Raw genomic sequence first — 288,358 nt, forward strand, 5'->3', positions numbered from 1 at the left:
ATTAAATAAACACTAAAGACAATTTCATGACCAATATAATTAAAACATTGGTTTGGTGCAAAGTGCTATAGAAACAAGTATTTATATAGCTCTATTGTTTGATGACAATTAGTTAACAACAGGGTGGACCACGTGAATGTTGTCATCTCCCACCCCACAAATAACAGTTAAAGGAATCTTAATAGATCATTAATGGTACTAAACACACATTAAATAAACACTAAAGACAATTTCATGACCAATATAATTAAAACATTGGTTTGGTGCAAAGAGCTATAGAAACAAGTATTTATATAGCTCTATTGTTCGATGACAATTAGTTAACAACAGGGTGGACCACGTGAAGTTTGTCATCTCCCACCCCACAAGTAACGGTTAAAGGAATCTTAATAGATCCTTGATGGTACTAAACACACATTAAATAAACACTAAAGACAATGTCATGACCAATATAATTAAAACATTGGTTTGGTGCATAGAGCTATACAAACAAGTATATATAGCTCTATTGTTTGATGACAATTAGTTAACAACAGGGTGGACCACGTGAAGGTTGTCATCTCCCACCCCACAAATAACAGTTAAAGGAATCTTACGAGATCCTTAATGGTACTAAACACACATTAAATAAACACTAAAGACAATGTCATGACCAATATAATTAAAACATTGGTTTGGTGCATAGAGCTATACAAACAAGTATATAAATTATAGCTCTATTGTTTGATGACAATTAGTTAACAACAGGGTGGACCACGTGAAGGTTGTCATCTCCCACCCCACAAATAACAGTTAAAGGAATCTTAAAAGATCCTTAATGGTACTAAGCACACATTAAATAAACACTAAAGACAATGTCATGACCAATATAATTAAAACATTGGTTTGGTGCAAAGAGCTATAGAAACAAGTATTTATATAGCTCTATTGTTTGATGACAATTAGTTAACAACAGGGTGGACCACGTGAAGGCTGTCATCTCCCACCCCACAAATAACAGTTAAAGGAATCTTAAGAGATCCTTAATGGTACTAAACACACATTAAATAAACACTAAAGACAATGTCATGACCAATATAATTAAAACATTGGTTTGGTGCATAGAGCTATACAAAAAAGTATATAAATTATAGCTCTATTGTTTGATGACAATTAGTTAACAACAGGGTGGACCACGTGAAGGTTGTCATCTCCCACCCCACAAATAACAGTTAAAGGAATCTTAATAGATCCTTAATGGTACTAAACACCCTATAAATAAACACTAAAGACAATGTCATGACCTGGTAATTAAAACATTGGTTTGGTGCATAGAGCTATACAAACAAGTTTATATAGGTCTATTGTTTGATGACAATTAGTTAACAACAGGGTGGACCACGTGAAGGTTGTCATCTCCCACCCCACAAATAACAGTTAAAGGAATCTTAATAGATCCTTAATGGTACTAAACACACATTAAATGACCACTAAAGACAATTTCATGAACAATATAATTAAAACATTGGTTTGGTGCAAAGAGCTATAGAAACAAGTATTTATACAGCTCTATTGTTTGATGACAATTAGTTAACAACAGGGTGGACCACGTGAAGGTTGTCATCTCCCACCCCACAAATAACAGTTAAAGGAATCTTAATAGATCCTTAATGGTACTAAACACACATTAAATAAACACTAAAGATAATTTCATGACCAATATAATTAAAACATTGGTTTGGTGCAAAGAGCTATAGAAACAAGTATTTATATAGCTCTATTGTTTGATGACAATTAGTTAACAACAGGGTGGACCACGTGAAGGTTGTCATCTCCCACCCCACAAATAACGGTTAAAGGAATCTTAATAGATCATTAATGGTACTAAACACACATTAAATAAACACTAAAGACAATTTCATGACCAATATAATTAAAACATTGGTTTGGTGCAAAGAGCTATAGAAACAAGTATTTATATAGCATTATTGTTCGATGACAATTAGTTAACAACAGAGTGGACCACGTGAAGTTTGTCATCTCCCACCCCACAAATAACGGTTAAAGGAATCTTAATAGATCCTTGATGGTACTAAACACACATTAAATAAACACTAAAGACAATGTCATGACCAATATAATTAAAACATTGGTTTGGTGCATAGAGCTATACAAACAAGTATATATAGCTCTATTGTTTGATGACAATTAGTTAACAACAGGGTGGACCACGTGAAGGTTGTCATCTCCCACCCCACAAATAACAGTTAAAGGAATCTTACGAGATCCTTAATGGTACTAAACACACATTAAATAAACACTAAAGACAATGTCATGACCAATATAATTAAAACATTGGTTTGGTGCATAGAGCTATACAAACAAGTATATAAATTATAGCTCTATTGTTTGATGACAATTAGTTAACAACAGGGTGGACCACGTGAAGGTTGTCATCTCACACCCCACAAATAACAGTTAAAGGAATCTTAAAAGATCCTTAATGGTACTAAGCACACATTAAATAAACACTAAAGACAATGTCATGACCAATATAATTAAAACATTGGTTTGGTGCAAAGAGCTATAGAAACAAGTATTTATATAGCTCTATTGTTTGATGACAATTAGTTAACAACAGGGTGGACCACGTGAAGGCTGTCATCTCCCACCCCACAAATAACAGTTAAAGGAATCTTAAGAGATCCTTAATGGTACTAAACACACATTAAATAAACACTAAAGACAATGTCATGACCAATATAATTAAAACATTGGTTTGGTGCATAGAGCTATACAAAAAAGTATATAAATTATAGCTCTATTGTTTGATGACAATTAGTTAACAACAGGGTGGACCACGTGAAGGTTGTCATCTCCCACCCCACAAATAACAGTTAAAGGAATCTTAATAGATCCTTAATGGTACTAAACACCCTATAAATAAACACTAAAGACAATGTCATGACCTGGTAATTAAAACATTGGTTTGGTGCATAGAGCTATACAAACAAGTTTATATAGGTCTATTGTTTGATGACAATTAGTTAACAACAGGGTGGACCACGTGAAGGTTGTCATCTCCCACCCCACAAATTAACAGTTAAAGGAATCTTAATAGATCCTTAATGGTACTAAACACACATTAAATGACCACTAAAGACAATTTCATGAACAATATAATTAAAACATTGGTTTGGTGCAAAGAGCTATAGAAACAAGTATTTATACAGCTCTATTGTTTGATGACAATTAGTTAACAACAGGGTGGACCACGTGAAGGTTGTCATCTCCCACCCCACAAATAACAGTTAAAGGAATCTTAAAAGATCCTTAATGGTACTAAGCACACATTAAATAAACACTAAAGACAATGTCATGACCAATATAATTAAAACATTGGTTTGGTGCATATAGAGCTATACAAACAAGTATTATAGAGCTCTATTGTCTGATGACAATTAGTTAACAACAGGGTGGACCACGTGAAGGTTGTCATCTCCCACCCCACAATCAGTTAAAGGGGATCTTTATACATCGTTAAGGGGTACTCAACACACTATAAAAAAACACTAAAGACAACGTCATGACCTTGTAATTAAAACCTTGTTAATGAGAACTCAATTACCCTTAATACCATGGCTCTGTCATGATCTATGTAATTATAAAACCTCTAGTTAATGAGAACTCAAATGACCTTAATGAATACCATGGACAATGTCAAGAACTTTGTAATTATAAAACCTTGTTAATGAGTACTCAAACAAAGACAAGGTCATGAACTTTGACATTACAAACTTTAATTAACCCTATGTGTGTCACAATATTTTACATGTCTTCATACAGTAGATAATAATAATAAAAACATGGTGGCCACCATGTAAGGGTTCCACAGAACAGATACCATATAAGCAATAAGAATAATAAAAATTACAATAGCAATGAAATAAACTTCATCCAGAGTTAAGTATTTTAGCAATGAGGACAAAAACTGTTTCATGTCAACTTCCAAGAATGAATAAAACAGGCCAACGAATAGTGAAATTTACAAAAAAAAAGATTTTGTGTTATTTTAAATTGGAAAATATCAATCTATCTAGCCTATACCGCTCCATACTGTAGAAGGAAGGTCTCTTCGTCACCATTCCACCTTGATCTTTCTTGTGCTTGTCGCTTCCATGTGAAGCTTCCACGTGAAGCTTCCACATTCTGTTGTGCCGTCCATCCAAGGCCAACTTGATCTGCCTCTTTGTGTTCTTGGGGTTCATTCTGTTATACAATGTGTCCATCTGTTGACATGACGCCTTAGATGAGGTGGTGAAGAAAGAGTTTTCTTCACGTTAATCCTGTAATAATATGATCAAACGTAAAAAAAAAAATTTTAACTGGTTTTTTTGTGGTCACTATTATACACTCATCTTTGACCTTTAAACTCAAGATTTAACTCAGGTTTTAATTTAAAGGTCAAAGATGAGTGTGTAATAATAACCACAAAAATGGCTTTTTATAAAGCATGCATATCTCTCACTCAGTGACGCGCCTGCAGTTTAACAATACAGTATTGGTGCAAGGTAATATGGGACTATGTTTTAATTATGAGACGTAAGAAATGTATATTTTCTGCACTTTAATGGATTTCTAAACTTTCAGCTTAAGCTTAGCTAAAAGAGATCCTACCTTCAAACTCCACTTGGGACCCTGGTATGTAGCTGAGAAATACTTTGATGTCCATCTCCTCAAGCCATGATGTATCTCTCTTTGTACTGTGTTGTCACATCTTCATGGTCCATATTGACGGAGGGCAGAAAAGCAGTCGTCACAATCATCTGAAAGAAAATAACAATGTACTCACATCAGGACGAACCATATGAAAACAAATATAGATCATCAGGGTCCATGTTACAACGCTGCTTAGGCTCCACAGGGAACTAAGCACAACATTAATATGCCAAAATACCGTGTCACATGTACAATGTATGACTAGTATCCTGCTTTTGTTTTGGTTAGCAGAAAACTGTTAAGCAATATTTTTTGCTTAAACAGCCAGATGAAATTTGGCCCTGATTACAAAACAGGACGATGCTGAATTAAGAAGAACTTTTTCCAGATACGAACATAGTCTTGTTTGTCTACAGAAAACCATTGTACTCCTTTTGAAGTAGAGAGTGAGGCATCCAGGCACAGTAACAGGTTAATTGCAGCAACTCCGTTGGATGGTTCAGTCAACGTCCCGGTCAGTCATTAAACAGCCAACCTGAATAACACATCAAAAGAAAACTAAAACAAGAAGGTTCTGAATTAATCAGAGCTTTTACAGATTGAAATCATTGTATTTTAAATTATCGAAAAGAAAAATATCTACCTTTTTGAGGTAGAAAGTGAGGCGTCAAGATACAGCAACAGGTCGATTCCAGAAACTCCGTTAGACAGTTCAGTCAACGTCCCGGTCAGTCATCAAGCAGCCAACCTGAATAACACATGAAAAGAAAACTATAAGGAAAAGGTTCTGAATTAAATAGAGCTTTAAACAGATTGGGTTTGTTAAAAACTTCTTTATCTAAAGAAAAAATTATCTACCTTTTGAAGTATGAGTGAGGCGAAAAAATACAGCGACAGGTCGATTCCAACCACTCCATTAGATGGTTCAGTCGACGCCCCGGTCAGTCATCAAGTAACCAACCTGAATAACATATCAAAAGAAAAATTAAAACAAAGAAGGTCCTGAATTAAATAGAGCTTTAAACAGATTGGATTTATAAAAAACTTCTTTGTCTAAAGAAAAAATACCCACCTTTTGAAGTAGAGCGTAAGGCATCCAGATACAGCGGCAGGTCAATTTCAGCAACTCCGTTGGATGGTTCAGTCACATTTCATCATTGCATGAAATAAAAAACAAATACATACAATCAAAACATACATTAAGAAACCAGGTTTCTTCTGATTAGTTTGGGATTATATTTGGTGCGATAGATGGTGTGGGTGGTTGTTACATATGACCCTGTGAATCATGACGAAGGAGGTGCAAGTTTGGCAAGTAGAGTAATGAAAAAAATGGCATACCTTTAGAGATTGTGTCAAAATACTAGTGATGTTTTTCTTGAATGTAAAAATAACAGAAACAAAATCTACTAGTTAAAGAAGAGAATGAGGCAGCCAGATACAGCGTCAGGTCGATCCCTGTAACCCCATTAGGCGGTTCAGTCAACGTTCCAGTCAGTCATTAAACAGCCAACCTGAATAACACATCAAATACAACTAAAACAGAAAAATGCTGGATTAAATAGAGCTTTTACAGATTGATATTGTCCTAAACTTCTTTATCTCAAAGAAAAGAAATCTACCTTATGAAGTGGAGAGTAAGGCGTCCAGCTACAGCAACAGGTCGATTCCAGCAACTCCATTAGATGGTTCAGTCAACGCCCCGGTCAGTCATCAAGCAGCCAACCTGAATAACATATCAAAAGAAAAATTAAAACAAAGAAGGTCCTCAATTAAATAGAGCTTAAAACAGATTGGATTTGTTAAAAACTTCTTTGTTTAAAGAAAAAATATCCACCTTTTGAAGTAGAGAGTAAGGCATCCAGATACAGCGGCAGGTGCTGAATTAAATAGAGCTTTTACAGACTGATATTGTCCAAAACTTCTTTATCTCAAAGAAAAGAAATCTACCTCAAGAAGTGGAGAGTGAGGCGTCCAGGTACAGCAACAGGTCGATTCCAGCAACTCCGATAGATGGTTCAGTCAACGTCCCGGTGAGACACCAAGCAGCCAACCTGAAGAGCACAACAAAAGAAATCTTTAAAAAAGAAATTTCTGAATTAAAAGGAGCTTTATAAAGATTGGAATTGTTAAAAACTTCTTTATGTAAAGAAACAATATATACCTTTGGAAGTAGTAAGTGGGGCCTCAAAATACAGCGACTGGTCGATTCCAGCAACTCGGTTATGGTTCAGTCAACATCCCATTCAGTCATCCAGCAGCCAACCTGAATAACATATCAAAAGAAAAACTAAAACAAATAAGAATCTAAATTAAAGAGCTTTAAACAGATGGGATTTGTTAAAAACTTCTTTGTCTAAAGAAAAATTATCTACCTTTTGAAGTAGAGAGTGAGGCATCCAGATACAGCGACAGGCCAATTTCAGCAACTCCGTTGGATGGTTCAGTCACATTTCATCATTGCATGAAACCAAAAACAAATACATACAATCAAAAAATGCATTTAGAAACCAGGTTTCTTCTTATTAGTTTGGGATTATATTCGGTGCGATAGATGGTGTGGGTGGTTGCTACATATGACCCTGTGAACCATGATGGATGGAGGTGAAAGTTTGGCTAGTAGAATAATGAAAAATGGCATACCTTTAAAGACTGTGTAAAAATATTAGTGATGTTTTTCTTCATTGTAAAAATAACAGAAACAAAATCTACTAGTTAAAGAAGAGAATGAGGCAGCCAGATACAGCGTCAGGTCGATCCCTGTAACCCCATTAGGCGGTTCAGTCAACGTTCCAGTCAGTCATTAAACAGCCAACCTGAATAACACATCAAATACAACTAAAACAGGAAAATGCTGGATTAAATAGAGCTTTTACAGATTGATATTGTCCAAAACTTCTTTATTTAAAAGAAAAAAATATATACCTTATGAAGTGGAGAGTGACGCGTCCAGATACAGCAACAGGTCGATTCTAGCAACTGCGATAGATGGTTCAGTCAACGTCCCGGTGAGACATCAAGCAGCCAACCTGAAAAGCACATCAAAAGAAATCTTTAAAAAAGAAGTTTCTGAATTAAACGGAGCTTTAGAAAGATTGGAATTGTTAAAAACTTCTTTGTCTAAAGAAAAAATATCTACCTTTGGAAGTAGTAAATGAGGCATCAAAATACAGCGACAGGTCGATTCCAGCAGCTCGGTTATGGTTCAGTCAACATCCTGTTCAGTCATCAACAGCCAACCTGAATAACATATCAAAAGAAAAGTTAAAACAAAGATGGTCCTCAATTAAATAGAGCTATTACAGCTTGATATTGTCAAAAACTTCTTTATCTAAAAGAAAAAATATATACCTTATGAAGTGGAGAGTGACGCGTCCAGATACAGCAACAGGTCGATTCCAGCAACTGCGATAGATGGTTCAGTCAACGTCCCGCTGAGACATCAAGCAGCCAACCTGAAAAGCACATCAAAAGAAATCTTTAAAAAAGAAGTTTCTGAATTAAACGGAGCTTTAGAAAGATTGAATTCGTTAAAAACTTCTTTGTCTAAAGAAAAATTATCTACCTTTTGAAGTAGAGAGTGAGGCATCCAGATACAGCGACAGGCCAATTTCAGCAACTCCGTTGGATGGTTCAGTCACATTTCATCATTGCATGAAACAAAAAACAAATACATACAATCAAAAAATGCATTTAGAAACCAGGTTTCTTCTTATTAGTTTGGGATTATATTCGGTGCGATAGATGGTGTGGGTGGTTGCTACATATGACCCTGTGAACCATGGCGGATGGAGGTGAAAGTTTGGCTAGTAGAGTAATGAATACAATGGCATACCTTTAAAGATTGTGTAAAAATATTAGTGATGTTTTTCTTCATTGTAAAAATAACAGAAACAAAATCTACTAGTTGAAAAAGAGAATCAGGCAGCCAGATACAGCTTCAGGTCGATCCCTGTAACCCCACTAGGCGGTTCAGTCAACATTCCAGTCAGTCATTAAACAGCCAACCTGAATAACACATCAAATTAAACTAAAACAGGAAAATGCTGAATTAAATAGAGCTATTACAGCTTGATAATGTCCAAAACTTCTTTATTTAAAAGAAAAAAATATATACCTTATGAAGTGGAGAGTGACGCGTCCAGATACAGCAACAGGTTGATTCCAGCAACTGCGATAGATGGTTCAGTCAACGTCCCGGTGAGGAATCAAGCAGCCAACCTGAAAAGCACATCAAAAGAAATCTTAAAAAAAGAAGTTTCTGAATTAAACGGAGCTTTAGAAAGATTGGAATTGTTAAAAACTTCTTTGTCTAAAGAAAAAATATCTACCTTTGGAAGTAGTAAGTAAGGCGTCAAAATACAGCGACAGGTCAATTCCAGCAGCTCGGTTATGGTTCAGTCAACATCCCGTTCAGTCATCAACAGCCAACCTGAATAACATATCAAAAGAAAAATTAAAACAAAGATGGTCCTCAATTAAATAGAGCTATTACAGCTTGATATTGTCAAAAACTTCTTTATCTAAAAGAAAAAATATATACCTTATGAAGTGGAGAGTGAAGCGTCCAGATACAGCAACAGGTCGATTCCAGCAACTGCGACAGATGGTTCAGTCAACGTCCCGCTGAGACATCAAGCAGCCAACCTGAAAAGCACATCAAAAGAAATCTTTAAAAAAGAAGTTTCTGAATTAAACGGAGCTTTAGAAAAATTGAATTTGTTAAAAACTTCTTTGTCTAAAGAAAAAATATCCACCTTTTGAAGTAGAGAGTGAGGCATCCAGATACAGCGCCAGGTAAATTTCAGCAACTCCGTTGGATGGTTCAGTCACATTTCATCATTGCATGAAATAAAAAACAAATACATATGATCAAAAAATACATTTAGAAACCAGGTTTTATCTCATTAGTTTGGGATTATATTCGGTGCGATAGATTGTGTGGGTGGTTGTTACATATGACCTTGTGAACCATGACGGATGGAGGTGAAAGTTTGGCTAGTAGAGTAATGAATAAAATTGCATTCCTTTAGAGATTGTGTAAAATACTAGTGATGTTTTTCTTGAATGTAAAAATAACAGAAACAAAATCTACTAGTTAAAGAAGAGAATGACGCAGCCAGATACAGCGTCAGGTTGATCCCTGTAACCCTATTAGGCGGTTCAGTCAACGTTCCAGTCAGTCATTAAACAGCCAACCTGAATAACACATCAAATTAAACTAAAACAGGAAAATGCTGAATTAAATAGAGCTTTTACAGATTAATGTTGTCCAAAACTTCTTTATCTCAAAAATAAGATTTCTACCTTATGAAGTGGAGAGTGAGGCGTCCAGCTACAGCAACAAGTCGATTCCAGCAACTCCATTAGATGGTTCAGTCAACGCCCCGGTCAGTCATCAAGCAGCCAACCTGAATAACATATCAAAAGAAAAATTAAAACAAAGAAGGTCCTCAATTAAATAGAGCTTAAAACAGATTGGATTTGTTAAAAACTTCTTTGTCTAAAGAAAAAATATCCACCTTTTGAAGTAGAGCATAAGGCGTCCAGATACAGCGGCAGGTCAATTTCAGCAACTCCGTTGGATGGTTCAGTCACATTTCATCATTGCATGAAATAAAAAACAAATACATACAATCAAAACATACATTAAGAAACCAGGTTTCTTCTGATTAGTTTGGGATTATATTCGGTGCGATAGATGGTGTGGGTGGTTGTTACATATGACCCTGTGAACCATGACGGATGGAGGTGCAAGTTTGGCAAGTAGAGTAATGAAAAAAATGGCATACCTTTAGAGATTGTGTCAAAATACTAGTGATGTTTTTCTTGAATGTAAAAATAACAGAAACAAAATCTACTAGTTAAAGAAGAGAATGAGGCAGCCAGATACAGCGTCAGGTCCATCCCTGTAACCCCATTAGGCGGTTCAGTCAACGTTCCAGTCAGTCATTAAACAGCCAACCTGAATAACACATCAAATACAACTAAAACAGGAAAATGCTGGATTAAATAGAGCTTTTACAGATTGATATTGTCCAAAACTTCTTTATCTCAAAGAAAAGAAATCTACCTTATGAAGTGGAGAGTGAGGCGTCCAGCTACAGCAACAGGTCGATTCCAGCAACTCCATTAGATGGTTCAGTCAACGCCCCGGTCAGTCATCAAGCAGCCAACCTGAATAACATATCAAAAGAAAAATTAAAACAAAGAAGGTCCTCAATTAAATAGAGCTTAAAACAGATTGGATTTGTTAAAAACTTCTTTGTTTAAAGAAAAAATATCCACCTTTTGAAGTAGAGAGTAAGGCATCCAGATACAGCGGCAGGTGCTGAATTAATAGAGCTTTTACAGACTGATATTGTCCAAAACTTCTTTATCTAAAAGAAAAAATATCTACCTCAAGAAGTGGAGAGTGAGGCGTCCAGGTACAGCAACAGGTCGATTCCAGCAACTCCGATAGATGGTTCAGTCAACGTCCCGGTGAGACACCAAGCAGCCAACCTGAAGAGCACAACAAAATAAATCTTTAAAAAAGAAATTTCTGAATTAAAAGGAGCTTTATAAAGATTGGAATTGTTAATAACTTCTTTATGTAAAGAAACAATATATACCTTTGGAAGTAGTAAGTGGGGCCTCAAAATACAGCGACTGGTCGATTCCAGCAACTCGGTTATGGTTCAGTCAACATCCCGTTCAGTCATCCAGCAGCCAACCTGAATAACATATCAAAAGAAAAACTAAAACAAATAAAAATCTAAATTAAACAGAGCTTTAAACAGATTGGCTTTGTTAAAAACTTCTTTGTCTAAAGAAAAATTATCTACCTTTTGAAGTAGAGAGTGAGGCATCCAGATACAGCGACAGGCCAATTTCAGCAACTCCGTTGGATGGTTCAGTCACATTTCATCATTGCATGAAACAAAAAACAAATACATACAATCAAAAAATGCATTTAGAAACCAGGTTTCTTCTTATTAGTTTGGGATTATATTCGGTGCGATAGATGGTGTGGGTGGTTGCTACATATGACCCTGTGAACCATGACGGATGGAGGTGAAAGTTTGGCTAGTAGAGTAATGAAGAAAATGGCATACCTTTAAAGATTGTGTAAAAATATTAGTGATGTTTTTCTTCATTGTAAAAATAACAGAAACAAAATCTACTAGTTGAAAAAGAGAATCAGGCAGCCAGATACAGCTTCAGGTCGATCCCTGTAACCCCATTAGGCGGTTCAGTCAACATTCCAGTCAGTCATTAAACAGCCAACCTGAATAACACATCAAATTAAACTAAAACAGGAAAATGCTGAATTAAATAGAGCTATTACAGCTTGATAATGTCCAAAACTTCTTTATTTAAAAGAAAAAAATATATACCTTATGAAGTGGAGAGTGACGCGTCCAGATACAGCAACAGGTCGATTCCAGCAACTGCGATAGATGGTTCAGTCAACGTCCCGGTGAGACAACAAGCAGCCAACCTGAAAAGCACATCAAAAGAAATCTTAAAAAAAGAAGTTTCTAAATTAAACGGAGCTTTAGAAAGATTGGAATTGTTAAAAACTTCTTTGTCTAAAGAAAAAATATCTACCATTGGAAGTAGTAAGTGAGGCGTCAAAATACAGCGACAGGTCAATTACAGCAGCTCGGTTATGGTTCAGTCAACATCCCGTTCAGTCATCAACAGCCAACCTGAATAACATATCAAAAGAAAAATTAAAACAAAGAAGAATCTGAATTAAATAGAGCTTTAAACAGATTGAATTTGTTAAAAACTTCTTTGTCTAAAGAAAAAATATCCACCTTTTGGAGTAGAGAGTGAGGCATCCAGATACAGCGACAGGTCAATTTCAGCAACTCCGTTGGATGGTTCAGTCACATTTCATCATTGCATGAAACAAAAAACAAATACATACGATCAAAAAATACATTTAGAAACCAGGTTTTATCTCATTAGTTTGGGATTATATTCGGTGCGATAGATTGTGTGGGTGGTTGTTACATATGACCCTGTGAACCATGACGGATGGAGGTGAAAGTTTGGCTAGTAGAGTAATGAATAAAATGGCATACCTTTAGAGATTGTGTAAAATACTAGTGATGTTTTTCTTGAATGTAAAAATAACAGAAACAAAATCTACTAGTTGAAGAAGAAAATCAGGCAGCCAGATAAAGTGTCAGGTTGATCCCAGTAACCCCATTAGGCGGTTTAGTCAACATTCCAGTCAGTCATTAAACAGCCAACCTGAATAACACATCAAATTAAACTAAAACAGGAAAATGCTGAATTAAATAGAGCTTTTACAGATCAATGTTGTCCAAAACTTCTTTATCTCAAAAAAAAAGATATCTACCTTATGAAGTGGAGAGTGAGGCGTCCAGCTACAGCAACAGGTCGATTCCAGCAACTCCATTAGATGGTTCAGTCAACGCCCCGGTCAGTCATCAAGCAGCCAACCTGAATAACATATCAAAAGAAAAATTAAAACAAAGAAGGTCCTCAATTAAATAGAGCTTAAAACAGATTGGATTTGTTAAAAACTTCTTTGTTTAAAGAAAAAATATCCACCTTTTGAAGTAGAGAGTAAGGCATCCAGATACAGCGGCAGGTGCTGAATTAATAGAGCTTTTACAGACTGATATTGTCCAAAACTTCTTTATCTAAAAGAAAAAATATCTACCTCAAGAAGTGGAGAGTGAGGCGTCCAGGTACAGCAACAGGTCGATTCCAGCAACTCCGATAGATGGTTCAGTCAACGTCCCGGTGAGACACCAAGCAGCCAACCTGAAGAGCACAACAAAAGAAATCTTTAAAAAAGAAATTTCTGAATTAAAAGGAGCTTTATAAAGATTGGAATTGTTAAAAACTTCTTTATGTAAAGAAACAATATATACCTTTGGAAGTAGTAAGTGGGGCCTCAAAATACAGCGACTGGTCGATTCCAGCAACTCGGTTATGGTTCAGTCAACATCCCATTCAGTCATCCAGCAGCCAACCTGAATAACATATCAAAAGAAAAACTAAAACAAATAAGAATCTAAATTAAAGAGCTTTAAACAGATGGGATTTGTTAAAAACTTCTTTGTCTAAAGAAAAATTATCTACCTTTTGAAGTAGAGAGTGAGGCATCCAGATACAGCGACAGGCCAATTTCAGCAACTCCGTTGGATGGTTCAGTCACATTTCATCATTGCATGAAACCAAAAACAAATACATACAATCAAAAAATGCATTTAGAAACCAGGTTTCTTCTTATTAGTTTGGGATTATATTCGGTGCGATAGATGGTGTGGGTGGTTGCTACATATGACCCTGTGAACCATGATGGATGGAGGTGAAAGTTTGGCTAGTAGAATAATGAAAAATGGCATACCTTTAAAGACTACCTTTGGAAGTAGTAAGTGAGGCGTCAAAATACAGCGACAGGTCAATTCCAGCAGCTCGGTTATGGTTCAGTCAACATCCCGTTCAGTCATCAACAGCCAACCTGAATAACATATCAAAAGAAAAATTAAAACAAAGATGGTCCTCAATTAAATAGAGCTATTACAGCTTGATATTGTCAAAAACTTCTTTATCTAAAAGAAAAAATATATACCTTATGAAGTGGAGAGTGACGCGTCCAGATACAGCAACAGGTCGATTCTAGCAACTGCGATAGATGGTTCAGTCAACGTCCCGCTGAGACATCAAGCAGCCAACCTGAAAAGCACATCAAAAGAAATCTTTAAAAAAGAAGTTTCTGAATTAAACGGAGCTTTAGAAAAATTGAATTTGTTAAAAACTTCTTTGTCTAAAGAAAAAATATCCACCTTTTGAAGTAGAGAGTGAGGCATCCAGATACAGCGCCAGGTAAATTTCAGCAACTCCGTTGGATGGTTCAGTCACATTTCATCATTGCATGAAATAAAAAACAAATACATATGATCAAAAAATGCATTTGGAAACCAGGTTTCTTCTTATTAGTTTGGGATTATATTCGGTGCGATAGATTGTGTGGGTGGTTGTTACATATGACCTTGTGAACCATGACGGATGGAGGTGAAAGTTTGGCTAGTAGAGTAATGAATAAAATTGCATTCCTTTAGAGATTGTGTAAAATACTAGTGATGTTTTTCTTGAATGTAAAAATAACAGAAACAAAATCTACTAGTTAAAGAAGAGAATGAGGCAGCCAGATACAGCGTCAGGTTGATCCCTGTAACCCTATTAGGCGGTTTAGTCAACGTTCCAGTCAGTCATTAAACAGCCAACCTGAATAACACATCAAATTAAACTAAAACAGGAAAATGCTGAATTAAATAGAGCTTTTACAGATTAATGTTGTCCAAAACTTCTTTATCCCCACAAAAAAGATATTTACCTTATGAAGTGGAGAGTGAGGCGTCCAGCTACAGCAACAGGTCGATTCCAGCAACTCCATTAGATGGTTCAGTCAACGCCCCGGTCAGTCATCAAGCAGCCAACCTGAATAACATATCAAAACAAAAATTAAAACAAAGAAGGTCCTCAATTAAATAGAGCTTAAAACAGATTGGATTTGTTAAAAACTTCTTTGTCTAAAGAAAAAATATCCACCTTTTGAAGTAGAGCGTAAGGCATCCAGATACAGCGGCAGGTCAATTTCAGCAACTCCGTTGGATGGTTCAGTCACATTTCATCATTGCATGAAATAAAAAACAAATACATACAATCAAAACATACATTAAGAAACCAGGTTTCTTCTGATTAGTTTGGGATTATATTCGGTGCGATAGATGGTGTGGGTGGTTGTTACATATGACCCTGTGAATCATGACGAAGGAGGTGCAAGTTTGGCAAGTAGAGTAATGAAAAAAATGGCATACCTTTAGAGATTGTGTCAAAATACTAGTGATGTTTTTCTTGAATGTAAAAATAACAGAAACAAAATCTACTAGTTAAAGAAGAGAATGAGGCAGCCAGATACAGCGTCATGTCGATCCCTGTAACCCCATTAGGCGGTTCAGTCAACGTTCCAGTCAGTCATTAAACAGCCAACCTGAATAACACATCAAATACAACTAAAACAGAAAAATGCTGGATTAAATAGAGCTTTTACAGATTGATATTGTCCTAAACTTCTTTATCTCAAAGAAAAGAAATCTACCTTATGAAGTGGAGAGTAAGGCGTCCAGCTACAGCAACAGGTCGATTCCAGCAACTCCATTAGATGGTTCAGTCAACGCCCCGGTCAGTCATCAAGCAGCCAACCTGAATAACATATCAAAAGAAAAATTAAAACAAAGAAGGTCCTCAATTAAATAGAGCTTAAAACAGATTGGATTTGTTAAAAACTTCTTTGTTTAAAGAAAAAATATCCACCTTTTGAAGTAGAGAGTAAGGCATCCAGATACAGCGGCAGGTGCTGAATTAAATAGAGCTTTTACAGACTGATATTGTCCAAAACTTCTTTATCTCAAAGAAAAGAAATCTACCTCAAGAAGTGGAGAGTGAGGCGTCCAGGTACAGCAACAGGTCGATTCCAGCAACTCCGATAGATGGTTCAGTCAACGTCCCGGTGAGACACCAAGCAGCCAACCTGAAGAGCACAACAAAAGAAATCTTTAAAAAAGAAATTTCTGAATTAAAAGGAGTTTTATAAAGATTGGAATTGTTAAAAACTTCTTTATGTAAAGAAACAATATATACCTTTGGAAGTAGTAAGTGGGGCCTCAAAATACAGCGACTGGTCGATTCCAGCAACTCGGTTATGGTTCAGTCAACATCCCATTCAGTCATCCAGCAGCCAACCTGAATAACATATCAAAAGAAAAACTAAAACAAATAAGAATCTAAATTAAAGAGCTTTAAACAGATGGGATTTGTTAAAAACTTCTTTGTCTAAAGAAAAATTATCTACCTTTTGAAGTAGAGAGTGAGGCATCCAGATACAGCGACAGGCCAATTTCAGCAACTCCGTTGGATGGTTCAGTCACATTTCATCATTGCATGAAACCAAAAACAAATACATACAATCAAAAAATGCATTTAGAAACCAGGTTTCTTCTTATTAGTTTGGGATTATATTCGGTGCGATAGATGGTGTGGGTGGTTGCTACATATGACCCTGTGAACCATGATGGATGGAGGTGAAAGTTTGGCTAGTAGAATAATGAAAAATGGCATACCTTTAAAGACTGTGTAAAAATATTAGTGATGTTTTTCTTCATTGTAAAAATAACAGAAACAAAATCTACTAGTTAAAGAAGAGAATGAGGCAGCCAGATACAGCGTCAGGTCGATCCCTGTAACCCCATTAGGCGGTTCAGTCAACGTTCCAGTCAGTCATTAAACAGCCAACCTGAATAACACATCAAATACAACTAAAACAGGAAAATGCTGGATTAAATAGAGCTTTTACAGATTGATATTGTCCAAAACTTCTTTATTTAAAAGAAAAAAATATATACCTTATGAAGTGGAGAGTGACGCGTCCAGATACAGCAACAGGTCGATTCTAGCAACTGCGATAGATGGTTCAGTCAACGTCCCGGTGAGACATCAAGCAGCCAACCTGAAAAGCACATCAAAAGAAATCTTTAAAAAAGAAGTTTCTGAATTAAACGGAGCTTTAGAAAGATTGGAATTGTTAAAAACTTCTTTGTCTAAAGAAAAAATATCTACCTTTGGAAGTAGTAAATGAGGCATCAAAATACAGCGACAGGTCGATTCCAGCAGCTCGGTTATGGTTCAGTCAACATCCTGTTCAGTCATCAACAGCCAACCTGAATAACATATCAAAAGAAAAGTTAAAACAAAGATGGTCCTCAATTAAATAGAGCTATTACAGCTTGATATTGTCAAAAACTTCTTTATCTAAAAGAAAAAATATATACCTTATGAAGTGGAGAGTGACGCGTCCAGATACAGCAACAGGTCGATTCCAGCAACTGCGATAGATGGTTCAGTCAACGTCCCGCTGAGACATCAAGCAGCCAACCTGAAAAGCACATCAAAAGAAATCTTTAAAAAAGAAGTTTCTGAATTAAACGGAGCTTTAGAAAGATTGAATTCGTTAAAAACTTCTTTGTCTAAAGAAAAATTATCTACCTTTTGAAGTAGAGAGTGAGGCATCCAGATACAGCGACAGGCCAATTTCAGCAACTCCGTTGGATGGTTCAGTCACATTTCATCATTGCATGAAACAAAAAACAAATACATACAATCAAAAAATGCATTTAGAAACCAGGTTTCTTCTTATTAGTTTGGGATTATATTCGGTGCGATAGATGGTGTGGGTGGTTGCTACATATGACCCTGTGAACCATGGCGGATGGAGGTGAAAGTTTGGCTAGTAGAGTAATGAATACAATGGCATACCTTTAAAGATTGTGTAAAAATATTAGTGATGTTTTTCTTCATTGTAAAAATAACAGAAACAAAATCTACTAGTTGAAAAAGAGAATCAGGCAGCCAGATACAGCTTCAGGTCGATCCCTGTAACCCCACTAGGCGGTTCAGTCAACATTCCAGTCAGTCATTAAACAGCCAACCTGAATAACACATCAAATTAAACTAAAACAGGAAAATGCTGAATTAAATAGAGCTATTACAGCTTGATAATGTCCAAAACTTCTTTATTTAAAAGAAAAAAATATATACCTTATGAAGTGGAGAGTGACGCGTCCAGATACAGCAACAGGTTGATTCCAGCAACTGCGATAGATGGTTCAGTCAACGTCCCGGTGAGGAATCAAGCAGCCAACCTGAAAAGCACATCAAAAGAAATCTTAAAAAAAGAAGTTTCTGAATTAAACGGAGCTTTAGAAAGATTGGAATTGTTAAAAACTTCTTTGTCTAAAGAAAAAATATCTACCTTTGGAAGTAGTAAGTAAGGCGTCAAAATACAGCGACAGGTCAAATCCAGCAGCTCGGTTATGGTTCAGTCAACATCCCGTTCAGTCATCAACAGCCAACCTGAATAACATATCAAAAGAAAAATTAAAACAAAGATGGTCCTCAATTAAATAGAGCTATTACAGCTTGATATTGTCAAAAACTTCTTTATCTAAAAGAAAAAATATATACCTTATGAAGTGGAGAGTGAAGCGTCCAGATACAGCAACAGGTCGATTCCAGCAACTGCGACAGATGGTTCAGTCAACGTCCCGCTGAGACATCAAGCAGCCAACCTGAAAAGCACATCAAAAGAAATCTTTAAAAAAGAAGTTTCTGAATTAAACGGAGCTTTAGAAAAATTGAATTTGTTAAAAACTTCTTTGTCTAAAGAAAAAATATCCACCTTTTGAAGTAGAGAGTGAGGCATCCAGATACAGCGCCAGGTAAATTTCAGCAACTCCGTTGGATGGTTCAGTCACATTTCATCATTGCATGAAATAAAAAACAAATACATATGATCAAAAAATACATTTAGAAACCAGGTTTTATCTCATTAGTTTGGGATTATATTCGGTGCGATAGATTGTGTGGGTGGTTGTTACATATGACCTTGTGAACCATGACGGATGGAGGTGAAAGTTTGGCTAGTAGAGTAATGAATAAAATTGCATTCCTTTAGAGATTGTGTAAAATACTAGTGATGTTTTTCTTGAATGTAAAAATAACAGAAACAAAATCTACTAGTTAAAGAAGAGAATGACGCAGCCAGATACAGCGTCAGGTTGATCCCTGTAACCCTATTAGGCGGTTCAGTCAACGTTCCAGTCAGTCATTAAACAGCCAACCTGAATAACACATCAAATTAAACTAAAACAGGAAAATGCTGAATTAAATAGAGCTTTTACAGATTAATGTTGTCCAAAACTTCTTTATCTCAAAAATAAGATTTCTACCTTATGAAGTGGAGAGTGAGGCGTCCAGCTACAGCAACAGGTCGATTCCAGCAACTCCATTAGATGGTTCAGTCAACGCCCCGGTCAGTCATCAAGCAGCCAACCTGAATAACATATCAAAAGAAAAATTAAAACAAAGAAGGTCCTCAATTAAATAGAGCTTAAAACAGATTGGATTTGTTAAAAACTTCTTTGTCTAAAGAAAAAATATCCACCTTTTGAAGTAGAGCATAAGGCGTCCAGATACAGCGGCAGGTCAATTTCAGCAACTCCGTTGGATGGTTCAGTCACATTTCATCATTGCATGAAATAAAAAACAAATACATACAATCAAAACATACATTAAGAAACCAGGTTTCTTCTGATTAGTTTGGGATTATATTCGGTGCGATAGATGGTGTGGGTGGTTGTTACATATGACCCTGTGAACCATGACGGATGGAGGTGCAAGTTTGGCAAGTAGAGTAATGAAAAAAATGGCATACCTTTAGAGATTGTGTCAAAATACTAGTGATGTTTTTCTTGAATGTAAAAATAACAGAAACAAAATCTACTAGTTAAAGAAGAGAATGAGGCAGCCAGATACAGCGTCAGGTCCATCCCTGTAACCCCATTAGGCGGTTCAGTCAACGTTCCAGTCAGTCATTAAACAGCCAACCTGAATAACACATCAAATACAACTAAAACAGGAAAATGCTGGATTAAATAGAGCTTTTACAGATTGATATTGTCCAAAACTTCTTTATCTCAAAGAAAAGAAATCTACCTTATGAAGTGGAGAGTGAGGCGTCCAGCTACAGCAACAGGTCGATTCCAGCAACTCCATTAGATGGTTCAGTCAACGCCCCGGTCAGTCATCAAGCAGCCAACCTGAATAACATATCAAAAGAAAAATTAAAACAAAGAAGGTCCTCAATTAAATAGAGCTTAAAACAGATTGGATTTGTTAAAAACTTCTTTGTTTAAAGAAAAAATATCCACCTTTTGAAGTAGAGAGTAAGGCATCCAGATACAGCGGCAGGTGCTGAATTAATAGAGCTTTTACAGACTGATATTGTCCAAAACTTCTTTATCTAAAAGAAAAAATATCTACCTCAAGAAGTGGAGAGTGAGGCGTCCAGGTACAGCAACAGGTCGATTCCAGCAACTCCGATAGATGGTTCAGTCAACGTCCCGGTGAGACACCAAGCAGCCAACCTGAAGAGCACAACAAAATAAATCTTTAAAAAAGAAATTTCTGAATTAAAAGGAGCTTTATAAAGATTGGAATTGTTAATAACTTCTTTATGTAAAGAAACAATATATACCTTTGGAAGTAGTAAGTGGGGCCTCAAAATACAGCGACTGGTCGATTCCAGCAACTCGGTTATGGTTCAGTCAACATCCCGTTCAGTCATCCAGCAGCCAACCTGAATAACATATCAAAAGAAAAACTAAAACAAATAAAAATCTAAATTAAACAGAGCTTTAAACAGATTGGCTTTGTTAAAAACTTCTTTGTCTAAAGAAAAATTATCTACCTTTTGAAGTAGAGAGTGAGGCATCCAGATACAGCGACAGGCCAATTTCAGCAACTCCGTTGGATGGTTCAGTCACATTTCATCATTGCATGAAACAAAAAACAAATACATACAATCAAAAAATGCATTTAGAAACCAGGTTTCTTCTTATTAGTTTGGGATTATATTCGGTGCGATAGATGGTGTGGGTGGTTGCTACATATGACCCTGTGAACCATGACGGATGGAGGTGAAAGTTTGGCTAGTAGAGTAATGAAGAAAATGGCATACCTTTAAAGATTGTGTAAAAATATTAGTGATGTTTTTCTTCATTGTAAAAATAACAGAAACAAAATCTACTAGTTGAAAAAGAGAATCAGGCAGCCAGATACAGCTTCAGGTCGATCCCTGTAACCCCATTAGGCGGTTCAGTCAACATTCCAGTCAGTCATTAAACAGCCAACCTGAATAACACATCAAATTAAACTAAAACAGGAAAATGCTGAATTAAATAGAGCTATTACAGCTTGATAATGTCCAAAACTTCTTTATTTAAAAGAAAAAAATATATACCTTATGAAGTGGAGAGTGACGCGTCCAGATACAGCAACAGGTCGATTCCAGCAACTGCGATAGATGGTTCAGTCAACGTCCCGGTGAGACAACAAGCAGCCAACCTGAAAAGCACATCAAAAGAAATCTTAAAAAAAGAAGTTTCTGAATTAAACGGAGCTTTAGAAAGATTGGAATTGTTAAAAACTTCTTTGTCTAAAGAAAAAATATCTACCATTGGAAGTAGTAAGTGAGGCGTCAAAATACAGCGACAGGTCAATTACAGCAGCTCGGTTATGGTTCAGTCAACATCCCGTTCAGTCATCAACAGCCAACCTGAATAACATATCAAAAGAAAAATTAAAACAAAGAAGAATCTGAATTAAATAGAGCTTTAAACAGATTGAATTTGTTAAAAACTTCTTTGTCTAAAGAAAAAATATCCACCTTTTGGAGTAGAGAGTGAGGCATCCAGATACAGCGACAGGTCAATTTCAGCAACTCCGTTGGATGGTTCAGTCACATTTCATCATTGCATGAAACAAAAAACAAATACATACGATCAAAAAATACATTTAGAAACCAGGTTTTATCTCATTAGTTTGGGATTATATTCGGTGCGATAGATTGTGTGGGTGGTTGTTACATATGACCCTGTGAACCATGACGGATGGAGGTGAAAGTTTGGCTAGTAGAGTAATGAATAAAATGGCATACCTTTAGAGATTGTGTAAAATACTAGTGATGTTTTTCTTGAATGTAAAAATAACAGAAACAAAATCTACTAGTTGAAGAAGAAAATCAGGCAGCCAGATAAAGTGTCAGGTTGATCCCAGTAACCCCATTAGGCGGTTTAGTCAACATTCCAGTCAGTCATTAAACAGCCAACCTGAATAACACATCAAATTAAACTAAAACAGGAAAATGCTGAATTAAATAGAGCTTTTACAGATTAATGTTGTCCAAAACTTCTTTATCTCAAAAAAAAAGATATCTACCTTATGAAGTGGAGAATGAGGCGTCCAGCTACAGCAACAGGTCGATTCCAGCAACTCCATTAGATGGTTCAGTCAACGCCCCGGTCAGTCATCAAGCAGCCAACCTGAATAACATATCAAAAGAAAAATTAAAACAAAGAAGGTCCTCAATTAAATAGAGCTTAAAACAGATTGGATTTGTTAAAAACTTCTTTGTTTAAAGAAAAAATATCCACCTTTTGAAGTAGAGAGTAAGGCATCCAGATACAGCGGCAGGTGCTGAATTAATAGAGCTTTTACAGACTGATATTGTCCAAAACTTCTTTATCTAAAAGAAAAAATATCTACCTCAAGAAGTGGAGAGTGAGGCGTCCAGGTACAGCAACAGGTCGATTCCAGCAACTCCGATAGATGGTTCAGTCAACGTCCCGGTGAGACACCAAGCAGCCAACCTGAAGAGCACAACAAAATAAATCTTTAAAAAAGAAATTTCTGAATTAAAAGGAGCTTTATAAAGATTGGAATTGTTAATAACTTCTTTATGTAAAGAAACAATATATACCTTTGGAAGTAGTAAGTGGGGCCTCAAAATACAGCGACTGGTCGATTCCAGCAACTCGGTTATGGTTCAGTCAACATCCCGTTCAGTCATCCAGCAGCCAACCTGAATAACATATCAAAAGAAAAACTAAAACAAATAAAAATCTAAATTAAACAGAGCTTTAAACAGATTGGATTTGTTAAAAACTTCTTTGTCTAAAGAAAAATTATCTACCTTTTGAAGTAGAGAGTGAGGCATCCAGATACAGCGACAGGCCAATTTCAGCAACTCCGTTGGATGGTTCAGTCACATTTCATCATTGCATGAAACAAAAAACAAATACATACAATCAAAAAATGCATTTAGAAACCAGGTTTCTTCTTATTAGTTTGGGATTATATTCGGTGCGATAGATGGTGTGGGTGGTTGCTACATATGACCCTGTGAACCATGACGGATGGAGGTGAAAGTTTGGCTAGTAGAGTAATGAAGAAAATGGCATACCTTTAAAGATTGTGTAAAAATATTAGTGATGTTTTTCTTCATTGTAAAAATAACAGAAACAAAATCTACTAGTTGAAAAACAGAATCAGGCAGCCAGATACAGCTTCAGGTCGATCCCTGTAACCCCATTAGGCGGCTCAGTCAACATCCCAGTCAGTCATTAAACAGCCAACCTGAATAACACATCAAATTAAACTAAAACAGGAAAATGCTGAATTAAATAGAGCTATTACAGCTTGATAATGTCCAAAACTTCTTTATTTAAAAGAAAAAAATATATACCTTATGAAGTGGAGAGTGACGCGTCCAGATACAGCAACAGGTCGATTCCAGCAACTGCGATAGATGGTTCAGTCAACGTCCCGGTGAGACAACAAGCAGCCAACCTGAAAAGCACATCAAAAGAAATCTTAAAAAAGAAGTTTCTGAATTAAACGGAGCTTTAGAAAGATTGGAATTGTTAAAAACTTCTTTGTCTAAAGAAAAAATATCTACCATTGGAAGTAGTAAGTGAGGCGTCAAAATACAGCGACAGGTCAATTCCAGCAGCTCGGTTATGGTTCAGTCAACATCCCGTTCAGTCATCAACAGCCAACCTGAATAACATATCAAAAGAAAAATTAAAACAAAGAAGAATCTGAATTAAATAGAGCTTTAAACAGATTGAATTTGTTAAAAACTTCTTTGTCTAAAGAAAAAATATCCACCTTTTGGAGTAGAGAGTGAGGCATCCAGATACAGCGACAGGTCAATTTCAGCAACTCCGTTGGATGGTTCAGTCACATTTCATCATTGCATGAAACAAAAAACAAATACATACGATCAAAAAATACATTTAGAAACCAGGTTTTATCTCATTAGTTTGGGATTATATTCGGTGCGATAGATTGTGTGGGTGGTTGTTACATATGACCCTGTGAACCATGACGGATGGAGGTGAAAGTTTGGCTAGTAGAGTAATGAATAAAATGGCATACCTTTAGAGATTGTGTAAAATACTAGTGATGTTTTTCTTGATTGTAAAAATAACAGAAACAAAATCTACTAGTTGAAGAAGCGAATCAGGCAGCCAGATAAAGTGTCAGGTTGATTCTAGTAAGCCCATTAGGCGGTTTAGTCAACATTCCAGTCAGTCATTAAACAGCCAACCTGAATAACACATCAAATTAAACTAAAACAGGAAAATGCTGAATTAAATAGAGCTTTTACAGATTAATGTTGTCCAAAACTTCTTTATCTCAAAAAAAAAGATATCTACCTTATGAAGTGGAGAGTGAGGCGTCCAGCTACAGCAACAGGTCGATTCTAGCAACTCCATTAGATGTTTCAGTCAACGACCTGGTCAGTCATCAAGCAGCCAACCTGAATAACATATCAAAAGAAAAATTAAAACAAAGAAGGTTCTCAATTAAATAGAGCTTAAAACAGATTGGATTTGTTAAAAACTTCTTTGTCTAAAGAAAAATATCCACCTTTTGAAGTAGAGAGTAAGGCATCCAGATACAGCGGCAGGTCAATTACAGCAACTCTGTTGGATGGTTCAGTCACATTTCATCATTGCATGAAATAAAAAACAAATGCATACAATCAAAACATACATTTAGAAACCAGGTTTCTTATTAGTTTGGGACTATATTCGGTGCGATAGATGGTGTGGGTGGTTGTTACATATGACCCTGTGAACCATGACGGAAGAGGTGCAAGTTTGGCTAGTAGAGTAATGAATAAAATGGCATACCTTTAGAGATTGTGTCAAAATACTAGTGATGTTTTTCTTGAATGTAAAATTAACAGAAACAAAATCTACTTGTTAAAGAAGAGAATGACGCAGCCAGATACAGCGTCAGGTCGATCCCTGTTACCCCATTAGGCCGTTCAGTCAACGTCCGAGTCGGTCATTAAACAGCTTACCTGAATAACACATCAAATACAACTACAACAGGAAAATGCTGAATTAAATAGAGCTTTTACAGATTGATATTGTCCAAAATTTCTTTATCTAAAAGAAAAAATATCTACCTTATGAAGTAGAGAGTGAGGCGTCCAGATACAGCGTCAGGTCGATTCCAGTAACTACGTTAGATGGTTCAGTCAACGTCCTGGTCAGTCATCAAACAGCCAACCTGAATAACACATCCAAAGAAAAATTACAACAAAAAAGGTTCTGAATTAAATAGAGCTTTAAACAGATTGGATTTGTTAAAAAATATCCTCCTTTTGAAGTAGAAGAACAGGTCGATTCCAGCACTTCCGTTAGATGGTTCAGTCAACGTCCCGGTCAGAATGACATGTGCTGTTTCAAGTCGACATCAAACATTGTTTAAACATATTTCTGTAAACTATATTGTTTAAACTTTATATGTTTTGTAAACTTTGCTTTGTAAACTTTTTATATTTAATGTATGTTATATAAGTGTAAACTCTATATATGTTTTTTAAACTTTATATACATTTGATAAACTTCTATATATATTTTTTTAACTTTAGACTTTACATTATTGTAAACTCATAGAGTCCTGTTTTCAAGTTTTCCCTAAAATCGAGGCAAATCTTTTACCTCTCTGTGCGCGATGTAAACACTCCCAATGTTTTTGGTCTGACTTGCCAAGCAAAGAGTCTCCACTCCCTTGACCAAAACTTAGAAACACATAAGGCTCCACTCTGGTTAGTTGCAGTTGTAAATGCAAAAAGGTTTTGTGTTTTTGGCATTTCTACGAGGTATACAAATATGTCATATTGTTGGGGGCCATAATATAAAAAAAAATTGCCCACAAAATATTTCAATTCACAATTCACGGTGATCAAATCATGTGACTGAACATTCTGCTGAGCATACTGGGGGAAAAATACAGAGGCCAATAAAGAAGCCAATTGCCTTTACACAATTTTCTAATTTTTCTGATTTTTTTTTAACCATCATAATATTCATAATTATTTTTATTAATATTAAAATTTAATCATCGTCTTGGTGATTGAATTATTACTGGTTATTTATTAGCTTTATTATGAATGTTAAGGGGGAAAAAGACTTAATAAAAATAAAAAGATTTGAAGCCAAAAACTATTCACATTTTTAATTAATTTAACTTTTTGCCAGTTACCATCGTAATTTTTACAAAGAAATGTCATACAAAATATTTTGAAAAAAATGAAAACAACTGCTGGCTATAAAGTCATACACAAAGTCTCACAGAACATTTGTAATCTCTGCAGATGTTTTGTCCACGTTATGGCTTCACCGGGAAACCATACTTTCTCGTTTGCCTCGAAAACAGGAAAAACTCGAAAGAAATGGGACGCTGTTGAAATCATCGAAGATCGGTGTGTGGTGTGAAAATTTTAATGTCTACAAAGTTTCAAATATGCGCATACTTCTTATAAACAAAACAAAGGTAGGGCATGATTATATGTGGCATAATTATTTTTTTTCAATTCAAAGAAAAAGCCATAATAATACCTTGCTTGAAAACAATTAAGGTCCTAGAAATCACAATAATAATTACATCGGATAAACTGAGGGTTTAAACAATACTCACGAGTGGCTCTATGAGCTTGTCCCTTTCACGTGACTAAGCTTTAGGAGCATGGCCAGAGCAATGGTCTCTATAAAAACAGAGAGAAATGCTCTTTCAAGAAAACGAAGCTGTTATAAACATGATAGAAACAGAGTGAATGTGACATAATAATAATGTGCAATCCCAAAAGTTAACTTTATACAAATTCAACACTGAGGGCGCACTTGGGATCCCTTTATTGGGTGCGTTCGTTTAGCTTCCCTGGGTCGACCCCGATGTTGCGTATTTTATTTTTTTCCAGGACGAACGTGGGCACACACAATTACCCCACGTTCGTCATCGACGTCAGTGCACCTCGGGCCAGCCCCAAGAGCCCCACTTGTGGATTGGGTCACTCGCCAGATATAGAACCAATCACAGAAACAACAATCAGTGATCATTGTCAAAGGGGTGGATACATTAATAATGAAGTGATGACCATTCAATTTAAGGTATTCATTGTTTTAGCTCACCTGTGATAACCTCTTTGAGTTTCAGCTTTTCATATTGTCAACATGTAATTAAGCAGCAATATTTTGATGGAAGTTTTAAATCTGTCGCTTTTGCAATAATGAGTGACTCTATGCTAATAATTATTTTGAGTAATTAATGTCCACTGCCTTTAAGCTATTACTGGTAACTTGGATTAGGGGATTTCACAGAAAAGAAAGAACTAAAAGAAAACAAACACGAGGCGAACACTATAACTCATATGAAACTTAGTCTAGAAACTTAGTGAAGACACGATTTATTATTTGGGGGTGGGGTGGGGGTAGGGGCGTTGGGGTCGGGCGGTGGTGGTAGGGGGCGTTGGGGTCGGCGGTGGGGTTGTTGTCGGTGGCCATTAAAAAACGGCAGGTGAGGATTTTGAATAACGGTGAAAATGTATTTTGCAATTTCTTTTTTGCAGGGTGGATTTTTTTCTGGACCCACGCTGCTGAGCTCTCGACAAGAACTTATAGAGACTTATTATTGCGTGAGATCCAGTTTCATAGCACTCCAGGTGCATAACCACAAAGAGCAAAATGTTTGAGGTTCGAGGAGACGTTCCGTAGCTATAGAAGTGGTGCACTAGCAGAAATTCATTTGGTATTGTAATATAGGTCTCGGAGCCCTGAGGAAAAAAGATGAAATACACCTATTATTGAAGAAAAAAGAGTACTCACAAAGCACAGCACACATCATTAGTGCACTAATGAAAGTAAGGCAAATCGCTCTCGACTAACTGCAGCCATTTTACAGTAACATATGGTACCGTCCATTTTACAGTTAACTTGGGATCCACACAAGCACTCCCAACCATGGCGTAGCAACGAGTCCACTCGACCATGCAGTGTTTGTTTTCAAATTAGCCAAGGGAGCATGCAAGCCCCACACCCAAAATAACAAAGAAACGGGATATTGAAAGCGCTGGTCTTTAATCACTGCGATCTCGTAGTAGTAGCAATCAATGGAATCTTCGCGGGCTTTTACTTTCCGTGTTATGATTGGTGACCTCTGAAACGAGGCAGAATGTAACTTACGTCCAGGGGCGGGGTCAATTTCATAGAGCGGTTTACTTAGTTTACAAAACCGGTTTAAGGCACTAGATTGGTATTACTCAAAATATTTCAGAGTATAAAAACTTTCTTGGATAATGAGCAAGGAAGAAATGGTCATCACGTATAAAACATCGCGAGAAACGTCTCCCTCTGAAGTGACACAGAAGGCGTGTATTCAAGGGCTAATTTTAATTAAGTAGGATTTGAAACTTTGCGCGGTGGATCAGATACAATATAGAAAAGTTTGCGGTAGTACCATGTACTGACTATCTCTAACTCGACGTTTCGATCAGTATGCTCTGATCGTCTTCTGGCTAATTTTAATACTATTTAGTGGACCGAATCAGTCCCCCCCCCCCCCCCCACAAAAAAATACAATAATAATAATAAAGTCTGCCTAGAGGTATGAGCATGGAGCCATAGCTCTATGGGTATGAGCTATCAGATTATGAAATAAAATTCCGTTTTTTATGTACCGTGAAGGGTGTATTTACTTTACGTCAAAGCTCTGTGCTATACGGTTAACGTAGTGTGTAGAAAATGGCGTGTACTCGAGCGGCTAATTAGGTATTAATTAGTGGACCAATTTAGCTTCCTTTATCCAAAAGTGAAGTGCCCAAAGGTACGGTCTATCAGATAATGACATAACATGTTGTCTTTTCTGCAAAAGGGTACATTTACTTTGGGTGCAAGTTTTGTTTAGTAATAGCAGGGGCGTCAATCCGTCTTGAAAGATGGGGGGACATCACATTTACGGCGTGGGGTCCGGGGCCGCTTTAGGGCCCGGGATTTCTTTTTAGTCCGTAGATACTCTCTGGTGCAGTCCAGTGGATCTGAGGGGTGATGTTTTCCCCTTTCAGGTGTTGGAATTGAATGCCTATTTCAAGGTATGATGCAACTATTCTTGCTCTCATGGTATTGTACCTAAAAATCATAGCTTCGTTATATCCATATTGTTTCTGCATTCTAATGCTCAGACGGCGTTTCATCCTTATCATCACCAGACCTAAGTTTTATGGGGCAAATCTGTCAGAATGAAACAGAACATCTGTAAAATGTGAACAGCAGTAGAACCTTTTGGGTGGACAGCATCTTCAAGCGGGATCTATGAACTAAGTTTTAGGGGGGAAATCTGTCGAAGAGTGAGATCACGAGTGCAAACTTTTACGGCATGGGTCCGGGCCAAACCGGACCCGGGAAATTTTGCATTCTAGATGCTCTGTGGTGCAATCTTAGGCCAATATAAGAGGCATACAGAACGGAACATAATATCTGTAAAATGTGAGTAGCAGTAGAACCTTTTGGGTTGACAGCATCTTCAAGTGCGGAACTAGGAACCAAGTATTAAGGGGGAAATACTGTCAAAGAGTGAGGACGTGAGTGTGACGCCTTTACGGCATGGGTCCGGGCCCGCTTAAGGGCCCGGGAATTTTTTTTTTTTAGATGCTCTATGGTGCAATCTTTAGGCCATTTTGCAGCCAAATGGCAAACGAAACAGAATAATGAGCAGTGTGAATATTGTGTTCCAGTGCTCCACAGTTCCTCAGTGCAAGACACGATTTTGATGATAAAGGTGGTCAAACGACACGGGGAATATCTGATACTGTTCAAAAATGAAGTGGGGTGGGGTGGGGTACACGTCCCTTCCACTCTTTCAGGGGTTAGGTGCAAATCTGTCCACGACGGAGCATGCGTGTGAGAAGCCTTTACGGCTCGGAGTGCGGACACAATTAAGGGCTTGGCATTTTAGACGCTCTGTGATGCAATCTAGGGCCAATTTTTAGGGGGGATATTGCGTCATCCTTTGCCCACATGCCCAAATAGGGACACAGGGTTTCGTCTTACACAATGCAAAACTTGGGCTTCATGATAAAGGTGGTCAAAAAGGTGGGGGACCTTTGATATTGTGTCCCCCACCCTCCAAAAGGTGAGGGGACATGTCCCCCTGTGCCATCCCCCCCCCCCCCCAGGATTGACGCCCATGAGTAATAGTAGCTGTTTATCATGGTCTGGATGGTGCGGTAGTGATTACGGTGGCTAAATTACTCACTAGTTATGCAGCCGGATAATCTAGTTCTCCCTTTGAAATTTGGTCAATGATTTATTCAAATTTATGGAAAAGACAATAACGATGAAGCCAGAAAATTAAAAAAATCGTTAAAGCAAGAAAGGAGGGGCAGACCCAAAATTTGACCACCTTTTACTGCACAGTGTATTTTACTCTTTCCTGAATTTCATTAATGCGCGGCTAGGGGGCGCCAGCTGCGCTCTCCCGTAATTTGGTGATATGGGAGGGGGGTAGGGCTGATAAGGCGCAAACGGCACCCCCACCCACCCAAGTATGCCGAGCTATCCCTGACCCGGTGTACCTCCATGAATTTCCTTGCCTCTCACCAATTCGTGGGGGCCAATCCCATCCAAAATGCCTCAACTTGGATATCAAGAACACTAATGCTTGTTCTTTGTATAGCGTAATGTACATCAGCGTATAAAGTACAAAACTCGTAAATTCTTCCTTGACTAAATTAATTGGGCTGAGCTAATTAGCAGACTTAACAAGTTGGGGCGCTAATCTAATATAGCCAGGGGTATGAGGAATGGATTTATGAAATAAAAACTAATAATATTTTCCAATTAAGATGGAACTCTTGGCTTTGTAGTTGTCCATACCTTACGCTTGTTCTTTGTATAGCATAATGTACATCAGCGTATAAAGTAGAAAAACTCGTAAATTCTTCCTTCGTTTAATTAATTGGGCTGATCTAATTAGCAGACTTAACAAGTTGGGGCGCTAATCTGATATAGCCAGGGGTATAAGGAATGGATTTATGAAATGAAAATTAATAATACTTTCCAATTAAGATTGAACTCTTGGCTTTGTAATTGCCCATACCTTACGCGTGTTCTTTGTATAGCATAATGTACAGCGTATAAAGTGCAAAAACTCGTAAATTTTTCCTTTATTAAACTAATTGGGCTGAGCTAATTAACAGACTTAACACGTCGGGGTGCTAATCTGATGTAGCCAGGGGTATGAGGAATGGATTTATGAAATAAAAATTAAAAAGATTTATGATGGAACTCTTGGCTTTGCATATGCCCGTACCCAAACGCTTGTTCTTTGCATTGCATATAAACAGTGTATAAAGTAGAAAAACTCACAAATTCTTCCCTAATTTAATTAATTGGCCTGAGCTAATTAGCAAACTTAACAAGTTGGGGCGCTAGTCTGATATAGCCAGGGGGACATGAGAAATAGATTTATGAAATAAAAATTTGTAATATTTTCCAATTAAGATGGAACTCTTGGCTTTGTATTTGCCCATACCTTACGCGTGTGTTTAGTGTATCATACAACGTATAGTAAGAAATTCGTGAATGCTTCTCTTGATTAATTTAATTGGGCTGAGCTAATTAGGTAAGTTAACATGTCGAGGTGCTAATGTGATTTAGCCATGGGTATGTGGAACACATTTATGAGATAAATGATATTAATATTTTCCATCTTAAATGGAATTCGTTTGTTTAGTTTTTGCCTATACCCCACGCATGTATTAGGCATAATAGCGTATACAGTACGAAATTCGCAATTTCTTTCCTAATTGGATTAATTGGGCTGAGCTAAATAGCAGACTTAAAACACTGGGGCGCTAATTTGATATAGCCAAAGGTATAATGAACAGACTAATGAAATAAAAATTAATAATATTGTCCAATTAAGATGGAACTTTTGCCTTTTTATTTGCCCATACCTTACGCATACAGCGCATACAGTACACAAATTCGTAAATTCTTCATTGACTAAATTAATTGGGCTAAGCTAATTAGCAGACTTCAAACACTGGGGCGCTAATCTGATATAGCCAGGGGTATGAGGAATAGATTTAGGAAATAAAAATTAACTAGACATTAAGTGTTTGTGAACAAACACGAAGCTGTTCCGTGGTGTTTTGCTTGGATTATGTGCTTCATTGCCCAAGGAATATATAACTGAAAAAAGGTTTCAAAAAAGTTGTGTAGCTCTTGTTATAAAGTCTTACTTCCCGGTTGACACGTAAGTAAAGGTCAACATGGGCCCACAGCTACCAAAGATTAATCTGCAATGCCAAGGAGACTATAAAATCGGTTGTGTAGATTTTGATATATAGTCCCACTTCCGGTTGACCCAGAAGTAGAGGTCAACTTGGGGCCACAGTTTTTCAAAGCTAATATCTATTGCCTTAGAGTCTATAACTGAAGTTTGAACATTAGCTTTTTACTTTTTTAGATAATGGGCTCACTTCCGGTTGACCCGGAAGTAAAGGTCAACATGGGGTCAAAGTTGTTTCAAACTAATCGTGAATGCCCAAGGAGTCTATAACTGAACAAAAATTTATAATCTGTTGTATAGTTCTTGAGATATGGTCCCACTTCAGCATTTTGATAAAATTAGTTGGTTAAACATGAGGGCGGGTGGCTGAAATTCACAAAAAAAACATCATAATTCACCGTAAAAAGCATGTACATCCATAAGGGACAAAACAAATAAAACACAAAACAATTAAAACATCACAAGGGCCGGTTTTAATCCCACGTTTTGATAATTATTTTTAGGGCAAAAAATATCGCTGACATAATTGTGTTATGAGAAACAAAATACAATTTGGCTAAATCAAATACAAAATCAAAAACACGCAAAACACAAGGTATTTGCTGTCAGTGGCCGTCACTCATACTTCTCCTTTTCCTAAGTTGTTGACATTTTTTACGGCTCTGACATTATAGTGGAGAGCGCCCTCTCTTTGTGATTGGCTAAAGTTTCCCACCACTGGGTAACGGCAGTTGGGCTGAAAACCTTAATTGGGATTTAAAAATAAGACGTCTTCGTAAAACCGCAAATGTCAGCTGCAAGGAAAACCGTCTGCATGATGCAGTTCGAAATTCTACAGAGAAACGGTATATCTTTGGTTTTTTAATATCCCTGTCAAAATATACTTCCGTAAAACCATTTGGCACTTCCTTGAACTGTTTTCATGATACGTGTACTTTTTAAGCTGCCTCCAAACTACGGTCATGACACTTTGACGGGCCAGACTATGACATTAGTATTACAATGTAGTCAAGCGAAGCTTCCCACGGTCTCCTCTCACGTTGTGGTTTACATATACATGTATGTATGTACATGGACAATGTACATGTTACCGGTATTTTAGCAGTAGTCCCTAAAACGAGCCACGATCGACTTCAGAGTAAGTGAGATCTAATAATTACGGTCCTAATTGAACATTCTAAACCATTTATTCCAATCATTCTTTTTGAGATATAACTTAACAAAAATAGGACTAATATCATTCAGTTCATAATCATGGGCCTAATTGTTTGTTGATGAATTCCGACCTGGGCCCTGGGTGTATCAAATTGTACACCTATCAATTGTAAGACGCACAACTGGGTCAGATCCAAAACCTGTCAACCAAAACTGGAAATAATCAACTTTTTGTTGTACATTGAATTGATTATTTTTTTCTTTGTGTGAGCCATATAGATATTGGAGTTTTTAGGGGCAATTTTTTTTTCGCTGAATCTCGTCTTATTTCCAAGATATACACCGTGAAAGACAAAAATGGCGCAATCTGAGTGCGACGGGACGGAATTTTAACACAATTGATTCTGATATAAACAAAGCTAGTCAAATCAAACTTTTTGTGATCAGTCTGTTTGGCTTGTTCCTAGGAACTGATTTAAGCATTAAGGTTTTTTCAAATTCTCAGTGAATTGCCTATAGGGTTCTTTTTAAACAAGTCCGCATTCCGTCCCGTCGCGTTTTGACATAATTTTTTTAAATTTTTACTATGATAAAGTAAATGGATATGAATGAAACTTTGCAAAGTATCATTTTTTGAAGTGTTGAAGATTAACAACTTATGTGTTTTCATATTTTTGGACCCCAGGTTTATACAGGACACTTTAAAATTTTCATGACGGGACGGAAATTTAGTGCGACGGGACGGAAAATGGTGCAATGGGACAACAATTATATTATAACACCATACCTTCTGGAGTATATTCTGACTCTTTTATGAAATGTTTACTGTTATGGGTCCTTGAGCAGTTGTAACCGAGTTTACCCTCCCGTCCATCATTACTGGTTCCTCAGATACTTTCAGATGTGCATGGTCAATTGCAAAAATGAAGCTCCTCAAACTTGTGTACCCCTCTATGCAAAATAGTGTACTCCACACTGACCTACAATAAATAGGCCTAACCTCCATGGTGTATGTTAATGGTAATGTTACACACAATATGTATTAGTATGTTACACATTGTTTTGATAAGTAAGACCTAAAGTCTAACTGCCCTATATATACCTCACGGTATACTAAAACTCAAAGACACAAACCGTTGAGAAAAAGAGTATCACTGTTCTTAGTGTGCATAGAATGAGTGTGACGACTAGTTATGTAAGATCTAGACATTGTACATACTCCGCACGAAAGGAAGAAAAATAAAAAATATACGAAGCTAAGTTTTAGCCATTATGAAAAGTGTTTGGGGGGATGAAGGGGAAATGATTTTAGATCGCGTAATTTGGCTAACGGCATAAAACCTGACAAACTACACGAAACCTGAGGCTCTGAGGGATATTTTAGAAAAGGGAAATAGTTGAAAAGACAATTTATAAAAGGGGGAGGGGGGGGGGGTTGGGGTGGGTTAGGTTATAAAAGGAATTTTGAAAAAAAGAAAAAATAACTTGAAAGACAACTTATAAAAGGGGGAAGGGGGGGGTTGGGGTGGGTTAGGTTATAGAAGGATATTTTAGAAAAGGGAAATAATTTAAAAGACAAATTATAAAAGGTGGGGGGGGGTAGGGGGGGTTAGGTTGTAGTTAGTATGTTAAGCCGACAATGTACCTGATGTACCTGGCACCCTTAAGGTGCGCTTCATTAAGAGACAAATCACCAAGACCACCAAGCTCGAGTCCTTGACAGGTGGCATTCGGAGAAGAATTTTTGAGAACAAATTTACGAGTGTGAGCAAGATGAGGTGGAAGACATGGATGTTGGTGAGGATGAGAGTGAAATTGTTACAGATGAAAGAAATGTAAGAGATGAGATAAGTGCAGGTGACAAGGTTGCTGATGACAATAATGATCTTTCTTGGAAAGTGGGAGACTGGGTAATTGTAGAGTACGACTCACAAATGTACCCCGGTGAGGTCCTTACAATCAAATCAACCGATACTTATGTACACGCAATGACCAAATCTGGGGGTTATTGGAAATGGCCAGAGACAGACGGGAAAAATATGGATACTGTGTGGTACAAAAAAAAAAGGTCATGTGTAAAATTTCACCTCCTGTACCAGTGGGGTCAAGGGGACAATACAAAGTAAGTGGTAAGTGACTTTTCTATGCATGAGCAGCCATAGCTAATGTATTAATAAGCAGGGTACATAGTACATTGCTTTAAGTAGGCCTATCAGTTGATTTGACATGTTGGTTATGGGATCTACATCTACAGGTACATGTACTTGTAAAATGTTCTAAAGATTTATTAATTAACTAAAACACCATTAAAGAAGAAAACAATGGTTTTTAATGCTAGTATTTTGAAAGTTTAACATGCAGATCAAATTTGTTAAAGATCTACAGATCTAAACCAAACATTTACACATATTGACAAATTTCCGTCCCATCACTTTTCCGTCCTGTCACACGACCATTTTGTTTTTTAATTAAGTGTTTTTTATTTAAAGAAAGAATCAAGCTGTGATGTCTATGTATAGTAAGAAGGCCAATAGTTGTACTTTGTATTGCCATGAAAATTGTTGTTGACTTCTCATTAAATTTGATGAAAATCAGTATTGAACACAAAGTACAAAAGTTTCATTATTTCTTCATTCCGTCCCGTCACTTTTTAAAAATGTTCGCTACCATGGCAACGTTTTTATGTTGAAGGTAAATAATTTTTCCAATAATAGAGCACAACTTACTTGTAATTATAAGTACCTAACTAAAAAAAATTAACATTCCTGACAAAATATATGCAACCAAATGTACTTCATTTTCCGTCCCGTCACAAAGAGGTAGTTTTGGATCTGACCCAACTTGACCCCCGGGGAGGTTGCGTCAAGTCTGCGTCTTTACTCTCAATAAAGTGATGGTGGGTACATCAAAATCCATAAGTCGTCAGTCAAAAAATCTTTAAGATGTGCGTCGACGTACGTCATGTTCCTTCAATGTTTTTTGTTTATTTGGTGGAGAATCAAATAATGAAGCCAACTTTCCCTCCCTGTCTTCGAATGATGTTGGTATTTGCACACATTCCAACCTTTCAATGCCACAACCTGTGTTTTGCTCGATCTAATTAGCCGCTATCGTGATTGCAATCGTTTATTTTGCAGCAAAACACGCATCCGCTGTCGCTCATCGGTCGAGCGCAATCAACAAATTTGCGCAACAATTTTGTGCACAATTTATAACTTGCGCTATGCAGAACAGGCAGTTCAAATTGTGTATCGAGCAATTTGAAGATTGTGCACCATCGTGTACACACGTGCATGGTGTGCTTTGACTTGCGGTTATTAGGGCCCCACTCTGTTTTCTGTGTGTTTTACTAGCTAGTGCGCTGGGTCCCGCTCGTCTCGAAAATCGAGCGGTACCACCTCGAACACCTCAAATGGTGCATGCACTTGCAAAACCGCGAAACTCGCTCTCGTAGCTGTAAGGTTGAATTACTTTGTATTCACTGCGCCTGCGTAGTTCATAGAGACTTTATGTGCGTCGGTAATGTGCGTTGTTTTCTGTGGTTGGTTAGTCAAAAATCGTTCGGAGGACCGTCCAAATCTGCAACAAGTGTGTCATTTTCTTTAATCATTGTGGGTCTTTGGACTCACAAATCCGACTCGCATATGGACAGTGACGCATCCTCCCCGGGGTCAAGTGGTGCGTCTTACAATTGATAGGTGTATTAGTATTACTCTTCATGGGGAGTAACCATTTTTTACTTTCCTATAGTTTCACATTGACTGTCACTATTCAACTTTACTAAGTCGCTTCCCAATTATGCAACGCGACTTTTTTGCAATAATGTAATGCACGATTGCTATAAATAGTAATTAGTAGCATGGGAGGGCAGAATTAAAAACCCAGTGTGTGCCAGTGCAAGTTTACGAGTGCTCGAGACGGTGCTTTCTCAATGCCAAGAAACACTCACCCCATTCGATCAAAATATCATCCTGGGATTTATCGGCATTTAACCCTTTGCATGCTACCATTCATTACACACACTATTCTCTGCCCGCTGGAATCATTAAAATTACACACATCTGTACTCGAAAGCATTTTTCTGTGTGAAGGAATTATTTTATTGCAAAATGCAAATTAAGATAAATGAAGAGTATAATACGGACAACCAGTTAGTTCAAACAGAATTGAATTCGAGTACATAATTTATTAAGTACACACTTCCAAAGCACAGCGAAAAATGTCCCCAACACCATGGACAGTTCTACCCTGTTTCCTTCTTGCGTAGGAAAGCTGCCATCGCTATCATCAGATTCGGCCCCATCTTCCATAGATATGTGTCCGTTATCTGGCCCAATGTCAATAGACATAACCCCACTCAAGTATTATCATCTCTATCGTCTCCCAAAACATCCTTAGACTCTTATTTTCCAAAGCTAGAATCCGCGAAAATCTTCCAGAATGCTTCCTGCGGCGTCCATTGTTACTCCATTTTGTTTGACGGTGAAAACAGTCACCGAAAAACTCGGAAAATACAAGATTTTTTCATGAAAAACTGTCGCGTATTCGTTCGTAACATGTCCTCTGTGTATCGAAGTGTATAGAAAAGTACCCGGATGGATGTCAGGGGTCAAAAGAAAGCTTGATTGTGTGCAAACAAACAGCACGTTGTGTTGGGCGCAAATATGCGCCTACAGCAGTGAGGGGATAAACGTTGCGGGCGCAAATTTGCGCCCGCAGCACGCAAAGGGTTAAACAGTGATTTTCCTAAACTTAAAGGAACTTGAAGATACATGCAGGTCTAGGAAGACACTGTAATGAGGTGGTGGACAACTGTAGTTTTGACATAGAGGTTTATAATTTGGTGTTTTTCTTTTGTTAAAAACTGCTAAATTATTGGTTTTACAGCACGTTGACACACATGGCACACACACACTGCATGATGGAACGAGCCATTGCTTCACAGGGATATAGGTTGTCAGAAATAATAAACATGTGGACTGATAAAGTACAACACCCCAGCTTCTAAATTTGATTTATATATTTTTAATCAAATAAATGATATTAAGAATAATGAAGTGGATTGATGCATGCATGTCCGCCCCTCTAGAATAATATTTCAAATTAATGCCTCCACACAAAGAGTGGAGCAGGTCCATTTTGTGTATGCCTAATGCAAAGAGCAACGCAAGTTGCAGTGTCAACTAACCGCGTATGATACCTCAACTGTAGCCTTGCTCAAGGCAGTCGCATTATTCGCTCCGAAAAGACGCCGCTGTAAACCCACCGGTATATATACCGGTTGGTTTACAGTGGCGTCTGTACTGTGCGAGGTGCGTGTAATCACACTGCACACCGGTGTGAAGTTACATCGTATTTGATTGGACTAAAGTTTTGATGTTTTCACTGTTTGCCCCTGTGTTACGACAATATTAAACAATCACATTTTTTTACAGGACTCGTAGAAAAACTACTGAGTAAACAGTGCTGAGTAAACGGTGTACAGCGAAAATTTGTAATTTGTAATTTTAAGGTGATGCAAATTTATCATCTTGAAGCATCACAGACCTTGCTGCTAAACTTAGGATTAGAACTATCTTGAGCTACCAGGCAATCTTGGCAGTCGAGTTGGTAATACACTGCTCTAGAGTTTCAAAGATCCCACTAAAGTTTTTATGCCTGGACTCGGAAACACTTTGACTAGCAGGCTCCAACCTTTCAACCTCAATAGTCAGCGAGGCATTGTTGGCTTCAATCTTTGCATAATTAGAAAGTTAAACTTACTATCTGCTTACCGCGTATGAGTCCATCCAAGTTTCTTGCTAACAAAACAGTTATACTGGCAGTGTAATCCAAAATATACGTAAGTTTGAGTTCAATGGGTCATCTGGGTCCTGAGAAAATAGTGAAAAACCGATGACACACTTTATAAGCGCTTAAATGTATTCAGCATTCGTGCCTGCAAGGGTTAAATTTTTTAGCAGCATTGATTTCAGTCATTTTGCTTTCCATTGTTGACTACTTGCAGCTGCAGTGCAAGTTACCTCCATGTTTTGTGCAAGGGGAACGTCAACACCAAAACCTCATGCATTATGTGCCCATTTGAAATTCTGGATGTAGAGAAGAAGTGTAGGTTACAGTGCATTTCATTACTCACAGTCTTTAATTTCACATGTAGCGCATAATGAGGTAGGTATTATAGCCAATCTGAACTTCAAAAAAATATTTCTATCAATGTGGAATATTGTTTGAGTACTTTCTTACATTTTGAAATGTTGGTGTTTTCTTTGCAGGTCTACGAGAGACATGACCTGAAAAACTCATAATAGAATGAGCTCATAGTGTTTGAGTTCTGCTCAGATGTTGTCTGGCCACAAGGGATGTTAAGGTAAAACTGCTTTGAATTATCATGAAAACTAACCATTAGTGAAATATTAGAACAATATTATGAAAAGGCATCAGTTTAGACGAACATGAGTACAGATGCAGAGAATACATACTTGAGTATTGGTTAGCTTGTTCTGCTGTATTGTCTCCATGAATTGTATCATATGCTTATAGAGTGACAGCAAAACAAAACACTGTACTCAAAATGTTTTGCCCCTCACGTTTACATGACTACACTGTTCTTTGTACTCTCACTGAGCGTTACTCTCTCATCCAGGAAATACAATTGCACAAATTCTCACTGTCTTTTAGAATCCTTGCATTTCAGTAATGGTTGCCTTATGGTTGGTAATCGATGTTATCTGCAGACAAACTGGTTCACAATGACCATTGGTCCATGTACAAAAAGCGTAATTTTAACATTACTAAAGAATGATCCACACAGATTTATCTTGGCCCTAAATTGTGTTTTTTCCTGCTTTTTTAAAAAACATTTCTTTTACTCCACAAATATACGAACAACCATTTACAAACTATAGATAGCATTTTATTGGGACCCTATGTGTTTTGTATATATGTAAATGTAAAAAGAGGTAGCTTCAAGATGATATACAAGTAGGGGGTATGAGAGCACAATGGCACAGTTTGTGTTATCACCAAACCACATTTTAAAAACAAAATTCTTATTGAAAAACAGAGGGGTTTGATCTTAAAAGAACAAAAGCAACACTCCTGTCAGTAACAAGTTGTTGTGGAAAGTCAAATACTGTCCTACTACATGGAAGAGCACATTTATGGGGGCATCAGTTCATACTGTTGTAAATCTGTTCTGATGGCTGTTATCCTTGCTCTTCACAAAAATTTGTTAAAAATCCAGGTCAGTTAAATCTATGTTCAAAAACTTTATTTGCAGATATGGTTGATCATCATTATTTGTGTCAAGGTCGGTTCTGCACTCAAGCTTGCAAGCAGAACATTAGACTCAGGTCAGTGCATTGTATCAATGAGAATGGGTGGTTTTATTGTTTACGCGTAATTTACACAATGTGGTTAAATGGACCATGCAATCGCCACAGAAAACATAATATCAAAGATATCATGAGAGGCGTTGTTTGGAGATGATGGAATCTTCTTTTGTGTGTATGTTGGTGAAGAGAGCGACTCTATGCACGTCAGAACCCCTAAAGAACGTGCCCATGAAGACACAACTATTTTACTTGCCAAATCTGTAGGTAATAAGGGAGTTCTGTTTGATGCCAGGATGTCAAAGGAATATTATGTTGCACAACTAAGTAAGAACCTTGGCTTTTACCTACAAATATTGCGACATTCTTCTGTCCTCAGTAGCTTTCTCTATTGAACCACTAATTGTCCTAACTTGTATAGTTATCTTTGTTACCAATAGAAGCAACAACACTCTTAATTTCGTTCCTCTTTTCATGAAACTTCTGTTTCCTTCCTGTATCTAACACTCCACCCTACTCTCTGATGATATCTGTCTGTCCTCAGTGTAGCTTAAACCTCTGTTTCATTCCTGCATCCAATACTCTAGTATACTCCTTAATAATATCCTTCTAACAACACCCCTTTTTTGTTTCTTTGTAACTTTTCTTTGGCCTTTTTCTTTTGTCTAAAGTTGCATCTGGTTGAAACAAAAAAGCTACATTTTTAGTTATTTGGCTTAGGTTTACTAAGTTTTTTTAAATTAAAAGCACTTGACACCTTTGGTCCTTCTCAAGGACCAGTGTTCTTACTTGGTGTATTCTAAAACATGCATAATAAATCTGCGAACATTTGGACTTAATTGGTAATTGAACTTGCAAGGGAATAACAAAAGAAAAAACACCCTTTTTTGACGCATTTTTTATGCTTTTAGTTGTTAACAAAGGCTTCAGGCCTGAAGTCTTTTGTTACTGCAATGAACTATACTACTTAGCACTCTCCATGGTTTTTGACCAAGTAAGTTTCTTTGCTCACAATTTGTCTTAGTAATATCCAACACTGTCCAGTTTGTTTAAGTTAAGGCCCCACAAAAATTTGTTTTAAGGTAATAAGGTGACCATCCGTGTTTGTCTAAAGTTGTCTTATTCCTCCTTAAAGACAGTGGACACTATTGGTAATTGTCAAAGAGTAAAATAACAAACATTTGAAAATTTGAGCTCAATCAGTCGTCGAAGTCGCGAGATAATTACGGAAAAAAAACCACCCTTGTCACATGAAGTTGTGTGCTTTTTGATGCTTGATTTCGAGACCTCAAATTCTAAACTTGAGGTAATCAAATTTGTGGAAAATTACTTCTTTCTCAATAACTACGTCACTTCAGAGGGAGCTGTTTCTCACAATGTTTATACAATCAACCTCTCCCCATTACTCGTAATCAAGAAAGGTTTTATGATGATAATTATTTTGAGTAATTAACAATAGTGTCCACTGCCTTTAAAACTTGTTTAGTTCAATATTTAAGTTGGCTTCCTGAATAAACTCCAGCAAAATGACACTGGACACTTTTTGTATTTGTTAAAGACCAGTCTTTTCACTTGGTGTATCTCAAAGTATGAACAAAATAACAAACCTGTGAAAATTTGAACTCAATTGGTCGTCAAAGTTGCGAAATATATGAAAGAAAAATCAACCTTGTCACACGAAATAGGGGCTTTTAGATGTCGTGACCTCCAAATCTAGTTTTGAGGTCTCAAAATAAAATTTGTGCAAAAATTACTTCTTTCTAAAAAATTAGGTTTCTTTAGATGGAGCCGTTTTTTCATACTGTGTTACTCCACTGCTAGTTACCAAGAAAGTTTTATTGCTTACAATTATTTTGAGTAATTACCAAGAGTGTCCACTGCCTTTAAGGGGAACTCTGTATAGTTCAAATTAAGTTATGAATTCCTAAAATTAAATAATTCTCATAACAAATTTGTTCAAGGTATCTACCAATTGCATCAATGCCATGTGGCTACTAGTGATTACCACGTTCACCATTTTGGGAGTAAAATTCCGCTTGTGCTTTAAGAACTTTGGAGCGCTTTACCTGAAAACTCATTTATTTAACTCCAGCTTGTAACTTGTCTTAGATTATTCCTTGAATACTTTGTATACTTCATGTACTCCTTATTTTACTTATCAAGTAAGAAAACCACAAGGGAATCTGACTTCGATTCTAACTAGATTTTAAGTAGATTTTAAATAATTCAGATTTGACTGAACAAAGAAAAACTGACTAGACCAGGACTTGAATGTTGAATTTTCTTTGTTCAAACCCCATTACTTTGATTTTACTTGCAGGTAATTGTTCAACAAACTTGCTGAAAACTTATTTATTTAGCTTATAACATGTTTTAGATTATTAATATACACTTGTCCATGTATTCTATATTTCTCTCTGTTACTTTGTTATTTGTGTGTGCTGCGCCTTGGAATAGGCATTTTACACTAGATAGATAGCATTATAAATGCATTATTATTATTGTTGTTTTTATAATGACTAACGCCACAAATGGCAATACTTAAAGGCACTGGACACCTTCGTTAATTGTTCAAGACCAGTCTTCTCACTTGGTGTATCTCAACGTATTATGCATATATAATAAAAAAAACTTTGCAACTGTGAACTAAATCGGTCGTAGAATAATGGAAGAAAAAAAGACACCCTGGCGCACAAATTTTGTGCGTTCAGTTGCTTGAGTTTGAGACCTCAGATTAGGTCTCAAGTTCAATTTAAATATTTTCGTGAGAAATTACTTCTTCCTCAAAAGCAACATACTTAATGGTGAGCCGTTTCTCACAATGTTTTATACTATCAACAGCTCTCCATTGCTTATCACCAAGTAAGTTTATGCTTAAAATTATTTAGAGTAACTACCATTAGTGTCCTGTGCCTTTAGTATAAAACAGTGTTAGAAACAGCTCCCTCTGATGAGACATGGTTTTCGAAAAAAGAAGTTATTTTCCCATGTTTGATATTTAGACCTAAAATTAAGAACTTGAGGTCTCAAAATCAAGCATCTGAAAGCACACACCTTCGTGCACACTTGTTTTTTTTTGTTTTTTTTTAATATCTCGCACTTTCAACAACCCATTGAGATTGAGATCAAATTTTCACAGGTTTGATATTTTAAGCAGATACACCAACTGTGAAGGCTAGTTTTTGACAATTACCATTAGTGTCGCAGTGTCTTTAAACATTAACTCTAAAGGGAACAGACTGGGCCATTTTTTCTTTGCTCAATTCCCAATGTTTTATTTTACTTGTAGGAATTGTTGAGACTACACGTATGACAGTCTAAGATGTACGGGAAGATTTGCCGGTAGATGTGCAGGGAGGCAGCCCAGCAGTAGGGCCTCTTGCAAGAGACCCGTGCCCATAAAGTACGATTGAAACTTTACTGTAGTGAAATCTTTGCCATTGTCCTAAAACATACGAGGTCAGTTGCAGTAAAATTGTTGTTTTTTATCGATAAATAAATAAGCTAAACTCCAGTACTGCTGACAAATATGTTTTACTGAACTCCTGTGTTTAAGCTTTGCGTCCAGAATTAAAACATATCAATAGAAACCACAAGGGAAAACCCAAAAATCAGAATTATGTTGTCACCAAAACGAGCCCCTTGATGTGTGATTTTGAAATATCCTATATTGCATATCTAAATTAATCCTGTGAGTGACCCATTCTATGTTGAAGACTATGCAGAGCGCACTTTAAAACGATGCATCAAGATAGAGCTACTGGTTCCCTCTCAATGTTTTTGAAGCTTGCAGTATGCTAATTGCTTCCAGTTTGGGATCATTATAAAAAAACAAACTGAGCTATCAAGTCATATTTTAGCGGTTACCCTTTTGTTTGGCCGGGGGGTGTCAGTCACAGCCATACAGCTGCTGTGTAGCCAGGTTGTGATCTTTTGCTACACCGCTGTTAATGGTTGTATGGCTTCTGACTTTCACCCAAAACAAAAATATTTTTTAAAAAGGGACACTGCCAACATAGGGCTAGATGACACAGTTGGTAGAGCTCCAGCTCGTTGATCTGGAGGTCTTTGGTTTGAGTCCCACTCTTTGTCACTTTTGTTTTTCAACCCCAAATCAATTTCTTCACAGGTCTGTAAGAGGCATATGACCAGACAAGCAAGCACAAAAGAAAATAAGATCCGCATGAAAAACCTCTTCAGTTGTTCATATTCTGCTAAGATGTTTTCTAACAACAAGGGACGCTCAGGTAATACTGCTAAGAATTATCATGACAACAAATCATTGTGTGAAAGATACATGTAAAACCAACATTGAAAGGGAGAGCAGTGTAGACAGACTCATGAGCAGGCCTAGAATTTCGTGTTTGAACATGTTGAAAGGACAAAGAAAAGAGCACTTCCATTTGAAAATCTTAAAGTCAAAGGGAGTCTTTTGAAGGGCACAAAAGCCAAGACATGGAGCAACAGAGGCCATAGTCTTTGTAACCAGCATGTTTCTCCAGACCTACATGAGTGCAGATAAAACGGGACTTGTGTATGCTATATTATATAACACCACATCAGTACAACAATGTCAAATCTGCATGTAGATCTTACATGTCCCTTTAACTTTTGGAGGAAGGGGGACACAATATCAATGACCCCCCCCCCCCCCCCCCCACATGTTTTCGACCAGTGCTCAACTAGATGAACACTGTGTCCCGCTGCCGGCATCAATCCTTGGTGAAACGGATGACACCACCTTTCTGAAGGGTGGGGACAAATTATCAAATGCTTACTCATGATCATTGGCCTCGTTAAACTTCATGTACATCCATTACTGTGGTTGATATATGACCTGCTGCCTCCCATGTTCATTACAGAAAAAGATACAATTCACATGTAGCCCTTTTAAAGGAACTTTACGTTATTTGCAGATGCCCAAAATCATCTTCTTGCAAATCATGGGTTATTTGATGAGAAATCAAGCAGTACTTTAGTTGTGTCTAAACGCAAAGTTGGATCTGCACTCAAGCTTGCAAGAAGAAGAATGGAATCAGGTCAGTGTAGAATGCATCCAGAAATGGATCCCATTGTATCAATAAATATTAATTCTGTTATTCTACGCAAAGGCACTCTTTAGTTAACAATCACAGTGCCGACTATTGCTTAGGTAAAAATCAGTAATGATTGTTGTAAAACTACCACTCCTTTGTTATTACAATAAGGGTTAAAATTTGGAAGTGGTTCTGTAGAACTCAAGCAGCATCAACTTTTAAGGCAATTTAGTATGAACTGCCTTGTGTAATTGTTCACATATAATCCACATGATGTTTTTTCGAGGACCATGCAATACTACATATAAAAATGTAACCAAAATCTTCAGGAATCCACACTTTTTTGATGTATCTTTTTTTACTACTATTATTTAATATACAATGGCTTTTGTGGAAATAGTTTAGGTCAGAGAAAAGACTCTGAATTATAGATGCATTTTAAACTACAGATGTACTTGCCTTCAGCTGGTACATTCTATCAACAATTAGTAATTTATACACATTCTCATCCATTTTCCTTACAGTAGTTGCAAAATGTTATACTGCTCGGAACTATAAGGTCATTAGTGGCTTTCGTTTTTCTAATAGTCAAAAGATCATTCTTTGAAAAAATGCGTACAAAATTTGAAAACGTAAATCAACAAATGAATATTTTACTTTGAATAGAAAGGTTTTTTTTGCCTAACAATTTTGAAGAACACTCTTGATCAACAAACACATTTACTAGGATTCAAACGTACTGGCTGAAATTGGTGATGCGATGCTGTTTGAGACAGTACGTGGGTGTGCTGATAGCTTGAGACTGAAGTAGACACTGTAGCTTGTTGTTGATCTTGCATTCATTGGCCAGGATAGGGTTCCTTGGTAGGCGTTTGTAGGTGTCAGTTGACAGCATTTTAGTCACCTTGTGGTCATACTTTGTGGTAGCTATGACCACAGTGGTGTTACTTTTTTCGACTGGCATGAAGTGGATTGATTGGTCTTGAGGTAGGGCTTAGATGGCAGCATTCTACTGCTGGCTTTGGTTGGTCTTGGTAGACGGCATTCTTGAGGACAGAACTTAAGCCACTTCGTGGTCATACTTTGTGGTAGATATGGCAACAGTGGTGTAACCCTTTTCGGCTGGCATTAAGTGGATGAATTGGTCTTGAGGTAGGGCTTAGCTAGACATTCCTTAGCTTACTTTAGTTGGTTCCTGGTAGTTTTTGAGGGTTCTTGAAGGTGAGCAGGGTCTGGATACGGACTTAGGGTTTAGGGTTAGGGTTGAGTTAGGATTAGGGTCTGTGGTTTAGGTCGAATGTGGTCAACACAACTGACTTGACCAAGGAAACTGAAATTCTGTCGGCCAACACTTAACATACTCTTACCAAGAAACTCCATCCTGGCCACCGAACAAGAGATCAGCAACAAGCTTTGAACAAGACATCCCTCTTCTCATTTCTTGCTTATCTTTATCAATTTTCTGATTGAGGGACTAGTTCTATGATATACAATTTTCTAGTAGGTTTCATTATATAGTCTTCATTGCACACACTTAAATAAAATACCTCAATAATTTTTGTTACATTTTATTGGTAGTAATTGCATTGTCCATTCTTAAAACATGACATGAACTAACTGTAACTGAAAAACTTAGGGCATTCATCTTGAGTGGTCTTTTCACAGGACATGGGACAATACACAGGAGAGTACAGAGTATTAACACACATCGATGTCAGGGTGAAACCAAAACTATCATTCTTTATCCTGAATGAAAGTTTAACATCTTTTAAAATAGGAATGGTAGTTTGACAGCATTCCTTATTGAATTTTACCAAAGCAACAGTTGTCAACACAGTGTTCAGAACTATATGCAGTCTTCATTGCAAGTTGTATAGGTCTCATAAAAATGCTTGCATATTTTTGAGCTCCTGGTAAATGAGGTTTATTGGGATTTGAATTTGGCAAAGAGAAACCTTTGTTTCAAAGTAAAACATTAATTTGGTGATTTTCATCAATTTACTTTTTCAAATTTGTTTGCTTTTTTCACTTTTTGATTCTTTGATTACTAGAAATATGAAATTTCCATTAATGACCTTTTAGTTCTGAGCAGAAGATAATTGTGCAAATCTGTAGTTTATGTATCTACACTTTAGAGCATTCTCTGACCTAAACTATTTCCACAAAAAGTTAAAGGATATGAAACAAATTAGTTGATTTTGATTTCCCAATAATGAGTGTAGACTCCTGAGATTACCCATGCATGCATATTTTCAGTAATTTTACGAAGGGCTGAAAAATCCTGGCAGCCAAAAGTTTATGTTTGGAGAAAACCGCGCATTAAGTTAACTTATTTTTTAAATAACTAGCTGGTAGACTAATGGTGGTTTAATTTTACACTGACAGCTATTAGTTCATATTATTGTTGACATTAACATTCCAAAGTAACTTTTATTCCGTTGTTGTTGATTTGTTTGTTGAAAGAACATTACAGAGTTTGTATGAAAAAAACATGTCCAAGATCACAGATTTATATCAAAATTTCAAGAAAAAAATCCCTTGAAATACTTCTGTCTGAAGTGTCATATTTGTTTATATAAAACTAATTTCCTGTTTTCAGTTTTTTGCTCAGTAAGCGTTTCATTCTTAAAATTGATGTCATGACAAATGTGTCATTGGTGTCGCACTATTTTCATGTGACCCAGAAGGTCAATCGCTCTCAAATGAATACTGTTTTTTTATGTAGATGATGGATTACATAAAGTGCCTACACTGCCAGTAACTGTTTTGTAAGCAAAACCAATTCTGTAATGTTCCTGTAAACATAACTTTAAAGGCAGTGGAAACTATTCGTAATTACTCAAAATAATTATCAGCATAAAACTTAACTTGGTAACGAGTATTGGGGAGAGGTTTATAGTTTAAAACATTGTGAAAAATGGCTCCCTCTGAAGTGCCATAGTTTTTAGAGAGAAGTAATTTTCCACGAATTTGATGTGAGACCTCAGATTTAGAATTCATGGTCCCAAAATCAACCTTCTAAATGCACACAAATTCATGTGGCAAGACGTTTTTTCTTTCATTATGATCTTGCAACTTCGAGATACACAAAGTGAGTAGACTGGTCTTTTACAATTACCAATAGTGTCCACTGTCTTTAACAGATTGTATTCATGTAGTGTGATAAATTGGTTATTAGTGGGCTAATTGTTAAGCTGACTGCTTGTGTGAAAGCTTTCGCAGTGTACATGTATTAGACCATGGTCCCTCTGTAATTTTCCTGAAATATAAAGAGAGTGTATCAATGGGTGAATAAAGGCACTGGACACTTTTGATGATTAGGCCCCTACTCAACACAATTATTAATAGAACAACTTACTCGTGCTTTGGAGAACTGTTGATATTTGCAAGACACATATTTTTTTAGAAAGAGGTAATTTCTCATTCAAATAGTCAAATACTTCAGCTGAGAAGCCTTTGTTATGCATCTGCAGCTGGAGAGCGTTTGATGGTGGAAAACATTAGGAGAAACTGCTCCACTATTCTCTTGCAATTGAAATGACAAAAATTGAGTCCAAATTTTCCCAGGTTTGTTATCTATCTATCTATCTATCTATCTATCTATATAATTTATCTATATATCTATTTATCTATCAATCTATCTTTGAACCTGTTGATCAATGGAACGGAACAGCAAGCTGCAGCACTTTTTCTCTATAGGTTACAAATACATGTAGTTTAAAACTGACGTTGGCTTTAACTTCCGTGTTTTTACTAGAAGTTAAGGTCAAATAGGGTCACACTCTGTGTTCCTTTTGCTATCCGCTTTTTTGGTGACATAATCATCATGGAAGGGGGATGGTATCAGTCTACTTTAGTTCAATGGTCAATGTCATCTGTGGATCCTAATTGCTAAAGTGTTGGAGGAACTGATGATCAAGTGTTGTCTGACAAAACTGACATTAATGTCAAACTTTAGTTGCTGATGTGAGGCCAGACTAATGTATGGAGGATATTGGTTAGATGTCTGGCCGTGTGGTAGGTTGTTGAACCCCTGTGTACCACTATGTCCTGGAGGGGAACATCAGAATTGTGTGTCTTGAACTAACTGAGGAAATGAGGGCAGGGGACTCAGAGAAATGCAAAGGTCTTAAAATTACGCTTAGTTGGCGTGCGAATGGCTTAAAACAAACAGAGAGACCAGAGCTGCTATGTGATCTTGCATTCAATATCAGGGATGGGGTTTCTTGTAGGTGTCTGTCCATGACACAAATCTAACCCAGTCATCCTAAACCCTCATCCTAACCCTAATCCTATATAGTTCTACCTGGGATTTCTATAACACTAATCCTATAACCCTAACCACTCACTCATAACCACACTTACAGACACCCACAACTAGGCCTACGACCAACCCTTATAGACACTAACCTCCACCTAGACACTAACTGATAATTACAGTCACCTACCAGGAAACCCCATTCCAGATGTTGAAAGCAAGATCAGATACCAGTTTGGGTCTCAGCCTATAGTGTTCCATGCAGAGCAATGTTGCAGCTTTCGCTATTGCTCTCCTCCAAATATCTTTGTTTTCTCTGTTTTCCTACTTAATTGGTTGCCTGCATGTTAACTTCAAGGTATTTGAATCTGGATTCAAACTGTAGAGTTGTGCCATCCCTTGTGTGGACAGGCGGGTCAAATCCTGACAAATTGTCCAGTGCCAATCCCAAAGACATTGTGCATACTGCTCTGACAAATTCTGCAGTGCTAATCCCAAGGACATTGTGCATACTACTCTTGTCAAAAAACTAGGTGAACATTTTCTACTTTGAAAACTCATCCATGGCAGACAAAGGTGCCTAAAGAAACATGTCAAGGAAGGCAAAAAACGCTTGACCTGACGACGATGATGAATAACTGTGCCAAGAAACTGCCTGCATGTTGCTCTGATATCGATATTGCTCATATTGTATTGTCTTCATTTATCTGTGAAATGGAGCAAATTAGTCTCTAAAACGCTGTGTCCTGGATATTACTCTTGATACCTACATAAATATTATGCACAATTTCAATCCGCTCATGGACGTCAAGAAACTTATAAGGGACTTTTTTAATAAGTCCTGTTGCTAAGACACGCAACCGAGTCTGATTATATATCATGTTAAAACTAAGGTCATGAAATGATAAGTGTAAAAATTAGCTTAAACTAGTTAATTAACTTTCTTATTTATTTTGACATGAGAACCTTAATTACCAATAGTTAGCTTACAAGGTAGTTGCATGTCAAAGCACTTTTGCAAATAAATAACTATGTTATAAATCTTGCTTTAAGTATGATCCCATAAGACCTTTACTTCCAGCCCAAACCGGAATTGCAAGTTTCGTAATTCAAAAATTCATTACTCATGAACCAAGCAAATTTCATCTTGAAGTGTGTAGGACCCAGTTTTTTCGTGGGTTGTGAAATCAATGCAAGCTCATTCAGATTGTAGTTGTAAAATGCGCGCTAAAAGAAACTTTGTTAATAATTTTATTTATTTAATACTACAAAATCTGCAGATATGTGAGGCCCAAATGGAAGCACAACAATGTTTTGAATAGGTTCACTGCACTCCTTTTCCATCATCTTCTACTTTCCCTTCTCAACCTTTTTTTTATTACTGGTATCCATAAATGTTCATAGTCAAATGCCATACTACTGGTCAGCATTCCATTCGTGTACAATCTTCTAAGAGAACAGCGTGCCGACCAAGAGAGGCCATCAGCAAATCTCGACACTGCAGAGTTTATCGCACATTCAACTACCATCCCTATCAACTCCGGAGAACTTGCAACTTCATAAAATAGTGTCCAGTGCCTTTAAAGTTTTTGTTTGTGGTTTTGTTTAAGATTACAGGTTACTATACCTCATACATATTCATGATCGAGACTCAGGTTCTTACAGCTAAATTCATCATCACGTGCCAGGTGTTATTTTTTGCTATTAGCTGAGAAAGATTAAAGAATGTTATTTGCCAAGGGCACTAAATTGCATTGAGAAGGTTACTGTAAAATGTGCTAAATACATGTAAAGACATCAGATGATTTGGGTTAATAAGTTAATTTATCAAATATTGTACTCTTTCTTTGTTTCACTTATTAAAGGCAGTGGACACTATTGGTAATTACTCAAAATAATTAATTATTATTAAAACACCTTTCTTGGTTAAGAGTAATGAGGAGAGGTTAATAGTATCAAACATTGTTAGAAACAGCTCCATCTGAAGAGACGTAGTTTTCGGAAAAGAAGTAATTTTCCCGTCATGTGATTTCAAGACCTCAGATTTAGAACTTGAGGTCTCGAAATCAAGCATCTGAAAGCACACAGCTTCGTGTGACAACTTGGTGTTTTTTTCTTTCATTAATATATCGCAACTTCGATGACCAATTGAGTTCAAATTTTCACAGGTTTGTTATTTTAAGCACATGTTGAGATACACCAGCTGTGAAGGCTAGTTTTTGACAAGTACCAAAAGTGTCACACTGTCTTTAAACAATAAACCTAAAGGGAACAGACTGGGCAAATTTTTCTTTGCTCAATTCCCCATTCTTTATTTTACTTGTAGGAGTTGTTGAGACTATGACACTCTGAGATGTACGAGAAGATTTGCGGACAGGCACCCCAGCAGTTAGGCCTCTTGTAAGAGACCCGAGGCCATAAAGTATGATTGAAACTTTACTGCAGTGAATTTTTTGTCATCGTCCTGCAACATACCAGGTCAGTTGTTGTCAATCTTTTGTTATTTTATCTATAAATAAATTTGCTAAACTCCAGTACTGCTAACAAACAGGTTTTACAGTTACTGAACTCCTGTGTTGAAGCTTTGCGCCCAGAATTCAAACAGTTTCAATTTAATTATTTAGTCGCCAAAACAAACCCTTTGAGGTGTGATTTTGAATGATCGTATTTGGATATCTAAATTAATCCTGTGAGTGACACATTCTATGTTAAAGACTATGCAGAGCGCCCTTTATAACGATGCATCAAGATAGAGCTACTGGTTCCCTCTCAATGTTTTTGAAGCTTGGCGGTATGCTAATTGCTTGCAGTTTGGGGTCATTATAAAAAAACAACTCAGCTATCAAGCCCTATGTTAGCGGTCACCCTTTTTTGTCAACCTCTTTGTTCGGCCGGGGAGTGTCAGTCACAGCGATACAGCTGCAGTGTAGCCATGCATCACACACTGGGTGAGATATCTTGCTACATGACAGTTATTGGTTGTGTGGCTTCTGACTTTCACCCCAAACAAAAATATTTTTAAAAAGAGGAGACTGCCAACATAGGGCTAGATGACGCAGTTGGTAGAGCGCCAGCTCGTTGATCTGGAGGTCTTTGGTTCGAGTCCCAATTTAGTCACTTTTGTTTTTCAACCCCAAATCATTTTCTTTACAGGTCTGTAAGAGGCATATAACCAGACAAGCAAGCACAAAAGAAAATAAGATACGCATGAAAAACCTCTTCAGTTGTTCATATTCTGCTAAGATGTTGCCTAGGAACAAAGGGACGCTCAGGTAATACTGCTAAGAATTATCATGACAACAAATCATTGTGTGAAAGATACATGTAAAACCAACATTGAAAGGGAGAGCAGTGTAGACAGACTCATGAGCAGGCCTAGAATTTCATGTTTGAACATGTTGAAAGGACAAAGAAAAGAGCACTTCCATTTGATACTTGCATAAATATTATGCACAATTTCAATCCTCTCATGGATGTCAACAAACTTATGAGGGACTTTTTTAATAAGTCCTGTTGCTAAGACACAACTGAGTCTGATTCTTTATCATGTTAAAACTAAGGTCATGAAATATTAAGTGTAATAATTAGCTTAAACTAATTAATTAACTTTCTTATTTATTTAAAAATGAGAACATTAATTACTAATAGTTAGCTTACAAGGTAGTTGCATATCAAAGCACTTTTGCAAATAAATAATGATGTTTTAAGTCTTGCTTGATGTATGATCCCATGTGACCTTTACTTCAAATTTCGTAATTCAAAAGTTCATTACTCATGAACCAAGCAAAATTCATCTTGAAGTGTGTAGGACCCAGTTTTTTAGTGGGACGTTAAATCAATGCAAGCTCATTCAGATGGTAATTGTTAAATGCGCGCTAAAAGAAATTATTATTAATTTTATTTATTTAATACTACAAAATCTGCAGATATGTGAGGCCCAAATGGAAGCACAACAATGTTTTTGAATAGGTTCACTGCACTCCTTTTCCATCATCTTCTACTTCCCCTTTTCCCTTTTTTTTTACTGGTATCCATAAATGTTCATAGTCAAATGCCTTACTACTGGTCTTCACTCAATTCGTGTACAAACTTCTAAGAGAACAGACCAAGAGAGGCCATCAGCAAATCTCTGTCGCAGAGTCTGTCGCACATTCAACTACCATCCCTATCAACTCCGGAGAACTTGCAACTTCATAAAATAGTGTCCAGTGCCTTTAAAGTTTTTGTTTGTGGTTTTGTTTAAGATTACAGGTTACTATACCTCATACATATTCATGATCGAGAGTCAAGTTCTTACAGCTCAATTCATCATCACGTGCCAGGTGTTATTTTTGCTATTAGATTAGAAAGATTAAAGAATATTATTTGCCAAGGGCACTAAAACGCATTGAGACGGTTGCTGTGAAATAGGCTATATACATTTAAAGACGTCAGGTGATTTGGGTTAATAAGTTGTGTTATCATGTATTGTACTCTTTCTTTGTTTCACTTATTATAGGCAGTGGACAATATTGGTAATTACTCAAAATAATTAATTATTATCAAAAACCCTTTCATAACAGGCTCTAAAGGTCCTTCAAGCCTCTATTATGCATTTGCACCCCATTCGCATAGTGCAACATTACTGCGAATGTTGTATTGTGCCGGCGCAGCGGTGTATACTGTATGTGTGTTTGAGGGTAGGAGTAGTGACCCAAACGAGTGTCTAAAAAGCTTCACAAATGATCGTACAATGTATTATCTTCTTGTTTACTTTCAAGTTAGTGTGTAAACCTTTCGAGGGGCACTTTTAACCATTAAACAATAATACATATCAGACCACAGAAGGTGATGACTTTTTTTCTTGCCACTCCGCAGTTATTTCGCAAGCCAATTTGTCATCACCTTGCTTTTTGCTAAAGCAAACATCTAAAATGTTACGTGCCTAAGCTAGCATTCGCTCGTGAAATAGGTTTGCCTAAGCAATTTTTGTTGCTATGTTAAGCAAACAAATTTTCTTACTGTTAAACAGCCCTACGCCATTGGGCCCTTCACACACACACAGTGCAACATAATTGCAATATGTTATTGGTGTGGCGTGCAGCAGTGCATTTGGGTGTGTATTTGACATGTGTTTGTATGGTAGGTGTAGCGAAGTAAACGCGTCTGAAATGTTTAAGGAATGATGTACAAAGTATTATCTTCTTATTTTCTCTCAAGTTGTGTAAACCTTTCAAGTGGCGCTTTGAACCATTACAAATAGTACATGGAAGACAGAGAAGGCGTTAATTTTTGTTTTATCGCCACTCTGCATTAATATTGCCCGCCATTTTGTCAGTAGGGGGCCTACCTTCTTCTATTTTGCTGCAGCAAATGATTTACAATCTTGTGCGTGCCGTTTGTTTACGTGCTTAACCTCGTGAAATATGTGTACATCCTCCATGGTTTAAGCGATTATTTTTGCTACGTTAAGCAAAAAAAATTGCTAACCGTTAAGCAGCTCTTTGAAATTTGGCCCTGTTCTGTTCAACATTTGAACAGTCTGTTTTATCAGTTGTTTATTGAAAGTGTGTTATGTTTTTCATTTATTTCCTTGTATTTTGTAACTTAAGTGTCAAGAACAAAAACAGTTTGAAAAGGATTGTTAGACTTGGGTCTCAAAATTATCAGAGAGCCACAGAGAGACTTAACCAAGGTCAGTGAGCGACAGATACTTAAGAGATAATCATGTACTTAGGCAATTGTTTAACAATGATCTAGAACACCCCCCTCCCCCAAATAGATGGAAATTTCTGTTTTGTTCCATTCAGACCTGTTCTGAGTGGTTTTTGTTTTGCACTTGTTTTCAACTGTTTTTGTATGCTGGGTGTCAGCTATTTGGAGGTCTGGTTCACCACCGTTTATCTGTTTACACTGTATTTATAAATTGTTTTGTGGTTCTTATTAATGTATATTCAACTAATGTGTTTTATATTTATTCAGTTGTCTGTAATTGCTGTGGTTTCACACCACTCTTACTTACCTGCTTCTTGTCATTGTGTCAAGTAATCTATATATTTTTAACTAATTGTATTTTGTCTACTTCCAGCTGTAACTGTAAATATTTTATATGAAGCACGCCAACTGAATTAATTGACTATTGAAGATTATTAAAGTTTTTTTAATTGAATTGAATAGCCTCTGTGTCTTTTATCAACTTCTTCCTTCAAGAAACAACCTGAGGTTTGACACGCTCATTATTCGACTCTCACCAAATCTACCACTGTTTTGGACTGTAAAACCGCTCTGGTCGGAGAGTTCAACACTCATGTTTTTGATCCCAACAACAAAGAATCCAAGGTTTTTCTGAACATGCTTGAGGCTGCTGGTTTAAACCAACTTGTGTTTTCATCTGCTCTACCCAAGCTACTCTATACAAGTACTTGTACACAATAGGCTTAAGTACACAATTTCAGGCAAACTTTGATAATTTCAGGCACAATTTCATACGTTAACAAGGCTAAAATTTGATAATTTCAGGCAAAGTTTAATTAGTATACACAAGGTAAAGTTTGATAAGAAAACAAGGCTTGAACACGATAGCCTTGTACACCATTTTAGACAAAACTGGATAATTTCATGCAGAATTTGCTAATTGTCAATTTAATAAGTACATGTCCACATGGCTTTATACACAATTTCCAGGCATTATTTGATAATTGCAGGTAAAATTTGATAAGTAGGCAAGGCTATTGTACGCAATAGCTGCATACACAATTTAAGGAGAAGTTTCACAAGTACACAATGCTATCGCTTGTACACAATAGCCTTGTTCACATTTTCATGCAAATTTTGCTAATTGCCAGACAGAATTTGCTAATTTTCTGACAAAATTTGATAAGAACACAAGACTTTTACCTTGTACATATGTTTAGGCATAAGTACTCAAGGCTATATTGTACACAATAGCTGCGTACACAATTTCAGGCAAAATTTATTCAGTACACAAGGCTATTTATAGTCTTGCAATTTGATGAAGTACACAACTCCTGGCAAAGTTTGATAATTTTAGGCACACAAGGCTTTATACACACTTTCAGGCAAAACCTGGCAAAATTTGATAATTTCAGGCCAAATGTTGATGATAAACAAGGATAAAGTCGTGTAATTTGACCAATTCATGCAAACTTTGGTGCGTACACAAGGCCAGGTGATCTTGTTTAGTACACAATTGTATACAATTTCAGGCAAAATTTGATCGCTTCAGGCAAAATTTGAAAGCACACAAGGCCAAATTCAGGCAAAGTTTGGTAACTTCAGACAAAATTTGATCAGTAGGCAGAATTTAAGGGGTACACAAGTACACAATTATAGACAAAGTTTGATATATTAAGGCAAAATTTGATAAAGTTCACAACTCCTGGCAAAGTTTGATAATTTCAGGCACACAAGGCTTTATACACACTTTCAGGCAAAACCTGGTAAGTAAAAATGGCTTTAGTAGGGTACACATTAGCCTTGAACACATTTTCAGCAACCATTTTATAATTTCAGGCCAAAAGTTGATAACACAAGTCTTACACTATTTCAGGCAAAATTTGCTACTTTTCAGTCAAAATAAAAAAAAAATAGTAGAAAAGGCTGGTTAAGTAGACAATTTTAGGCAAAACTTGAAAGCGTCATGCAAATATGAAAGGCTTAAAATTTTAACACATTTTCAGGCAACAATTGATAGTCTCAGGCTAAAATTGAAAGTACACAAGGCTTTAGTCTTGTACACAATAAGTCTGTGCACAATTTGAAATATACACATTGCTTTAGTCTGTACACAATTTCAGGTCAAATTCGATAATTCCAGGGAAAGTACACAAGGCTTGTTTACTGTATAGTTCTTATTTTGAGGCAAATTTGATCATTTCAAGCAAAATTTGATGATTACACAACGCTACAGTCTTGTAGGCCTACACTATTTCAGGCAAAATTTGATAATTTCAGGCAAAATTTAATAATTTCAGGCAAAGTTTGATGATTACAAAAGGCTACAGTTTTGTTCACTGTATCAGGCAAAATTTGATAATTTCAGACAAAGTTTGATAATTTCAGACAAAATTTGATGATAACACTATTTCAGGCAAAATTTGATCATTTCAGGCAAAATTTGATCAGTACACAAGGTTATAAGTCTTGTACTTGTTTGAAGGCAGAATTTAGGGAGTACACAAGTCTTGTACACAAGTACACAATTTCAGGCAAAATTTGATATATTCAGGCAAAATTTGATAAGTGCACAAGGCTTGTGTACCGTATAGTCTTGTACTAATTTTCAAGCAAAATTTGATAATTTCAGGTAAATTTGATGATTTCAGACAACATGTGATGATTACACAAGGCTAAGGTCTTGTACACTATTTCAGGCAAAATTTGATAATTTCAGAAAAATTTTGATAATTTCAGACAAAATTTGATGATTACACTATTTCAGGCAAAATTTGATGATTACACAAGGCTTGTACTTATTTTCAGGCCAAATTTGATCAATTGAGGCAAAGTTTGAAGATTACACAAGGCTATAGTTCTGTACACTATTTCAGGATAAGTTTGATAATTTCAGGCAAAATTTGATCATTTCAGGCAAAATTTGATGTTTAAACAAGGCTACAGTCTTGTACACTATTTCAGATAAAATTTGATCAGTACACAAGGTTATAGTCTTGCACTTGTTTTTAGGCAGAATTTAGGGAGTACACGAGGCTATAGTCTTGTACACAAGTACACAATTTCAGGCAAAGTTTGATGATTACACAAGGCCACAGTCTTGTACACTATTTCAAACAAAATTTGATCAGTACTTGTTTTAAGGCAGAATTTAGGGAGTACACAAGGCTATAATCTTGTACACAAGTACACTCTTTCAGACAAAATTTGATGAGTACACAAGGCTATAGTCTTGTACTTATGATTACACAAGGCTACAGTCCTGTACACTATTTCAGGATAAGTTTGATAATTTCAGGCAAAATTTGATGATTACCCAAGGCCATAGTCTTGTACTTATTTTCAGGCAAAATTTGATCATTTCAGGCAAAGTTTAATGATTACACAATGCTACAGTGTTGTACACTTTTCAGGCAGAATTTGATAATTTCAGACAAAATTTGATGATTACACTATTTCAGGCAAACTTTTAATATTTCAGGTAAAATGTTATTTCAGGCAAAATTTGATCAGTACACAAGGTTATGGTCTTGTACTTGTTTTAAGGCAGAGTTTAGGGAGTACACATGGCTATAGTCTTGTGCCCAAGTACACAATTTCAGAAAAAAATTATATAATTATTCAGGCACAACTTGATAAGTACACAAGGCTTGTGTACCATAGAGTCTTGTTTCTTATTTGCAGGCAAAATTTGATCATTTCATGCAAAATTTGATGATTACACAAGACTACTTGTTTTTAGGCAGAATTTAGGGAGTACACAAGGCTATAGTCTTGTACACAAGAACACAATTTCAAACAAAATTTGATACTAATTTTAATAATAATTTATTCATTTATATTGCGCCCATTCCAAAAAGTGTACACAAGCGCATAACAAAGTAATTATAATGACATAACTTTTAACAACAAGAAAATATACAGCAATCCAAACAAACTGAAAATACAAGAACCTTACAGGACAATCCGAAGAGTTCAAATTGCAAAACATAAGCTAGACCAAAAACAAACTAGTAAAGGAACAATAAATTTATATGCACAATCAGTAAAAAGCTTCTCATAAAAAGATAAGTCTTAAGGACCGATTTAAAAATATTGAGGCTGCCAGCGATCCTAGTATGAGGGGGAGTTTGTTCCAGAGGTGGGGAGCACTACATTCAAAGGCCTTGTCCCCAAGAGCGGCCTTACTACAACCAACAGGGTGACTAAGAAAAATACCATTATCAGAACTGCGAAGGCCTTAGCGAGATAGGGGTTTGATCGAAACAAGCCTAATTAAATACTGAGGAGCTAAAATATGAAGAATTTTGTAAGTGACCATTCAAATTTTAAATTCAATTCTAAACCGAACAGGGAGCCAATGTAAATCCATAAGTAGTGGAGAAATATGGCAATATTTGAAAGCATTACAGACCAGCCTGGCACAAGCATTTTGCACTCTCTGGAGTTGTTTAATCTTAGTGTTGGGTAAGCCATAAAAAAAGACTATTACGTATAGGATAATGCCCGAGGTGCGCGCCATTCGTACCCACGAATGGCGCGTTCACCGAGGGCATTATGCGACTTAACCCACACCTGTGACGTCATGCTAATGTTAAAATCGCTCCATTATTTTGCACGAATGGCGCGATATTGTTTAATTTTTAAGTCAATTGTTTGTATGTATTACGTAAGCTTGTTCACTCCAGTGAACACCACTGTATATGTGTGTGAACAATGGACGAAGACCAACATTTAGGAAATAATTATGCTCGTTCCTTCGATAGTGGCATCATTGATCGGGAGCGAAAGTGGCAGCAGATAAGTGATTTGGTTTCTTGACTTTAAGTAAATTTATACGAGTTAGTGATAGAAACAGACTATCAGATGATGTTGTAGCCGACTTTCTCGGTCAACAAAAACCCCAAACGGTGAAGATAAAAGAAGTGACCTACCCGCGTACAAGCCTGTAGTTTCAGATTTGTTTTTAATAAACAAATTTAAGCTACCTTTATGATCAACAATTTCAGTTGAATTCCTGTTATTTTATGACGATATTGAAAAAAAGTATCTTTGCAATCTTAAATTTTAGGGACTTTACTCACTTACCATGTTTGTGTATGATAAATTAAGCATTTTGAATTAATAAAAACAAAAACATAAATACTGGTTAAAATGAAATTGATTTATCTGACTTTAAGACCTGCTTAAATTACTGTTATAGTTCTATAATTATTTTTTAACATCTCAGCTAAATAATAATTTAATAATGTAGCTGTTCACATGTGGAAAGTGTTAACGATCATTTTGCAATACATGTGTAGCTCTATTAACCTGTGTTAAAAACCATTAAAAACAAAATAATATGTGGTCCATGGCGTCATTGACTTCATTTACTTTATTCCCTAACTCTTTTATGCACAATGGGTGAATAGATGTACCCATCGCGCCATTCGTGCAAAATAATGGAGCGATTTAACAATAGCATGATGTCACATGTGTAGGTTAAAGTAATATAGTCTATTAGAGACAAACGCATGAATGAGTGTTTCAGTACATTCCTTAGACAAAAAATTTATTATGCGCGGGTTTTCATTGACAGATTGGCATCAAACCATGCACCTAGACTTCGAGCAAGGGAAACAGGTGACACAAATGACTGCCCAACCTGAATACCATCCAGTGTAACCTTAGATAGTTGCTGACGGGTACCTATGATCAAGAATTCAGTTTTATTGTCATTTAGATACAAACCATTACATGCAAATAATTATAATTATGAGACAGTTTACCACTAATCGAAACCCTTTGTGATCTGCCATCAAGGTATGAGCGAAACAATAAGGGCTGTACCATCAATTCCAAAGCGAGACTTAAGTGTACTCAGTAAAATACCATGATCCAGTGTATCAAATGCAGCACTTAAATGTAATAAAACCAACAGGGTAACATGTTTTCTATTCATAGCCATTAACAAATCGTTTTGAATTTTCAACAGAGCAGTTTCGGTACTATGGAATTTGCGGTAAGCAGACTGCATCAATGAGTAAAAGTTATTCTGTCAGACAAGATTGTAACTGACATGCTACAGGGAAGTACACACGCCGTGTGTACCGTATAGTCTTGTACGTATTTTCAGGCAAAATTTGATAATTTCAGAACACAATAGGAAACATATTGTCTTTATTGGAAGTTCAATTTTGTGTTTTTAATCAGATACAAATGAGTTACGAAATGCTACATAGCAGTGGCAATGAAGTAACCTTCAGATTGTTCAAACAAAATTGACTTGATACCTTCGGACGACTCAATTTCTGAAAAGATGGTTTATTATCAATAACAAATACACAATAACACAATTCTGCTCAGAGAGTTTAATGTTGTACAGATAAAAACTATATAGTGTTGTTTTCCTGCATCAAATCAATGGATTTTAAAAAGTTCAGCATTCAAAAGTGATATTGAATGTTTCCATGAAGCTTTTCCCTATTTTCTTAATTTTGTTTGTAAATTCTCAAATAACCATGAAATAACATTAGCTATGAGGGGTGCCAATTGACACCCTCCATGAAGAGTCTATAACTCTTAATGTACAGAAAATGAAATCAATTAAAACATGATAACCATAAAGTTGCTTTGGCTGTGAGCGGTGCCAATTGGCACCCTTCATGAAGAGTCTATACTCCTATCCACAGAGAGTAAAATGAATACAAAAATGCATACCATAAAGTTGCTTTGGCTATGAGGGGTGCCAATTGGCACCCTTCATGAAGAGTCTATACTCCTATGTACAGAGAGTAAAATGAATACAAAAAGGCATACCATAAAGTCAGTTTGGCTAAGAGGGGTGCCAATTGGCACCCTTCATGAAAAGTCTATACTCCTATGTACAGAGCATAACATTAATACAAAAAGGCATACAATAAAGTCACTTTGGCTATGAGGGGTGCCAATTGGCACCCTTCATGAAGATTCTATACTCCTATGTACAGAGAGTAAAATGAATACAAAAAGACAAACAATAAAGTAACTTGGCTATGAGGGGTGCCAAATGGCACCCTCCATGAAGAGTCTATACTCCTATGTACAGAGAGTAAAATGAATACAAAAAGGCATACCATAAAGTTGCTTTGGCTATGAGGGGTGCCGATTGGCACCCTTCATGAAGAGTTTATACTCCTATGTACAGAGAGTAAAATGAATACAAAAAGACAAACAATAAAGTCAGTTTGGCTATGAGGGGTGCCGATTGGCACCCTTCATGAAGAGTCTATACTCCTATGTACAGAGAGTAAAATGAATACAAAAAGACAAACAATAAAGTCAGTTTGGCTATGAGGGGTGCCGATTGGCACCCTTCATGAAGAGTCTATACTCCTATGTACAGAGAGTAAAATGAATACAAAAAGACAAACAATAAAGTCAGTTTGGCTATGAGGGGTGCCAAATGGCACCCTCCATGAAGAGTCTATACTCCTATGTACAGAGAGTAAAATGAATACAAAAAGGCATACAGTAAAGTCAGTTTGGCTATGAGGGGTGCCGATTGGCACCCTTCATGAAGAGTCTATACTCCTATGTACAGAGAGTAAAATGAATACAAAAAGGCATACCATAAAGTCAGTTTGGCTATGAGGGGTGCCGATTGGCACCCTTCATGAAGAGTCTATACTCCTATCCACAGAGAGTAAAATGAATACAAAAAGGCAAACCATAAAGTTGCTTTGGCTATGAGGGGTGCCAATTGGCACCCTTCATGAAGAGTCTACTTCTATACAGAGAGTAAAATTAATACAAAAACATATCTTTACAAGCCCCGAGTGACAGCTTTTACTTTGCATTTCTTTTGATTTGCGGGGTTTTTTTTCAAATAGTTTTTTTCTTCTTCTGTTTTTGTTAATTACATGTAAACTCTTTGTGTCTGTTTATGAAATGGGGGACGTCAGTCTTATCCTGGTCCATACCATCGATGATTATCGTTGTCAGATCTCTTGGCTGGTGTCTTGCTCGCTCTCTAGCGTTTTGGTACTCCTTGCTCTCCATTAATTCTGCATCATACAAATAGAAACGGGTGGATAATTTTTGTGCAGCAGTACGTAACGACTTCCGTGTTGTTTTGCTGCAAATACTGTTATTTTAATAATAATGTGGTGCATTCAAGTTGCTTTCAAGTTGCATTATTACTGTAAACTACACCTAAAGAAACTTGTGAGCATTGGGCACCGAGGTTGCTTCAACAAGTTCAAGTAGGCTACTGAATCTGCACCCTAAAGTCAGATTACTCTCGGATGGGTCACTATAGTTTGGTCACTAGTTGCACTGTCTCAAGGCATTGTGTACAAATGGACACTCTTTTGATAAACAAACATATCCCCATACTTTCTAAAGAAACAGTCCATGCTATAAGTACAGCTCATGTACTCAAGTTGTACCATAGAGCATGGTTGTACTAATTAAAACCGAGCCTTTTTGATGTTTTGCGGTTGTAAAATGAAATCCCTTTTATGGTGTGAATCCTGATCTCTACACACGAACTAAAAATATCAGTGTAAGTCGCAAATTAAATGTCATCATATAAACTTGATTTTACTGGACCTCCTTTCGTGGGTGCTCTTCCATACATGATAGAATCCCCATACCCTTGCTCTACTATGCCAAAACCAACCTTGTGAATTTTGTGTAGGTTGCAGAGCTTCTTATACAATAATTCTGTCACGTCATTGTAGTAACTCGGAAACGCTTTTTGTACTAAATCCGATAATTTATAGCTAAATCCAAATAAAAATTAACTTACATAAGTAAACCATAACATGTCAATCCAAACATAATGTCACAATATCAGTCCCTGTCCTGACTGCATGCCATGGATCAATCCATGCTCCAAGTCCAACAGAACACAAGCCGCTCATGTAAACAAACAATGGAAGTGTTATGTTGACATAAACAGTTAGACTGGTGTGATCATTCTTGTATTTTTTATTCGTCCAGTTTTACCAATGTTAAGGCATTTATTTTTAAAGAGAGCCAGACAAGTCTTTACCATGGCAATGATAAATTGCTGCAGATGGTCGGCCAAAACAGATGTGAAGTGCTCGTAAGAAATCGTAGTCAGTTGAGAAAGAGGAGTTCGATTCTCTTCCACCAGCCTCGTTGCATGTGGTCATCTTACCGGACCTGTTTTAAAGATTGACAATGATAGCTTATTAATATACATGTTTACCTTACTATTTCGTTTACAAACTTGCAGTAATAACTGTTAGACCTACAGCAGGGCCTACATGGTACATAACAAGTTTCAAATGTGCTATTGTTTAATACAGCCTAACGTTATAGGCCTATCCTGGTACGCCATTTCTCATTTCCTTTATTCTTTAAAACAAGGACGTCCATGCTTTCTGGCTCGAGCATCTACATGGCGCTCGACTTGATGTTTCATTTTAGCCGCGCTCTTTAAAACTGTTTTTAAATTATGCTGGGCACTGTGAACTTAATCTAGGTAGTTTACAAAAAGAAAATCCTATTTCGAAGCATTGTAGGGCCTATTGTAGGGATATATTGTTAAAAGATGTCACTGTGTTTTCAGCAGAGTCAATGATTACCATCAACAATACAATCTTTGTACTTTGAATTTCTCGACAGTGCGCCGAAAAAAATCTTATAACGAAAGTTATTTAAACCCTCCATGGTTAAACATATAAACGCTATTAACTAAACTAGGCCCCTACATTAATTATAAACAAGTTGAAATTTTGAAGAAAGCTTACCTTAATTTGCTCTTCTGTCTGTCCTCATCAGCTACTTAAACTTTTAAAGAACTTATTAGGTCTTGTTTTTTTGTTTTAGAGTATACGACTTACAACCCTTTTCTCGAGAATCTTTTTGCCACAAAGAACTGAGTTGTTCCTTAATACATCCGTGCTGTGTTTATCCAGTATGGGCAGTTGTGTTACCTGTGTGACCATAGCTCCATGTAGCCCAGGTTTGGACTAACGTCTAACTACTAGGACTACAAGCTCCATGGTGTGACATGACCTTGGTGTGATGTGTGACCATGGCTAAATCCAAACACTTCGTGCATGGACGTCCTTAATCCGTCGCAGACACGCACAGCTAGGTTTGGGGCCGTGTCCAAATTAGCGGCTACAGCTAGGGCTATGGCTAGATTTCCGTGTCATCATGCGTTGAGGTATAGGACGCCCTTAGCAACACACTTGGCAACAGCCGTAGCCGTAGCTGTAGCCGCCAGTTCGGATTCGGCCTGAGGATGGGTAAACGAACAAATGAGAAGTGCCACACTCAGCCCTCCGCGCTGATAGCGATGATGTTACTATGAATTAAGTCAGGGAACTATGCAATTACTCAAATGGGAGCGCCCTCTATCTATTTATCTATCTATCCATTTATCTGCCAACCTCCTAGGAGACTGAGCCATTTCAATAAACCTTAAAGCATAGTCCTTATTAATCTTACATTTTTGTTTGCTTACACGTATCCTACTACAATACCAATAAAACATTATTCAGACTAATTTGCCGCAGATGATGCTTGATCAAATAAAATATACAACATCAAGAAACATAACGTTATTATTTTGAAGATTTTTACGAAATAAGAAAACCATGGAGGTAAACAAACCAGTTGCAACGATGTTTCAAAACAACAATCGAGCAAAGAAACAAACAAGGGGTGAAACAAACCAAAAACAACCAAACAAACCAACAAACACCAAAACAAACATATAAAGATTACAACAATAAATACGTTTGTTAAAACACATAATTTAAAGAACCAGATTGTCGGGTCACGATCACATCTGACATGATTGTGTTTTCACGAAAAAATTGTTTAAATAATCTTTGGCGTTTTGTTTTCTGTCTGTGTTCAAAGTAAACATAATATTACTACACAACAAAAACTGTTACTTATGTTAAGTATTTTTATTTGTAAAAAAGTGTTAAAAACATCAGAAAGAAAGTTAGGCGCAGCTATTATCACTCAAACGACAAACAAACAAACAAACAAACAAACACGAAGATGTCTCAGACAGAAAATTAACCGGCACGGGGTCAGCATTTCATCATAGTTCATCCATGAGGAAGGAATTCACAAACAGTGCCTCGTAACATCTTAAAGACCTTTTCCGTGCACCTGTTCTCTGTAAGACAGTAACACAAATTATTGTCATTGATATTGGTAATTATTTCTTCCACTATTTCGTAACACACACACACAAAAGGGGGGAATTATTGGAAAATCAGTTGGTTTGAAAAACACAGAGCGTAGGTTGTATTTAAGCAGTTTGTCCATAAAACGTTATTGTGGAATTGTATCCAATTAACTTCCTTATGTTATCCCCATTTGATTATACGTACTAATTTTTCAACAATGATATATATCGCGCCAGTTACAAATATTTCGCGTAATGCATATGCAAGGGTATCAACTTCAATTTGAAGCATTATTTCACAGTTTGTCGCAAGGAAAAAATATTGTTTTTTAGTATTTATTTGTGTTGCCATTTTGGAATTTGCTGCCGATTTTCTTGGTGCAGTGATCATAGGACATGATTCACGTACAACAGGTTCACGTACATTTATTTGCATCTTTAAATATTTTGCTATTTTTTTAAATTTACAGGGAAAATCGTCATTATGGTCTGAAAATTGCTCTCGAATCCAGATTTTAAACCGACAAATTTTTGTTTTACTATTTTCTCCACAAAATCGTGAAAATACGCTAGAGATTTAACGAATCAATCTAATGTTTCTATGCTAACATTTAAAACATTGATTAATTCCACTTATTTGTTGCATTATATCGCACATGTTGTCGTGCTTGAGTTTCAATGGATAAACAAATCACCTTTCCTCTTTTTCTTTTGGTTTTTGAGCAGCAAGGGATAATAAATCTATCTTTTCCTCTTTCTGGTTTAGTTTGTGCACCCGACATTTATTTTGTTCTCCCAAAATAATGTTAATATCTTCTAGAAAAGTTGCTATGCTTAACCAAAAAAAGGTAAACAAAATTTTGAACCTGTAATTGATAAAATTGTTGCCCTGAACCTATTTCAAACTTGAATTTACCTTAACAAGAAAAACACACACTTGAACAGGTTGTATGCTTAAAGGAACACGTTGCCTTGGATCGGACGAGTTGGTCAAAACAAAAGCGTTTGTAACCGTTTTTTATATAATGCATATGGTTGGGAAGATGTTTTAAAAGTAGAATACAATGATCCACACAAGTTTGCCTCGAAATTGCGTGGTTTTCCTTCTACTGTGCGAACTAACACGGTCGGCCATTTATGGGAGTCAAAATTTTGACCCCCATAAATGGCCGACGTGTTAGTCGACGAGGTAAAAGGAAAACCACGCAATTTCGAGGCATGTTTGTGTGGATCATTGTATTTTACTTTTGCAACATCTTCCTACCCATATGCATTTTATAAAAAACGGTTACAAACGCTTTTCAAAGACCAACTCGACCGATCCAAGGCAACGTGTTCCTTTAAGTTGAACGAAATTGTCAAATTTAAGAAACCCATTAAAATATATTATCTTACACAACTTTCTTTTCTATACACAAAATCTGCTTACCTCTGGTGATTCGTATTGTTTCTGGACCGTTTTTTTCCATTATTGTGATTTCAATTAAAAAAACAAACATTAAATCCAAATTAAAACGCCCTCTTGGGGTAGAGAAGTTCCAGGCCGCTCTTATCCGTACGCAATAAGATCAAACAAGCATGACCTTGTTGATGGTGATACCACGGAGCAACAAAGTGTGCAAGGGAAATTAAAAGTAAAGTCTGACAAAAAGAAAGAAAGTATTTTCCAATAAACAAAGTATTTCAAATGATGTTATTGGCAGACTGAATCTTATGGTTAAAGTTTGTTTTATATCGTTTTCATCCTTACAGTTAATTAGATTCTCGTCATCTATACGATTTTTTCCTAATTCTTTGGAAAACTTCTATGACGTGCAATTTATTGATATTATGGAATACAATACTGATCGCTTGGACAGAGGCCTTGCTCAACTATACGCACCTTCTGGCCCAGATACTTAAGTCAAGAAAATCAAATCATTCAATTAATACGCTCTCCAAAATGGTTTGAAGAAAAATGTAATGAATGTACTCTTTCTAACTCTGTAGGGAATGATTATATAGAAGTAGTTTTTCACAATGCAAATCAGTCGTTTGGAAAACTTCTTCAACAACGAAACACTTAAAAGTTACTCCGTCCGGTATTATTTTTACCATAGCCAATGCAGTTAAGCTAAATTATTTTTAAATCTTGGTATTGTCCCCGTGACCTGCATGCTGTGTTTTTTTTTATACCTATACTTCAGTGCATAACACAGAAAGTATGCTCAGCTCCGGTCAAGCATTGATAATAACCGGCTATGTACAGAGTCAGCCTGTGTATATGTGCGTTTCTAGATGCCACCTCAGCAGGATGTTTATTTACAACTCGGTTTCAACCTGTCATTAAATGGGGAATTTCTTTGTTGTTTAATTCATAAAGAAAAGACATGGATATACAGCTAGTTGTTACACCACATGTATGCTGCTCTGTTAGCTCATATACTACTTCATCACAACATGTTTTTGTTTGTGTTTTGTTTTAGTATAATAATACATCATTAGCATTCAGTTGAGAAAATCCGTTTTTTATTTTTTATTTAGTCAAGTCCATGGAAACGCTTGATCACGGTATGAGTGTTACATTATGCATTATCACGTTTTTTAGTTTATACATCGATTGGCATAACATCTCATAATTTGATATTATAAAAAAAAACCTCCCCCCCCCCTTTGTGCAACACAATTATGCACTAAACGTTATTGCCATCGGGAAAACACAATTTTGAATCTTTGCTGCATGGTGAAGACACCTGTGCTTACTGAATAAGGCCTACAGTTTGTGATGTCACAACAGCGTTTTAGAGTCGGCGCTAAAATAAAATAAAATTACATGTTCATATTATTAAAAATGGCTTGTTAAAAAAAAAAATTCGATGTTAGTTTTACTAATTTCAATTCCTCAATCATGGTTTTACAAATCCAAGACGTCATGAATTAGACATTTGCCGTAGCATTTGTTTGTATTTTTTTTCTAGAATAATTAAACATCCAAACTTTGAATTACTCCGTCCGTTATTCCTTTTCCCATAGCCAATGCAGTTAAGCTAAATTATTTTACATCTTGGTTTCCTTGCTCTATGGTTTGTGTGGCATGCATGCTGTGTTGTTTTTGATACCTATACTTCAGCGCATGACACAGGAAATGGTTCATTAGTTAACACCATTGGCCAAAGATAAACAATGCCCAGCTCCGGTCAAGCATGTCTTCCTCCATGGGTCAAGCATTGATAAAACCCTTACTCTATGATAAAACCTCCTTGCTCTATGGCCTGTGTAAGGCGTTTCTAGATGCCACCTCAGCAGGATAGTTATTTACAACTCGGTTTCAAGCTGTCATTAAATGGGGAAACGAATTTATAAAAAATCATAAAGAAAAGACATGGATATGACAGCTAGTTTTTACACCACATGTATGCGACGTATAAAGTGATCGTTCGGCACTTAGAAAAAATGCTGCTCTGTTAGCTCCTATACTACTTCATAACAACATGTTTTTTTATGTTTTTTTTAGTATATGCTTCATTTGCATTCAGTTGAGAAAAACCTTTTTTAACATAAAATAGTCAAGTTCATGAAAACGCTGGATCACGAATGTATACATTACATTATCACATTATCGAGTTTATGCATCGATTGGCATAACATCCCCTAATTTGAATTATAAAAAACACAAAAAACTAAAAACAACAACACACAACAAACACACACGCACTTTTGTGCAACACAATTAAGCACAAAACGTTATTGCCATCCGGTTTTGCAGTTATCGGCGGGAAAACACAATTTTGAATCTTTGCTGCATGGTCAAGACACCTGATGTGCTTTTTGAATAAGGCCTACTTCAGTTTGTGATGTCACAACAGCGTTTTGGAGTAGGCCCTAACATTACACCAAATTACGGTTTCATATTATACTAGTGGCTCCTAATTTCTTCCTCCATCATGGTTTGACAAATCCAAGATGTCATGAATTAGACATTTGCCGTAACAGTTTCTTGTATTTTTTTTTTCTAGAATTGCTAAACACCCGAACTTTGAATTAGTCCGTCCGTTATTCCTTTTCCTTTAGCTAATGCTGTTAAGTTAAATTATTGTACAACTTGGTATACTCTGTACTGTTTTTGATGCCTATACTTTAGTGTACAGCACAGAAAATGGTCAAGTAGGCAGTAATGTCCAAGATAAACAGTGCTGTTCTGCGGTCAGCGCCTGCGGTCACATTACTCTGTGCCATTTGTTTCTACATGGAGTAATAAACTATGTACATGTACATTTTGGTTGCACAACAGTTGCCTCATGCGAATGCTTTCAATACAAATTATTTTTACTCTTGTTCAAAATCACTTGTTCAAAAACATGCATCATGTTTCCACCTGTCTCCCTCCGTCCATTATGGACCGGGTGTGCACATTTTTCAAAAGAGGTAGTGCACCTTAAGCGACAACCGGACGACCTTGACACTGCCTTTAGGAGGTGTGAATGAATTCCCTCTTTCTCATTGTTCTACTCGTACAGTACCAACATCCCCCAACTTTTTGTTCGACTTAAGAACCAGTGCTTATTATCGGGACTGTATTGCAAAAAGTGATGCACCGTTAAGACCATTGATAAGGCAAAGCGGTTACACAGTTACGTCATATTTGTAAACATTGGCATTTCCGGAGCATTGGCGCAAGAACTATAGCATTAGGTTATTTTCCCTCCTTTCAACCGCGTTCAATCGACACATGTTCCCTTGGCAGAGAAGATGACGAATCTCAGGTGTAGTGGCTCGAAAAAATAAGATAAGTGTTTGGTTCTGTTCAAATTCGAGTTCGGCATCTGGTGATAGCGTTTGCTAAAACAATGGCAAGGTGTGCAACGCAGTGAAGAAGTTGTCCGTTTAATAGCATGTTTATTCGCACGATCAGCCGTCCACGAGTACCGACATTGAGAGACACCATTAAGGTAAAACGCAAACAACTTTATCGAAGTTAGTTATAACATGATATCAGCCATACTTGTTCATTTACTACACTTTGACTATTCTTGTGAGTTGAATGGCATAAAATTAAGACTCATCGAAGTGCATATGAAATGAACTTATTGATAGTTTAACCATGGTTTACAAACACCCACGACCAAGGGTGGTTCACCACCATGCACCAACTACGGAGGTAATCCATATAGGGCTAGGGGGGAGTAATTAACCTTATTGTCAACACCATTGACAGCCGGCCAGGGACAATCGGACATCTGAATCTATGTTTTCATGCATACATGTAATTCTATTTTACAAAATGCGTTGGGTTAAATCATCGTTGGGTAGAAGTTTACTTAAATTTTGTTTACTTAATCTTTGGGTGGGCCTAACCATGGAGGTAATGTAAACAATTATTTAGTTACCTACATTTTATGGTGTAGAAATCCAGTGGTATAAAAAGTTTCAGAACATGTGGCGGCCATCTTGAAATTCGAAATGGCCTCCACTGCCAGATTATTTTGCTTCATATCTCAGTAGTTTTACATTAATAGTTTGGTAACTTATACCGCTCACATGTTAACCTTTTCATTTACTTTAGTAAAATTTACGTAATAAATTGAAACTAGTTTCCGTTAATGAACTTTTCACAACTAATGTAAAATGCCCGTTTTACTCATTAAACGTGTTTGTCGTAAACATATTTTTTTTACATCACTTTTTTAACATTCTTTTTTTGAGTGCAGGTTGTGTCATGGGATTGTCAACAGATAAGACCCGTCAAGGAGGAGTTTGGGCTGCATCTTCAGGAGCAGATGGGGACATTTTTCAAACACGGTTTACCAACCACTCACTGTAGCGACGACAACGTTAACATCACTGGAAAGCTTCTCAGAAAAAGTGTAAGTACTGTATGATTAAATATGTACATATGGGATTGATAAGATGAAAACATAGCTTTAGGGTTGTTGGAGTAGCCTGCGGTTTTTCCATATGATGGTTCTTCGAAAAGTACAGTTCTACATCTATGAAAACGAAACCGCCGAAATCGTCACACATTTGAAAAGCTTGATAATTTTTAATATGGATATACAAAACTACTCACACCATATGAACACAAGGAGTGCGTTCCTTTCCCCCTTGATGCACACAATAATTCTTTATGCCATCAAACTGTGTTTTTTTCCGGCATCATTCCTCTCACATTGGTTTTCCTACAGCCACATGCATGATAACTCTTCCCTTGATGAACATGCACCGACAAATGCACCATAGAATGTAAAAATGTAAATCGCCATGCAGTGTGTGGTGGGGATTGCTTGTTACTAAATAAATAAAACCAAACAAAATTAGAGTGATGGGTTGATCAAAACACGTTGCATTGTTTACATCTGTATTTGAAGCCCCCCCCCCCCATACCATTTTTTTTAAAGCAACGTAACCTAAACAAGACTTAAAAATAAACATTTTCAACAGGAGTAGGAAGAGACTCGTTTGTGGCAAACTTCACGTCGACGAATGTATCTGCCAAGCTCACCGGACACACGCTTTACAAGTACCCCAGCAACTACAAGTCCACCGCATCTTGACAGACTGCCAGCAATTGACTTTCATTACAAAGGTCATCAAAGGTATAAAATCCGGTAAGTAACAAATTTATTTTTCAAATATAAACTGTTTATTTACGAAAGGGGTAATTTCTCAATCAAATGTTAAAAAGACTTTCATCATACTCTTGCAACTTTATGACCAAACGAGTCAAAATTTTCACATTATTTTATGCATATTACACCTAGTGGTCTTTGACAACTATACCGAAAGGTGCCCACAACCGTTGACTTCACCAAACTCTCCTAAACTTTGGACTAATCTTAGAACTTAATACGAGTTAAGTTCTGTATCCATAGGATGCATTGTACCGAGAAGATCGGCTGCAGTGTCATTTAAACCTTTATGGTGGATTGTAAAAGAAATAAAAAGGGGCTGAGAATATTCAAGAGTGCCATGTTCTTGAATTTTGTTGTCAATGTTCAACAACCATTTTAGATAATATTCATGACGACCTGTGCTACAACGACCAACTTCTGCTTCAATATCTGCATCATGTTTGCAGGTCGGGCTTGTTACGGTGAACGGCCGCGTTTTGAAAAAGCGAGAAACGTCTGTTTTAAATTAAAAAAAACTGAATAAAATGTTTCGAACATAACTGACTGGTCCATTTTTGTTCTTGCGTTCTTTGCTTTATACCTTTGGATTGTTAATGTTTATGTTCCATTTGTGCTCGATTGAATGCATTCTTTCTATTGATGAGTTTCTTCATAATAGGCTATAAGAATAAAACATTGAAAGTGAGCAAATATTTTTATTCTTTATTTTTTTTTAATAAACTAAAACACAGGTACATGACTGGTAGCACGAAACTGTGTGGCAATGGAAGATGACTCTGCAAACTGTTTCACTTCTCTGCAAGATTTATCCAGCTTGTGCCATCCTGCTGTAAACATTGAAAGCAGTCCAGCACCTGGGCCTAACGATGTGTATGATTACGAATCAGACAGAAACTAAATAATTCAGTCAGAAACCTTAGTTTTACATGTAAATTGGTTCCTGCTAATATTATTACCTAATCTTTATTCCTGTGTTGGGTTCAAAGTTGAACAAAGAAATCATTTGTGGGGCTAGGGTGCATTTTTTTCAGTTATAAAAATGGGCTTTTTAGTTAGCCCGTTTTGGCACCCCTCATGTAGCCACTGTGATTTAATAGAGTGTATTTTTGTATTCATTTTACTCTCTGTACATGAGTATAGACTCTTCATAAAGGGTGCCAATTGGCACCCCTCATAGCCAAAGCAACTTTATGGTTTGCCTGTTTGTATTCATTTTACTCTCCGATAGACTCCTCATGAAGGGTGCCAATTGGCACCCCTCATAGCCAAAACAACTGTATGGTTTGCCTTTTTGTATTAATTTTACTCTCGGTACATAGTAGTATAGAATCTTTATGAAAGGTGCCAATCGGCACCCCTCATAGCCAAGTTACTTTATTGTTTGTCTTTTTGTATTCATTTTACTCTCTGTACATAAGAGTATAGACTACTCATGAAGGGTGCCAATCGGCACCCCTCATACCCAAAGCAACTTTATGGTTTGCCTTTTTGTATTCATTTTACTCTCTGTGGATAGGAGTATAGACTCTTCATGAAGGGTGCCAATTGGCACCCCTCATAGCCAAACTGACTTTACTGTATGCCTTTTTGTATTCATTTTACTCTCTGTGGATAGGAGTATAGACTCTTCATGAAGGGTGCCAATCGGCACCCCTCATAGCCAAGTTACTTTATTGTTTGTCTTTTTGTACTCAATTTACTCTCTGTACATAGGAGTATAGACTCTTCATGAAGGGTGCCAATCGGCACCCCTCATAGCCAAACTGACTTTACTGTATGCCTTTTTGTATTCATTTTACTCTCTGTACATAGGAGTATAGACTCTTCATGAAGGGTGCCAATTGGCACCCCTCATAGCCAAACTGACTTTACTGTATGCCTTTTTGTATTCATTTTACTCTCTGTACATAGGAGTATAGACTCTTCATGAAGGGTGCCAATCGGCACCCCTCATAGCCAAGTTACTTTATTGTTAGTCTTTTTGTACTCAATTTACTCTCTGTACATAGGAGTATAGACTCTTCATGAAGGGTGCCAATCGGCACCCCTCATAGCCAAACTGACTTTATTGTTTGTCTTTTTGTATTCATTTTACTCTCTGTACATAGGAGTATAGACTCTTCATGAAGGGTGCCAATCGGCACCCCTCATAGCCAAACTGACTTTACTGTATGCCTTTTTGTATTCATTTTACTCTCTGTACATAGGAGTATAGACTCTTCATGAAGGGTGCCAATCGGCACCCCTCATAGCCAAGTTACTTTATTGTTTGTCTTTTTGTATTCATTTTACTCTCTGTACATAGAAGTATAGACTCTTCATGAAGGGTGCCAATTGGCACCCCTCATAGCCAAAGCATTTTTATGGTTTGCCTTTTTGTATTCATTTCAGTCTCTGATAGACTCCTCATGAAGGGTGCCATTTGGCACCCCTCATAGCCAAGTTACTTTATTGTTTGTCTTTTTGTACTCAATTTACTCTCTGTACATAGGAGTATAGACTCTTCATGAAGGGTGCCAATCGGCACCCCTCATAGCCAAGTTACTTTATTGTTTGTCTTTTTGTATTCATTTTACTCTCTGTACATAGGAGTATAGACTCTTCATGAAGGGTGCCAATTGGCACCCCTCATAGCCAAAGCATTTTTATGGTTTGCCTTTTTGTATTCATTTCAGTCTCTGATAGACTCCTCATGAAGGGTGCCATTTGGCACCCCTCATAGCCAAGTTACTTTATTGTTTGTCTTTTTGTACTCAATTTACTCTCTGTACATAGGAGTATAGACTCTTCATGAAGGGTGCCAATCGGCACCCCTCATAGCCAAGTTACTTTATTGTTTGTCTTTTTGTACTCAATTTACTCTCTGTACATAGGAGTATAGACTCTTCATGAAGGGTGCCAATTGGCACCCCTCATAGCCAAACTGACTTTATGGTATGCCTTTTTGTATTCATTTTACTCTCTGTACATAGGAGTATAGACTCTTCATGAAGGGTGCCAATCGGCACCCCTCATAGCCAAGTTACTTTATTGTTTGTCTTTTTGTACTCAATTTACTCTCTGTACATAGGAGTATAGACTCTTCATGAAGGGTGCCAATTGGCACCCCTCATAGCCAAACTGACTTTATGGTTTGCCTTTTTGTATTCATTTTACTCTCTGTACATAGGAGTATAGACTCTTCATGAAGGGTGCCAATTGGCACTGCTCATAGTCAAAGTGACTTTTTCATATTCCGTTTATTATTTGTACATTAACGACAAAATTTATTTTTCAAGAAAATCACTGTTTAAATTTTTTTGAAACATTTTGTACTTTGTGTCTTAAAATTATTGAAGATCGTTCAAGTGACAGTTTGGTGGAGAATAAAGTGCCATCTGAAACAATATTAATGCTTTTGCCAATATGTCTGTTATTATTTCACAAATGTGGAGTTTTATGTAGTAAATCCATCGCAAAGCTAATTTTGAAGCTAAAAGAATGAGTTTCATGAAATGAACAACTTAAATGTTGCTTTGTTCAATTGTAACTTAGTAAAAATAACTGAGATAGAGAAACACAAACTTTAGTTGCATATTTCCATGTTTCGATTTTGAAGGAAAAGTGGAAGTTTTCGACAAAGGTTCCTTTTGGTAATGCAAAAACTGTGCTCGTAAAGCTACATCGAGTTTTTGATTGATTAAAAATAAGAATCATTAAAACAATTGTACAAAGTGAACAATTTGTCTGTGAAAATGTAAAAAATTAATGATTTTGGTGACAAAAGAGTAAATTGTTCATACAAAAATCAAACAACTGCAAATCCAATAAAGACAAAATGTTTCCTATTGTGTTTCAGGCAAAATTTGATAATTTCAGGTAAAATTTAATTATTACACAAGGCTACAGTCTTGTACACATAAGTTCAACAGTTTTAGTTTAAGAACAACACTTTTGTAAGTACGCAAGGCCTGTACATCTTTTCAGGCAAAATGTGATAGTTCAGAATTTGTACACAAGGCTATAGTTTTCAACACAAACATTGTCAACCAAACTTGATAACACACATTTCCTAAGCCTTGTCAGATTCAGGCAAGGTTTGATAACGTTCAGGCAAAATATGGCAACTGTACAAGGCTATATTATTATTATTATATAGGCCTGAGATACAGTTTCAGGCAAAATTTGATAATTTTAGGAGAAAAAGTACACGAGGCCTTGTAAACATTTTCAAGCAACATTTGACAACTACACAAGGCATATGCACCAGTCTAATAAGTACTAGCTCTTACATTTTCAAGCAAAGTGTTTTTTCTGTACGGAAAGTGTATAATGGCTTTAAACACATTTCCAAACACACAAGCCTTGTACACATTTTGTAGCAAATGCTATACAAGTAGCACATTTGAACACTTTTTCAGGCAAAGTTTTATAAGTACACAAGGCTGTATAAAGCACTGTACAAACATTTTCGGCAAAGTTTAAATTTAAGTAAAGGAGGCTGATGTACAATAGCCTTGTACACAATTTCTGGCAAATTTAATAATTTCATGCAAAATCTTATCAGTACACAAGACCTAATACACAATTTCAGGCAAACCTTGGTAAGTACAAATTTTAGTAACTAACCCAATAGCTTTGTACAAATTTGATAAGTACACAAAGGCCACGTTATTATTATGGTTAATTTAGTTAGCACTGGGACAAGAAAAACAAACACATACAATGATTCGTAGATCTGTTGCCCTACATTTGGAATACACAATGAAATTAATAAGGGAATCAAAGAGTAGGCGACGAGTTCTTAAACGGACGTTTAAAACTGGTAGGGTTGTGGCCATGTGATAAAGGCTTGAGCGGAAGGTGAGGGCCTTTATTGCACCGTAACGACCCTGCAAGGATTTAAACGTCCGCTTTAGATATCGAGTCACTACTCTTTTATTCCCGTTCATAAATGCCCTTATGTTTAAAGCAACTTAATTTACCAGGTATAGACAGTGTGACATTGTTTCATTTGCGTTTTTTTGCGCGTCGGTCGGTGTGTAATACGCGCTGTTAATAATAGCTATGCCAATTGTGTTCCACATAATTCAATTTGGCGTACATTAGCTTTTGCGCCCAACACACAAAGCTTTTCAAAATTTCAAAATCTTTTGTACTTGAAAAAGATCCTTTACTAATTTCGTTGTATGGATTAGACAAGTGATGATCACAGGTAACACAAAGAAGCTGAGTTTGTCTCATTTCTGTTACATCTTTGTAAAATAATTCACCTGCTGTGTGATTTAGCTTGAACAAAACATCCATGCAGTAAGCAGTGTGTTTACATCAATATTCTTCAATATGCCTAATTAAATGAACTGCATACTGTACAAAATCCGTTTACACACAAATCACTTTACGTCAAGTTGGCTAGTTGTGGTGTAATAGAAATGTGTTAAAACTCCAAACTCTGTTTTTACTTGTTTGTTTTAAAATTTATTTATGCCGGTAAAATCACAGTTACTTACTGGCAACTCAGCTGACAGTAAATTACTGTAATTTTTAAGAGCAAAGTTTTACAGTTTACCCTTTCAAACATTTTAGGCAAAATTTGATAGTACACAAGGCCTTAGTTCTCTAAAAAACAAGGACAGTAAAATCATACACAACCTGGAACGTTAAAGAAAACTTAAATTGTGTTTACCTAAATTTTCGAAGGACTGCAACTTGTGTGTCTACAAAAAAGCTTCTTGGCATCAAAAGGTTCTTTAAGGGCTCGAATCTCTTCAACAGTGTTTCCATCAGGCCTGCTGGGCTGCCTCCCTGCACATCTTGTCGCAAATCTTCTCGCACATCCTATAAATGTCTCATTCTCAATGATTGCTGCAAGTAAAGTAAAGCAATGGGGTTTGAACAGAGAAAATTGTTCTGAGGTGGGCCGCTCTAGTAAACATTTCCTTGTTCAAACCTAAGTTGTTTAAGATCTACCATAAGTCAGTTTCCCTTCAGGTTTTCCTAATTGATAAGTAAAGTAAGGAGTACATGATGAAAAATCTTTGTTGCAATTTTGGGAATCAATGTGGTACATGGATTCCCTAAAGATTGTGCCATATTGTGCGCCTTTTAAGGCAAGACAAAAAGAACAAGGCTACCATAACTAATATTGGCAAACAACGCCTCTCATGATATTCATAGGCACATTCTTCAGGGGTTCTGACGAATGTATAGTCTCTATCTTCACCAACATACACACAAAAGGAGATTCCATCATCTCCAAATAACGCCTCTCATGATATCTTTGATATTATGTTTTCTGTGGCGATTGCATTGTCCATTTAACAACATCATGTAAATTATGCATAAAAAATAAAAATGACCCATTCTCATTGATACAATGCACTGACCTGATTCCAATCTTCTTCTTGCAAGCTTAAGTGCAGAACCGACCATGACACAAATAATGATGATGCTTGATTTCCCATCAAACATGAAGATATATCTCACTCTGTTTAACCATATCTGCAAATAAAATATTTGAACATCAACTTAACTGACCTGGATTTTTAAAAAATTTCTGTGATGAGCAAGGATAACAGCCACCAGAACAGATTTACAACAGTATGAACTGTTAAGAGTCAGTTCAGGTAAATAGTTGACATACTTGCTCACGGTCAAAAAATGAATTTTTTTTATACTTTGTGGGTTGAAGGGCCTTGGGGTGCGAGTAAACAAAATTGCATTTTCAATTCTATATATAGCCCGTTGCCATGGTTACGGCTCATTTTGTTTTTTGGCCATTTTAGGCCGATTTTGGGGTCTGAAAAACTGGTTTTTCTTAGAGATAGAGATCATAAACAATGTAGTTTCTGTGTTTGCGGCAGATGGTTTGGAGCATCCAATCATGTCCAACACAAACGTGGGAAATTAAAAAGCCCGCTTAAAAGTGTTGGAAAAGTTTGCCAAGATCTTATTAAAAACAATGATACTCATGATTTGCAAGATGAGCGTAAGAGATTATTTAAAAGGAACACGTTGCCTGGGATCGGTTAAGTTGGTCTTTGAAATGCGTTTGTAACGGTTTGTTTTAAAATGCATGGTTAGAAAGATGTTTTTGAGTGATACTTGTATGGATCATTATATTCTACTTTTAAAATATCTTTCTAATCATATGCATTTTTTAATAAACGTTTACAAACGCTTTTGAAATACCAACTCGACCGATCCAAGGCAACGTGTTCCTTTAATGAAACAACATTGAAAGAAGTTGTAAAAACTTGCACCTGCTGAACATAAATAAGTAAGATGCATTTGCAGTGACAAAAGTCTATTCAGGCTAGTTTGATATTTTTTCCATTCACTATCTTACTAATTCATAATTATTATATATGTCTCTGAGAACGTTGAGTTGTTTATCACATTGAGTTATTTATCACGTTAAATAAACCAACTCTTTTATTGTTTGCAACAGTACAATTGAAAGGAACCCCACCATAGATGGGGGAACTGCTTACAGAAGGCCAAAGCAGGTGAATGGCCATTTAGCCCTTTAGTCCCTGCACCGCCCGAGTTTGCTGAAATCCAATTTCTCAAGAGTCTTGCAGTAAATTACTGGAATCATAGTTCAAATTTTAAAAGATAGCCAAGGCTTAATGTGTATGCACAATTTTTTACCCTTTCGGTAATATTTGTATAAAAGTTCTCATGGGAACAATAAATGCCTCTCGTTAAACGGCTACGGTAATTTTTATGGCGAATACTTTTGTGCACGGATAAAATGAACACAATAGCTTTTCAAGGCTTTTGTCTGGCTCAATGCTCATACTGATTAAATGCGAAGGCGTTATTTTCGACAATATCATCATAAATGATGAACAGTTTCCTGTTTACTGATGAGCGTTTTATTTTTCGTAAGAGCTAAATTATTTCATCATCATTAGCTTTGACAAGTCAACTGTGAAGGGAGAATTAATAACGATCTATAACAACTAGATATATTAACAAATGCGTAGACCTACTAATGACTATCGAGTTTTCTTTTGATGTTCCTTTTTTTCTACAAACACAAGCTAGCGAGGTTTCCTCATACCGCATACAGTGTATCGCTATAATGCGGCTGGGCGGTACAGCGGCTAAATGGTTAGATACTTTGGATACAGTACTTGCTCACTTTTAGAGCCTCTTTGTTCTGAATGGGATGAAAATGTTTAGTTCGGTAGCGGGCAGGGGACCAAGAAGACTGTTATAAGGCCATGTAAAGACAAGGACAGTAAAGATTGCTCACCGCACTACTTCTCTTCTTGCAATGTGAATCATACCTGTACAACTAGGTAAAGTAGTTATGACAAAACAAGAACTCAGTGGCTTAAAGAGCATGGAAACAGTGCCATATTCTTTTAACAAGCATGCTCGTTTTTGTTTTTTATCAATTCAAACTAAGGGATAACTTCAAAATGCATTTTTAATTAATTTTGGAAAAATTACCATTTTTGAGGCAGAAGTGTCACAACAGGATACAATAAACCAAAGTGTTTCTCCCCAGTAGACATGCAAACCATAATGATAGCCCAATCAAAACAAAAAGGGAAATATTCCGAGAACCAACAAAACATTAAAGACAGTACAAACTTTCTTGATGTGCAAGGGGAATTAAAAAATGTGACTTTCAAAAAAAAAGGCGCTGTTCGCAAAACTGTTATTTTATTTTATGCAATGTCAAGAAATATGATTGGACCAGGGCCGGGGTGGGGCAAATTATAAGATTTAGGTCATCAACAAGTCCTGATCAATGTTTGGTAATGCACTAAACCTACAATGTGCTTATAAAAAGCTGCCAGATTGATGGAATTATAGCTAACTTTTTCATGTTATAAATTCAAAATGAAGCAAATATTTCAAAATGCATTTCTCTATGTTTTCGGGGAAAAGGGTCTATTTTTGAGACAGTTCTGTTACATCAGGATACAATTGCCCGAGTCTTTCTTACCAGAAATAAAAAGACAAATTATGGCCCTGATCAAAACCGAAAGGAAAATATTCTGAGACCCCTGAAAAAATGGAATTTTGAGGGCAAAAAATATGGTAAAAATGTTGAATTTGCAAGCTCTAAAAACATACTGTAATGCACGTTCTTAAAATAGCACAAGGGTGAAATTTATAGCAATATTTTTTGTCTCAAGTAAAGCCAAGGATGATACTTTGTAGTGATGTAAAAGGTTTTATGAAATATTTTTGTTTTTTGGTGGGGTGGAGTTGTAAATATTAACTTAAAAAAACAGTTTTTCATTCCCCAATATCGTCCCAAAGTGGCCTAAACACAAATGAACTGTTACCATGGCAACGTGTTATATTATGATTTGAAATGTTAATGTTGTTTATTTGCACCCCAAGTCCCTACCATCCACAAAGTATAAAAAAAATATTCCTTTTCTTTTACCATGGACACGTATGTCGATATTATGTGGAAAGACCCTTAAAAAGGCATTTTTCATGTTTTGGGGAAAAAAGTCTAGTTTTGAGGCAGTACTGGCCCAACAGGATACAATTGCCCAAGTTTTTGACACCAGATATGGAAAGACCAATGTTGGCCCTAATCACAGACGAAAGGAAAATTTTCTGAGACCCCTGGCAAGTTGACATTTTGGGGTCCAAAAATAGGGTAAAAATGTCGATTTTGCAAGTTCTAAAAACATACTGTAATGCATGGTGCAAAAATAGCACAAGGGTGATATTTAAAGCAATAATTTTTTTTCTCAAGGAAGGCCAAGGATGATACTTTGTAGTGATATAAAAGGTTTTTTGAATTAATATTGCATTTTGGTGGGGTGGAGTTGTAAATATGAGCTAAAAACCAGTTTTTCAGACCCCAAAATCGACCTAAAATGGCAAAAAAAATAAAATGAGCCGTAACCATGGCAACGGGCTATATATAGAATTGAAAATGCAATTTTGTTTACTTGCACCCCAAGGCCCTTCCACCCACAAAGTATAAAAAAAATTCATTTTTTGACCGTGAGCAACTATGTCAACTATTTACCTGAACTGACTCTTAATACGCTCTTCCATGTAGAAGGGTGGAATTTTTTATTATTTTTTTTTTGCTGACAGGAGTGTGGCTTTTGTTCTATTAAGATCAAACCCCTCTGTTTTTCAAAAAGATTTTCATTTATTATGTGGTTTGGTAATTGCACATGTGCCATTGATTTCTCATACCCCCTACTTGTATATCATCTTGAAGCTACCTCAGTCTACATTTACACATACAAAACGCAAAGGGTCCAAATCAAAGGCTATCTATAATATGTAACTGTTGTTCGTATTATTTGTGGAGTAAAATATATTGTTCTCCAAAACAGAAGGAAAAAACACAATTTATATCGACTATATATCGATATGGATCATTCTTCAGTCCTGTTATAAATGTATTTTTTTATACATGGACCATTGGTCATTGTTGTCATGATAATTCAAATCAGTATTACCTGAACATCCCTCATCGCCAAACAAAATCTGAGCAGAACCTAAACATTTGAAGAGGTTTTCCATCTTCTCATTCTACTATGAGCTTTTCAGGTCATGTCTCTTGTAGACCTGCAAAGAAAACACCAACATTCAGAATTTAGAAAATTACTCAAACCGATTTCAACATCGATAGAAATATGTTATGAAATTCAGAGTGGCTTTAATACCTTTCTCATTATGCACTACATGTGAAATCAAAGACTGTGAGATGACATGCACTGTTACATACACTTCTTCTCTACATCCAAGAGTACAAATGGGCACATAATACACGAGGTTTTGGTATTGACGTTCCCCTTGCACAAAACATTGAGGCAGCTTACATTGCGGCTTCAAGTTGTCAACAATGGAAAGCAAAAAGGACTGAAATCAATGCTGCTAAAAAATTTTAGCCTAGCACGCCAGCTATCCATTATAGGATGTTTCAAACTCAAAGTTCCAGGGGTTAAGATCAAGAATTAGGTATTCTGGGAAATAGTTGCACAGTGAAAATATACACCACTGGGAACGACTTCTTCCATGAAGGCAATAAGCTTTTTCAATAATGCTGATTAAATTCATGCATACCTAAAGACACCAATGACTTGCCAAACTTGTGTAGAAGGCAGTCGCACAAAGTTGGCTTCAATGTGCCACAACTAGGTCATTTTAATGAAAACTGTTCAACTTAATTAAATCTAGAAGAGAAAAAAAACTTGAGTGTACATTGCCATGTGTGTCTTGCGTGATGATTGAAAGGGTTTCACTACAGAAAAGCTTCTTGGCATCAGAAGGCACTTGAACATCCTGTGCACTGGGCCTTGCTGGGCTGCCTCCCTGCCCATCTTTTCGCAAATCTTCTCGCACATCTTTGATTGTCTAACTGTCCATGATTCATGTAAGTAAAATAAAGCAATGGGGCTTGAACAAAGAAAAATGTACTGAAGCGGGCCGCTCCAGTAAACTTTTCCTTGTTCAAACCTAAGTTGTTTAAGATCTACCAAGTCAGTTTCCCTTCAGGTTTTCTTACTTGATAAGTAAAATAAAGAGTACATGATGAAAAATCTTTGTTGCAATTTTGGGAATCAATGTGGTACCATGGATACCTCAAAGATTGTGCAGTATCGTGCGCCTTTTTAGGCAAGACAAAAAGAACAAGGCTACCGTAACTGATATTGACATGGAGTTTTACCCACAAAATGGTACATTAGGTAATCAGTGGCATTGTGGCATTGATGCAATGGCAGAAAACATAAACAAAATTATCATGAGAGTCGAATGAGACTTATTGCATTTAAGGAACTTGCAACTTATGCTATACAGAGTGCTCCTGTCTGAAGCGTCATATTGATGAGTAAATTTAAAATAAAAACAATTTCCGCAAAGTGAGCATTTTATGAAGTTTTGGTTGGTAGTCGATGTCATGCAGAGTTTGTCATTGGTTTTTCACAATTTTATCTCGACCCAGATGGCAGATTGATCTCAAACTTCTACAAAGAGTCAGTTGTGGTATAATACATTGCCAGCAATGGTTTTGTTAGCAAAACCAAGTTCTGTAATGATTCTTTAAGTTGCTGGAGTTTATTCAGAAAGCCAACTACTAAAACAAATCTTGAAGCAAAATTAAAACAGCTCAACCAAATAAAGCTTATAAAGATTTTAGGGTAGCCTGAAGGCACTGGACACTGTTGATTATTACTCAAAATAACAGTTAGCATAAACCTTACCTCCGATGTATTTTTCAAATATTCAAAGACTTCAGGCCTTGAGAATTTGTTTTTCTTAAACACACAAATGTGTGCAAACAAAGATTTTTGTCATAATTCCCTTTGCTTTGCTGACCAATTCAGTCAAAAACTTTTACAGATTTGCTATAAATGCATGTGTCAGAATACAACTAGTGAGAACAAAATTACCAAAGGTGTCCAGTGCCTTTAAACATTGAAAACCCAGTGAAACCTAAACCAAGTATTAAAAAAGGTCTTATTTATTTAAAATAAATGCAACGAAAAGTAGAAATAGAATTTTTTGTTTTCTACAAAATAAAGTGTTAAACAATAAAGATTAATTAAAGGAACACGTTGCCTTGGATCGGACGAGTTGGTCAAAACAAAAGCGTTTGTAACCGTTTTTTATATAATGCATATGGTTGGAAAGATGTTTTAAAAGTAGAATACAATGATCCACACAAGTTTGCCTCGAAATTGCATGGTTTTTCTTCTACTGTGCGAACCAACACGGTCGGCCATTTATGGGAGTCAAAATTTTGACCCCCATAAATGGCCGACGTGTTAGTCGACGAGGTAAAAGGAAAACCACGCAATTTTGAGGCATGTTTGTGTGGATCATTGTATTCTACTTTTACAACATCTTTCTACCCATATGCATTTTATAAAAAACGGTTACAAACGCTTTTCAAAAACCAACTCGACCGATCCAAGGCAATGTGTTCCTTTAATACAATGTGTTGCTATTTTATTGTTTAACTTGCATCACAATTTCTAACAATTCCTGAAGATCACAGATTTACATAAAATCTACACGATCTAATGATGATGATGGTAGAAAACATACCTTAAAATATTTTTGTCTGAAATGTCATACTTGATGAGTAATAATAATCTAATTTCGCGTTTGGAGTTCATCGCTCAGTGAGAGTTTTATTCATTTTTGTTTTGCATTAGATGCAATGCAAAATTTTTAGTTGTTTTTGTCACTATTTTCATGTGACTCCGATGGCGGATCGATCTCAAACTTCTACAGGTTTGTCAGTTTATATTTTGTGGTAGATACATAAAGTGCTGACACTGACAACAACTTTTTAGCTAGCAAAACCAATTCTGTAATGTTCCTTTAATTTTTCACAAAAATAAGTCACGATAACAGCCCAGTTCTAAAATACAAGCAAGGTCTATAAAATAGGTCACTAACATACTAATTTTTGTGGTAATATATATAAACCTTCGTATCAACAAGTTTAATTAAAAACTTCGTAAAAGAACACCCATGATTCGAACCAACTACCTTTGGGTATGGAGACGGGAACCCTTCCACTGGGTCACTGCTCATTCTTGCTAATCATGTGTTCGAGTTTAATTTTAAACCGTCTCTTCAACAATTTTAAATTAAAAGTTAGTAAAAGAACACCCATTATTCGAACCCAGTACCTTTGGGTATGGAGTCGGGAGCCCTTCTACTGGGCCACTGCTCCTTCTTACTAATCATGTGTTCGAGTTTAATTTTAAACCTCATCAACAATTTTAAATTAAAAGTTAGTAAAAGAACACCCGTTATTCGAACCCAGTACCTTTGGGTATGCAGTCGGGAACCCTTCCACTGGGCCACTGCTCATTCTTGCTCATCAAGTGTTCGAGTGTAATTTAAAACCTTCGTATCAACAATTTGAAATTAAAACTTAGTAAAAGAACACCCACGATTCGAACCCAGTATCTTTCGGTATGGAGTCGGGAACCCTTCCACTGGGACACTGCTCCTTCTTACTAATCATGTGTTCAGGTTTAATTTAAAACCTTCGTATCAACAACTTTAAATTAAAAGTTAGTAAAAGAACACCCACGATTCGAACCCAGTACCTTTCGGTATGGAGTCGGGAACCCTTCCACTGGGCCACTGCTCCTTCTTACTAATCATGTGTTCAGGTTTAATTTAAAACCTTCGTATCAACAACTTTAAATTAAAAGTTAGTAAAAGAACACTCATTATTCGAACCCAGTATACCTTTGGGTATGGAGTCGGGAACCCTTCCACTGGGCCACTGCTCCTTCTTACTAATAATGTGTTCGAGTTTAATTTTAAACCTTCGTATCAACAATTTGAAATTAAAACTTAGTAAAAAAACACCGATGATTCGAACCCTGTACCTTTGGGTATGGAGTCGGGAACCTTTCCACTGGGCCACTGCTCATTCTTGCTGATCAAGTGTTCGATCAACAATTTAATCAACAATATTAAATTAAACGTTAGTAAAAGAACACCGATGATTCGAACCCAGTACCTTTGGGTATGGAGTCGGAAGCCCTTCCACTGGGCCACTGCTCATTCTTGCTCATCAAGTGTTCGAGTGTAATTTAAAACCTTCGTATCAGCAATTTTAAATAAAAAGTTCGTAAAAGAACACCCATGATTCGAACCCACTACCTTTGGGTATGGAGTCGGGAACCCTTCTACTAGGCCACTGCTCATTCTTGCTCATCAAGTGTTCGAGTGTAATTTAAAACCTTCGTATCAACAGTTTGAAATTAAAAGTTAGTAAAAGAACACCCATTATTCGAACCCAGTACTTTTGGGTATGGAGTCGGGAACCCTTCCACTGGGCCACTGCTCCTTCTTACTAATCATGTGTTCGAGTTTAATTTAAAACCTTCGTATCAACAACTTTAAATTAAAAGTTAGTAAAAGAACACTCATTATTCGAACCCAGTATACCTTTGGGTATGGAGTCGGGAACCCTTCCACTGGGCCACTGCTCCTTCTTACTAATCATGTGTTCGAGTTTAATTTTAAACCTTCGTATCAACAATTTGAAATTAAAACTTAGTAAAAAAACACCGACGATTCGAACCCTGTACCTTTGGGTATGGAGTCGGGAACCTTTCCACTGGGCCACTGCTCATTCTTGCTGATAAAGTGTTCGATCAACAATTTAATCAACAATATTAAATTAAACGTTAGTAAAAGAACACCGATGATTCGAACCCAGTACCTTTGGGTATGGAGTCGGAAGCCCTTCCACTGGGCCACTGCTCATTCTTGCTCATCAAGTGTTCGAGTGTAATTTAAAACCTTCGTATCAACAATTTTAAATAAAAAGTTCGTAAAAGAACACCCATGATTCGAACCCACTACCTTTGGGAATGGAGTCGGGAACCCTTCTACTAGGCCACTGCTCATTCTTGCTCATCAAGTGTTCGAGTGTAATTTAAAACCTTCGTATCAACAGTTTGAAATTAAAAGTTAGTAAAAGAACACCCATTATTCGAACCCAGTACCTTTGGGTATGGAGTCGGAAGCCCTTCCACTGGGCCACTGCTCCTTCTTACTAATCATGTGTTCGAGTTTAATTTTAAACCTTCTCATCAACAATTTTAAATTAAAAGTTAGTAAAAGAACACCGATGATTCGAACCCAGTACCTTTGGGTATGGAGTCGGGAGCCCTTATACTAGGCCACTGCTCCTTCTTACTAATCATGTGTTCGAGTTTAATTTTAAACCTTCTCATCAACAATTTTAAATTAAAACTTAGTAAAAGAACACCGATGATTCGAACCCTGTACCTCTGGGTATGGAGTTGGGAGCCCTTCCACTGGGCCACTGCACCTTCTTACTAATTATGTGTTCGAATTTAATTTTAAACCGTCTCATCAACAATTTTAAATTAAAACTTAGTAAAAGAACACCCATTATTCGAACCCAGTACCTTTGGGTATGGAGTCGGAAGCCCTTCCACTGGGCCACTGCTCCTTCTTACTAATCATGTGTTCGAGTTTAATTTTAAACCTTCGTATCAACAATTTGAAATTAAAACTTAGTAAAAGAACACCGATGATTCGAACCCTGTACCTTTGGGTATGGAGTAGGAAGCCCTTCCACTGGGCCACTGCTCCTTCTTACTAATCATGTGTTCGAGTTTAATTTTAAACCTTCTCATCAACAATTTTAAATTAAAACTTAGTAAAAGAACACCCATTATTCGAACCCAGTACCTTTGGGTATGGAGTAGGAAGCCCTTCCACTGGGCCACTGGTCCTTCTTACTAATCATGTGTTCGAGTTTAATTTTAAAACCTTCTCATCAACAATTTTAAATTAAAAGTAAGTAAAAGAACACCCATTATTCGAACCCAGTACCTTTGGGTATGGAGTAGGAAGCCCTTCCACAGGGCCACTGCTCCTTCTTACCAATCATGTGTTCGAGTTTAATTTTAAACCTTCTCATCAACAATTTTAAATTAAAACTTAGTAAAAGAACACCCATTATTCGAACCCAGTACCTTTGGGTATGGAGTCGGACGCCCTTCCACTGGGCCACTGCTCCTTCTTACTAATCATGTGTTCGAGTTTAATTTTAAACCTTCGTATCAACAATTTGAAATTAAAACTTAGTAAAAAAACACCGATGATTCGAACCCTGTACCTTTGGGTATGGAGTCGGGAACCTTTCCACTGGGCCACTGCTCATTCTTGCTGATCAAGTGTTCGATCAACAATTTAATCAACAATATTAAATTAAACGTTAGTAAAAGAACACCGATGATTCGAACCCAGTACCTTTGGGTATGGAGTCGGAAGCCCTTCCACTGGGCCACTGCTCATTCTTGCTCATCAAGTGTTCGAGTGTAATTTAAAACCTTCGTATCAGCAATTTTAAATAACAAGTTCGTAAAAGAACACCCATGATTCGAACCCACTACCTTTGGGTATGGAGTCGGGAACCCTTCTACTAGGCCACTGCTCATTCTTGCTCATCAAGTGTTCGAGTGTAATTTAAAACCTTCGTATCAACAGTTTGAAATTAAAAGTTAGTAAAAGAACACCCATTATTCGAACCCAGTACTTTTGGGTATGGAGTCGGGAACCCTTCCACTGGGCCACTGCTCCTTCTTACTAATCATGTGTTCGAGTTTAATTTAAAACCTTCGTATCAACAACTTTAAATTAAAAGTTAGTAAAAGAACACTCATTATTCGAACCCAGTACCTTTGGGTATGGAGTCGGGAACCCTTCCACTGGGCCACTGCTCCTTCTTACTAATCATGTGTTCGAGTTTAATTTTAAACCTTCGTATCAACAATTTGAAATTAAAACTTAGTAAAAAAACACCGATGATTCGAACCCTGTACCTTTGGGTATGGAGTCGGGAACCTTTCCACTGGGCCACTGCTCATTCTTGCTGATAAAGTGTTCGATCAACAATTTAATCAACAATATTAAATTAAACGTTAGTAAAAGAACACCGATGATTCGAACCCAGTACCTTTGGGTATGGAGTCGGAAGCCCTTCCACTGGGCCACTGCTCATTCTTGCTCATCAAGTGTTCGAGTGTAATTTAAAACCTTCGTATCAACAATTTTAATTAAAAACTTCGTAAAAGAACACCCATGATTCGAACCAACTACCTTTGGGTATGGAGTCGGGAACCCTTCCACTGGGTCACTGCTCATTCTTGCTAATCATGTGTTCGAGTTTAATTTTAAACCGTCTCTTCAGCAATTTTAAATTAAAAGTTAGTAAAAGAACACCCATTATTCGAACCCAGTACCTTTGGGTATGGAGTCGGGAGCCCTTCCACTGGGCCACTGCTCCTTCTTACTAATCATGTGTTTGAGTTTAATTTTAAACCTCATCAACAATTTTAAATTAAAAGTTAGTAAAAGAACACCCGTTATTCGAACCCAGTACCTTTGGGTATGCAGTCGGGAACCCTTCCACTGGGCCACTGCTCATTCTTGCTCATCAAGTGTTCGAGTGTAATTTAAAACCTTCGTATCAACAATTTGAAATTAAAACTTAGTAAAAGAACACCCACGATTCGAACCCAGTATCTTTCGGTATGGAGTCGGGAACCCTTCCACTGGGCCACTGCTCCTTCTTACTAATCATGTGTTCAGGTTTAATTTAAAACCTTCGTATCAACAATTTTAAATTAAAACTTAGTAAAAGAACACCCATTATTCGAACCCAGTACCTTTGGGTATGGAGTCGGACGCCCTTCCACTGGGCCACTGCTCCTTCTTACTAATCATGTGTTCGAGTTTAATTTTAAACCTTCGTATCAACAATTTGAAATTAAAACTTAGTAAAAAAACACCGATGATTCGAACCCTGTACCTTTGGGTATGGAGTCGGGAACCTTTCCACTGGGCCACTGCTCATTCTTGCTGATCAAGTGTTCGATCAACAATTTAATCAACAATATTAAATTAAACGTTAGTAAAAGAACACCGATGATTCGAACCCAGTACCTTTGGGTATGGAGTCGGAAGCCCTTCCACTGGGCCACTGCTCATTCTTGCTCATCAAGTGTTCGAGTGTAATTTAAAACCTTCGTATCAGCAATTTTAAATAAAAAGTTCGTAAAAGAACACCCATGATTCGAACCCACTACCTTTGGGTATGGAGTCGGGAACCCTTCTACTAGGCCACTGCTCATTCTTGCTCATCAAGTGTTCGAGTGTAATTTAAAACCTTCGTATCAACAGTTTGAAATTAAAAGTTAGTAAAAGAACACCCATTATTCGAACCCAGTACTTTTGGGTATGGAGTCGGGAACCCTTCCACTGGGCCACTGCTCCTTCTTACTAATCATGTGTTCGAGTTTAATTTAAAACCTTCGTATCAACAACTTTAAATTAAAAGTTAGTAAAAGAACACTCATTATTCGAACCCAGTACCTTTGGGTATGGAGTCGGGAACCCTTCCACTGGGCCACTGCTCCTTCTTACTAATCATGTGTTCGAGTTTAATTTTAAACCTTCGTATCAACAATTTGAAATTAAAACTTAGTAAAAAAACACCGATGATTCGAACCCTGTACCTTTGGGTATGGAGTCGGGAACCTTTCCACTGGGCCACTGCTCATTCTTGCTGATAAAGTGTTCGATCAACAATTTAATCAACAATATTAAATTAAACGTTAGTAAAAGAACACCGATGATTCGAACCCAGTACCTTTGGGTATGGAGTCGGAAGCCCTTCCACTGGGCCACTGCTCATTCTTGCTCATCAAGTGTTCGAGTGTAATTTAAAACCTTCGTATCAACAATTTTAATTAAAAACTTCGTAAAAGAACACCCATGATTCGAACCAACTACCTTTGGGTATGGAGTCGGGAACCCTTCCACTGGGTCACTGCTCATTCTTGCTAATCATGTGTTCGAGTTTAATTTTAAACCGTCTCTTCAGCAATTTTAAATTAAAAGTTAGTAAAAGAACACCCATTATTCGAACCCAGTACCTTTGGGTATGGAGTCGGGAGCCCTTCCACTGGGCCACTGCTCCTTCTTACTAATCATGTGTTTGAGTTTAATTTTAAACCTCATCAACAATTTTAAATTAAAAGTTAGTAAAAGAACACCCGTTATTCGAACCCAGTACCTTTGGGTATGCAGTCGGGAACCCTTCCACTGGGCCACTGCTCATTCTTGCTCATCAAGTGTTCGAGTGTAATTTAAAACCTTCGTATCAACAATTTGAAATTAAAACTTAGTAAAAGAACACCCACGATTCGAACCCAGTATCTTTCGGTATGGAGTCGGGAACCCTTCCACTGGGCCACTGCTCCTTCTTACTAATCATGTGTTCAGGTTTAATTTAAAACCTTCGTATCAACAATTTTAAATTAAAACTTAGTAAAAGAACACCCATTATTCGAACCCAGTACCTTTGGGTATGGAGTCGGACGCCCTTCCACTGGGCCACTGCTCCTTCTTACTAATCATGTGTTCGAGTTTAATTTTAAACCTTCGTATCAACAATTTGAAATTAAAACTTAGTAAAAAAACACCGATGATTCGAACCCTGTACCTTTGGGTATGGAGTCGGGAACCTTTCCACTGGGCCACTGCTCATTCTTGCTGATCAAGTGTTCGATCAACAATTTAATCAACAATATTAAATTAAACGTTAGTAAAAGAACACCGATGATTCGAACCCAGTACCTTTGGGTATGGAGTCGGAAGCCCTTCCACTGGGCCACTGCTCATTCTTGCTCATCAAGTGTTCGAGTGTAATTTAAAACCTTCGTATCAGCAATTTTAAATAAAAAGTTCGTAAAAGAACACCCATGATTCGAACCCACTACCTTTGGGTATGGAGTCGGGAACCCTTCTACTAGGCCACTGCTCATTCTTGCTCATCAAGTGTTCGAGTGTAATTTAAAACCTTCGTATCAACAGTTTGAAATTAAAAGTTAGTAAAAGAACACCCATTATTCGAACCCAGTACTTTTGGGTATGGAGTCGGGAACCCTTCCACTGGGCCACTGCTCCTTCTTACTAATCATGTGTTCGAGTTTAATTTAAAACCTTCGTATCAACAACTTTAAATTAAAAGTTAGTAAACAACACTCATTATTCGAACCCAGTACCTTTGGGTATGGAGTCGGGAACCCTTCCACTGGGCCACTGCTCCTTCTTACTAATCATGTGTTCGAGTTTAATTTTAAACCTTCGTATCAACAATTTGAAATTAAAACTTAGTAAAAAAACACCGATGATTCGAACCCTGTACCTTTGGGTATGGAGTCGGGAACCTTTCCACTGGGCCACTGCTCATTCTTGCTGATAAAGTGTTCGATCAACAATTTAATCAACAATATTAAATTAAACGTTAGTAAAAGAACACCGATGATTCGAACCCAGTACCTTTGGGTATGGAGTCGGAAGCCCTTCCACTGGGCCACTGCTCATTCTTGCTCATCAAGTGTTCGAGTGTAATTTAAAACCTTCGTATCAACAATTTGAAATTAAAACTTAGTAAAAGAACACCCACGATTCGTACCCAGTATCTTTCGGTATGGAGTCGGGAACCCTTCCACTGGGCCACTGTTCCTTCTTACTAATCATGTGTTCAGGTTTAATTTAAAACCTTCGTATCAACAACTTTAAATTAAAAGTTAGTAAAAGAACACCCACGATTCGAACCCAGTACCTTTCGGTATGGAGTCGGGAACCCTTCCACTGGGCCACTGCTCCTTCTTACTAATCATGTGTTCAGGTTTAATTTAAAACCTTCGTATCAACAACTTTAAATTAAAAGTTAGTAAAAGAACACTCATTATTCGAACCCAGTATACCTTTGGGTATGGAGTCGGGAACCCTTCCACTGGGCCACTGCTCCTTCTTACTAATCATGTGTTCGAGTTTAATTTTAAACCTTCGTATCAACAATTTGAAATTAAAACTTAGTAAAAAAACACCGATGATTCGAACCCTGTACCTTTGGGTATGGAGTCGGGATCCTTTCCACTGGGCCACTGCTCATTCTTGCTGATCAAGTGTTCGATCAACAATTTAATCAACAATATTAAATTAAACGTTAGTAAAAGAACACCGATGATTCGAACCCAGTACCTTTGGGTATGGAGTCGGAAGCCCTTCCACTGGGCCACTGCTCATTCTTGCTCATCAAGTGTTCGAGTGTAATTTAAAACCTTCGTATCAACAATTTTAAATAAAAAGTTCGTAAAAGAACACCCATGATTCGAACCCACTACCTTTGGGCTTTGGGAATGGAGTCGGGAACCCTTCTACTAGGCCACTGCTCATTCTTGCTCATCAAGTGTTCGAGTGTAATTTAAAACCTTCGTATCAACAGTTTGAAATTAAAAGTTAGTAAAAGAACACCCATTATTCGAACCCAGTACCTTTGGGTATGGAGTCGGAAGCCCTTCCACTGGGCCACTGCTCCTTCTTACTAATCATGTGTTCGAGTTTAATTTTAAACCTTCTCATCAACAATTTTAAATTAAAACTTAGTAAAAGAACACCGATGATTCGAACCCTGTACCTCTGGGTATGGAGTTGGGAGCCCTTCCACTGGGCCACTGCACCTTCTTACTAATTATGTGTTCGAATTTAATTTTAAACCGTCTCATCAACAATTTTAAATTAAAACTTAGTAAAAGAACACCCATTATTCGAACCCAGTACCTTTGGGTATGGAGTCGGAAGCCATTCCACTGGGCCACTGCTCCTTCTTACTAATCATGTGTTCGAGTTTAATTTTAAACCTTCGTATCAACAATTTGGAATTAAAACTTAGTAAAAGAACACCGATGATTCGAACCCTGTACCTTTGGGTATGGAGTAGGAAGCCCTTCCACTGGGCCACTGCTCCTTCTTACTAATCATGTGTTCGAGTTTAATTTTAAACCTTCTCATCAACAATTTTAAATTAAAACTTAGTAAAAGAACACCCATTATTCGAACCCAGTACCTTTGGGTATGGAGTAGGAAGCCCTTCCACTGGGCCACTGGTCCTTCTTACTAATCATGTGTTCGAGTTTAATTTTAAAACCTTCTCATCAACAATTTTAAATTAAAAGTAAGTAAAAGAACACCCATTATTCGAACCCAGTACCTTTGGGTATGGAGTAGGAAGCCCTTCCACAGGGCCACTGCTCCTTCTTACCAATCATGTGTTCGAGTTTAATTTTAAACCTTCTCATCAACAATTTTAAATTAAAACTTAGTAAAAGAACACCCATTATTCGAACCCAGTACCTTTGGGTATGGAGTCGGACGCCCTTCCACTGGGCCACTGCTCCTTCTTACTAATCATGTGTTCGAGTTTAATTTTAAACCTTCGTATCAAAAAATTTGAAATTAAAACTTAGTAAAAGAACACCGACAATTCGAACCCTGTACCTTTGGGTATGGAGTCGGGAACCCTTCCACTGGGCCACTGCTCCTTCTTACTAATCATGTGTTCGAGTTTAATTTTGAACCGTCGTATCAACAATTTGAAATTAAAACTTAGTAAAAAACACCGATGATTCGAACCCAGTACCTTTGGGTATGGAGTCGGGAGCCCTTCCACTGGGCCACTGCTCCTTCTTACTAATCATGTGTTCGAGTGTAATTTTAAACCTTCTCATCAACAATTTTAAATTAAAAGTTTTAAAGTAAAAGAACACCCATTATACGAACCCAGTACCTTTGGGTATGGAGTCGGGAGCCCTTCCACTGGGCCACTGCTCCTTCTTACTAATCATGTGTTCAGGTTTAATTTTAAACCTTCGTATCAACAATTTGAAATTAAAATGTTAGTAAAAAACACCGATGATTCGAACCCTGTACCTTTGGGTATGGAGTCGGGAACCCTTCCACTGGGCCACTGCTCCTTCTTACTAATCATGTGTTCGAGTCTAATTTTGAACCGTCGTATCAACAATTTGAAATTAAAACTTAGTAAAAAACACCGATGATTCGAACCCAGTACCTTTGGGTATGGAGTCGGGAGCCCTTCTACTAGGCCACTGCTCCTTCTTACTTATCATGTGTTCGAGTTTAATTTTAAACCTTCGTATCAACAATTTGAAATTAAAATGTTAGTAAAAGAACACCCATGATTCGAACACAGTACCTTTGGGTATGGAGTCGGGAACCCTTCCACTGGGCCACTGCTTATACTTGCTCATCAAGTGTTTGAGTGTAATTTGAAATCTTCATATCAACATTTTTAAATTAAAAGTTAGTAAAAGAACACCCATGATTCGAACCCACTTCCTTTGGGTATGGAGTCGGGAACCCTTCCACTGGGCCACTGCTCATTCTTGCTCATCAAGTGTTCGAGTGTAATTTAAAATCTTCATATCAACATTTTTAAATTAAAAGTTAGTAAAAGAACACCCATTATTCGAACCCAGTACCTTTGGGCATGGAGTCGGGAACCCTTCCACTGGACCACTGCTCATTCTTCCTCATCAAGTGTTTGAGTTTAATTTAAAACCTTCGTATCAACAATTTTAAATTAAAACTTAGTAAAAGAATACCCATGATTCGAACCCAGTACCTTTGTGTATATAGTCGAGAACCCTTCCACTGGGCCACTGCTCATTCTTGCTCATGAAGTGTTCGAGTTTAATTTTAAACCTTCGTATTAACAATTTTAAATTAAAACTTAGTAAAAGAACACCTATGATTCGAACCCAGTACCTTTGGGTATGGAGTCGGGAGCCCTTCCACTGGGCCACTGCTCCTGCTTACTAATCATGTGTTCGAGTTTAATTTTTAAGGAACACGTTGCCTTGGATCGGACGAGTTGGTCAAAACAAAAGCGTTTGTAACCGTTTTTTTATAAAATGCATATGGTTGGAAAGATGTTTTAAAAGTAGAATACAATGATCCACACAAGTTTGCCTCGAAATTGCGTGGTTTTCCTTCTACTGTGCGAACTAACATGGTCGGCCATTTATGGGAGTCAAAATTTTGACCCCCGTAAATGGCCAACGTGTTAGTCGACAAGGTAAAAGGAAAACCACGCAATTTCGATGCATGTTTGTGTGGATCATTGTATTCTACTTTTACAACATCTTTCTACCCATATGCATTTTATAAAAAACGGTTACAAACACTTTTCAAAGACCAACTCGACCGATCCAAGGCAACGTGTTCCTTTAAACCTTCTCATCAACAATTTTAAAATAAAAGTTAGTAAAAGAACACCGATGACACAAACCCAGTACCTTTGGGTATGAAGTCGGGAACCCTTCCACTGGGCCACTGCTCATTCTTGCTCGTCAAGTGTTCAAGTTTAATTTTAAACCTTCGTATCAATAAATTGAAATTAAAATGTAAGTAAAAGAACACCCATGATTCGAACCCAGTACCTTTGGGTATGGATTCGTGAGCCCTTCTACTAGGCCACTGCTCCTTCCTACTTATCATGTGTTCGAGTTTAATTTTAAACCTCATCAACAATTTTAAATTAAAAGTTAGTAAAAGAACACCCGTTATTCGAACCCAGTACCTTTGGGTATGCAGTCGGGAACCCTTCCACTGGGCCACTGCTCCTGCTTACTAATCATGTGTTCGAGTTTAATTTTAAACCTTCTCATCAACAATTTTAAATTCAAAGTTAGTAAAAGAACACCCATTATTCGAACCCAGTACCTTTGGGTATGGAGTCGGGAACCCTTCCACTGGGCCCCTGCTCATTCTCGCTCATCAAGTGTTCAATTTTAAACCTTCGTATCAACAAATTGAAGTTTGAATTTACTAAAAAAAAGACACATGATTCGAACCCAGTACCTTTGGGTATGGAGTCGGGAACCCTTCCACTGGGCCACTGCTCATTCTTGCTCATCAAGTGTTTGAGTTTAATTTAAAACCTTCGTATCAACAATTTTAAATTAAAACTTAGTAAAAGAACACGGACGATTCGAACACACTACCTTTGGGTATGGAGTCGGGAACCCTTCCACTGGGCCACTGCTCCTTCTTACTAATCATATGTTCGAGTTTAATTTTAAACCTTCGTATCAACAATTTTTAAATTAAAAATTGGTAAAAGAACACCCATGATTCGAACCCAGTACCTTTGATAATGGAGTCGGGAGCCCTTCCACTGGGCCACTGCTCCTTCTTACTAATCATGTGTTTGAGTTTAATTTTAAACCTTCGTATCAACAATTTGAAATTAAAACTTAGTAAAAAACACCGATGATTCGAACCCTGTACCTTTGGGTATGGAGTCGGGAACCTTTCCACTGGGCCACTGCTCATTCTTGCTCATCAAGTGTTCGAGTGTTATTTAAAACCTTCGTATCAACAATTTTAAATAAAAAGTTCGTAAAAGAACACCCATGATTCGAACCCACTACCTTTGGGTATGGAGTCAGGAACCCTTCTACTAGGCCACTGCTCATTCTTGCTCATCAAGTGTTCGAGTGTAATTTAAATCCTTCGTATCAACAGTTTGAAATTAAAAGTTAGTAAAAGAACACCCATTATTCGAACCCAGTACCTTTGGGTATGGAGTAGGAAGCCCTTCCACTGGGCCACTGCTCCTTCTTACTAATCATGTGTTCGAGTTTAATTTTAAAACCTTCTCATCAACAATTTTAAATTAAAAGTTAGTAAAAGAACACCCATTATTCGAACTCAGTACCTTTGGGTATGGAGTAGGAAGCGCTTCCACTGGGCCCCTGCTCCTTCTTACAAATCATGTGTTCAGGTTTAATTTTAAACCTTCGTATCAACAATTTAAAATTAAAATGTTAGTAAAAGAACACCCATGATTCGAACCCAGTACCTTTGGGTATGGAGTCGGGAGCCCTTCTCCTAGGCCACTGCTCCTTCTTACTAATCATGTGTTCGAGTTTAATTCAAAACCTTCTCATCAACAGTTTTAAATTAAAACATAGTAAAAGAACACCGATGATTCGAACCCTGTACCTTTGGGTATGGAGTAGGAAGCCCTTCCACTGGGCCACTGCACCTTCTAACTAATTATGTGTTCGAATTTAATTTTTAACCGTCTCATAAACAATTTTAAATTAAAAGTTAGTAAACGAACACCCATTGTTCGAACCCAGTACCTTTGGGTATGGAGTCGGGAGCCCTTCCACTGGGCCACTGCTCCTTCTTACTAATCATGTGTTCGAGTTTAATTTTAAACCTTCTCATCAACAATTTTAAATTAAAAGTTAGTAAAAGAACACCGATCACACAAACCCAGTACCTTTGGGTATGAAGTCGGGAACCCTTCCACTAGGCCACTGCTCATTCTTGCTCGTCAAGTGTTCAAGTTTAATTTTAAACCTTCGTATCAACAATTTTAAATTAAACGTTAGTAAAAGAACACACATTATTTGAACCTAGTACCTTTGGGTGTAGAGTCGGGAACCCTTCCACTGGGCCACTGCTCATTCTTGCTCATCAAGTGTTTGAGTTTAATTTAAAACCTTCGTATCAACAATTTGAAATTAAAACTTAGTAAAAGAACACCCATGATTCGAACCCACTACCTTTGGGTATGGAGTCGGGAGCCCTTCCACTGGGCCACTGCTCCTTCTTACTAATCATGTGTTTGAGTTTAATTTAAAACCTTCGTATCAACAATTAGAAATAAAAAGTTAATAAAAGAACACCCATGATTCGAACCCGGTACCTTTGGTTATGGAGCCAGGAGCCCTTCCACTGGGCCACTGCTCCATCTTACTAATTATGTGATCGAGTTTAATTTTAAAACTTCGTATCAACAATTTGAAAATAAAACTTAATAAAAAAAAACACCCATGATTCGAACCCAGTACCTTTTGGTAAGAAGTCGGTAACCCTTCCACGGGGCCACTGCTCCTTATGTGTACGAGTTTAATTTTAAACCTTCGTACTACGTCGACAAGCCCTGTCCTCCCCAAATTCCTATAACTCATATTTTATTGTATACAACTACATTTATAAAGTATTAAAACAATTGAACGGATAGTTCCAAGAAATATTTTGCCTGTGAACCTGTTTATGGTACTGCCTTGTCTTGTCTTTACTGCACAAACTTCTGCCACTGGGCTATAAACGTGCAGACCCTCATGCATGCATGCCCCTACATTTAAGTTAAAATTAATGTGTCAATGTAGGTACACTGTATGTATTTATGTGTTGAATCTGAGAAGTTTCACAGTATAAAGCTTCTGAAATTCTGTTTTACAATAGAAACTGTTTCCAACAATCAAAAGAACTCTGCATTTTAAATTCAAACTTAGTAAAAGAACACCCATGATTCGAACCCAGTACCTTTGGGAATGGAGTCGGGAACCCTTCCACTGGGCCACTGCTCATTCTTGCTCATGAAGTGTTCGAGTTTAATTTTATACCTTCGTATCAACAATTTTAAATTAAAACTTAGTAAACAAAAGACCCATGATTCGAACCAAGTACCTTTGGGTATGGAGTCGGGAGCCCTTCCACTGGGCCACTGCTCCTTCTTACTAATCATGTGTTCGAGTTTAATTTGAAACCTTCGTATCAACAATTTCAAATTTAAACTTAGTAACACAGTACCCTTCCACTGGGCCAATGCTCCGTCTTACTAATCATGTGTTCGAGTTTAATTTTAACCCTTCGTAACAACAATTTGAAATTAAAACTTAGTAAAAGAACACCCATGATTCGAACCCACTACCTTTGGGTATGGAGTCGGGAGCCCTTCCACTGGGCCACTGCTCCTTCTTACTAATCATATGTTCGAGTTTAATTTTAAACCATCGTATCAACAATTTTAAATTAAAAGTTAGTCAAAGAACACCCATTTTCTGGCTGCTGTGGTTCAGATTGCGGGGAGAAGAAGACCTTGGTGCTAGTGGCCAATGGGGAATAAGCCACTTCGGAATGTCAGTGGCGCATGTCTGTTACTGCTGACAACGTATTTTGTCTTTATTCCTTAACCTTTTGACAATACCCACTGGTATTGTCAAAAGGTTAAGGGAGATAGACAAAGTGTTGTCAAAAGGTTAAGGGAGATAGACAAAGTATTGCCAAAAGATAAAGGGAGATAGACAAAATGCGTTGTCAACAGTAACAGACATGCGCCACTGACATTCCGAAGTGGCTTATTGCAAGGAGGCTGCTAAATAAAATTGGCTTTTATCATAAGAAAAACATAAAGTTATGTCCGCACACCATATTCACAGAATCAATGAACTTTGTTTATTTTATTACACAATCTCCACAGAACACTTTACAACAAGTGGACAACAACAAATAAATAAAAAAAGTGAAAATCATCAAAGACACTGAAATATGAAGAGTTGTCGGGGGCATTCTTTGATCATTTGGCTCAAACAAATTTAAGCCCCTTCTGTTGCAGAGCAACAAAGAATCCATGCAAAATCATACATGCTTTTGACAAAACACACTCAAACAATTCGTCATTTCTCTATTTCAATTAGAAGGTCAGGATTAGTACTCAAAATCAAAATTTGTATTTTGTAAATTCATCTCAATTTTCAACAAATAATATTTATTAAAGCCTTTTAGAAATACATTGCTTTAAAATTTGGCTCTTTAGATAATGAATTTGCTTCAACAAAATGGCAGACAGTTCAAGAGGGTATAAACAGAAAACTAAACAATTTTCAGGTATATTTATGTGGGTCATTATTTACTAAATTTGAAACATCTTTCCAACCATATTCATTCTTTCATAGCAATATCTTTCTTGAGCACAAAACACTAAACCCAGATGATACATGTTCCTTTTGGCATGTGATGTAATTCAACATTCATAAATACCTCACACAGTTTTGCTATTCATATTTTTGATCTTCTGTGACTTTTGTGTCTCCCAGCTCTGTAACGTTCCTTTAAGTTTCACACTGTTGTGACTTAGGTGCCCCACTCAATTATACTTGTATTAGCAAAGTAATTTGTCAACAGTGTTTTCTGTATAACAGCTTTATAAATTTTGGCCCTGGTTGGACACATGTTTTAAATGTAGGGTATCAATATTTACACTAATGTGCCTCAAAACTGTGAGGTTTTCCAATTACTCTGTGAACTAAAATAGTCAGCCATTTTGGGGAGTCAAGCATTTGCTTCAACAAAATGACAGAATGTGATCAAGAGGGTAAACAGAAAACCAAACAATTTCCAGGTAGTGTGGATCAATCAATTTGAAACATATTAACAACAATCTTTTCATAGCAGGCACTTTCTAAAGCCACAAACAGCCAACATGTCCCTTTAAAGACACTGGACACTGTTGGTAATTTGTCTAAGATCAGTCTTCTCACTTGATGTATCTCAATATATGCATAAAATAACAAACCTGTGAAAATTTGAGATTAATCAGTCGTCAAAGTTGCGAGATACTAATAAGAGAAAAAACACCTTGTCACACGAAGTTGTGTGCATTCAGATGCTTGATTTCGAGACCTCAAATTATAAATCCGAGGTACCGAAGTCCAATTTGAGGAAAATTACTTCTTTCTCAGTCGTCAAAGTTGCGAGATAATAATGGAAGAAAAAACACCTTGTCACACGAAGTTGTGTGCATTCAGATGCTTGATTTCGAGACTTCAAATTCAAAATCTCAGGTACCGAAATCAAATTTGAGCAAAACTACTTCTTTCTTGAAAACAACAGCTATCAACAGCTCCCCATTACTAGTTACCAAGTAAGGTCATATGCTAATGATTATTTTGAGAATTAACCCACAGATAGTATCCACTGTCTTTCATGTTATGTAATATTTTGTTATTATCTGGTTGGAAACCTGTTTTGAAAGTACATGTAGTGTACAATGTATAATAATTTACACTATCAAAACTGTGTTTTTTTGTTTTTTTTTACTTCCTTTTTTTTTCTTTCTTTAGTCAAAACTTCCATTTACTTGTGTACTTTTTAAATAGTCTGCCATTTTTTAGGAGTCTAGAATTTGCTTCAACAAAATGGCAGACTATGTCACTGCAATCCCATGCAAATACCATTTCAGGTTTATTTGTGTGGATCGTTAATTTCTAGTTTTAAAACCTACTTGCAACCACATCCACTTCATAGCAAGCACTTTCTAAAGCCAAAAACACCCAACTCAAAAACGAAGTGTCCCTTTAGGAGTGTCAGGCAACATTCAATTGTCAGGCTCATTACTTGTTATTAAAACTGTCTTGCTAAAAATCATCACATCTCAAACTCAACAATTTCAATCACAATCAATGATTTCATTAATTTTATCTAAACATTTTGGAGACCTATTTTAGGCTATGGAAGAGTTTTTTATGACATAGACCTGGTTGGACAGAATAACTTTTAAAGTAGTGGAATAAAAGTAATGGATAATAAACTCATGTACTTCAAAACTGTGAGGTTTTCCATTTACTTTCTGAACTAAAACGGTTCAACATTTTGATGAGTCAAAAGTTTGCTTCAACAAACTTGTCGGTTGTGTTAGGTCAACAACACAAAAAGAAAAACCAAACAAGTTCCAGGTACAACATAATTGTGTGGATCATCATTTTCAAAAAAATTAAATAAAAAATAAAATCTTTCGGATGGCAGGCATTGAAGAGAAGCATAATAGGATGTTGACATGGGCTTTCAGTGATAGATGTTCATCCATGACTGCACTGAGATTTCTTGCTTCTGATGAGTGTATTAACTTTACATCTCCAACTATGATGAAAGTGATTTGGCTGTTTCAAAAATCTTGATGAAAAAAAACAAACAAAAAAAACCCACTGTTTTTGCGGCAATTAGCATCTTGTTCGTAGTCGCCCATTGGTGAATGTCCTTCATGCATGCACTGAGTTTTGGGAGTGAAGTGTCAGTCCATGGCCGCATCAAGCTTAAAAAGTAACGGGGGGGGGGGGGCACATTCCTCGAGTTGCCCTCCTCACCTGATCTCTTCTCTCCCAATGGGGATCCAAACCTTTGCAAGTTTGCAGTCAATTCAGGAGCCATAACCTTGAAGATGTTATCAAAGTACTGCACAAATAAAAAATTCAAATAAGAAAAAATCACTTGTATAAAAAAAAATATTGGTTACCACAACTCAGTAGGTAATCAAGACTTTCCAACCATCAGAATTATTGTGGAAACATGCTGAACTTACTTATGTTTTTATAATAACAATCTACTACTCATACTACTCATACTTAACATCTCATTGAGCCGAATACAGGGATTAACAATAACGGCAACCTGTCCATTTGAAACTAAAGGGCAAAAGGTCAGGATTTCGGAATTACAAAATAACCCCCGGAAAAAGAAAGATTTAAAGCATAAATTCCAGTACCGTCTTTCTGTTTTTATTATAAGGTCAGGTCAGGTTTTCTATCAGACATAAAGAAAACCTGCCCCCATGGTTTTGTTGCATGTGGACTCCTTATGTTCTGGTTTTGCATTAACTCCTGTAAAGTTCTTTTCAAAACTACGCCAACTCACAGAAAGACTGTCATTATATGGTGTTACGTCAAACCTTCCAAGATTGTATTTCTGCCTTGTAAATTTTCAAGAAATCCCACATAACGATTATTTGGTTTTGTTTTTTATTTTTCATAAAACAGATACGCATGTCCTCTCTTACACGGGCGAATGAGCACTTCTTCTTATCCGGGATCCAGAAAGATAGGGAGTTTCAACAAACCCCTAGACCCAAATGCACCATCCGTGAAACCGGCTGCAATTGGCTCTTCTTCAGGTTGATGAAGTATCCAAGGCGTGACTGCATGTAACAGACTACATACAACGCTCTAGCAGCCTTTTGACTCGAGTCGCTTATCGAGCCCTGCAAGCAAACAAAAACAAACATTCTGCTGTTAGGAACAATACTTCGCCTCTCCACCACACTCTCCAATGAAACGGTCGACGATCCAAGCGTAGCTCGGTCCGGAGACTGGCAACCGTTGGATGGAGCTGACCAGCTCGTCCTCCTCATTGGCCGAGTCGGTCGAGTCGGAGGGACGAGATGTCAACGAGGAACGGGATTCTGAACCGGCCTCATCACGGCGCCCGTGGTCAGACTCAAAGGCCGCCGACGGGTGCAGACTGATGCAAGGCGGGCCCCCCGGGGGGGGGGGGGGGGGGGGGGGGGTCCCATTGGGTGGTAGCCACACGCCCCTGAACGTACGGGTTAGCGGGCGGTTGTGAGGGGAGAATCTGGCGCACTGCTAGCCGTGTGGGGGAGTCCCCATTGGCCCAGTGCAAGCCACCCACGGCCGTGTTGACTATGGGGCACCAGTTCGGTGGCTAAGTCAGACGGGCCTTGTCCACCACCCTCGTGACGACCCGTAATTGAGGCCGCGAGGGTGTGAAAAGCTTCTAAAAATTCTTCCCTCGAGATCGGGTCCCCACCCTTTTGACGTTTGTCACGGTGGGGACAACCGGAGGAAGAGCCGCTTGAGCTGGGACTCGAGGGCGGGCTTTCTTGCCCTTTTTGGAGGGGCGTCCCCAAAGCAAAGTCCTATGTAGTATCGGAGGGCGGCTGCCGGGCGGGAATACCCAAGCAGCGGGTAAACCCTGAAGTGGAGGCCGACCTTTCGGAACGTAGCGATCCGACGGGGCCCCAGGGGGTCTGTACCCCGTTGCCAATCTCCTTGGCAACCGCCAGCGCCCCGAGCCCGATAGCGCAGGCTGCCTGGTCAGGGCAGCGATACAAAAGGCCATCCCTGGGCACCGCGGTACTTGCGTGTGCACTGTGGGGGGCCGGGTGCACCGAGCCGTGGAGAGGTAATTTCTCCGGCTGTGCATACCCTGTACATGTACTCAGCCCTGGGTGCACCGAGCCGTGGAGGGGTACCCCCTCTGGCTGTGCGTGCACCGCTGGCTGGCCTGGGATCGATGGGGCGAGCCTCGTAGTGGAGTCCAGCTTACCAACTCGTCCCTTCTTGGGTGTCACCCAGATACTAGGCAATTTTTTGGCCTTACCGGGGCGTTTCCCCTGCTGTCGGGGGGATCCAGGCAGAGACGGTGAGACCGTAGGTCCCCCGCTCGGCCGGTTACAGATCCGTCAGCCCCGGCAGCTGGCGATGGCTGAGGGGGCTGACTGGGAGATAGCTTTGGCGTCGACGTAATGTCACCGTCGCAATCCCCCAAGGACTTGGGCTGTCTCGGAGGGATGTAGGTCCCCCCTACGTCGACAAGCCCTGTCCTCCCCAATTTCTTATAACTCATATTTTATTAAATCTCACTTTAGAATTTCTCAACAACTCTACTAGAAATTCTCAACACTTACAGACTATCCTGCTATAGGATAGCTGCTAAACTACACTCTTATTATAGCTAAAAGGGGCAAAGAATCTACCCCAATACGGACAATCACTTACTTACGTCCGCTGCCTTTGCCGGCTAAGAGAAAGAGAGGCTGCCGACGTGGTGCGCATGTCACAGGGCGTTGGGGATAGGACTCTTGAGGGCGCTATTGTGTGTAAAACTCTTAGCTTTTTGCCTGCCGGCATAGGGAACAATGCAATTGTAGTATTCGCTCTACAGGTCAGTAGAGTGAAGTGTACTCATAAGTATGCACTCATAATGGGCTCTTCCACCAGGGGGACAACCTTAGCAAAGTATTTTTACTAATGTAATAATAATTCTTGGCAGTATTACCTGAGTGCCCCTTGTTGCTAGACAACATCTGAGCAGAATACACACAGTTGAAGATGTTTTTGAACGTCTCATTCTCCTATGCTTTCCAGGCCGCGTCTCTATCTGCAACTTGCCATCAGGCAATGATTTCACTACAATAAAGCTTCATGGCATCAAATAGCACTTTAGGGGCTTGAGCCACTTAAGCTGCCATTGCATGAGGCCCTGATGGAATGCCTCCCTTCACATCTTCCAACACATCTGTTGTCTCATTCCGAACGATTCCTGCAAGGGCATATAAAAAAAGAAATGGGGTTTGAACAAGGGCAAATTTACGGGAGCAGGACTTGCAAGTCCAGCTCCAGTCAATTTGCCTTGTTCAACCAACATTTTAAAGATCTACCCAGTCATTTTCCTAATTGGTTTCTTACTTAATGGGTAAAACAAGTGTACAAAACACAATGAAAACCTAATAATGTCACAGGAATAGAACAGACCATGCAACCTACTAGCAGATTTGATAAAACAACTTTTTAATGATTTTTATGATGATATGAGACAAACCACTGTACTACACATGTCATTGGTTCGTAAATTTTTCTTTGTTAAACCCCCAAAACTTAAACATTACTGCGACAAACGCTCTGCTATCGAACAGTTAAACAAATCCATAATTTTTGTTTGCTTTTAACTTCTTAATTTTTAATTACTATAGTTTTACAGAATTTTTGGAATCCTTTTGTAGTTTGTATTTTTTTTTAATGGTTTAACTAAGGTAACAGCTGGACTTGCCTATTTTATATAATTTTATTGTGGGTTTTAATTCAGAAATTTACTTTCAGTTTTGTTTTCTTATAGCTTTTTATTTTGCTGTTAAGCGATTTGGGGAATGTTTTGTTATTATTGTTATTGTTATAAATCCACAACTAATAGGGTTTACATCCACGCTATGCATTTGATCCATCAACAATTTAGCCTATATTAATTGCGGATGACAGATCCAAAAAGAAAACTCTAGCGTAAGACGTTGTATAGTTTAAAGATGAGCATATTTTTTGTGCGGTAAAGTAAAGACAGCATCTCCTACACCTTGTTTTGCTCTATAAGCAAACTGATGGATCGATCTTTGGTTTGTGACAAATACATGCATTTAATAATCTGCTCAAAACACTTCATAGGAATTCCAAAGGGCCAGGGTCAATAATTGTTCATAGAAACTGGTTTGGGCATTTTGGATATCAGAGTTGATCATAGAAGATATAAATAACTTCAGACCAATATCCAAAGACCATTGATATAGGCAGTGAAAAACTGGGGCAAGTGTTAGAAGGTGTACACCTTTTCTGGGATGATCATGGCTTTGCAGAAATTGATGTATGCCAAAATCATCTCTGTAGCCTCATCAGTGTGGCAGATGTTTTAAAGACCTCTCAATCCCTATAGGCCTACTACAAGCATGCCATTAGAGTAGCCATAGTTCTTACAAGTGTTTAAGATGGATTTAATCATTGAAGGTGGTGTATACCTAGCCCTTCATCTTCAGGGACGGCCCCTTTTATTTAAAAAATGGGGCCAGCTCCCTGAACTTCTTCCATCAACTCCTCATGTCGGATGTCAATGCTGCATCTGAATAGCTCACTCGGCACCCATCATGTCATCAAGGTAGCAGAACGACTCAACCATCTCAAACATGTCAAGAACGTGATGCTAGCAGCCTGAAGACTACCTTTCACGCAACTACATCACCTGTGAACCCATGTCCTACAAATTTTACACTGGACTGACTTTGCATCTGCACCCTTCCAACACACACCACACAGCCATGTACCAGAGCTCGTCATTGGTCCACTGATGATTTAACTAACCATCACTATGGTCTTCCCAGCCGTTATCTTCAGACCCTTAGTTTCCAGACAAGCTCTCCATGCTGCAATCTTTGCCTGTAGGTACTCTTTTGTCTCTGCTTGATGATAGTTTTTTTCACACTCCTTGCACATTTCCATAGCATTTGTCAAGCATCCGTTCCGTTACCAAAAAACAAACACTAGGCACAAAGATAGAAAATGAAGAGAAAACAAACAATCATCTTGGGTTGACCAAAGATCCAAGGGCAGGATGATGCAGAGGGCTAAGATGACGTATGTGGGTTTCTGATTTTTTGATGACTTAGGGACTGAATAAAAAAACCAAACCGGTGGGAGATTTTGCATTCAATGTCTGGTATGGGGTTTCTCGGTAGGTATCCGCAAGTGTCAGTCAGTGCCTGTAAGTGTTGTAAGTGAGTTAGGGTTAGAGTAACGTTTAGAGTAAGGGTTAAAGGGTTAGGTTGAGGATTAAGGCGAATGTGAGAGTGAGGGATAGGTTTATAGTTGGGGTTAGGCAGCCACCTACCTAGAAAACCCATCACAGACATCAAATGCAACATCACTTACTTTAAAGAAAATTCACCTCAGTCAATCTAACATTTTTGTCAGTTGTGACACAGTCTCTCTCGTCCCAACATACCCAAGTAAGAAGCATGTCTCATCACCAAACAACGCCTACAAGTGGATCCTTTCATAACAGATAGCACAAGCCTCACTTCTCAACAAGTCCACAAACTTCTAATAACCTGTGTACATTTATCCAGCTGGGTCGGCATTGGATCTCCTGTATTACTGGTTCTGGCAAATTTGCTCATACATGTATGAACTCTGTTCCAACTGTCAACTGGATTCCATCGAGAATGTTGATCTTCGCCTCTGCTCTTCTATGTTGATGATACCTTTCAGGTTTTACCCAGCTGCAAGGCAGTTCCTCCAACACCTAATAAACCAGCAGCCACTGATCAAATTCACCATGGAACAAGAGAAGAACAACACCATGTTTTTCCTAGATGTTCAAGTCACCAGAAAAGCAGATGGCACCTTTGTCCAAACACTAAAGTACACCGGAAGCAGACAACAATGACTGATTTCCATTCAACCCTTCCTTCCATTATCTACACTTCAAGTCTGCCATCCACAACACTTGAACCCACTGTCCCATCAACACCTAGATAGCTTGTAGCACCACTTCACCACATCAAGACACCGCTGCAACTACACCAATATAGAGCAGCATGCGGAGGAGGAAGCACTGCCGTCTAGAGCTTCATTGATGGAATCGCCGTCGCGCTCCTGTAGATTGGTAAAAAACCAGCTCTTGATCCAGGACAGTGTGCAGCCCGCTTTCCAGACAATGGAGGGCTGCCACCATCATATCAGCCGGAACTGCCAAGTCCTCATAGACGGCCAGTGTGAGGTATCCAGACAAGAGAAACAAGAAGGACGATGTGCGCATGCCGAAGCGAGACCCCAAGTCCATTTTCCTGATTACCTCCTCCATTTTCCCACACAATTTGTTGGCAAACGGAAAGTTATGGGAAATCTACCCCCTGTCCGCAGCCAGTTTGTCTGACGCGGAGTCCGGCAAGACTTGGGTCCAAAAATATTTATCGAAATCCCAGGCAGGGAACCGACAATATGAATCAGCCCGCTTGGGGTAACGATCCAAGAAGAAGCTGACATAATGCCCTCAATAAGATCAGTACATATGCACACGGAGCAGAGCCTGTCCTCCTCTTAAACGATCGCCGTTCAACAGGGGAGTCATCCGTTTTCTCGGCCGGAAGGTCCAGTACCCGGGCCATGTCCCTCTGGACAAGGCGCAGTTCAGCAATTGAGAGCCGTTGAACACTTGAGCCCAACTCGTCCTCTTTGGGGGATGAGTTGCTTTGTGGTGGAATCCACGTGGTTGGTGATGGCGGGGTACCCTGAGCCATGTGGAGGAGGAAGCTCTCCGGCTTCAGAGACCCCAAAGCGGTGCTGGGAGAGTGGACGGTGCACTCCGGAATGGAGCCACTCTTTGCACTGCCTCTCTTGGTCGTTGCCCTGGCACCAGTGTTTTGGCCTTGCCGGGGCGTTTGACCTTCAATTGGGTTGACCCAAGCATGCTGACAGAAGAGGGGATCGAAAGCATCCCCTCTTTGATCGGTGGGTCCAACAACTGATGCAGCCGAAAGAAACTGCGGGGCCGGTTGAAGGGCTGCGAGCCAGGCGACGGAGTGTCGCGGGTGCAGCCCTCCGAGAGCTCTGACTGTCCCCCGGGAACGGACGCAACCCCAGTATTGACAGTCGAAGCCCTCCCCAATTTCTTTACACTACTCATAATTTAACTCATAGAAATCGAACTATATGTTTCTCAAACTCTCTACAACAACTATAAGTCTACAACTTCTAGTCTTTAGGAAAGCTCTTGCAGCAAAGGATAAGGCGCTCTTATTTTATCACAAAAACGGTGAACTATTGGACACAGATTTATTACGTCCTTACCCACTCGCGGCTAATAGAAAAGAGGACGACTACGTGGCAGGCATGTCGCGGGATATTGTGGGTAGGACGGTGCAGGGCGCTATTGTGTGTGTGTGTGTGAGTGAAGTTTTAGCATTATTGCCTCACGGCATAGGGAACATGCAAATTAGTAATTAGACTCTACCGGTAAGTACAGTGAAGTAGACTCAAGTTGTTTTATTTAGCCAAACAAATACTTCAAGACCACTAGTGCCCGATAAAACCCATAAGCAGCATGAATGGATCAGTGCGAATGAGGAGAACTTGTGGTTTGAGAGTTTCTTTCACAATCATTGCCAGTAAAAGTGTAATTGGTAGGCCTATAGAGAAATTATTTTAAGAAGTAAATTAGTAAAATGAGGTACAGAGGAAATCCCATGGGGACACAGCGGTTTGCTCATAAAACTGTTTTTTATTTCTTTATTCTTTTTGTTATTTATTTATTTATTGACTTGCTTGTTAATTTATTGTAATTAATTTAGTTATTTAATTTTTTATTTTTATTTATCAATAAGTATCTCTTTATATTTATCTATTCATTTATCTATAAATATCTCTTGATGGGTGGAAAGAAAATCAGGATTATGTATCTTGGGTTCACTGAAGAAACAAGGGTAGGAGGATGCACAGGTCTTAAAATGACAGTATATGGGTGTGCGATGGCTTGAGCCTGACGGAAAGATCAGAGCTGCTTGGTGATTCTGCATTCAATGACAGGAATAGAAGAGGTGGACAGGACCACAGTCCACAATCAACCACAACCCTAACTCTAACCCTACCTCAAGTCCACACCCTGGTCTTGCAAACCTAAAAAACACTAAGCTACCAAGACACAACCAAAACAAACTAATGCCACCATCTAAGCTATACCTCAAGACTAATCAATCTATATCATGTCCGCCACTGTTGTCATATCCATCACAACTAGAACCATGAGGTGACTAACATTCTGTCGACAAACACTAACAGACGCCTACCAAGAAACCCTATGCCCACCACAAAAATGCAAGATCACCAGGCAAGCCATCATCACAACTATCTACTGTCATCCCAAGCCCTTTGCATCCTCCTGCCCTTGTTTCTTCGATCAACCCAAGATACACAATCCTGATGTTTCCCTCTGCCCCATTATGGCATCCAGGGGCTTACCAACCTCTAACATGGCTAGACATATTACCAAGATCCTCCACCCACTTCTCATTGTATTTTATACCTTTTTTATTTACAGGTTGCATTTAAAATAGGAAATCTGTTGTGTATCTTGGGTAACTACATGTTTTTTTACTATATGTTTGATTGATTATATTCTGTTTACTTGTACTTGTACCTTTATTGTTTTATGATCATATTTTTGGGATGTTATTTTTCACCTTCTAATGATTTTGCTTTTTGTGGTTACATGATAGTTTTAATTGTTGTAAAGCGCTTGAGGTCATTTTTAATGGATTTGGCGCTTTATAAAATGTGTTTAATTTTTACTTATTATTACTATTATGAGCAAACTGCTGGGTCGCAATGGTATCTCGTCTATTCCTATTTTACATTTTTAAAGTACCATTTCTATAAATCAATTACTTTTGTTTGATATACACGTTTCTAGTGGGTTTCATTCTGGTATTCCTTACACACTTGATCTTTGATATTGCGTAGTAATTGCATGGTCCATTCTAAAAACATCACTGAAATATACGCAAACAATGAAAATGGGCAATTCCTCTTGGAAGGACACAAAAAGTGTCGCTGCATGACTTATGCAGAATCATTTACAAATTTCAACGCTGTTTGTGATAACATAAGAAGTAACATTTGGCACTGTGCTTTCACAAACAAGTGCCTTTGCATAGATTTACAAAATTGATGCAATCTGTACTGACCTGATACCATTCTTCTTCTTGCAAGCTTGAGTGTAGATCCGACCTTGACACAAACATTGATAATGCTTGATTTCCGATCAAACAAGAAGCTGTAAAGTCATGCATCTTGGTAAAGTTCCACATCTGGAAATAAAGTGAGAACTTTAATTGAATGGCAAGTTGTGATTTTAAATTTCTGTGATGAACAAACAGAGGCATGAGAACCACAATGAGAGATAAACATAAGTATGCACTCATAATGGGCTCTTCCACCAGGGGGACAACCTTAGCAAAGTAATTTTACTAATGTAATAATAATTCTTAGCAGTATTACCTGAGTGCCCCTTGTTGCTAGACAACATCTGAGCAGAACACAAACAGTTGAAGACGTTTTTGAACATTTCATTCTCCTATGCTTTCCAGGCCGTGTCTCTATCTGCAACTTGCCATCAAGCAATGATTTCACTACAATAAAGCTTCATGGCATCAAATAGCACTTTAGGGGCTTGAGCCACTTAAGCTGCCATTGCATGAGGCCCTGATGGAATGCCTCCCTTCACATCTTCCAACACATCTGTCTCATTCCGAACGATTCCTGCAAGGGCATATAAAAAAAGAAATGGCGTTTGAACAAGGACAAATTTACGGGAGCAGGACTTGCAAGTCCAGCTCCAGTCAATTTGCCTTGTTCAACCAACATTTTAAAGATCTACCCAGTCAGTTTCCTTTCTGGTTTCTTACTTAATGGGTAAAACAAGTGTACAAAACACAATGAAAAACCTAATAATGTCACAGGAATAGAACAGACCATGCAACCTACTAGCAGATTTGATAATACCATTTTTTAATGATTTTTATGATGTTATGAGACAAACCACTGTACAACACAGGTCATTGGTTTGTAAATTTTTCTTTGTTAAACCCCCAAAACGTAAACATTACTGCGACAAACGCTCTGCTATCGAACAGTTAAACAAATCCATAATCTTTTTCGCTTTTAACTTTTTAATTTTTAATTACTATAGTTTTACAGAATTTTGGGAATCCTTTTGTAGTTTGTAGTTTTTTTAATGGTTTAATTTAGGTAACAGCTGGACTTGCCTATTTTATATAATTTTGTTGTGGGTTTTAATTCGGAAATTTACTTTCAGTTTTGTTTTCTTATAGCTTTTTATTTTGCTGTTAAGCGATCTGGGGAATGTTTTGTTATTATTGTTATTGTTATAAATCCACAACTAATAGGGTTTACATCCACGCTATGCATTTGATCCATCAACAATTTAGCCTATATTAATTGCAGATGACAGATCCAAAAAGAAAACTCTAGCGTAAGACGTTGTATAGTTTAAAGATGAGCATATTTTTTGTGCGGTAAAGTAAAGACAGCATCTCCTACACCTTGTTTTGCTCTATAAGCAAACTGATGGATCGATCTTTGGTTTGTGACAAATACATGCATTTAATAATCTGCTCAAAACACTTCATAGGAATTCCAAAGGGCCAGGGTCAATAATTGTTCATAGAAACTGGTTTGGGCATTTTGGACATCAGAGTTGATCATAGAAGATATAAATAACTTCAGACCAATATCCACAGACCATTGATATAGGCAGTGAAAAACTGGGGCAAGTGTTAGAAGGTGTACACCTTTTCTGGGATGATCATGGCTTTGCAGAAATTGATGTATGCCAAAATCATCTCTGTAGCCTCATCAGTGTGGCAGATGTTTTAAAGACCTCTCAATCCCTATAGGCCTACTACAAGCATGGCATTAGAGTAGCCATAGTTCTTACAAGTGTTTAAGATGGATTTAATCATTGAAGGTGGTGTATACCTAGCCCTTCATCTTCAGGGACGGCCCCTTTTATTTAAAAAATGGGGCCAGCTCCCTGAACTTCTTCCATCAACTCCTCATGCCGGATGTCAATGCTGCATCTGAATAGCTCACTCGGCACCCATCATGTCATCAAGGTAGCAGAACGACTCAACCATCTCAAACATGTCAAGAACGTGATGCTAGCAGCCTGAAGACTACCTTTCACGCAACTACATCACCTGTGAACCCATGTCCTACAAATTTTACACTGGACTGACTTTGCAGCTACACCCTTCCCACACACACCACACAGCCATGTACCAGAGCTCGTCATTGGTCCACTGATGATTCAACTAACCATCACTATGGTCTTCCCAGCCTTTATCTTCAGACCCTTAGTTTCCAGACAAGCTCTCCATGCTGCAATCTTTGCCTGTAAGTACTCTTTTGTCTCTGCTTGATGATATTTTTTTTCACACTCCTTGCACATTTCCATAGCATTTGTCAAGCATCCGTTCCGTTACCAAAAAACAAACACTAGGCACAAAGATAGAAAATGAAGAGAAAACAAACAATCATCATGGGTTGACCAAAGATCCGAGGGCAGGATGACAGTATGTGGGTTTCTGATTTTCTGATGGCTTAAGGACTGAATAAAAAACCAAAAACTGGTTGGTGATTTTGCATTCAATGTCTGGTATGGGGTTTCTCGGTAGGTATCCGCAAGTGTCAGTCGCTGCCTGTAAGTGTTGTAAGTGAGTTAGGGTTAGAGTAATGTTTAGGGTAAGGGTGAAAGGGTTAGGTTGAGGATTAAGGCGAATGTGAGAGTGAGGGATAGGTTTATAAATAAGTTTAGGCAGACACCTACCTAGAAAACCCATCACAGACATCAAATGCAACATCACTTACTTTAAAGAAAATGCACCTCAGTCAATCTAACATTTTTGTCAGTTTTGACACAGTCTCTCTCGTCCCAACATACCCAAGTAAGAAGCATGTCTCATCACCAAACAACGCCTACAAGTGGATCCCTTCATGACAGACGGCACAAGCCTCACTTCTCAACAAGTCCACAATCTTCTAATAACCTGTGTATTTTTATCAAGCTGGGTCGCCGTTGGATCTCCTCTAACCCTGGTCCTGGCGGATTTGCTCATACATGTATGAACTCTGTTCCTACTGTCAACTGGATTCCATCGAGAATGTTGATCTTCGCCTCTGCTCTTCTATGTTGATGATACCTTTGAGGTTTGACCCAGCTGTAAGGCAGTTCCTCCAACACCTAATAAACCAGCAGCCACTGATCAAATTCACCATGGAACAAGAGAAGAACAACACCATGTCTTTCCTAGATGTTCAAGTCACCAGAAAAGCAGATGGCACCCTTGTCCATACAGTAGAAGCAGACACAATGACTGATTTCCATACAACCCTTTATTCCATTATCTACACTTCAAGTCTGCCATCCACAACACTTGAACCCACTGTGCCATCAACACCTAGATAGCTTGTAGCACCACTTCACCACATCAAGACACCGCTGCAACTCCACCAATATAGAGCAGCATGCGGAGGAGGAAGCACTGCCGTCTAGAGCATCCCTGATGGAACCGCCGTCGTGCTCCTGTAGATTGGTAAAAACCCAGCTCTCATTCCCATTACTGTGTAGCATGCAGTGGAGGCAGCACTGCCGTCTTGATCCAGGACGTGTAGCGTGCAGTGGAGGCAGCACTGCTGTCTTGATCCAGGACGGTGCGCAGCCCGTTTTCCAGACAATGTAGGGCCGCCACCAGAACTGCCGAGTCCTCATAGCCGACCAGTGTGAGGTATCCGGACAAGAGAAGCAAGAAGGACGATGTGCGCATGCCGAAGCGAGATGCCGAGTCCATTTTCCTGATTACCTCCTCCATTTTCCCACACACTTTGTTGGCAAAGGGAAGTTTAGGGGAAGTCGACCCCCTGTCTGCAGCCAGTTTGTCTGACGCAGAGTCCGGCAGAACTTGGGTCGAAAAATGTTTATCAAAATCCCAGGCAGGGAACCGACAATATGAATCAGCCCACTTGGGGTAAGCAATCCAAGAAGAAGCTGACATAATGCCCTCCATGCGATCAGTACATACGCACATGGAGCAGGGCCTGTCCTCCTCTTAAACGATCACAGTTCAACAGGGGAGTCATCCGTTTACTCGGCCGGAAGGTCCAGTACCCGGGCCATGTCCCTCTGGACAAGGCGCAGTTCAGCAATTAAGAGCCGTTGAACACTTGAGCCAAACTCATCCTCTTCAGGGACGAGTTGCTTTGTGGGGAAATCCACATGGTTGGTGCGGGCCGGGTACCCTGAGCCGTGTGGAGGGGGAAGCTCTCCGGCTTCAGAGACCCCGAGGCGGTGCTGGTAGAGCGGGCGGTGCACTCCGGAATTGAGCCACTCTTTGCACTGCCTCTCTTGGTCGTTGCCCTGGCACCAGTTTTTTGGCCTTGCCGGGGCGTTTGACCTTCAATTTGGTTGACCCACGCATGCTGACCGAAAAGGGGGAGCGGAAAGCATCCACTCTTTGATCGGTGGGTCCACCAACTGATGCAGCCGACTAAAACTGCGGGGCTGGTTGAAGTGCTGCGAGCTAGGCGATGGAGCGTCGCGGGTGCAGCCCTCCGAGAGCTCTGACTGTCCCCGGGGAACGGACACAACCCCGGTATTGACAGTCGAAGCACTCCCCAATTTCTTTACACTACTCATAATTTAACTCATAGAAATCAAACTATATATTTCTCAAACTCTCTACAACAACAACTATAAGTCTACAACTTCTAGTCTTTAGGAAAGCTCTCAGCAAAGGATAAGGCGCTCTTATTTTATCACAAAAATGGTGAACTATTGGACACAGATTTATCACGTCCTTACCCACTCGGGACTAAGAGAAAAGAGGACGACTACGTGGCAGGCATGTCGCGGGGCGTTGTGGGTAGGACGGTGGAGGGCGCTATTGTGTGTGTGTGAGTGAAAGTTTAAGCATTTATTGCCTCGCGGCATAGGGAACATGCAAATTAGTAATTTGACTCTACCGGTATGTACAGTGAAGTAGACTCGAGTTGTTTTATTTAACCAAACAAATACTTCAAGACCACTATTGGCCAATAAAACCCATAAGCAGCATGAACGGATCAGTGCGAATGAGGAGAACTTGTGGTTTGAAAGTTTCATTCACAATCATTGCCAGTAAAAGTGTAATTGGTAGGCCTATAGAGAAATTATTTTAAGAAGTAAATTAGTAAAATGATGTACAGAGGAAATCCCACGGGGACACAGCGGTTTGCTCATAAAACTGTTTTTATTTCTTTATTCTTTTTGTTATTTATTTATTTATTTATTTATTTACTTGTTTGTTAATTCATTGTTATTAATTTAGTTATTTAACTTTTTTTTTTATTTATCTATTAATATCTCTTTATATTCATCTATTCATTTATCTATAAATATCTCTTGATGGGTGGAAGGAAAATCAGGGTTATGTATCTTGGGTTCACTGAAGAAACAAGGGTAGGAGGGTGCACAGGTCTTAAAATGACAGTATATGGGTGTGCGATGGCTTGAGCCTGACGGAAAGATCAGAGCTGCTTGGTGATTCTGCATTCAATGACAGGAATAGAAGAGGTGGACAGGACCACAGTCCACAATCAACCACAACCCTAACTCTAACCCTAACGCAAGTCCACACCCTGGTCTTGCAAACCTAAAAAACACTAAGCCACCAAGACACAACCAAAACAAACTAATGCCACCATCTAAGCTATACCTCAAGACTAATCAATCTATATCATGTACGCCACTGTTTTCATATCCATCACAACTAGAACCATGAGGGTGACTAACATTCTGTCGACCAACACTAACAGACGCCTACCAAGAAACCCTATGCCCACCACAAAAATGCAAGATCACCAGGCAAGCCATCATCACAACTATCTACTGTCATCCCAAGCCCTTTGCATCCTCCTGCCCTCGTTTCTTCGATCAACCCAAGATACACAATCCTGATGTTCCCCTCTGCCCCATCATGGCATCCAGGGGCGTAACAACCTCTAACATGGCTAGACATATTACCAAGATCCTCCACCCACTTCTCATTGTATTTTATACCTTTTTTTATTTACAGGTTGAATTTAAAATAGGAAATCTGTTGTGTATCTTGGGTAACTTTTTCGGATCGATAGATATTACATGTTTTTTTACTAATATGTTTGATTGATTATATATCTGTTTACTTGTACTTGTACCTTTATTGTTTTATGATCATATTTTTGGGATGTTATTTTTCACCTTCTAATGATTTTGCTTTTTGTGGTTAAATGATAGTTTTTATTGTTGTAAAGCGCTTGAGGGCATTTTTAATGGGTTTGACGCTTTATAAAAAGAGTTTAATTTTTACTTTTGATTACTATTATGAGCAAACTGCTGGGTCGCGATGGTATCTCGTCTATTCCTATTTTACACTTTTAAAGTACCATTTCTATAAATCAATGACTTTTGCTTGATATACACGTTTCTAGTGGGTTTCATTCTGGTATTCCTTCTTACAAACTTGATCTTTGATACTGAGTAGTAATTGCATGGTCCATTCTAAAAACATCACTGAAATATACGCAAACAATGAAAATGGGCAATTCCTCTTGGAAGGACACAAAAAGTGATGCTGCATGACTTATGCAGAATCATTTACAAATTTCAACGCTGTTTGTGATAACATAAGAAGTAATATTTGGCACTGTGCTTACACAAACAAGTGCCTTTGCATAGATTTACAAAATTGATGCAATCTGTACTGACCTGATTCCATTCTTCTTCTTGCAAGCTTGAGTGTAGATCCGACCTTGACACAAACATTGATAATGCTTGATTTCCCATCAAACAAGAAGCTGTAAAGTCATGCATCTTGGTATAGTTCAACCACATCTGGAAATAAAGTGAGAACTTTAATTGAATGGGCAAGTTGTGATTTTAAATTTCTTTGATGAACAAACAGAGGCATGAGAACCACAATGAGAGATAAACATAAGTATGCACTCATAATGGGCTCTTCCACCAGAGGGACAACCTTAGCAAAGTATTTTTACTAATGTAATAATAATTCTAAGCAGTTTTACCTGAGTGCGCCTTGTTGCTAGACAACATCTGAGCAGAATACACACAGTTGAAGACGTTTTGAACATCTCATTCTCCTATGCTTCCCAGGCCGCGTCTCTGTCTGCAACTTGCCATCAAGCAATGATTTCACTACAATAAAGCTTCATGGCATCAAATAGCACTTTAGGGGCTTGAGCCACTTAAGCTGCCATTGCATGAGGCCCTGATGGAATGCTTCCCTTCACATCTTCCAACACATCTGTTGTCTCATTCCGAACGATTCCTGCAAGGGCATATATAAAAAAAAAAAAGGGGGTTTGAACAAGGGCAAATTTACGGGAGCAGGAATTGCAAGTCCAGCTCCAGTCAATTTACCTTGTTCAACCAACATTTTAAAGATCTACCCAGTCAGTTTCCTTTCTGGTTTCTTACTTAATGGGTAAAACAAGTGTTCAAACACAATGAAATACCTAATAATGTCACAGGAATAGAACAGACCATGCAACCTACTAGCAGATTTGATAATGATTTTTATGATGGTATGAGACAAACCACTGTACTGCTCAGGTCATTGGTTTGTTAATTTTGTTAAACAAATCCCTAATCTTTTTCGCTTTTAACTTTTTAATTTTTAATTACTATAGTTTTACAGAATTTTTGGAATCCTTTTGTAGTTTGTATTTTTGTTTAATGGTTTAACTAAGGTAACAGCTGGACTTGCCTATTTTATATAATTTTATTGTGGGTTTTAATTCAGAAATTTATTTTCAGTTTTCTTTTCTTATAGCTTTTGTATTTAGCTGTTAAGCGATTTGGGGAATGTTTTGTTATTATTGTTATTGTTATAAATCCACAACTAATAGGGTTTACATCCACGCTATGCATTTGATCCATCAACAATTTAGCCTATATTAATTGTGGATGACAGATCCCAAAAGAAACTCTAGCGTAAGACGCTGTATTGTTTCAAGATGAGCATTTTTGTGCAGTAAAGTAAAGACAGCATCTCCTACACCTTGTTTGCTCTATAAGCAAACTGAAGGATCGATCTGTGGTTTGTGACAAATACAAACATTTAATAATCTGCTCAAAACACTTCATAGCAATTCCAAGTGGCCATGGTCAATAATTGTTCATAGCAACTTGTTTGGGCATTTTGGATATCAGAGTTGACCATAGAAGATATAAATACCTTCAGACCAATATCCAAAGACCATTGATACAGGCAGTGAAAAACTGGGGCAAGTGTTAGAAGGTGTACACCTTTTCTGGGATGATCATGGCTTTGCAGAAATTGATGTATGACAAAATCATCTCTGTAGCCTCATCAGTGTGGCAGATGTTTTAAAGACCTCTCAATCCCTATAGGCCTACTACAAGCATGCCATTAGAGTAGCCATTAGTTCTTACAAGTGTTTAAGATGGTTTTAATCATTGAACATACTTGGGTAGCAGTTGAAGGTGGTGTATACCTAGCCCTTCATCTTCAGGGACGGCCCCTTTTATTTAAAAAATGGGGCCAGTTCTCTGAACTTCTTCCATCCACTCCTCATGCCGGATTTCAATGCTGCATCTGAATAGCTCCCTCGGCACCCATCATGTCATCAAGGTAGCAGAACGACTCAACCATCTCAAACATGTCAAGAACGTGATGCTAGCAGCCTCAACTCTACCTTTCACGCAACTACATCACCTGTGAACCCATGTCCTACAAATGTTACACTGGACTGACTTTGCAGCTACACCCTTCCCACACACACCACACAGCCATGTACCAGAGCTCGTCATTGGTCCATTGATGATTCAACTAACCATCACTATGGTCTCCCCAGCCTTTATCTTCAGACCCTTAGTTTCCAGACATATCTCCATGCTACAATCTTTGCCTGTAAGTACTCTTTTGTCCCTGCTTGATGATAGTTTTTTCACACTCCTTGCACATTTCCATAGCATTTGTCAAGCATCTGTTCCGTTACCAAAAAAACAAACACTAGGCACAAAGATCAAAAATGAAGAGAAAACAAACAATCATCTTGGGTTGACCAAAGATCCGAGGGCAGGATGATGCAGAGGGCTAAGATGACGTATGTGGGTTTCTGATTTTCTGATGGCTTAGGGACTAAATAAAAAAAATAAAAAAACAGGTTGGAGGTTTCTGCATTCAATGTCTGGCATGGGGTTTCTCGGTAGGTATCAGCAAGTGTCAGTCGGTGCTTGTAAGTGTTGTAAGTGAGTTAGGGTTAGAGTAACGTTTAGAGTAAGGGTTAAAGGGTTAGGTTGAGGATTAAGGCGAATGTGAGAGTGAGGGATAGGTTTATAGTTAAGTTTAGGCAGACACCTACCTAGAAAACCCATCACAGACATCAAATGCAACATCACTTACTTTAAAGAAAATTCACCTCAGTCAATCTAACATTTTTGTCAGTTTTGACACAGTCTCTCTCGTCCCAACATACCCAAGTAAGAAGCATGCCTCAACACCAAACAACGCCTACAAGTGGATCCTTTCACGACAGACAGCACAAGCCTCACTTTTTAACAAGTCCACAATCTTCTAATAACCTGTGTATTTTTATCCAGCTGGGTCGGCATTGGATCTCCTCTATTCCTGGTCCTGGCAATTTGCTCATACATGTATGAACTCTGTTCCAACTGCCAACTGGATTCCATCAAGAATGTTGATCTTCGCCTCTGCTCTTCTATGTTGATGATACCTTTGAGGTTTGACCCAGCTGCAAGGCAGTTCCTCCAACACCTAATAAACCAGCAGCCACTGATCAAATTCACCATGGAACAAGAGAAGAACAACACCATGTCTTTTCCTAGATGTTCAAGTCACCAGACAAGCAGATGGCACCCTTGTCCAAACAGTAAACTACACCGGAAGCAGACACAATGACTGATTTCCTTACAACCCTTCATTCCATTATCAACACTTCAAGTCTGCCATCCACAACACTTGAACCCACTGACACCTAGATAGCTTGTAGCACCACTTCACCACATCAAGACACCACTGCAACTACACCAATATAGAGCAGCATGCGGAGGAGGAAGCACTGCCGTCAAGAGCGTCGTTGACGGAACCGCCGTCGCGCTCCTGTAGATTGGTAAAAACCCAGCTCTTGTTTCCATTACTCTGTAGCGTGCAGTGGAAGCAGCACTGCTGTCTTGATCCAGGACGTGCGCAGCCCGTTTTCCAGACAATGTAGGGCCGCCACCAGAACTGCCGAGTCCTCATAGCCGGCCAGTGTGAGGTATCCGGACAAGAGAAGCAAGAAGGACGATGTGCGCATGCCGAAGCGAGATGCCGAGTCCATTTTCCTGATTACCTCCTCCGTTTTCCCACACACTTTGTTGGCAAAGGGAAGTTTAGGGGAAGTCGACCCCCTGTCTGCAGCCAGTTTGTCTGACGCAGAGTCCGGCAGAACTTGGGTCGAAAAATGTTTATCAAAATCCAAGGCAGGGAACCGGCAATATGAATCAGCCCACTTGGGGTAAGCAATCCAAGAAGAAGCTGACATAATGCCCTCCATGCGATCAGTACATACGCACACGGAGCAGGGCCTGTCCTCCTCTTAAACGATCACAGTTCAACAGGGGAGTCATCCGTTTACTCGGCCGGAAGGTCCAGTACCCGGGCCATGTCCCTCTGGACAAGGCGCAGTTCAGCAATTAAGAGCCGTTGAACACTTGAGCCAAACTCATCCTCTTCAGGGACGAGTTGCTTTGTGGGGAAATCCACATGGTTGGTGCGGGCCGGGTACCCTGAGCCGTGTGGAGGGGGAAGCTCTCCGGCTTCAGAGACCCCGAGGCGGTGCTGGTAGAGCGGGCGGTGCACTCCGGAATTGAGCCACTCTTTGCACTGCCTCTCTTGGTCGTTGCCCTGGCACCAGTTTTTTGGCCTTGCCGGGGCGTTTGACCTTCAATTTGGTTGACCCACGCATGCTGACCGAAAAGGGGGAGCGGAAAGCATCCACTCTTTGATCGGTGGGTCCACCAACTGATGCAGCCGACTAAAACTGCGGGGCTGGTTGAAGTGCTGCGAGCTAGGCGATGGAGTGTCGCGGGTGCAGCCCTCCGAGAGCTCTGACTGTCCCCGGGGAACGGACACAACCCCGGTATTGACAGTCGAAGCACTCCCCAATTTCTTTACACTACTCATAATTTAACTCATAGAAATCAAACTATATATTTCTCAAACTCTCTACAACAACAACTATAAGTCTACAACTTCTAGTCTTTAGGAAAGCTCTCAGCAAAGGATAAGGCGCTCTTATTTTATCACAAAAATGGTGAACTAATGGACACAGATTTATCACGTCCTTACCCACTCGGGACTAAGAGAAAAGAGGACGACTACGTGGCAGGCATGTCGCGGGGCGTTGTGGGTAGGACGGTGGAGGGCGCTATTGTGTGTGTGTGAGTGAAAGTTTAAGCATTTATTGCCTCGCGGCATAGGGAACATGCAAATTAGTAATTTGACTCTACTGGTATGTACAGTGAAGTAGACTCGAGTTGTTTTATTTAACCAAACAAATACTTCAAGACCACTATTGGCCAATAAAACCCATAAGCAGCATGAACGGATCAGTGCGAATGAGGAGAACTTGTGGTTTGAAAGTTTCATTCACAATCATTGCCAGTAAAAGTGTAATTGGTAGGCCTATAGAGAAATTATTTTAAGAAGTAAATTAGTAAAATGATGTACAGAGGAAATCCCACGGGGACACAGCGGTTTGCTCATAAAACTGTTTTTATTTCTTTATTCTTTTTGTTATTTATTTATTTATTTATTTATTTACTTGTTTGTTAATTCATTGTTATTAATTTAGTTATTTAACTCTTTTTTTTATTTATCTATTAATATCTCTTTATATTCATCTATTCATTTATCTATAAATATTTCTTGATGGGTGGAAGGAAAATCAGGGTTATGTATCTTGGGTTCACTGAAGAAACAAGGGTAGGAGGGTGCACAGGTCTTAAAATGACAGTATATGGGTGTGCGATGGCTTGAGCCTGACGGAAAGATCAGAGCTGCTTGGTGATTCTGCATTCAATGACAGGAATAGAAGAGGTGGACAGGACCACAGTCCACAATCAACCACAACCCTAACTCTAACCCTAACGCAAGTCCACACCCTGGTCTTGCAAACCTAAATAACACTAAGCCACCAAGACACAACCAAAACAAACTAATGCCACCATCTAAGCTATACCTCAAGACTAATCAATCTATATCATGTACGCCACTGTTTTCATATCCATCACAACTAGAACCATGAGGGTGACTAACATTCTGTCGACCAACACTAACAGACGCCTACCAAGAAACCCTATGCCCACCACAAAAATGCAAGATCACCAGGCAAGCCATCATCACAACTATCTACTGTCATCCCAAGCCCTTTGCATCCTCCTGCCCTCGTTTCTTCGATCAACCCAAGATACACAATCCTGATGTTCCCCTCTGCCCCATCATGGCATCCAGGGGCGTAACAACCTCTAACATGGCTAGACATATTACCAAGATCCTCCACCCACTTCTCATTGTATATTATACCTTTTTTATTTATAGGTTGAATTTAAAATAGGAAATCTGTTGTGTATCTTGGGTAACTTTTTCGGATCGATAGATATTACATGTTTTTTTACTAATATGTTTGATTGATTATATATCTGTTTACTTGTACTTGTACCTTTATTGTTTTATGATCATATTTTTGGGATGTTATTTTTCACCTTCTAATGATTTTGCTTTTTGTGGTTAAATAATAGTTTTTATTGTTGTCAAGCGCTTGAGGGCATTTTTAATGGGTTTGACGCTTTATAAAAAGAGTTTAATTTTTACTTTTGATTACTATTATGAGCAAACTGCTGGGTCGCGATGGTATCTCGTCTATTCCTATTTTACACTTTTAAAGTACCATTTCTATAAATCAATGACTTTTGCTTGATATACACGTTTCTAGTGGGTTTCATTCTGGTATTCCTTCTTACAAACTTGATCTTTGATACTGAGTAGTAATTGCATGGTCCATTCTAAAAACATCACTGAAATATACGCAAACAATGAAAATGGGCAATTCCTCTTGGAAGGACACAAAAAGTGATGCTGCATGACTTATGCAGAATCATTTACAAATTTCAACGCTGTTTGTGATAACATAAGAAGTAATATTTGGCACTGTGCTTACACAAACAAGTGCCTTTGCATAGATTTACAAAATTGATGCAATCTGTACTGACCTGATTCCATTCTTCTTCTTGCAAGCTTGAGTGTAGATCCGACCTTGACACAAACATTGATAATGCTTGATTTCCCATCAAACAAGAAGCTGTAAAGTCATGCATCTTGGTATAGTTCAACCACATCTGGAAATAAAGTGAGAACTTTAATTGAATGGGCAAGTTGTGATTTTAAATTTCTTTGATGAACAAACAGAGGCATGAGAACCACAATGAGAGATAAACATAAGTATGCACTCATAATGGGCTCTTCCACCAGGGGGACAACCTTAGCAAAGTATTTTTACTAATGTAATAATAATTCTAAGCAGTTTTACCTGAGTGCGCCTTGTTGCTAGACAACATCTGAGCAGAATACACACAGTTGAAGACGTTTTGAACATCTCATTCTCCTATGCTTCCCAGGCCGCGTCTCTATCTGCAACTTGCCATCAAGCAATGATATCACTACAATAAAGCTTCATGGCATCAAATAGCACTTTAGGGGCTTGAGCCACTTAAGCTGCCATTGCATGAGGCCCTGATGGAATGCCTCCCTTCACATCTTCCAACACATCTGTTGTCTCATTCCGAACGATTCCTGCAAGGGCATATAAAAAAAAAAAGGGGGGTTTGAACAAGGGCAAATTTACGGGAGCAGGAATTGCAAGTCCAGCTCCAGTCAATTTACCTTGTTCAACCAACATTTTAAAGATCTACCCAGTCAGTTTCCTTTCTGGTTTCTTACTTAATGGGTAAAACAAGTGTTCAAACACAATGAAAAAACCTAATAATGTCACAGGAATAGAACAGACCATGCAACCTACTAGCAGATTTGATAATGATTTTTATGATGGTATGAGACAAACCACTGTACTGCACAGGTCATTGGTTTGTTAATTTTGTTAAACAAATCCCTAATCTTTTTTGCTTTTAACTTTTTAATTTTTAATTACTATAGTTTTACAGAATATTTGGAATCCTTTTGTAGTTTGTATTTTTTTTTAATGGTTTAACTAAGGTAACAGCTGGACTTGCCTATTTTATATAAATTTATTGTGGGTTTTAATTCAGAAATTTATTTTCAGTTTTGTTTTCTTATAGCTTTTATATTTAGCTGTTAAGCGATTTGGGGAATGTTTTGTTATTATTGTTATTGTTATAAATCCACAACTAATAGGGTTTACATCCACGCTATGCATTTGATCCATCAACAATTTAGCCTATATTAATTGTGGATGACAGATCAAAAAAAAAACTCTAGCGTAAGACGCTGTTTAGTTTCAAGATGAGCATTTTTTAGGTAGTAATGTAAAGACAGCATCTCCTACACCTTGTTTTGCTCTATAAGCAAACTGATGGATCGATCTGTGGTTTGTGACAAATACATACATTTAATAATCTGCTCAAAACACTTCATAGCAATAACAAAGGGCCATGGTCAATAATTGTTCATAGCAACTTGTTTGGGCATTTTGGATATCAGAGTTGACCATAGAAGATACAAATACCTTCAGACCAATACCCAAAGACCATTGATACAGGCAGTGAAAAACTGGGGCAAGTGTTAGAAGTGTACACCTTTTTTGGGATGATCATGGCTTTGCAGAAATTGATGTATGACAAAATCATCTCTGTAGCCTCATCAGTGTGGCAGATGTTTTAAAGACCTCTCAATCCCTACAGGCCTACTACAAGCATGCCATTAGAGTAGCCATAGTTCTTACAAGTGTTTAAGATGGCTTTAATCATTGAACATACTTGGGTAGCAGTTGAAGGTGGTGTATACCTAGCCCTTCATCTTCAGGGACGGCCCCTTTTATTTAAAAAATGGGGCCAGCTCCCTGAACTTCTTCCATCCACTCCTCATGCCGGATTTCAATGCTGCATCTGAATAGCTCACTCGGCACCCATCATGTCATCAAGGTAGCAGAACGACTCAACCATCTCAAACATGTCAAGAACGTGATGCTAGCAGCCTGAAGACTACCTTTCACGCAACTACATCACCTGTGAACCCATGTCCTACAAATGTTACACTGGACTGACTTTGTAGCTACACCCTTCCCACACACACCACACAACCATGTACCAGAGCTCGTCATAGGTCCATTGTTGATTCAACTAACCATCACTATGGTCTCCCCAGCCTTTATTTTCAGACCCTTAGTTTCCAGACAAGCTCTCCATGCTGCAATCTTTGCCTGTAACTCTCTTTTGTCCCTGCTTGATGATAGTTTTTTCACACTCCTTGCACATTTCCATAGCATTTGTCAAGCATCCGCTCCATTACCAAAAAAACAAACACTAGGCACAAAGATCGAAAATGAAGAGAAAACAAACAATCATCATGGGTTGACCAAAGATCCGAGGGCAGGATGATGCAGAGGGCTAAGATGACGTATGTGGGTTTCTGATTTTCTGATGGCTTAGGGACTAAATAAAAAAAAATAAAAAAACAGGTTGGAGATTTTGCATTCAATGTCTGGCATGGGGTTTCTCGGTAGGTATCAGCAAGTGTCAGTCGGTGCTTGTAAGTGTTGTAAGTGAGTTAGGGTTAGAGTAACGTTTAGAGTAAGGGTTAAAGGGTTAGGTTGAGGATTAAGGCGAATGTGAGAGTGAAGGATAGGTTTATAGTTAAGTTTCGGCAGACACCTACCTAGAAAACCCATCACAGACATCAAATGCAACATCACTTACTTTAAAGAAAATTCACCTCAGTCAATCTAACATTTTTGTCAGTTTTGACACAGTCTCTCTCGTCCCAACATACCCAAGTAAGAAGCATGCCTCAACACCAAACAACGCCTACAAGTGGATCCTTTCACGACAGACAGCACAAGCCTCACTTCTCAACAAGTCCACAATCTTCTAATAACCTGTGTATTTTTATCCAGCTGGGTCGGCATTGGATCTCCTCTATTCCTGGTCCTGGCAATTTGCTCATACATGTATGAACTCTGTTCCAACTGCCAACTGGATTCCATCAAGAATGTTGATCTTCGCCTCTGCTCTTCTATGTTGATGATACCTTTGAGGTTTGACCCAGCTGCAAGGCAGTTCCTCCAAAACCTAATAAACCAGCAGCCACTGATCAAATTCACCATGAAAAAAGAGAAGAACAACACCATGTCTTTTCCTAGATGTTCAAGTCACCAGACAAGCAGATGGCACCCTTGTCCAAACAGTAAACTACACCGGAAGCAGACACAATGACTGATTTCCATACAACCTTCATTCCATTATCTACACTTCAAGTCTGCCATCCACACCACTTGAACCCACTGACACCTAGATATCTTGTAGCACCACTTCACCACATCAAGACACCACTGCAACTACACCAATATAGAGCAGCATGGGAGGAGGAAGCACTGCCGTCAAGAGCGTCGTTGATGGAACCGCCGTCGCGCTCCTGTAGATTGGTAAAAACCCAGCTCTTGTTTCCATTACTGTGTAGCGTGCAGTGGAAGCAGCACTGCTGTCTTGATCCAGGACGTGCGCAGCCCGTTTTCCAGACAATGTAGGGCCGCCACCAGAACTGCCGAGTCCTCATAGCCGGCCAGTGTGAGGTATCCGGACAAGAGAAGCAAGAAGGACGATGTGCGCATGCCGAAGCGAGATGCCGAGTCCATTTTCCTGATTACCTCCTCCATTTTCCCACACACTTTGTTGGCAAAGGGAAGTTTAGGGGAAGTCGACCCCCTGTCTGCAGCCAGTTTGTCTGACGCAGAGTCCGGCAGAACTTGGGTCGAAAAACGTTTATCAAAATCCCAGGCAGGGAACCGACAATATGAATCAGCCCACTTGGGGTAAGCAATCCAAGAAGAAGCTGACATAATGCCCTCCATGCGATCAGTACATACGCACACGGAGCAGGGCCTGTCCTCCTCTTAAACGATCACAGTTCAACAGGGGAGTCATCCGTTTACTCGGCCGGAAGGTCCAGTACCCGGGCCATGTCCCTCTGGACAAGGCGCAGTTCAGCAATTAAGAGCCGTTGAACACTTGAGCCAAACTCATCCTCTTCAGGGACGAGTTGCTTTGTGGGGAAATCCACATGGTTGGTGCGGGCCGGGTACCCTGAGCCGTGTGGAGGGGGAAGCTCTCCGACTTCAGAGACCCCGAGGCGGTGCTGGTAGAGCGGGCGGTGCACTCCGGAATTGAGCCACTCTTTGCACTGCCTCTCTTGGTCGTTGCCCTGGCACCAGTTTTTTGGCCTTGCCGGGGCGTTTGACCTTCAATTTGGTTGACCCACGCATGCTGACCGAAAAGGGGGAGCGGAAAGCATCCCCTCTTTGATCGGTGGGTCCACCAACTGATGCAGCCGACTAAAACTGCGGGGCTGGTTGAAGTGCTGCGAGCTAGGCCATGGAGTGTCGCGGGTGCAGCCCTCCGAGAGCTCTGACTGTCCCCGGGGAACGGACGCAACCCCAGTATTGACAGTCGAAGCACTCCCCAATTTCTTTACACTACTCATAATTTAACTCATAGAAATCAAACTATATATTTCTCAAACTCTCTACAACAACAACTATAAGTCTACAACTTCTAGTCTTTAGGAAAGCTCTCAGCAAAGGATAAGGCGCTCTTATTTTATCACAAAAACGGTGAACTATTGGACACAGATTTATCACGTCCTTACCCACTCGGGACTAAGAGAAAAGAGGACGACTACGTGGCAATCATGTCGCGGGGCGTTGTGGGTAGGACGGTGGAGGGCGCTATTGTGTGTGTGTGAGTGAAAGTTTAAGCATTTATTGCCTCGCGGCATAGGGAACATGCAAATTAGTAATTAGACTCTACCGGTATGTACAGTGAAGTAGTTGTTTTATTTAGCCAAACAAATACTTCAAGACCACTATTGGCCAATAAAACCTATAAGCAGCATGAACGGATCAGTGCGAATGAGGAGAACTTGTGATTTGAAAGTTTCTTTCACAATCATTGCCAGTAAAAGTGTAATTGGTAGGCCTATAGAGAAATTATTTTTAGAAGTAAAATATTAGTAAAATGAGGTACAGAGGAAATCCCATGGGTACACAGCGGTTTGCTTGTAAAACTAATTTTATTTCTTTATTCTTTTTGTTAGTTATTTATTTATTTAATTATTTATTTACTTGTTTGTTTATTACTTTAGTTATTTAGTTATTTAATTTTTTCATTTTTATTTATCTATAAATATCTCTTTATATTCAACTATTCTTTTATCTATAAATATCTCTTGACGGGGGGAAGGAAAATCAGGATTATGTATCTTGGGTTCACTGAAGAAACAAGGGTAGGAGGATGCACAGGTCTTGAAATGACAGTATATGGGTGTGCGATGGCTTGAGCCTGACGGAAAGATCAGAGCTGCTTGGTGATTCTGCATTCAATGACAGGAATAGAAGAGGTGGACAGGACCACAGTCCGCAATCAACTACAACCCTAACTCTAACCCTAACTCAAGTCCACATCCTGGTTCTGCAAACCTAAAAAACACTAAGCCACCAAGACACAACCAAAACAAACTAATGCCACCATCTAAGCTATACCTCAAGACTAATCAATCTTCATCATGTCCGCCACTGTTTTCATATCCATCACAACTAGAACCATGAGGTGACTGACATTCTGTCGACCAACACTAACAGACGCCTACCAAGAAACCCTATGCCCACCACAAAAATGCAAGATCACCAGGCAAGCCATCATCACAACTATCTACTGTCATCCCAAGCCCTTTGCATCCTCCTGCCCTTGTTTCTTCGATCAACCCAAGATACACAATCCTGATGTTCCCCTCTGCCCCATCATGGCATCCAGGGGCGTACCAACCACTAACATGACTAGACATATTACCAAGATCCTCCACCCACTTCTCATAGTATTTTATACCTTTTTTATTTACAGGTTGCATTTAAAATGGGAAATCTGTTGTGTATCTTGGGTAACTTTTTCAGATCGATAGATATTACATGTTTTTTTTACTAATATGTTTGATTGATTATATATCTGTTTACTTGTACTTGTACCTTTATTGTTTTATGATCATATTTTTGGGATGTTATTTTTTACCTTCTAATGATTTTGCTTTTTGTGATTAAATGATAGTTTTTATTGTTGTAAAGCGCTTGAAGGCATTTTTAATGGGTTTGACGCTTTATAAAATGTGTTTAATTTTTACTTATTATTACTATTATGAGCAAACTGCTGGGTCGCAATGGTATCTCGTCTATTCCTATTTTACATTTTTAAAGTACCATTTCTATAAATCAATGACTTTTGTTTGATATACACGTTTCTAGTGGGTTTCATTCTGGTATTCCTTACACACTTGATCTTTGATACTGCGTAGTAACTGCATGGTCCATTCTAAAAACATCACTGAAATATACGCAAACAATGAAAATGGGCAATTCCTCTTGGAAGGACACAAAAAGTGATGCTGCATGACTTATGCAGAATCATTTACAAATTTCAACGCTGTTTGTGATAACATAAGAAGTAACATTTGGCACTGTGCTTACACAAACAAGTGCCTTTGCATAGATTTACAAAATTGATGCAATCTGTACTGACCTGATTCCATTCTTCTTCTTGCAAGCTTGAGTGTAGATCCGACCTTGACACAAACATTGATAATGCTTGATTTCCCATCAAACAAGAAGCTGTAAAGTCATGCATCTTGGTAAAGTTCCACATCTGGAAATAAAGTGAGAACTTTAATTGAATGGGCAAGTTGTGATTTTAATATTCTGTGATGAACAAACAGAGGCATGAGAACCACAATGAGAGATAAACATAAGTATGCACTCATAATGGGCTCTTCCACCAGGGGGACAACCTTAGCAAAGTATTTTTACTAATGTAATAATAATTCTAAGCAGTTTTACCTGAATGCGCCTTGTTGCTAGACAACATCTGAGCAGAACACACACAGTTGAAGACGTTTTTGAACATCTCATTCTCCTGTGCTTTCCAGGCCGTGTCTCTATCTGCAACTTGCCATCAAGCAATGACTTTACTACAATAAAGCTTCACGGCATCGAATAGCACTTTAGGGGCTTGAGCCACTTAAGCTGCCATTGCATGAGGCCCTGATGGAATGCCTCCCTTCACATCTTCCAACACTGTTGTCTCATTCCGAACGATTCCTGCAAGGGCATATAAAAAAAAAAAAAGGGGGTTTGAACAAGGGCAAATTTACGGGAGCAGGACTTGCAAGTCCAGCTCCAGTCAATTTACCTTGTTCAACCAACATTTTAAAGATCTACCCAGTCAGTTTCCTTTCTGGTTTCTTACTTAATGGGTAAAACAAGTGTTCAAACACAATGAAATACCTAATAATGTCACAGGATTAGAACAGACCATGCAACCTACTAGCAGATTTGATAATGATTTTTATGATGGTATGAGACAAACCACTGTACTGCACAGGTCATTGGTTTGTTAATTTTGTTAAACAAATCCCTAATCTTTTTTGCTTTTAACTTTTTAATTTTTAATTACTATAGTTTTACAGAATATTTGGAATCCTTTTGTAGTTTGTATTTTTTTTTAATGGTTTAACTAAGGTAACAGCTGGACTTGCCTATTTTATATAATTTTATTGTGGGTTTTAATTCAGAAATTTATTTTCAGTTTTGTTTTCTTATAGCTTTTATATTTAGCTGTTAAGCGATTTGGGGAATGTTTTGTTATTATTGTTATTGTTATAAATCCACAACTAATAGGGTTTACATCCACGCTATGCATTTGATCCATCAACAATTTAGCCTATATTAATTGTGGATGACAGATAAAAAAAAAAACTCTAGCGTAAGACGCTGTTTAGTTTCAAGATGAGCATTTTTTAGGTAGTAATGTAAAGACAGCATCTCCTACACCTTGTTTTGCTCTATAAGCAAACTGATGGATCGATCTGTGGTTTGTGACAAATACATACATTTAATAATCTGCTCAAAACACTTCATAGCAATAACAAAGGGCCATGGTCAATAATTGTTCATAGCAACTTGTTTGGGCATTTTGGATATCAGAGTTGACCATAGAAGATACAAATACCTTCAGACCAATACCCAAAGACCATTGATACAGGCAGTGAAAAACTGGGGCAAGTGTTAGAAGTGTACACCTTTTTTGGGATGATCATGGCTTTGCAGAAATTGATGTATGACAAAATCATCTCTGTAGCCTCATCAGTGTGGCAGATGTTTTAAAGACCTCTCAATCCCTACAGGCCTACTACAAGCATGCCATTAGAGTAGCCATAGTTCTTACAAGTGTTTAAGATGGCTTTAATCATTGAACATACTTGGGTAGCAGTTGAAGGTGGTGTATACCTAGCCCTTCATCTTCAGGGACGGCCCCTTTTATTTAAAAAATGGGGCCAGCTCCCTGAACTTCTTCCATCCACTCCTCATGCCGGATTTCAATGCTGCATCTGAATAGCTCACTCGGCACCCATCATGTCATCAAGGTAGCAGAACGACTCAACCATCTCAAACATGTCAAGAACGTGATGCTAGCAGCCTGAAGACTACCTTTCACGCAACTACATCACCTGTGAACCCATGTCCTACAAATGTTACACTGGACTGACTTTGTAGCTACACCCTTCCCACACACACCACACAACCATGTACCAGAGCTCGTCATAGGTCCATTGATGATTCAACTAACCATCACTATGGTCTCCCCAGCCTTTATTTTCAGACCCTTAGTTTCCAGACAAGCTCTCCATGCTGCAATCTTTGCCTGTAACTCTCTTTTGTCCCTGCTTGATGATAGTTTTTTCACACTCCTTGCACATTTCCATAGCATTTGTCAAGCATCCGCTCCATTACCAAAAAAACAAACACTAGGCACAAAGATCGAAAATGAAGAGAAAACAAACAATCATCATGGGTTGACCAAAGATCCGAGGGCAGGATGATGCAGAGGGCTAAGATGACGTATGTGGGTTTCTGATTTTCTGATGGCTTAGGGACTAAATAAAAAAAAATAAAAAAACAGGTTGGAGATTTTGCATTCAATGTCTGGCATGGGGTTTCTCGGTAGGTATCAGCAAGTGTCAGTCGGTGCTTGTAAGTGTTGTAAGTGAGTTAGGGTTAGAGTAACGTTTAGAGTAAGGGTTAAAGGGTTAGGTTGAGGATTAAGGCGAATGTGAGAGTGAAGGATAGGTTTATAGTTAAGTTTAGGCAGACACCTACCTAACCTGACCTAGAAAACCCATCACAGACATCAAATGCAACATCACTTACTTTAAAGAAAATTCACCTCAGTCAATCTAACATTTTTGTCAGTTTTGACACAGTCTCTCTCGTCCCAACATACCCAAGTAAGAAGCATGCCTCAACACCAAACAACGCCTACAAGTGGATCCTTTCACGACAGACAGCACAAGCCTCACTTCTCAACAAGTCCACAATCTTCTAATAACCTGTGTATTTTTATCCAGCTGGGTCGGCATTGGATCTCCTCTATTCCTGGTCCTGGCAATTTGCTCATACATGTATGAACTCTGTTCCAACTGCCAACTGGATTCCATCAAGAATGTTGATCTTCGCCTCTGCTCTTCTATGTTGATGATACCTTTGAGGTTTGACCCAGCTGCAAGGCAGTTCCTCCAAAACCTAATAAACCAGCAGCCACTGATCAAATTCACCATGAAAAAAGAGAAGAACAACACCATGTCTTTTCCTAGATGTTCAAGTCACCAGACAAGCAGATGGCACCCTTGTCCAAACAGTAAACTACACCGGAAGCAGACACAATGACTGATTTCCATACAACCTTCATTCCATTATCTACACTTCAAGTCTGCCATCCACAACACTTGAACCCACTGACACCTAGATATCTTGTAGCACCACTTCACCACATCAAGACACCACTGCAACTACACCAATATAGAGCAGCATGCGGAGGAGGAAGCACTGCCGTCAAGAGCGTCGTTGATGGAACCGCCGTCGCGCTCCTGTAGATTGGTAAAAACCCAGCTCTTGTTTCCATTACTGTGTAGCGTGCAGTGGAAGCAGCACTGCTGTCTTGATCCAGGACGTGCGCAGCCCGTTTTCCAGACAATGTAGGGCCGCCACCAGAACTGCCGAGTCCTGATAGCCGGCCAGTGTGAGGTATCCGGACAAGAGAAGCAAGAAGGACGATGTGCGCATGCCGAAGCGAGATGCCGAGTCCATTTTCCTGATTACCTCCTCCATTTTCCCACACACTTTGTTGGCAAAGGGAAGTTTAGGGGAAGTCGACCCCCTGTCTGCAGCCAGTTTGTCTGACGCAGAGTCCGGCAGAACTTGGGTCGAAAAACGTTTATCAAAATCCCAGGCAGGGAACCGACAATATGAATCAGCCCACTTGGGGTAAGCAATCCAAGAAGAAGCTGACATAATGCCCTCCATGCGATCAGTACATACGCACACGGAGCAGGGCCTGTCCTCCTCTTAAACGATCACAGTTCAACAGGGGAGTCATCCGTTTACTCGGCCGGAAGGTCCAGTACCCGGGCCATGTCCCTCTGGACAAGGCGCAGTTCAGCAATTAAGAGCCGTTGAACACTTGAGCCAAACTCATCCTCTTCAGGGACGAGTTGCTTTGTGGGGAAATCCACATGGTTGGTGCGGGCCGGGTACCCTGAGCCGTGTGGAGGGGGAAGCTCTCCGACTTCAGAGACCCCGAGGCGGTGCTGGTAGAGCAGGCGGTGCACTCCGGAATTGAGCCACTCTTTGCACTGCCTCTCTTGGTCGTTGCCCTGGCACCAGTTTTTTGGCCTTGCCGGGGCGTTTGACCTTCAATTTGGTTGACCCACGCATGCTGACCGAAAAGGGGGAGCGGAAAGCATCCACTCTTTGATCGGTGGGTCCACCAACTGATGCAGCCGACTAAAACTGCGGGGCTGGTTGAAGTGCTGCGAGCTAGGCGATGGAGTGTCGCGGGTGCAGCCCTCCGAGAGCTCTGACTGTCCCCGGGGAACGGACGCAACCCCAGTATTGACAGTCGAAGCACTCCCCAATTTCTTTACACTACTCATAATTTAAATCATAGAAATCAAACTATATATTTCTCAAACTCTCTACAACAACAACTATAAGTCTACAACTTCTAGTCTTTAGGAAAGCTCTCAGCAAAGGATAAGGCACTCCTATTTTATCACAAAAACGGTGAACTATTGGACACAGATTTATCACGTCCTTACCCACTCGGGACTAAGAGAAAAGAGGACGACTACGTGGCAATCATGTCGCGGGGCGTTGTGGGTAGGACGGTGGAGGGCGCTATTGTGTGTGTGTGAGTGAAAGTTTAAGCATTTATTGCCTCGCGGCATAGGGAACATGCAAATTAGTAATTAGACTCTACCGGTATGTACAGTGAAGTAGTTGTTTTATTTAGCCAAACAAATACTTCAAGACCACTATTGGCCAATAAAACCTATAAGCAGCATGAACGGATCAGTGCGAATGAGGAGAACTTGTGATTTGAAAGTTTCTTTCACAATCATTGCCAGTAAAAGTGTAATTGGTAGGCCTATAGAGAAATTATTTTTAGAAGTAAAATATTAGTAAAATGAGGTACAGAGGAAATCCCATGGGTACACAGCGGTTTGCTTGTAAAACTAATTTTATTTCTTTATTCTTTTTGTTAGTTATTTATTTATTTAATTATTTATTTACTTGTTTGTTTATTACTTTAGTTATTTAGTTATTTAATTTTTTCATTTTTATTTATCTATAAATATCTCTTTATATTCAACTATTCTTTTATCTATAAATATCTCTTGACGGGGGGAAGGAAAATCAGGATTATGTATCTTGGGTTCACTGAAGAAACAAGGGTAGGAGGATGCACAGGTCTTGAAATGACAGTATATGGGTGTGCGATGGCTTGAGCCTGACGGAAAGATCAGAGCTGCTTGGTGATTCTGCATTCAATGACAGGAATAGAAGAGGTGGACAGGACCACAGTCCGCAATCAACTACAACCCTAACTCTAACCCTAACTCAAGTCCACATCCTGGTTCTGCAAACCTAAAAAACACTAAGCCACCAAGACACAACCAAAACAAACTAATGCCACCATCTAAGCTATACCTCAAGACTAATCAATCTTCATCATGTCCGCCACTGTTTTCATATCCATCACAACTAGAACCATGAGGTGACTGACATTCTGTCGACCAACACTAACAGACGCCTACCAAGAAACCCTATGCCCACCACAAAAATGCAAGATCACCAGGCAAGCCATCATCACAACTATCTACTGTCATCCCAAGCCCTTTGCATCCTCCTGCCCTTGTTTCTTCGATCAACCCAAGATACACAATCCTGATGTTCCCCTCTGCCCCATCAAGGCATCCAGGGGCGTACCAACCACTAACATGACTAGACATATTACCAAGATCCTCCACCCACTTCTCATAGTATTTTATACCTTTTTTATTTACAGGTTGCATTTAAAATGGGAAATCTGTTGTGTATCTTGGGTAACTTTTTCAGATCGATAGATATTACATGTTTTTTTTACTAATATGTTTGATTGATTATATATCTGTTTACTTGTACTTGTACCTTTATTGTTTTATGATCATATTTTTGGGATGTTATTTTTTACCTTCTAATGATTTTGCTTTTTGTGATTAAATGATAGTTTTTATTGTTGTAAAGCGCTTGAAGGCATTTTTAATGGGTTTGACGCTTTATAAAATGTGTTTAATTTTTACTTATTATTACTATTATGAGCAAACTGCTGGGTCGCAATGGTATCTCGTCTATTCCTATTTTACATTTTTAAAGTACCATTTCTATAAATCAATGACTTTTGTTTGATATACACGTTTCTAGTGGGTTTCATTCTGGTATTCCTTACACACTTGATCTTTGATACTGCGTAGTAACTGCATGGTCCATTCTAAAAACATCACTGAAATATACGCAAACAATGAAAATGGGCAATTCCTCTTGGAAGGACACAAAAAGTGATGCTGCATGACTTATGCAGAATCATTTACAAATTTCAACGCTGTTTGTGATAACATAAGAAGTAACATTTGGCACTGTGCTTACACAAACAAGTGCCTTTGCATAGATTTACAAAATTGATGCAATCTGTACTGACCTGATTCCATTCTTCTTCTTGCAAGCTTGAGTGTAGATCCGACCTTGACACAAACATTGATAATGCTTGATTTCCCATCAAACAAGAAGCTGTAAAGTCATGCATCTTGGTAAAGTTCCACATCTGGAAATAAAGTGAGAACTTTAATTGAATGGGCAAGTTGTGATTTTAATATTCTGTGATGAACAAACAGAGGCATGAGAACCACAATGAGAGATAAACATAAGTATGCACTCATAATGGGCTCTTCCACCAGGGGGACAACCTTAGCAAAGTATTTTTACTAATGTAATAATAATTCTAAGCAGTTTTACCTGAGTGCGCCTTGTTGCTAGACAACATCTGAGCAGAACACACACAGTTGAAGACGTTTTTGAACATCTCATTCTCCTGTGCTTTCCAGGCCGTGTCTCTATCTGCAACTTGCCATCAAGCAATGACTTTACTACAATAAAGCTTCACGGCATCGAATAGCACTTTAGGGGCTTGAGCCACTTAAGCTGCCATTGCATGAGGCCCTGATGGAATGCCTCCCTTCACATCTTCCAACACTGTTGTCTCATTCCGAACGATTCCTGCAAGGGCATATAAAAAAAAAAAAAGGGGGTTTGAACAAGGGCAAATTTACGGGAGCAGGACTTGCAAGTCCAGCTCCAGTCAATTTACCTTGTTCAACCAACATTTTAAAGATCTACCCAGTCAGTTTCCTTTCTGGTTTCTTACTTAATGGGTAAAACAAGTGTTCAAACACAATGAAATACCTAATAATGTCACAGGATTAGAACAGACCATGCAACCTACTAGCAGATTTGATAATGATTTTTATGATGGTATGAGACAAACCACTGTACTGCACAGGTCATTGGTTTGTTAATTTTGTTAAACAAATCCCTAATCTTTTTCACTTTTAACTTTTTAATTTTTAATTACTATAGTTTTACAGAATTTTTGGAATCCTTTTGTAGTTTGTATTTTTTTTTAATGGTTTAACTAAGGTAACAGCTGGACTTGCCTATTTTATATAATTTTATTGTGGGTTTTAATTCAGAAATTTATTTTCAGTTTTGTTTTCTTATAGCTTTTGTATTTAGCTGTTAAGCGAATTGGGGAATGTTTTGTTATTATTGTTATTGTTATAAATCCACAACTAATAGGGTTTACATCCACGCTATGCATTTGATCCATCAACAATTTAGCCTATATTAATTGTGGATGACAGATCCCAAAAGAAACTCTAGCGTAAGACGCTGTATTGTTTCAAGATGAGCATTTTTGTGCAGTAAAGTAAAGACAGCATCTCCTACACCTTGTTTGCTCTATAAGCAAACTGATGGATCGATCTGTGGTTTGTGACAAATACAAACATTTAATAATCTGCTCAAAACACTTCATAGCAATTCCAAGTGGCCATGGTCAATAATTGTTCATAGCAACTTGTTTGGGCATTTTGGATATCAGAGTTGACCATAGAAGATATAAATACCTTCAGACCAATATCCAAAGACCATTGATACAGGCAGTGAAAAACTGGGGCAAGTGTTAGAAGGTGTACACCTTTTTTGGGATGATCATGGCTTTGCAGAAATTGATGTATGACAAAATCATCTCTGTAGCCTCATCAGTGTGGCAGATGTTTTAAAGACCTCTCAATCCCTATAGGCCTACTACAAGCATGCCATTAGAGTAGCCATTAGTTCTTACAAGTGTTTAAGATGGTTTTAATCATTGAACATACTTGGGTAGCAGTTGAAGGTGGTGTATACCTAGCCCTTCATCTTCAGGGACGGCCCCTTTTATTTAAAAAATGGGGCCAGTTCTCTGAACTTCTTCCATCCACTCCTCATGCCGGATTTCAATGCTGCATCTGAATAGCTCCCTCGGCACCCATCATGTCATCAAGGTAGCAGAACGACTCAACCATCTCAAACATGTCAAGAACGTGATGCTAGCAGCCTCAACTCTACCTTTCACGCAACTACATCACCTGTGAACCCATGTCCTACAAATGTTACACTGGACTGACTTTGCAGCTACACCCTTCCCACACACACCACACAGCCATGTACCAGAGCTCGTCATTGGTCCATTGATGATTCAACTAACCATCACTATGGTCTCCCCAGCCTTTATCTTCAGACCCTTAGTTTCCAGACATATCTCCATGCTACAATCTTTGCCTGTAAGTACTCTTTTGTCCCTGCTTGATGATAGTTTTTTCACACTCCTTGCACATTTCCATAGCATTTGTCAAGCATCTGTTCCGTTACCAAAAAAACAAACACTAGGCACAAAGATCAAAAATGAAGAGAAAACAAACAATCATCTTGGGTTGACCAAAGATCCGAGGGCAGGATGATGCAGAGGGCTAAGATGACGTATGTGGGTTTCTGATTTTCTGATGGCTTAGGGACTAAATAAAAAAAATAAAAAAACAGGTTGGAGGTTTCTGCATTCAATGTCTGGCATGGGGTTCTCAGTAGGTATCAGCAAGTGTCAGTCGGTGCTTGTAAGTGTTGTAAGTGAGTTAGGGTTAGAGTAACGTTTAGAGTAAGGGTTAAAGGGTTAGGTTGAGGATTAAGGCGAATGTGAGAGTGAGGGATAGGTTTATAGTTAAGTTTAGGCAGACACCTACCTAGAAAACCCATCACAGACATCAAATGCAACATCACTTACTTTAAAGAAAATTCACCTCAGTCAATCTAACATTTTTGTCAGTTTTGACACAGTCTCTCTCGTCCCAACATACCCAAGTAAGAAGCATGCCTCAACACCAAACAACGCCTACAAGTGGATCCTTTCACGACAGACAGCACAAGCCTCACTTTTTAACAAGTCCACAATCTTCTAATAACCTGTGTATTTTTATCCAGCTGGGTCGGCATTGGATCTCCTCTATTCCTGGTCCTGGCAATTTGCTCATACATGTATGAACTCTGTTCCAACTGCCAACTGGATTCCATCAAGAATGTTGATCTTACCCTCTGCTCTTCTATGTTGATGATACCTTTGAGGTTTGACCCAGCTGCAAGGCAGTTCCTCCAACACCTAATAAACCAGCAGCCACTGATCAAATTCACCATGGAACAAGAGAAGAACAACACCATGTCTTTTCCTAGATGTTCAAGTCACCAGACAAGCAGATGGCACCCTTGTCCAAACAGTAAACTACACCGGAAGCAGACACAATGACTGATTTCCTTACAACCCTTCATTCCATTATCTACACTTCAAGTCTGCCATCCACAACACTTGAACCCACTGACACCTAGATAGCTTGTAGCACCACTTCACCACATCAAGACACCACTGCAACTACACCAATATAGAGCAGCATGCGGAGGAGGAAGCACTGCCGTCAAGAGCGTCGTTGATGGAAACGCCGTCGCGCTCCTGTAGATTGGTAAAAACCCAGCTCTTGTTTCCATTACTGTGTAGCGTGCAGTGGAAGCAGCACTGCTGTCTTGATCCAGGACGGTGCGCAGCCCGTTTTCCAGACAATGTAGGGCCGCCACCAGAACTGCCGAGTCCTCATAGCCGGCCAGTGTGAGGTATCCGGACAAGAGAAGCAAGAAGGACGATGTGCGCATGCCGAAGCGAGATGCCGAGTCCATTTTCCTGATTACCTCCTCCATTTTCCCACACACTTTGTTGGCAAAGGGAAGTTTAGGGGAAGTCGACCCCCTGTCTGCAGCCAGTTTGTCTGACGCAGAGTCCGGCAGAACTTGGGTCGAAAAATGTTTATCAAAATCCCAGGCAGGGAACCGACAATATGAATCAGCCCACTTGGGGTAAGCAATCCAAGAAGAAGCTGACATAATGCCCTCCATGCGATCAGTACATACGCACATGGAGCAGGGCCTGTCCTCCTCTTAAACGATCACAGTTCAACAGGGGAGTCATCCGTTTACTCGGCCGGAAGGTCCAGTACCCGGGCCATGTCCCTCTGGACAAGGCGCAGTTCAGCAATTAAGAGCCGTTGAACACTTGAGCCAAACTCATCCTCTTCAGGGACGAGTTGCTTTGTGGGGAAATCCACATGGTTGGTGCGGGCCGGGTACCCTGAGCCGTGTGGAGGGGGAAGCTCTCCGGCTTCAGAGACCCCGAGGCGGTGCTGGTAGAGCGGGCGGTGCACTCCGGAATTGAGCCACTCTTTGCACTGCCTCTCTTGGTCGTTGCCCTGGCACCAGTTTTTTGGCCTTGCCGGGGCGTTTGACCTTCAATTTGGTTGACCCACGCATGCTGACCGAAAAGGGGGAGCGGAAAGCATCCACTCTTTGATCGGTGGGTCCACCAACTGATGCAGCCGACTAAAACTGCGGGGCTGGTTGAAGTGCTGCGAGCTAGGCGATGGAGTGTCGCGGGTGCAGCCCTCCGAGAGCTCTGACTGTCCCCGGGGAACGGACACAACCCCGGTATTGACAGTCGAAGCACTCCCCAATTTCTTTACACTACTCATAATTTAACTCATAGAAATCAAACTATATATTTCTCAAACTCTCTACAACAACAACTATAAGTCTACAACTTCTAGTCTTTAGGAAAGCTCTCAGCAAAGGATAAGGCGCTCTTATTTTATCACAAAAATGGTGAACTATTGGACACAGATTTATCACGTCCTTACCCACTCGGGACTAAGAGAAAAGAGGACGACTACGTGGCAGGCATGTCGCGGGGCGTTGTGGGTAGGACGGTGGAGGGCGCTATTGTGTGTGTGTGAGTGAAAGTTTAAGCATTTATTGCCTCGCGGCATAGGGAACATGCAAATTAGTAATTTGACTCTACCGGTATGTACAGTGAAGTAGACTCGAGTTGTTTTATTTAACCAAACAAATACTTCAAGACCACTATTGGCCAATAAAACCCATAAGCAGCATGAACGGATCAGTGCGAATGAGGAGAACTTGTGGTTTGAAAGTTTCATTCACAATCATTGCCAGTAAAAGTGTAATTGGTAGGCCTATAGAGAAATTATTTTAAGAAGTAAATTAGTAAAATGATGTACAGAGGAAATCCCACGGGGACACAGCGGTTTGCTCATAAAACTGTTTTTATTTCTTTATTCTTTTTGTTATTTATTTATTTATTTATTTATTTACTTGTTTGTTAATTCATTGTTATTAATTTAGTTATTTAACTTTTTTTTTTATTTATCTATTAATATCTCTTTATATTCATCTATTCATTTATCTATAAATATCTCTTGATGGGTGGAAGGAAAATCAGGGTTATGTATCTTGGGTTCACTGAAGAAACAAGGGTAGGAGGGTGCACAGGTCTTAAAATGACAGTATATGGGTGTGCGATGGCTTGAGCCTGACGGAAAGATCAGAGCTGCTTGGTGATTCTGCATTCAATGACAGGAATAGAAGAGGTGGACAGGACCACAGTCCACAATCAACCACAACCCTAACTCTAACCCTAACGCAAGTCCACACCCTGGTCTTGCAAACCTAAAAAACACTAAGCCACCAAGACACAACCAAAACAAACTAATGCCACCATCTAAGCTATACCTCAAGACTAATCAATCTATATCATGTACGCCACTGTTTTCATATCCATCACAACTAGAACCATGAGGGTGACTAACATTCTGTCGACCAACACTAACAGACGCCTACCAAGAAACCCTATGCCCACCACAAAAATGCAAGATCACCAGGCAAGCCATCATCACAACTATCTACTGTCATCCCAAGCCCTTTGCATCCTCCTGCCCTCGTTTCTTCGATCAACCCAAGATACACAATCCTGATGTTCCCCTCTGCCCCATCATGGCATCCAGGGGCGTAACAACCTCTAACATGGCTAGACATATTACCAAGATCCTCCACCCACTTCTCATTGTATTTGATACCTTTTTTTATTTACAGGTTGAATTTAAAATAGGAAATCTGTTGTGTATCTTGGGTAACTTTTTCGGACCGATAGATATTACATGTTTTTTTACTAATATGTTTGATTGATTATATATCTGTTTACTTGTACTTGTACCTTTATTGTTTTATGATCATATTTTTGGGATGTTATTTTTCACCTTCTAATGATTTTGCTTTTTGTGGTTAAATGATAGTTTTTATTGTTGTAAAGCGCTTGAGGGCATTTTTAATGGGTTTGACGCTTTATAAAAAGAGTTTAATTTTTACTTTTGATTACTATTATGAGCAAACTGCTGGGTCGCGATGGTATCTCGTCTATTCCTATTTTACACTTTAAAGTACCATTTCTATAAATCAATGACTTTTGCTTGATATACACGTTTCTAGTGGGTTTCATTCTGGTATTCCTTCTTACAAACTTGATCTTTGATACTGAGTAGTAATTGCATGGTCCATTCTAAAAACATCACTGAAATATACGCAAACAATGAAAATGGGCAATTCCTCTTGGAAGGACACAAAAAGTGATGCTGCATGACTTATGCAGAATCATTTACAAATTTCAACGCTGTTTGTGATAACATAAGAAGTAATATTTGGCACTGTGCTTACACAAACAAGTGCCTTTGCATAGATTTACAAAATTGATGCAATCTGTACTGACCTGATTCCATTCTTCTTCTTGCAAGCTTGAGTGTAGATCCGACCTTGACACAAACATTGATAATGCTTGATTTCCCATCAAACAAGAAGCTGTAAAGTCATGCATCTTGGTAAAGTTCCACATCTGGAAATAAAGTGAGAACTTTAATTGAATGGGCAAGTTGTGATTTTAATATTCTGTGATGAACAAACAGAGGCATGAGAACCACAATGAGAGATAAACATAAGTATGCACTCATAATGGGCTCTTCCACCAGGGGGACAACCTTAGCAAAGTATTTTTACTAATGTAATAATAATTCTAAGCAGTTTTACCTGAGTGCGCCTTGTTGCTAGACAACATCTGAGCAGAACACACACAGTTGAAGACGTTTTTGAACGTCTCATTCTCCTGTGCTTTCCAGGCCGTGTCTCTATCTGCAACTTGCCATCAAGCAATGACTTTACTACAATAAAGCTTCACGGCATCGAATAGCACTTTAGGGGCTTGAGCCACTTAAGCTGCCATTGCATGAGGCCCTGATGGAATGCCTCCCTTCACATCTTCCAACACTGTTGTCTCATTCCGAACGATTCCTGCAAGGGCATATAAAAAAAAAAAAAGGGGGTTTGAACAAGGGCAAATTTACGGGAGCAGGACTTGCAAGTCCAGCTCCAGTCAATTTACCTTGTTCAACCAACATTTTAAAGATCTACCCAGTCAGTTTCCTTTCTGGTTTCTTACTTAATGGGTAAAACAAGTGTTCAAACACAATGAAAAAACCTAATAATGTCACAGGAATAGAACAGACCATGCAACCTACTAGCAGATTTGATAATGATTTTTATGATGGTATGAGACAAACCACTGTACTGCACAGGTCATTGGTTTGTTAATTTTGTTAAACAAATCCCTAATCTTTTTTGCTTTTAACTTTTTAATTTTTAATTACTATAGTTTTACAGAATATTTGGAATCCTTTTGTAGTTTGTATTTTTTTTTAATGGTTTAACTAAGGTAACAGCTGGACTTGCCTATTTTATATAATTTTATTGTGGGTTTTAATTCAGAAATTTATTTTCAGTTTTGTTTTCTTATAGCTTTTATATTTAGCTGTTAAGCGATTTGGGGAATGTTTTGTTATTATTGTTATTGTTATAAATCCACAACTAATAGGGTTTACATCCACGCTATGCATTTGATCCATCAACAATTTAGCCTATATTAATTGTGGATGACAGATCAAAAAAAAAACTCTAGCGTAAGACGCTGTTTAGTTTCAAGATGAGCATTTTTTAGGTAGTAATGTAAAGACAGCATCTCCTACACCTTGTTTTGCTCTATAAGCAAACTGATGGATCGATCTGTGGTTTGTGACAAATACATACATTTAATAATCTGCTCAAAACACTTCATAGCAATAACAAAGGGCCATGGTCAATAATTGTTCATAGCAACTTGTTTGGGCATTTTGGATATCAGAGTTGACCATAGAAGATACAAATACCTTCAGACCAATACCCAAAGACCATTGATACAGGCAGTGAAAAACTGGGGCAAGTGTTAGAAGTGTACACCTTTTTTGGGATGATCATGGCTTTGCAGAAATTGATGTATGACAAAATCATCTCTGTAGCCTCATCAGTGTGGCAGATGTTTTAAAGACCTCTCAATCCCTACAGGCCTACTACAAGCATGCCATTAGAGTAGCCATAGTTCTTACAAGTGTTTAAGATGGCTTTAATCATTGAACATACTTGGGTAGCAGTTGAAGGTGGTGTATACCTAGCCCTTCATCTTCAGGGACGGCCCCTTTTATTTAAAAATTGGGGCCAGCTCCCTGAACTTCTTCCATCCACTCCTCATGCCGGATTTCAATGCTGCATCTGAATAGCTCACTCGGCACCCATCATGTCATCAAGGTAGCAGAACGACTCAACCATCTCAAACATGTCAAGAACGTGATGCTAGCAGCCTGAAGACTACCTTTCACGCAACTACATCACCTGTGAACCCATGTCCTACAAATGTTACACTGGACTGACTTTGTAGCTACACCCTTCCCACACACACCACACAACCATGTACCAGAGCTCGTCATGGGTCCATTGATGATTCAACTAACCATCACTATGGTCTCCCCAGCCTTTATTTTCAGACCCTTAGTTTCCAGACAAGCTCTCCATGCTGCAATCTTTGCCTGTAACTCTCTTTTGTCCCTGCTTGATGATAGTTTTTTCACACTTCTTGCACATTTCCATAGCATTTGTCAAGCATCCGCTCCATTACCAAAAAAACAAACACTAGGCACAAAGATCGAAAATGAAGAGAAAACAAACAATCATCATGGGTTGACCAAAGATCCGAGGGCAGGATGATGCAGAGGGCTAAGATGACGTATGTGGGTTTCTGATTTTCTGATGGCTTAGGGACTAAATAAAAAAAAAAAAAAAAAACAGGTTGGAGATTTTGCATTCAATGTCTGGCATGGGGTTTCTCGGTAGGTATCAGCAAGTGTCAGTCGGTGCTTGTAAGTGTTGTAAGTGAGTTAGGGTTAGAGTAACGTTTAGAGTAAGGGTTAAAGGGTTAGGTTGAGGATTAAGGCGAATGTGAGAGTGAAGGATAGGTTTTTAGTTAAGTTTAGGCAGACACCTACCTAGAAAACCCATCACAGACATCAAATGCAACATCACTTACTTTAAAGAAAATTCACCTCAGTCAATCTAACATTTTTGTCAGTTTTGACACAGTCTCTCTCGTCCCAACATACCCAAGTAAGAAGCATGCCTCAACACCAAACAACGCCTACAAGTGGATCCTTTCACGACAGACAGCACAAGCCTCACTTCTCAACAAGTCCACAATCTTCTAATAACCTGTGTATTTTTATCCAGCTGGGTCGGCATTGGATCTCCTCTATTCCTGGTCCTGGCAATTTGCTCATACATGTATGAACTCTGTTCCAACTGCCAACTGGATTCCATCAAGAATGTTGATCTTCGCCTCTGCTCTTCTATGTTGATGATACCTTTGAGGTTTGACCCAGCTGCAAGGCAGTTCCTCCAAAACCTAATAAACCAGCAGCCACTGATCAAATTCACCATGAAAAAAGAGAAGAACAACACCATGTCTTTTCCTAGATGTTCAAGTCACCAGACAAGCAGATGGCACCCTTGTCCAAACAGTAAACTACACCGGAAGCAGACACAATGACTGATTTCCATACAACCTTCATTCCATTATCTACACTTCAAGTCTGCCATCCACAACACTTGAACCCACTGACACCTAGATATCTTGTAGCACCACTTCACCACATCAAGACACCACTGCAACTACACCAATATAGAGCAGCATGCGGAGGAGGAAGCACTGCCGTCAAGAGCGTCGTTGATGGAACCGCCGTCGCGCTCCTGTAGATTGGTAAAAACCCAGCTCTTGTTTCCATTACTGTGTAGCGTGCAGTGGAAGCAGCACTGCTGTCTTGATCCAGGACGTGCGCAGCCCGTTTTCCAGACAATGTAGGGCCGCCACCAGAACTGCCGAGTCCTGATAGCCGGCCAGTGTGAGGTATCCGGACAAGAGAAGCAAGAATGACGATGTGCGCATGCCGAAGCGAGATGCCGAGTCCATTTTCCTGATTACCTCCTCCATTTTCCCACACACTTTGTTGGCAAAGGGAAGTTTAGGGGAAGTCGACCCCCTGTCTGCAGCCAGTTTGTCTGACGCAGAGTCCGGCAGAACTTGGGTCGAAAAACGTTTATCAAAATCCCAGGCAGGGAACCGACAATATGAATCAGCCCACTTGGGGTAAGCAATCCAAGAAGAAGCTGACATAATGCCCTCCATGCGATCAGTACATACGCACACGGAGCAGGGCCTGTCCTCCTCTTAAACGATCACAGTTCAACAGGGGAGTCATCCGTTTACTCGGCCGGAAGGTCCAGTACCCGGGCCATGTCCCTCTGGACAAGGCGCAGTTCAGCAATTAAGAGCCGTTGAACACTTGAGCCAAACTCATCCTCTTCAGGGACGAGTTGCTTTGTGGGGAAATCCACATGGTTGGTGCGGGCCGGGTACCCTGAGCCGTGTGGAGGGGGAAGCTCTCCGACTTCAGAGACCCCGAGGCGGTGCTGGTAGAGCGGGCGGTGCACTCCGGAATTGAGCCACTCTTTGCACTGCCTCTCTTGGTCGTTGCCCTGGCACCAGTTTTTTGGCCTTGCCGGGGCGTTTGACCTTCAATTTGGTTGACCCACGCATGCTGACCGAAAAGGGGGAGCGGAAAGCATCCCCTCTTTGATCGGTGGGTCCACCAACTGATGCAGCCGACTAAAACTGCGGGGCTGGTTGAAGTGCTGCGAGCTAGGCGATGGAGTGTCGCGGGTGCAGCCCTCCGAGAGCTCTGACTGTCCCCGGGGAACGGACGCAACCCCAGTATTGACAGTCGAAGCACTCCCCAATTTCTTTACACTACTCATAATTTAACTCATAGAAATCAAACTATATATTTCTCAAACTCTCTACAACAACAACTATAAGTCTACAACTTCTAGTCTTTAGGAAAGCTCTCAGCAAAGGATAAGGCGCTCTTATTTTATCACAAAAACGGTGAACTATTGGACACAGATTTATCACGTCCTTACCCACTCGGGACTAAGAGAAAAGAGGACGACTACGTGGCAATCATGTCGCGGGGCGTTGTGGGTAGGACGGTGGAGGGCGCTATTGTGTGTGTGTGAGTGAAAGTTTAAGCATTTATTGCCTCGCGGCATAGGGAACATGCAAATTAGTAATTAGACTCTACCGGTATGTACAGTGAAGTAGTTGTTTTATTTAGCCAAACAAATACTTCAAGACCACTATTGGCCAATAAAACCTATAAGCAGCATGAACGAATCAGTGCGAATGAGGAGAACTTGTGATTTGAAAGTTTCTTTCACAATCATTGCCAGTAAAAGTGTAATTGGTAGGCCTATAGAGAAATTATTTTTAGAAGTAAAATATTAGTAAAATGAGGTACAGAGGAAATCCCATGGGTACACAGCGGTTTGCTTGTAAAACTAATTTTATTTCTTTATTCTTTTTGTTAGTTATTTATTTATTTAATTATTTATTTACTTGTTTGTTTATTACTTTAGTTATTTAGTTATTTAATTTTTTCATTTTTATTTATCTATAAATATCTCTTTATATTCAACTATTCATTTATCTATAAATATCTCTTGACGGGGGGAAGGAAAATCAGGATTATGTATCTTGGGTTCACTGAAGAAACAAGGGTAGGAGGATGCACAGGTCTTGAAATGACAGTATATGGGTGTGCGATGGCTTGAGCCTGACGGAAAGATCAGAGCTGCTTGGTGATTCTGCATTCAATGACAGGAATAGAAGAGGTGGACAGGACCACAGTCCGCAATCAACTACAACCCTAACTCTAACCCTAACTCAAGTCCACATCCTGGTTCTGCAAACCTAAAAAACACTAAGCCACCAAGACACAACCAAAACAAACTAATGCCACCATCTAAGCTATACCTCAAGACTAATCAATCTTCATCATGTCCGCCACTGTTTTCATATCCATCACAACTAGAACCATGAGGTGACTGACATTCTGTCGACCAACACTAACAGACGCCTACCAAGAAACCCTATGCCCACCACAAAAATGCAAGATCACCAGGCAAGCCATCATCACAACTATCTACTGTCATCCCAAGCCCTTTGCATCCTCCTGCCCTTGTTTCTTCGATCAACCCAAGATACACAATCCTGATGTTCCCCTCTGCCCCATCATGGCATCCAGGGGCGTACCAACCACTAACATGACTAGACATATTACCAAGATCCTCCACCCACTTCTCATAGTATTTTATACCTTTTTTATTTACAGGTTGCATTTAAAATGGGAAATCTGTTGTGTATCTTGGGTAACTTTTTCAGATCGATAGATATTACATGTTTTTTTTACTAATATGTTTGATTGATTATATATCTGTTTACTTGTACTTGTACCTTTATTGTTTTATGATCATATTTTTGGGATGTTATTTTTTACCTTCTAATGATTTTGCTTTTTGTGATTAAATGATAGTTTTTATTGTTGTAAAGCGCTTGAAGGCATTTTTAATGGGTTTGACGCTTTATAAAATGTGTTTAATTTTTACTTATTATTACTATTATGAGCAAACTGCTGGGTCGCAATGGTATCTCGTCTATTCCTATTTTACATTTTTAAAGTACCATTTCTATAAATCAATGACTTTTGTTTGATATACACGTTTCTAGTGGGTTTCATTCTGGTATTCCTTAAACACTTGATCTTTGATACTGCGTAGTAACTGCATGGTCCATTCTAAAAACATCACTGAAATATACGCAAACAATGAAAATGGGCAATTCCTCTTGGAAGGACACAAAAAGTGATGCTGCATGACTTATGCAGAATCATTTACAAATTTCAACGCTGTTTGTGATAACATAAGAAGTAACATTTGGCACTGTGCTTACACAAACAAGTGCCTTTGCATAGATTTACAAAATTGATGCAATCTGTACTGACCTGATTCCATTCTTCTTCTTGCAAGCTTGAGTGTAGATCCGACCTTGACACAAACATTGATAATGCTTGATTTCCCATCAAACAAGAAGCTGTAAAGTCATGCATCTTGGTAAAGTTCCACATCTGGAAATAAAGTGAGAACTTTAATTGAATGGGCAAGTTGTGATTTTAATATTCTGTGATGAACAAACAGAGGCATGAGAACCACAATGAGAGATAAACATAAGTATGCACTCATAATGGGCTCTTCCACCAGGGGGACAACCTTAGCAAAGTATTTTTACTAATGTAATAATAATTCTAAGCAGTTTTACCTGAGTGCGCCTTGTTGCTAGACAACATCTGAGCAGAACACACACAGTTGAAGACGTTTTTGAACATCTCATTCTCCTGTGCTTTCCAGGCCGTGTCTCTATCTGCAACTTGCCATCAAGCAATGACTTTACTACAATAAAGCTTCACGGCATCGAATAGCACTTTAGGGGCTTGAGCCACTTAAGCTGCCATTGCATGAGGCCCTGATGGAATGCCTCCCTTCACATCTTCCAACACTGTTGTCTCATTCCGAACGATTCCTGCAAGGGCATATAAAAAAAAAAAAAGGGGGTTTGAACAAGGGCAAATTTACGGGAGCAGGACTTGCAAGTCCAGCTCCAGTCAATTTACCTTGTTCAACCAACATTTTAAAGATCTACCCAGTCAGTTTCCTTTCTGGTTTCTTACTTAATGGGTAAAACAAGTGTTCAAACACAATGAAATACCTAATAATGTCACAGGAATAGAACAGACCATGCAACCTACTAGCAGATTTGATAATGATTTTTATGATGGTATGAGACAAACCACTGTACTGCACAGGTCATTGGTTTGTTAATTTTGTTAAACAAATCCCTAATCTTTTTCACTTTTAACTTTTTAATTTTTAATTACTATAGTTTTACAGAATTTTTGGAATCCTTTTGTAGTTTGTATTTTTTTTTAATGGTTTAACTAAGGTAACAGCTGGACTTGCCTATTTTATATAATTTTATTGTGGGTTTTAATTCAGAAATTTATTTTCAGTTTTGTTTTCTTATAGCTTTTGTATTTAGCTGTTAAGCGAATTGGGGAATGTTTTGTTATTATTGTTATTGTTATAAATCCACAACTAATAGGGTTTACATCCACGCTATGCATTTGATCCATCAACAATTTAGCCTATATTAATTGTGGATGACAGATCCCAAAAGAAACTCTAGCGTAAGACGCTGTATTGTTTCAAGATGAACATTTTTGTGCAGTAAAGTAAAGACAGCATCTCCTACACCTTGTTTGCTCTATAAGCAAACTGATGGATCGATCTGTGGTTTGTGACAAATACAAACATTTAATAATCTGCTCAAAACACTTCATAGCAATTCCAAGTGGCCATGGTCAATAATTGTTCATAGCAACTTGTTTGGGCATTTTGGATATCAGAGTTGACCATAGAAGATATAAATACCTTCAGACCAATATCCAAAGACCATTGATACAGGCAGTGAAAAACTGGGGCAAGTGTTAGAAGGTGTACACCTTTTTTGGGATGATCATGGCTTTGCAGAAATTGATGTATGACAAAATCATCTCTGTAGCCTCATCAGTGTGGCAGATGTTTTAAAGACCTCTCAATCCCTATAGGCCTACTACAAGCATGCCATTAGAGTAGCCATTAGTTCTTACAAGTGTTTAAGATGGTTTTAATCATTGAACATACTTGGGTAGCAGTTGAAGGTGGTGTATACCTAGCCCTTCATCTTCAGGGACGGCCCCTTTTATTTAAAAAATGGGGCCAGTTCTCTGAACTTCTTCCATCCACTCCTCATGCCGGATTTCAATGCTGCATCTGAATAGCTCCCTCGGCACCCATCATGTCATCAAGGTAGCAGAACGACTCAACCATCTCAAACATGTCAAGAACGTGATGCTAGCAGCCTCAACTCTACCTTTCACGCAACTACATCACCTGTGAACCCATGTCCTACAAATGTTACACTGGACTGACTTTGCAGCTACACCCTTCCCACACACACCACACAGCCATGTACCAGAGCTCGTCATTGGTCCATTGATGATTCAACTAACCATCACTATGGTCTCCCCAGCCTTTATCTTCAGACCCTTAGTTTCCAGACATATCTCCATGCTACAATCTTTGCCTGTAAGTACTCTTTTGTCCCTGCTTGATGATAGTTTTTTCACACTCCTTGCACATTTCCATAGCATTTGTCAAGCATCTGTTCCGTTACCAAAAAAACAAACACTAGGCACAAAGATCAAAAATGAAGAGAAAACAAACAATCATCTTGGGTTGACCAAAGATCCGAGGGCAGGATGATGCAGAGGGCTAAGATGACGTATGTGGGTTTCTGATTTTCTGATGGCTTAGGGACTAAATAAAAAAAATAAAAAAACAGGTTGGAGGTTTCTGCATTCAATGTCTGGCATGGGGTTTCTCGGTAGGTATCAGCAAGTGTCAGTCGGTGCTTGTAAGTGTTGTAAGTGAGTTAGGGTTAGAGTAACGTTTAGAGTAAGGGTTAAAGGGTTAGGTTGAGGATTAAGGCGAATGTGAGAGTGAGGGATAGGTTTATAGTTAAGTTTAGGCAGACACCTACCTAGAAAACCCATCACAGACATCAAATGCAACATCACTTACTTTAAAGAAAATTCACCTCAGTCAATCTAACATTTTTGTCAGTTTTGACACAGTCTCTCTCGTCCCAACATACCCAAGTAAGAAGCATGCCTCAACACCAAACAACGCCTACAAGTGGATCCTTTCACGACAGACAGCACAAGCCTCACTTTTTAACAAGTCCACAATCTTCTAATAACCTGTGTATTTTTATCCAGCTGGGTCGGCATTGGATCTCCTCTATTCCTGGTCCTGGCAATTTGCTCATACATGTATGAACTCTGTTCCAACTGCCAACTGGATTCCATCAAGAATGTTGATCTTACCCTCTGCTCTTCTATGTTGATGATACCTTTGAGGTTTGACCCAGCTGCAAGGCAGTTCCTCCAACACCTAATAAACCAGCAGCCACTGATCAAATTCACCATGGAACAAGAGAAGAACAACACCATGTCTTTTCCTAGATGTTCAAGTCACCAGACAAGCAGATGGCACCCTTGTCCAAACAGTAAACTACACCGGAAGCAGACACAATGACTGATTTCCTTACAACCCTTCATTCCATTATCTACACTTCAAGTCTGCCATCCACAACACTTGAACCCACTGACACCTAGATAGCTTGTAGCACCACTTCACCACATCAAGACACCACTGCAACTACACCAATATAGAGCAGCATGCGGAGGAGGAAGCACTGCCGTCAAGAGCGTCGTTGATGGAACCGCCGTCGCGCTCCTGTAGATTGGTAAAAACCCAGCTCTTGTTTCCATTACTGTGTAGCGTGCAGTGGAAGCAGCACTGCTGTCTTGATCCAGGACGGTGCGCAGCCCGTTTTCCAGACAATGTAGGGCCGCCACCAGAACTGCCGAGTCCTCATAGCCGGCCAGTGTGAGGTATCCGGACAAGAGAAGCAAGAAGGACGATGTGCGCATGCCGAAGCGAGATGCCGAGTCCATTTTCCTGATTACCTCCTCCATTTTCCCACACACTTTGTTGGCAAAGGGAAGTTTAGGGGAAGTCGACCCCCTGTCTGCAGCCAGTTTGTCTGACGCAGAGTCCGGCAGAACTTGGGTCGAAAAATGTTTATCAAAATCCCAGGCAGGGAACCGACAATATGAATCAGCCCACTTGGGGTAAGCAATCCAAGAAGAAGCTGACATAATGCCCTCCATGCGATCAGTACATACGCACATGGAGCAGGGCCTGTCCTCCTCTTAAACGATCACAGTTCAACAGGGGAGTCATCCGTTTACTCGGCCGGAAGGTCCAGTACCCGGGCCATGTCCCTCTGGACAAGGCGCAGTTCAGCAATTAAGAGCCGTTGAACACTTGAGCCAAACTCATCCTCTTCAGGGACGAGTTGCTTTGTGGGGAAATCCACATGGTTGGTGCGGGCCGGGTACCCTGAGCCGTGTGGAGGGGGAAGCTCTCCGGCTTCGTGCTGGTAGAGCGGGCGGTGCACTCCGGAATTGAGCCACTCTTTGCACTGCCTCTCTTGGTCGTTGCCCTGGCACCAGTTTTTTTGCCTTGCCGGGGCGTTTGACCTTCAATTTGGTTGACCCACGCATGCTGACCGAAAAGGGGGAGCGGAAAGCATCCACTCTTTGATCGGTGGGTCCACCAACTGATGCAGCCGACTAAAACTGCGGGGCTGGTTGAAGTGCTGCGAGCTAGGCGATGGAGTGTCGCGGGTGCAGCCCTCCGAGAGCTCTGACTGTCCCCGGGGAACGGACACAACCCCGGTATTGACAGTCGAAGCACTCCCCAATTTCTTTACACTACTCATAATTTAACTCATAGAAATCAAACTATATATTTCTCAAACTCTCTACAACAACAACTATAAGTCTACAACTTCTAGTCTTTAGGAAAGCTCTCAGCAAAGGATAAGGCGCTCTTATTTTATCACAAAAATGGTGAACTATTGGACACAGATTTATCACGTCCTTACCCACTCGGGACTAAGAGAAAAGAGGACGACTACGTGGCAGGCATGTCGCGGGGCGTTGTGGGTAGGACGGTGGAGGGCGCTATTGTGTGTGTGTGAGTGAAAGTTTAAGCATTTATTGCCTCGCGGCATAGGGAACATGCAAATTAGTAATTTGACTCTACCGGTATGTACAGTGAAGTAGACTCGAGTTGTTTTATTTAACCAAACAAATACTTCAAGACCACTATTGGCCAATAAAACCCATAAGCAGCATGAACGGATCAGTGCGAATGAGGAGAACTTGTGGTTTGAAAGTTTCATTCACAATCATTGCCAGTAAAAGTGTAATTGGTAGGCCTATAGAGAAATTATTTTAAGAAGTAAATTAGTAAAATGATGTACAGAGGAAATCCCACGGGGACACAGCGGTTTGCTCATAAAACTGTTTTTATTTCTTTATTCTTTTTGTTATTTATTTATTTATTTATTTATTTACTTGTTTGTTAATTCATTGTTATTAATTTAGTTATTTAACTTTTTTTTTTATTTATCTATTAATATCTCTTTATATTCATCTATTCATTTATCTATAAATATCTCTTGATGGGTGGAAGGAAAATCAGGGTTATGTATCTTGGGTTCACTGAAGAAACAATGGTAGGAGGGTGCACAGGTCTTAAAATGACAGTATATGGGTGTGCGATGGCTTGAGCCTGACGGAAAGATCAGAGCTGCTTGGTGATTCTGCATTCAATGACAGGAATAGAAGAGGTGGACAGGACCACAGTCCACAATCAACCACAACCCTAACTCTAACCCTAACGCAAGTCCACACCCTGGTCTTGCAAACCTAAAAAACACTAAGCCACCAAGACACAACCAAAACAAACTAATGCCACCATCTAAGCTATACCTCAAGACTAATCAATCTATATCATGTACGCCACTGTTTTCATATCCATCACAACTAGAACCATGAGGGTGACTAACATTCTGTCGACCAACACTAACAGACGCCTACCAAGAAACCCTATGCCCACCACAAAAATGCAAGATCACCAGGCAAGCCATCATCACAACTATCTACTGTCATCCCAAGCCCTTTGCATCCTCCTGCCCTTGTTTCTTTGATCAACCCAAGATACACAATCCTGATGTTCCCCTCTGCCCCATCATGGCATCCAGGGGCGTAACAACCTCTAACATGGCTAGACATATTACCAAGATCCTCCACCCACTTCTCATTGTATTTTATACCTTTTTTTAATTTACAGGTTGAATTTAAAATAGGAAATCTGTTGTGTATCTTGGGTAACTTTTTCGGATCGATAGATATTACATGTTTTTTTACTAATATGTTTGATTGATTATATATCTGTTTACTTGTACTTGTACCTTTATTGTTTTATGATCATATTTTTGGGATGTTATTTTTCACCTTCTAATGATTTTGCTTTTTGTGGTTAAATGATAGTTTTTATTGTTGTAAAGCGCTTGAGGGCATTTTTAATGGGTTTGACGCTTTATAAAAAGAGTTTAATTTTTACTTTTGATTACTATTATGAGCAAACTGCTGGGTCGCGATGGTATCTCGTCTATTCCTATTTTACACTTTTAAAGTACCATTTCTATAAATCAATGACTTTTGCTTGATATACACGTTTCTAGTGGGTTTCATTCTGGTATTCCTTCTTACAAACTTGATCTTTGATACTGAGTAGTAATTGCATGGTCCATTCTAAAAACATCACTGAAATATATACGCAAACAATGAAAATGGGCAATTCCTCTTGGAAGGACACAAAAAGTGATGCTGCATGACTTATGCAGAATCATTTACAAATTTCAACGCTGTTTGTGATAACATAAGAAGTAATATTTGGCACTGTGCTTACACAAACAAGTGCCTTTGCATAGATTTACAAAATTGATGCAATCTGTACTGACCTGATTCCATTCTTCTTCTTGCAAGCTTGAGTGTAGATCCGACCTTGACACAAACATTGATAATGCTTGATTTCCCATCAAACAAGAAGCTGTAAAGTCATGCATCTTGGTATAGTTCAACCACATCTGGAAATAAAGTGAGAACTTTAATTGAATGGGCAAGTTGTGATTTTAAATTTCTTTGATGAACAAACAGAGGCATGAGAACCACAATGAGAGATAAACATAAGTATGCACTCATAATGGGCTCTTCCACCAGAGGGACAACCTTAGCAAAGTATTTTTACTAATGTAATAATAATTCTAAGCAGTTTTACCTGAGTGCGCCTTGTTGCTAGACAACATCTGAGCAGAATACACACAGTTGAAGACGTTTTGAACATCTCATTCTCCTATGCTTCCCAGGCCGCGTCTCTATCTGCAACTTGCCATCAGGCAATGATTTCACTACAATAAAGCTTCATGGCATCAAATAGCACTTTAGGGGCTTGAGCCACTTAAGCTGCCATTGCATGAGGCCCTGATGGAATGCCTCCCTTCACATCTTCCAACACATCTGTCTCATTCCGAACGATTCCTGCAAGGGCATATAAAAAAAAAAAAAGGGGGTTTGAACAAGGGCAAATTTACGGGAGCAGGAATTGCAAGTCCAGCTCCAGTCAATTTACCTTGTTCAACCAACATTTTAAAGATCTACCCAGTCAGTTTCCTTTCTGGTTTCTTACTTAATGGGTAAAACAAGTGTTCAAACACAATGAAAAAACCTAATAATGTCACAGGAATAGAACAGACCATGCAACCTACTAGCAGATTTGATAATGATTTTTATGATGGTATGAGACAAACCACTGTACTGCACAGGTCATTGGTTTGTTAATTTTGTTAAACAAATCCCTAATCTTTTTTGCTTTTAACTTTTTAATTTTTAATTACTATAGTTTTACAGAATATTTGGAATCCTTTTGTAGTTTGTATTTTTTTTTAATGGTTTAACTAAGGTAACAGCTGGACTTGCCTATTTTATATAATTTTATTGTGGGTTTTAATTCAGAAATTTATTTTCAGTTTTGTTTTCTTATAGCTTTTGTATTTAGCTGTTAAGCGATTTGGGGAATGTTTTGTTATTATTGTTATTGTTATAAATCCACAACTAATATGGTTTACATCCACGCTATGCATTTGATCCATCAACAATTTAGCCTATATTAATTGTGGATGACAGATCCCAAAAGAAACTCTAGCGTAAGACGCTGTATTGTTTCAAGATGAGCATTTTTGTACAGTAAAGTAAAGACAGCATCTCCTACACCTTGTTTTGCTCTATAAGCAAACTGATGGATTGATCTGTGGTTTGTGACAAATACAAACATTTAATAATCTGCTCAAAACACTTCATAGCAATTCCAAGTGGCCATGGTCAATAATTGTTCATAGCAACTTGTTTGGGCATTTTGGATATCAGAGTTGACCATAGAAGATATAAATACCTTCAGACCAATATCCAAAGACCATTGATACAGGCAGTGAAAAACTGGGGCAAGTGTTAGAAGGTGTACACCTTTTCTGGGATGATCATGGCTTTGCAGAAATTGATGTATGACAAAATCATCTCTGTAGCCTCATCAGTGTGGCAGATGTTTTAAAGACCTCTCAATCCCTATAGGCCTACTACAAGCATGCCATTAGAGTAGCCATTAGTTCTTACAAGTGTTTAAGATGGTTTTAATCATTGAACATACTTGGGTAGCAGTTGAAGGTGGTGTATACCTAGCCCTTCATCTTCAGGGACGGCCCCTTTTATTTAAAAAATGGGGCCAGCTCCCTGAACTTCTTCCATCCACTCCTCATGCCGGATGTCAATGCTGCATCTGAATAGCTCCCTCGGCACCCATCATGTCATCAAGGTAGCAGAACGACTCAACCATCTCAAACATGTCAAGAACATGATGCTAGCAGCCTGAAGACTACCTTTCACGCAACTACATCACCTGTGAACCCATGTCCTACAAGTGTTACACTGGACTGACTTTGCAGCTACACCCTTCCCACACACACACCACACAGCCATGTACCAGAGCTCGTCATTGGTCCATTGATGATTCAACTAACCATCACTATGGTCTCCCCAGCCTTTATCTTCAGACCCTTAGTTTCCAGACAAGCTCTCCATGCTGCAATCTTTCCCTGTAACTCTCTTTTGTCCATGCTTGATGATATTTTTCTTCACACTCCTTGCACACTTCCATAGCATTTGTCAAGCATCCATTCCGTTACCAAAAAACAAACACTAGGCACAAAGATCGAAAATGAAGAGAAAACAAACAATCATCTTGGGTTGACCAAAGATCCGAGGGCAGGATGATGCAGAGGGCTAAGATGCAGTATGTGGGTTTTTGATTTTCTGATGGCTTAGGGACTGAATAAAAAACCAAAAACTGGTTGGTGATTTTGTATTCAATGTCTGGTATGGGGTTTCACGGTAGGTATCCGCAAGTGTCAGTCGGTGCTTGTAAGTGTTGTAAGTGAGTTAGGGTTAGAGTAACGTTTAGAGTAATAATCCTTTAGCATTCAGAATTATTTGAGTTGGGAGTAATTCAACCTTGAAAACCCCCGAAATATTGATGAAAATCAGACTCTGTTTTTTCGAACTTCGATAACAATTCTACTGGATAAAACATGGGCCCCATACACATAGCCGAGTGGCTACAATCGTCATAGCTTGGCTCTCTACGCGCACCGTGTAATACACACTTAAGTTACTGAAAACAATATTTACGACTAGTCGCGAATTTAGTCACGACTAGTCGCAGAATTATTCACGACGTCGTAAAAAATATACGCAACTAGTCGTGAAAATATTCGCGACTAGTCGCGAAAATATTCGCGACTTGTCGTGAGTAAATATACAACGTTGCGAAAATATTCGCGACTTGTCGTGAATAAATATACGACGCCGCGAAAATACTCACGACTGGCTGTGTCCCTTCAGGGCCACCATATTATGTAACCCGTAAAGAGAGGTGCCTGCCGCGCAAAACATTTGTCCGGCCTGATATTGTCTTGTGTTAAGAATAGTGCATTTTAATAGGCCTATTGGTAATTTTTAACTTGGTTTTAGGTCGTTCCTCCGATGTTTAACCCCGGGGTGGGGGTGTCTGATAGGCCCAATGCAGCCAAATTATGAATCAAGGGCCACAACTTAAATAGTATACACCTTTCAGCCGCACAGCTGGTGTCGTTATTAAATTACGGGCTTAACGTTTGAAAGAATACCACCACGACGCGCGGTGTCGGCCGGGGGCGGAGCTCCAAAAGGGGGAGATTTTAGCATATTTTAAGAGGTTGTATCTCATAAACGACATAAAGAATGGATTTTATTTGTGGTTTGTGTTCTTTTTAGCCATAGTGGAACAATTAAACAAAGTTTGTAAATCTGAGGTAATTTGACAACTGGTTAATTTCAACCCATAGGTTTGTACATTAAATATTTGGGGGAGGGGGTGTCTGACAGACCTAATGCAGCAGAAAATTTGTCTGGCGGTTGATTTTGTTTACTTAGTATCATGGTAAAGCCCATTTCCACTTGGTTTCATGTGGTACCTAGAATGTTTGGTTCAGCCCATTATTTTGCCTCTTTGTTGGGGGTCCATGCGCCACATGCAGCGGGGGTCCCCGGCAGACATCCATATCTGATTATGTCACGTTATCCACTCAACGTTCCCGTAGTCAAATATTGGTACCTCGTTCCTTTAACCAAAGTGCTCTGGGCTTCCGGTCTAATATTATCATTTCCATCAAACTGCCATATCAAAACAAAATAAAAACTTCCATAAAAAAAACAGACAAGTCAAAATGAATTAATTTAAACGTATCATTTAATTAAATTTATTTTCATTTATAAATATAGTTTTATTTATCAAAAAATATATAACAGTCTATTGGCTTTGCTATTGTTCAATAACCACTGTATACAAAAAAATAAAATGAAGCCCCTACCCCCCACAAAATACACAAGCAACTCTTAATATAGCAAATATCAAGAATTATTTTAAAACTACAATCATGAAGATTTGATGAATTAACTTAAATGCATCATTTAATTAAAAAAAAACATTTATAAATATTATTTTATTTATTGAAGCAAAATATATAACAGTCTATAATTGGCTTTGCTATTGTTCAGTAACCACTATATAAAAATTAAAATTAAAAATAAAAAATAAATTATTTTAAAACTACAATCATGAAGATTTGATATCAGAAGATGAACTGGCAATGTATTTAAAACATTTCAAAAGAATTTCACAAAATATTTGGAGAGAATTGTTTTAATTTAATTTAATTTAATTGAAATGATTTGATGTTTTTAACTTGTAAAGACAGTAAACTTAAAGACACTGAACACTATTGGTAACTGTGAAAGACGAGTCTTCACAGCTGGTGTATCTCAACATTATGCATAAAATAATTACAAACTTGTGAAAATTTGAGCTCAATTGGTCATCGAAGTTGTGAAAAGAAAATGAAATTAATGAAAGAAAAAACACCCTTGTCCTACGAAGTTATGTGCGTTTATGGTTGATTTCGAGACCTAAAGTTCTAAACCTCGAGGTATCACAATTAATTTCGTGGAAAATTACTTCTTTCTAGAAAACTACACGTTACTTAATTCAGAGCTCCGTTTCTCACAATGGTATACTAACAACAGCTCTCCATTACAATCCAAACTCACAAAATTTTCTTTGAATCTACACATTTTGGTTGTTTAGCCAGTCTCAACTGATAAAATGTCTTCAGTAGCCCGTTCTGTATTATTATTTGGAACCATAAAATCATTGGAAATTTGTTGACCCCAAGTCTGAAAAATTTTGACCATACCGACATAGTTCTATTTTTTTTTATTTCGGACCAAAAATCCAAACTCACAAAATTCTATTTAAATCTAAAAGTTTTGGTTTTATACCCAGACTCCACATGTAAAATATCTTCAGTAGTCCGTGCTGAATCATTTGGAACCATAAAATCATCGGAAAAAATTTCACCCTAAATCTGAAAATTTTGACCATACCGGCATGGTTCGATTTTTTTCATTTCGGACCTAAAATCCAAACTCACAAAATTCTCTTGAAGTCTAATAATTTTGGTTGTTTAGCCAGTCTCAACTGATAAAATGTCTTCAGTAGTCCGTGCTGTATCATTTGGAACCATAAAATTATCGAAAAAATTTCACCCTAAATCTGAAAATTTTGACCGTACCGGCATGGTTCGATTTTTTCATTTCGGACCTAAAATCCAAACTCACAAAATTCTCTTGAAGTCTAACAATTTTGGTTGTTTAGTCAGTCTCAACTGATAAAATGTCTTTAGTAGTCCGTTCTGTATCATTGGGAACCATAAAATCATGTGAACATTTTTCACCCTAAATCTGAAAAATTTGCCGAACGAGAACTTTTTGAAGTTGAGTTTCTAGTAAAAAATCTGAAAAATGTGCCGAGCCGGTGTCGCATGCAATTGTGTCCTCTATGCAATATTATCCAGCAGACATTATCGCATATGCGATAATGTTCGCCAGACACTTTTGCATAAGCAATTGTGTCCGCCCGGACGCTGCTGCACAATGCAATTGTGTCCGCTCGGACACTGCTGCATAATGCAATTGTGTCTGTCCGGACACATTTGCGGACACATTTGCATGTGCAGTTGTGCCCGCCCAGTGCAAAACCATCCATGCAGTAAATTAAACGCCCTTGGTCGACGGAACACGTTTGGCATTTTTTTACAAGCAAAAGTGTGTGTCATGAATGAAATGGGAAATGTTCGGCTGTTGGTATTCGGTGCAATCATAAAATACGTGAATATTCATGCTGCATACTTAAGTTCAGTACATGCACGCGCTCGCTTACGGGTTTTTTGCATAGCCCCGGTTTGCATATGCAAAATTGTCTGGAGCGGAAAGTTTTGCATGGCGGACACAATTGCATCTGCTATCAAGGGCAAATTTTCAGTTTTGAGATCAAGCAATTTTCGGTGATTTTACGGTTTCAAATGATAGAGTACACATAGTGCATATGCAAACTTTCCAGGGCTAGCTACGCAAAAACGTCCAGCGGACATGTACATGACTGTACATGTATGTGCGCCCGTAAGCGAGCTTGCATGCACTGAACCTACGTATTATGAATATTCACGTATTTTATGATTGCAGCGAATATCCAACAGCCGAACATTTCCCATGTCATTCATGACAGCATGCACTTATGCTTGTAAAATAATGGTGAACGTGTTCCGTTGACCAAGGGCATTTAAGCTTACTGCATGGAAGGTTTAAAACGGGGCGGACACACCTGCATATGCAAATGTGTCAGGGCAGACACAATTGCATAATGCAGCAGCGTCCGGGCGGACAAGATTGCATATGCAAAACCCTCTGGATATTGCATAAAGGACATAATTGCATGCAAAACAGGCTTGGTACATTTTTCAGATTTTTGACTAAAAACTCAATTTCACAATATTCTCATTATATTTCAAACTCTGGTTGATTTACTATTAGTCAGCACTGATGAAATGTCTTTTAGTAGTGCACTCTGTATCATTTGAAACCATAAAATCACCAAAAATTGTTTGATCACAAATCTGAAAATTTGCCCATGCCGGTAGCAGATGCGATTGTGTCCGCCATACAAAACTTTATGCTCTGGACACTTTTGCATATGCAAACTGTCGGGCTCTATGCGAAGGGGTACATGACTGTACATGTACGTGCGCCTGTAAGCGAGCTCACTGAACCTATGCAGCATGAATATTCACGTGTTTTATGATTGCAGCGAATATCCGACAGCCGAACATTTCCCATGTTATTCTTGACATGCACTTATGCTTGTAAAATAACGGTGAACGTGCTCCGTTGACCAAAGGCGTTTTAATTTACTGCATGGACGGTTTTAAACGGGTCAGACACAACTGCATATGCAATGTGCACTTATGCTTTTAAAATAATGGCGAACGAGGGCGTTTAATTCCGGTCCGAAATGAAAAAATCGAACCATGCCGGTATTGTCAACATTTTCAGACTAAGGTTTTAAAAAAATTTGTGAATTTTATGGTTTCAAATGATACAGCCACACTACTGAAGACATTTTACAAGTGGAGTCTGGGTAACAAACCAAAATTATTAGATTTTTAGAGAAATTTTTAAGTTTGGATTTTTGGTCCAAAATAAAAAACAAATCGACCATACCTGGGTATGGACAAAATTTTTGTTTTGGGGTCAAACAATTTCCGATGATTGTATGGTTCAAAATGGTACAGAACGGACTACTGCAGACATTTTATCAGTTGAGACTGGCTAAATCACCAAACTTATTAGATTTCAAGAGAATTTTGTGAGTTTGGATTTTTGGTCCGAAATGAAAAAAGTCGACCACACCTGGGTATGGACAAAATTTTCGTTTGGGGGTCAAACAATTTCCGATGATTGTATGGTTCAAAATGGTACAGAACGGACTACTGCAGAAATTTTACAAGTGGAGTCTGGGTAACAAACCAAAATTATTAGATTTATAGAGAAATTTGTGAGTTTAGATTTTTGGTCCCAAATGAAAAAAGTCGACCATACCCGGGTATGGACAAAATTTTCAGATTTGGGGTCAAACAATTCCGATGATCTTATGGTTCTAAATGATACAGAACGGACTACTGAACACATTTTATCAGTTGAGACTGACTAAACAACCAAAATTATTAGACTTCAAGAGAATTTTGTGAGTTTGGATTTTTGGTCCGAAATGAAAAAAGTCGACCATACCCGGGTATGGACACAATTTTCATTTTGGGATCACACAATTTCCGATGATTTTAGAGACTGGGTAAACACCCAAAATTATTAGACTTCAAGAGAATTTTGTGAGTTTGGATTTTTGGTCTGAAATGAAAAAAAGTCGACCATACCCGGGTATGGACAAAGTTCCCAAAAAAACTGTGATGCTGGCACGGGTCGAATTTTCAGATTTGGGGTGAACAATTGTTTGTAATTTTATGCTACCAAATGATACAGAACAGACTACTGAAGACAATTCATCGGTGCAGATTTAGTACATCAGCAAAAGTTTGAGATTAATTGAAGATTTTTTGAGTTTGGGTGTTTTGGTCAAAATCCCCAAAAATCTGTGGCGCCTGCATGGGTCAAGTATTCAGATTTGGGGGTCAAACAATTTTCAGTGATTTTATGGTTTCATATCATAGGCATACAGAACAAAATACTGAAAACATTTCATTAGTGCGGACTGAGTAAATCGTTCTCAATGAAACTCCCTCTCCATTAGGTCCAGTTAAATGTTGAAAGACAAAATCAACCAGGTGTTGTACCATTGGTTGACATTGTTGAAAGTGTTTGCAAAGACTTGTGCTTTTTATGGGGAGAGAGAGTTATTACATGTGCCCATATAATCAAGGATACTAGCAGAGCAAGCAAACAGTAAACATGGATTACCTTAGGCCTATAGGGTGTGCATGCATCATCTGAGGCGCAGCCACTCTTGGACTGTGGAGAACAGCAAGTAGTACAAGAAGAATGGTGCAGGTAAGATTTCAGGGCGGGAAGAAGAGGCGTAGGGTGTAGAGGCTGCAACTGTCCTGTTCAGCTTTTAGCTGCAATTTGGAGGGAAAATGACCTAACACAGTGTTATTAAAACAGTTTGGAATAAATTCCAACCTTTCTAAGTCAACCAAGCATTATTCATAAATACCTCAGGCAGTTTCGCTATTCCTATTGGTGGAGAGCGCGTCACGTGGGTGTGTATAAACCTTTGTTTATGACCAGTAAAAAGTGTTGAAACATGGGCGAGACACCCGAGCTTGCACCTGTTCTTATAAGACAGTTTTGTCATGCCTATTAGTCGAGAGCAACAGCTGAAACAGTTATGCCACATTACACAATACACGCAACGCGCACAGCATTCCCTTATAAGGAGTTGCTTACCCGAGGGCGGCGAAGAGCTTTACCATTTCATAGCTGGAGGGGTGTTGTGTTGAAAGAAATCATTGAACAATTAAACAATTTACATTTATTTTACTTTTTTACAAAGAATTGTTCATGTTTTTGACCGAAACAGTATTCAGAAATGGGAATCAAAGTGTGTTGAATCGGTTTTCACCTAGTGGTTTAAACCCGCCGAGGCCTGGTTCTTGATAATTTACCTTGACTTCCTCTTGGTAAAATTATCAAGAGCCAGGCCTCGTTGGGATTAAACCACCAGTTGAAAACCGCTTCACCACACAGTGATTCCCCTATTTAAAAACCAATGATTTATGTATGAAAGATCAAATTCCCCACCAAAGGTTTTTTAAAGGATGAATTATTCCCTGTACATTTAAATAATGCAATCAGGAAGTAGGTACGACATCTAAAAAGTGAGTTGAATGTGTAAGATTTCGTTAAAGGTGGTGGACACTATTGGTAATTACTCAAAATAATGATTAGCATAAAAACTTACTTGATAACAAGTAATGGGGAGAGGTTGATATAATAAATCATTGTGAGAAACGGCTTCATGTGAAGTTAAGTGGTTTTCGAGAAAGAAGTTATTTTCCACGAATTTGATTTCGAGACATCAGCTTTAGAATTTGAGGTCTCAAAATCAAGCACATGAAAGCACACAACTTCGTGTGACAAGGGTGTTTTTTCTTTCATTATATGGCAATTTCGATGACCAATTGAGTTCAAATTTTTACAGGTTTGTTATTTTGTGCATATGTTGAAATACACCATGGAGGTAGAATTGGATACACCAAGTGAGAAGACTGGTCTTTGACAATTACCTATAGTGTCCAGTGTATTTAATACAGATTGTCTTAAATGTTGGTACAATTAAATTGCAAGTGTAACAGTCTTAAGTTTACGGGGCTAGTATTTCAACCTTGTATCTAGTACACAATACTTCTTGGCCAATATAATTTCACATTTCAGTTCCCACATTGTCCCGAGTCATCTAAATGTTATTGTTGTGAAACAGTTTTGATGAGTGAAAGGGTGGACAAACATTTTACCGAAAATCTCCTTTACCACAAAATGCCGAGAATGCCTGCTATTGAGAGTTCCCTGACGAAATTCTCCAACATTGAAAATGTTTCCAATGAAACAGAGAGAGTGCTCATCTCTTAAAGGTTGACTCGCTGATAAGAGGAAGTTGTAAGCCACAAAGACCTGCGTGTTATGACAGAACGTATGAGATCTATTGAGAATTTTGTACGTTTGAGTTTTTGGTAAAAAAAATAATAATTTCTGTCAGTTTGGAAAAAATTTCAGATTTGTGGTCAAAAATACTGTTAATAGTAATAATAATATGCCTTTGATATTTTGTCATGGGGCTCGGGAAAAAGTACTGACAAACTCAGTATACAGAGCTTACACACATCGGTGCGTGGGTAAAAAAAAAAATTAACATACAGGCCTAGCACATTGAACTTCTAATTAGTTGAACACTTTCACCTTGGTTTCTTAAGTCGCTCACTACATTTCATTTGCTTGGGCAAGACAACAAAACACAATTCAATTTGAACAATGAAGATTTCTTGCTTAAACACCTGGGTATCTTGACAAAGCCAAATCTCCCAATAGACAACATACCTGTATTTGAAAATTTCTTGCTTGAACATTTCTTTCTTGAAACAATCGCTCATAAGACAAAAACAACACATTGAAGATTTCTTGCTTACTCCATGCTTAAATACATATCGCTCATTGGAAAAAATAACTGTAGGATAAGTAGGCCTACTTGAAGATTTCTTTCTAGATTGAAGTTGAAACCTCCTTCTTGACATTTCGCTCATAAGACAAAATATGACACACTCTAAAATTTCATGGACCATGATCTTTGGAAGAAAGTCTGCTTGAATGTACGCAACTTGCCCTTGCTGAAACACTCACACGATACGAGTCGTACGACTGTACTTATACTAGTTTTAACTGCTGTGATCTCGGCCTCCCCGGGGCCCTGCGCGTGGCTGAATGCATACCGTGTTTTTGGCTCATCTCTCCCCGTCATGATCGTGTCTCCGCCCCGGTCATGTCGTCCGTCCCGGTGCTTCCGTGGTAAGTGTTCGAAGTAAGCTCCTTGGACTTCGGGGATAACTTTCCGTATGGCGCCACCACTTTTTCACTCATTTTTACAAAAAGGGATATGTCAATCAGGTAAATTAGATACTATATTATTTTATTTCGAATGAAAAAGTGGTGGCGCCATACGGAAACTTTTCCGCCTAAATTGGAGCAATTAATTTATTCCAAAGAGTAGAAAATAGATGGTTCCATCCTGCGGTTATTAGTCTTGGCCCAAGACGATGGTGCTTGATTCTGGATAGTGTACTACGCGCGGTTGAATCGCCAAAGCGCGCCCGCCACGGTATGATTTAGTTACGTGGACGGCTCGAAATCTAGACTACACTCTGCAAGCTTTTTCTGCTGCTAAAATCATTTCAAATAACCCTTTTTCCCAAAAAAAGAAAACAAAAAGGTGTCCTGTAAAAAGGAAGCAGGCGGGGACGCTAAACATTTCTATTTTTTTATTTTTAATTGGTCTAATATTATTATGTTTTGGGTATTTACACACCCACAGAGCCTGTTTGAGAATGCCGTGTACAACTCTAAATTGGTACTTGGTGATCACAGTTGGTAATTTAATCCTTAAATACAGTCCAAAAGTTTTATCTTTATAATACAAAATGATATAAGTTCTCTATAAGATTTTATTGTTTTCGCAATCTTTTCTTACCTGCTGACTATGTCGACTGTTTTAGAACTGCATTGTTGTGTATCAACTATATATCAGTTGACATTATTTAATAATAATCTTGCACTTCTTTGCCCCCCCCCCCCCCCCAAAAAAAAAAAAAAAAAAAAAAATTAATCTTTGCCCCACCAAATGAAAATGCGTAGTTACGCCACTGATGCATTGAGATAATGAGGGACAACTTGGTAAATCTGCCTGTATACACCCAAGCCAAATGAGTGCACTCCTTTTAGATACCCATCCTGTCTTAAAAATGACAGTTGTTGGGTTTTATAGCTAAAAATGAGCTTTACTTCGTTGTGGGGTTGTAACATATTTGACACTTTATGATTAATTGATCTTATTTGAATAAACAAATTGCAGTCTAGTTGTTCCACTGTCTTTGACAGATATCTTTGTCGTTTTATGCAAATATAAACACGTCTTTTTTAACTATAGCACCCCCCCCCCCCTTTCAGATGCTTGATTTCGAGACCTCAAATCCTAAATCTGGGGTCTCGAAATCAAATTCGTGGAAAATTACTTCCTTCTCGAAAACTACATTACTTCAGAGGCAGCCGTTTCTCACAATAAACCTCTACCCATTACTCGTTACCAAGAAAGGTTTTATGCTAACTATCTATTTTGAGTAATTACCAATAATGTCCACTGTCGTTTAAGCCTACATACGCAGAACATAAACTGGTTGTATTAGTCATGTATAGCCCACCCTTCGTGTGTCTTTACCAAATATTGTGAATTATCTAGCTCCTGCTCGTGTATTCGGATGGCCCAAGGTATACAGAAAATGTTTTTAAACAAACCTGCTGAGATCATAGAGCTATAAATGGCTGAGACTCGGAAGTGTTTTGTGGTTATAACAATCCATCAACAGAGGGCGCTATTTACAAATAACAGTCTCCAAATTTTTGGCAACTCTTACGATGCCATGGGTAGGCTACTGCTTGAAGGTCATCACCCACAACATGTGCAGGCGACACCTACTATAACATTTTAAAAGAAATCCAGCCTTCTTTTTATTTGGTCGTTATTATACACAATTTTTTCACATGAGCAGTGAAGTGTATTGCCTGCTGCTAGATGTATAGGGCCTAACTTCATTATGACTGTATAAGCACAGAAACACTTGCTTAGCACTGAATAGCTTTAAAAGAAAATTGGTTACCAGCAACAATTACATTTTAAGTTTACATCGTTGTGATCGGTGGCCCGGGGCTAACTTTTTTTCCCAAAACGACATTGCAATGATTTGGTAAAAGAGCAGGCCAATTTCATTATGACGTAATCTGACGGAAAGAACCAACACAGCGGCAGGGGAAAAACATATTGCAATGCAGTTTGGAAAAAAAATTGCGACCCGGGGTTGGGGGTTGGGGTTGGGTTGGGACGGGGACGGGGATGGGTTGGGTGTTGGGGTTGGGGCTGGCAATGGGGGGGGGGGGGGGGGGGGGGGGTAATGCTTCTCATACTGTGTTCTTATACGGATTATTTCTCCTATTTGGAACATGTTATTTAACTCTGAAATTTAATGGCAATAAATTAAGTATACATGAGCTTTGATTAGTACATTGCATCGTTAATTTGAGAAACATTTCACTCATAATTGGTACATACGGGTATGGAAAACAGGTATCATTTTTTATTTCTAAAAAATATTGAATATAGGATGGGGTAAATGGAACCTTTTCAGGAAACATGCTAATTACATTAATTCTCGCATGCGCACGGCCCATGTTGGTTGGCAAACGCCATAGAGTTGTGCACTAAGCAGACGCACAATCACGTCTGCGTCACCATTACCCGTTTATAAAACAGCCCAATCGATGTTCCCTAATTTTTTGCCAACCAAGTTAGTGCGCACTTCATATTCCATGAAAAGGGTACATACGTTTGATGCATAGAGCTATAAACATGCATATAGCTCTATTGTTTGATAGCAATTACTAGTTAACAACAGGGTAGACCACGTGAAGGTTTTCATCTCCCACCCCACAAATGGCAGTTAAAAGTGTCCTTAATACATCGTTCAAGGCAGTGGACACTACTGGTAATTACTCAAAATAATTATTAACATAAAACCTTACTTGGTACTGAGCAATGGGGAGAGGTTGATGGTATAAAACATTGTGAGAAACGGCTCCCTCTGAAATAATTTTCAAAACATTTGATTTCGAGACCTCAACTGTAGAATTTGAGGTCTCGAAATCAAGCGTCTGAAAGCACACAACTTCGTGTGACCATGGTGCGAGCAGGGTGTTTATTCTTTCGTTAATATCTCGCAACTTCGCTGACCGATTGAGCTCAAATTTTATGCACATGATGAGATACACCAACTGTGAAGACTAGTTTTTGACAATTACCAATAGTGTCCACTGTCATTAACACGCTATAAATAAACACTAAAGACAGTGTCACGACCTTGTAATAAAAAATATGTAAAAAAATATGTTTGGTGAATAGATCTATACAAACAAGTTTTATATAGCTCTATTGTTCGATGACAATCAGTTAACAGCAGGGTGGACCACGTGAAGGTTGTCATCTCCCACCCCACAAATAACAGTTAAAGGGAATCTTAATACATCCTTAATGAGTACTCAATAAATAACACTAAAGACAATGTCATGACCTTGTAGTTAAAAAATTGTTTGGTGCATAGAGCTATACAAACAAGTATTTATATAGCTCTTTTGTTGGATGACAAATAGTTAACAACAGGGTGGACCACGTGAAGGTTGTCATCTCCCACCCCGCAAATAAATGTTAAAGAAATCTTAATAGATCCTTAATGGTCCTAAACACCATATAAATAGCACTAAAGACCATGTCATGACCTGGTAATTAAAACATTGGTTTGGTGCAAAGAGCTATACAAACAAGTATATATAGCTGTATTGTTTGATGACAATTAGTTAACAACAGGGTGGACCACGTGAAGGTTGTCATCTCCCACCCCACAAATAACAGTTAAAGAAATCTTAATAGATCCTTAATGGTACTAAACACACATTAAATAAACACTAAAGACAATTTCATGACCAATATAATTAAAACATTGGTTTGGTGCATAGAGCTATACAAACAAGTATATATAGCTCTATTGTTTGATGACAATTAGTTAACAACAGGGTGGACCACGTGAAGGTTGTCATCTCCCACCCCATAAATAACAGTTAAAGGAATCTTAATAGATCCTTAATGGTACTGAACAAACATTAAATAAACACTAAAGACAATTTCATGACCAATATAATTAAAACATTGGTTTGGTGCATAGAGCTATACAAACAAGTATATATAGCTCTATTGTTTGATGACAATTAGTTAACAACAGGGTGGACCACGTAAAGGTTGTCATCTCCCACCCCACAAATAACAGTTAAAGGAATCTTAATAGATCCTTATAGGTACTAAACACACATTAAATAAACACTAAAGACAATTTCATGACCACTATAATTAAAACATCGGTTTGGTGCATAGAGCTATACAAACAAGTATATAAATTATAGCTCTATTGTTTGATGACAATTAGTTAACAACAGGGTGGACCACGTGAAGGTTGTCATCTCCCACCCCACAAATAACAGTTAAAGGAATCTTAATAGATCCTTAATGGTACTAAACACACATTAAATAAACACTAAAGACAATTTCATGACCAATATAATTAAAACATTGGTTTGGTGCAAAGAGCTATAGAAACAAGTTTTTATATAGCGCTATTGTTTGATGACAATTAGTTAACAACAGGGTGGACCACGTGAAGGTTATCATCTCCCTCCCCACAAATAACAGTTAAAGGAATCTTACGAGATCCTTAATGTTACTAAACACACATTAAATAAACACTAAAGACAATTTCATGACAAATATAATTAAAACATTGGTTTGGTGCAAAGAGCTATAGAAACAAGTATTTATATAGCTCTATTGTTTGATGACAATTAGTTAACAACAGGGTGGACCACGTGAAGGCTGTCATCTCCCACCCCACAAATAACAGTTAAAGGAATCTTAAGAGATCCTTAATGGTACTAAACACACATTAAATAAACACTAAAGACAATGTCATGACCAATATAATTAAAACATTGGTTTGGTGCATAGAGCTATACAAAAAAGTATATAAATTATAGCTCTATTGTTTGATGACAATTAGTTAACAACAGGGTGGACCACGTGAAGGTTGTCATCTCCCACCCCACAAATAACAGTTAAAGGAATCTTAATAGATCCTTAATGGTACTAAACACCCTATAAATAAACACTAAAGACAATGTCATGACCTGGTAATTAAAACATTGGTTTGGTGCATAGAGCTATACAAACAAGTTTATATAGGTCTATTGTTTGATGACAATTAGTTAACAACAGGGTGGACCACGTGAAGGTTGTCATCTCCCACCCCACAAATAACAGTTAAAGGAATCTTAATAGATCCTTAATGGTACTAAACACACATTAAATGACCACTAAAGACAATTTCATGAACAATATAATTAAAACATTGGTTTGGTGCAAAGAGCTATAGAAACAAGTATTTATACAGCTCTATTGTTTGATGACAATTAGTTAACAACAGGGTGGACCACGTGAAGGTTGTCATCTCCCACCCCACAAATAACAGTTAAAGGAATCTTAATAGATCCTTAATGGTACTAAACACACATTAAATAAACACTAAAGATAATTTCATGACCAATATAATTAAAACATTGGTTTGGTGCAAAGAGCTATAGAAACAAGTATTTATATAGCTCTATTGTTTGATGACAATTAGTTAACAACAGGGTGGACCACGTGAAGGTTGTCATCTCCCACCCCACAAATAACGGTTAAAGGAATCTTAATAGATCCTTGTTGGTACTAAACACACATTAAATAAACACTAAAGACAATGTCATGACCAATATAATTAAAACATTGGTTTGGTGCATAGAGCTATACAAACAAGTATATATAGCTCTATTGTTCGACGACAATTAGTTAACAACAGGGTGGACCACGTGAAGGTTGTCATCTCCCACCCCACAAATAACAGTTAAAGGAATCTTACGAGATCCTTAATGGTACTAAACACACATTAAATAAACACTCAAGACAATGTCATGACCAATATAATTAAAACATTGGTTTGGTGCATAGAGCTATACAAACAAGTATATATAGCTCTATTGTTTGATGACAATTAGTTAACAACTGAGTGGACCACGTGAAGGTTGTCATCTCCCACCCCACAAATAACAGTTAAAGGAATCTTAATAGATCCTTAATGGTACTAAACACACATTAAATAAACACTAAAGACAATTTCATGACCAATATAATTAAAACATTGGTTTGGTGCAAAGAGCTATAGAAACAAGTTTTTATATAGCGCTATTGTTTGATGACAATTAGTTAACAACAGGGTGGACCACGTGAAGGTTATCATCTCCCTCCCCACAAATAACAGTTAAAGGAATCTTACGAGATCCTTAATGTTACTAAACACACATTAAATAAACACTAAAGACAATTTCATGACAAATATAATTAAAACATTGGTTTGGTGCAAAGAGCTATAGAAACAAGTATTTATATAGCTCTATTGTTTGATGACAATTAGTTAACAACAGGGTGGACCACGTGAAGGCTGTCATCTCCCACCCCACAAATAACAGTTAAAGGAATCTTAAGAGATCCTTAATGGTACTAAACACACATTAAATAAACACTAAAGACAATGTCATGACCAATATAATTAAAACATTGGTTTGGTGCATAGAGCTATACAAAAAAGTATATAAATTATAGCTCTATTGTTTGATGACAATTAGTTAACAACAGGGTGGACCACGTGAAGGTTGTCATCTCCCACCCCACAAATAACAGTTAAAGGAATCTTAATAGATCCTTAATGGTACTAAACACCCTATAAATAAACACTAAAGACAATGTCATGACCTGGTAATTAAAACATTGGTTTGGTGCATAGAGCTATACAAACAAGTTTATATAGGTCTATTGTTTGATGACAATTAGTTAACAACAGGGTGGACCACGTGAAGGTTGTCATCTCCCACCCCACAAATAACAGTTAAAGGAATCTTAATAGATCCTTAATGGTACTAAACACACATTAAATGACCACTAAAGACAATTTCATGAACAATATAATTAAAACATTGGTTTGGTGCAAAGAGCTATAGAAACAAGTATTTATACAGCTCTATTGTTTGATGACAATTAGTTAACAACAGGGTGGACCACGTGAAGGTTGTCATCTCCCACCCCATAAATAACAGTTAAAGGAATCTTAATAGATCCTTAATGGTACTAAACACACATTAAATAAACACTAAAGATAATTTCATGACCAATATAATTAAAACATTGGTTTGGTGCAAAGAGCTATAGAAACAAGTATTTATATAGCTCTATTGTTTGATGACAATTAGTTAACAACAGGGTGGACCACGTGAAGGTTGTCATCTCCCACCCCACAAATAACGGTTAAAGGAATCTTAATAGATCCTTGTTGGTACTAAACACACATTAAATAAACACTAAAGACAATGTCATGACCAATATAATTAAAACATTGGTTTGGTGCATAGAGCTATACAAACAAGTATATATAGCTCTATTGTTCGACGACAATTAGTTAACAACAGGGTGGACCACGTGAAGGTTGTCATCTCCCACCCCACAAATAACAGTTAAAGGAATCTTACGAGATCCTTACTGGTACTAAACACACATTAAATAAACACTAAAGACAATGTCATGACCAATATAATTAAAACATTGGTTTGGTGCATAGAGCTATACAAACAAGTATATATAGCTCTATTGTTTGATGACAATTAGTTAACAACTGAGTGGACCACGTGAAGGTTGTCATCTCCCACCCCACAAATAACAGTTAAAGGAATCTTAATAGATCCTTAATGGTACTAAACACACATTAAATGAACACTAAAGACAATTTCATGAACAATATAATTAAAACATTGGTTTGGTGCAAAGAGCTATAGAAACAAGTATTTATACAGCTCTATTGTTTGATGACAATTAGTTAACAACAGGGTGGACCACGTGAAGGTTGTCATCTCCCACCCCACAAATAACAGTTAAAGGAATCTTAATAGATCCTTAATGGTACTAAACACACATTAAATAAACACTAAAGATAATTTCATGACCAATATAATTAAAACATTGGTTTGGTGCAAAGAGCTATAGAAACAAGTATTTATATAGCTCTATTGTTTGATGACAATTAGTTAACAACAGGGTGGACCACGTGAAGGTTGTCATCTCCCACCCCACTAATAACAGTTAAAGGAATCTTAAGAGATCCTTAATGGTACTAAACACACATTAAATAAACACTAAAGACAATGTCATGACCAATATAATTAAAACATTGGTTTGGTGCATAGAGCTATACAAAAAAGTATATAAATTATAGCTCTATTGTTTGATGACAATTAGTTAACAACAGGGTGGACCACGTGAAGGTTGTCATCGCCCACCCCACAAATAACAGTTAAAGGAATATTAAAAGATCCTTAATGGTACGTAACACACATTAAATAAACACTAAAGACAACGTCATGACCAATATAATTAAAACATTGGTTTGGTGCATAGAGCTATACAAACCAATGTTTATATAGCTCTATTGTTTGATGACAATTAGTTAACAACAGGGTGGACCACGTGAAGGTTGTCATCTCCCACCCCACAAATAACAGTTAAAGGAATCTTAAAAGATCCTTAATGGTACGTAGCACACATTAAATAAACACTAAAGACAATGTCATGACCAATATAATTAAAACATTGGTTTGGTGCATAGAGCTATACAAACAAGTATATATAGCTCTATTGTTTGATGACAATTAGTTAACAACAGAGTGGACCACGTGAAGGTTGTCATCTCCCACCCCACAAATAACAGTTAAAGGAATCTTAATAGATCCTTAATGGTACTAAACACACATTAAATAAACACTAAAGACAATTTCATGACCAATATAATTAAAACATTGGTTTGGTGCAAAGAGCTATAGAAACAAGTTTTTATATAGCTCTATTGTTTGATGACAATTAGTTAACAACAGGGTGGACCACGTGAAGGTTGTCATCTCCCACCCCACAAATAACAGTTAAAGGAATCTTACGAGATCCTTAATGGTACTAAACACACATTAAATAAACACTAAAGACAATTTCATGACAAATATAATTAAAACATTGGTTTGGTGCAAAGAGCTATAGAAACAAGTATTTATATAGCTCTATTGTTTGATGACAATTAGTTAACAACAGGGTGGACCACGTGAAGGCTGTCATCTCCCACCCCACAAATAACAGTTAAAGGAATCTTAATAGATCCTTAATGGTACTAAACACACATTAAATTAACACTAAAGACAATTTCATGACCAATATAATTAAAACATTGGTTTGGTGCATAGAGCTATACAAACAAGTATATATAGCTCTATTGTTTGATGACAAATAGTTAACAACAGGGTGGACCACGTGAAGGTTGTCATCTCCCACCCCACAAATAACAGTTAAAGGAATCTTAATAGATCCTTAATGGTACTAAACACCCTATAAATAAACACTAAAGACAATGTCATGACCTGGTAATTAAAACATTGGTTTGGTGCGTAGAGCTATACAAACAAGTATATATAGGTCTATTGTTTGATGACAATTAGTTAACAACAGGGTGGACCACGTGAAGGTTGTCATCTCCCACCCCACAAATAACAGTTAAAGGAATCTTACGAGATCCTTAATGGTACTAAACAAACATTAAATAAACACTAAAGACAATTTCATGACCAATATAATTAAAACATTGGTTTGGTGCAAAGAGCTATAGAAACAAGTTTTATATAGCTCTATTGTTTGATGACAATTAGTTAACAACAGGGTGGACCACGTGAAGGTTGTCATCTCCCACCCCACAAATAACAGTTAAAGGAATCTTAATAGATCCTTAATGGTACTAAACACACATTAAATAAACACTAAAGACAATTTCATGACCAATATAATTAAAACATTGGTTTGGTGCAAAGTGCTATAGAAACAAGTATTTATATAGCTCTATTGTTTGATGACAATTAGTTAACAACAGGGTGGACCACGTGAATGTTGTCATCTCCCACCCCACAAATAACAGTTAAAGGAATCTTAATAGATCATTAATGGTACTAAACACACATTAAATAAACACTAAAGACAATTTCATGACCAATATAATTAAAACATTGGTTTGGTGCAAAGAGCTATAGAAACAAGTATTTATATAGCTCTATTGTTCGATGACAAATAGTTAACAACAGGGTGGACCACGTGAAGTTTGTCATCTCCCACCCCACAAATAACGGTTAAAGGAATCTTAATAGATCCTTGATGGTACTAAACACACATTAAATAAACACTAAAGACAATGTCATGACCAATATAATTAAAACATTGGTTTGGTGCATAGAGCTATACAAACAAGTATATATAGCTCTATTGTTTGATGACAATTAGTTAACAACAGGGTGGACCACGTGAAGGTTGTCATCTCCCACCCCACAAATAACAGTTAAAGGAATCTTACGAGATCCTTAATGGTACTAAACACACATTAAATAAACACTAAAGACAATGTCATGACCAATATAATTAAAACATTGGTTTGGTGCATAGAGCTATACAAACTAGTATATAAATTATAGCTCTATTGTTTGATGACAATTAGTTAACAACAGGGTGGACCACGTGAAGGTTGTCATCTCCCACCCCACAAATAACAGTTAAAGGAATCTTAAAAGATCCTTAATGGTACTAAGCACACATTAAATAAACACTAAAGACAATGTCATGACCAATATAATTAAAACATTGGTTTGGTGCATATAGAGCTATACAAACAAGTATTATAGAGCTCTATTGTCTGATGACAATTAGTTAACAACAGGGTGGACCACGTGAAGGTTGTCATCTCCCACCCCACAATCAGTTAAAGGGGATCTTTATACATCGTTAAGGGGTACTCAACACACTATAAAAAATCACTAAAGACAACGTCATGACCTTGTAATTAAAACCTTGTTAATGAGAACTCAATTACCCTTAATACCATGGCTCTGTCATGATCTATGTAATTATAAAACCTCTAGTTAATGAGAACTCAAATGACCTTAATGAATACCATGGACAATGTCAAGAACTTTGTAATTATAAAACCTTGTTTATGAGTACTCAAACAAAGACAAGGTCATGAACTTTGACATTACAAACTTTAATTAACCCTATGTGTGTCACAATATTTTACATGTCTTCATACAGTAGATAATAATAATAAAAACATGGTGGCCACCATGTAAGGGTTCCACAGAACAGATACCATATAAGCAATAAGAATAATAAAAATTACAATAGCAATGAAATAAACTTCATCCAGAGTTAAGTATTTTAGCAATGAGGACAAAAACTGTTTCATGTCAACTTCCAAGAATGAATAAAACAGGCCAACGAATAGTGAAATTTACAAAAAAAAAGATTTTGTGTTATTTTAAATGGGAAAATATCAATCTATCTAGCCTATACCGCTCCATACTGTAGAAGGAAGGTCTCTTCGTCACCATTCCACCTTGATCTTTCTTGTGCTTGTCGCTTCCATGTGAAGCTTCCACGTGAAGCTTCCACATTCTGTTGTGCCGTCCATCCAAGGCCAACTTGATCTGCCTCTTTGTGTTCTTGGGGTTCATTCTGTTATACAATGTGTCCATCTGTTGACATGACGCCTTAGATGAGGTGGTGAAGAAAGAGTTTTCTTCACGTTAATCCTGTAATAATATGATCAAACGTAAAAAAAAAATTTTAACTGTTTTTTTTGTGGTCACTATTATACACTCATCTTTGACCTTTAAACTCATGATTTAACTCAGGTTTTAATTTAAAGGTCAAAGATGAGTGTGTATGATAACCACAAAAATGGCTTTTTATAAAGCATGCATATCTCTCACTCAATGACGCGCCTGCAGTTTAACAATACAGTATTGGTGCAAGGTAATATGGGACTATGTTTTAATTATGAGACGTAAGAAATGTATATTTTCTGCACTTTAATGGATTTCTAAACTTTCAGCTTAAGCTTAGCTAAAAGAGATCCTACCTTCAAACTCCACTTGGGACCCTGGTATGTAGCTGAGAAATACTTTGATGTCCATCTCCTCAAGCCATGATGTATCTCTCTTTGTACTGTGTTGTCACATCTTCATGGTCCATATTGACGGAGGGCAGAAAAGCAGTCGTCACAATCATCTGAAAGAAAATAACAATGTACTCACATTAGGACGAACCATATGAAAACAAATATAGATCATCAGGGTCCATGTTACAACGCTGCTTAAGCTCCACAGGGAACTAAGCACAACATTAATATGCCAAAATACCGTGTCACATGTACAATTTATTACTAGTATCCTGCTTTTGTTTTGGTTAGCAGAAAACTGTTAAGCAATATTTTTTGCTTAAACAGCGAGATGAAATTTGGCCCTGATTACAAAACAGGACGATGCTGAATTAAGAAGAACTTTTTCCACATACGAACATAGTCTTGTTTGTCTACAGAAAAAAATTGTACTCCTTTTGAAGTAGAGAGTGAGGCATCCAGGTACAGTAACAGGTTAATTGCAGCAACTCTGTTGGATGGTTCAGTCAACGTCCCTGTCAGTCATTAAACAGCCAACCTGAATAACACATCAAAAGAAAACTAAAACAAGAAGGTTCTGAATTAATCAGAGCTTTTACAGATTGAAATCATTGTATTTTAAATTATCGAAAAGAAAAATATCTACCTTTTTGAGGTAGAAAGTGAGGCGTCAAGATACAGCAACAGGTTGATTCCAGAAACTCCGTTAGACAGTTCAGTCAACGTCCCGGTCAGTCATCAAGCAGCCAACCTGAATAACACATGAAAAGAAAACTATAAGGAAAAGGTTCTGAATTAAATAGAGCTTTAAACAGATTGGGTTTGTTAAAAACTTCTTTGTCTAAAGAAAAAATATCCACCTTTTGAAGTCAAGAGTAAGGCATCCAGATACAGCAACAGGTCAATTTCAGCAACTCCGTTGGATGGTTCAGTCACATTTCATCATTGCATGAAATAAAAAACAAATACATACAATCAAAAAATACATTTAGAAACCAGGTTTCTTCTCATTAGTTTGGGATTATATTCGGTGCGATAGATGGTGTGGGTGGTTGTTACATATGACCCTGTGAACCATGACGGATGGAGGTGCAAGTTTGGTTAGTCGAGTAATGAATAAAATGGCATACCTTAAGAGATTGTGTAAAAATACTAGTGAATGTAAAAATAACAGAAACAAAATCTACTTGTTGAAGTAGAGACTGAGGCAGCCAGATACAGTGTCAGGTCGTTCCCAGTAACCCCATTAGGCGTTTTAGTCAACATTCCAGTCAGTCATTAAACAGCCAACCTGAATAACACATCAAATACAACTAAAACAGGAAAACGCTGAATTAAATAGAACTTTTACAGATTGATATTGTCCAAAACTTATTTATATAAAAGAAAAAATATCTACCTCAAGAAGTGGAGAGTGAGGCGTCCAGGTACAGCAACAGGTCGATTCCAGCAACTCCGAACGATGGTTCAGTCAATGTCCCGGTGAGACACCAAGCAGCCAACCTGAAGAGCACAACAAAAGAAATCTTTAAAAAAGAAATTTCTGAATTAAAAGGAGCTTTATAAAGATTGGAATTGTTAAAAACTTCTTTATGTAAAGAAACAATATATACCTTTGGAAGTAGTAAGTGGGGCCTCAAAATACAGCAACCGGTCGATTCCAGCAACTCGGTTATGGTTCAGTCAACATCCCGTTCAGTCATCCAGCAGCCAACCTGAATAACATATAAAAAGAAAAACTAAAACAAAGAAGAATCCAAATTAAATAGAGCTTTAAACAGATTGGATTTGTTAAAAACTTCTTTGTCTAAAGAAAAAATATCTACCTTTTGAAGTAGAGAGTGAGGCATCCAGATACAGCGACAGGCCAATTTCAGCAACTCCGTTGGATGGTTCAGTCACATTTCATCATTGCATGAAACAAAAAACAAATACATTCAATCAAAAAATGCATTTAGAAACCAGGTTTCTTCTTATTAGTTTGGGATTATATTCGGTGCGATAGATGGTGTGGGTGGTTGTTACATATGACCCTGTGAACCATGACGGATGGAGGTGAAAGTTTGGCTAGTAGAGTAATGAATAAAATGGCATACCTTCAAAGATTGTGTTTAAAATATTAGTGATGTTTATCTTCATTGTAAAAATAACAGAAACAAAATCTACTAGTTGAAGAAGAGAATCAGGCAGCCAGATACGGCTTCAGGTCGATCCCTGTAACCCCATTAGGCAGTTCAGTCAACGTTCCAGTCAGTCATTAAACAGCCAACCTGAATAACACATCAAATTAAACTAAAACAGGAAAATGCTGAATTAAATAGAGCTATTACAGATTGATGTTGTCCAAAACTTCTTTATCTAAAAGAAAAAATATCTACCTTATGAAGTGGAGAGTGACGCGTCCAGATACAGCAACAGGTGGACTCCAGCAACTCCGATTGATGGTTCAGTCAACGTCCCGGTGAGACATCAAGCAGCCAACCTGAAAAGCACATCAAAAGAAATCTTTAAAAAAGAAGTTTCTGAATTAAATGGAGCTTTAGAAAAATTGGAATTGTTAAAACTTCTTTATCTAAAGAAAAAATATCTACCTTTGGAAGTAGTAAGTGAGGCGTCAAAATACAGCGACAGGTCGATTCCAGCAGCTCGGTTATGGTTCAGTCAACATCCCGTTCAGTCATCAACAGCCAACCTGAATAACATATCAAAAGAAAAATTAAAACAAAGATGGTCCTTAATTAAATAGAGCTGTTACAGCTTGATATTGTCAAAAACTTCTTTATCTAAAGAAAAAATTATCTACCTTTTGAAGTATGAGTGAGGCGAAAAAATACAGCGACAGGTCGGTTCCAGCAACTCCATTAGATGGTTCAGTCAACGCCCCGGTCAGTCATCAAGTAACCAACCTGAATAACATATCAAAAGAAAAATTAAAACAAAGAAGGTCCTGAATTAAATAGAGCTTTAAACAGATTGGATTTATAAAAAACTTCTTTGTCTAAAGAAAAAATATCCACCTTTTGAAGTAGAAAGTGAGGCATCCAGATACAGCGACAGGTCAATTTCAGCAACTCCGTTGGATGGTTCAGTCACATTTCATCATTGCATGAAATAAAAAACAAATACATACAATCAAAAAATACATTTAGAAACCAGGTTTCCTTTTATTAGTTTGGGATTATATTCGGTGCGATAGATGGTGTGGGTGGTTGTTACAAATGACCCTGTGAACCATGACGGATGGAGGTGAAAGTTTGGCTAGTAGAGTAATGAATAAAATGGCATACCTTTAGAGATTGTGTCAAAATACTAGTGATGTTTTTATTGAATGTAAAATTAACAGAAACAAAATCTACTTGTTGAAGTAGAGAACGAGGCAGCCAGATAAAGCGTCAGCTCGATCCCTGTAACCCCATTAGGCGGTTCAGTCAACGTTCCAGTCAGTCATTCAACAGCCAACCTGAATAACACATCAAATACAACTAAAACAGGAAAATGCTGAATTAAATAGAGCTTTTACAGACTGATATTGTCCAAAACTTCTTTATCTCAAAGAAAAGAAATCTACCTTATGAAGTGGAGAGTGAGGCGTCCAGGTACAGCAACAGGTCGATTCCAGCAACTCCATTAGATGGTTCAGTCAATGCCCCGGTCAGTCATCAAGCAGCCAACCTGAATAACATATCAAAAGAAAAATTGAAACAAAGAAGGTCCTCAATTAAATAGAGCTTAAAACAGATTGGATTTGTTAAAAACTTCTTTGTCTAAAGAAAAAATATCCACCTTTTGAAGTAGAGAGTAAGGCATCCAGATACAGCGGCAGGTGCTGAATTAAATAGAGCTTTTACAGACTGATATTGTCCAAAACTTCTTTATCCAAAAGAAAAAATATCTACCTCAAGAAGTGGAGAGTGAGGCGTCCAGGTACAGCAACAGGTCGATTCCAGCAACTCCGATAGATGGTTCAGTCAACGTCCCGGTGAGACACCAAGCAGCCAACCTGAAGAGCACAACAAAAGAAATCTTTAAAAAAGAAATTTCTGAATTAAAAGGAGCTTTATAAAGATTGGAATTGTTAAAAACTTCTTTATGTAAAGAAACAATATATACCTTTGGAAGTAGTAAGTGGGGCCTCAAAATACAGCGACTGGTCGATTCCAGCAACTCGGTTATGGTTCAGTCAACATCCCGTTCAGTCATCCAGCAGCCAACCTGAATAACATATCAAAAGAAAAACTAAAACAAATAAGAATCTAATTTAAATAGAGCTTTAAACAGATTGGATTTGTTAAAAACTTCTTTGTCTAAAGAAAAATTATCTACCTTTTGAAGTAGAGAGTGAGGCATCCAGATACAGCGACAGGCCAATTTCAGCAACTCCGTTGGATGGTTCAGTCACATTTCATCATTGCATGAAACAAAAAACAAATACATACAATCAAAAAATGCATTTAGAAACCAGGTTTCTTCTTGATAGTTTGGGATTATATTCGGTGCGATAGATGGTGTGGGTGGTTGCTACATATGACCCTGTGAACCATGACGGATGGAGGTGAAAGTTTGGCTAGTAGAGTAATGAATAAAATGGCATACCTTTAAAGATTGTGTAAAGATATTAGTGATGTTTTTCTTCATTGTAAAAATAACAGAAACAAAATCTACTAGTTGAAGAAGAGAATCAGGCAGCCAGATACAGCTTCAGGTCGATCCCTGTAACCCCATTAGGCGGTCCAGTCAACATTCCAGTCAGTCATTAAACAGCCAACCTGAATAACACATCAAATTAAACTAAAACAGGAAAATGCTGGATTAAATAGAGCTTTTACAGATTGATATTGTCCAAAACTTCTTTGTCTCAAAGAAAAGAAATCTACCTTATGAAGTTTAGAGTGAGGCGTCCAGCTACAGCAACAGGTCGATTCCAGCAACTCCATTAGATGATTCAGTCAATGCCCCGGTCAGTCATCAAGCAGCCAACCTGAATAACATATCAAAAGAAAAATTGAAACAAAGAAGGTCCTCAATTAAATAGAGCTTAAAACAGATTGGATTTGTTAAAAACTTCTTTGTCTAAAGAAAAAATATCCACCTTTTGAAGTAGAGAGTAAGGCATCCAGATACAGCGGCAGGTGCTGAATTAAATAGAGCTTTTACAGACTGATATTGTCCAAAACTTCTTTATCTAAAAGAAAAAATATCTACCTCAAGAAGTGGAGAGTGAGGCGTCCAGGTACAGCAACAGGTCGATTCCAGCAACTCCGATAGATGGTTCAGTCAACGTCCCGGTGAGACACCAAGCAGCCAACCTGAAGAGCACAACAAAAGAAATCTTTAAAAAAGAAATTTCTGAATTAAAAGGAGCTTTATAAAGATTGGAATTGTTAAAAACTTCTTTATGTAAAGAAACAATATATACCTTTGGAAGTAGTAAGTGGGGCCTCAAAATACAGCGACTGGTCGATTCCAGCAACTCGGTTATGGTTCAGTCAACATCCCGTTCAGTCATCCAGCAGCCAACCTGAATAACATATCAAAAGAAAAACTAAAACAAATAAGAATCTAAATTAAAGAGCTTTAAACAGATTGGATTTGTTAAAAACTTCTTTGTCTAAAGAAAAATTATCTACCTTTTGAAGTAGAGAGTGAGGCATCCAGATACAGCGACAGGCCAATTTCAGCAACTCCGTTGGATGGTTCAGTCACATTTCATCATTCCATGAAACAAAAAACAAATACATACAATCAAAAAATGCATTTAGAAACCAGGTTTCTTCTTATTAGTTTGGGATTATATTCGGTGCGATAGATGGTGTGGGTGGTTGTTACATATGACCCTGTGAACCATGACGGAGGAGGTGCAAGTTTGGCAAGTAGAGTAATGAAAAAAATGGCATACCTTTAGAGATTGTGTCAAAATACTAGTGATGTTTTTCTTGAATGTAAAAATAACAGAAACAAAATCTACTAGTTAAAGAAGAGAATGAGGCAGCCAGATACAGCGTCAGGTCAATCCCTGTAACCCCATTAGGCGGTTCAGTCAACGTTCCAGTCAGTCATTAAACAGCCAACCTGAATAACACATCAAATACAACTAAAACAGGAAAATGCTGGATTAAATAGAGCTTTTACAGATTGATATTGTCCAAAACTTCTTTATCTCAAAGAAAAGATATCTACCTTATGAAGTGGAGAGTGAGGCGTCCAGACACAACAACAGGTCGATTCCAGCAACTCCGAACGATGGTTCAGTCAATGTCCCGGTGAGACATCAAGCAGCCAACCTGAAAAGCACATCAAAAAAAATCTTTAAAAAAGAAGTTTCTGAATTAAACGGAGCTTTATAAAGATTGGCATTGTTAAAAACTTCTTTATCTAAAGAAAAAATTATCTACCTTTTGAAGTATAAGTGAGGCGAAAAAATACAGCGACAGGTCGATTCCAACCACTCCATTAGATGGTTCAGTCGACGCCCCGGTCAGTCATCAAGTAACCAACCTGAATAACATATCAAAAGAAAAATTAAAACAAAGAAGGTCCTGAATTAAATAGAGCTTTAAACAGATTGGATTTATAAAAAACTTCTTTGTCTAAAGAAAAATATCCACCTTTTGAAGTAGAAAGTGAGGCATCCAGATACAGCGACAGGTCAATTTCAGCAACTCCGTTGGATGGTTCAGTCACATTTCATCATTGCATGAAATAAAAAACAAATACATACAATCAAAAAATACATTTAGAAACCAGGTTTCCTTTTATTAGTTTGGGATTATATTCGGTGCGATAGATGGTGTGGGTGATTGTTACATATGACCCTGTGAACCATGACGGATGGAGGTGAAAGTTTGGCTAGTAGAGTAATGAATAAAATGGCATACCTTTAGAGATTGTGTCAAAATACTAGTGATGTTTTTATTGAATGTAAAATTAACAGAAACAAAATCTACTTGTTGAAGTAGAGAACGAGGCAGCCGGATAAAGCATCAGCTCGATCCCTGTAACCCCATTAGGCGGTTCAGTCAACGTTCCAGTCAGTCATTAAACAGCCAACCTGAATAACACATCAAATACAACTAAAACAGGAAAATGCTGAATTAAATAGAGCCTTTACAGACTGATATTGTCCAAAACTTCTTTATCTAAAAGAAAAAATATCTACCTCAAGAAGTGGAGAGTGAGGCGTCCAGGTACAGCAACAGGTCGATTCCAGCAACTCCGATAGATGGTTCAGTCAACGTCCCGGTGAGACACCAAGCAGCCAACCTGAAGAGCACAACAAAAGAAATCTTTAAAAAAGAAATTTCTGAATTAAAAGGAGCTTTATAAAGATTGGAATTGTTAAAAACTTCTTTATGTAAAGAAACAATATATACCTTTGGAAGTAGTAAGTGGGGCCTCAAAATACAGCGACTGGTCGATTCCAGCAACTCGGTTATGGTTCAGTCAACATCCCGTTCAGTCATCCAGCAGCCAACCTGAATAACATATCAAAAGAAAAACTAAAACAAATAAGAATCTAAATTAAATAGAGCTTTAAACAGATTGGATTTGTTAAAAACTTCTTTGTCTAAAGAAAAATTATCTACCTTTTGAAGTAGAGAGTGAGGCATCCAGATACAGCGACAGGCCAATTTCAGCAACTCCGTTGGATGGTTCAGTCACATTTCATCATTGCATGAAACAAAAAACAAATACATACAATCAAAAAATGCATTTAGAAACCAGGTTTCTTCTTATTAGTTTGGGATTATATTCGGTGCGATAGATGGTGTGGGTGGTTGCTACATATGACCCTGTGAACCATGACGGATGGAGGTGAAAGTTTGGCTAGTAGAGTAATGAATAAAATGGCATACCTTTAAAGATTGTGTAAAGATATTAGTGATGTTTTTCTTCATTGTAAAAATAACAGAAACAAAATCTACTAGTTGAAGAAGAGAATCAGGCAGCCAGATACAGCTTCAGGTCGATCCCTGTAACCCCATTAGGCGGTCCAGTCAACATTCCAGTCAGTCATTAAACAGCCAACCTGAATAACACATCAAATTAAACTAAAACAGGAAAATGCTGGATTAAATAGAGCTTTTACAGATTGATATTGTCCAAAACTTCTTTGTCTCAAAGAAAAGAAATCTACCTTATGAAGTGGAGAGTGAGGCGTCCAGCTACAGCAACAGGTCGATTCCAGCAACTCCATTAGATGGTTCAGTCAATGCCCCGGTCAGTCATCAAGCAGCCAACCTGAATAACATATCAAAAGAAAAATTGAAACAAAGAAGGTCCTCAATTAAATAGAGCTTAAAACAGATTGGATTTGTTAAAAACTTCTTTGTCTAAAGAAAAAATATCCACCTTTTGAAGTAGAGAGTAAGGCATCCAGATACAGCGGCAGGTGCTGAATTAAATAGAGCTTTTACAGACTGATATTGTCCAAAACTTCTTTATCTAAAAGAAAAAATATCTACCTCAAGAAGTGGAGAGTGAGGCGTCCAGGTACAGCAACAGGTCGATTCCAGCAACTCCGATAGATGGTTCAGTCAACGTCCCGGTGAGACACCAAGCAGCCAACCTGAAGAGCACAACAAAAGAAATCTTTAAAAAAGAAATTTCTGAATTAAAAGGAGCTTTATAAAGATTGGAATTGTTAAAAACTTCTTTATGTAAAGAAACAATATATACCTTTGGAAGTAGTAAGTGGGGCCTCAAAATACAGCGACTGGTCGATTCCAGCAACTCGGTTATGGTTCAGTCAACATCCCGTTCAGTCATCCAGCAGCCAACCTGAATAACATATCAAAAGAAAAACTAAAACAAATAAGAATCTAAATTAAAGAGCTTTAAACAGATTGGATTTGTTAAAAACTTCTTTGTCTAAAGAAAAATTATCTACCTTTTGAAGTAGAGAGTGAGGCATCCAGATACAGCGACAGGCCAATTTCAGCAACTCCGTTGGATGGTTCAGTCACATTTCATCATTGCATGAAACAAAAAACAAATACATACAATCAAAAAATGCATTTAGAAACCAGGTTTCTTCTTATTAGTTTGGGATTATATTCGGTGCGATAGATGGTGTGGGTGGTTGTTACATATGACCCTGTGAACCATGACGGAGGAGGTGCAAGTTTGGCAAGTAGAGTAATGAAAAAAATGGCATACCTTTAGAGATTGTGTCAAAATACTAGTGATGTTTTTCTTGAATGTAAAAATAACAGAAACAAAATCTACTAGTTAAAGAAGAGAATGAGGCAGCCAGATACAGCGTCAGGTCAATCCCTGTAACCCCATTAGGCGGTTCAGTCAACGTTCCAGTCAGTCATTAAACAGCCAACCTGAATAACACATCAAATACAACTAAAACAGGAAAATGCTGGATTAAATAGAGCTTTTACAGATTGATATTGTCCAAAACTTCTTTATCTCAAAGAAAAGATATCTACCTTATGAAGTGGAGAGTGAGGCGTCCAGACACAACAACAGGTCGATTCCAGCAACTCCGAACGATGGTTCAGTCAATGTCCCGGTGAGACATCAAGCAGCCAACCTGAAAAGCACATCAAAAAAAATCTTTAAAAAAGAAGTTTTTGAATTAAACGGAGCTTTATAAAGATTGGCATTGTTAAAAACTTCTTTATCTAAAGAAAAAATTATCTACCTTTTGAAGTATAAGTGAGGCGAAAAAATACAGCGACAGGTCGATTCCAACCACTCCATTAGATGGTTCAGTCGACGCCCCGGTCAGTCATCAAGTAACCAACCTGAATAACATATCAAAAGAAAAATTAAAACAAAGAAGGTCCTGAATTAAATAGAGCTTTAAACAGATTGGATTTATAAAAAACTTCTTTGTCTAAAGAAAAATATCCACCTTTTGAAGTAGAAAGTGAGGCATCCAAATACAGCGACAGGTCAATTTCAGCAACTCCGTTGGATGGTTCAGTCACATTTCATCATTGCATGAAATAAAAAACAAATACATACAATCAAAAAATACATTTAGAAACCAGGTTTCCTTTTATTAGTTTGGGATTATATTCGGTGCGATAGATGGTGTGGGTGGTTGTTACATATGACCCTGTGAACCATGACGGATGGAGGTGAAAGTTTGGCTAGTAGAGTAATGAATAAAATGGCATACCTTTAGAGATTGTGTCAAAATACTAGTGATGTTTTTATTGAATGTAAAATTAACAGAAACAAAATCTACTTGTTGAAGTAGAGAACGAGGCAGCCAGATAAAGCGTCAGCTCGATCCCTGTAACCCCATTAGGCGGTTCAGTCAACGTTCCAGTCAGTCATTAAACAGCCAACCTGAATAACACATCAAATACAACTAAAACAGGAAAATGCTGAATTAAATAGAGCCTTTACAGACTGATATTGTCCAAAACTTCTTTATCTAAAAGAAAAAATATCTACCTCAAGAAGTGGAGAGTGAGGCGTCCAGGTACAGCAACAGGTCGATTCCAGCAACTCCGATAGATGGTTCAGTCAACGTCCCGGTGAGACACCAAGCAGCCAACCTGAAGAGCACAACAAAAGAAATCTTTAAAAAAGAAATTTCTGAATTAAAAGGAGCTTTATAAAGATTGGAATTGTTAAAAACTTCTTTATGTAAAGAAACAATATATACCTTTGGAAGTAGTAAGTGGGGCCTCAAAATACAGCGACTGGTCGATTCCAGCAACTCGGTTATGGTTCAGTCAACATCCCGTTCAGTCATCCAGCAGCCAACCTGAATAACATATCAAAAGAAAAACTAAAACAAATAAGAATCTAAATTAAATAGAGCTTTAAACAGATTGGATTTGTTAAAAACTTCTTTGTCTAAAGAAAAATTATCTACCTTTTGAAGTAGAGAGTGAGGCATCCAGATACAGCGACAGGCCAATTTCAGCAACTCCGTTGGATGGTTCAGTCACATTTCATCATTGCATGAAACAAAAAACAAATACATACAATCAAAAAATGCATTTAGAAACCAGGTTTCTTCTTATTAGTTTGGGATTATATTCGGTGCGATAGATGGTGTGGGTGGTTGCTACATATGACCCTGTGAACCATGACGGATGGAGGTGAAAGTTTGGCTAGTAGAGTAATGAATAAAATGGCATACCTTTAAAGATTGTGTAAAGATATTAGTGATGTTTTTCTTCATTGTAAAAATAACAGAAACAAAATCTACTAGTTGAAGAAGAGAATCAGGCAGCCAGATACAGCTTCAGGTCGATCCCTGTAACCCCATTAGGCGGTCCAGTCAACATTCCAGTCAGTCATTAAACAGCCAACCTGAATAACACATCAAATTAAACTAAAACAGGAAAATGCTGGATTAAATAGAGCTTTTACAGATTGATATTGTCCAAAACTTCTTTGTCTCAAAGAAAAGAAATCTACCTAATGAAGTGGAGAGTGAGGCGTCCAGCTACAGCAACAGGTCGATTCCAGCAACTCCATTAGATGGTTCAGTCAATGCCCCGGTCAGTCATCAAGCAGCCAACCTGAATAACATATCAAAAGAAAAATTGAAACAAAGAAGGTCCTCAATTAAATAGAGCTTAAAACAGATTGGATTTGTTAAAAACTTCTTTGTCTAAAGAAAAAATATCCACCTTTTGAAGTAGAGAGTAAGGCAACTAGATACAGCGGCAGGTGCTGAATTAAATAGAGCTTTTACAGACTGATATTGTCCAAAACTTCTTTATCTAAAAGAAAAAATATCTACCTCAAGAAGTGGAGAGTGAGGCGTCCAGGTACAGCAACAGGTCGATTCCAGCAACTCCGATAGATGGTTCAGTCAACGTCCCGGTGAGACACCAAGCAGCCAACCTGAAGAGCACAACAAAAGAAATCTTTGAAAAAGAAATTTCTGAATTAAAAGGAGCTTTATAAAGATTGGAATTGTTAAAAACTTCTTTATGTAAAGAAACAATATATACCTTTGGAAGTAGTAAGTGGGGCCTCAAAATACAGCGACTGGTCGATTCCAGCAACTCGGTTATGGTTCAGTCAACATCCCGTTCAGTCATCCAGCAGCCAACCTGAATAACATATCAAAAGAAAAACTAAAACAAATAAGAATCTAAATTAAAGAGCTTTAAACAGATTGGATTTGTTAAAAACTTCTTTGTCTAAAGAAAAATTATCTACCTTTTGAAGTAGAGAGTGAGGCATCCAGATACAGCGGCAGGCCAATTTCAGCAACTCCGTTGGATGGTTCAGTCACATTTCATCATTGCATGAAACAAAAACAAATACATACAATCAAAAAATGCATTTAGAAACCAGGTTTCTTCTTATTAGTTTGGGATTATATTCGGTGCGATAGATGGTGTGGGTGGTTGTTACATATGACCCTGTGAACCATGACGGAGGAGGTGCAAGTTTGGCTAGTAGAGTAATGAAAAAAATGGCATACCTTTAGAGATTGTGTCAAAATACTAGTGATGTTTTTCTTGAATGTAAAAATAACAGAAACAAAATCTACTAGTTAAAGAAGAGAATGAGGCAGCCAGATACAGCGTCAGGTCAATCCCTGTAACCCCATTAGGCGGTTCAGTCAACGTTCCAGTCAGTCATTAAACAGCCAACCTGAATAACACATCAAATACAACTAAAACAGGAAAATGCTGGATTAAATAGAGCTTTTACAGATTGATATTGTCCAAAACTTCTTTATCTCAAAGAAAAGATATCTACCTTATGAAGTGGAGAGTGAGGCGTCCAGACACAACAACAGGTCGATTCCAGCAACTCCGAACGATGGTTCAGTCAATGTCCCGGTGAGACATCAAGCAGCCAACCTGAAAAGCACATCAAAAAAAATCTTTAAAAAAGAAGTTTCTGAATTAAACGGAGCTTTATAAAGATTGGAATTGTTAAAAACTTCTTTATCTAAAGAAAAAATTATCTACCTTTTGAAGTATAAGTGAGGCGAAAAAATACAGCGACAGGTCGATTCCAACCACTCCATTAGATGGTTCAGTCGACGCCCCGGTCAGTCATCAAGTAACCAACCTGAATGACATATCAAAAGAAAAATTAAAACAAAGAAGGTCCTGAATTAAATAGAGCTTTAAACAGATTGGATTTATAAAAAACTTCTTTGTCTAAAGAAAAATATCCACCTTTTGAAGTAGAAAGTGAGGCATCCAGATACAGCGACAGGTCAATTTCAGCAACTCCGTTGGATGGTTCAGTCACATTTCATCATTGCATGAAATAAAAAACAAATACATACAATCAAAAAATACATTTAGAAACCAGGTTTCCTTTTATTAGTTTGGGATTATATTCGGTGCGATAGATGGTGTGGGTGGTTGTTACATATGACCCTGTGAACCATGACGGATGGAGGTGAAAGTTTGGCTAGTAGAGTAATGAATAAAATGGCATACCTTTAGAGATTGTGTCAAAATACTAGTGATGTTTTTATTGAATGTAAAATTAACAGAAACAAAATCTACTTGTTGAAGTAGAGAACGAGGCAGCCAGATAAAGCGTCAGCTCGATCCCTGTAACCCCATTAGGCGGTTCAGTCAACGTTCCAGTCAGTCATTAAACAGCCAACCTGAATAACACATCAAATACAACTAAAACAGGAAAATGCTGAATTAAATAGAGCCTTTACAGACTGATATTGTCCAAAACTTCTTTATCTAAAAGAAAAAATATCTACCTCAAGAAGTGGAGAGTGAGGCGTCCAGGTACAGCAACAGGTCGATTCCAGCAACTCCGATAGATGGTTCAGTCAACGTCCCGGTGAGACACCAAGCAGCCAACCTGAAGAGCACAACAAAAGAAATCTTTAAAAAAGAAATTTCTGAATTAAAAGGAGCTTTATAAAGATTGGAATTGTTAAAAACTTCTTTATGTAAAGAAACAATATGTACCTTTGGAAGTAGTAAGTGGGGCCTCAAAATACAGCGACTGGTCGATTCCAGCAACTCGGTTATGGTTCAGTCAACATCCCGTTCAGTCATCCAGCAGCCAACCTGAATAACATATCAAAAGAAAAACTAAAACAAATAAGAATCTAAATTAAAGAGCTTTAAACAGATTGGATTTGTTAAAAACTTCTTTGTCTAAAGAAAAATTATCTACCTTTTGAAGTAGAGAGTGAGGCATCCAGATACAGCGACAGGCCAATTTCAGCAACTCCGTTGGATGGTTCAGTCACATTTCATCATTGCATGAAACAAAAACAAATACATACAATCAAAAAATGCATTTAGAAACCAGGTTTCTTCTTATTAGTTTGGGATTATATTCGGTGCGATAGATGGTGTGGGTGGTTGTTACATATGACCCTGTGAACCATGACGGAGGAGGTGCAAGTTTGGCAAGTAGAGTAATGAAAAAAATGGCATACCTTTAGAGATTGTGTCAAAATACTAGTGATGTTTTTCTTGAATGTAAAAATAACAGAAACAAAATCTACTAGTTAAAGAAGAGAATGAGGCAGCCAGATACAGCGTCAGGTCAATCCCTGTAACCCCATTAGGTGGTTCAGTCAACGTTCCAGTCAGTCATTAAACAGCCAACCTGAATAACACATCAAATACAACTAAAACAGGAAAATGCTGGATTAAATAGAGCTTTTACAGATTGATATTGTCCAAAACTTCTTTATCTCAAAGAAAAGATATCTACCTTATGAAGTGGAGAGTGAGGCGTCCAGACACAACAACAGGTCGATTCCAGCAACTCCGAACGATGGTTCAGTCAATGTCCCGGTGAGACATCAAGCAGCCAACCTGAAAAGCACATCAAAAAAAATCTTTAAAAAAGAAGTTTCTGAATTAAACGGAGCTTTATAAAGATTGGAATTGTTAAAAACTTTTTTATCTAAAGAAAAAATTATCTACCTTTTGAAGTATGAGTGAGGCGAAAAAATACAGCGACAGGTCGATTCCAACCACTCCATTAGATGGTTCAGTCGACGCCCCGGTCAGTCATCAAGTAACCAACCTGAATAACATATCAAAAGAAAAATTAAAACAAAGAAGGTCCTGAATTAAATAGAGCTTTAAACAGATTGGATTTATAAAAAACTTCTTTGTCTAAAGAAAAATATCCACCTTTTGAAGTAGAAAGTGAGGCATCCAGATACAGCGACAGGTCAATTTCAGCAACTCCGTTGGATGGTTCAGTCACATTTCATCATTGCATGAAACAAAAAACAAATACATACAATCAAAAAATACATTTAGAAACCAGGTTTCCTTTTATTAGTTTGGGATTATATTCGGTGCGATAGATGGTGTGGGTGGTTGTTACATATGACCCTGTGAACCATGACGGATGGAGGTGAAAGTTTGGCTAGTAGAGTAATGAATAAAATGGCATACCTTTAGAGATTGTGTCAAAATACTACTGATGTTTTTATTGAATGTAAAATTAACAGAAACAAAATCTACTTGTTGAAGTAGAGAACGAGGCAGCCAGATAAAGCGTCAGGTCGATCCCTGTAACCCCATTAGGCGGTTCAGTCAACGTTCCAGTCAGTCATTAAACAGCCAACCTGAATAACACATCAAATACAACTAAAACAGGAAAATGCTGAATTAAATAGAGCCTTTACAGACTGATATTGTCCAAAACTTCTTTATCTAAAAGAAAAGAAATCTACCTTATGAAGTTTAGAGTGAGGCGTCCAGCTACAGCAACAGGTCGATTCCAGCAACTCCATTAGATGGTTCAGTCAATGCCCCGGTCAGTCATCAAGCAGCCAACCTGAATAACATATCAAAAGAAAAATTAAAACAAAGAAGGTCCTCAATTAAATAGAGCTTAAAACAGATTGGATTTGTTAAAAACTTCTTTGTCTAAAGAAAAAATATCCACCTTTTGAAGTAGAGCGTAAGGCATCCAGATACAGCGGCAGGTCAATTTAAGCAACTCCGTTGGATGGTTCAGTCACATTTCATCATTGCATGAAATAAAAAACAAATACATACAATCAAAACATACATTAAGAAACCAGGTTTCTTCTGATTAGTTTGGGATTATATTCGGTGCGATAGATGGTGTGGGTGGTTGTTACATATGACCCTGTGAACCATGACGAAGAAGGTGCAAGTTTGGCAAGTAGAGTAATGAACAAAATGGCATACGTTTAGATATTGTGTCAAAATACTAGTGATGTTTTTCTTGAATGTAAAAATAACAGAAACAAAATCTACTAGTTAAAGAAGAGAATGAGGCAGCCAGATACAGCGTCAGGTCGATCCCTGTAACCCCATTAGGCGGTTCAGTCAACGTTCCAGTCAGTCATTAAACAGCCAACCTGAATAACACATCAAATACAACTAAAACAGGAAAATGCTGGATTAAATAGAGCTTTTACAGATTGATATTGTCCAAAACTTCTTTGTCTCAAAGAAAAGAAATCTACCTTATGAAGTGGAGAGTGAGGCGTCCAGCTACAGCAACAGGTCGATTCCAGCAACTCCATTAGATGGTTCAGTCAACGCCCCGGTCAGTCATCAAGCAGCCAACCTGAATAACATATCAAAAGAAAAATTAAAACAAAGAAGCTCCTAAATTAAGTGGAGCTTAAAACAGATTGGATTTGTTAAAAACTTCTTTGTCTAAAGAAAAAATATCCACCTTTTGAAGTAGAGAGTAAGGCATCCAGATACAGCGGCAGGTGCTGAATTAAATAGAGCTTTTACAGACTGATATTGTCCAAAACTTCTTTATCTAAAAGAAAAAATATCTACCTCAAGAAGTGGAGAGTGAGGCGTCCAGGTACAGCAACAGGTCGATTCCAGCAACTCCGATAGATGGTTCAGTCAATGTCCCGGTGAGACACCAAGCAGCCAACCTGAAGAGCACAACAAAAGAAATCTTTAAAAAAGAAATTTCTGAATTAAAAGGAGCTTTATAAAGATTGGAATTGTTAAAAACTTCTTTATGTAAAGAAACAATATATACCTTTGGAAGTAGTAAGTGGGGCCTCAAAATACAGCGACTGGTCGATTCCAGCAACTCGGTTATGGTTCAGTCAACATCCCGTTCAGTCATCCAGCAGCCAACCTGAATAACATATCAAAAGAAAAACTAAAACAAATAAGAATCTAAATTAAAGAGCTTTAAACAGATTGGATTTGTTAAAAACTTCTTTGTCTAAAGAAAAATTATCTACCTTTTGAAGTAGAGAGTGAGGCATCCAGATACAGCGACAGGCCAATTTCAGCAACTCCGTTGGATGGTTCAGTCACATTTCATCATTGCATGAAACAAAAAACAAATACATACAATCAAAAAATGCATTTAGAAACCAGGGTTCTTCTTATTAGTTTGGGATTATATTTGGTGCGATAGATGGTGTGGGTGGTTGTTACATATGACCCTGTGAACCATGACGGATGGAGGTGAAAGTTTGGCTAGTAGAGTAATGAATAAAATGGCATACCTTTAAAGATTGTGTAAAGATATTAGTGATGTTTTTCTTCATTGTAAAAATAACAGAAACAAAATCTACTAGTTGAAGAAGAGAATCAGGCAGCCAGATACAGCTTCAGGTCGATCCCTGTAACCCCATTAGGCGGTCCAGTCAACATTCCAGTCAGTCATTAAACAGCCAACCTGAATAACACATCAAATTAAACTAAAACAGGAAAATGCTGAATTAAATAGAGCTATTACAGCTTGATATTGTCCAAAACTTCTTTATTTAAAAGAAAAAAATATATACCTTATGAAGTGGAGAGTGACGCGTCCAGATACAGCAACAGGTCGATTCCAGCAACTGCGATAGATGGTTCAGTCAACGTCCCGGTGAGACATCAAGCAGCCAACCTGAAAAGCACATCAAAAGAAATCTTTAAAAAAGAAGTTTCTGAATTAAACGGAGCTTTAGAAAAATTGAATTTGTTAAAAACTTCTTTGTCTAAAGAAAAAATATCCACCTTTTGAAGTAGAGAGTGAGGCATCCAGATACAGCGCCAGGTAAATTTCAGCAACTCCGTTGGATGGTTCAGTCACATTTCATCATTGCATGAAATAAAAAACAAATACATATGATCAAAAAATACATTAAGAAACCAGGTTTCTTCTGATTAGTTTGGGATTATATTCGGTGCGATAGATGGTGTGGGTGGTTGTTACATATGACCCTGTGAACCATGACGGAGGAGGTGCAAGTTTGGCAAGTAGAGTAATGAAAAAAATGGCATACCTTTAGAGATTGTGTCAAAATACTAGTGATGTTTTTCTTGAATGTAAAAATAACAGAAACAAAATCTACTAGTTAAAGAAGAGAATGAGGCAGCCAGATACAGCGTCAGGTCGATCCCTGTTACCTCATTAGGCCGTTCAGTCAACGTCCGAGTCGGCCATTAAACAGCTTACCTGAATAACACATCAAATACAACTACAACAGGAAAATGCTGAATTAAATAGAGCTTTTACAGATTGATATTGTCCGAAATTTCTTTATCTAAAAGAAAAAATATCTACCTTATGAAGTAGAGAGTGAGGCGTCCAGATACAGCGTCAGGTCGATTCCAGTAACTACGTTAGATGGTTCAGTCAACGTCCTGGTCAGTCATCAAACAGCCAACCTGAATAACACATCCAAAGAAAAATTACAACAAAAAAGGTTCTGAATTAAATAGAGCTTTAAACAGATTGGATTTGTTAAAAAAATATCCTCCTTTTGAAGTAGAAGAACAGGTCGATTCCAGCACTTCCGTTAGATGGTTCAGTCAACGTCCCGGTCAGAATGACATGTGCTGTTTCAAGTCGACATCAAACATTGTTTAAACATATTTCTGTAAACTATATTGTTTAAACTTTATATGTTTTGTAAACTTTGCTTTGTAAACTTTTTATATTTAATGTATGTTATATAAGTGTAAACTCTATAATGTTTTTTAAACTTTATATACATTTGATAAACTTCTATATATATTTTTTCAACTTTAGACTTTATATTATTGTAAACTCATCTAGAGTCCTGTTTTCAAGTTTTCCCTAAAATCGAGGCAAATCTTTTACCTCTCTGTGCGCGATGTAAACACTCCCAATGTTTTTGGTCTGACTTGCCAAGCAAAGAGTCTCCACTCCCTTGACCAAAACTTAGAAACACATAAGGCTCCACTCTGGTTAGTTGCAGTTGTAAATGCAAAAAGGTTTTGTGTTTTTGGCATTTCTACGAGGTATACAAATATGTCATATTGTTGGGGGCCATAATATAAAAAAAAATTGCCCACAAAATATTTCAATTCACAATTCACGGTGATCAAATCATGTGACTGAACATTCTGCTGAGCATACTGGGGGAAAAATACAGAGGCCAATAAAGAAGCCAATTGCCTTTACACAATTTTCTAATTTTTCTGATTTTTTTTAACCCTCATAATATTCATAATTATTTTTATTAATATTAAAATTTAATCATCGTCTTGGTGATTGAATTATTACTGGTTATTTATTAGCTTTATTATGAATGTTAAGGGGGAAAAAGACTTAATAAAAGTAAAAAGATTTGAAGCCAAAAACTATTCACATTTTTAATTAATTTAACTTTTTGCCAGTTACCATCGTAATTTTTACAAAGAAATGTCATACAAAATATTTTGAAAAAAATGAAAACAACTGCTGGCTATAAAGTCATAAACAAAGTCTCACAGAACATTTGTAATCTCTGCAGATGTTTTGTCCACGTTATGGCTTCACCGGGAAACCATACTTTCTCGTTTGCCTCGAAAACAGGAAAAACTCGAAAGAAATGGGACGCTGTTGAAATCATCGAAGATCGGTGTATGGTGTGAAAATTTTAATGTCTACAAAGTTTCAAATATGCGCATACTTCTTATAAACAAAACAAAGGTAGGGCATGATTATATGTGGCATAATTATTTTTTTTCAATTCAAAGAAAAAGCCATAATAATACCTTGCTTGAAAACAATTAAGGTCCTAGAAATCACAATAATAATTACATCGGATAAACTGAGGGTTTAAACAATACTCACGAGTGGCTCTATGAGCTTGTCCCTTTCACGTGACTAAGCTTTAGGAGCATGGCCAGAGCAATGGTCTCTATAAAAACAGAGAGAAATGCTCTTTCAAGAAAACGAAGCTGTTATAAACATGATAGAAACAGAGTGAATGTGACATAATAATAATGTGCAATCCCAAAAGTTAACTTTATACAAATTCAACACTGAGGGCGCACTTGGGATCCCTTTATTGGGTGCGTTCGTTTAGCTTCCCTGGGTCGACCCCGATGTTGCGTATTTTATTTTTTTCCAGGACGAACGTGGGCACACACAATTACCCCACGTTCGTCATCGACGTCAGTGCACCTCGGGCCAGCCCCAAGAGCCCCACTTGTGGATTGGGTCACTCGCCAGATATAGAACCAATCACAGAAACAACAATCAGTGATCATTGTCAAAGGGGTGGATACATTAATAATGAAGTGATGACCATTCAATTTAAGGTATTCATTGTTTTAGCTCACCTGTGATAACCTCTTTGAGTTTCAGCTTTTCATATTGTCAACATGTAATTAAGCAGCAATATTTTGATGGAAGTTTTAAATCTGTCGCTTTTGCAATAATGAGTGACTCTATGCTAATAATTATTTTGAGTAATTAATGTCCACTGCCTTTAAGCTATTACTGGTAACTTGGATTAGGGGATTTCACAGAAAAGAAAGAACTAAAAGAAAACAAACACGAGGCGAACACTATAACTCATATGAAACTTAGTCTAGAAACTTAGTGAAGACACGATTTATTATTTGGGGGTGGGGTGGGGGTAGGGGCGTTGGGGTCGGGCGGTGGTGGTAGGGGGCGTTGGGGTCGGCGGTGGGGTTGTTGTCGGTGGCCATTAAAAAACGGCAGGTGAGGATTTTGAATAACGGTGAAAATGTATTTTGCAATTTCTTTTTTGCAGGGTGGATTTTTTTCTGGACCCACGCTGCTGAGCTCTCGACAAGAACTTATAGAGACTTATTATTGCGTGAGATCCAGTTTCATAGCACTCCAGGTGCATAACCACAAAGAGCAAAATGTTTGAGGTTCGAGGAGACGTTCCGTAGCTATAGAAGTGGTGCACTAGCAGAAATTCATTTGGTATTGTAATATAGGTCTCGGAGCCCTGAGGAAAAAAGATGAAATACACCTATTATTGAAGAAAAAAGAGTACTCACAAAGCACAGCACACATCATTAGTGCACTAATGAAAGTAAGGCAAATCGCTCTCGACTAACTGCAGCCATTTTACAGTAACATATGGTACCGTCCATTTTACAGTTAACTTGGGATCCACACAAGCACTCCCAACCATGGCGTAGCAACGAGTCCACTCGACCATGCAGTGTTTGTTTTCAAATTAGCCAAGGGAGCATGCAAGCCCCACACCCAAAATAACAAAGAAACGGGATATTGAAAGCGCTGGTCTTTAATCACTGCGATCTCGTAGTAGTAGCAATCAATGGAATCTTCGCGGGCTTTTACTTTCCGTGTTATGATTGGTGACCTCTGAAACGAGGCAGAATGTAACTTACGTCCAGGGGCGGGGTCAATTTCATAGAGCGGTTTACTTAGTTTACAAAACCGGTTTAAGGCACTAGATTGGTATTACTCAAAATATTTCAGAGTATAAAAACTTTCTTGGATAATGAGCAAGGAAGAAATGGTCATCACGTATAAAACATCGCGAGAAACGTCTCCCTCTGAAGTGACACAGAAGGCGTGTATTCAAGGGCTAATTTTAATTAAGTAGGATTTGAAACTTTGCGCGGTGGATCAGATACAATATAGAAAAGTTTGCGGTAGTACCATGTACTGACTATCTCTAACTCGACGTTTCGATCAGTATGCTCTGATCGTCTTCTGGCTAATTTTAATACTATTTAGTGGACCGAATCAGTCCCCCCCCCCCCACAAAAAAATACAATAATAATAATAAAGTCTGCCTAGAGGTATGAGCATGGAGCCATAGCTCTATGGGTATGAGCTATCAGATTATGAAATAAAATTCCGTTTTTTATGTACCGTGAAGGGTGTATTTACTTTACGTCAAAGCTCTGTGCTATACGGTTAACGTAGTGTGTAGAAAATGGCGTGTACTCGAGCGGCTAATTAGGTATTAATTAGTGGACCAATTTAGCTTCCTTTATCCAAAAGTGAAGTGCCCAAAGGTACGGTCTATCAGATAATGACATAACATGTTGTCTTTTCTGCAAAAGGGTACATTTACTTTGGGTGCAAGTTTTGTTTAGTAATAGCAGGGGCGTCAATCCGTCTTGAAAGATGGGGGGACATCACATTTACGGCGTGGGGTCCGGGGCCGCTTTAGGGCCCGGGATTTCTTTTTAGTCCGTAGATACTCTCTGGTGCAGTCCAGTGGATCTGAGGGGTGATGTTTTCCCCTTTCAGGTGTTGGAATTGAATGCCTATTTCAAGGTATGATGCAACTATTCTTGCTCTCATGGTATTGTACCTAAAAATCATAGCTTCGTTATATCCATATTGTTTCTGCATTCTAATGCTCATACGGCGTTTCATCCTTATCATCACCAGACCTAAGTTTTATGGGGCAAATCTGTCAGAATGAAACAGAACATCTGTAAAATGTGAACAGCAGTAGAACCTTTTGGGTGGACAGCATCTTCAAGCGGGATCTATGAACTAAGTTTTAGGGGGGAAATCTGTCGAAGAGTGAGATCACGAGTGCAAACTTTTACGGCATGGGTCCGGGCCAAACCGGACCCGGGAAATTTTGCATTCTAGATGCTCTGTGGTGCAATCTTAGGCCAATATAAGAGGCATACAGAACGGAACATAATATCTGTAAAATGTGAGTAGCAGTAGAACCTTTTGGGTTGACAGCATCTTCAAGTGCGGAACTAGGAACCAAGTATTAAGGGGGAAATACTGTCAAAGAGTGAGGACGTGAGTGTGACGCCTTTACGGCATGGGTCCGGGCCCGCTTAAGGGCCCGGGAATTTTTTTTTTTAGATGCTCTATGGTGCAATCTTTAGGCCATTTTGCAGCCAAATGGCAAACGAAACAGAATAATGAGCAGTGTGAATATTGTGTTCCAGTGCTCCACAGTTCCTCAGTGCAAGACACGATTTTGATGATAAAGGTGGTCAAACGACACGGGGAATATCTGATACTGTTCAAAAATGGAGTGGGGTGGGGTGGGGTACACGTCCCTTCCACTCTTTCAGGGGTTAGGTGCAAATCTGTCCACGACGGAGCATGCGTGTGAGAAGCCTTTACGGCTCGGAGTGCGGACACAATTAAGGGCTTGGCATTTTAGACGCTCTGTGATGCAATCTAGGGCCAATTTTTAGGGGGGATATTGCGTCATCCTTTGCCCACATGCCCAAATAGGGACACAGGGTTTCGTCTTACACAATGCAAAACTTGGGCTTCATGATAAAGGTGGTCAAAAAGGTGGGGGACCTTTGATATTGTGTCCCCCACCCTCCAAAAGGTGAGGGGACATGTCCCCCTGTGCCATCCCCCCCCCCCCCCCCCCAGGATTGACGCCCATGAGTAATAGTAGCTGTTTATCATGGTCTGGATGGTGCGGTAGTGATTACGGTGGCTAAATTACTCACTAGTTATGCAGCCGGATAATCTAGTTCTCCCTTTGAAATTTGGTCAATGATTTATTCAAATTTATGGAAAAGACAATAACGATGAAGCCAGAAAATTAAAAAAATCGTTAAAGCAAGAAAGGAGGGGCAGACCCAAAATTTGACCACCTTTTACTGCACAGTGTATTTTACTCTTTCCTGAATTTCATTAATGCGCGGCTAGGGGGCGCCAGCTGCGCTCTCCCGTAATTTGGTGATATGGGAGGGGGGTAGGGCTGATAAGGCGCAAACGGCACCCCCACCCACCCAAGTATGCCGAGCTATCCCTGACCCGGTGTACCTCCATGAATTTCCTTGCCTCTCACCAATTCGTGGGGGCCAATCCCATCCAAAATGCCTCAACTTGGATATCAAGAACACTAATGCTTGTTCTTTGTATAGCGTAATGTACATCAGCGTATAAAGTACAAAACTCGTAAATTCTTCCTTGACTAAATTAATTGGGCTGAGCTAATTAGCAGACTTAACAAGTTGGGGCGCTAATCTAATATAGCCAGGGGTATGAGGAATGGATTTATGAAATAAAAACTAATAATATTTTCCAATTAAGATGGAACTCTTGGCTTTGTAGTTGTCCATACCTTACGCTTGTTCTTTGTATAGCATAATGTACATCAGCGTATAAAGTAGAAAAACTCGTAAATTCTTCCTTCGTTTAATTAATTGGGCTGATCTAATTAGCAGACTTAACAAGTTGGGGCGCTAATCTGATATAGCCAGGGGTATAAGGAATGGATTTATGAAATGAAAATTAATAATACTTTCCAATTAAGATTGAACTCTTGGCTTTGTAATTGCCCATACCTTACGCGTGTTCTTTGTATAGCATAATGTACAGCGTATAAAGTGCAAAAACTCGTAAATTTTTCCTTTATTAAACTAATTGGGCTGAGCTAATTAACAGACTTAACACGTCGGGGTGCTAATCTGATGTAGCCAGGGGTATGAGGAATGGATTTATGAAATAAAAATTAAAAAGATTTATGATGGAACTCTTGGCTTTGCATATGCCCGTACCCAAACGCTTGTTCTTTGCATTGCATATAAACAGTGTATAAAGTAGAAAAACTCACAAATTCTTCCCTAATTTAATTAATTGGCCTGAGCTAATTAGCAAACTTAACAAGTTGGGGCGCTAGTCTGATATAGCCAGGGGTATGAGAAATAGATTTATGAAATAAAAATTTGTAATATTTTCCAATTAAGATGGAACTCTTGGCTTTGTATTTGCCCATACCTTACGCGTGTGTTTAGTGTATCATACAACGTATAGTAAGAAATTCGTGAATGCTTCTCTTGATTAATTTAATTGGGCTGAGCTAATTAGGTAAGTTAACATGTCGAGGTGCTAATGTGATTTAGCCATGGGTATGTGGAACACATTTATGAGATAAATGATATTAATATTTTCCATCTTAAATGGAATTCGTTTGTTTAGTTTTTGCCTATACCCCACGCATGTATTAGGCATAATAGCGTATACAGTACGAAATTCGCAATTTCTTTCCTAATTGGATTAATTGGGCTGAGCTAAATAGCAGACTTAAAACACTGGGGCGCTAATTTGATATAGCCAAAGGTATAATGAACAGACTAATGAAATAAAAATTAATAATATTTTCCAATTAAGATGGAACTTTTGCCTTTTTATTTGCCCATACCTTACGCATACAGCGCATACAGTACACAAATTCGTAAATTCTTCATTGACTAAATTAATTGGGCTAAGCTAATTAGCAGACTTCAAACACTGGGGCGCTAATCTGATATAGCCAGGGGTATGAGGAATAGATTTAGGAAATCAAAATTAACTAGACATTAAGTGTTTGTGAACAAACACGAAGCTGTTCCGTGGTGTTTTGCTTGGATTATGTGCTTCATTGCCCAAGGAATATATAACTGAAAAAAGGTTTCAAAAAAGTTGTGTAGCTCTTGTTATAAAGTCTTACTTCCCGGTTGACACGTAAGTAAAGGTCAACATGGGCCCACAGCTACCAAAGATTAATCTGCAATGCCAAGGAGACTATAAAATCGGTTGTGTAGATTTTGATATATAGTCCCACTTCCGGTTGACCCAGAAGTAGAGGTCAACTTGGGGCCACAGTTTTTCAAAGCTAATATCTATTGCCTTAGAGTCTATAACTGAAGTTTGAACATTAGCTTTTTACTTTTTTAGATAATGGGCTCACTTCCGGTTGACCCGGAAGTAAAGGTCAACATGGGGTCAAAGTTGTTTCAAACTAATCGTGAATGCCCAAGGAGTCTATAACTGAACAAAAATTGATAATCTGTTGTATAGTTCTTGAGATATGGTCCCACTTCAGCATTTTGATAAAATTAGTTGGTTAAACATGAGGGCGGGTGGCTGAAATTCACAAAAAAAACATCATAATTCACCGTAAAAAGCATGTACATCCATAAGGGACAAAACAAATAAAACACAAAACAATTAAAACATCACAAGGGCCGGTTTTAATCCCACGTTTTGATAATTATTTTTAGGGCAAAAAATATCGCTGACATAATTGTGTTATGAGAAACAAAATACAATTTGGCTAAATCAAATACAAAATCAAAAACACGCAAAACACAAGGTATTTGCTGTCAGTGGCCGTCACTCATGCTTCTCCTTTTCCTAAGTTGTTGACATTTTTTACGGCTCTGACATTATAGTGGAGAGCGCCCTCTCTTTGTGATTGGCTAAAGTTTCCCACCACTGGGTAACGGCAGTTGGGCTGAAAACCTTAATTGGGATTTAAAAATAAGACGTCTTCGTAAAACCGCAAATGTCAGCTGCAAGGAAAACCGTCTGCATGATGCAGTTCGAAATTCTACAGAGAAACGGTATATCTTTGGTTTTTTAATATCCCTGTCAAAATATACTTCCGTAAAACCATTTGGCACTTCCTTGAACTGTTTTCATGATACGTGTACTTTTTAAGCTGCCTCCAAACTACGGTCATGACACTTTGACGGGCCAGACTATGACATTAGTATTACAATGTAGTCAAGCGAAGCTTCCCACGGTCTCCTCTCACGTTGTGGTTTACATATACATGTATGTATGTACATGGACAATGTACATGTTACCGGTATTTTAGCAGTAGTCCCTAAAACGAGCCACGATCGACTTCAGAGTAAGTGAGATCTAATAATTACGGTCCTAATTGAACATTCTAAACCATTTATTCCAATCATTCTTTTTGAGATATAACTTAACAAAAATAGGACTAATATCATTCAGTTCATAATCATGGGCCTAATTGTTTGTTGATGAATTCCGACCTGGGCCCTGGGTGTATCAAATTGTACACCTATCAATTGTAAGACGCACAACTGGGTCAGATCCAAAACCTGTCAACCAAAACTGGAAATAATCAACTTTTTGTTGTACATTGAATTGATTATTTTTTTCTTTGTGTGAGCCATATAGATATTGGAGTTTTTAGGGGCAATTTTTTTTTCGCTGAATCTCGTCTTATTTCCAAGATATACACCGTGAAAGACAAAAATGGCGCAATCTGAGTGCGACGGGACGGAATTTTAACACAATTGATTCTGATATAAACAAAGCTAGTCAAATCAAACTTTTTGTGATCAGTCTGTTTGGCTTGTTCCTAGGAACTGATTTAAGCATTAAGGTTTTTTCAAATTCTCAGTGAATTGCCTAGGGTTCTTTTTAAACAAGTCCGCATTCCGTCCCGTCGCGTTTTGACATAATTTTTTTAAATTTTTACTATGATAAAGTAAATGGATATGAATGAAACTTTGCAAAGTATCATTTTTTGAAGTGTTGAAGATTAACAACTTATGTGTTTTCATATTTTTGGACCCCAGGTTTATACAGGACACTTTAAAATTTTCATGACGGGACGGAAATTTAGTGCGACGGGACGGAAAATGGTGCAATGGGACAACAATTATATTATAACACCATACCTTCTGGAGTATATTCTGACTCTTTTATGAAATGTTTACTGTTATGGGTCCTTGAGCAGTTGTAACCGAGTTTACCCTCCCGTCCATCATTACTGGTTCCTCAGATACTTTCAGATGTGCATGGTCAATTGCAAAAATGAAGCTCCTCAAACTTGTGTACCCCTCTATGCAAAATAGTGTACTCCACACTGACCTACAATAAATAGGCCTAACCTCCATGGTGTATGTTAATGGTAATGTTACACACAATATGTATTAGTATGTTACACATTGTTTTGATAAGTAAGACCTAAAGTCTAACTGCCCTATATATACCTCACGGTATACTAAAACTCAAAGACACAAACCGTTGAGAAAAAGAGTATCACTGTTCTTAGTGTGCATAGAATGAGTGTGACGACTAGTTATGTAGGATCTAGACATTGTACATACTCCGCACGAAAGGAAGAAAAATAAAAAATATACGAAGCTAAGTTTTAGCCATTATGAAAAGTGTTTGGGGGAATGAAGGGGAAATGATTTTAGATCGCGTAATTTGGCTAACGGCATAAAACCTGACAAACTACACGAAACCTGAGGCTCTGAGGGATATTTTAGAAAAGGGAAATAGTTGAAAAGACAATTTATAAAAGGGGGAGGGGGGGGGGTTGGGGTGGGTTAGGTTATAAAAGGAATTTTGAAAAAAAGAAAAAATAACTTGAAAGACAACTTATAAAAGGGGGAAGGGGGGGGTTGGGGTGGGTTAGGTTATAGAAGGATATTTTAGAAAAGGGAAATAATTTAAAAGACAAATTATAAAAGGTGGGGGGGGGTAGGGGGGGGTTAGGTTGTAGTTAGTATGTTAAGCCGACAATGTACCTGATGTACCTGGCACCCTTAAGGTGCGCTTCATTAAGAGACAAATCACCAAGACCACCAAGCTCGAGTCCTTGACAGGTGGCATTCGGAGAAGAATTTTTGAGAACAAATTTACGAGTGTGAGCAAGATGAGGTGGAAGACATGGATGTTGGTGAGGATGAGAGTGAAATTGTTACAGATGAAAGAAATGTAAGAGATGAGATAAGTGCAGGTGACAAGGTTGCTGATGACAATAATGATCTTTCTTGGAAAGTGGGAGACTGGGTAATTGTAGAGTACGACTCACAAATGTACCCCGGTGAGGTCCTTACAATCAAATCAACCGATACTTATGTACACGCAATGACCAAATCTGGGGGTTATTGGAAATGGCCAGAGACAGACGGGAAAAATATGGATACTGTGTGGTACAAAAAAAAAAGGTCATGTGTAAAATTTCACCTCCTGTACCAGTGGGGTCAAGGGGACAATACAAAGTAAGTGGTAAGTGACTTTTCTATGCATGAGCAGCCATAGCTAATGTATTAATAAGCAGGGTACATAGTACATTGCTTTAAGTAGGCCTATCAGTTGATTTGACATGTTGGTTATGGGATCTACATCTACAGGTACATGTACTTGTAAAATGTTCTAAAGATTTATTAATTAACTAAAACACCATTAAAGAAGAAAACAATGGTTTTTAATGCTAGTATTTTGAAAGTTTAACATGCAGATCAAATTTGTTAAAGATCTACAGATCTAAACCAAACATTTACACATATTGACAAATTTCCGTCCCATCACTTTTCCGTCCTGTCACACGACCATTTTGTTTTTTAATTAAGTGTTTTTTATTTAAAGAAAGAATCAAGCTGTGATGTCTATGTATAGTAAGAAGGCCAATAGTTGTACTTTGTATTGCCATGAAAATTGTTGTTGACTTCTCATTAAATTTGATGAAAATCAGTATTGAACACAAAGTACAAAAGTTTCATTATTTCTTCATTCCGTCCCGTCACTTTTTAAAAATGTTCGCTACCATGGCAACGTTTTTATGTTGAGGGTAAATAATTTTTCCAATAATAGAGCACAACTTACTTGTGATTATAAGTACCTAACTAAAAAAAATTAACATTCCTGACAAAATATATGCAACCAAATGTACTTCATTTTCCGTCCCGTCACAAAGAGGTAGTTTTGGATCTGACCCAACTTGACCCCCGGGGAGGTTGCGTCAAGTCTGCGTCTTTACTCTCAATAAAGTGATGGTGGGTACATCAAAATCCATAAGTCGTCAGTCAAAAAATCTTTAAGATGTGCGTCGAGGTACGTCATGTTCCTTCAATGTTTTTTGTTTATTTGGTGGAGAATCAAATAATGAAGCCAACTTTCCCTCCCTGTCTTCGAATGATGTTGGTATTTGCACACATTCCAACCTTTCAATGCCACAACCTGTGTTTTGCTCGATCTAATTAGCCGCTATCGTGATTGCAATCGTTTATTTTGCAGCAAAACACGCATCCGCTGTCGCTCATCGGTCGAGCGCAATCAACAAATTTGCGCAACAATTTTGTGCACAATTTATAACTTGCGCTATGCAGAACAGGCAGTTCAAATTGTGTATCGAGCAATTTGAAGATTGTGCACCATCGTGTACACACGTGCATGGTGTGCTTTGACTTGCGGTTATTAGGGCCCCACTCTGTTTTCTGTGCGTTTTACTAGCTAGTGCGCTGGGTCCCGCTCGTCTCGAAAATCGAGCGGTACCACCTCGAACACCTCAAATGGTGCATGCACTTGCAAAACCGCGAAACTCGCTCTCGTAGCTGTAAGGTTGAATTACTTTGTATTCACTGCGCCTGCGTAGTTCATAGAGACTTTATGTGCGTCGGTAATGTGCGTTGTTTTCTGTGGTTGGTTAGTCAAAAATCGTTCGGAGGACCGTCCAAATCTGCAACAAGTGTGTCATTTTCTTTAATCATTGTGGGTCTTTGGACTCACAAATCCGACTCGCATATGGACAGTGACGCATCCTCCCCGGGGTCAAGTGGTGCGTCTTACAATTGATAGGTGTATTAGTATTACTCTTCATGGGGAGTAACCATTTTTTACTTTCCTATAGTTTCACATTGACTGTCACTATTCAACTTTACTAAGTCGCTTCCCAATTATGCAACGCGACTTTTTTGCAATAATGTAATGCACGATTGCTATAAATAGTAATTAGTAGCATGGGAGGGCAGAATTAAAAACCCAGTGTGTGCCAGTGCAAGTTTACGAGTGCTCGAGACGGTGCTTTCTCAATGCCAAGAAACACTCACCCCATTCGATCAAAATATCATCCTGGGATTTATCGGCATTTAACCCTTTGCATGCTACCATTCATTACACACACTATTCTCTGCCCGCTGGAATCATTAAAATTACACACATCTGTACTCGAAAGCATTTTTCTGTGTGAAGGAATTATTTTATTGCAAAATGCAAATTAAGATAAATGAAGAGTATAATACGGACAACCAGTTAGTTCAAACAGAATTGAATTCGAGTACATAATTTATTAAGTACACACTTCCAAAGCACAGCGAAAAATGTCCCCAACACCATGGACAGTTCTACCCTGTTTCCTTCTTGCATAGGAAAGCTGCCATCGCTATCATCAGATTCGGCCCCATCTTCCATAGATATGTGTCCGTTATCTGGCCCAATGTCAATAGACATAACCCCACTCAAGTATTATCATCTCTATCGTCTCCCAAAACATCCTTAGACTCTTATTTTCCAAAGCTAGAATCCGCGAAAATCTTCCAGAATGCTGCCTGCGGCGTCCATTGTTACTCCATTTTGTTTGACGGTGAAAACAGTCACCGAAAAACTCGGAAAATACAAGATTTTTTCATGAAAAACTGTCGCGTATTCGTTCGTAACATGTCCTCTGTGTATCGAAGTGTATAGAAAAGTACCCGGATGGATGTCAGGGGTCAAAAGAAAGCTTGATTGTGTGCAAACAAACAGCACGTTGTGTTGGGCGCAAATATGCGCCTACAGCAGTGAGGGGATAAACGTTGCGGGCGCAAATTTGCGCCCGCAGCACGCAAAGGGTTAAACAGTGATTTTCCTAAACTTAAAGGAACTTGAAGATACATGCAGGTCTAGGAAGACACTGTAATGAGGTGGTGGACAACTGTAGTTTTGACATAGAGGTTTATAATTTGGTGTTTTTCTTTTGTTAAAAACTGCTAAATTATTGGTTTTACAGCACGTTGACACACATGGCACACACACACTGCATGATGGAACGAGCCATTGCTTCACAGGGATATAGGTTGTCAGAAATAATAAACATGTGGACTGATAAAGTACAACACCCCAGCTTCTAAATTTGATTTATATATTTTTAATCAAATAAATGATATTAAGAATAATGAAGTGGATTGATGCATGCATGTCCGCCCCTCTAGAATAATATTTCAAATTAATGCCTCCACACAAAGAGTGGAGCAGGTCCATTTTGTGTATGCCTAATGCAAAGAGCAACGCAAGTTGCAGTGTCAACTAACCGCGTATGATACCTCAACTGTAGCCTTGCTCAAGGCAGTCGCATTATTCGCTCCGAAAAGACGCCGCTGTAAACCCACCGGTATATATACCGGTTGGTTTACAGTGGCGTCTGTACTGTGCGAGGTGCGTGTAATCACACTGCACACCGGTGTGAAGTTACATCGTATTTGATTGGACTAAAGTTTTGATGTTTTCACTGATTATCATTTACGGCGCTGTCTGCTGCTGCCACACTTGGGGGGTTGCTCCATAAAATAAGTCCAGAGGATGCAGAAAAACGCACACGATACTTACATGAACAACATCATAGGGAGCAGCCTGAAGACAAATGGCAAGAAGTTCTGGACTTTTGTAAGGTCACAGAAGAGAGAATCACTTGGAATCCCCACTCTCAGGGTGGCTGATGAGACCTATTCTACAGACAAGGAGAAAGCTAAAGGCCTCAATGATCAGTTCGCCTCTGTCTTCACCCATGAGAGCAACTCTGATGATCTCCCAGACAAAGGTCCCTCCCCATATACACCAATAGAAGATCTGACCGTAGGGCTAAATGGAGTGATGAAACAGCTCAAACGGCTAAAAACTAACAAGGCTAGTGGCCCCGATGAGATCCCAGCACGCATGCTCCATGACTACGCTGATGAAATTGCACCCATCTTAACTCACATCATCAAGCAGTCCTACCTTACTGGTAAGCTACCATCTGATTGGTGTAAGGCCCGTGTTGTGGGTATCTACAAAAAGGGCAGCAAGAGTGATCCATCAAATTATCGCCCTGTTTCCTTGACTTGCATATGCTGTAAAATCATGGAGCACATAGTCCTGAGCCACATGGCTAAGTACCTTGCTGCAAATAACATCATCATCAACAACCAACATGGTTTTCGTGAGAAATTGTCATGTGAAACGCAACTCATTCAAGCCATTGATGACTGGGCCCTTAACATCAACAACAAACACCAGACAGACGTCTTGTTCCTAGACTTTAGTAAGGCCTTTGACAGAGTAGCTCATCGCAAGTTGTTGCACAAGTTAGATTACTACGGCATCAGAGGCAGAACCAAAGCATGGATCCAAGGTTTCTTGAATGGTAGGACCCAGCAAGTTGCAGTCAATGGCACCTTGTCTGCACCTGCAGATGTTATATCTGGAGTCCCTCAAGGCTCTGTACTTGGTCCAGCCCTTTTCCTTCTTTACATCAATGACATCAATGAAGGTATTATGTCAACAATGAGGCTTTTTGCCGATGACAGTGTAATCTACAGGTGTATCAAGTCCCGTAGAGATTTTGCAACTCTCCAAGCTGATCTCCAGGCAGTCTTTGAATGGGCTCAGAAATGGGACATGAGCTTCAACATCACAAAATGCTGCCACCTCTGCATCACCCTGAAGAAGACAAAGTTGGATCATACCTTCACAATCTCTGGTCAGGAAATCCAACACGAGAAAAAATGCAAATATCTTGGAGTCACCATCACTGACAACCTAAGCTGGAACACTCAGGCAGAAGCAGTCAGAGCCAAGGCTTCAAGATCGCTTGGGTTGATCAGACGCACCCTTGGAAAATGTAGCAAGGAAGTCAAGGAGACGGCGTACAACACTCTAGTAAGACCACAACTTGAATTTGCCACAAGTGCATGGAACCCGAACACAAACCGCAACATCAGAATTGTGGAGAGCGTCCAGCGCCAAGCAGCACGTTTTGTCATGAAGGACTACCACCAAGAATCAAGTGTGTCTGACATGCTGACATTGCTGGGATGGGACACCCTGCATGACAGACGTCTCCTTCATCAGGTCGAAATCCTCTACAAGATACTACATGGCCAAATAAATATAACAATTCCTCCAAACATCATCCTAGAGAACAGACGATCAAGCCGACACAACCAGACAAATCAACATAGCCACACCTACAGGCAACCATTCGCCAGAGTTGACTGCTACCTCTACAGCCCTTTCCCAAGAGCTGTTAGGATTTGGAACAGGCTACCAGTGGCTGCAGTCACTGCAACCAATCTGAACGGGTTCCAAAGAGAAGCACTGCCAGCTATAAGAAAGATGGAGCTACCAATCCCTCTTAGGACAAATTGACATTATCACCACCTTATAAGCACTATCTTGAAAGCACAGGCACAGAGCGCAAATGGAAATTGCAACCCACCCTCTCCAGGACAGCAGCAATGCTTATGGGAGAGTACAACAATGCAAGATGCAAGATGCAAGATGTTTGCCCCTGTGTTACGACAATATTAAACAATCACATTTTTTTACAGGACTCGTAGAAAAACTACTGAGTAAACAGTGCTGAGTAAACGGTGTACAGCGAAAATTTGTAATTTGTAATTTTAAGGCGATGCAAATTTATCATCTTGAAGCATCACAGACCTTGCTGCTAAACTTAGGATTAGAACTATCTTGAGCTACCAGGCAATCTTGGCAGTCGAGTTGGTAATACACTGCTCTAGAGTTTCAAAGATCCCACTAAAGTTTTTATGCCTGGACTCGGAAACACTTTGACTAGCAGGCTCCAACCTTTCAACCTCAATAGTCAGCGAGGCATTGTTGGCTTCAATCTTTGCATAATTAGAAAGTTAAACTTACTATCTGCTTACCGCGTATGAGTCCATCCAAGTTTCTTGCTAACAAAACAGTTATACTGGCAGTGTAATCCAAAATATACGTAAGTTTGAGTTCAATGGGTCATCTGGGTCCTGAGAAAATAGTGAAAAACCGATGACACACTTTATAAGCGCTTAAATGTATTCAGCATTCGTGCCTGCAAGGGTTAAATTTTTTAGCAGCATTGATTTCAGTCATTTTGCTTTCCATTGTTGACTACTTGCAGCTGCAGTGCAAGTTACCTCCATGTTTTGTGCAAGGGGAACGTCAACACCAAAACCTCATGCATTATGTGCCCATTTGAAATTCTGGATGTAGAGAAGAAGTGTAGGTTACAGTGCATTTCATTACTCACAGTCTTTAATTTCACATGTAGCGCATAATGAGGTAGGTATTATAGCCAATCTGAACTTCAAAAAAATATTTCTATCAATGTGGAATATTGTTTGAGTACTTTCTTACATTTTGAAATGTTGGTGTTTTCTTTGCAGGTCTACGAGAGACATGACCTGAAAAACTCATAATAGAATGAGCTCATAGTGTTTGAGTTCTGCTCAGATGTTGTCTGGCCACAAGGGATGTTAAGGTAAAACTGCTTTGAATTATCATGAAAACTAACCATTAGTGAAATATTAGAACAATATTATGAAAAGGCATCAGTTTAGACGAACATGAGTACAGAAGCAGAGAATACATACTTAAGTATTGGTTAGCTTGTTCTGCTGTATTGTCTCCATGAATTGTATCATATGCTTATAGAGTGACAGCAAAACAAAACACTGTACTCAAAATGTTTTGCCCCTCACGTTTACATGACTACACTGTTCTTTGTACTCTCACTGAGCGTTACTCTCTCATCCAGGAAATACAATTGCACAAATTCTCACTGTCTTTTAGAATCCTTGCATTTCAGTAATGGTTGCCTTATGGTTGGTAATCGATGTTATCTGCAGACAAACTGGTTCACAATGACCATTGGTCCATGTACAAAAAGCGTAATTTTAACATTACTAAAGAATGATCCACACAGATTTATCTTGGCCCTAAATTGTGTTTTTTCCTGCTTTTTTAAAAAACATTTCTTTTACTCCACAAATATACGAACAACCATTTACAAACTATAGATAGCATTTTATTGGGACCCTATGTGTTTTGTATATATGTAAATGTAAAAAGAGGTAGCTTCAAGATGATATACAAGTAGGGGGTATGAGAGCACAATGGCACAGTTTGTGTTATCACCAAACCACATTTTAAAAACAAAATTCTTATTGAAAAACAGAGGGGTTTGATCTTAAAAGAACAAAAGCAACACTCCTGTCAGTAACAAGTTGTTGTGGAAAGTCAAATACTGTCCTACTACATGGAAGAGCACATTTATGGGGGCATCAGTTCATACTGTTGTAAATCTGTTCTGATGGCTGTTATCCTTGCTCTTCACAAAAATTTGTTAAAAATCCAGGTCAGTTAAATCTATGTTCAGAAACTTTATTTGCAGATATGGTTGATCATCATTATTTGTGTCAAGGTCGGTTCTGCACTCAAGCTTGCAAGCAGAACATTAGACTCAGGTCAGTGCATTGTATCAATGAGAATGGGTGGTTTTATTGTTTACGCGTAATTTACACAATGTGGTTAAATGGACCATGCAATCGCCACAGAAAACATAATATCAAAGATATCATGAGAGGCGTTGTTTGGAGATGATGGAATCTTCTTTTGTGTGTATGTTGGTGAAGAGAGCGACTCTATGCACGTCAGAACCCCTAAAGAACGTGCCCATGAAGACACAACTATTTTACTTGCCAAATCTGTAGGTAATAAGGGAGTTCTGTTTGATGCCAGGATGTCAAAGGAATATTATGTTGCACAACTAAGTAAGAACCTTGGCTTTTACCTACAAATATTGCGACATTCTTCTGTCCTCAGTAGCTTTCTCTATTGAACCACTAATTGTCCTAACTTGTATAGTTATCTTTGTTACCAATAGAAGCAACAACACTCTTAATTTCGTTCCTCTTTTCATGAAACTTCTGTTTCCTTCCTGTATCTAACACTCCACCCTACTCTCTGATGATATCTGTCTGTCCTCAGTGTAGCTTAAACCTCTGTTTCATTCCTGCATCCAATACTCTAGTATACTCCTTAATAATATCCTTCTAACAACACCCCTTTTTTGTTTCTTTGTAACTTTTCTTTGGCCTTTTTCTTTTGTCTAAAGTTGCATCTGGTTGAAACAAAAAGCTACATTTTTAGTTATTTGGCTTAGGTTTACTAAGTTTTTTTAAATTAAAAGCACTTGACACCTTTGGTCCTTCTCAAGGACCAGTATTCTTACTTGGTGTATTCTAAAACATGCATAATAAATCTGCGAACATTTGGACTTAATTGGTAATTGAACTTGCAAGGGAATAACAAAAGAAAAAACACCCTTTTTTGACGCATTTTTTATGCTTTTAGTTGTTAACAAAGGCTTCAGGCCTGAAGTCTTTTGTTACTGCAATGAACTATACTACTTAGCACTCTCCATGGTTTTTGACCAAGTAAGTTTCTTTGCTCACAATTTGTCTTAGTAATATCCAACACTGTCCAGTTTGTTTAAGTTAAGGCCCCACAAAAATTTGTTTTAAGGTAATAAGGTGACCATCCGTGTTTGTCTAAAGTTGTCTTATTCCTCCTTAAAGACAGTGGACACTATTGGTAATTGTCAAAGAGTAAAATAACAAACATTTGAAAATTTGAGCTCAATCAGTCGTCGAAGTCGCGAGATAATTACGGAAAAAAAAACACCCTTGTCACATGAAGTTGTGTGCTTTTTGATGCTTGATTTCGAGACCTCAAATTCTAAACTTGAGGTAATCAAATTTGTGGAAAATTACTTCTTTCTCAATAACTACGTCACTTCAGAGGGAGCTGTTTCTCACAATGTTTATACAATCAACCTCTCCCCATTACTCGTAATCAAGAAAGGTTTTATGATGATAATTATTTTGAGTAATTAACAATAGTGTCCACTGCCTTTAAAACTTGTTTAGTTCAATATTTAAGTTGGCTTCCTGAATAAACTCCAGCAAAATGACACTGGACACTTTTTGTATTTTGTTAAAGACCAGTCTTTTCACTTGGTGTATCTCAAAGTATGAACAAAATAACAAACCTGTGAAAATTTGAACTCAATTGGTCGTCAAAGTTGCGAAATATATGAAAGAAAAATCAACCTTGTCACACAAAATAGGGGCTTTTAGATGTCGTGACCTCCAAATCTAGTTTTGAGGTCTCAAAATAAAATTTGTGCAAAAATTACTTCTTTCTAAAAAATTAGGTTTCTTTAGATGGAGCCGTTTTTTCATACTGTGTTACTCCACTGCTAGTTACCAAGAAAGTTTTATTGCTTACAATTATTTTGAGTAATTACCAAGAGTGTCCACTGCCTTTAAGGGGAACTCTGTATAGTTCAAATTAAGTTATGAATTCCTAAAATTAAATAATTCTCATAACAAATTTGTTCAAGGTATCTACCAATTGCATCAATGCCATGTGGCTACTAGTGATTACCACGTTCACCATTTTGGGAGTAAAATTCCGCTTGTGCTTTAAGAACTTTGGAGCGCTTTACCTGAAAACTCATTTATTTAACTCCAGCTTGTAACTTGTCTTAGATTATTCCTTGAATACTTTGTATACTTCATGTACTCCTTATTTTACTTATCAAGTAAGAAAACCACAAGGGAATCTGACTTCGATTCTAACTAGATTTTAAGTAGATTTTAAATAATTCAGATTTGACTGAACAAAGAAAAACTGACTAGACCAGGACTTGAATGTTGAATTTTCTTTGTTCAAACCCCATTACTTTGATTTTACTTGCAGGTAATTGTTCAACAAACTTGCTGAAAACTTATTTATTTAGCTCCAGCTTATAACATGTTTTAGATTATTAATATACACTTGTCCATGTATTCTATATTTCTCTCTGTTACTTTGTTATTTGTGTGTGCTGCGCCTTGGAATAGGCATTTTACACTAGATAGATAGCATTATAAATGCATTATTATTATTGTTGTTTTTATAATGACTAACGCCACAAATGGCAATACTTAAAGGCACTGGACACCTTCGTTAATTGTTCAAGACCAGTCTTCTCACTTGGTGTATCTCAACGTATTATGCATATATAATAAAAAAAACTTTGCAACTGTGAACTAAATCGGTCGTAGAATAATGGAAGAAAAAAAGACACCCTGGCGCACAAATTTTGTGCGTTCAGTTGCTTGAGTTTGAGACCTCAGATTAGGTCTCAAGTTCAATTTAAATATTTTCGTGAGAAATTACTTCTTCCTCAAAAGCAACATACTTAATGGTGAGCCGTTTCTCACAATGTTTTATACTATCAACAGCTCTCCATTGCTTATCACCAAGTAAGTTTATGCTTAAAATTATTTAGAGTAACTACCATTAGTGTCCTGTGCCTTCAGTATAAAACAGTGTTAGAAACAGCTCCCTCTGATGAGACATAGTTTTCGAAAAAAGAAGTTATTTTCCCATGTTTGATATTTAGACCTAAAATTAAGAACTTGAGGTCTCAAAATCAAGCATCTGAAAGCACACACCTTCGTGCACACTTGTTTTTTTTTTGTTTTTTTTTAATATCTCGCACTTTCAACAACCCATTGAGATTGAGATCAAATTTTCACAGGTTTGATATTTTAAGCAGATACACCAACTGTGAAGGCTAGTTTTTGACAATTACCATTAGTGTCGCAGTGTCTTTAAACATTAACTCTAAAGGGAACAGACTGGGCCATTTTTTCTTTGCTCAATTCCCAATGTTTTATTTTACTTGTAGGAATTGTTGAGACTACACGTATGACAGTCTAAGATGTACGGGAAGATTTGCCGGTAGATGTGCAGGGAGGCAGCCCAGCAGTAGGGCCTCTTGCAAGAGACCCGTGCCCATAAAGTACGATTGAAACTTTACTGTAGTGAAATCTTTGCCATTGTCCTAAAACATACGAGGTCAGTTGCAGTAAAATTGTTGTTTTTTATCGATAAATAAATAAGCTAAACTCCAGTACTGCTGACAAATATGTTTTACTGAACTCCTGTGTTTAAGCTTTGCGTCCAGAATTAAAACATATCAATAGAAACCACAAGGGAAAACCCAAAAATCAGAATTATGTTGTCACCAAAACGAGCCCCTTGATGTGTGATTTTGAAATATCCTATATTGCATATCTAAATTAATCCTGTGAGTGACCCATTCTATGTTGAAGACTATGCAGAGCGCACTTTAAAACGATGCATCAAGATAGAGCTACTGGTTCCCTCTCAATGTTTTTGAAGCTTGCAGTATGCTAATTGCTTCCAGTTTGGGATCATTATAAAAAAACAAACTGAGCTATCAAGTCATATTTTAGCGGTTACCCTTTTGTTTGGCCGGGGGGTGTCAGTCACAGCCATACAGCTGCTGTGTAGCCAGGTTGTGATCTTTTGCTACACCGCTGTTAATGGTTGTATGGCTTCTGACTTTCACCCAAAACAAAAATATTTTTTAAAAAGGGACACTGCCAACATAGGGCTAGATGACACAGTTGGTAGAGCTCCAGCTCGTTGATCTGGAGGTCTTTGGTTTGAGTCCCACTCTTTGTCACTTTTGTTTTTCAACCCCAAATCAATTTCTTCACAGGTCTGTAAGAGGCATATGACCAGACAAGCAAGCACAAAAGAAAATAAGATCCGCATGAAAAACCTCTTCAGTTGTTCATATTCTGCTAAGATGTTTTCTAACAACAAGGGACGCTCAGGTAATACTGCTAAGAATTATCATGACAACAAATCATTGTGTGAAAGATACATGTAAAACCAACATTGAAAGGGAGAGCAGTGTAGACAGACTCATGAGCAGGCCTAGAATTTCGTGTTTGAACATGTTGAAAGGACAAAGAAAAGAGCACTTCCATTTGAAAATCTTAAAGTCAAAGGGAGTCTTTTGAAGGGCACAAAAGCCAAGACATGGAGCAACAGAGGCCATAGTCTTTGTAACCAGCATGTTTCTCCAGACCTACATGAGTGCAGATAAAACGGGACTTGTGTATGCTATATTATATAACACCACATCAGTACAACAATGTCAAATCTGCATGTAGATCTTACATGTCCCTTTAACTTTTGGAGGAAGGGGGACACAATATCAATGACCCCCCCCCCCACATGTTTTCGACCAGTGCTCAACTAGATGAACACTGTGTCCCGCTGCCGGCATCAATCCTTGGTGAAACGGATGACACCACCTTTCTGAAGGGTGGGGACAAATTATCAAATGCTTACTCATGATCATTGGCCTCGTTAAACTTCATGTACATCCATTACTGTGGTTGATATATGACCTGCTGCCTCCCATGTTCATTACAGAAAAAGATACAATTCACATGTAGCCCTTTTAAAGGAACTTTACGTTATTTGCAGATGCCCAAAATCATCTTCTTGCAAATCATGGGTTATTTGATGAGAAATCAAGCAGTACTTTAGTTGTGTCTAAACGCAAAGTTGGATCTGCACTCAAGCTTGCAAGAAGAAGAATGGAATCAGGTCAGTGTAGAATGCATCCAGAAATGGATCCCATTGTATCAATAAATATTAATTCTGTTATTCTACGCAAAGGTACTCTTTAGTTAACAATCACAGTGCCGACTATTGCTTAGGTAAAAATCAGTAATGATTGTTGTAAAACTACCACTCCTTTGTTATTACAATAAGGGTTAAAATTTGGAAGTGGTTCTGTAGAACTCAAGCAGCATCAACTTTTAAGGCAATTTAGTATGAACTGCCTTGTGTAATTGTTCACATATAATCCACATGATGTTTTTTCGAGGACCATGCAATACTACATATAAAAATGTAACCAAAATCTTCAGGAATCCACACTTTTTTGATGTATCTTTTTTTACTACTATTATTTAATATACAATGGCTTTTGTGGAAATAGTTTAGGTCAGAGAAAAGACTCTGAATTATAGATGCATTTTAAACTACAGATGTACTTGCCTTCAGCTGGTACATTCTATCAACAATTAGTAATTTATACACATTCTCATCCATTTTCCTTACAGTAGTTGCAAAATGTTATACTGCTCGGAACTATAAGGTCATTAGTGGCTTTCGTTTTTCTAATAGTCAAAAGATCATTCTTTGAAAAAATGCGTACAAAATTTGAAAACGTAAATCAACAAATGAATATTTTACTTTGAATAGAAAGGTTTTTTTTGCCTAACAATTTTGAAGAACACTCTTGATCAACAAACACATTTACTAGGATTCAAACGTACTGGCTGAAATTGGTGATGCGATGCTGTTTGAGACAGTACGTGGGTGTGCTGATAGCTTGAGACTGAAGTAGACACTGTAGCTTGTTGTTGATCTTGCATTCATTGGCCAGGATAGGGTTCCTTGGTAGGCGTTTGTAGGTGTCAGTTGACAGCATTTTAGTCACCTTGTGGTCATACTTTGTGGTAGCTATGACCACAGTGGTGTTACTTTTTTCGACTGGCATGAAGTGGATTGATTGGTCTTGAGGTAGGGCTTAGATGGCAGCATTCTACTGCTGGCTTTGGTTGGTCTTGGTAGACGGCATTCTTGAGGACAGAACTTAAGCCACTTCGTGGTCATACTTTGTGGTAGATATGGCAACAGTGGTGTAACCCTTTTCGGCTGGCATTAAGTGGATGAATTGGTCTTGAGGTAGGGCTTAGCTAGACATTCCTTAGCTTACTTTAGTTGGTTCCTGGTAGTTTTTGAGGGTTCTTGAAGGTGAGCAGGGTCTGGATACGGACTTAGGGTTTAGGGTTAGGGTTGAGTTAGGATTAGGGTCTGTGGTTTAGGTCGAATGTGGTCAACACAACTGACTTGACCAAGGAAACTGAAATTCTGTCGGCCAACACTTAACATACTCTTACCAAGAAACTCCATCCTGGCCACCGAACAAGAGATCAGCAACAAGCTTTGAACAAGACATCCCTCTTCTCATTTCTTGCTTATCTTTATCAATTTTCTGATTGAGGGACTAGTTCTATGATATACAATTTTCTAGTAGGTTTCATTATATAGTCTTCATTGCACACACTTAAATAAAATACCTCAATAATTTTTGTTACATTTTATTGGTAGTAATTGCATTGTCCATTCTTAAAACATGACATGAACTAACTGTAACTGAAAAACTTAGGGCATTCATCTTGAGTGGTCTTTTCACAGGACATGGGACAATACACAGGAGAGTACAGAGTATTAACACACATCGATGTCAGGGTGAAACCAAAACTATCATTCTTTATCCTGAATGAAAGTTTAACATCTTTTAAAATAGGAATGGTAGTTTGACAGCATTCCTTATTGAATTTTACCAAAGCAACAGTTGTCAACACAGTGTTCAGAACTATATGCAGTCTTCATTGCAAGTTGTATAGGTCTCATAAAAATGCTTGCATATTTTTGAGCTCCTGGTAAATGAGGTTTATTGGGATTTGAATTTGGCAAAGAGAAACCTTTGTTTCAAAGTAAAACATTAATTTGGTGATTTTCATCAATTTACTTTTTTAAATTTGTTTGCTTTTTTCACTTTTTGATTCTTTGATTACTAGAAATATGAAATTTCCATTAATGACCTTTTAGTTCTGAGCAGAAGATAATTGTGCAAATCTGTAGTTTATGTATCTACACTTTAGAGCATTCTCTGACCTAAACTATTTCCACAAAAAGTTAAAAGATATGAAACAAATTAGTTGATTTTGATTTCCCAATAATGAGTGTAGACTCCTGAGATTACCCATGCATGCATATTTTCAGTAATTTTACGAAGGGCTGAAAAATCCTGGCAGCCAAAAGTTTATGTTTGGAGAAAACCGCGCATTAAGTTAACTTATTTTTTAAATAACTAGCTGGTAGACTAATGGTGGTTTAATTTTACACTGACAGCTATTAGTTCATATTATTGTTGACATTAACATTCCAAAGTAACTTTTATTCCGTTGTTGTTGATTTGTTTGTTGAAAGAACATTACAGAGTTTGTATGAAAAAAACATGTCCAAGATCACAGATTTATATCAAAATTTCAAGAAAAAAATCCCTTGAAATACTTCTGTCTGAAGTGTCATATTTGTTTATATAAAACTAATTTCCTGTTTTCAGTTTGTTGCTCAGTAAGCGTTTCATTCTTAAAATTGATGTCATGACAAATGTGTCATTGGTGTCGCACTATTTTCATGTGACCCAGAAGGTCAATCGCTCTCAAATGAATACTGTTTTTTTTATGTAGATGATGGATTACATAAAGTGCCTACACTGCCAGTAACTGTTTTGTAAGCAAAACCAATTCTGTAATGTTCCTGTAAACATAACTTTAAAGGCAGTGGAAACTATTCGTAATTACTCAAAATAATTATCAGCATAAAACTTAACTTGGTAACGAGTATTGGGGAGAGGTTTATAGTTTAAAACATTGTGAAAAATGGCTCCCTCTGAAGTGCCATAGTTTTTAGAGAGAAGTAATTTTCCACGAATTTGATGTGAGACCTCAGATTTAGAATTCATGGTCCCAAAATCAACCTTCTAAATGCACACAAATTCATGTGGCAAGACGTTTTTTCTTTCATTATGATCTTGCAACTTCGAGATACACAAAGTGAGTAGACTGGTCTTTTACAATTACCAATAGTGTCCACTGTCTTTAACAGATTGTATTCATGTAGTGTGATAAATTGGTTATTAGTGGGCTAATTGTTAAGCTGACTGCTTGTGTGAAAGCTTTCGCAGTGTACATGTATTAGACCATGGTCCCTCTGTAATTTTCCTGAAATATAAAGAGAGTGTATCAATGGGTGAATAAAGGCACTGGACACTTTCGATGATTAGGCCCCTACTCAACACAATTATTAATAGAACAACTTACTCGTGCTTTGGAGAACTGTTGATATTTGCAAGACACATATTTTTTTAGAAAGAGGTAATTTCTCATTCAAATAGTCAAATACTTCAGCTGAGAAGCCTTTGTTATGCATCTGCAGCTGGAGAGCGTTTGATGGTGGAAAACATTAGGAGAAACTGCTCCACTATTCTCTTGCAATTGAAATGACAAAAATTGAGTCCAAATTTTCCCAGGTTTGTTATCTATCTATCTATCTATCTATCTATCTATATAATTTATCTATATATCTATTTATCTATCAATCTATCTTTGAACCTGTTGATCAATGGAACGGAACAGCAAGCTGCAGCACTTTTTCTCTATAGGTTACAAATACATGTAGTTTAAAACTGACGTTGGCTTTAACTTCCGTGTTTTTACTAGAAGTTAAGGTCAAATAGGGTCACACTCTGTGTTCCTTTTGCTATCCGCTTTTTTGGTGACATAATCATCATGGAAGGGGGATGGTATCAGTCTACTTTAGTTCAATGGTCAATGTCATCTGTGAATCCTAATTGCTAAAGTGTTGGAGGAACTGATGATCAAGTGTTGTCTGACAAAACTGACATTAATGTCAAACTTTAGTTGCTGATGTGAGGCCAGACTAATGTATGGAGGATATTGGTTAGATGTCTGGCCGTGTGGTAGGTTGTTGAACCCCTGTGTACCACTATGTCCTGGAGGGGAACATCAGAATTGTGTGTCTTGAACTAACTGAGGAAACGAGGGCAGGGGACTCAGAGAAATGCAAAGGTCTTAAAATTACGCTTAGTTGGCGTGCGAATGGCTTAAAACAAACAGAGAGACCAGAGCTGCTATGTGATCTTGCATTCAATATCAGGGATGGGGTTTCTTGTAGGTGTCTGTCCATGACACAAATCTAACCCAGTCATCCTAAACCCTCATCCTAACCCTAATCCTATATAGTTCTACCTGGGATTTCTATAACACTAATCCTATAACCCTAACCACTCACTCATAACCACACTTACAGACACCCACAACTAGGCCTACGACCAACCCTTATAGACACTAACCTCCACCTAGACACTAACTGATAATTACAGTCACCTACCAGGAAACCCCATTCCAGATGTTGAAAGCAAGATCAGATACCAGTTTGGGTCTCAGCCTATAGTGTTCCATGCAGAGCAATGTGGCAGCTTTCGCTATTGCTCTCCTCCAAATATCTTTGTTTTCTCTGTTTTCCTACTTAATTGGTTGCCTGCATGTTAACTTCAAGGTATTTGAATCTGGATTCAAACTGTAGAGTTGTGCCATCCCTTGTGTGGACAGGCGGGTCAAATCCTGACAAATTGTCCAGTGCCAATCCCAAAGACATTGTGCATACTGCTCTGACAAATTCTGCAGTGCTAATCCCAAGGACATTGTGCATACTACTCTTGTCAAAAAACTAGGTGAACATTTTCTACTTTGAAAACTCATCCATGGCAGACAAAGGTGCCTAAAGAAACATGTCAAGGAAGGCACAAAACGCTTGACCTGACGACGATGATGAATAACTGTGCCAAGAAACTGCCTGCATGTTGCTCTGATATCGATATTGCTCATATTGTATTGTCTTCATTTATCTGTGAAATGGAGCAAATTAGTCTCTAAAACGCTGTGTCCTGGATATTACTCTTGATACCTACATAAATATTATGCACAATTTCAATCCGCTCATGGACGTCAAGAAACTTATAAGGGACTTTTTTAATAAGTCCTGTTGCTAAGACACGCAACCGAGTCTGATTATATATCATGTTAAAACTAAGGTCATGAAATGATAAGTGTAAAAATTAGCTTAAACTAGTTAATTAACTTTCTTATTTATTTTGACATGAGAACCTTAATTACCAATAGTTAGCTTACAAGGTAGTTGCATGTCAAAGCACTTTTGCAAATAAATAACTATGTTATAAATCTTGCTTTAAGTATGATCCCATAAGACCTTTACTTCCAGCCCAAACCGGAATTGCAAGTTTCGTAATTCAAAAATTCATTACTCATGAACCAAGCAAATTTCATCTTGAAGTGTGTAGGACCCAGTTTTTTCGTGGGTTGTGAAATCAATGCAAGCTCATTCAGATTGTAGTTGTAAAATGCGCGCTAAAAGAAACTTTGTTAATAATTTTATTTATTTAATACTACAAAATCTGCAGATATGTGAGGCCCAAATGGAAGCACAACAATGTTTTGAATAGGTTCACTGCACTCCTTTTCCATCATCTTCTACTTTCCCTTCTCAACCTTTTTTTTATTACTGGTATCCATAAATGTTCATAGTCAAATGCCATACTACTGGTCAGCATTCCATTCGTGTACAATCTTCTAAGAGAACAGCGTGCCGACCAAGAGAGGCCATCAGCAAATCTCGACACTGCAGAGTTTATCGCACATTCAACTACCATCCCTATCAACTCCGGAGAACTTGCAACTTCATAAAATAGTGTCCAGTGCCTTTAAAGTTTTTGTTTGTGGTTTTGTTTAAGATTACAGGTTACTATACCTCATACATATTCATGATCGAGACTCAGGTTCTTACAGCTAAATTCATCATCACGTGCCAGGTGTTATTTTTTGCTATTAGCTGAGAAAGATTAAAGAATGTTATTTGCCAAGGGCACTAAATTGCATTGAGAAGGTTACTGTAAAATGTGCTAAATACATGTAAAGACATCAGATGATTTGGGTTAATAAGTTAATTTATCAAATATTGTACTCTTTCTTTGTTTCACTTATTAAAGGCAGTGGACACTATTGGTAATTACTCAAAATAATTAATTATTATTAAAACACCTTTCTTGGTTAAGAGTAATGAGGAGAGGTTAATAGTATCAAACATTGTTAGAAACAGCTCCATCTGAAGAGACGTAGTTTTCGGAAAAGAAGTAATTTTCCCGTCATGTGATTTCAAGACCTCAGATTTAGAACTTGAGGTCTCGAAATCAAGCATCTGAAAGCACACAGCTTCGTGTGACAACTTGGTGTTTTTTTCTTTCATTAATATATCGCAACTTCGATGACCAATTGAGTTCAAATTTTCACAGGTTTGTTATTTTAAGCACATGTTGAGATACACCAGCTGTGAAGGCTAGTTTTTGACAAGTACCAAAAGTGTCACACTGTCTTTAAACAATAAACCTAAAGGGAACAGACTGGGCAAATTTTTCTTTGCTCAATTCCCCATTCTTTATTTTACTTGTAGGAGTTGTTGAGACTATGACACTCTGAGATGTACGAGAAGATTTGCGGACAGGCACCTCAGCAGTTAGGCCTCTTGTAAGAGACCCGAGGCCATAAAGTATGATTGAAACTTTACTGCAGTGAATTTTTTGTCATCGTCCTGCAACATACCAGGTCAGTTGTTGTCAATCTTTTGTTATTTTATCTATAAATAAATTTGCTAAACTCCAGTACTGCTAACAAACAGGTTTTACAGTTACTGAACTCCTGTGTTGAAGCTTTGCGCCCAGAATTCAAACAGTTTCAATTTAATTATTTAGTCGCCAAAACAAACCCTTTGAGGTGTGATTTTGAATGATCGTATTTGGATATCTAAATTAATCCTGTGAGTGACACATTCTATGTTAAAGACTATGCAGAGCGCCCTTTATAACGATGCATCAAGATAGAGCTACTGGTTCCCTCTCAATGTTTTTGAAGCTTGGCGGTATGCTAATTGCTTGCAGTTTGGGGTCATTATAAAAAAACAACTCAGCTATCAAGCCCTATGTTAGCGGTCACCCTTTTTTGTCAACCTCTTTGTTCGGCCGGGGAGTGTCAGTCACAGCGATACAGCTGCAGTGTAGCCATGCATCACACACTGGGTGAGATATCTTGCTACATGACAGTTATTGGTTGTGTGGCTTCTGACTTTCACCCCAAACAAAAATATTTTTAAAAAGAGGAGACTGCCAACATAGGGCTAGATGACGCAGTTGGTAGAGCGCCAGCTCGTTGATCTGGAGGTCTTTGGTTCGAGTCCCAATTTAGTCACTTTTGTTTTTCAACCCCAAATCATTTTCTTCACAGGTCTGTAAGAGGCATATAACCAGACAAGCAAGCACAAAAGAAAATAAGATACGCATGAAAAACCTCTTCAGTTGTTCATATTCTGCTAAGATGTTGCCTAGGAACAAAGGGACGCTCAGGTAATACTGCTAAGAATTATCATGACAACAAATCATTGTGTGAAAGATACATGTAAAACCAACATTGAAAGGGAGAGCAGTGTAGACAGACTCATGAGCAGGCCTAGAATTTCATGTTTGAACATGTTGAAAGGACAAAGAAAAGAGCACTTCCATTTGATACTTGCATAAATATTATGCACAATTTCAATCCTCTCATGGATGTCAACAAACTTATGAGGGACTTTTTTAATAAGTCCTGTTGCTAAGACACAACTGAGTCTGATTCTTTATCATGTTAAAACTAAGGTCATGAAATATTAAGTGTAATAATTAGCTTAAACTAATTAATTAACTTTCTTATTTATTTAAAAATGAGAACATTAATTACTAATAGTTAGCTTACAAGGTAGTTGCATATCAAAGCACTTTTGCAAATAAATAATTATGTTTTAAGTCTTGCTTGATGTATGATCCCATGTGACCTTTACTTCAAATTTCGTAATTCAAAAGTTCATTACTCATGAACCAAGCAAAATTCATCTTGAAGTGTGTAGGACCCAGTTTTTTAGTGGGACGTCAAATCAATGCAAGCTCATTCAGATGGTAATTGTTAAATGCGCGCTAAAAGAAATTATTATTAATTTTATTTATTTAATACTACAAAATCTGCAGATATGTGAGGCCCAAATGGAAGCACAACAATGTTTTTGAATAGGTTCACTGCACTCCTTTTCCATCATCTTCTACTTCCCCTTTTCCCTTTTTTTTTTACTGGTATCCATAAATGTTCATAGTCAAATGCCTTACTACTGGTCTTCACTCAATTCGTGTACAAACTTCTAAGAGAACAGACCAAGAGAGGCCATCAGCAAATCTCTGTCGCAGAGTCTGTCGCACATTCAACTACCATCCCTATCAACTCCGGAGAACTTGCAACTTCATAAAATAGTGTCCAGTGCCTTTAAAGTTTTTGTTTGTGGTTTTGTTTAAGATTACAGGTTACTATACCTCATACATATTCATGATCGAGAGTCAAGTTCTTACAGCTCAATTCATCATCACGTGCCAGGTGTTATTTTTGCTATTAGATTAGAAAGATTAAAGAATATTATTTGCCAAGGGCACTAAAACGCATTGAGACGGTTGCTGTGAAATAGGCTATATACATTTAAAGACGTCAGGTGATTTGGGTTAATAAGTTGTGTTATCATGTATTGTACTCTTTCTTTGTTTCACTTATTATAGGCAGTGGACAATATTGGTAATTACTCAAAATAATTAATTATTATCAAAAAACCTTTCATAACAGGCTCTAAAGGTCCTTCAAGCCTCTATTATGCATTTGCACCCCATTCGCATAGTGCAACATTACTGCGAATGTTGTATTGTGCCGGCGCAGCGGTGTATACTGTATGTGTGTTTGAGGGTAGGAGTAGTGACCCAAACGAGTGTCTAAAAAGCTTCACAAATGATCGTACAATGTATTATCTTCTTGTTTACTTTCAAGTTAGTGTGTAAACCTTTCGAGGGGCACTTTTAACCATTAAACAATAATACATATCAGACCACAGAAGGTGATGACTTTTTTTCTTGCCACTCCGCAGTTATTTCGCAAGCCAATTTGTCATCACCTTGCTTTTTGCTAAAGCAAACATCGAAAATGTTACGTGCCTAAGCTAGCATTCGCTCGTGAAATAGGTTTGCCTAAGCAATTTTTGTTGCTATGTTAAGCAAACAAATTTTCTTACTGTTAAACAGCCCTACGCCATTGGGCCCTTCACACACACACAGTGCAACATAATTGCAATATGTTATTGGTGTGGCGTGCAGCAGTGCATTTGGGTGTGTATTTGACGTGTGTTTGTATGGTAGGTGTAGCGAAGTAAACGCGTCTGAAATGTTTAAGGAATGATGTACAAAGTATTATCTTCTTATTTTCTCTCAAGTTGTGTAAACCTTTCAAGTGGCGCTTTGAACCATTACAAATAGTACATGGAAGACAGAGAGAAGGCGTTAATTTTTGTTTTATCGCCACTCTGCATTAATATTGCCCGCCATTTTGTCAGTAGGGGGCCTACCTTCTTCTATTTTGCTGCAGCAAATGATTTACAATCTTGTGCGTGCCGTTTGTTTACGTGCTTAACCTCGTGAAATATGTGTACATCCTCCATGGTTTAAGCGATTATTTTTGCTACGTTAAGCAAAAAAAATTGCTAACCGTTAAGCAGCTCTTTGAAATTTGGCCCTGTTCTGTTCAACATTTGAACAGTCTGTTTTATCAGTTGTTTATTGAAAGTGTGTTATGTTTTTCATTTATTTCCTTGTATTTTGTAACTTAAGTGTCAAGAACAAAAACAGTTTGAAAAGGATTGTTAGACTTGGGTCTCAAAATTATCAGAGAGCCACAGAGAGACTTAACCAAGGTCAGTGAGCGACAGATACTTAAGAGATAATCATGTACTTAGGCAATTGTTTAACAATGATCTAGAACACCCCCCTCCCCCAAATAGATGGAAATTTCTGTTTTGTTCCATTCAGACCTGTTCTGAGTGGTTTTTGTTTTGCACTTGTTTTCAACTGTTTTTGTATGCTGGGTGTCAGCTATTTGGAGGTCTGGTTCACCACCGTTTATCTGTTTACACTGTATTTATAAATTGTTTTGTGGTTCTTATTAATGTATATTCAACTAATGTGTTTTATATTTATTCAGTTGTCTGTAATTGCTGTGGTTTCACACCACTCTTACTTACCTGCTTCTTGTCATTGTGTCAAGTAATCTATATATTTTTAACTAATTGTATTTTGTCTACTTCCAGCTGTAACTGTAAATGTTTTATATGAAGCACGCCAACTGAATTAATTGACTATTGAAGATTATTAAAGTTTTTTTAATTGAATTGAATAGCCTCTGTGTCTTTTATCAACTTCTTCCTTCAAGAAACAACCTGAGGTTTGACACGCTCATTATTCGACTCTCACCAAATCTACCACTGTTTTGGACTGTAAAACCGCTCTGGTCGGAGAGTTCAACATTCATGTTCTTGATCCCAACAACAAAGAATCCAAGGTTTTTCTGAACATGCTTGAGGCTGCTGGTTTAAACCAACTTGTGTTTTCATCTGCTCTACCCAAGCTACTCTATACAAGTACTTGTACACAATAGGCTTAAGTACACAATTTCAGGCAAACTTTGATAATTTCAGGCACAATTTCATACGTTAACAAGGCTAAAATTTGATAATTTCAGGCAAAGTTTAATTAGTATACACAAGGTAAAGTTTGATAAGAAAACAAGGCTTGAACACGATAGCCTTGTACACCATTTTAGACAAAACTGGATAATTTCATGCAGAATTTGCTAATTGTCAATTTAATAAGTACATGTCCACATGGCTTTATACACAATTTCCAGGCATTATTTGATAATTGCAGGTAAAATTTGATAAGTAGGCAAGGCTATTGTACGCAATAGCTGCATACACAATTTAAGGAGAAGTTTCACAAGTACACAATGCTATCGCTTGTACACAATAGCCTTGTTCACATTTTCATGCAAATTTTGCTAATTGCCAGACAGAATTTGCTAATTTTCTGACAAAATTTGATAAGAACACAAGACTTTTACCTTGTACATATGTTTAGGCATAAGTACGCAAGGCTATATTGTACACAATAGCTGCGTACACAATTTCAGGCAAAATTTATTCAGTACACAAGGCTATTTATAGTCTTGCAATTTGATGAAGTACACAACTCCTGGCAAAGTTTGATAATTTTAGGCACACAAGGCTTTATACACACTTTCAGGCAAAACCTGGCAAAATTTGATAATTTCAGGCCAAATGTTGATGATAAACAAGGATAAAGTCGTGTAATTTGACCAATTCATGCAAACTTTGGTGCATACACAAGGCCAGGTGATCTTGTTTAGTACACAATTGTATACAATTTCAGGCAAAATTTGATCGCTTCAGGCAAAATTTGAAAGCACACAAGGCCAAATTCAGGCAAAGTTTGGTAACTTCAGACAAAATTTGATCAGTAGGCAGAATTTAAGGGGTACACAAGTACACAATTATAGACAAAGTTTGATATATTAAGGCAAAATTTGATAAAGTTCACAACTCCTGGCAAAGTTTGATAATTTCAGGCACACAAGGCTTTATACACACTTTCAGGCAAAACCTGGTAAGTAAAAATGGCTTTAGTAGGGTACACATTAGCCTTGAACACATTTTCAGCAACCATTTTATAATTTCAGGCCAAAAGTTGATAACACAAGTCTTACACTATTTCAGGCAAAATTTGCTACTTTTCAGTCAAAATAAACAAAAAATAGTAGAAAAGGCTGGTTAAGTAGACAATTTTAGGCAAAACTTGAAAGCGTCATGCAAATATGAAAGGCTTAAAATTTTAACACATTTTCAGGCAACAATTGATAGTCTCAGGCTAAAATTGAAAGTACACAAGGCTTTAGTCTTGTACACAATAAGTCTGTGCACAATTTGAAATATACACATTGCTTTAGTCTGTACACAATTTCAGGTCAAATTCGATAATTCCAGGGAAAGTACACAAGGCTTGTTTACTGTATAGTTCTTATTTTCAGGCAAATTTGATCATTTCAAGCAAAATTTGATGATTACACAACGCTACAGTCTTGTAGGCCTACACTATTTCAGGCAAAATTTGATAATTTCAGGCAAAATTTAATAATTTCAGGCAAAGTTTGATGATTACAAAAGGCTACAGTTTTGTTCACTGTATCAGGCAAAATTTGATAATTTCAGACAAAGTTTGATAATTTCAGACAAAATTTGATGATAACACTATTTCAGGCAAAATTTGATCATTTCAGGCAAAATTTGATCAGTACACAAGGTTATAAGTCTTGTACTTGTTTGAAGGCAGAATTTAGGGAGTACACAAGTCTTGTACACAAGTACACAATTTCAGGCAAAATTTGATATATTCAGGCAAAATTTGATAAGTGCACAAGGCTTGTGTACCGTATAGTCTTGTACTAATTTTCAAGCAAAATTTGATAATTTCTGGCAAAATTTGATGATTTCAGACAACATGTGATGATTACACAAGGCTAAGGTCTTGTACACTATTTCAGGCAAAATTTGATAATTTCAGAAAAATTTTGATAATTTCAGACAAAATTTGATGATTACACTATTTCAGGCAAAATTTGATGATTACACAAGGCTTGTACTTATTTTCAGGCCAAATTTGATCAATTGAGGCAAAGTTTGAAGATTACACAAGGCTATAGTTCTGTACACTATTTCAGGATAAGTTTGATAATTTCAGGCAAAATTTGATCATTTCAGGCAAAATTTGATGTTTAAACAAGGCTACAGTCTTGTACACTATTTCAGACAAAATTTGATCAGTACACAAGGTTATAGTCTTGCACTTGTTTTTAGGCAGAATTTAGGGAGTACACGAGGCTATAGTCTTGTACACAAGTACACAATTTCAGGCAAAGTTTGATGATTACACAAGGCCACAGTCTTGTACACTATTTCAAACAACATTTGATCAGTACTTGTTTTAAGGCAGAATTTAGGGAGTACACAAGGCTATAATCTTGTACACAAGTACACAATTTCAGGCAAACTTTGATGATGACACTTTGATGATGATACTTATTTTCAGGCAAAATTTGATCATTTGAGGTAAAATGTGATAATTACACAAGGCTACTGTCTTGTAAACTCAGACAAAATTTGATGAGTACACAAGGTTATAGTATGGACTTGTTTTTAGGCAGAACCTAGGGAGTACACAAGGCTATATAGTCTTGTACTTATTTTCAGGCAAAATTTGATCATTTGAGGCAAAATGTGATGATTACACAAGGCTACAGTCCTGTACACTATTTCAGGATAAGTTGATAATTTCAGGCAAAATTTGATGATTACACAAGGCTACAGTCTTGTACACTATTTCAGGATAAGTTTGATAATTTCAGGCAAAATTTGATGATTACACAAGGCTATAGGCTTGTACTTATTTTCAGGCAAAATTTGATCATTTCAGAAAGAAAAATGATGATTACACTATTTCAGGAAAATTTTTATAATTTCAGGTAAAATGTTATCATTTCAGGCAAAATTTGATCAGTACACAAGGTTATAGTCTTGCACTTGTTTTTAGGCAGATTTTAGGGAGTACACAAAGCTATAGTCTTGTACACAAGTACACAATTTCAGGCAAAATTTGATGATTACACTAGGCTATAGTCTTGTGGTTATTTTCAGGCAAAATTTGATCATTTGAGGCAAATTGTGATGATTACACAAGTCTTGTACACTATTTCAGACAAAAGTTGATCAGTACACAAGGTTATAGTCTTGTACTTGTTTTTAGGCAGAATTTAGGGAGTCCACAAGGCTATAGTCTTGTACACAAGTACACAATTTCAGGCAAAATTTGATGATTACACAAGGCTACAGTCTTGTACACTATTTCAAACAAAATTTGATCAGTACTTGTTTTAAGGCAGAATTTAGGGAGTACACAAGGCTATAATCTTGTACACAAGTACACTCTTTCAGACAAAATTTGATGAGTACACAAGGCTATAGTCTTGTACTTATGATTACACAAGGCTACAGTCCTGTACACTATTTCAGGATAAGTTTGATAATTTCAGGCAAAATTTGATGATTACCCAAGGCCATAGTCTTGTACTTATTTTCAGGCAAAATTTGATCATTTCAGGCAAAGTTTAATGATTACACAATGCTACAGTGTTGTACACTTTTCAGGCAGAATTTGATAATTTCAGACAAAATTTGATGATTACACTATTTCAGGCAAACTTTTAATATTTCAGGTAAAATGTTATTTCAGGCAAAATTTGATCAGTACACAAGGTTATGGTCTTGTACTTGTTTTAAGGCAGAGTTTAGGGAGTACACATGGCTATAGTCTTGTGCCCAAGTACACAATTTCAGAAAAAAAATTATATAATTATTCAGGCACAACTTGATAAGTACACAAGGCTTGTGTACCATAGAGTCTTGTTTCTTATTTGCAGGCAAAATTTGATCATTTCATGCAAAATTTGATGATTACACAAGACTACTTGTTTTTAGGCAGAATTTAGGGAGTACACAAGGCTATAGTCTTGTACACAAGAACACAATTTCAAACAAAATTTGATACTAATTTTAATAATAATTTATTCATTTATATTGCGCCCATTCCAAAAAGTGTACACAAGCGCATAACAAAGTAATTATAATGACATAACTTTTAACAACAAGAAAATATACAGCAATCCAAACAAACTGAAAATACAAGAACCTTACAGGACAATCCGAAGAGTTCAAATTGCAAAACATAAGCTAGACCAAAAACAAACTAGTAAAGGAACAATAAATTTATATGCACAATCAGTAAAAAGCTTCTCATAAAAAGATAAGTCTTAAGGACCGATTTAAAAATATTGAGGCTGCCAGCGATCCTAGTATGAGGGGGAGTTTGTTCCAGAGGTGGGGAGCACTACATTCAAAGGCCTTGTCCCCAAGAGCGGCCTTACTACAACCAACAGGGTGACTAAGAAAAATACCATTATCAGAACTGCGAAGGCCTTAGCGAGATAGGGGTTTGATCGAAACAAGCCTAATTAAATACTGAGGAGCTAAAATATGAAGAATTTTGTAAGTGACCATTCAAATTTTAAATTCAATTCTAAACCGAACAGGGAGCCAATGTAAATCCATAAGTAGTGGAGAAATATGGCAATATTTGAAAGCATTACAGACCAGCCTGGCACAAGCATTTTGCACTCTCTGGAGTTGTTTAATCTTAGTGTCGGGTAAGCCATAAAAAAGACTATTACGTATAGGATAATGCCCGAGGTGCGCGCCATTCGTACCCACGAATGGCGCGTTCACCGAGGGCATTATGCGACTTAACCCACACCTGTGACGTCATGCTATTGTTAAAATCGCTCCATTATTTTGCACGAATGGCGCGATATTGTTTAATTTTTAAGTCAATTGTTTGTATGTATTACGTAAGCTTGTTCACTCCAGTGAACACCACTGTATATGTGTGTGAACAATGGACGAAGACCAACATTTAGGAAATAATTATGCTCGTTCCTTCGATAGTGGCATCATTGATCGGGAGCGAAAGTGGCAGCAGATAAGTGATTTGGTTTCTTGACTTTAAGTAAATTTATACGAGTTAGTGATAGAAACAGACTATCAGATGATGTTGTAGCCGACTTTCTCGGTCAACAAAAACCCCAAATGGTGAAGATTAAATTTGTGAACTACCCGCGTACAAGCCTGTAGTTTCAGATTTGTTTTTAATAAACAAATTTAAGCTACCTTTATGATCAACAATTTCAGTTGAATTCCTGTTATTTTATGACGATATTGAAAAAAAGTATCTTTGCAATCTTAAATTTTAGGGACTTTACTCACTTACCATGTTTGTGTATGATAAATTAAGCATTTTGAATTAATAAAAACAAAAACATAAATACTGGTTAAAATGAAATTGATTTATCTGACTTTAAGACCTGCTTAAATTACTGTTATAGTTCTATAATTATTTTTTAACATCTCAGCTAAATAATAATTTAATAATGTAGCTGTTCACATGTGGAAAGTGTTAACGATCATTTTGCAATACATGTGTAGCTCTATTAACCTGTGTTAAAAACCATTAAAAACAAAATAATATGTGGTCCATGGCGTCATTGACTTCATTTACTTTATTCCCTAACTCTTTTATGCACAATGGGTGAATAGATGTACCCATCGCGCCATTCGTGCAAAATAATGGAGCGATTTAACAATAGCATGATGTCACATGTGTGGGTTAAAGTAATATAGTCTATTAGAGACAAACGCATGAATGAGTGTTTCAGTACATTCCTTAGACAAAAAATTTATTATGCGCGGGTTTTCATTGACAGATTGGCATCAAACCATGCACCTAGACTTCGAGCAAGGGAAACAGGTGACACAAATGACTGCCCAACCTGAATACCATCCAGTGTAACCTTAGATAGTTGCTGACGGGTACCTATGATCAAGAATTCAGTTTTATTGTCATTTAGATACAAACCATTACATGCAAATAATTATAATTATGAGACAGTTTACCACTAATCGAAACCCTTTGTGATCTGCCATCAAGGTATGAGCGAAACAATAAGGGCTGTACCATCAATTCCAAAGCGAGACTTAAGTGTACTCAGTAAAATACCATGATCCAGTGTATCAAATGCAGCACTTAAATGTAATAAAACCAACAGGGTAACATGTTTTCTATTCATAGCCATTAACAAATCGTTTTGAATTTTCAACAGAGCAGTTTCGGTACTATGGAATTTGCGGTAAGCAGACTGCATCAATGAGTAAAAGTTATTCTGTCAGACAAGATTGTAACTGACATGCTACAGGGAAGTACACACGCCGTGTGTACCGTATAGTCTTGTACGTATTTTCAGGCAAAATTTGATAATTTCAGGCAAAATTTGATAATTTCAGGTAAAATTTAATTATTACACAAGGCTACAGTCTTGTACACAATAGTTCAACAGTTTTAGTTTAAGAACAACACTTTTGTAAGTACGCAAGGCCTGTACATCTTTTCAGGCAAAATGTGATAGTTCAGAATTTGTACACAAGGCTATAGTTTTCAACACAAACATTGTCAACCAAACTTGATAACACACATTTCCTAAGCCTTGTCAGATTCAGGCAAGGTTTGATAACGTTCAGGCAAAATATGGCAACTGTACAAGGCTATATTATTATTATTATATAGGCCTGAGATACAGTTTCAGGCAAAATTTGATAATTTTAGGAGTAAAAGTACACGAGGCCTTGTAAACATTTTCAAGCAACATTTGACAACTACACAAGGCATATGCACCAGTCTAGTAAGTACTAGCTCTTACATTTTCAAGCAAAGTGTTTTTTCTGTACGGAAAGTGTATAATGGCTTTAAACACATTTCCAAACACACAAGCCTTGTACACATTTTGTAGCAAATGCTATACAAGTAGCACATTTGAACACTTTTTCAGGCAAAGTTTTATAAGTACACAAGGCTGTATAAAGCACTGTACAAACATTTTCGGCAAAGTTTAAATTTAAGTAAAGGAGGCTGATGTACAATAGCCTTGTACACAATTTCTGGCAAATTTAATAATTTCATGCAAAATCTTATCAGTACACAAGACCTAATACACAATTTCAGGCAAACCTTGGTAAGTACAAATTTTAGTAACTAACCCAATAGCTTTGTACAAATTTGATAAGTACACAAAGGCCACGTTATTATTATGGTTAATTTAGTTAGCACTGGGACAAGAAAAACAAACACATACAATGATTCGTAGATCTGTTGCCCTACATTTGGAATACACAATGAAATTAATAAGGGAATCAAAGAGTAGGCGACGAGTTCTTAAACGGACGTTTAAAACTGGTAGGGTTGTGGCCATGTGATAAAGGCTTGAGCGGAAGGTGAGGGCCTTTATCGCACCGTAACGACCCTGCAAGGATTTAAACGTCCGCTTTAGATATCGAGTCACTACTCTTTTATTCCCGTTCATAAATGCCCTTATGTTTAAAGCAACTTAATTTACCAGGTATAGACAGTGTGACATTGTTTCATTTGCGTTTTTTTGCGCGTCGGTCGGTGTGTAATACGCGCTGTTAATAATAGCTATGCCAATTGTGTTCCACATAATTCAATTTGGCGTACATTAGCTTTTGCGCCCAACACACAAAGCTTTTCAAAATTTCAAAATCTTTTGTACTTGAAAAAGATCCTTTACTAATTTCGTTGTATGGATTAGACAAGTGATGATCACAGGTAACACAAAGAAGCTGAGTTTGTCTCATTTCTGTTACATCTTTGTAAAATAATTCACCTGCTGTGTGATTTAGCTTGAACAAAACATCCATGCAGTAAGCAGTGTGTTTACATCAATATTCTTCAATATGCCTAATTAAATGAACTGCATACTGTACAAAATCCGTTTACACACAAATCACTTTACGTCAAGTTGGCTAGTTGTGCTGTAATAGAAATGTGTTAAAACTCCAAACTCTGTTTTTACTTGTTTGTTTTAAAATTTATTTATGCCGGTAAAAATCACAGTTACTTACTGGCAACTCAGCTGACAGTAAATTACTGTAATTTTTAAGAGCAAAGTTTTACAGTTTACCCTTTCAAACATTTTAGGCAAAATTTGATAGTACACAAGGCCTTAGTTCTCTAAAAAACAAGGACAGTAAAATCATACACAACCTGGAACGTTAAAGAAAACTTAAATTGTGTTTACCTAAATTTTCGAAGGACTGCAACTTGTGTGTCTACAAAAAAGCTTCTTGGCATCAAAAGGTTCTTTAAGGGCTCGAATCTCTTCAACAGTGTTTCCATCAGGCCTGCTGGGCTGCCTCCCTGCACATCTTGTCGCAAATCTTCTCGCACATCCTATAAATGTCTCATTCTCAATGATTGCTGCAAGTAAAGTAAAGCAATGGGGTTTGAACAGAGAAAATTGTTCTGAGGTGGGCCGCTCTAGTAAACATTTCCTTGTTCAAACCTAAGTTGTTTAAGATCTACCATAAGTCAGTTTCCCTTCAGGTTTTCCTAATTGATAAGTAAAGTAAGGAGTACATGATGAAAAATCTTTGTTGCAATTTTGGGAATCAATGTGGTACATGGATTCCCTAAAGATTGTGCCATATTGTGCGCCTTTTAAGGCAAGACAAAAAGAACAAGGCTACCATAACTAATATTGGCAAACAACGCCTCTCATGATATTCATAGGCACATTCTTCAGGGGTTCTGACGAATGTATAGTCTCTATCTTCACCAACATACACACAAAAGGAGATTCCATCATCTCCAAATAACGCCTCTCATGATATCTTTGATATTATGTTTTCTGTGGCGATTGCATTGTCCATTTAACAACATCATGTAAATTATGCATAAAAAATAAAAATGACCCATTCTCATTGATACAATGCACTGACCTGATTCCAATCTTCTTCTTACAAGCTTAAGTGCAGAACCGACCATGACACAAATAATGATGATGTTTGATTTCCCATCAAACATGAAGATATATCTCACTCTGTTTAACCATATCTGCAAATAAAATATTTGAACATCAACTTAACTGACCTGGATTTTTAAAAAATTTCTGTGATGAGCAAGGATAACAGCCACCAGAACAGATTTACAACAGTATGAACTGTTAAGAGTCAGTTCAGGTAAATAGTTGACATACTTGCTCACGGTCAAAAAATGAATTTTTTTTATACTTTGTGGGTTGAAGGGCCTTGGGGTGCGAGTAAACAAAATTGCATTTTCAATTCTATATATAGCCCGTTGCCATGGTTACGGCTCATTTTGTTTTTTGGCCATTTTAGGCCGATTTTGGGGTCTGAAAAACTGGTTTTTCTTAGAGATAGAGATCATAAACAATGTAGTTTCTGTGTTTGCGGCAGATGGTTTGGAGCATCCAATCATGTCCAACACAAACGTGGGAAATTAAAAAGCCCGCTTAAAAGTGTTGGAAAAGTTTGCCAAGATCTTATTAAAAACAATGATACTAACGATTTGCAAGATGAGCGTAAGAGATTATTTAAAAGGAACACGTTGCCTGGGATCGGTTAAGTTGGTCTTTGAAATGCGTTTGTAACGGTTTGTTTTAAAATGCATGGTTAGAAAGATGTTTTTGAGTGATACTTGTATGGATCATTATATTCTACTTTTAAAATATCTTTCTAATCATATGCATTTTTTAATAAACGTTTACAAACGCTTTTGAAATACCAACTCGACCGATCCAAGGCAACGTGTTCCTTTAATGAAACAACATTGAAAGAAGTTGTAAAAACTTGCACCTGCTGAACATAAATAAGTAAGATGCATTTGCAGTGACAAAAGTCTATTCAGGCTAGTTTGATATTTTTTCCATTCACTATCTTACTAATTCATAATTATTATATATGTCTCTGAGAACGTTGAGTTGTTTATCACATTGAGTTATTTATCACGTTAAATAAACCAACTCTTTTATTGTTTGCAACAGTACAATTGAAAGGAACCCCACCATAGATGGGGGAACTGCTTACAGAAGGCCAAAGCAGGTGAATGGCCATTTAGCCCTTTAGTCCCTGCACCGCCCGAGTTTGCTGAAATCCAATTTCTCAAGAGTCTTGCAGTAAATTACTGGAATCATAGTTCAAATTTTAAAAGATAGCCAAGGCTTAATGTGTATGCACAATTTTTTACCCTTTCGGTAATATTTGTATAAAAGTTCTCATGGGAACAATAAATGCCTCTCGTTAAACGGCTACGGTAATTTTTATGGCGAATACTTTTGTGCACGGATAAAATGAACACAATAGCTTTTCAAGGCTTTTGTCTGGCTCAATGCTCATACTGATTAAATGCGAAGGCGTTATTTTCGACAATATCATCATAAATGATGAACAGTTTCCTGTTTACTGATGAGCGTTTTATTTTTCGTAAGAGCTAAATTATTTCATCATCATTAGCTTTGACAAGTCAACTGTGAAGGGAGAATTAATAACGATCTATAACAACTAGATATATTAACAAATGCGTAGACCTACTAATGACTATCGAGTTTTCTTTTGATGTTCCTTTTTTTCTACAAACACAAGCTAGCGAGGTTTCCTCATACCGCATACAGTGTATCGCTATAATGCGGCTGGGCGGTACAGCGGCTAAATGGTTAGATACTTTGGATACAGTACTTGCTCACTTTTAGAGCCTCTTTGTTCTGAATGGGATGAAAATGTTTAGTTCGGTAGCGGGCAGGGGACCAAGAAGACTGTTATAAGGCCATGTAAAGACAAGGACAGTAAAGATTGCTCACCGCACTACTTCTCTTCTTGCAATGTGAATCATACCTGTACAACTAGGTAAAGTAGTTATGACAAAACAAGAACTCAGTGGCTTAAAGAGCATGGAAACAGTGCCATATTCTTTTAACAAGCATGCTCGTTTTTGTTTTTTATCAATTCAAACTAAGGGATAACTTCAAAATGCATTTTTAATTGTTTTTGGAAAAATTACCATTTTTGAGGCAGAAGTGTCACAACAGGATACAATAAACCAAAGTGTTTCTCCCCAGTAGACATGCAAACCATAATGATAGCCCAATCAAAACAAAAAGGGAAATATTCCGAGAACCAACAAAACATTAAAGACAGTACAAACTTTCTTGATGTGCAAGGGGAATTAAAAAATGTGACTTTCAAAAAAAAAGGCGCTGTTCGCAAAACTGTTATTTTATTTTATGCAATGTCAAGAAATATGATTGGGCCAGGGCCGGGGTGGGGCAAATTATAAGATTTAGGTCATCAACAAGTCCTGATCAATGTTTGGTAATGCACTAAACCTACAAAGTGCTTATAAAAAGCTGCCAGATTGATGGAATTATAGCTAACTTTTTCATGTTATAAATTCAAAATGAAGCAAATATTTCAAAATGCATTTCTCTATGTTTTCGGGGGAAAGGGTCTATTTTTGAGACAGTTCTGTTACATCAGGATACAATTGCCCGAGTCTTTCTTACCAGAAATAAAAAGACAAATTATGGCCCTGATCAAAACCGAAAGGAAAATATTCTGAGACCCCTGAAAAAATGGAATTTTGAGGGCAAAAAATATGGTAAAAATGTTGAATTTGCAAGCTCTAAAAACATACTGTAATGCACGTTCTTAAAATAGCACAAGGGTGAAATTTATAGCAATATTTTTTGTCTCAAGTAAAGCCAAGGATGATACTTTGTAGTGATGTAAAAGGTTTTATGAAATATTTTTGTTTTTTGGTGGGGTGGAGTTGTAAATATTAACTTAAAAAAACAGTTTTTCATTCCCCAATATCGTCCCAAAGTGGCCTAAACACAAATGAACTGTTACCATGGCAACGTGTTATATTATGATTTGAAATGTTAATGTTGTTTATTTGCACCCCAAGTCCCTACCATCCACAAAGTATAAAAAAAAAATATTCCTTTTCTTTTACCATGGACACGTATGTCGATATTATGTGGAAAGACCCTTAAAAAGGCATTTTTCATGTTTTGGGGAAAAAAGTCTAGTTTTGAGGCAGTACTGGCCCAACAGGATACAATTGCCCAAGTTTTTGACACCAGATATGGAAAGACCAATGTTGGCCCTAATCACAGACGAAAGGAAAATTTTCTGAGACCCCTGGCAAGTTGACATTTTGGGGTCCAAAAATAGGGTAAAAATGTCGATTTTGCAAGTTCTAAAAACATACTGTAATGCATGGTGCAAAAATAGCACAAGGGTGATATTTAAAGCAATAATTTTTTTTTCTCAAGGAAGGCCAAGGATGATACTTTGTAGTGATATAAAAGGTTTTTTGAATTAATATTGCATTTTGGTGGGGTGGAGTTGTAAATATGAGCTAAAAACCAGTTTTTCAGACCCCAAAATCGACCTAAAATGGCAAAAAAAATAAAATGAGCCGTAACCATGGCAACGGGCTATATATAGAATTGAAAATGCAATTTTGTTTACTTGCACCCCAAGGCCCTTCCACCCACAAAGTATTTACCTGAACTGACTCTTAATACGCTCTTCCATGTAGAAGGGTGGAATTTTTTATTATTATTTTTTTTGCTGACAGGAGTGTGGCTTTTGTTCTATTAAGATCAAACCCCTCTGTTTTTCAAAAAGATTTTCATTTATTATGTGGTTTGGTAATTGCACATGTGCCATTGATTTCTCATACCCCCTACTTGTATATCATCTTGAAGCTACCTCAGTCTACATTTACACATACAAAACGCAAAGGGTCCAAATCAAAGGCTATCTATAATATGTAACTGTTGTTCGTATTATTTGTGGAGTAAAATATATTGTTCTCCAAAAAAGAAGGAAAAAACACAATTTATATCGACTATATATCGATATGGATCATTCTTCAGTCCTGTTATAAATGTATTTTTTTATACATGGACCATTGGTCATTGTTGTCATGATAATTCAAATCAGTATTACCTGAACATCCCTCATCGCCAAACAAAATCTGAGCAGAACCTAAACATTTGAAGAGGTTTTCCATCTTCTCATTCTACTATGAGCTTTTCAGGTCATGTCTCTTGTAGACCTGCAAAGAAAACACCAACATTCAGAATTTAGAAAATTACTCAAACCGATTTCAACATCGATAGAAATATGTTATGAAATTCAGAGTGGCTTTAATACCTTTCTCATTATGCACTACATGTGAAATCAAAGACTGTGAGATGACATGCGCTGTTACATACACTTCTTCTCTACATCCAAGAGTACAAATGGGCACATAATACATGAGGTTTTGGTATTGACGTTCCCCTTGCACAAAACATTGAGGCAGCTTACATTGCGGCTTCAAGTTGTCAACAATGGAAAGCAAAAAGGACTGAAATCAATGCTGCTAAAAATTTTTAGCCTAGCACGCCAGCTATCCATTATAGGATGTTTCAAACTCAAAGTTCCAGGGGTTAAGATCAAGAATTAGGTATTCTGGGAAATAGTTGCACAGTGAAAATATACACCACTGGGAACGACTTCTTCCATGAAGGCAATAAGCTTTTTCAATAATGCTGATTAAATTCATGCATACCTAAAGACACCAATGACTTGCCAAACTTGTGTAGAAGGCAGTCGCACAAAGTTGGCTTCAATGTGCCACAACTAGGTCATTTTAATGAAAACTGTTCAACTTAATTAAATCTAGAAGAGAAAAAAAACTTGAGTGTACATTGCCATGTGTGTCTTGCGTGATGATTGAAAGGGTTTCACTACAGAAAAGCTTCTTGGCATCAGAAGGCACTTGAACATCCTGTGCACTAGGCCTTGCTGGGCTGCCTCCCTGCCCATCTTTTCGCAAATCTTCTCGCACATCTTTGATTGTCTAACTGTCCATGATTCATGTAAGTAAAATAAAGCAATGGGGCTTGAACAAAGAAAAATGTACTGAAGCGGGCCGCTCCAGTAAACCTTTCCTTGTTCAAACCTAAGTTGTTTAAGATCTACCTAGTCAGTTTCCCTTCAGGTTTTCTTACTTGATAAGTAAAATAAAGAGTACATGATGAAAAATCTTTGTTGCAATTTTGGGAATCAATGTGGTACCATGGATACCTCAAAGATTGTGCAGTATCGTGCGCCTTTTTAGGCAAGACAAAAAGAACAAGGCTACCGTAACTGATATTGACATGGAGTTTTACCCACAAAATGGTACATTAGGTAATCAGTGGCATTGTGGCATTGATGCAATGGCAGAAAACATAAACAAATTATCATGAGAGTCGAATGAGACTTATTGCATTTAAGGAACTTGCAACTTATGCTATACAGAGTGCTCCTGTCTGAAGCGTCATATTGATGAGTAAATTTAAAATAAAAACAATTTCCGCAAAGTGAGCATTTTATGAAGTTTTGGTTGGTAGTCGATGTCATGCAGAGTTTGTCATTGGTTTTTCACAATTTTATCTCGACCCAGATGGCAGATTGATCTCAAACTTCTACAAAGAGTCAGTTGTGGTATAATACATTGCCAGCAATGGTTTTGTTAGCAAAACCAAGTTCTGTAATGATTCTTTAAGTTGCTGGAGTTTATTCAGAAAGCCAACTACTAAAACAAATCTTGAAGCAAAATTAAAACAGCTCAACCAAATAAAGCTTATAAAGATTTTAGGGTAGCCTGAAGGCACTGGACACTGTTGATTATTACTCAAAATAACAGTTAGCATAAACCTTACTTAACATAAACCAATGAGAGCTGTTGATAGTATCAAACATTGTGAGAATAGGTTACCTCCGATGTATTTTTCAAATATTCAAAGACTTCAGGCCTTGAGAATTTGTTTTTCTTAAACACACAAATGTGTGCAAACAAAGATTTTTGTCATAATTCCCTTTGCTTTGCTGACCAATTCAGTCAAAAACTTTTACAGATTTGCTATAAATGCATGTGTCAGAATACAACTAGTGAGAACAAAATTACCAAAGGTGTCCAGTGCCTTTAAACATTGAAAACCCAGTGAAACCTAAACCAAGTATTAAAAAAGGTCTTATTTATTTAAAATAAATGCAACGAAAAGTAGAAATAGAATTTTTTGTTTTCTACAAAATAAAGTGTTAAACAATAAAGATTAATTAAAGGAACACGTTGCCTTGGATCGGACGAGTTGGTCAAAACAAAAGCGTTTGTAACCGTTTTTTATATAATGCATATGGTTGGAAAGATGTTTTAAAAGTAGAATACAATGATCCACACAAGTTTGCCTCGAAATTGCATGGTTTTTCTTCTACTGTGCGAACCAACACGGTCGGCCATTTATGGGAGTCAAAATTTTGACCCCCATAAATGGCCGACGTGTTAGTCGACGAGGTAAAAGGAAAACCACGCAATTTTGAGGCATGTTTGTGTGGATCATTGTATTCTACTTTTACAACATCTTTCTACCCATATGCATTTTATAAAAAACGGTTACAAACGCTTTTCAAAAACCAACTCGACCGATCCAAGGCAATGTGTTCCTTTAATACAATGTGTTGCTATTTTATTGTTTAACTTGCATCACAATTTCTAACAATTCCTGAAGATCACAGATTTACATAAAATCTACACGATCTAATGATGATGATGGTAGAAAACATACCTTAAAATATTTTTGTCTGAAATGTCATACTTGATGAGTAATAATAATCTAATTTCGCGTTTGGAGTTCATCGCTCAGTGAGAGTTTTATTCATTTTTGTTTTGCATTAGATGCAATGCAAAATTTTTAGTTGTTTTTGTCACTATTTTCATGTGACTCCGATGGCGGATCGATCTCAAACTTCTACAGGTTTGTCAGTTTATGTTTGTGGTAGATACATAAAGTGCTGACACTGACAACAACTTTTTAGCTAGCAAAACCAATTCTGTAATGTTCCTTTATATTTTTAACAAAAATAAGTCACGATAACAGCCCAGTTCTAAAATACAAGCAAGGTCTATAAAATAGGTCACTAACATACTAATTTTTGTGGTAATATATATAAACCTTCGTATCAACAAGTTTAATTAAAAACTTCGTAAAAGAACACCCATGATTCGAACCAACTACCTTTGGGTATGGAGTCGGGAACCCTTCCACTGGGTCACTGCTCATTCTTGCTAATCATGTGTTCGAGTTTAATTTTAAACCGTCTCTTCAACAATTTTAAATTAAAAGTTAGTAAAAGAACACCCATTATTCGAACCCAGTACCTTTGGGTATGGAGTCGGGAGCCCTTCCACTGGGCCACTGCTCCTTCTTACTAATCATGTGTTCGAGTTTAATTTTAAACCTCATCAACAATTTTAAATTAAAAGTTAGTAAAAGAACACCTGTTATTCGAACCCAGTACCTTTGGGTATGCAGTCGGGAACCCTTCCACTGGGCCACTGCTCATTCTTGCTCATCAAGTGTTCGAGTGTAATTTAAAACCTTCGTATCAACAATTTGAAATTAAAACTTAGTAAAAGAACACCCACGATTCGAACCCAGTACCTTTCGGTATGGAGTCGGGAACCCTTCCACTGGGCCACTGCTCCTTCTTACTAATCATGTGTTCAGGTTTAATTTAAAACCTTCGTATCAACAACTTTAAATTAAAAGTTAGTAAAAGAACACTCATTATTCGAACCCAGTATACCTTTGGGTATGGAGTCGGGAACCCTTCCACTGGGCCACTGCTCCTTCTTACTAATCATGTGTTCGAGTTTAATTTTAAACCTTCGTATCAACAATTTGAAATTAAAACTTAGTAAAAAAACACCGATGATTCGAACCCTGTACCTTTGGGTATGGAGTCGGGAACCTTTCCACTGGACCACTGCTCATTCTTGCTGATCAAGTGTTCGATCAACAATTTAATCAACAATATTAAATTAAACGTTAGTAAAAGAACACCGATGATTCGAACCCAGTACCTTTGGGTATGGAGTCGGAAGCCCTTCCACTGGGCCACTGCTCATTCTTGCTCATCAAGTGTTCGAGTGTAATTTAAAACCTTCGTATCAACAATTTTAAATAAAAAGTTCGTAAAAGAACACCCATGATTCGAACCCACTACCTTTGGGTATGGAGTCGGGAACCCTTCTACTAGGCCACTGCTCATTCTTGCTCATCAAGTGTTCGAGTGTAATTTAAAACCTTCGTATCAACAGTTTGAAATTAAAAGTTAGTAAAAGAACACCCATTATTCGAACCCAGTACTTTTGGGTATGGAGTCGGGAACCCTTCCACTGGGCCACTGCTCCTTCTTACTAATCATGTGTTCGAGTTTAATTTAAAACCTTCGTATCAACAACTTTAAATTAAAAGTTAGTAAAAGAACACTCATTATTCGAACCCAGTACCTTTGGGTATGGAGTCGGGAACCCTTCCACTGGGCCACTGCTCCTTCTTACTAATCATGTGTTCGAGTTTAATTTTAAACCTTCGTATCAACAATTTGAAATTAAAACTTAGTAAAAAAACACCGATGATTCGAACCCTGTACCTTTGGGTATGGAGTCGGGAACCTTTCCACTGGGCCACTGCTCATTCTTGCTGATAAAGTGTTCGATCAACAATTTAATCAACAATATTAAATTAAACGTTAGTAAAAGAACACCGATGATTCGAACCCAGTACCTTTGGGTATGGAGTCGGAAGCCCTTCCACTGGGCCACTGCTCATTCTTGCTCATCAAGTGTTCGAGTGTAATTTAAAACCTTCGTATCAACAATTTTAAATAAAAAGTTCGTAAAAGAACACCCATGATTCGAACCCACTACCTTTGGGAATGGAGTCGGGAACCCTTCTACTAGGCCACTGCTCATTCTTGCTCATTAAGTGTTCGAGTGTAATTTAAAACCTTCGTATCAACAGTTTGAAATTAAAAGTTAGTAAAAGAACACCCATTATTCGAACCCAGTACCTTTGGGTATGGAGTCGGAAGCCCTTCCACTGGGCCACTGCTCCTTCTTACTAATCATGTGTTCGAGTTTAATTTTAAACCTTCTCATCAACAATTTTAAATTAAAAGTTAGTAAAAGAACACCGATGATTCGAACCCAGTACCTTTGGGTATGGAGTCGGGAGCCCTTATACTAGGCCACTGCTCCTTCTTACTAATCATGTGTTCGAGTTTAATTTTAAACCTTCTCATCAACAATTTTAAATTAAAACTTAGTAAAAGAACACCGATGATTCGAACCCTGTACCTCTGGGTATGGAGTTGGGAGCCCTTCCACTGGGCCACTGCACCTTCTTACTAATTATGTGTTCGATCAACAATTTTAAACCGTCTCATCAACAATTTTAAATTAAAACTTAGTAAAAGAACACCCATTATTCGAACCGAGTACCTTTGGGTATGGAGTCGGAAGCCCTTCCACTGGGCCACTGCTCCTTCTTACTAATCATGTGTTCGAGTTTAATTTTAAACCTTCGTATCAACAATTTGAAATTAAAACTTAGTAAAAGAACACCGATGATTCGAACCCTGTACCTTTGGGTATGGAGTAGGAAGCGCTTCCACTGGGCCACTGCTCCTTCTTACTAATCATGTGTTCGAGTTTAATTTTAAACCTTCTCATCAACAATTTTAAATTAAAACTTAGTAAAAGAACACCCATTATTCGAACCCAGTACCTTTGGGTATGGAGTAGGAAGCCCTTCCACTGGGCCACTGGTCCTTCTTACTAATCATGTGTTCGAGTTTAATTTTAAACCTTCTCATCAACAATTTTAAATTAAAACTTAGTAAAAGAACACCCATTATTCGAACCCAGTACCTTTGGGTATGGAGTCGGACGCCCTTCCACTGGGCCACTGCTCCTTCTTACTAATCATGTGTTCGAGTTTAATTTTAAACCTTCGTATCAACAATTTGAAATTAAAACTTAGTAAAAGAACACCGACAATTCGAACCCTGTACCTTTGGGTATGGAGTCGGGAACCCTTCCACTGGGCCACTGCTCCTTCTTACTAATCATGTGTTCGAGTTTAATTTTGAACCGTCGTATCAACAATTTGAAATTAAAACTTAGTAAAAAACACCGATGATTCGAACCCAGTACCTTTGGGTATGGAGTCGGGAGCCCTTCCACTGGGCCACTGCTCCTTCTTACTAATCATGTGTTCGAGTGTAATTTTAAACCTTCTCATCAACAATTTTAAATTAAAAGTTTTAAAGTAAAAGAACACCCATTATACGCACCCAGTACCTTTGGGTATGGAGTCGGGAGCCCTTCCACTGGGCCGCTGCTCCTTCTTACTAATCATGTGTTCGAGTTTAATTTTAAAACCTTCTCATCAACAATTTTAAATTAAAAGTTAGTAAAAGAACACCCATTATTCGAACCCAGTACCTTTGGGTATGGAGTAGGAAGCCCTTCCACTGGGCCCCTGCTCCTTCTTACTTATCATGTGTTCGAGTTTAATTTTAAACCTTCGTATCAACAATTTGAAATTAAAATGTTAGTAAAAGAACACCCATGATTCGAACCCAGTACCTTTGGGTATGGAGTCGGGAGCCCTTCTACTAGGCCACTGCTCCTTCTTACTTATCATGTGTTCGAGTTTAATTTTAAACCTTCGTATCAACAATTTGAAATTAAAATGTTAGTAAAAGAACACCCATGATTCGAACACAGTACCTTTGGGTATGGAGTCGGGAACCCTTCCACTGGGCCACTGCTTATACTTGCTCATCAAGTGTTTGAGTGTAATTTGAAATCTTCATATCAACATTTTTAAATTAAAAGTTAGTAAAAGAACACCCATGATTCGAACCCACTTCCTTTGGGTATGGAGTCGGGAACCCTTCCACTGGGCCACTGCTCATTCTTGCTCATCAAGTGTTCGAGTGTAATTTAAAATCGTCATATCAACATTTTTAAATTAAAAGTTAGTTAAAGAACACCCATTATTCGAACCCAGTACCTTTGGGCATGGAGTCGGGAACCCTTCCACTGGACCACTGCTCATTCTTCCTCATCAAGTGTTTGAGTTTAATTTAAAACCTTCGTATCAACAATTTTAAATTAAAACTTAGTAAAAGAATACCCATGATTCGAACCCAGTACCTTTGTGTATATAGTCGAGAACCCTTCCACTGGGCCACTGCTCATTCTTGCTCATGAAGTGTTCGAGTTTAATTTTAAACCTTCGTATTAACAATTTTAAATTAAAACTTAGTAAAAGAACACCTATGATTCGAACCCAGTACCTTTGGGTATGGAGTCGGGAGCCCTTCCACTGGGCCACTGCTCCTGCTTACTAATCATGTGTTCGAGTTTAATTTTTAAGGAACACGTTGCCTTGGATCGGACGAGTTGGTCAAAACAAAAGCGTTTGTAACCGTTTTTTTATAAAATGCATATGGTTGGAAAGATGTTTTAAAAGTAGAATACAATGATCCACACAAGTTTGCCTCGAAATTGCGTGGTTTTCCTTCTACTGTGCGAACTAACATGGTCGGCCATTTATGGGAGTCAAAATTTTGACCCCCGTAAATGGCCAACGTGTTAGTCGACAAGGTAAAAGGAAAACCACGCAATTTCGATGCATGTTTGTATGGATCATTGTATTCTACTTTTACAACATCTTTCTACCCATATGCATTTTATAAAAAACGGTTACAAACACTTTTCAAAGACCAACTCGACCGATCCAAGGCAACGTGTTCCTTTAAACCTTCTCATCAACAATTTTAAAATAAAAGTTAGTAAAAGAACACCGATGACACAAACCCAGTACCTTTGGGTATGAAGTCGGGAACCCTTCCACTGGGCCACTGCTCATTCTTGCTCGTCAAGTGTTCAAGTTTAATTTTAAACCTTCGTATCAATAAATTGAAATTAAAATGTAAGTAAAAGAACACCCATGATTCGAACCCAGTACCTTTGGGTATGGATTCGTGAGCCCTTCTACTAGGCCACTGCTCCTTCCTACTTATCATGTGTTCGAGTTTAATTTTAAACCTCATCAACAATTTTAAATTAAAAGTTAGTAAAAGAACACCCGTTATTCGAACCCAGTACCTTTGGGTATGCAGTCGGGAACCCTTCCACTGGGCCACTGCTCCTGCTTACTAATCATGTGTTCGAGTTTAATTTTAAACCTTCTCATCAACAATTTTAAATTCAAAGTTAGTAAAAGAACACCCATTATTCGAACCCAGTACCTTTGGGTATGGAGTCGGGAACCCTTCCACTGGGCCCCTGCTCATTCTCGCTCATCAAGTGTTCAATTTTAAACCTTCGTATCAACAAATTGAAGTTTGAACTTACTAAAAAAAAGACACTCGATTCGAACCCAGTACCTTTGGGTATGGAGTCGGGAACCCTTCCACTGGGCCACTGCTCATTCTTGCTCATCAAGTGTTTGAGTTTAATTTAAAACCTTCGTATCAACAATTTTAAATTAAAACTTAGTAAAAGAACACGGACGATTCGAACACACTACCTTTGGGTATGGAGTCGGGAACCCTTCCACTGGGCCACTGCTCCTTCTTACTAATCATATGTTCGAGTTTAATTTTAAACCTTCGTATCAACAATTTTTAAATTAAAAATTGGTAAAAGAACACCCATGATTCGAACCCAGTACCTTCGATAATGGAGTCGGGAGCCCTTCCACTGGGCCACTGCTCCTTCTTACTAATCATGTGTTTGAGTTTAATTTTAAACCTTCGTATCAACAATTTGAAATTAAAACTTAGTAAAAAACACCGATGATTCGAACCCTGTACCTTTGGGTATGGAGTCGGGAACCTTTCCACTGGGCCACCGCTCATTCTTGCTCATCAAGTGTTCGAGTGTTATTTAAAACCTTCGTATCAACAATTTTAAATAAAAAGTTCGTAAAAGAACACCCATGATTCGAACCCACTACCTTTGGGTATGGAGTCGGGAACCCTTCTACTAGGCCACTGCTCATTCTTGCTCATCAAGTGTTCGAGTGTAATTTAAATCCTTCGTATCAACAGTTTGAAATTAAAAGTTAGTAAAAGAACACCCATTATTCGAACCCAGTACCTTTGGGTATGGAGTAGGAAGCCCTTCCACTGGGCCACTGCTCCTTCTTACTAATCATGTGTTCGAGTTTAATTTTAAAACCTTCTCATCAACAATTTTAAATTAAAAGTTAGTAAAAGAACACCCATTATTCGAACCCAGTACCTTTGGGTATGGAGTCGGGAGCCCTTCCACTGGGCCACTGCTCCTTCTTACTAATCATGTGTTCAGGTTTAATTTTAAACCTTCGTATCAACAATTTAAAATTAAAATGTTAGTAAAAGAACACCCATGATTCGAACCCAGTACCTTTGGGTATGGAGTCGGGAGCCCTTCTCCTAGGCCACTGCTCCTTCTTACTAATCATGTGTTCGAGTTTAATTCAAAACCTTCTCATCAACAATTTTAAATTAAAACATAGTAAAAGAACACCGATGATTCGAACCCTGTACCTTTGGGTATGGAGTAGGAAGCCCTTCCACTGGGCCACTGCACCTTCTAACTAATTATGTGTTCGAATTTAATTTTTAACCGTCTCATAAACAATTTTAAATTAAAAGTTAGTAAACGAACACCCATTATTCGAACCCAGTACCTTTGGGTATGGAGTCGGGAGCCCTTCCACTGGGCCACTGCTCCTTCTTACTAATCATGTGTTCGAGTTTAATTTTAAACCTTCTCATCAACAATCTTAAATTAAAAGTTAGTAAAAGAACACCGATCACACAAACCCAGTACTTTTGGGTATGAAGTCGGGAACCCTTCCACTAGGCCACTGCTCATTCTTGCTCGTCAAGTGTTCAAGTTTAATTTTAAACCTTCGTATCAACAATTTTAAATTAAACGTTAGTAAAAGAACACACATTATTTGAACCTAGTACCTTTGGGTGTAGAGTCGGGAACCCTTCCACTGGGCCACTGCTCATTCTTGCTCATCAAGTGTTCAATTTTAAACCTTCGTATCAACAAATTCAAGTTTGAACTTACTAAAAAAAAAGACACATGATTCGAACCCAGTACCTTTGGGTATGGAGTCGGGAACCCTTCCACTGGGCCACTGCTCATTCTTGCTCATCAAGTGTTTGAGTTTAATTTAAAACCTTCGTATCAACAATTTGAAATTAAAACTTAGTAAAAGAACACCCATGATTCGAACCCACTACCTTTGGGTATGGAGTCGGGAGCCCTTCCACTGGGCCACTGCTCCTTCTTACTAATCATGTGTTTGAGTTTAATTTAAAACCTTCGTATCAACAATTAGAAATAAAAAGTTAATAAAAGAACACCCATGATTCGAACCCGGTACCTTTGGTTATGGAGCCAGGAGCCCTTCCACTGGGCCACTGCTCCATCTTACTAATTATGTGATCGAGTTTAATTTTAAAACTTCGTATCAACAATTTGAAAATAAAACTTAATAAAAAAAAACACCCATGATTCGAACCCAGTACCTTTTGGTAAGAAGTCGGTAACCCTTCCACGGGGCCACTGCTCCTTATGTGTACGAGTTTAATTTTAAACCTTCGTACTACGTCGACAAGCCCTGTCCTCCCCAAATTCCTATAACTCATATTTTATTGTATACAACTACATTTATAAAGTATTAAAACAATTGAACGGATAGTTCCAAGAAATATTTTGCCTGTGAACCTGTTTATGGTACTGCCTTGTCTTGTCTTTACTGCACAAACTTCTGCCACTGGGCTATAAACGTGCAGACCCTCATGCATGCATGCCCCTACATTTAAGTTAAAATTAATGTGTCAATGTAGGTACACTGTATGTATTTATGTGTTGAATCTGAGAAGTTTCACAGTATAAAGCTTCTGAAATTCTGTTTTACAATAGAAACTGTTTCCAACAATCAAAAGAACTCTGCATTTTAAATTCAAACTTAGTAAAAGAACACCCATGATTCGAACCCAGTACCTTTGGGAATGGAGTCGGGAACCCTTCCACTGGGCCACTGCTCATTCTTGCTCATGAAGTGTTCGAGTTTAATTTTATACCTTCGTATCAACAATTTTAAATTAAAACTTAGTAAACAAAAGACCCATGATTCGAACCAAGTACCTTTGGGTATGGAGTCGGGAGCCCTTCCACTGGGCCACTGCTCCTTCTTACTAATCATGTGTTCGAGTTTAATTTGAAACCTTCGTATCAACAATTTCAAATTTAAACTTAGTAACACAGTACCCTTCCACTGGGCCAATGCTCCGTCTTACTAATCATGTGTTCGAGTTTAATTTTAACCCTTCGTAACAACAATTTGAAATTAAAACTTAGTAAAAGAACACCCATGATTCGAACCCACTACCTTTGGGTATGGAGTCGGGAGCCCTTCCACTGGGCCACTGCTCCTTCTTACTAATCATGTGTTCGAGTTTAATTTTAAACCATCGTATCAACAATTTTAAATTAAAAGTTAGTCAAAGAACACCCATTTTCTGGCTGCTGTGGTTCAGATTGCGGGGAGAAGAAGACCTTGGTGCTAGTGGCCAATGGGGAATAAGCCACTTCGGAATGTCAGTGGCGCATGTCTGTTACTGCTGACAACGTATTTTGTCTTTATTCCTTAACCTTTTGACAATACCCACTGGTATTGTCAAAAGGTTAAGGGAGATAGACAAAGTGTTGTCAAAAGGTTAAGGGAGATAGACAAAGTATTGCCAAAAGATAAAGGGAGATAGACAAAATGCGTTGTCAACAGTAACAGACATGCGCCACTGACATTCCGAAGTGGCTTATTGCAAGGAGGCTGCTAAATAAAATTGGCTTTTATCATAAGAAAAACATAAAATTATGTCCGCACACCATATTCACAGAATCAATGAACTTTGTTTATTTTATTACACAATCTCCACAGAACACTTTACAACAAGTGGACAACAACAAATAAATAAAAAAAGTGAAAATCATCAAAGACACTGAAATATGAAGAATTGTCGGGGGCATTCTTTGATCATTTGGCTCAAACAAATTTAAGCCCCTTCTGTTGCAGAGCAACAAAGAATCCATGCAAAATCATACATGCTTTTGACAAAACACACTCAAACAATTCGTCATTTCTCTATTTCAATTAGAAGGTCAGGATTAGTACTCAAAATCAAAATTTGTATTTTGTAAATTCATCTCAATTTTCAACAAATAATATTTATTAAAGCATTTTAGAAATACATTGCTTTAAAATTTGGCTCTTTAGATAATGAATTTGCTTCAACAAAATGGCAGACAGTTCAAGAGGGTATAAACAGAAAACTAAACAATTTTCAGGTATATTTATGTGGGTCATTATTTACTAAATTTGAAACATCTTTCCAACCATATTCATTCTTTCATAGCAATATCTTTCTTGAGCACAAAACACTAAACCCAGATGATACATGTCCCTTTTGGCATGTGATGTAATTCAACATTCATAAATACCTCACACAGTTTTGCTATTCATATTTTTGATCTTCTGTGACTTTTGTGTCTCCCAGCTCTGTAACGTTCCTTTAAGTTTCACACTGTTGTGACTTAGGTGCCCCACTCAATTATACTTGTATTAGCAAAGTAATTTGTCAACAGTGTTTTCTGTATAACAGCTTTATAAATTTTGGCCCTGGTTGGACACATGTTTTAAATGTAGGGTATCAATATTTACACTAATGTGCCTCAAAACTGTGAGGTTTTCCAATTACTCTGTGAACTAAAATAGTCAGCCATTTTGGGGAGTCAAGCATTTGCTTCAACAAAATGACAGAATGTGATCAAGAGGGTAAACAGAAAACCAAACAATTTCCAGGTAGTGTGGATCAATCAATTTGAAACATATTAACAACAATCTTTTCATAGCAGGCACTTTCTAAAGCCACAAACAGCCAACATGTCCCTTTAAAGACACTGGACACTGTTGGTAATTTGTCTAAGATCAGTCTTCTCACTTGATGTATCTCAATATATGCATAAAATAACAAACCTGTGAAAATTTGAGATTAATCAGTCGTCAAAGTTGCGAGATACTAATAAGAGAAAAAACACCTTGTCACACGAAGTTGTGTGCATTCAGATGCTTGATTTCGAGACCTCAAATTATAAATCCGAGGTACCGAAGTCCAATTTGAGGAAAATTACTTCTTTCTCAGTCGTCAAAGTTGCGAGATAATAATGGAAGAAAAAACACCTTGTCACACGAAGTTGTGTGCATTCAGATGCTTGATTTCGAGACTTCAAATTCAAAATCTCAGGTACCGAAATCAAATTTGAGCAAAACTACTTCTTTCTTGAAAACAACAGCTATCAACAGCTCCCCATTACTAGTTACCAAGTAAGGTCATATGCTAATGATTATTTTGAGAATTAACCCACAGATAGTATCCACTGTCTTTCATGTTATGTAATATTTTGTTATTATCTGGTTGGAAACCTGTTTTGAAAGTACATGTAGTGTACAATGTATAATAATTTACACTATCAAAACTGTGTTTTTTTGTTTTTTTTTACTTCCTTTTTTTTTTCTTTCTTTAGTCAAAACTTCCATTTACTTGTGTACTTTTTAAATAGTCTGCCATTTTTTAGGAGTCTAGAATTTGCTTCAACAAAATGGCAGACTATGTCACTGCAATCCCATGCAAATACCATTTCAGGTTTATTTGTGTGGATCGTTAATTTCTAGTTTTAAAACCTACTTGCAACCACATCCACTTCATAGCAAGCACTTTCTAAAGCCAAAAACACCCAACTCAAAAACGAAGTGTCCCTTTAGGAGTGTCAGGCAACATTCAATTGTCAGGCTCATTACTTGTTATTAAAACTGTCTTGCTAAAAATCATCACATCTCAAACTCAACAATTTCAATCACAATCAATGATTTCATTAATTTTATCTAAACATTTTGGAGACCTATTTTAGGCTATGGAAGAGTTTTTTATGACATAGACCTGGTTGGACAGAATAACTTTTAAAGTAGTGGAATAAAAGTAATGGATAATAAACTCATGTACTTCAAAACTGTGAGGTTTTCCATTTACTTTCTGAACTAAAACGGTTCAACATTTTGATGAGTCAAAAGTTTGCTTCAACAAACTTGTCGGTTGTGTTAGGTCAACAACACAAAAAGAAAAACCAAACAAGTTCCAGGTACAACATAATTGTGTGGATCATCATTTTCAAAAAAATTAAATAAAAAATAAAATCTTTCGGATGGCAGGCATTGAAGAGAAGCATAATAGGATGTTGACATGGGCTTTCAGTGATAGATGTTCATCCATGACTGCACTGAGATTTCTTGCTTCTGATGAGTGTATTAACTTTACATCTCCAACTATGATGAAAGTGATTTGGCTGTTTCAAAAATCTTGATGAAAAAAAACAAACAAAAAAAACCCACTGTTTTTGCGGCAATTAGCATCTTGTTCGTAGTCGCCCATTGGTGAATGTCCTTCATGCATGCACTGAGTTTTGGGAGTGAAGTGTCAGTCCATGGCCGCATCAAGCTTAAAAAGTAACGGGGGGGGGGGGCACATTCCTCGAGTTGCCCTCCTCACCTGATCTCTTCTCTCCCAATGGGGATCCAAACCTTTGCAAGTTTGCAGTCAATTCAGGAGCCATAACCTTGAAGATGTTATCAAAGTACTGCACAAATAAAAAATTCAAATAAGAAAAAATCACTTGTATAAAAAAAAATATTGGTTACCACAACTCAGTAGGTAATCAAGACTTTCCAACCATCAGAATTATTGTGGAAACATGCTGAACTTACTTATGTTTTTATAATAACAATCTACTACTCATACTACTCATACTTAACATCTCATTGAGCCGAATACAGGGATTAACAATAACGGCAACCTGTCCATTTGAAACTAAAGGGCAAAAGGTCAGGATTTCGGAATTACAAAATAACCCCCGGAAAAAGAAAGATTTAAAGCATAAATTCCAGTACCGTCTTTCTGTTTTTATTATAAGGTCAGGTCAGGTTTTCTATCAGACATAAAGAAAACCTGCCCCCATGGTTTTGTTGCATGTGGACTCCTTTTGTTCTGGTTTTGCATTAACTCCTGTAAAGTTCTTTTCAAAACTACGCCAACTCACAGAAAGACTGTCATTATATGGTGTTACGTCAAACCTTCCAAGATTGTATTTCTGCCTTGTAAATTTTCAAGAAATCCCACATAACGATTATTTGGTTTTGTTTTTTATTTTTCATAAAACAGATACGCATGTCCTCTCTTACACGGGCGAATGAGCACTTCTTCTTATCCGGGATCCAGAAAGATAGGGAGTTTCAACAAACCCCTAGACCCAAATGCACCATCCGTGAAACCGGCTGCAATTGGCTCTTCTTCAGGTTGATGAAGTATCCAAGGCGTGACTGCATGTAACAGACTACATACAACGCTCTAGCAGCCTTTTGACTCGAGTCGCTTATCGAGCCCTGCAAGCAAACAAAAACAAACATTCTGCTGTTAGGAACAATACTTCGCCTCTCCACCACACTCTCCAATGAAACGGTCGACGATCCAAGCGTAGCTCGGTCCGGAGACTGGCAACCGTTGGATGGAGCTGACCAGCTCGTCCTCCTCATTGGCCGAGTCGGTCGAGTCGGAGGGACGAGATGTCAACGAGGAACGGGATTCTGAACCGGCCTCATCACGGCGCCCGTGGTCAGACTCAAAGGCCGCCGACGGGTGCAGACTGATGCAAGGCGGGCCCCCCGGGGGGGGGGGGGGGGGGGGGTCCCATTGGGTGGTAGCCACACGCCCCTGAACGTACGGGTTAGCGGGCGGTTGTGAGGGGAGAATCTGGCGCACTGCTAGCCGTGTGGGGGAGTCCCCATTGGCCCAGTGCAAGCCACCCACGGCCGTGTTGACTATGGGGCACCAGTTCGGTGGCTAAGTCAGACGGGCCTTGTCCACCACCCTCGTGACGACCCGTAATTGAGGCCGCGAGGGTGTGAAAAGCTTCTAAAAATTCTTCCCTCGAGATCGGGTCCCCACCCTTTTGACGTTTGTCACGGTGGGGACAACCGGAGGTAGAGCCGCTTGAGCTGGGACTCGAGGGCGGGCTTTCTTGCCCTTTTTGGAGGGGCGTCCCCAAAGCAAAGTCCTATGTAGTATCGGAGGGCGGCTGCCGGGCGGGAATACCCAAGCAGCGGGTAAACCCTGAAGTGGAGGCCGACCTTTCGGAACGTAGCGATCCGACGGGGCCCCAGGGGGTCTGTACCCCGTTGCCAATCTCCTTGGCAACCGCCAGCGCCCCGAGCCCGATAGCGCAGGCTGCCTGGTCAGGGCAGCGATACAAAAGGCCATCCCTGGGCACCGCGGTACTTGCGTGTGCACTGTGGGGGGCCGGGTGCACCGAGCCGTGGAGAGGTAATTTCTCCGGCTGTGCATACCCTGTACATGTACTCAGCCCTGGGTGCACCGAGCCGTGGAGGGGTACCCCCTCTGGCTGTGCGTGCACCGCTGGCTGGCCTGGGATCGATGGGGCGAGCCTCGTAGTGGAGTCCAGCTTACCAACTCGTCCCTTCTTGGGTGTCACCCAGATACTAGGCAATTTTTTGGCCTTACCGGGGCGTTTCCCCTGCTGTCGGGGGGATCCAGGCAGAGACGGTGAGACCGTAGGTCCCCCGCTCGGCCGGTTACAGATCCGTCAGCCCCGGCAGCTGGCGATGGCTGAGGGGGCTGACTGGGAGATAGCTTTGGCGTCGACGTAATGTCACCGTCGCAATCCCCCAAGGACTTGGGCTGTCTCGGAGGGATGTAGGTCCCCCCTACGTCGACAAGCCCTGTCCTCCCCAATTTCTTATAACTCATATTTTATTAAATCTCACTTTAGAATTTCTCAACAACTCTACTAGAAATTCTCAACACTTACAGACTATCCTGCTATAGGATAGCTGCTAAACTACACTCTTATTATAGCTAAAAGGGGCAAAGAATCTACCCCAATACGGACAATCACTTACTTACGTCCGCTGCCTTTGCCGGCTAAGAGAAAGAGAGGCTGCCGACGTGGTGCGCATGTCACAGGGCGTTGGGGATAGGACTCTTGAGGGCGCTATTGTGTGTAAAACTCTTAGCTTTTTGCCTGCCGGCATAGGGAACAATGCAATTGTAGTATTCGCTCTACAGGTCAGTAGAGTGAAGTGTACTCATAAGTATGCACTCATAATGGGCTCTTCCACCAGGGGGACAACCTTAGCAAAGTATTTTTACTAATGTAATAATAATTCTTAGCAGTATTACCTGAGTGCCCCTTGTTGCTAGACAACATCTGAGCAGAATACACACAGTTGAAGATGTTTTTGAACGTCTCATTCTCCTATGCTTTCCAGGCCGCGTCTCTATCTGCAACTTGCCATCAGGCAATGATTTCACTACAATAAAGCTTCATGGCATCAAATAGCACTTTAGGGGCTTGAGCCACTTAAGCTGCCATTGCATGAGGCCCTGATGGAATGCCTCCCTTCACATCTTCCAACACATCTGTTGTCTCATTCCGAACGATTCCTGCAAGGGCATATAAAAAAAGAAATGGGGTTTGAACAAGGGCAAATTTACGGGAGCAGGACTTGCAAGTCCAGCTCCAGTCAATTTGCCTTGTTCAACCAACATTTTAAAGATCTACCCAGTCATTTTCCTAATTGGTTTCTTACTTAATGGGTAAAACAAGTGTACAAAACACAATGAAAACCTAATAATGTCACAGGAATAGAACAGACCATGCAACCTACTAGCAGATTTGATAAAACAACTTTTTAATGATTTTTATGATGATATGAGACAAACCACTGTACTACACATGTCATTGGTTCGTAAATTTTTCTTTGTTAAACCCCCAAAACTTAAACATTACTGCGACAAACGCTCTGCTATCGAACAGTTAAACAAATCCATAATTTTTGTTTGCTTTTAACTTTTTAATTTTTAATTACTATAGTTTTACAGAATTTTTGGAATCCTTTTGTAGTTTGTATTTTTTTTTAATGGTTTAACTAAGGTAACAGCTGGACTTGCCTATTTTATATAATTTTATTGTGGGTTTTAATTCAGAAATTTACTTTCAGTTTTGTTTTCTTATAGCTTTTTATTTTGCTGTTAAGCGATTTGGGGAATGTTTTGTTATTATTGTTATTGTTATAAATCCACAACTAATAGGGTTTACATCCACGCTATGCATTTGATCCATCAACAATTTAGCCTATATTAATTGCGGATGACAGATCCAAAAAGAAAACTCTAGCGTAAGACGTTGTATAGTTTAAAGATGAGCATATTTTTTGTGCGGTAAAGTAAAGACAGCATCTCCTACACCTTGTTTTGCTCTATAAGCAAACTGATGGATCGATCTTTGGTTTGTGACAAATACATGCATTTAATAATCTGCTCAAAACACTTCATAGGAATTCCAAAGGGCCAGGGTCAATAATTGTTCATAGAAACTGGTTTGGGCATTTTGGATATCAGAGTTGATCATAGAAGATATAAATAACTTCAGACCAATATCCAAAGACCATTGATATAGGCAGTGAAAAACTGGGGCAAGTGTTAGAAGGTGTACACCTTTTCTGGGATGATCATGGCTTTGCAGAAATTGATGTATGCCAAAATCATCTCTGTAGCCTCATCAGTGTGGCAGATGTTTTAAAGACCTCTCAATCCCTATAGGCCTACTACAAGCATGCCATTAGAGTAGCCATAGTTCTTACAAGTGTTTAAGATGGATTTAATCATTGAAGGTGGTGTATACCTAGCCCTTCATCTTCAGGGACGGCCCCTTTTATTTAAAAAATGGGGCCAGCTCCCTGAACTTCTTCCATCAACTCCTCATGTCGGATGTCAATGCTGCATCTGAATAGCTCACTCGGCACCCATCATGTCATCAAGGTAGCAGAACGACTCAACCATCTCAAACATGTCAAGAACGTGATGCTAGCAGCCTGAAGACTACCTTTCACGCAACTACATCACCTGTGAACCCATGTCCTACAAATTTTACACTGGACTGACTTTGCATCTGCACCCTTCCGACACACACCACACAGCCATGTACCAGAGCTCGTCATTGGTCCACTGATGATTTAACTAACCATCACTATGGTCTTCCCAGCCGTTATCTTCAGACCCTTAGTTTCCAGACAAGCTCTCCATGCTGCAATCTTTGCCTGTAGGTACTCTTTTGTCTCTGCTTGATGATAGTTTTTTTCACACTCCTTGCACATTTCCATAGCATTTGTCAAGCATCCGTTCCGTTACCAAAAAACAAACACTAGGCACAAAGATAGAAAATGAAGAGAAAACAAACAATCATCTTGGGTTGACCAAAGATCCGAGGGCAGGATGATGCAGAGGGCTAAGATGACGTATGTGGGTTTCTGATTTTTTGATGACTTAGGGACTGAATAAAAAAACCAAACCGGTGGGAGATTTTGCATTCAATGTCTGGTATGGGGTTTCTCGGTAGGTATCCGCAAGTGTCAGTCAGTGCCTGTAAGTGTTGTAAGTGAGTTAGGGTTAGAGTAACGTTTAGAGTAAGGGTTAAAGGGTTAGGTTGAGGATTAAGGCGAATGTGAGAGTGAGGGATAGGTTTATAGTTGGGGTTAGGCAGCCACCTACCTAGAAAACCCATCACAGACATCAAATGCAACATCACTTACTTTAAAGAAAATTCACCTCAGTCAATCTAACATTTTTGTCAGTTGTGACACAGTCTCTCTCGTCCCAACATACCCAAGTAAGAAGCATGTCTCATCACCAAACAACGCCTACAAGTGGATCCTTTCATAACAGATAGCACAAGCCTCACTTCTCAACAAGTCCACAAACTTCTAATAACCTGTGTACTTTTATCCAGCTGGGTCGGCATTGGATCTCCTGTATTACTGGTTCTGGCAAATTTGCTCATACATGTATGAACTCTGTTCCAACTGTCAACTGGATTCCATCGAGAATGTTGATCTTCGCCTCTGCTCTTCTATGTTGATGATACCTTTCAGGTTTTACCCAGCTGCAAGGCAGTTCCTCCAACACCTAATAAACCAGCAGCCACTGATCAAATTCACCATGGAACAAGAGAAGAACAACACCATGTTTTTCCTAGATGTTCAAGTCACCAGAAAAGCAGATGGCACCTTTGTCCAAACACTAAAGTACACCGGAAGCAGACAACAATGACTGATTTCCATTCAACCCTTCCTTCCATTATCTACACTTCAAGTCTGCCATCCACAACACTTGAACCCACTGTCCCATCAACACCTAGATAGCTTGTAGCACCACTTCACCACATCAAGACACCGCTGCAACTACACCAACATAGAGCAGCATGCGGAGGAGGAAGCACTGCCGTCTAGAGCTTCATTGATGGAATCGCCGTCGCGCTCCTGTAGATTGGTAAAAAACCAGCTCTTGATCCAGGACAGTGTGCAGCCCGCTTTCCAGACAATGGAGGGCTGCCACCATCATATCAGCCGGAACTGCCAAGTCCTCATAGACGGCCAGTGTGAGGTATCCAGACAAGAGAAACAAGAAGGACGATGTGCGCATGCCGAAGCGAGACCCCAAGTCCATTTTCCTGATTACCTCCTCCATTTTCCCACACAATTTGTTGGCAAACGGAAAGTTATGGGAAATCTACCCCCTGTCCGCAGCCAGTTTGTCTGACGCGGAGTCCGGCAAGACTTGGGTCCAAAAATATTTATCGAAATCCCAGGCAGGGAACCGACAATATGAATCAGCCCGCTTGGGGTAACGATCCAAGAAGAAGCTGACATAATGCCCTCAATAAGATCAGTACATATGCACACGGAGCAGAGCCTGTCCTCCTCTTAAACGATCGCCGTTCAACAGGGGAGTCATCCGTTTTCTCGGCCGGAAGGTCCAGTACCCGGGCCATGTCCCTCTGGACAAGGCGCAGTTCAGCAATTGAGAGCCGTTGAACACTTGAGCCCAACTCGTCCTCTTTGGGGGATGAGTTGCTTTGTGGTGGAATCCACGTGGTTGGTGATGGCGGGGTACCCTGAGCCATGTGGAGGAGGAAGCTCTCCGGCTTCAGAGACCCCAAAGCGGTGCTGGGAGAGTGGACGGTGCACTCCGGAATGGAGCCACTCTTTGCACTGCCTCTCTTGGTCGTTGCCCTGGCACCAGTGTTTTGGCCTTGCCGGGGCGTTTGACCTTCAATTGGGTTGACCCAAGCATGCTGACAGAAGAGGGGATCGAAAGCATCCCCTCTTTGATCGGTGGGTCCAACAACTGATGCAGCCGAAAGAAACTGCGGGGCCGGTTGAAGGGCTGCGAGCCAGGCGACGGAGTGTCGCGGGTGCAGCCCTCCGAGAGCTCTGACTGTCCCCCGGGAACGGACGCAACCCCAGTATTGACAGTCGAAGCCCTCCCCAATTTCTTTACACTACTCATAATTTAACTCATAGAAATCGAACTATATGTTTCTCAAACTCTCTACAACAACTATAAGTCTACAACTTCTAGTCTTTAGGAAAGCTCTTGCAGCAAAGGATAAGGCGCTCTTATTTTATCACAAAAACGGTGAACTATTGGACACAGATTTATTACGTCCTTACCCACTCGCGGCTAATAGAAAAGAGGACGACTACGTGGCAGGCATGTCGCGGGATATTGTGGGTAGGACGGTGCAGGGCGCTATTGTGTGTGTGTGTGTGAGTGAAGTTTTAGCATTATTGCCTCACGGCATAGGGAACATGCAAATTAGTAATTAGACTCTACCGGTAAGTACAGTGAAGTAGACTCAAGTTGTTTTATTTAGCCAAACAAATACTTCAAGACCACTAGTGCCCGATAAAACCCATAAGCAGCATGAATGGATCAGTGCGAATGAGGAGAACTTGTGGTTTGAGAGTTTCTTTCACAATCATTGCCAGTAAAAGTGTAATTGGTAGGCCTATAGAGAAATTATTTTAAGAAGTAAATTAGTAAAATGAGGTACAGAGGAAATCCCATGGGGACACAGCGGTTTGCTCATAAAACTGTTTTTTATTTCTTTATTCTTTTTGTTATTTATTTATTTATTGACTTGCTTGTTAATTTATTGTAATTAATTTAGTTATTTAATTTTTTATTTTTATTTATCAATAAGTATCTCTTTATATTTATCTATTCATTTATCTATAAATATCTCTTGATGGGTGGAAAGAAAATCAGGATTATGTATCTTGGGTTCACTGAAGAAACAAGGGTAGGAGGATGCACAGGTCTTAAAATGACAGTATATGGGTGTGCGATGGCTTGAGCCTGACGGAAAGATCAGAGCTGCTTGGTGATTCTGCATTCAATGACAGGAATAGAAGAGGTGGACAGGACCACAGTCCACAATCAACCACAACCCTAACTCTAACCCTACCTCAAGTCCACACCCTGGTCTTGCAAACCTAAAAAACACTAAGCTACCAAGACACAACCAAAACAAACTAATGCCACCATCTAAGCTATACCTCAAGACTAATCAATCTATATCATGTCCGCCACTGTTGTCATATCCATCACAACTAGAACCATGAGGTGACTAACATTCTGTCGACAAACACTAACAGACGCCTACCAAGAAACCCTATGCCCACCACAAAAATGCAAGATCACCAGGCAAGCCATCATCACAACTATCTACTGTCATCCCAAGCCCTTTGCATCCTCCTGCCCTTGTTTCTTCGATCAACCCAAGATACACAATCCTGATGTTTCCCTCTGCCCCATTATGGCATCCAGGGGCTTACCAACCTCTAACATGGCTAGACATATTACCAAGATCCTCCACCCACTTCTCATTGTATTTTATACCTTTTTTTATTAACAGGTTGCATTTAAAATAGGAAATCTGTTGTGTATCTTGGGTAACTACATGTTTTTTTACTATATGTTTGATTGATTATATTCTGTTTACTTGTACTTGTACCTTTATTGTTTTATGATCATATTTTTGGGATGTTATTTTTCACCTTCTAATGATTTTGCTTTTTGTGGTTACATGATAGTTTTAATTGTTGTAAAGCGCTTGAGGTCATTTTTAATGGATTTGGCGCTTTATAAAATGTGTTTAATTTTTACTTATTATTACTATTATGAGCAAACTGCTGGGTCGCAATGGTATCTCGTCTATTCCTATTTTACATTTTTAAAGTACCATTTCTATAAATCAATTACTTTTGTTTGATATACACGTTTCTAGTGGGTTTCATTCTGGTATTCCTTACACACTTGATCTTTGATACTGCGTAGTAACTGCATGGTCCATTCTAAAAACATCACTGAAATATACGCAAACAATGAAAATGGGCAATTCCTCTTGGAAGGACACAAAAAGTGTCGCTGCATGACTTATGCAGAATCATTTACAAATTTCAACGCTGTTTGTGATAACATAAGAAGTAACATTTGGCACTGTGCTTTCACAAACAAGTGCCTTTGCATAGATTTACAAAATTGATGCAATCTGTACTGACCTGATACCATTCTTCTTCTTGCAAGCTTGAGTGTAGATCCGACCTTGACACAAACATTGATAATGCTTGATTTCCGATCAAACAAGAAGCTGTAAAGTCATGCATCTTGGTAAAGTTCCACATCTGGAAATAAAGTGAGAACTTTAATTGAATGGCAAGTTGTGATTTTAAATTTCTGTGATGAACAAACAGAGGCATGAGAACCACAATGAGAGATAAACATAAGTATGCACTCATAATGGGCTCTTCCACCAGGGGGACAACCTTAGCAAAGTAATTTTACTAATGTAATAATAATTCTTAGCAGTATTACCTGAGTGCCCCTTGTTGCTAGACAACATCTGAGCAGAACACAAACAGTTGAAGACGTTTTGAACATCTCATTCTCCTATGCTTCCCAGGCCGTGTCTCTATCTGCAACTTGCCATCAAGCAATGATATCACTACAATAAAGCTTCATGGCATCAAATAGCACTTTAGGGGCTTGAGCCACTTAAGCTGCCATTGCATGAGGCCCTGATGGAATGCTTCCCTTCACATCTTCCAACACATCTGTCTCATTCCGAACGATTCCTGCAAGGGCATATAAAAAAAGAAATGGCGTTTGAACAAGGACAAATTTACGGGAGCAGGACTTGCAAGTCCAGCTCCAGTCAATTTGCCTTGTTCAACCAACATTTTAAAGATCTACCCAGTCAGTTTCCTTTCTGGTTTCTTACTTAATGGGTAAAACAAGTGTACAAAACACAATGAAAAACCTAATAATGTCACAGGAATAGAACAGACCATGCAACCTACTAGCAGATTTGATAATGATTTTTATGATGGTATGAGACAAACCACTGTACTGCACAGGTCATTGGTTTGTAAATTGTTCTTTGTTACACCCCAAAAATGTAAACATTACTGCAACAAACGCTCTTCTATCGAACAATTAAACAAATCCCTAATCTTTTTCGCTTTTAACTTTTTAATTTTTAATTACTATAGTTTTACAGAATATTTGGAATCCTTTTGTAGTTTGTATTTTTTTTTAATGGTTTAACTAAGGTAACAGCTGGACTTGCCTATTTTATATAATTTTATTGTGGGTTTTAATTCAGAAATTTACTTTCAGTTTTGTTTTCTTATAGTTTTTTATTTAGCTGTTAAGCGATTTGGGGAACATTTTATTATTATTGTTATTGTTACAAATCCACAACTAATAGGGTTTACATCCACGCTATGCGATTGATCCATCAACAATTTAGCCTATATTAATTGTGGATAACAGATCCAAAAAGAAAACTCTAGCGTAAGACGCTGTATTGTTTCAAGATGAGCATTTTTTGTGCAGTAAAGTAAAGACAGCATCTCCTACACCTTGTTTTGTTCTATAAGCAAACTGATGGATCGATCTGTGGTTTGTGACAAATACATACATTTAATAATCTGCTCAAAACACTTCATAGCAATTCCAAAGGGCCATGGTCAATAATTGTTCATAGCAACTTGTTTGGGCATTTTGGATATCAGAGTTGACCATAGAAGATATAAATACCTTCAGACCAATATCCAAAAAACCATTGATACAAGCAGTGAAAAACTGGGGCAAGTGTTCGAAGTGTACACCTTTTTTTGGGATGATCATGGCTTTGCAGAAATTGATGTATGCCAAAATAATCTCTGTAGCCTCAACAGTGTGGCAGATGTTTTAAAGACCTCTCAATCCTTATAGGCCTACTACAAGCATGCCATTAGAGTAGCCATAGTTCTTACAAGTGTTTAAGATGGTTTTAATCATTGAACATACTTGGGTAGCAGTTGAAGGTGGTGTATACCTAGCCCTTCATCTTCAGGGACGGCCCCTTTTATTTAAAAAATGGGGCCAGCTCCCTGAACTTCTTCCATCCACTCCTCATGCCGGATGTCAATGCTGCATCTGAATAGCTCCCTCGGCACCCATCATGTCATCAAGGTAGCAGAACGACTCAACCATCTCAAACATGTCAAGAACATGATGCTAGCAGCCTGAAGACTACCTTTCACGCAACTACATCACCTGTGAACCCATGTCCTACAAATGTTACACTGGACTGACTTTGCAGCTACACCCTTCCCACACACACCACACAGCCATGTACCAGAGCTCGTCATTGGTCCATTGATGATTCAACTAACCATCACTATGGTCTCCCCAGCCTTTATCTTCAGACCCTTAGTTTCCAGACAAGCTCTCCATGCTGCAATCTTTGCCTGTAACTCTTTTTTGTCTCTGCTTGATGATAGTATTTTTCACACTCCTTGCACATTTCCATAGCATTTGTCAAGCATCCGTTCCGTTACCAAAAAAACAAACACTAGGCACAATGATCGAAAATGAAGAGAAAACAAACAATCATCTTGGGTTGACCAAAGATCCGAGGGCAGGATGATGCAGAGGGCTAAGATGCAGTATGTGGGTTTTTGATTTTCTGATGGCTTAGGGACTGAATAAAAAACCAAAAACTGGTTGGTGATTTTGCATTCAATGTCTGGTATGGGGTTTCACGGTAGGTATCCGCAAGTGTCAGTCGGTGCTTGTAAGTGTTGTAAGTGAGTTAGGGTTAGAGTAACGTTTAGAGTAATAATCCTTTAGCATTCAGAATTATTTGGGTTTGGAGTAATTCAACCTTGAAAACCCCCAAAATATTGATGAAAATCAGACTCTGTTTTTTCGAACTTCGATAACAATTCTACTGGATAAAACATGGGCCCCATACACATAGCCGAGTGGCTACAATCGTCATAGCTTGGCTCTCTACGCGCACCGTGTAATACACACTCAAGTTACTGAAAACAATATTTACGACTAGTCGCGAATTTAGTCACGACTAGTCGCAGAATTATTCACGACGTCGTAAAAAATATTCGCAACTAGTCGTGAAAATATTCGCGACTAGTCGTGAAAATATTCGCGACTTGTCGTGAGTAAATATACGTCGCGAAAATATTCGCGACTTGTCGTGAATAAATATACGACACCGCGAAAATACTCACGACTGGCTGTGTCCCTTCAGGGCCACCATATTATGTAACCCGTAAAGAGAGGTGCCTGCCGCGCAAAACATTTGTCCGGCCTGATATTGTCTTGTGTTAAGAATAGTGCATTTGAATAGGCCTATTGGTAATTTTTAACTTGGTTTTAGGTCGTTCCTCCGATGTTTAACCCCGGGGGTGGGGGTGTCTGATAGGCCCAATGCAGCCAAATTATGAATGAAGGGCCACAACTTAAATAGTATACACCTTTCAGCCGCACAGCTGGTGTCGTTATTAAATTACGGGCTTAACGTTTGAAAGAATACCACCACGACGCGCGGTGTCGGCCGGGGGCGGAGCTCCAAAAGGGGGAGATTTTAGCATATTTTAAGAGGTTGTATCTCATAAACGACATAAAGAATGGATTTTATTTGTGGTTTGTGTTCTTTTTAGCCATAGTGGAACAATTAAACAAAGTTTGTAAATCTGAGGTAATTTGACAACTGGTTAATTTCAACCCATAGGTTTGTACATTAAATATTTGGGGGAGGGGGTGTCTGACAGACCTAATGCAGCAGAAAATTTGTCTGGCGGTTGATTTTGTTTACTTAGTATCATGGTAAAGCCCATTTCCACTTGGTTTCATGTGGTACCTAGAATGTTTGGTTCAGCCCATTATTTTGCCTCTTTGTTGGGGGTCCATGCGCCACATGCAGCGGGGGTCCCCGGCAGACATCCATATCTGATTATGTCGGGTTATCCACTCAACGTTCCCGTAGTCAAATATTGGTACCTCGTTCCTTTAACCAAAGTGCTCTGGGCTTCCGGTCTAATATTATCATTTCCATCAAACTGCCATATCAAAACAAAATAAAAACTTCCATAAAAAAAACAGACAAGTCAAAATGAATTAATTTAAACGTATCATTTAATTAAACTTATTTTCATTTATAAATATAGTTTTATTTATCAAAAAATATATAACAGTCTATTGGCTTTGCTATTGTTCAATAACCACTGTATACAAAAAAATAAAATGAAGCCCCTACCCACCACAAAATACACAAGCAACTCTTAATATAGCAAATATCAAGAATTATTTTAAAACTACAATCATGAAGATTTGATGAATTAACTTCAATGCATCATTTAATTAAAAAAAAACATTTATAAATATTATTTTATTTATTGAAGCAAAATATATAACAGTCTATAATTGGCTTTGCTATTGTTCAGTAACCACTGTATAAAAATTACAATTAAAAATAAAAAATAAATTATTTTAAAACTACAATCATGAAGATTTGATATCAGAAGATGAACTGGCAATGTATTTAAAACACTTCAAAAGAATTTCACAAAATATTTGGAGAGAAATGTTTTAATTTAATTTAATTTAATTGAAATGATTTGATGTTTTTCACTTGTAAAGACAGTAAACTTAAAGACACTGGACACTATTGGTAACTGTCAAAGACGAGTCTTCACAGCTGGTGTATCTCAACATTATGCATAAAATAATTACAAACTTGTGAAAATTTGAGCTCAATTGGTCATCGAAGTTGTGAAAAGAAAATGAAATTAATGAAAGAAAAAACACCCTTGTCCTATGAAGTTGTGTGCGTTTATGGTTGATTTCGAGACCTTAAGTTCTAAACCTCGAGGTATCACAATTAATTTCGTGGAAAATTACTTCTTTCTCGAAAACTACACGTTACTTAATTCAGAGCTCCGTTTCTCACAATGGTATACTAACAACAGCTCTCCATTACAATCCAAACTCACAAAATTTTCTTTGAATCTACACATTTTGGTTGTTTAGCCAGTCTCAACTGATAAAATGTCTTCAGTAGCCCGTTCTGTATTATTATTTGGAACCATAAAGTCATTGGAAATTTGTTGACCCCAAGTCTGAAAAATTTTGACCATACCGACATAGTTCTATTTTTTTTTATTTCGGACCAAAAATCCAAACTCACAAAATTCTATTTAAATCTAAAAGTTTTGGTTTTATACCCAGACTCCACATGTAAAATATCTTCAGTAGTCTGTGCTGAATCATTTGGAACCATAAAATCATCGGAAAAAATTTCACCCTAAATCTGAAAATTTTGACCATACCGGCATGGTTCGATTTTTTTCATTTCGGACCTAAAATCCAAACTCACAAAATTCTCTTGAAGTCTAATAATTTTGGTTGTTTAGCCAGTCTCAACTGATAAAATGTCTTCAGTAGTCCGTGCTGTATCATTTGGAACCATAAAATTATCGAAAAAATTTCACCCTAAATCTGAAAATTTTGACCGTACCGGCATGGTTCGATTTTTTCATTTCGGACCTAAAATCCAAGCTCACAAAATTCTCTTGAAGTCTAACAATTTTGGTTGTTTAGTCAGTCTCAACTGATAAAATGTCTTCAGTAGTCCGTTCTGTATCATTGGGAACCATAAAATCATGTGGACATTTTTCACCCTAAATCTGAAAAATTTGCCGAACGAGAACTTTTTGAAGTTGAGTTTCTAGTCAAAAATCTGAAAAATGTGCCGAGCCGGTGTCGCATGCAATTGTGTCCTCTATGCAATATTATCCAGCAGACATTATCGCATATGCGATAATGTTCGCCAGACACTTTTGCATAAGCAATTGTGTCCGCCCGGATGCTGCTGCACAATGCAATTGTGTCCGCTCGGACGCTGCTGCATAATGCAATTGTGTCTGTCCGGACACATTTGCGGACACATTTGCATGTGCAGTTGTGCCCGCCCAGTGCAAAACCATCCATGCAGTAAATTAAACGCCCTTGGTCGACGGAACACGTTTGGCATTTTTTTACAAGCAAAAGTGTGTGTCATGAATGAAATGGGAAATGTTCGGCTGTTGGTACTTGGTGCAATCATAAAATACGTGAATATTCATGCTGCATACGTAAGTTCAGTACATGCACGCGCTCGCTTACGGGTTTTTTGCATAGCCCCGGTTTGCATATGCAAAATTGTCTGGAGCGGAAAGTTTTGCATGGCGGACACAATTGCATCTGCTATAAAGGGCAAATTTTCAGTTTTGAGATCAAGCAATTTTTGGTGATTTTACGGTTTCAAATGATAGAGTACACATAGTGCATATGCAAACTTTCCAGGGCTAGCTACGCAAAAACGTCCAGCGGACATGTACATGACTGTACATGTATGTGCGCCCGTAAGCGAGCTTGCATGCACTGAACCTAGGTATTATGAATATTCACGTATTTTATGATTGCAGCGAATATCCAACAGCCGAACATTTCCCATGTCATTCATGACAGCATGCACTTATGCTTGTAAAATAATGGCGAACGTGTTCCGTTGACCAAGGGCATTTAAGCTTACTGCATGGAAGGTTTAAAACGGGGCGGACACACCTGCATATGCAAATGTGTCAGGGCAGACACAATTGCATAATGCAGCAGCGTCCGGGTGGACAAGATTGCATATGCAAAACCCTCCGGATATTGCATAAAGGACATAATTGCATGCGACACAGGCTTGGCACATTTTTCAGATTTTTGACTAAAAACTCAATTTCACAATATTCTCATTATATTTCAAACTCTGGTTGATTTACTATTAGTCAGCACTGATGAAATGTCTTTTAGTAGTGCACTCTGTATCATTTGAAACCATAAAATCACCAAAAATTGTTTGATCACAAATCTGAAAATTTGCCCTCCCGGTAGCAGATGCGATTGTGTCCGCCATACAAAACTTTATGCTCTGGACACTTTTGCATATGCAAACTGTCGGGCTCTATGCGAAGGGGTACATGACTGTACATGTACGTGCGCCTGTAAGCGAGCTCACTGAACCTATGCAGCATGAATATTCACGTGTTTTATGATTGCAGCGAATATCCGACAGCCGAACATTTCCCATGTTATTCTTGACATGCACTTATGCTTGTAAAATAACGGTGAACGTGCTCCGTTGACCAAAGGCGTTTTAATTTACTGCATGGACGGTTTTAAACGGGTCAGACACAACTGCATATGCAATGTGCACTTATGCTTTTAAAATAATGGCGAACGAGGGCGTTTAATTCCGGTCCGAAATGAAAAAATCGAACCATGCCGGTATTGTCAACATTTTCAGACTTAGGTTTTAAAAAAATTCGAGAATTTTATGGTTTCAAATGATACAGCCACACTACTGAAGACATTTTACAAGTGGAGTCTGGGTAACAAACCAAAATTATTAGATTTTTAGAGAAATTTGTAAGTTTTTTGGTCCAAAATAAAAACAAATCGACCATACCGGGGTATGGACAAAATTTTCGTTTTGGGGTCAAACAATTTCCGATGATTGTATGGTTCAAAATGGTACAGAACGGACTACTGCAGACATTTTATCAGTTGAGACTGGCTAAATCACCAAACTTATTAGATTTCAAGAGAATTTTGTGAGTTTGGATTTTTGGTCCGAAATGAAAAAAGTCGACCACACCTGGGTATGGACAAAATTTTCGTTTGGGGGTCAAACAATTTCCGATGATTGTATGGTTCAAAATGGTACAGAACGGACTACTGCAGACATTTTACAAGTGGAGTCTGGGTAACAAACCAAAATTATTAGATTTATAGAGAAATTTGTGAGTTTGGATTTTTGGTCCGAAATGAAAAAAGTCGACCACACCTGGGTATGGACAAAATTTTCGTTTTGGGGTCAAACAATTTCCGATGATTGTATGGCTCAAAATGGTACAGAACGGACTACTGCAGACATTTTATCAGTTGAGAATGGGTAAAAAACCACAATTATTAGATTTATAGAGAAATTTGTGGGTTTGGATTTTTGGTCCGAAATGACAAAAGTCGACCATACCTGGGTGTGGACAAAATTTTCAGATTTGGAGTCCAAAAATTTCCGATGATTTTATGGTTCCAAATGATACAGAACGGACTACTGAAGACATTTTATCAGTTGAGACTGGCTAAACAACCAAAATACTTAGATTTCAAGAGAATTCTGTGAGTTTGGATTTTTGGTCCGAAATGAAAAAAGTCGACCATACCCGGGTATGGACACAATTTTCATTTTGGGGTCAAACAATTTCCGATGATTGTATGGTTCAAAATGGTACAGAACGGACTACTGCAGACATTTTATCAGTTGAGACTGGGTAAAAAACCAAAATTATTAGATTTATAGAGAATTTTGTGAGTTTGGATTTTTGGTCCGAAATGTCAAAAGTCGACCATACCTGGGTGTGGACAAAATTTTCAGATTTGGAGTCCAAAAATTTCCGATGATTTTATGGTTCCAAATGATACAGAACGGACTACTGAAGACATTTTATCAGTTGAGACTGGCTAAACAACCAAAATACTTAGATTTCAAGAGAATTTTGTGAGTTTGGACTTTTGGTCCGAAATGAATAAAGTCGACCATACCCGGGTATGGACACAATTTTCATTTTGGGATCACACAATTTCCGATGATTTTAGAGACTGGGTAAACAACCAAAATTATTAGACTTCAAGAGAATTTTGTGAGTTTGGATTTTTGGTCTGAAATGAAAAAAAGTCGACCATACCCGGGTATGGACAAAGTTCCCAAAAAAACTGTGATGCTGGCACGGGTCGAATTTTCAGATTTGGGGTGAAGAATTGTTTGTAATTTTATGCTACCAAATGATACAGAACAGACTACTGAAGACAATTCATCGGTGCAGATTTAGTACATCAGCAAAAGTTTGAGATTAATTGAAGATTTTTTGAGTTTGGGTGTTTTGGTCAAAATCCCCAAAAATCTGTGGCGCCTGCATGGGTCAAGTATTCAGATTTGGGGGTCAAACAATTTTCAGTGATTTTATGGTTTCATATCATAGGCATACAGAACAAAATACTGAAAACATTTCATTAGTGCGGACTGAGTAAATCGTTCTCAATGAAACTCCCTCTCCATTAGGTCCAGTTAAATGTTGAAAGACAAAATCAACCAGGTCTTGTCCCATTGGTTGACATTGTTGAAAGTGTTTGCAAAGACTTGTGCTTTTTATGGGGAGAGAGAGTTATTACATGTGCCCATATAATCAAGGATACTAGCAGAGCAAGCTAACAGTAAACATGGATTACCTTAGGCCTATAGGGTGTGCATGCATCATCTGAGGCGCAGCCACTCTTGGACTGTGGAGAACAGCAAGTAGTACAAGAAGAATGGTGCAGGTAAGATTTCAGGGCGGGAAGAAGAGGCGTAGGGTGTAGAGGCTGCAACTGTCCTGTTCAGCTTTCAGCTGCAATTTGGAGGGAAAATGACCTAACACAGTGTTATTAAAACAGTTTGGAATAAATTCCAACCTTTCTAAGTCAACCAAGCATTATTCATAAATACCTCAGGCAGTTTCGCTATTCCTATTGGTGGAGAGCGCGTCACGTGGGTGTGTATAAACCTTTGTTTATGACCAGTAAAAAGTGTTGAAACATGGGCGAGACACGCGAGCTTGCACCTGTTCTTATAAGACAGTTTTGTCATGCCTATTAGTCGAGAGCAACAGCTGAAACAGTTATGCCACATTACACAATACACGCAACGCGCACAGCATTCCCTTATAAGGAGTTGCTTACCCGAGGGCGGCGAAGAGCTTTACCATTTCATAGCTGGAGGGGTGTTGTGTTGAAAGAAATCATTGAACAATTAAACAATTTACATTTATTTTACTTTTTTACAAAGAATTGTTCATGTTTTTGACCGAAACAGTATTCATGAATGGGAATCAAAGTGTGTTGAATCGGTTTTCACCTAGTGGTTTAAACCCGCCGAGGCCTGGTTCTTGATAATTTACCTTGACTTCCTCTTGGTAAAATTATCAAGAGCCAGGCCTCGTTGGGATTAAACCACCAGTTGAAAACCGCTTCACCTCACAGTGATTCCCCTATTTAAAAACCAATGATTTATGTATGAAAGATCAAATTCCCCACCAAAGATTTTTAAAGGATGAATTATTCCCTGTACATTTAAATAATGCAATCAGGAAGTAGGTACGACATCTAAAAAGTGAGTTGAATGTGTAAGATTTCGTTAAAGGTGGTGGACACTATTGGTAATGGGGAGAGGTTGATATAATAAATCATTGTGAGAAACGGCTTCATGTGAAGTTAAGTGGTTTTCGAGAAAGAAGTTATTTTCCACGAATTTGATTTTGAGACATCAGCTTTAGAATTTGAGGTCTCAAAATCAAGCACATGAAAGCACACAACTTCGTGTGACAAGGGTGTTTTTTCTTTCATTATATGGCAATTTCGATGACCAATTGAGTTCAAATTTTTACAGGTTTGTTATTTTGTGCATATGTTGAAATACACCATGGAGGTAGAATTGGATACACCAAGTGAGAAGACTGGTCTTTGACAATTACCTATAGTGTCCAGTGTATTTAATACAGATTGTCTTAAATGTTGGTACAATTAAATTGCAAGTGTAACAGTCTTAAGTTTACGGGGCTAGTATTTCAACCTTGTATCTAGTACACAATACTTCTTGGCCAATATAATTTCACATTTCAGTTCCCACATTGTCCCGAGTCATCTAAATGTTATTGTTGTGAAACAGTTTTGATGAGTGAAAGGGTGGACAAACATTTTACCGAAAATCTCCTTTACCACAAAATGCCGAGAATGCCTGCTATTGAGAGTTCCCTGACGAAATTCTCCAACATTGAAAATGTTTCCAATGAAACAGAGAGAGTGCTCATCTCTTAAAGGTTGACTCGCTGATAAGAGGAAGTTGTAAGCCACAAAGACCTGCGTGTTATGACAGAACGTATGAGATCTATTGAGAATTTTGTACGTTTGAGTTTTTGGTAAAAAAAATAATTTCTGTCAGTTTGGAAAAATTTTCAGATTTGTGGTCAAAAATACTGTTAATAGTAATAATAATATGCCTTTGATATTTTGTCATGGGGCTCGGGAAAAAGTACTGACAAACTCAGTATACAGAGCTTACACACATCGGTGCGTGGGTAAAAACCAAAATTAACATACAGGCCTAGCACATTGAACTTCTAATTAGTTGAACACTTTCACCTTGGTTTCTTGAGTCGCTCACTACATTTCATTTGCTTGGGCAAGACAACAAAACACAATTCAATTTGAACAATGAAGATTTCTTGCTTAAACACCTGGGTATCTTGACAAAGCCAAATCTCCCAAAAGACAACATACCTGTATTTGAAAATTTCTTGCTTGAACATTTCTTTCTTGAAACAATCGCTCATAAGACAAAAACAACACATTGAAGATTTCTTGCTTACTCCATGCATCCTACCTCCATGCTCCATGCTTAAACACTTGTATCTTGACTTATCGCTCATTGGACAAAATAACTGTAGGATAAGTAGGCCTACTTGAAGATTTCTTTCTAGATTGAAGTTGAAACCTCCTTCTTGACATATCGCTCATAAGACAAAATATGACACACTCTAAAATTTCATGGGATAACTTTCCGTATGGCGCCACCACTTTTTCACTCATTTTTACAAAAAGGGATATATCAATCAGGTAAATTTGATACTATATTATTTTATTTCGAATGAAAAAGTGGTGGCGCCATACGGAAACTTTTCCGCCTAAATTTGAGCAATTAATTTATTCCAAAGAGTAGAAAATAGATGGTTCCATCCTGCGGTTATTAGTCTTGGCCAAAGACGATGGTGCTTGATTATGAATAGTGTACTACGCGCGGTTGAATCGCCAAAGCGCGCCCGCCACGGTATGATTGCAAGCTTGCAGAGTGTAGTCTAGATTTCGAGCCGTCCACGTAACTAAATCATACCGTGGCGGGCGCGCTTTGGCGATTCAACCGCGCGTAGTACACTATCCAGAATCAAGCACCATCGTCTTGGGCCAAGACTATGCGGTTATTGGCTACAGCTGTCGTCAGGCCGCACTCCGTGGAATTCGCACAGCCAAGATTTCCACATGTGAAGTCAGACGTGTTGTTGTTCTCGTTCAAGGTCCCTGTCGACCTCGGTGGAGAACTCTCAAAGCCGGTTGCAAGCACAGATTTTCGCCCAAACTCGAGCAACAAATTAATTCCAAAGAGTATAGAAATGTCCCCTAGCTTTTGGAAGGATGTTACAACAGTCCGAGTCACATTTAATTCAGTGTTTTCATAAAACAAAAACCACCACTTTTCCACGTGCGTTTAAAGCACAGCTCCAGCACACACCCTCTTTGTGCTGAGTTTTTTTCTGGAACCGGCATCTTCTCTCCAAAGTGAGCGATTCGACAAACCGCACATTTTGCATAACAAAGGAAATCTGGCCCGTTATACGCGACGGTATGTCAAATATTGGCCAATCGAATGCTTAGAACCTCTTTATGGAAAATGAGCCCCGCCCAGCTTCACTGTTGCTGTCACACCTCTTACACACATGGAATACAGCAAAAACTTTGGCTCGGTGTCAAGTTTTCCTAATTTGCATAACAGAAAAACAAAATGTATTACATGAATGTGCAGGTGCGCAAAAGTCGTCTGCTAGCTTTTTGGATATTGAATAGGGGTGGGGTGTTAGATGCATTGCAGTGGCGTAACCAGAGGGGGGCAGGGGGGGGGGCCGGCGCCCCCGCTCAGAACCCTTGCCCCCCCCCCCCACTCTTGCCCCCCCCCCCCCACCATATGAAATCAGAGACAAGTATATTCTTATAGGCCTAATATATAAATCGTTTAAGGCTGTATAAAATGCTGCCGTCAAAAGGAAAACTTTTATTCAATTCAGTAGGCCCTATGTGGACTATAACGCGCGCGATCGTATTGGCGGTAAATGTTTGTTGTGGTTTTGCGGTTACATAGAGTGCAAGATGTGACAAAGTTCTGTTAAATACGTGGTGGTCTGAACGCAGACCAATAGCTCCGTTCCGATCACAACTTAGTCCGATCATGTAGGTAGAAGTTTCTACCTCCATGGTCAGATGCACTACAGAGAAATTTACTACAGCAAAATGGCCAACGAAAAAGGTTGCTTAGACCATTTATTCTCCTTTGAAGCAAGCGGTGCAATTGAGAGGTAGGCCTATTTTAAATATCCATTTCACAACTAAAATGTGATTATTAAACTACCACAATTTCAATTCTGTATTTTTTATTTTTTGATGGCTGACACTTGTTACAATAAGGACGAGTAAAAAAAAGAAACTCATGTCTGAGTTTCTCAAAAAAAAAGGAAGGAGGAGGGGCTTTTTTTTTTTTATTTCAAGATGACCGCCATGAATGTCAAATATCAAGTGTTTTTTCTGCTGCTAAAATCATTTCAAATAACCCTTTTTCCAAAAAAAAGAAAACAAAAAGGTGTCCTGTAAAAAGGAAGCAGGCGGGGACGCTAAACATTTCTATTTTTTATTTTTAATTGGTCTAATATTATTATGTTTTGGGTATTTACACACCCACAGAGCCTATTTGAGAATGCCGTGTACAACTCTAAATTGGTACTTGGTGATCACAGTTGGTAATTTAATCCTTAAATACAGTCCAAAAGTTTTATCTTTATAATACAAAATGATATAAGTTCTCTATAAGATTTTGTTGTTTTCGCAATCTTTTCTTACCTGCTGACTATGTCGACTGTTTTAGAACTGCATTGTTGTGTATCAACTATATATCAGTTGACATTATTTAATAATAATCTTGCACTTCTTTGGCCCCCCCCCCCCCCCCCCCCAAATTTAATCTTTGCCCCACCAAATGAAAATGTGTAGTTACGCCACTGATGCATTGAGATAATGAGGGACAACTTGGTAAATCTGCCTGTATACACCCAAGCCAAATGAGTGCACTCCTTTTAAGTATCCATCCTGTCTTAAAAATGACAGTTGTTGGGTTTTATAGCTAAAAATGAGCTTTACTTCGTTGTGGGGTTGTAACATATTTGACACTTTATGATTAATTGATCTTATTTGAATAAACAAATTGCAGTCTAGTTGTTCCACTGTCTTTGACAGATATCTTTGTCGTTTTATGCAAATATAAACACGTCTTTTTTAACTATAGCACCCCCCCCCCCTTTCAGATGCTTGATTTCGAGACCTCAAATCCTAAATCTGGGGTCTCGAAATCAAATTCGTGGAAAATTACTTCCTTTTCGAAAACTACATTACTTCAGAGCTTCAGAGGCAGCCGTTTCTCACAATAAACCTCTACCCATTACTCGTTACCAAGAAAGGTTTTATGCTAACTATCTATTTTGAGTAATTACCAATAATGTCCACTGTCGTTTAAGCCTACAGTAAATATACGCAGAACATAAACTGGTTGTATTAGTCATGTATAGCCCACCCTTCGTGTGTCTTTACCAAATATTGTGAATTATCTAGCTCCTGCTCGTGTATTCGGATGGCCCAAGGTATACAGAAAATGTTTTTAAACAAACCTGCTGAGATCATAGAGCTATAAATGGCTGAAACTCGGAAGTGTTTTGTGGTTATAACAATCCATCAACAGAGGGCGCTATTTACAAATAACAGTCTCCAAATTTTTGGCAACTCTTACGATGCCATGGGTAGGCTACTGCTTGAAGGTCATCACCCACAACATGTGCAGGCGACACCTACTATAACATTTTAAAAGAAATCCAGCCTTCTTTTTATTTGGTCGTTATTATAGACAATTTTTTCACATGAGCAGTGAAGTGTATTGCCTGCTGCTAGATGTATAGGGCCTAACTTCATTATGACTGTATAAGCACAGAAACACTTGCTTAGCACTGAATAGCTTTAAAAGAAAATTGGTTACCAGCAACAATTACATTTTAAGTTTACATCGTTGTGATCGGTGGCCCGGGGCTAACTTTTTTTCCCAAAACGACATTGCAATGATTTGGTAAAAGAGCAGGCCAATTTCATTATGACGTAATCTGACGGAAAGAACCAACACAGCGGCAGGGGAAAAACATATTGCAATGCAGTTTGGAAAAAAAATTGCGACCCGGGGTTGGGGGTTGGGGTTGGGGTTGGGACGGGGATGGGTTGGGTGTTGGGGTTGGGGCTGGCAATGGGGGGGGGGGGGGGGGTAATGCTTCTCATACTGTGTTCTTATACGGATTATTTCTCCTATTTGGAACATGTTATTTAACTCTGAAATTTAATGGCAATAAAATAAGTATATATGAGCTTTGATTAGTACATTGCATTGTTAATTTGAGAAACATTTCACTCATAATTGGTACATACGGGTATGGAAAACGGGTATCATTTTTTATTTCTAAAAATATTGAATATAGGATGGGGCAAATGGAACCTTTTCAGGAAACATGCTAATTACATTAATTCTCGCATGCGCACGGCCCATGTTGGTTGGCAAACGCCATAGAGTTGTGCACTAAGCAGACGCACAATCACGTCTGCATCACCATTACCCGTTTATAAAACAGCCCAATCGATGTTCCCTAATTTTTTGCCAACCAAGTTAGTGCGCACTTCATATTCCATGAAAAGGGTACATAAGTTTGATGCATAGAGCTATAAACATGCATATAGCTCTATTGTTTGATAGCAATTACTAGTTAACAACAGGGTAGACCACGTGAAGGTTTTCATCTCCCACCCCACAAATGGCAGTTAAAAGTGTCCTTAATACATCGTTTAAGGCAGTGGACACTACTGGTAATTACTCAAAATAATTATTAACATAAAACCTTACTTGGTACTGAGCAATGGGGAGAGGTTGATGGTATAAAACATTGTGAGAAACGGCTCCCTCTGAAATAATTTTCAAAACATTTGATTTCGAGACCTCAACTGTAGAATTTGAGGTCTCGAAATCAAGCGTCTGAAAGCACACAACTTCGTGTGACCATGGTGCGAGCAGGGTGTTTATTCTTTCGTTAATATCTCACAACTTCGCTGACCGATTGAGCTCAAATTTTATGCATATGATGAGATACACCAACTGTGAAGACTAGTTTTTGACAATTACCAATAGTGTCCACTGTCATTAACACGCTATAAATAAACACTAAAGACAGTGTCACGACCTTGTAATAAAAAATATGTAAAGAAATATGTTTGGTGAATAGATCTATACAAACAAGTTTTATATAGCTCTATTGTTCGATGACAATTAGTTAACAGCAGGGTGGACCACGTGAAGGTTGTCATCTCCCACCCCACAAATAACAGTTAAAGGGAATCTTCATACATCCTTAATGAGTACTCAATAAATAACACTAAAGACAATGTCATGACCTTGTAGTTAAAAAAATTGTTTGGTGCATAGAGCTATACAAACAAGTATTTATATAGCTCTATTGTTGGATGACAAATAGTTAACAACAGGGTGGACCAAGTGAAGGTTGTCATCTCCCACCCCGCAAATAAATGTTAAAGAAATCTTAATAGATCTTTAATGGTCCTAAACACCATATAAATAGCACTAAAGACCATGTCATGACCAATATAGTTAAAACATTGGTTTGGTGCATAGAGCTATACAAACAAGTATATATAGCTCTATTGTTTGATGACAATTAGTTAACAACAGGGTGGACCACGTGAAGGTTGTCATCTCCCACCCCACAAATAACAGTTAAAGGAATCTTAATAGATCCTTAATGGTACTAAACACACATTAAATAAACACTAAAGACAATGTCATGACCAATATAATTAAAACATTGGTTTGGTGCATAGAGCTATACAAACAAGTATATATAGCTCTATTGTTTGATGACAATTAGTTAACAACAGGGTGGACCACGTGAAGGTTGTCATCTCCCACCCCACAAATAACAGTTAAAGGAATCTTAATAGATCATTAATGGTACTAAAAACACATTAAATAAACACTAAAGACAATGTCATGACCAATATAATTAAAACATTGGTTTGGTGCATAGAGCTATACAAACAAGTATATATAGCTCTATTGTTTGATGACAATTAGTTAACAACAGGGTGGACCACGTGAAGGTTGTCATCTCCCACCCCACAAATAACAGTTAAAGGGAATCTTAATACATCCTTATAGGTACTAAACACACATTAAATAAACACTAAAG

The 288,358-nt window shown here is 38.2% G+C and overlaps 9 long non-coding RNA genes across 15 annotated transcripts; 2 read left to right on the plus strand and 7 right to left on the minus strand.

The window, feature by feature from the left end:
• Positions 1–3,524: 3,524 nt before the first annotated feature.
• LOC139933881 (uncharacterized) lies at positions 3,525–5,441 on the minus strand. Its single transcript, XR_011785640.1, has 3 exons — positions 5,342–5,441; positions 4,657–4,805; positions 3,525–4,325 (listed from the first exon to the last, which is right to left on the minus strand). It is a non-coding gene; the product is annotated as an uncharacterized lncRNA (long non-coding RNA).
• A 20,188-nt stretch (positions 5,442–25,629) lies between these two features.
• On the minus strand, positions 25,630–28,507 carry LOC139949341 (uncharacterized). Its single transcript, XR_011787548.1, has 3 exons — positions 28,308–28,507; positions 27,124–27,190; positions 25,630–25,710 (listed from the first exon to the last, which is right to left on the minus strand). It is a non-coding gene; the product is annotated as an uncharacterized lncRNA (long non-coding RNA).
• Positions 28,508–41,230: 12,723 nt separating this feature from the next.
• On the plus strand, positions 41,231–234,692 carry LOC139954144 (uncharacterized). 2 transcript variants are annotated; one of them, XR_011788054.1, is made up of 9 exons: positions 41,231–41,279; positions 44,548–44,717; positions 45,388–45,505; positions 46,175–46,297; positions 52,879–53,030; positions 53,706–53,824; positions 224,163–224,285; positions 230,868–231,019; positions 231,695–234,692. It is a non-coding gene; the product is annotated as an uncharacterized lncRNA (long non-coding RNA). The 2 variants fall into 2 exon arrangements; XR_011788055.1 differs by having other exon boundaries at positions 41,233–41,279; positions 44,548–44,661.
• Positions 62,564–66,449, minus strand: LOC139934048 (uncharacterized). The gene is made up of 3 exons (XR_011785683.1): positions 65,969–66,449; positions 65,245–65,378; positions 62,564–64,252 (listed from the first exon to the last, which is right to left on the minus strand). It is a non-coding gene; the product is annotated as an uncharacterized lncRNA (long non-coding RNA).
• Positions 71,359–76,241, plus strand: LOC139934065 (uncharacterized). The gene is made up of 4 exons (XR_011785692.1): positions 71,359–72,299; positions 73,059–73,214; positions 73,789–73,955; positions 74,711–76,241. It is a non-coding gene; the product is annotated as an uncharacterized lncRNA (long non-coding RNA).
• LOC139933916 (uncharacterized) lies at positions 102,592–114,317 on the minus strand. Of its 2 annotated transcripts, XR_011785654.1 has the most exons (4): positions 114,223–114,317; positions 108,000–108,263; positions 105,982–106,182; positions 102,592–105,380 (listed from the first exon to the last, which is right to left on the minus strand). It is a non-coding gene; the product is annotated as an uncharacterized lncRNA (long non-coding RNA). The 2 variants fall into 2 exon arrangements; XR_011785655.1 differs by lacking the exons at positions 108,000–108,263; positions 114,223–114,317 and adding an exon at positions 107,720–107,899.
• On the minus strand, positions 160,584–171,420 carry LOC139954252 (uncharacterized). 3 transcript variants are annotated; one of them, XR_011788080.1, is made up of 4 exons: positions 170,725–171,420; positions 170,161–170,301; positions 168,589–168,769; positions 160,584–160,674 (listed from the first exon to the last, which is right to left on the minus strand). It is a non-coding gene; the product is annotated as an uncharacterized lncRNA (long non-coding RNA). The 3 variants fall into 3 exon arrangements; XR_011788079.1 differs by having other exon boundaries at positions 168,589–168,746; positions 170,145–170,301; positions 170,725–171,418; XR_011788078.1 differs by having other exon boundaries at positions 168,589–168,746; positions 170,725–171,417.
• On the minus strand, positions 201,593–204,471 carry LOC139934108 (uncharacterized). Its single transcript, XR_011785695.1, has 3 exons — positions 204,272–204,471; positions 203,088–203,154; positions 201,593–201,673 (listed from the first exon to the last, which is right to left on the minus strand). It is a non-coding gene; the product is annotated as an uncharacterized lncRNA (long non-coding RNA).
• A 25,022-nt stretch (positions 234,693–259,714) lies between the features above and the next one.
• Positions 259,715–282,878, minus strand: LOC139954368 (uncharacterized). 3 transcript variants are annotated; one of them, XR_011788102.1, is made up of 6 exons: positions 282,531–282,878; positions 281,970–282,110; positions 280,446–280,626; positions 265,119–265,382; positions 263,105–263,305; positions 259,715–262,503 (listed from the first exon to the last, which is right to left on the minus strand). It is a non-coding gene; the product is annotated as an uncharacterized lncRNA (long non-coding RNA). The 3 variants fall into 3 exon arrangements; XR_011788101.1 differs by having other exon boundaries at positions 280,446–280,603; positions 281,954–282,110; positions 282,531–282,875; XR_011788100.1 differs by having other exon boundaries at positions 280,446–280,603; positions 282,531–282,874.
• Positions 282,879–288,358: the final 5,480 nt, after the last annotated feature.

Source organism: Asterias amurensis, chromosome 2 (genome assembly GCF_032118995.1).
Source record: "Asterias amurensis chromosome 2, ASM3211899v1".
Lineage (NCBI taxonomy): Eukaryota > Metazoa > Echinodermata > Asteroidea > Forcipulatida > Asteriidae > Asterias > Asterias amurensis.